This window comes from Saccopteryx bilineata, chromosome 4, assembly GCF_036850765.1.
Source record: "Saccopteryx bilineata isolate mSacBil1 chromosome 4, mSacBil1_pri_phased_curated, whole genome shotgun sequence".
NCBI classification, from domain to species: domain Eukaryota; kingdom Metazoa; phylum Chordata; class Mammalia; order Chiroptera; family Emballonuridae; genus Saccopteryx; species Saccopteryx bilineata.
In genome coordinates this window covers 9,342,515-9,586,588 of record NC_089493.1, presented here as the reverse complement: position 1 = coordinate 9,586,588, position 244,074 = coordinate 9,342,515, and the positions used below count along the sequence as shown (strand labels likewise).

The following is a 244,074-nucleotide window of genomic DNA, read 5'->3' as shown; positions in this document are numbered from 1 at the left end:
GTCCTTATAAGTGGAGGAGATTAGGACACATGCAGCCACAGAAGGGAGACCAGGTGACAAAATAGGAAAGAGACGGCAGTCTACAAGCCAAGGAGAGAGGCCTCAGGAGAAACCAACCCTGCCAACACCCTGGTTTTGGACTTCCAGCCTCCAGAACAGTGAGGAAAATAAACTTCTGTTGTTTGAGCCCCCCTGGTTTATGGTACTTTGTTATTAGCCTGGGGGACAGGTTGGGGCGCGAAGGCCTGTGCTCATCTGCTGGACTCGCTCAGTCTCTCGCTGGTCTCACTGACCCCAGGGCCTCTGTGCGTGCTGGTCGGAAGGAAGTCCCGGCCCCTCTCGTCTCCTTGCTCCTCACTATGAACCCGTTTCTGCTCCACGCACCAACCTTCACCTTTGACCTTGGCCCCACACTTAGCGCTCGGATCTCTGGACCACTTGTTTCTCCAGCACTCACCCTGTGCTCTCGCCCTTGGACAGGAGTCCTCTAGCACATGAGGACCTTCCCGCTCCTGGACGTCCTGTGTGACACCTGGCATCTCCCTTGAGGCTGTGAGTCGTCCCAGGACCAGCCCCTCCAAGGGTTAAAGCTTTTTCCCTCTATATTTGGTGAGCACTTACTGGGCAGTGGACACTGAGTGCCCGCTCTGTGCCTCGCAACATTCCAGGGGACACTTAGGTGGGTAACTCGGGGTCTCTCTCCTCTGCAAACACGGGCCAGCCCAGCCCAAACCACCACGCCTTCGGAAAGTCTAGAGCGGCGCCGTCACACGTGGGGGCCGAGCACCGCTGCGTGAATGTCCCCGTCTGTTTCCCTGGGTGTTATGTGCAGGCGCCTCTCAGAGGGCCCCATGGGGTTGGGCCCCAGCTTGTCACAGCGACCTCGATAGGGCTCATTGAATGGTCCCCTCCTTGCCCCTTACTCCTGCTTTCTGGGACCACCTCCAAAATAAACTCCCTTTGCTCGCTCCAGTCCGCGTCGCAGGCTCGGCGTTCAGAGAATCCCGTCCAAACCCCACCTCTGTGCCCCGTGCTGGGGGTGACGGGTGTGTGGCCAGATCTGCGTGCGTCTGCTGGCCCAGCTCTGGTGGGGGAGGTGGGAGTACCGTGACGCCAGCAGGGGTCCCAGGGCCAACCCTGAGCCGTGTTCTTTAATATGGGCTATTTCAGTAATGAACCTGATTTTTTTTAAATCTCCACCTGTCTGGATCCCAGCTCTGCTTCTCAGTTGTTTCTGAACACAAAGAAAAGAAGAAGAGGTGTGATTAATGAGTGCGTTCCCAAGCCCCAATCTTCATGCATCTGCACACAGGACTGTTTCCTTTATTACTTTCAATCAACTGTATTGATAGAGCCTTCACCTGCAATAAAGGGCCCCGTGTGATGAATTTCCATCCGGGTGACCTGAGACTATTTCCATCATCTCAGAAAGTTGTCCCCTGCAGCATGTCAGTCAAACGCCCACACCAGCCCCAGCCGGGCCACTTCCAATCGGTTCCAACCTCTACAGAATTGTTCTGCTTATCTTGTGATTTCACCTGCGGGAAAGCATGGAGAATGTTCTCCTCAGTGACTGACTATTCTTCACAAATGTTGTTTCCTTTTTATGACCGAGTCGTATTCTATTCCTCAGTTATATATTTTCATTAGTCTTGGGCAAATATCTAGGGGTCGGACTGCGGAGACATATGGTAGGTTCATGTTTAACTTTTATAAGCAGCTGTGAAACCGTCCTCCACGAGGGTTGCTCCGCCGTGCATCCCCGCGGTCTCCGAGTCTCGGGTCGTCCCCGGCACCTGGTACGCTCAGCGTCCACGTCAGCTGCCCCTGTGGACAGGTCGTGCATTTCTTCCCTATGGCATACCCATACCTTCCTCTGTGAAGTGTCTATTCAAGTCTTTTGTCCATTCTTTTTTTAAAGCTGCATTGATTGTTTCCTTGTTACTGAATTGTGGACGTTCCCTAGGTGTCCTGGATACAGGTCTCTTGCCAGATAGACATTTCCTCCCAGTCACGGACGGCCTTTTCCATTTCTTCCTGGAGGCTTTGTTGTTGTTTACAACGAAGGGGGGAGGGGTGCACAGAGCTCCTTTTCCTGTCGTTTTCAGGTAATCTTTAAAAACGCGGTGTCTGGCTGTCTGTGTTTTCTGACTCTGTTTCTAGCGCCAGCTCTGGTCTAATATTAGTAGTTCTCAGTTTTGATTCCCCTTCTAGCAGTTTCCTTAGTGTGCGGTCCAGCCCCCTGCTCTTCCTAATACGCAGCTAGCTGGAAGTGTGTAGACCCCCCGACTCTCAATTCTTCCTAGAAACTTTAGAGCACGGGGGTGGGGGGGGGGACTACAACAGTGATGTAATCTGAATTCTGGTGTAAGTTGAAACACACCCCAGCTTAAGGCACTTACCTATCCTAACACAGTTGTAAAATCATAGTATAGAACGTAAAAACACAGCTAAGCCACAGAGAAAGGAAAAGGACATAATTACACGCACTGTGCGCTGTACATACTGTGTATTCTTCCGCTGCACCCAGCTAGACTCGTTCGCCCACATAGTCCCTAAGTGAGATGCTAGTGGCATAAACCGAAACACTCACGTTTCAGTTTTTGTAAGTTTTTGTGGGAGTGAGCGCCATAAACTCGAAACATCCGATGTTGGGACTGTCATAACCCAAGGACCCCCTGTATTTCTGCAGGTGAGATGCCTGCCTGTGACTGGCAGACAACCAATTGAAGGCGGCACCTTTCCCGCATGTGTAACGTTTCTCAAACGAGAAGTGAGAAGACCACGAACCCAGAAAAGGGAGGCAGGTTCAGCCCGGACGTGGGGCTCTCCAGGCTTGCACTTGATTGAAATGGAGGTGTCTGAATGCATTTCCTTAGGTGACTGTTTGTTCTGGAGCCCAGACATGCTGCATTCGTTTAGGGCTTTCTGTTGACGGAGGGATGACAGTGCAGTGTGACCCTCAAATGGTTGATGAACTGATTATGAGCACGGCTTAACTTACCTATCCGGCGAATACTGGGTGAGCATGTGCTCTGGGCCGAGGGCTGGGACACAGGGACAGACAAGACGGACAGTGTCTGCTCAGGGGAATTTCAGCCCTCCTGTTCATAAAATCAAAACTTCATACACATCCCTAAAATATTTCTAAGCCTCTCAAGTCAAAATATTTGTTGTCGGAAACAAGGACTCCACGTGTCTAACCTTGTTGAAAGTAGCCCCCAAACCAAAAGGTATCTGCGTGTCTCTCCTTTAAAACGCACATACACAGAAACAAGCAAAACAAAACATGGCATGCGTGTCTCGGTTTCTGGTTTTAGTTTTCTCTTTTGGGGCCCAAATCAGATTCGGGTTTCTAAGGCAGTTTATCTGAGGTAGAAGCGGAGTCGGGATTTTATTTTGCCTGGAACGCTCCCGTTTGAAGCCCTTGTCTTGAGCGGGCATTATCTCCGCTTGGGAGCAGATGTTCCTGTGATCTCCAGACTGGCCTGGCCCATCATTGCCGCCTGACTATCACGAAATGCGATAAGTCAGGCCACAGGGTCACTTTATTGTTCGAGGGAATGTTAAAACTTCACAAGGAAAACATTTATTATCCGAGGACTCTCGTTGGCAGGACTGGCAGCCCTCGGGGAAGAGGAGAGGGTCATCGGAGTTCAGTGATCTCGGTTTCCCTACAATCAGGGAAGCAGAGGACTCCGACTTAGGATTAGTTTATCAAATGGTGCCCTCTGGGTGGTTTGTGTCCTGAGTCCATTAAGGTCCGTCTGTGCCAGGCACCAGGCTGCATTCTCCCGAGATGAGACAGTCCCGTCTTTTAAAAAAGCAGGCTGAGGGGAAAGAGGAAACTACCCTTTACTGACGGCGGGGCTTCACGTCCTCAGGGCAACCCCAGGGACCGTCACAGGTAAGGGACTGGAGGAGGCTCCCAGGGGTCGCCCAAGGCGAAGGCAGGACTGGGGCCAGGTCTGTCTGAGTCAGTGGCTCCTGCCTAGAAAGGCCTGGGCAGGGGGAGCAGGAGCCTCATCTTTGGTCTCAGCCGTCCATGAAAACACTGGTGGGGGGTGGGGGGGGGCGGGGAGTGAAGATCTCACAGGTGATCGTTTGTTTCTGGCTGAAAAACAAGTAGCTTTGTCCGACAACCTGCATGCGATTAAAATGCACAGAAGGTTGGGGGAGGTGCAGAGTACGGACTGCTTTGTAGCAAAAGGCAGAAAGCGACCTGCTTTTAAAGTGCCCAAGAGTGGGACTCAGTTTCCTGCCTGAAAACCCACCTCTTTTCCCCTGCCTCTGCCCCCACATCTGGGCTTTTCAGGGCTCTGTTTCCCCATGTGGCCCCCCCCCCACAGCCTCCCTGGCTTCACCTCTGACCCTCCGCCCCGCCCCCTTCCTCCCGTGGGCAGGTCTCCCTGCACTTGGAGTCTGAGCTTGTCCCCACGCCTCTCTGATCAGAAGCAAGACCAGAAGTCAGGAAAGGGTTTGGGGGAACAGTGGTAGTTCTGTCTGGCTAGCCCAGAGCCCAGATGTCCCCATGAGTACTGAAGGAAAGAGGGTTGTTTTAATTGGGGACCCAAATGCAGTGTCCTCCAGGTCCTGCCCCCCACCCCATCCCTACTCTCGTGGAAATCCACTTCCAAAGCTGCTTCCCACCAAGGACAGGGGAGCCCTCACGGACGGGCTCAGGCGAGGGGAGTCACTGCTCTTCTCTCGAATCCACAGCCCACCCACTCGGGCCCAGAGCCGAGAGCAGCGAGGACGCCTGTGCCCTCTGCGTCTCCAGAGGCCCAGCTGAGCTCTGTTCCAATCCACCCAGTGGAGAGGTTTCCCGTGTGTTTATCCGGTTGCCATGGGTTTGCTTTCCGCGTCAGGCGCTCTGTCAGACTTGCAATTGGATAACATTTTTATTTTCAGGCATGGGTCACCGACTCCTTTCATCCCACTGCCAGGCTCGCCCCCGCTCCAGAGCTCCGGGGACCGGGCCTGTGGATGCCCTGGAGACGAGGGCTTCGGCAGGAAGCGGGGTGGGTGGCATTCTGAGCGGGACGCTGTGTCCTGGAACGGGAAGCCCGTTCCAGTGGGGGCCCGTCTGTGTCTTGGCAGAGCCCGGGGACTATAGTTGATCTTGGCCGAGACTTGGGCACAGCCATGCCCCCGTGGCAAGGTTGGCACAGTGGGAAAGCGGGTGGGTGAGATGGACTCGCTGCAGGTGGTGGGAGGGGGTCTGTCCACATGGTCAGCAGCATGTGGTGAGCGTAACAGGGAGCAAGCAGGTGGCCACTCAGGCAAGAAGCCAGGATCCACAGAGAACTGCAGGATGCCCAAAGGTAGGCAGCAGGTGTTAAGTAGAAGCAGGAAGGAGCTCCCATGGGTCTAATCAAAGGTGGGGGGATTCAGAAATGAGACCCTCGTATGAATGATGAGGTACAAGTCAAACAAGAGCAAAGCTGGACCCCAGGCTTAGAGCTGAGTTCCCCCCACCCCTGGCCTCCGGCACTGTTCACATCCGGAGCTGAAGTGTGCTTTGTTGGGGGCTGCCCTGTGCCTTGTTGGGTGTTCAGCACCTTCTCTGCCTCTGCCCACTAGATGTCAATAATGCCCCCTCCCCAGACATGACAACTGAACGTGTCTCCAGACATTGCCAGCTGTCCCCAGGGCAAGAGGACAAAACTATCCCTGGTTGAGGCTTAGAGGGATCTGGAGGCTGAATAGGTATGGGATCTGGGTGACAGACTCAGGTGCTGCCGAGCAAACAAAAATTCAATTATTGGAACAAATGGCTCGCCCCACACTGGGTAGGGCCTTCAGTGGCAAATAGCAGAAGTCCGTCTGGCTGATGTTCCCAGAAGGAAGGTATAGGAAGGATACAATAGAGGAAGTGGGGTAGAAGCATTCCTCAAAAATATCAAGAGGCTAGAAGATTTGGCTTAGAAATGGGCAGGAACAAGGCAGCCTCACTTTCCAAATCTGTATAATGGGAACAATAATAGCACCTGCTCCCTGGAGGAACTGTAGGGATTCACTGAGTTAATATGCACACCTGACACAGGGGAAGCACGGTGTCAGAACTAGCTATTGTAACTATGACCGCCCTGGTTTTATTTCTGTGACTTCCCTGTTTGTGACCTGGCTGCTGTCCTTATTTCCATCTCATCCTCTGTCACCCTGTCCCCTGCCCCCACACTCCAGCCATCCTAAGGCAACTTCAGGGCTCTCAGACCCTGGGGCTGCTTCGCATGTCCACCCAGCTGAAGACACTGCCACAGAATTTGTGTCAGGGTTCTGCTGATGTTGTCTTCCATGGGTTCAGATGAAGAAGGAGCCTGGCACCGACAGGCCCCCCAGAATATTTCTCAGAGGGGGTGATGAAATGTTAAAAGTTAGAGAGCTTCCTGAGAAGTGAGTCACTGCCTCCGATGATTCAATGGGTAAGAGAGCCGCTCAAAGAGAAGGGGAACAGCCCGGGTCAGAGACGGCATCATGGCGGGCAGGTGTAGTTCTCCTCCGCCATGCAGAGATGGGTGTAATGCAAAATGGCTGCCTCTTTTCTGCTTCGAATGTGGAAGAGGAAAAACTCCAGGCAAAGAAAGGGTTAAGTGATGGAGAGACCGGGTCAAAGTGTTCCCTGAAACTTGCTGTTTGGGAGTGACAAAGAGCCAATGTGTGAGGGAATTGCGTCATGACCCTGTCTCACCTCAGACGGTGGGGCCTGTGCTCGAAGGGACTTTCACAGCGAAGAGGTGACATTTCACTGTCTGGGTTACTGGTGGTGTCGGATGGCTGTGGACAGGTACCTGGCACTTCTGTCTCATCAACTGGAAATACCACGGGCAAGAACAAAATAAAAGGCTGCTCTTCGGGACAAACGCGGGAGGGAAGACAGCCTCGGAGTGACAGCCACCTCACTCCGGGAGGCGTGGGACCTGCACCTTGCTCTTGTGTTTATTATAAGCTGGCTTCATATTGAATCTGGACTTGAAATTGTTATGCAAAGTGTAGCCACTGTGTGTGATTAAATATTTATACTCTCGTTTAACAACAATTTCCATTTTAGTAAAAAGACTGACTTCAGTCTCCTGACATGTCTCACCCCTGCCTGGAGCAGGCCTACCCTCAGGTAGGCCCAGCACAACACTAATCACTGGTCACCAGGGGGTGGCCCCCAGAATGTCACATGGAGGGTGGGGCCAGCCCTTGACCACACAGTTCTCTTTATGCTCACATGAGGCCGGGTATTAGGTTTCTGTTGCTGTCATAACAAGCTACCACATGTTTGGTGGCTTAAAATAACACGAATTTGTTATCTTACAGTTTTGAAGGTCAGAAGTCCAAAAATGGGGCTAACATCAAGGTAACAGTAGAGCTCTGGTCCTTCTGGAGGCTCTAGGGGAAAAGCCATTCCTGGTCTTTTCTAGTTTCTAGAGGCCACGTGAATCCCTTGGCTTGTGTTCCCCTTCTAGCAATGAGGATAAAGGTACAGATGGATGGATGATGGATAGATGATGAGTGGATGATGGATGGATAGATGGATAGATGGATGATGGATGATGGATGATGGATGGATGGATGGATGGATGGATGAGTGGATGATGGATGATGGATGGATGGATGGATGGATGGATGAGTGGATGGATGATGGATGGTGGATGGATGGATGGATGGATGAGTGGATGGATGATGGATGGTAAATGGATGGATGGATGGATGGATGGATGAGTGGATGAGTGGATGGATGGATGGATGAGTGGATGAGTGGATGGATGGGTGGATGGATGGATGGATGATGGATGGATGGATGGATGGATGGATAGGTGGGTAGATAGGTGGATGGATGGATAGGTGGATGAATGGATAGGTGGATGAATGGATAGGTGGATGGATGGATAGGTGGCTGGCTGGCTGGCTGGCTGGAAATCCACAAAGCCTTTTGTCCTCTCTAGGTTCTTATCTCATGGCTGAAACTATTACAAAACATCTCTCTTTCCTACCCCCATTCCTTAGAGCTGCCATCTTTTCTTCCTCCATCAGCATCAGGACACTTCAGCTTGGTGGCAACGAGCCTATTTCCTTTACAAGCTTCCCGCAGAACCAGTCTTCTCCAGTTCTGTGAGAAAATAAGTATGTTGTTTAATTGCCAGCGATGCCAGTTATTAACCTTAAACAAAGAGATTAGTTCTGCTTTTGTCTGTGGTACAATGGAGATCATGAAATATTTAACAGCATTGTAATACGGAACAGATGGGAAAGATGCCGCCTTTCGGGGCCTCTCCATCTCTCCCATCTTCCACCCACAGCCCGAACCAGGCCACCATTTAGGACAGTTTATGGGCTGGAAGGCAGCCAAGGGGCTGCCTGCCCAGGGGCCCCGGGGACCCGCCAAGCGCTGATAACCCTGCTGGGTTAGTCACTGAAAAGGAATTGAGTTATAATCCTGGTGAACACTGGACGTGCCACCGTGGGTCTAGGTGTGACGTTGGGTGGGTTAAAGCCCTCACCAGCTTCATGCCGTGACCATGTTTGGAGAGTGTTTTTCCATTAGTGCTGATTATGCAATGGAATTTCCACCTACAAAGCCCAGAAGCTTGAAGAAATCATTAAGGAGTAAATTTTGATTTGGTTATGTGCTGTGCACCCTTGGGCAAGTCTGTAACCTCTCTGAGCCAGCTGGAAGAGTCACTGTGAAGCCTGAGTGAATAATGGTTGCTGGGTACATAGTAAGTGCTCAAACTGGTCTCAGGCCAAGCGGTAAGTGACCGGGTTTAGATTAATGGGTCCACTGAGAAAGAGATCGCATACACGCGGTCTGTGGGTCTGTATCCCACGCGGAAGTTTAGAAATTTTGGACTGAAAGGCATTCTGGGGATTAATTAGATCAAAGGACGGAAAGGGAAGTGCTATGGGCCACATCCAGCCCCCCCCCACCACACACAAACAAACACAAACACCCACACATATGCACACACGGTTCGCACAGGTATTTTTTTAAGTATTCAAATTAGTTGTTAATTGAAAAAAAAAAATTTCTTTGACACTAACATTTGAACTCTTGCATGATTTCTAAACCATCAGCTTCAGTAACCCCAAGGACACGTGATAGCAACAGCTAGACAAGGTGCCACACCTTCCTTCACTATATTATCATATTTTGTTTGGTGTGGTCTCTCATTTGGGACATAACCCACAGAGCACTGTGTTTGTTCCATTGGTTCTGGAAGCACGTGAATTCAATACGGGCCCACATGGAGAGCAATCCCCTTTCTTTTATAGATAAAGAAACTAAAGCTAGAGAAAGGGATCCAAACCTACTGCTCCCCACTGCCCCCACGGTGGGCATCGCCAAGAGATCTCTGGACTCTGTGCATAACTGCAGCCTCAGAGTCCTTCTAAAAACACAGCGCATCAGGCCGTTGTCCAGGTAACCTCTCAGGGGCCTCCGGCTGAGAGAGTTTGTGTTCAAGATTCTCCAGCTCTGCTCTGTCAACCTTGAGGCCTTGCTCTCTCTTCTGCACCTAATGGCCTTGGGGATTAGATACAACAATACCGTTGAGGTCTATGGTAAGGACCAAATGGAAGGCCGTGGGTGGAAGCACCCAGCAAATTGTGAATACTGCATTATCATTTTATTAAGCCTCATATGCATTGCCCATAAAATAAAGGGCTCCCTCCCTGATTTCGCCCAACTCCTGGGTAAATTCGGGTTTTGATACACGTTAAAATGTAGCTGCTGGGAGGTGTTCTGGCAACCCTGACTACACACTTTTTGTTTGGCCGCTGGGCCTTTGGTCAGGAACGAACATGCCTGTCAGCAAGAACATGATTATAAGAAAGTGTTTCTTTAATTAAATGCAATCTCTCTCTTTATAGCCCCTGCATCACTGACCCCTCCTTGACACCCAAAGGCAAGGCTTGCTGCTGCCCAGATGTGGCTGGGATGGCTCCGGGCCCCGCCCACCTCCTCCGGACCTGCCCCACCAAAATGTTCCTTAACCCACAACACTGGTGTTCTTTTCAAGCCCAGGGTTTTGTTTGTTTGTTTGTTTTTTACAGAGACAGAGAGAGAGTCAGAGAAAGGGATAGATAGGGACAGACAGACAGGAATGGAGAGAGATGGGAAGCATCAATCATCAGTTTTTCGTTGCCACACATTAGTTGTTCATTGATGCTTTCTCATATGTGCCTTGACAGTGGGCCTTCAGCAGACCAAGTAATCCCTTGCTCAAGCCAGCAACCTTGGGTCCAAGCTGGTGAGCCTTGCTCAAACCAGATGAGCCCACGCTCAAGCTGGCGACCTTGGGGTCTCGAACCTGGGTCCTCCACATCCCAGTCTGATGCTCTATCCACTGCGCCACCACCTGGTCAGGCTCAAGCCCTGTTTTAAAAAAAGGAGAGAACGCTCCATCCCCTCTTTCTTGCCCAGAGTAACCTTCAAATGATCCCACTGTCCAGAACAGAGACATGGCCCGGGATTTCATTTTCTGGTTTTTGAAGAGCTGAGTTAATCCATATGAGAGTCAAGGAGTGACCCCCAGGGTGGTGCCCCAGAACTCTGATGGACTTCCAGTCTAACGACCCATGCAGCACAGTCCCAAAGGCTGGCCACAGAGGGCCACGTGTGTGTGTGTCTGTGTGAGTCTGTGTGTCTGTGTGTGGTTTGCATGTGTGGCAATTGTGTATGGCATGTGTCTTTATCTGTATGTGTCTGTGTGGTGTCTGTATGTATCTGTATGTGTGCATCTATATGTGTGCATGCATGCAGGTACACACAGAGTCCATGTGTGAGAGTGCATGTGTCTGTGAAGTGTGTCTGCATGTGGTATGTGTTTGATGTGTATGTACATGTACACAGGTGTGTGTGGTGCATATGTGCAAGCGTGTTCATGATTCTGCAGTATGTGGTGTATGACTGTGTGTGTGTGTACATGCATCTGCATGGCTCATCAGCCATGGCCCTGGTGCGAAGGATTCCTCACGGTCTCGATCCTGAGGCTCCCTGGCGCCGCCCCCGCGCGGTCCCCCTGGGGCTCCCTGGCGCCGCCCCCGCGCGGTCCCCCTGGGGCTCCCTGGTACCGCCCCCCGCGCGGTCCCCCTGGGGCTCCCTGGCACCGCCCCCGCGCGGTCCCCCTGGGGCTCCCGGGCGCCGCCCCCCGCGCGGTCCCCCTGGGGCTCCCGGGCGCCGCCCCCCGCGCGGTCCCCCTGGGGCTCCCGGGCACCGCCCCCCCGCGCGGTCCCCCTGGGGCTCCCGGGCACCGCCCCCCCGCGCGGTCCTCCTGGGGCTCCCGGGCGCCGCCCCCTGCGCGGTCTTCCTGGGGCTCCCGGGCGCTGCCCCCTGCGCTGCCCCCTGCGCGGTCCTCCTGGGGCTCCCGGGCGCCGCCCCCTGCGCGGTCCTCCTGAGGCTCCCGGGCGCCGCCCCCTGCGTGGTCCTCCTGGGGCTCCCGGGCGCCGCCCCCTGCGCGGTCCTCCTGGGGCTCCCGGGCGCCGCCCCCTGCGCGGTCCTCCTGGGGCTCCCGGGCGCCGCCCCCTGCGCGGTCCTCCTGGGGCTCCCGGGCGCCGCCCCCTGCGCGGTCCTCCTGGGGCTCCCGGGCGCCGCCCCCTGCGCGGTCCTCCTGGGGCTCCCGGGCGCCGCCCCCTGCGCGGTCCTCCTGAGGCTCCCGGGCGCCGCCCCCTGCGTGGTCCTCTCCGCGGGTTCCTCGTGCTGGTCAGGATGATGGTTTGAAGAGATCTCTGTGCTGCTGCTGGTGGAGATCTCCAAAGTGATTCACGTTTGAACTCCCCAGTTCATGGAGAGGGTATCCAAGGAGCAGAGAGGAAACTTAAGTTACCAAAGTCACAAAGCAAGTGGGTGGCCATCACGGGGGCTGGAACAAATTTCTCCTGATGCCCGATCCACGTGCTTTGTCCCTGGTCCCCTTCAAGGGGGTCAGGGCCAGCCTGCCAGGGAGCTGGTCTTACAGAAGGACCTGGCCGGTATGTGGGATCTGGGACGTGGCTGGGCTCGGGGTGGCGAGGTGGGAAAGTGTGTAAGCACACCCGTGCGTAGGGCTGACAAACATTTCTCTAAAGGGCCAAATAGGAAATATACTGCTCACAAAAATTAGGTAATATTTCAAACTGAATATGAAGCGATAAAAGAAAGAAGCATTTGATTTTTTTTATTAAACAAGAAAATCAGAAAAATAAATGACAAGTCAAAGAAAGTTGTTCAATTATGCAAATGAGATGCAAAACCAACCTTTATTTCATTGGTGAGAATGCACTGTAAAAAGGCTGGAAGTCCTGGAGCAGCTGCACGTTCCCTGGTCCCCTAGTTTTTGTAAGCAGTGTAGTTTAGGTCTTGCTAAGAGGCAAATTTGAAAATACTATGTTGGTACTTAAATAACTTTATGATTTAGTTTGCAGACGTCGGGAAAGCAAGCAAAGATTGTGAGTGGACCGGAGGAATAACGACAGAGCACAGACATGGCCACACTGCCCAGCGTGACGTGACTGGACGTGCTCTGTCTGCACGGGAGGCGCTGCATCAGGAGGGGGAACTCCTTGCTCCCGCTGTTTTTTTATCTGGAAGCTCAGACATGGAAACGGGCGTACACGGATGGTAAGTCTCCAAACGTGTGAACCGTGGAGGGTGGTGTGGGTTTGCTCTTCACTACCCATTAAACTCCTGGCACGATGCCTTCCTGTCACGTAGAAACATTGACGCTAAAATGACATCTGGACGTCTTGGCTGCCAAGTTCTGAATAAGAGCTCGCTCTCGCCCACTCAGAGAGTCCTGTGTGACCCTCAGTAGGGCAGGGAGGCACCGCGCTGTAGGGCGCCTGTCCTGTGCTGTGGGCAGACGTGGGCACTGACGACGGATTCCCGGTCAACAGCGCCTTGCAGGGCCGGCCGCCTCTCTCCTCCTGGTGGAAAAGGCAGAGTGTCCAGGGCTGGAGTTCTGCCTGGAGGCTCAGGCTAGGTTCTTCTCTTTCAGCCCTTCCAACAGGGCTGAGCCACCTCAAAGCAAATCCTTTTCTCTGTCAACTGGGAGAGTACATTCTGTTGTCTGCAACTGAACCCTGACCGATTCTAGAATTTTCCCTCCGCAAGTATTCATTCCCAAGACACTGGTAAGGCTGTGGGGGACTCACAACCCCCGAGGCCCAGCAGCAGTTGCAGGGCAGAACTCTGGGGTCAAATGAAGCGTCCTGGGAACTCCGCGTGCAGATGGCCAACACAAGACGCTTCTGAACTTGCATGACCGAGGAGGCGGCTGGGACGGGAGGTCAACAACCAGCTCTCAATTGTTAAACATATACTATGTGTCAGGCATGGTGCAGGTCCTGTGGCCACACTGTCCCATTGAGCCTCGCCAGCACAGTCCTCCGAGGTGAGAGTCATTCAGGAGGATTGGAGACCTCTCCCACGGTCAGACACCTCGGAGATGCAGGATTCTGGGAGCCAAACACAGATGAGGCCGACCAGAGCCTGCTCCTAGAATGGCCTCATCTCCATTGTGTTTTTTTTATTTTTCCGAAGTGAGAAGCAGGGGGTTTGGGGGGGGGGCAGAGGCAGACTCCTGCATGTGCCAGACTGGGATCCACAGGATCCACAGAATCCACCTGGCACGCCCACCAGGGGGCGACGCTCTGCCCACCAGGGGGTGACGCTTTGCCCACCAGGGGGCGATGCTCTGCCCCTCTGGGGCATCGCTCTGTTGCAACCAGAGCCACTCTAGCGCCTGAGGCAGAGGCCACAGAGACATCCTCAGCGCCCAGGCCAACTTTGCTCCAATGAAGCCTCGGCTGTGGGAGGAGAAGAGAGAGACAGAGAGGAAGGAGAGGGGGAGGGGCGGAGAAGCAGATGGGCGCTTCTCCTGTGTGCCCTGGCCGGGAATCGAACCCGGGACTTCCACACGCCAGGCCAATGCTTTACCGCTGAGCCAACCAGCCAGGGCCTCATCCTCATTTCTAAGGGAGCAAGTTAAGGGCAAAGAGAACCATTACATTTTTTTTTCCAAGGCCATAAAACAACTTATTTTAAAAAATTAAAATTTCACTTGGAGCATGTTAGAAAAGTGCAGAAACAGCACCATTGCTTCCATCGACTGTCACGCCGGCGGCCGAGGCCGGGCAGGTGCACAGTGGGTTCGGGCGGGCGGCAGAGGAGCTGTGGGGCCGGAAAGCGTCAGGCTGTTCTCATTTATTGGAGGCTCGCAGAGATGGGTGAGCAAATTAGCAGAGGAAAACCGCTTTTCACAGTGGAGGGCAAGGGGTCAGGAACTCCGCCCCTCGCGGGGCAGCTGAGGGAAGTCAGGGCACCGCACCTTGAGGTGGCAGGAGAGCGATCTGGGAAGATCGTCCCCAAAGGCAGCACCCATGGCTTCTTATAGAATTCACACATATGTGGCTTTCTGCCACGTGCTCACGCACTAGTCATGCAACATGCTTGCAGCCGAACAAGTGAGCAAGCGCAACCCGGCTGTTTTCCGTACATGCCCTGGACCCAGGCTCCTCTCATGCGCACATCTACATAACCACGTCCAAAGCAAGACAGGAACACGGTACGGTATTATTAACGCAACTGCAGGCTGTGTTTGCGTCTCATCTGGCCTTTTGCCGACGTCCCTTCGCTGTTCCAGGATGCGGGCTGGGCACCACATTGTGCTCGGCCTTTTCCTTTTCATCTCACTTTTCCTTTTGTCATCCCATCACCTCCTTCCAAGGCAAAAGGGGCCTCAATTATTTGCACATGCCCCGAGACGGGAAACACGCACTCACCGCGTGAGAGAGGACAATTTGAAACAATTTCCGTTGATGTCCATCGGTCGAGGAGCCCTCCTGCTGGAAACTGGCAGCAGCAGGCCACAGCGAAGGACCACGGGGAGCTGGGAGCAGGGAGCAGGGAGCAGGGAGCAGGGACCGGGTGTGTGCAGCATGCAGTGCAACGTGAAGTCCCAGCAAAGGAGGCCCGAGGCAGCCGGGGTGGCCCCACTGGAAGCGTAATTGAGGAGCAGAGGGAGAAAGGTCCCTGCAGGGGACAGTGGGAGCCAGCGCTGGCCAGGCGGTGACCGAAGGGGCCGACAAGGCTAAGTAACCACGCTGAATGAAGTTCGCACCGAGAGCTCTCCAGGTGGAATGAGGAAGCTCCCCAGTTAGGCACGTCCCAGCTGGGCTCGGAAGCCACAGATGAGAACTAGAGGTAAGATCATTACTTCCATAACACGCCTGGCTAAATAAAAAAAAAAAAAATCACCTCAGCATAAAAGCGAGTTAATCATCTAGCCAGGAGTCGGTGAGAGGGCTCCGTGAAGGTTTAAAAACCGTGTGTGTGTGTGTGTGTGTGTGTGTGTGTATGTGTGTGTGTGTGTGTGGTTAATGTCACTTTCACAATGGGTTGGGTTCCCAAAAAGGCGTGAAATAAAAACAAGGGGGGCTGACTCCAGTTTTCCCACTGAAGCCGGGCTTTCACACCCAGTTCCTGACCCGAGGGTTGGGGCCGCCGCTGTGGAAATAGCACCCACACCACGTTTGGCTATTCTAACGGATGTACAGGGCACGTTCATGTTAGACAGATTGAGGCTTTTAAAAATATCAGTGAAACAGGGCAACTCCTCGACCAATTCCGTACACGCGGAAAGGGCAGAGAATCCCAGGAGGCCAAGTTCTGTCCTCCTTCACAGCATGTGCTTTATTCTTTGCACAACGCACTCAAGGCGAGGGACCTCTGTGTCTCAGGCCACGAGAGCACAGGGCTTACTTCAGAGGCGTTTGGCCTTTCTTGAGGACTTTAGACTGTGGGTCCCTCGGATGCCGGAGGGACACACTTCTTCCAGTTGCAAATTCCTTGTAGCAAACGAAGGTTTGTCTCGCTGTCCCTCCGCCCTGTGCATGCAGCAGCTGTGTGCGCTGGGGCGTCCAGGATGTCATCACCTCGCTGGCCGTACAGCGAGGTGCACCAGCGAACACCAAGCCTCCCACACCCTTCCTGACGGAACAGACTTCCCACCCTTTGCTCTTCACCTGCACAGCCGCTCCACTAGGTCAAAAACTCAGAGCGACTTGGCCCTGGCCGTTTGGTTCAGTGGATAGAGGAGCATCAGCCAGTGTGTAGACACCCCAGGTTCACTCCCTGGTCAGGCACACACACAAGAGAAGTGACCATCTGCTTCTCTCCTCCTCCCTCTTCCCCTTCTCCCTCTCTTTCCCTCTCACAGCCAGTGGCTCAGTTGTTCTGAGTGTCGGCCCCGGCACTGAGGATAGCTCGGTTGATTTGAGAATCAGCCCCAGATGGGAGTTGCCGGGTGGATTCTGGTCAGGGAGCATGCGGGAGTCTGTCTCACTATCTCCCCTCCTCTCACTTAAAAAAACAACAACAAAGCGATCTGAATGGTGTTGAACTCCAGGGCATGTGCTGAGGAACTGAGTCCTGAATAGAAAAGGTGCAGAGTCTTTCTCACTGAAATGAGGGTAAAGTCTAAAACCTCATCTCTGCCTTTTACCTGCTACTTAAAGAGGCAGAATTACAGACCTGCTGCTTCTCCCCTGAGGGGTTCTTCTCTCTTCTCCCAAAAGGTGAGAAGGATTTCTTAAACTAACAGATCAGGAAATGAATTACATGCATTATTTTAAAAAGAGCAGTTTTCTTTCAATTCGGAGAGGGGCGATAAATTATGCAAGCAGCAAAGCCTTTCAGTTTTACATCCTGCTCCCAGAAACAGCTCCGTACAACCCTGTCCACATCATGCCTCTGTCAGCAGATTCTGGACACAGATTGTATAATACTTTCCTTGTTGAGCTAGGGTCACTGTTAGGAGCCTGCTTTCATGAGTGGTGGGTCCCGGCTCATTTTCCCATTTCTCAGACCTCTCCTTGCACATGGGTACAGCGTCGCCCACGTCCCCTGAATCTAGTCGTGTCCCCTCTGTCATGGGTACAGCATTGTCCACGTCCCCTGAATCTAGTCCTGTCCCCTCTGTCATGGGTACAGCATTGTCCACGTCCCCTGAATCTAGTCGTGTCCCTCTGTCATGGGTACAGCATCGCCCACGTCCCCTGAATCTAGTCCTGTCCCCTCTGTCATGGGTACAGCATCGCCCACGTCCCCTGAATCTAGTCCTGTCCCCTCTGTCATGGGTACAGCATCGCCCACGTCCCCTGAATCTAGTCCTGTCCCCTCTGTCATGGGTACAGCGTCGCCCACGTCCCCTGAATCTAGTCCTGTCCCCTCTGTCATGGGTACAGCATCGCCCACGTCCCCTGAATCTAGTCCTGTCCCCTCTGTCATGGGTACAGCATCGCCCACGGCCCCTGAACCTAGTCGTGTCCCCTCTGTCATGGGTACAGCATCGCCCACGTCCCCTGAACCTAGTCCTGTCCCCTCTGTCATGGGTACAGCGTCGCCCACGTCCCCTGAACCTAGTCCTGTCCCCTCTGTCATGGGTACAGCGTCGCCCACGGCCCCTGAATCTAGTCCTGTCCCCTCTGTCATGGGTACAGCATCGCCCACGTCCCCTGAATCTAGTCGTGTCCCCTCTGTCATGGGTACAGCATCGCCCACGTCCCCTGAACCTAGTCCTGTCCCCTCTGTCATGGGTACAGCATCGCCCACGTCCCCTGAATCTAGTCGTGTCCCCTCTGTCATGGGTACAGCATCGCCCATGTCCCCTGAATCTAGTCCTGTCCCCTCTGTCATGGGTACAGCATCGCCCACGTCCCCTGAATCTAGTCGTGTCCCCTCTGTCATGGGTACAGCATCGCCCACGTCCCCTGAATCTAGTCGTGTCCCCTCTGTCATGGGTACAGCATCGCCCACGTCCCCTGAATCTAGTCCTGTCCCCTCTGTCTGCAGCATCAGTGTACTGTGGGCCGGGAAGCCAGATATCGGAACCTAGGAATTGTTAGTCAAACCAACCATCCCAGCGGGGCTTTGATCCAGGGGGTGGAAGTGCAGGCCCGAAGGGCCACTGTTATCTGCCTGGGGCCTGGATCTGCTCGGGCCATCTCTTTCTACTCAGAGCACATTTGGAATTTTCAAAATCCACTTGGCCTGCCCTCCACCCTCACGACTGCGACCCAGGAGGTCTCGGGGAGGCTGACAATGTTGTGGAAGACGCGTCCCGTGTGGCACTGATGTTTATGCTGGGCCTTTGACTTTGGCTTTTGATGCCAAAACGCGCTTACCCAGCGTAACACACACACACGCACACGCATGCACACGCACACGCATGCACACTGTACCATGCCTGTTGACTTGAGTTCAGCCTTCGCGTAAACCGGGCGCTGTCTCTGCCTCGGAAGCCGGAATTTAAAGACCCGCCGGCCTCCGTCACATGTCATCCTTGTCCTCGTAACCTCTTTGGACAAACTCCTTTCTTTACTTCAGAAAAAGAATTTCCAAGTCACACAATCTTTCATAGCCCAAAATAGAGATTTTTATTTCCAAATGTAAAGCAGATACATTTAAAAAAAAACAAAACAAAAACAGAACATGAAGCTTCAACAGAAACATCAAGGCATGTTGCGAACACCGTCCCTTTCCATTCAGACCACAGGGCGGGGCAGGAACGTGCGACGTCACATCGGGACGCAGCCCTGAGCAGCTGCAAGGGCAGCACACCCCTCCCGGGCACGGGGGGCTCTGGGCGCTGGGCTTGATGTGAACCAAGATGGCACGCACGTGCCCCGGACAGCTGTGTGGCTGCGACCCTGCTTGTCCTCCCAGAAAGCTTAATTTACTGCAAATGCATGTTTTCCAGTCACAGAGAGGAGAATGGGAGTGGATATGGTCCTTGTGCATACTGTTTACATAACAGAACATTTGAAACACTGAAGGTAATTTGCTTTTGACGCCAAAACGCACTTACCCAGCGTCTACACACACACACACACGCACACACACGTGCACACGCATGCACACACATGCACACGCATGCACACGCGCACACATGCACACACGCGCGCACACATGCACACACACGCGTGCACACATGCACACACACGCACACACATGCACACACGCACACACACATGCACACACACGCGCACGCATGCACATCGTACCACGCCACGGCCTGGCTCATTAACCAGAGCAGTGCAGCCATGTGAGCTAGAGCTAGGCTTGGGGCTTGAAATGAAAAGTACTCATTCCTCCAAAGCTGATCCTGGACACCTGATACTTTTCCTGCTTCTGGTACCTTAGGTGCTCGACACATTTGATGGACATTACTGGTGTCTAGAACACAAAGATGCACAGACAGAGCAAGAGAGACAGGGGCAGGTGTGGGAGCCGAGTTCTCGCTCACGAGCAGGTTATATGCAATACAAGAAAAAGAGAAAGCGTCAGTTCCAGACCAGCCCGAGGGGGTGTCCAGAGGCAGAGATCCCAGGGGTCCATCCCATCTGAGGCATAACACGCCGGGGTCAGGGGAAACACCCTGGGCCCAGCGTGGTCATCTGAGGCTCCCAGAGACCATGGGGCGGGTGGTATCTCTTGTCTGGAAGCCACAGTGCTGCCCATCTGTGCTTCTAGGTGGAACTGTGCATACAGCATGCGCACACGCACATGCACACACACACACACACACACACACACACAACTTCCTCTGTCCACTTCTTCCTTGCCGATAAAACTTCCTTGCCGATAAAACTTCCATGCCACTGCCTCTGGAGAGAAAATGCCTCTTTTGTTCCTCCAGTGGAAGAAATCAGAGCTGCTTTACAGGCAGTGACATCATGAAGCCTGCTGTGGCCTCCATCTGCCCCGCAAGAGGTGGCCTGTCTCTGCTCTCCAGGGGAAGGTAAGCACCAGCCTCCACCCCCGGGCCCATCACCCAGGTGGTGCCCTTCTTCTTACTTTGACAGACAGAAGGCACTTCTCTTGTAATTGGAACTGAGGCAGAAATGGTGGCTGCCGTAAGCCCTTGGCATCTGGGCCTCTGCTGGAGTCCCCGTGGGCTCTGCCAACCAGATGACGAGAGGGAGCCTCCCGCGGGGGTGCCCTCCAGCTTTTGCTTTCAAGCCCTCAGTGGTCTGTGAGACAGAGCAGGGCAGCCTGGGAAAGCTGAGGGCCTCTTTCCCCAGGATTTGCACCCAGAAGTTCCTCATGTTCTAGAAGAAGTTAAACCAAATAGGAATTCCCTGGGCTGAATCCCAGTGCCAAGCAGGTAGGCCCGGAGGTGTCCGGAGTGGGGAAGGAACGTCTGCAATACCTCGGCCAGGGGAAGGGATGCGCAGGACTCGGGGACGGACCCCGGGCGAGGCAGGTGGCGGGCGGTGGCAGAAGGCTGTTCTCACACTTCAACCGTGAATGCCAAGTTCTGCTGATCGAGCGTGAGACCAGGACACAGAGTGTCAGGATGACTGAGGCAGACACCCAAGGGCCACCCCAATCCAGTCTACCCCTCTTTCTTACTAACAGAACCCTATGTTGTTGGGGTGCCGTGTTCCCAGACTCCATGCTGATGTGGGGACCCATGGGACACAGTCCTGGGCGACAAGATAACATAGAAGTCTGGGGGGGGGGGACCTCCAGGAAAGCTCCTACAGAATCAGCTGGTTCACCCCCTGCTTCCTACCTGGAACCCAGATGAAAAATCGGAGGCAGAGCAAGCATCTTGGGCCATGAGGGTGAGCATGAGGAAAAGGGGAAAGAGCTGTAGAAACCGGGGCCCTGGCACCCCTGAGCTGGGGAGAAGATGCAAGGGCTCAGCTCCAGGCTTCTCAAAGCGCCTCATTTATTTAAGTCCCAGTTGGAATGGGGTGGGGGAGCTGGATCTAGGAATTTCCTTTCCAGACAGGAGCGCCCCACCATCTTCCCAAAACATCGAGCATTTCAAGGAGCACAGGAGGCTCCAGGACTGATTTCCCCCTTTGCCCACAGTTTGGGGGATGGTTGCGGGGACCTCACCCCACTATTAGCAAAGCTCCCTCCCCATCCTGTCCAGCACTGAGCTGCGTAACCGGCACCGGACAGGTGCAGAGATGCACCCCACTTCTGGACCTGACTCCCTGGATTCCCTGGGTGAACAGGAGCTGTTGGGACCTCAGTTTTCTCACCTGTAAAATGGGCCCATGTTGGAACAGAACAGTCTATAGGAGCCCTCCCCACTCTGACAGCCTGAAACAGCTGGTCATTTAGTTTTTCCTCCTCCATTTCGCTTCCCCTACAAGTAAGTCATAGCAGGTAATTCACCCTAACGCCAGCCTTTGGGGTTGGCTCGTCTCACCCCAAAGGTACTAGACTAAGGAAAGTCATTTTTTGATTAAGAACATCCTAATTTAAAAACAACGACTTTTTTTAAACAAGGAGGAGGCCAGAATTGAGAGTTTTCTGATGGGCATGGTACTGGGTACAGGGTATCAAACAGGGTTTTCTCAGGTGCCCAAGGTGCATGGCGGCAGCGGCCTGGCGTGGGTTTGGCAAAGACTGTGAGGTCCATTCAGGCTGGCAAGGGGGAGGGGAAGAGCTCGGTGATCAGCTAGTGATGTCTGCCACGGACTCAGCAGGGGACGTGGATGTTCACTCAATTCCTGCTGGGCCCCTGCTCACGGCCTCACCACCTCTCTTAGGTTGCTGACCCGACTGGTGACAACCAGGCTGGGGTGAGGGGAGCGAGGGGAGCCCCCACTGTCTTAGCTGAGTTCTTGTGAGAGTGGAAATTAGGGCATGACTGACTGGGCTAGGGACACAGAGGCCAGCTCGAGGTCACTGGGCTGCCGCCGGGGAGATGACATGCTGCAGAGGAAGCCACAGGTGGCCGTCTCAGGGTTCACAGAGCAGGCAGAGACCTCAGGCACAGCCTCCCTGGGGTCCCTCACCTCCCCGGCTCTGGGGAGCAGAGCAGGCAAGGGGTGGAGACAGGCAAGAGCTCATGTTAACTCATGGCCAGATGGATTGCTGGAACAGACACTGCGGGTTCTCAGGTTGATATTTCCAGCCACCGATTTTTACCACGAACCGTGACTGTGGGTTACTAAGTGTGCCAGTAATAAAAATAACAATAAGCGTGCAGCGTTTGAGGGCTTGTGCCCGGTGTGTGGCCAGCAGCAGTACACCAGGGGCCTTGGCCAGCCAGCAAGCACCCTGCCTGGTGCAGGCATCCCCACCCCCCCGGCTCCCTGCTGGGAGCTCCAGCCAGCAGCCCCAGGCAGAGGGGCCCTGAGAGATGGAAGGGGGCCCAGGACCCAGGACCCGTTTCCCAGGAGGGAAGCAGGGTGTCGGCAAACACACTCACTGCTGGGGGTGGCCTGCAGTTCCCTAGGCAGGCGCTGGTTACCGTGACAGCAGCCACGTCCTAGGAGGAGGAGGGAGGGGTGCTCACCTTCCACTGAGCGTGAGCAGTGGCTGGTGTACGGCGCTACTACGGGCAATGACTCTCCCCAGAGCAGAGGGCCGGTCCAGCAGGGAGGCTGACCGAGGGAAGCCTCGCTGTCCCGTCCCCACCGAGCAGAGGAACGGAGGTGCTGGTCTGTGACACACATCCCTGGGGTCTGCAGAGGCTCCACCCTGGAGAACCCAGGACGACCTGGCGCACGCCTCCTCCCAGCAGGGGCTCCGGGGACAGACAAACCTGGGCTCAAAGCCCACTTCTGCAGGGCCATGCGTCTTCGTATCCTTCAGCAGCAGCTGTCTCATCTCAGAAACGGAGTGCAGTAACAGCAAACCCCAAGGGTAAGGGAATTCAGTCAAACATGGCTCGTGGAGTGTGCGAGGGCCAGGCAGCCACGGCACCAAGGGGAAGGCACTGTTTCTGATGTCATCGCTCCCTCTGGCCCCTGCGTCTGATTCCCCGGGGTCTCCTAGCCTCAGCTGCTGCCCACACCTCCCATCTTTTCTTGATAAACACCCTCCAGATTCCACATGTGTCTTTCTGCGCTCACAGAGCTGGCTAAGAGGACCGGGAAGGGGGGTGGGAGACGGCCAAGCGACCGGCAACTTCGACCAGCTCACTCGTGCTTTTCTCCCACCTCGCCTCCTCCTTCCCCTCCTTTTCCTCCTCCTCCTTTTCCTCCTCCTCTTCTTCCTTTTCTTCCTTCTCTATCTTCTACCCCTCTTTCCTTCTCCCTCTCCTTCTCTCTCCTCTCTCCCCTCCCTCTTTATCTCTCTTCTTCTCTCTCTCTCTCTCTCTCTCTCTCTCTCTCACACACACACACACACACACACACACACACACACACACACACACACATCGGCCGAGCCGTGATGTTCAGCTTTCTTCCCATTCCGCACACCCTGGGGACAGAAGAAACAAACACCCGGGCCCCAGCGTGCACCTCTCTCGAAGGGCACGTTACAGCTCTCCGCGGCTCCTGTTGGGGAAGCTAGAAAGTTATAAAGATCATAGTTGTCTGCCCGCACTTGACACAAAGGAGATTACACTTGAAAAGCACCGGGAACTGGGTTGACAAAGCGTATCACAATGGCATTTATATGAAAGTCATGAAAATATCGGTTCTCTCTTTTTTAAAAAAAGTTATGAAAACAAGCGGTCTCCATGGCATCATTATCAAAGTTTAAAAAAATATACAAACATTCCCACCCACCAGCCCACACACTGCGGTGTGTCTCTCCCCCAATTCATGTTAAGTGGCTTTAGCTTTTGAAGTTGCGGACATGGTGGCGTGGGCGGGGAGATCCCGCCATGTGCTACAGTGAGCAGGGCTCCCTCTAGCGGCAGTGGTTGACATTGCCTCCTCGATGTGTGCCCATGGGGACTTGACTTCCCCTCTCTGGGCCTCATCCTTCTCACCTATAAAGTGGAGGAGTAGGCATGGAGACATTTGAATGTCCCTGCCACAGCTCGGTCCTTCGGGGACGGGACCCACACAACCCAAGCATCTGGGCTTGAGTGCCCGGGCCTGAGGTCTTGGGGCACGCCGTCCCTGACTTTCCAGTAGAGCGGTCATCTGGGGGTATGGCCTTGAGGCTCAGCTTCTAAGTGTCTGGAAAAAATCGTGCTTTCTGAGTCAGCGCCAAGCGCTTTCCTTAGCAACACCATTTCCCTGCGCCATGAACGTCTAGTTCCCATCGGTTCCGGGAGGCCCGAGTCCCAGCGCAGCGGTGAGAGCTATGCTGACTGCGCCTGCGCCAGAAAGGGAGGGGTTGGTGGGGGGGGGGAGCGTAGTGCTGGGGTCAGGGGCTTCTGGGGTCCTCAGGTCCTCTCTGCTTAAAGGGCCTTCCTGGGTCTGTAACACTTGATGGTTCCAAAGGCCTCTTGGTCTGTTTGTGACTGAACAGACAAAACTGGTGTGTAAAGAGTGGGCGCTAAGCATTTTTTAAAAAGGAAAACCTAGTGTTGATTTAGGGAGAACATGATGGAGTTATAAAGCACTTGGGCACAACTCCAGAATCCCCTAGGGAGGAAGGGGGCATGTTCTGGCCTCAGGGCCCAGCACAGAGTCAGCCTGGTCCCTTCCCACGTGGCGCATGGAGCCCAACTGCCTCGCCCTGGACGGAGAGGGCCTGGTCTGGAGCACCTGGAACCTGGCTCCCTCGGGGGTGGGGGTGGGGACACATGGGGGACATTCTTGGTCCAGAGGACTGGCCGGGAGTGGGAGGGAGAGCCCTTCAGATGGACTGAGCTCCAAGGCTGATCTCTCGTCTCTGTCTTGGACCCCTGATCCCTCTGCCCTACAGTGCCCGGGGCTCCCCTCTGTCCCTTCAATTTAAATCAGAGACAATGACAAACAGCCTGAGAGTGATGGGATAGCACACCTTCTCCAGTACCGTCAGGTGGTGGCTACACAGAGCGTGCTCCCCTCGCTCCGTGGAGAACTCGACTTTCTCCCTGAACAGAACACATGGGGCACGCTCTAACCACTGGGGCACGCTCTAGCCACGGGGGCACGCTCTAGCCACTTGGGCACGCTCTAGCCACCGGGGCACGCTCTAGCCACTGGGGCACGCTCTAACCACTGGGGCACGCTCTAGCCACTGGGACACGCTCTAGCCACCGGGGCACGCTCTAGCCACTGGGGCACGCTCTAACCACTGGGGCACGCTCTAACCACTGGGGCACGCTCTAGCCACTGGGGCATGCTCTAACCACTGGGGCATGCTCTAACCACTGGGGCATGCTCTAACCACTGGGGCACGCTCTAGCCACTGGGATATGCTCTAGCCACTGGGGCACGCTCTAGCCACCGGGGCACGCTCTAACCACGGGGGCACGCTCTAAACACTGGGGCACGCTCTAACCACTGGGGCACGCTCTAACCACCGGGGCACGCTCTAACCACTGGGGCACGCTCTAACCACTGGGGCACGCTCTAACCACTGGGATATGCTCTAGCCACTGGGGCACGCTCTAACCACTGGGGCACGCTCTAACCACCGGGGCACGCTCTAACCACCGGGGCACGCTCTAGCCACTGGGGCACGCTCTAGCCACCGGGGCACGCTCTAGCCACTGGGGCACGCTCTAACCACTGGGGCACGCTCTAACCACTGGGATATGCTCTAGCCACTGGGGCACGCTCTAGCCACCGGGGCACGCTCTAGCCACTGGGGCACGCTCTAGCCACTGGGGCACGCTCTAACCACCGGGGCATGCTCTAACCACGGGGGCACGCTCTAAACACTGGGGCACGCTCTAACCACTTCCTGAAGGCGCACTGCGTGGCCACCGACACTCGTCGCCGGTCCGGGCCATCAGGGCGCCCCCATTCTGCTGTGCCTTCTAGTTCTTCCTGGGTCTGCTCTTTGTAGTTCTTTCCTTCCCTTGATGTCACCAAATCACTTGTCACTGGGCCTGCCACTGACCACCCCCATTCTGCCTCTGACCCCTAGCGCCTAATTGGCTGTCTCTAAGACCAGACAAGCACGTTCGTTCTCATCGCGCAAACACAGGAGTCCCTGGGCACTGGGGGGGGGGGGGCTCGGGTGCCCATCTGTGTGACAGCCACGAGGGCTTTCCAGTCACAGCGGGTTGGGGGGTAGCTGCTGGATAAGAGGTCACCATCCAAGTGACACATTACAGTCACCAGGGCTGACTGCAGACCGAGGCAAAAATGTCACAACTTCTCCCCAGCCACAAATATACTGCTCACAAAAGTTAGGGGAGATTTCAAAATGAATATGAAGCTATAAAACATCCCCTAATTTTTGTGAGCAGTGTACCTGTCACCTGTGGAACCGCACACACCGCGCGTCTATATACAGAGCATATGAAAATTCTATACATGATTCCCCGGTCACACAGAGTACACATTTAGTATAAATAGACGAAGACCACACGGTATAAAAAGTAGTTCTGTGCAGGGAGCATGGATACAGTATTTACACTGGGCAGCCCTGCCGTGGGGCCTGCCCGTTTCCAGTGTCCCCAGAGTCCTCAGGAGGAGCCCGGGGCTGATGGAAGGCTGGAGAGGAAAGTCACCTGCGTGCCCGCAGTGGGCTAGGTGGGCGGGGGGCCGTCGTAGCGGAGCATGAGCCCGAAGGAGCGGGCGAAATTGTTGGCCAGCGTGCAGCTGCGGTCTTCCTTGCCCACGGGCAGCAGCAGGAGCAGCAGCAGCAGGAGCAGCAGCAGCAGCTGCAGGGGCAGAGCCACGCAGCACACCTTCCGGAACAGGGCGCCGGGTCGGCCCCACCACTGGGTCTGCAGAACCAGAGCGGGAGGTGTGAGGGGGCTGGGGGCTCCAAGCCAGAGAGGGAGGGGCGAGGGGGTTGCTAGGGGCAGCAGTGGCACTGGGCTGACTATCTGCACAGGTCTCAGTCTTCCCATCTGGGAAATGGACCTCCTGTCATTTTTGCCAGAAACAAATATCTTTCTAGTTTTCTCAAACCAGTCAAGGCACGAAAGGAAGAACAAATATAGAAAGTGGCAAGTTCTGCCAGTTATTATGTAAATCTGTGCCTGATTATGTGTCCTAGGTGTAAATTTTGAGGTCAGTCAACTTCTCTCTAAACTTCAAATTTCTCATCTACAAAACGGGGTAATAATGCTACCTACCCAATAGGGTTGTTGTGAGAAATAAATGAGACAGGGCCTGCAACACAGTAGTACTCAAAACTGCTGTCATTATTATTATTATTATTATTATGCGTCATGAATATCATCATGGTGTAATCACAGTCACCACCGCCATCACCATTATCTTCATCCCCACCGCGCTCATCATGGTCTTCACCATCCCTTTACCCTCCTCCTCCTCCATCACCATCTTCATCAACACCATCAATACCACAGGAAGGTCGGTCTCTCCAGCCCAAATGACTCGTGACACTTTCTAAATTCTAGAGGGCCTGGCTGGGTAGTGTGGTCATGGAAGTGCAGGGCCAAGGGCTGGCTGCTCAGGGAATCGGGGGCCCCACAGTCACAGTGCTGGGGTCAGGGCCCCTCTCTTGGAAACCTGGCTCACTGGGTTACAATGCAGATTCTATTACACACTATAGACGTGACCTTAGGCAAGTTAATAACTTCTCTGAGCATCTGTTTCCTTCTATGCAAAACTGGGCTAAAACAACTACTCCCTATTGGCTGGGTTGTGGTGAGGACTCAATTTAAAAAGTAAACAATCTCTTAGTAGTAGAACTATCTTTATAGAATATATTTTCTAGCTCCCTGCAGAGCCAAAGATTCCATTGCCGAGGCATCAAAGATTACAATCAAGTGATGAGGGCAATGATGATGATGATGGTGCTGGTAAGGATGATGGTGGTGGGGATGCTGTTGATGGTGGTGACGATAATAATGGTGGTGGAGATAATGATGGTGATGATGGTAGTGGGAATAATGAGGATGGTGATGATGATGGTGGTGGTACTAATAATGATAAAGACAATGGTAGAGATAATGATTGTAGTGAGGATGATGATGGTGTTGGTGGTGGGGATGATGATGGTGGTGGTGGGGATGATGATGGTGGTGGGGATGATGATGGTAGGTATGGGGATGATGATGGTGGTAGGGATAATGATGGTGGTGGGGATGATGGTGGTGGGTATGGGGATGATGGTGGTAGTGGGGATGATGATGGTGGTGGTGGTAGGAATGATGATGGTAGTGGTGGTGGGGATTATGATGGTGGTGATGATGGTGATGGTGGTGGTAGGGATGATGATGGTGGTGGTGGTAGTGATGATGATGGTGGTGGTAGGGATGATGATGGTGGTGGTAGTGATGATGATGGTGGTGGTAGGAATGATGATGGTGGTGGTAGTAGAGATGAATATGGTGGTGGTGGTGGTGGTAGGGATGATGGTGGTGGTGGTAGGGATGGTGGTGGTGGTAGGGATGATGATGGTGGTGGTGGTAGGGATGATGATGATGGTGGTGGTAGGGATGATGATGGTGGTGGTGGTAGGGATGATGATGGTGGTAGTAGAGATGATGATGGTGGTGGTGGTGGTAGGGATGATGATGATGGTGGTGGTAGGGATGATGATGGTGGTGGTGGGATGATGGTGATGGTAGGGATGATGATGGTGGTGGTGGTAGGGATGATGATGGTGGTGGTGGTAGGGATGATGATGATGGTGGTGGTGGTGGGGATGATGATGGTGGTGGTGGTGGTGGTGGTAGTGATGATGATGGTGGTGGGGATGATGGTGGTGGTGGTGGGAATGATGATGGTGGTGGTAGGGATGATGATGGTGGTGGTGGTAGAGATGATGATGGTGGTGGTGGTAGGGATGATGATGATGGTGGTGGTGGTGGTGGGGATGATGATGATGGTGATGAGAAAACATAGCTAAATGCAGGTGTTCCTGGGAGGTTCTCTCCTGGGGACTTCTATCTCTCTACCTCTCACACCTGAGTCATCTCACCCACTCTCCTGCCCCAACTCTGTCTGTCCTCCAGGCTGATAACACTTGGCTCCATGACTCCAGCCTCAAAAGTCCTCCAGAAGAGAGAAGCACTGCTGGCTGCACTATGTCTGCAGTGACTTCAGGAGCAGGGGTTGGGGCTGGAAAGTCACTGAACATCAGTGCACTGAGAAGGTTCTTCCACAGCCACTGGGCTGGGCAGACCTGGCAGGTGTGTGGGCTCCTGCCCACCCGCTCGGCTCACATGGGGCTGGCTGCCTCAGTCTGTGGGGCTCTAACCTGACGCCTTGACGTTTCCTGTTGTCTTTGCTTGATTCCAAATCTCCAACCCATCTGGGAGCAGCAGAGAGGGTGAAGCGACATGCTGTAGGCCTTCCTTAACGTGGGCTTCCACCACAACTACAGACCTGTAATTAATGGTCACCCAAACGCAGGCTCTGTTTACAGTGTTCCGTTTCTGTTTGCTCCTCCAAGCTCAGAGCTCACACTTAGCTTACTGAAGTGAGGAGCTGTGTGTGTGTCTTGGCCATGATCCTCTGGGGAAAACATTTTGGAAGGTCTCAAGTGTGTTTGCATTAAGAAGTGTTGACAAGGGTGGTCTTTTTCAAAGGACTCCCGCTGCCTGCCCCACGGCTGTTTACTTAGGGTTCACATCCTCACTCTGAGGGACCTGAATTCTAAAATGTTCTTTAAACTAAAAGACACATTTTTATATGATCCTCAGATGCTTAGAAAACACACACACACACACACACACATTCACACACACACACAGGCATAAGCTATGGTCCAAGAAGCCAACAAAGGAACCAGCACTCTCGGCTCTTCCCAGAGCCGGGAGTGTCCCCGTCCTTCAGTCCCCACGGAAAGGCCCGGTCGGTCCTGCCCAGCTAGAACGGCACCAGGAGCAAAGGGGTTTCCTGGAAGTGACAAGCTCCCCGCCCGTTCCGGTACGGAAGCAGAGGGTTTGGAGCACATGGTGGTGGGGACAAAGCAGGAGACGCTGTGTGGGGTCATCACATGCTCCAGACTCCTTCAAGCTTTCACAGGAAGCTGAGACTCCAGAGTTTTGAAGAGTTCAGAAAGATGAGTTTATCATGGTAAACAGGAACTAATCTGCCATTGATGAAAGATGGTGCGGGGTGGGGGAGAAGGTTTGGAATTCTGGGTTCTAACCCTGGCTCTGTGTGACCTAGGACAGGCCACTTAACCTCTCTGAGACCCAGCTCCTTCGTCTGTTGGGGAAGTGGGAGAATGATACCTGCCTATCAAAGGGATTAGGATAAAAAGGCAGCACATGCTATGTTCAACAGGCACAGTTGGTGCTCAGTCCATGCTCTTTACCCTCCTCCTCTGATGGCCACTGGGGCAGATGGGCAGGTCCTACTACTCCCACAAGCTCCCGCCTCCACCAGATGCCAAGGATCAGACACCACCAACCTCTCCAGCCCCATCAGAGAGAAAAGCACCACTCTCCTTTAATGCCATCTCTTGGTCCCAAAAGGCCCTCACAACCTCCTGCCACAGGGCCTTTGCACAGGCTATCTCTTCCATCTGGAATATTTATTTCCTTCCTTCCTCCAATATACCTGGTTAACTCCTCCTGATCATTCTAATCTCAGCTGGGAGGGGGAGGATTGCTTCCTCAATGAGGCATTCCAGGCCCCTAGACCAAAGCAAGCTCCATCACGCCTTCCCATGGCGCCCAGACCTTTCCTTTGCAATCCCCTGATTCAAGTCTGTGCTCCCTCTCAACACCTTGAAGGCAGGGCTCACATTAGTTTGGTTCACTGCTGGGTCCCCCGCCCTGCTCAATAAATATTTGCTGAATGACTAAAATAATGAATAAAAGGCTCCTTCTCTTCCTGTGCCTCTGGCCACTTCCCCCTCTCCCCCAGTACCTGCGGTGTGACCATGCAGCCTGGCCACTGGCTATGAGCTGCTCTCGCTGCTCAGCGCTTCCCCCAGAACATCTGGGCTCCACTTGTTAACAAGCGCACCCAACATGCCCCGCCGGGCCCTGTGCTCAGCACTCTTCCTCACTCACGGCTTCCTGAGCTCCTGCACATCCCTGCGAGGGGGGCCTCCCCGTGCCTCCCCCCACACAGGGGCAGAAACTGAGCACAGATGCTGTCTAAGTCAGCAATGGCCAGCTGCCGCTGGGCTCTGCAGAGGTATGGGTAGGCCCCAGGGGTGGTGTAGCACATGGTTGGAGGTATGTCCCTGGCTCTCTCCTTTTAGAGGTCAGAGACAGCATGGCATTGGACCAAGGAAAAGCCCAATTTGATCCATCCCCAAAGTTGGACAGTAAGTCACAGGGGGATAAGTCAAACTACACTCCCTCTGCCCCACCCTGAGAGGGCCACTGCCACGTATGGAGAAGAGACCAAGAGACCACTCCCCTCCCACCAGAATCGAGAAGCTGGTTGTGAGTGTCAGAGTCCAGGCATGTGAGAGTTTCAGCATGGTCCCTAGCACAAAGTAGGGACTGTTGAAAAAAACCATAGTGTGAGAGAAATGAATCATCCACCATGGACAATTCACTGATGCTCTGAGCTTTGGTGTTATAGTATTGCATCCGATCCAAGATGCTGGTTAAGGTGTGGCGTTATTTTACATCTCAGTAAGAGAGAAGAGAACCCAACAGCCAGGATGGAGCATCCTGATCAGAGGCAGCCAGGGGCGGCCCCTTAGTAGTGGGGAGGCGAGCACTGATCCCGCCGCATGGAGAGAGGAAGCACAGAAATGCGAGGTCCTATCTCAGCACCGGGTGAAGGGCAGGAAGCAGAACCTTTCCCCGAGAACTGGAACCACAGGCTGCAGCTCCCAGGGGTTGGCCGTCTAAATTTCACACAGCCAGTGTGGTCCAAAGGAAATCAAAACAAAACAATGCACAAGCAGAGATTTTAATGTAAAGAAACCTCAGGTGAGTGGGGTCCTGGGGGTGGAGGGAAGCCAGTCCACATCCCCACCGGAAGAACTGGATTGTAATAAAACACCCCAGTTCCAGAGACGGGAAAATGTGGAAAAATTATGAGCCTTAAAACCTATGAAATATGGTCAAGTAAATAAAATGCCACCCTCGGGCTGCTCAGCATTTGAATCTACATCCCAGACGCCACAGTACCCAATGCATGGGACACGTTTGCTCTCCACGTCTGCCTGTGGACTGGCACACAGACCCCGCCCTGGCCACCCAGGCAGATGGGAACACGGGCGGACTCTTCTTCGGCGGCTAACGGTCTGCACTCGGGTCAGAAAGCCTCACTCCCCGGGCCCGGACAGGAATCTAGATGACTCACAGTCCAGTTGCAACTTGAAAAGCAATTACGTTTCATGTGTCTGAATGCTGCAGACAAACCTATCTCGTGGCACTGAGTTGGCAAGTGCGTGGGCAGCTGCAAATTTAATAAGTCTCAATTACTCTGTTCCCACAAACAAGCAGGCTGAAGTCCTTCACGTGGCGGGAGCCTTCGAAGACTTGGTGCGCGGAGAGAAAAGATAAAAAGTATGCAAAAGCAACGGCTCATAAATAATGAGCTGCGGGCAGGTTTCCCCTCCTCCACCTCTGCCTTTGGAATAAAAATAATATAGGAAATGCTTTTAAGTTGGCAAGATTACCATCTCTGAAAAGAGTGCTTACTTACTACCTGTCAGGCCGGCGTGTGCGTGCGCACACGGGCAGATGCGTGCGCACCCTACACACCACGCATGCGCACACCTCGACCAACAAAATGAACACCGGGACCAAGCCAAAGGGAGGCGCCCCAACTGAAGTGGCGCCGATCCCTTTGTTCTCAGCCGCAGAAGCGGGCCAGTGTCTGCAGCGGTCTCCAGGGTCGACATTTACACGGCAATTAACAACCTACTGTGTGCCAGCCACTACAAGAAATCTGCCCACCATGAGCTGGGTGGACGCTCCTTTTGTGCATCGGAACACTGTGGCTCAGCAACTCCCCAGCGATCCTGCTCACTAACGGTGGACCCTGGATTCCCATACAGAGCACGTAGCAGTGCTTCTCACAGGCCAGCAGCACGAGCATCGCCTGGAAGTTGTTAGAAATGCAGATTCTTGGGTCACCCCACGCCTCCCGTGTCCATAACTCTGGGGGAGGGCCACAAAAACCTGGGCTTAAACGAGCTGTCATTTAGTGAGCCCACAATGGCTTCTGTATATGAGCCTCCGGGTTCTTACTCCATAGTGGGCTGAGGCCTGTTAGCTCAAAAGCCAGCCAGCACCAGGCTCAAACATTCACACATCCAACTGTTCTAAACATAACCCAGATAAGTGGAGTTTGGGGCGATGTAGAGCCTGTGGCCTTGGCGTACCCCATAAACTGTGCCCAACATCTGCCAGCCACAGATAAGAGAAACCTGCAGCTATAAAGACCCCCCCCCCCCTCAGCTGCTACTGCCTTTTGAAGTTTCATGACCCAGAGCTGCACCACTGTGCTCAACAAGACCATCTGGATATGGAAGCCCTCTCCCCATCTCCCTCCCCACCCAGTCAGGATGCACAGATGGCCAGGGCTGAGCTTTGCTCTTGTGTGCACTGATGTATCTGAATGCCTAAAACAGTGCTTGGGACAAAGTCAGCACCCAGGAAATAATTGTGGGATGGATGAGTGGATGGGTGAATGAGGAGACAGCAGATACACATAGACTGTGCATATTCCACATTAACCTGATCACAGACTGCAGGGGATCTGAGCTGTGCTGGAAGGCTGATGTCAGCCAGCCATACTTAGAAATATTTAGTGAGCACTTACTATGTGTTGGGAACCAAGGGACCCAGAACTTGGTCCCTTGGACTCCAGCCTGAGAGCTGTATCGATAAGGACTCCCAATCAGTGACAGGCTTGAGGTATGAGAGCTAGAGGCAACCTGGACACCTGGCCCTAGGTCCCCCATGTCCCCCCAGGAGCCACCAGACTGGACTGTGTGGGCCACAAGGTTCTTCCCAGTGATGTTCCCTGTTTCACAAGGAATCTCTTTGTTATTCTAAATTCGTGTTGGATGGTGGTGGTGGGGAGACCAGGGCCTTGGGCTCTTTAAAGAACTTCTGTAGATGGTAGTTCACATGATCTTCAAAACTAGTTCATGAAGTAAGGGCAGCATTAATAGTCCCATTTTACAGATGGGGAAAGTGAGCCCCAACAGACAAAGCGACTTGTTCCAGGCCACAAAGCTAGAACATGAGGCATGGGGCCCAGAGCACAACCTTGGTCTCGCCCCTGCCCTGCCCAGCCCAGGGGACACCCTCTCTTCCAAGAACGCGAGACAAGAACACCAGCTGGACACCAAGGAGACATCGTGGTGTACCAAGCAGCTGGAAAGGGAGACCACGAGGAGCCAGGGCACATGGGAGCAGAGTGGGCTGGAGGCTCTTCTCTTACCAAAGCGCTGGGCGAGAAAACAAATGTGTTCCCTTGGAAAAGGGGGCCCTGGGGACATGAATTTACACTGGGCTTTTTCAGAAGCAGGTAGACCCACCAGGCCCCAGGGGTGCTTTCACCAAGGCATATGTGAAAGGTTCAGACCTGGGCTTTGCAGTCAGAGGCCAGAGGCCACACAGGAGCCTTTGTGCTACAAGTCATTCCAATGGGCCACATTCAGTTTCCTCATGCTGAAAATGGAGGTGACAATGCCCATGGGCATCACCGGGACAGTTAAAGGAAACACCCTAGCCATGATTGAGTACCATTCCCAAGACACAGCAGTTGGTCAGTATATAGCACGTAGAGTAACAATACTCAGTATTACTCATTGTTATTATTACTCATTATTATGATGACTGCCATTACTGTTGTTGCTTTGGCCTGCAAGCCCCTCGGGAGTGGCTCTGAGCATGCCTTGGGGCGCTGGTTGTAACACCTGCCTGGTAGGTGTTACAACACAAAAGGCACCCGCCCCTTCCTCTTCTGTCCCCCTCAGGTAGCCACACCGTCCAGTGTGCAATGGCCGAGGCTTCCTGGGACAGTCCTGATTTACAGCTGTCATCACAGCATGATTATTAAGAGCATCCTTGTTCACTCTTCACCTTGCCCTGGTTTTGGATGAAAATTCTGGTGTCACCCTCTCTTATGGCCCTGTCACACTCAAGTTCACTCTGCACGCCCCCGGGGGCTTCCTGAGAGAGAGGGCCTGGGGCCCAGCACCATGCAGCCCAGAGCTGATACTGCATCAATGGTCCTCAGACCTCATGGAACCTTCCAGAAAGCCCAGGAGTCCCACCCCAGCGTCGCAGGCCCAGCGACCCTCCAGACACCCTGCCCTCCAGCCGTGCGGAGCAGATGGCAGACTCCATACCTTCTGGAATCCAGTCGGCAGCCCTGGAGAACTCCGTGTCTGTTATTTTAGGGAAGGAAAGGAAAAGGGAAACAAAAGTTAAGTGAGTGAAACTTAAGTCCCAGCAGAGCCTGTAATGGAATATTCATTTTGTCAGGGGAGCGTTTCTTTAAAACTTCTGGTCATCTGGACAGGCTGAACCAGCAGGTGATTCGATTTAATGAGCTTTTTAACGCACTTCAGACCCAGGTGGGACTCTGTCTGGGAAGGCTTGGGCCAAGGCCCGTGGGGCACGGCCGCCTGGCTGGGACTGGGCTGACATCTAGTGGCCAGCTCGGCCATTGCGGGGCCAGCAAAGAAGGACTCCGGAGCTCGGAGTCTGCCATCCAAGGGCTGCAGGGCCCTCAGAGACCATCTCAACAACCCCCTTCCTGCTCGGGCTAACCTCCCAGCCTCAGTTTCCCCACAGCTTCTCAGGGAATAACAACAGTACCTCCTCTATAGGTACGAGAACAGAGTACTTAATAAAGGCTCTTATTTAGCTATCCCTGTCCTGTGTGAGGAGACACGGGGCCCACGGGGGACGATGCTTGCCTGGAGCCACAAAGCAGGCTCACGCAGGAGCGGGGCAGCCCCCAGGGGTCCGTCTCCCACGCCTCCAGCAGCAGAGCGTGTGTCAGTGCTGGCTCTCTGCTTACTAGCCCTAGGGCCTGGGGCCAGTGTGACTTCTCAAGAGTCTCAGTCCCCCTCCCGGGGCGAGTGTTATAATTACTGGCAGAGGGCTGCTGAGGACTGAACGGGTGATGCCCACAAAGGCTGCAGCCAGGAGGCAGCAGAGCCCCCTCAGGCGTCATCTGTGCTGGTCCCCGCTGCTGCTGTCGGAGCCCCAGCCTCACAGGGCGCTAGGGTGGATAAAGGGCACTTGCCTTCCAGGGCCCAGGCCCCAGGGGTCTGCCTCTCCTCTCGGAGGGGCCCCCTCGGTCTGGTCTGCGGAGGCACAGGGCAGAGCGGGCACGGGCCCAGCCAGCATTCCCAGGCGAGCGTGGGCTCAGTTGCTGTCCCACCCCCGGGGCCTGGGAGCCACGTGTCCTTGGCGCCTACCAGCAGCTGGCTGGAGTCCTTGAGCTTGGACTTGTAGAGCATCCACCGGTAACGCAGGTCCTCCAGCTCCTCCGAGGTCCCCCTCGCTGGCCCAAGACGAAGGAGGTTCTCGAACAGCTGCTGACCTTCTGGCACCCGGGCCTCCAGGTCCTGTGGAGGGGACGGCCATGTCATGTGCACCTTCCGCACGGCCCCAGCACCCTGCCTGGCTGGTGAGGAGGAGCCGATCGAATGTCACTTGGGAGGAGCCGACAGAAGCTGTTCAGTGCAAATCCCATCCGTGCCAATTCAGGCCAAGGCCAGGCCGCTGCTCTCTGCAGTGCAAGAGAACGGACCCCGGCAGACGGGTCGGCTGCACTTATAACCTCCATGGTCATATCCAACTCTGACACCCTAGAACCAAGTCCTGCAGAGGGCTTGACGTAGAGTTATCATTATCACAGCTACCATCATCGACCCTCTTCCTGTGGGCATGTCTCAGCCTGGTAGAGCGATGCTGGCACTGGGATTTTTCTATCACAATATAGCCCAGTGTCCCCCAAGGGTGGCGCCTTCTATCCTCAGGGTTCCTGAGAGGTGCTGAGATGAGGGCTTTGCGCCAGGCTCTAGATCCAAGATCCTGGTGCTGCCCCATCAGACCAGCTGTGTGATGAGGGTAAGCTGCTTTGTCTCAGAGCCCCCTGAAACGTGAGCTTAGCTAAGGCGAGGAGGTTTCGCCGGGGGCACTGCCAGTCGTCCCTGACGTGGCTGGAACTGGGAGGTGGTGGCAGGAAGTGAGAGGACCGGTCAGGTGGGAGGTGGGCAGGAAGGACTTCCTGGTCATGGTCAGCTAGGTGATTGGACCAAACCTCTCACTGAGGACAGAGTATTAACAACATTTAAAAGGCATTATAGGTGCAGAACTATGTAGTAAAAATAACCAAAAACCAGAAACATGAAGCTTGATGACAAAAATAAAATAAAATGAAATAAAAAGCATTAAAAAATTAACAAGAGCGTGAGGGACATCAGGCTCAAACCAGGGCAAGGATGAAACCCAGAGAAGTCAGCCCAGTGCTCAGGCCTGCTTGGCCAGCAGGACAAGGGCCAGTCTGGAAGAAATCACAGGGAAACAGCACATGCTTTTGGCAGCCTCTCGGGGCCATGGAGGCAAAGGTCAAAGTCTGCACCCTGCAGAGGGGCAGACTCTGAAAACTATTTCCCCTTTAGCTGAGACTCCTAAGTCTCCATAATTAAGGTCAAAAGTGGTAAGTGCCCAGATTAGACAGTGGTAGTGAGAGGGGAACAGAAACAAAAAATACCCAGGAGGCGGAATCCAGGAAGGCTTGGTGGCTAATTCCACACAGGAATGAGAGAAAGACTGTGGAGGGGGGATAGACTGCCCAACTGAGCTCCGCCAATTCGCCAACCTTCAGAATCGTGTGTTAAATGAATAGTTGCTGTGCAGAGCCACAAACCATTGGGATGGTTTGTTACACAGCAGCAGCTAAGTGATGTAACAGTCATGATTAGCGGTGCTCTTTCCAAGCTAGGAAATACAGAAGTAGGCTGAATAAAGGAATACATGAATGAATGGTTCTGCTCAAGTATTTGAACCAGACAAGTTTAAAAAGGATTCTTTATACACAAGCAAGAACCGCTCACGGGCTAGGCATGTGCTCCCCCCACCCCCGCCTTTTTTTTTTTTTTTTTTTTTTTGGAAGAACTCCCTGGTGGTAAATACCTCGATAGGGCTTATACTATAAGCCCTACAGAAAGGGGCCTGTCCTTGGGAACAAACCTGCAGCTTCGTTTCTCGGGTCCGCGCGTCCTTGGCCGTGGCCGTCCGCGTGGCAATGATTCTAACCAGCTGAGTGTTCTCCACCTGCAGCCACTGCGCGAAGTTCCTCAGGAGCTGCGGGAAACCCTCGTGGCCGCCTTCCGCTTCCCGGAGCGGATCTGCCTGCAGGAACCACAGTGTGAGTGAAGCGTCCTCTGGGAAGACAGCCACGGGCCGCGTGTCCCGGGCATTCCGGCTCACGCAGAGGGTGGGGATGAGGATATCCCAGAGGGGGTGAGAGGGGCCTGGGGCCAGGAGGGCTGTCTCTGTTCAATGTGGCCCCAGTGTTTAGGGGTCGCCTCCCTGCTCTCCCAGGGGCAGCCCCTCACCCCTGACCAGGGTGGCTGTGAACGTGGTTATCCTCCTCGCACTGTGTCCCCTCCAGCCCTGCAGCCAGAGGGACCTGACTGGCACGCCCACTCAGCGAAGCCCCCTCTCTTACAGAGCTCGGTGTGGCCCGAGAGCCCACAGAGGTTCCGGCTCTGCCTGGCTCTGCGGCTCGTCCCGGTCGGTCCCTAAGCCCGAGCCCACGAACACGCGTGGGCCCCAGCACTGTGCTCTCTCCTGGGCCTTTGCCCAGTCTGTCCCTCTGCAGGGAACGCACTCCCTCCACTCCTCTGCACTTCCCCACTCGGCCATGAGGGTTTCCCTCCCACCTCCTTTCTCCCGGGAGGGCTTCCCCAGAACTGGGCACGGTCCCTCTGCAGCAGGCTCCCAGTGGCATGTGGCCCCTCTGCCTCAGCGCACCACGCCTTCTGTAAACCCTTATTTAATTGCCTGCAGTTCCCACTTCCTTGTCTCTCAAAATGCACCCGAGGCCCATCGGTGGGGCTTGTAGAAATGCAGATTTCTGGGCTTCCTCCCAGTCCTACTGTATCAGGATCTGCATTTCAATCTGAGTGGGGGGGGGCGAGTGCAGGGCGGGGCAGGGGGTCATGTCACAATGTGAACACACTGGGTTCTGGCATCTCTGCTGGAGGGAAGTGTATTCTGTTTCATTCACAGCTGTGTCCCAGCTCTGAGCACAGTTCTCAGAACATAGTAACACTTCATAAGTGCCTTTCGGATGGAAAATGGGAGAATGAATGGAGTGACTCCTGTCTTTGAAGAACAAGGGGTGAATTTCTTTGCAGCCTGCTTCCTTCTTTTAAAGGCAGTCGGGGGACAGGGTGGATGATACAATGTAGTTAGCTCGGTTCTTTTCTTTTCACCAAACACAACTTAGGGCACACACACAAAAAAGACCCATCTTATATGGTCTGTTTGCAACCTGGAGCCAGCAGGAAGCTTTTACCCTGCCCCTCTCCTCCCTGCAGGGGGCCGTATGTCCGTGGGGTGGGGACCTGTCCATCCAAGGAATGCCCTGGGCCTTCCTCAGGGACATGGGGTCTCTGAGTCCCTCTGTCCAGTGACACAGGAAGGCTCGTGACACAGCAGAACCAGCTCACAGGAGCCAGGGCACAGCCAAGCCCTGAGCTGAGCATGTGGCCTCAGGCGGGGGTGGGAGTGGAAGGTTGTTGGTGACTCTCCTCTCCCCCCCAATCACTCACCTCAGGATCTGGCCCCTCCTGGAAGCCCCTCCAGACAGACTCCCCTCCAGACAGACTCACCTGACGGTGACGCCTGGAAAGGGGACCCGTGGGGGTGATGAGAAACCCAGACTTAGGGATGTTGTTGGTGAAAATCATTTTCTTCTCTGAGTCCACTTCCGGCCTCTGCAGCTGCCGGTTTCTGACGAGGCTGAGAAGACAAATTCAGCCCCGTCAGTGTGGGGACGACAGGATGGGAACTCTCGGGAAGGGGAGAAGTATTAGAATGACGGGGTCTTTGCGGTGGGAGGCTACTTCCAGTCTCCCCAAGTCCCTGCCTGTCCTTCAGGTCGGAACATCCCCAAGGCCCACGCATTTCTGGTTTCCTACTTGAGACCCACACCCCGGTCATGAAGGTGCAGGTACCCACTGATGTTGGTGTGGCCCAAGTCTGAGCGGACTAACTCTCAAGCTGGACATCACCCTGCTCCTTCCGCCCCTGGATGCCAATTAGACCAGACAGGAGACGCCGCAGACACCCGACCCATGCCTGCCACAGGGCAGAACTCGAGGACTGCTCCACAGCCCCAGCGAGCCCTCCCCGGGGCGGGAGGGGTGCTGCCCGGACCGGCTCAGTGCCGGGAGCCCTCTCACCTCAGCAGGCTTTCCTCCAGCAGCCCGAGGGCCCGCCACGCCGCCGCCAGCCCCGCCAGCTCCTCCTGGACCACCGCAGCTCCTTCCAGGGAGGACCGCTCCACCACCAGCTGGCCGTGCGCTTCGATCAGGGGCAGCTGGGCCTCCTTCTCCGGGAACTCAGCCAGCAGCCCCTGGAGGACGCACACACACATGCACGCAGTGAGGTCCCTGGGGAGGGTCTCCGCTTCCCACCGTGTGGGGACTTTGGACCTTGAGCCTGCTTTTGGGGGGATGTAGCATCTCTGCAGGGAAAGCCATCTCACCTCGATTTCAGCCTGTCGAGACTGGGCATCCCACGGGCCTGTGTCCTCCAGGTACGACTTCAGCTTCCGTGTGACCACAGCTATCCACTGTCGCAACTCCTGCAGCTCGTGGCTGAAGGCGCAGTGTTCGTGCAGGCTCTGCTGGGATGCGTCCACGAGGTCCTGCGGCACAGCCCCGGGGGGCCCGGTGCCCTGAGTGCGGGCTGAGGCCGAGACTCTGGGCCACCCTGCCCTGCGGGGTCCCCAGACCTGCGAGGGCCCTGGGGTACAGTGGCCCCCAGGGTTCCCAACCAAGAGTCCCCAAGAGTCTTGAGCAACAACAAGAGACATCGGTGCACCCTCCACACAGCACAAGGATTTCACCCGGGAAAGACCGACTCTGCGGTGAAATGCCTGAAGCCTGTCTCACTTTCACAGGAAGCGCAAAGTCTGGCGCAATCGAACCTCTCATCCACCATCAGCGTGGGTGTAAACTGGCACAACCACTTGTGAAAATAAATAGTAGGTCGATGTCTCCTAAAACTGAACGTGGGCAGCCCTGTGACCCAACCCTTTGACCTCTGGGTGTATGCCCAACGATGCAAACACATCTCCACCAAGAGGCAGGAGAGTGGCATTGCTTGTAATAGCCCCAAACTGGAACCCACCCAAGTGCCCATCAACAGCGGAACGGACAAACACATGGAGCTACAGTCATCCAATGGAATGTCTCACAACTGAGAATTAACAACCTACACGACAATCTAAGGCAACATTGTGGATAGATTTACAGCCATCGTGAGAGCTAGAAGCCACAACAATGGAAAACATTCTGTCTGATTCAACCTGAGTGACACAGACAATCAGGTAAACCCAGCTGACCCTACCAAGCCCGAGGCCCGGGTTACCTTCAGCCACCGGGAGGGGTGGGCAGCGGCTGTAGGGACCCGGGGGATTCTGTGAGAGGCGGGGGGTGCTGGTATTATTCTGTGTTATGATCTGGGTGCTGCTAACACGGATGTGTTCAGCTTCTAAAAGGTTGTCAAGCTGCATATGTGGATGTTCACTTTTCTATAGGTGATTATTCTCTGGTATACAAGTTCTTTACAAATCATCTTGCTTTTCTTCCGCTGCCCTGGGCAACCATTGCCCGGCTCTTGCCTGGCTCTTCTCTGTCTCTGTGAAAGGTGGGCTCTGTCTCCAACCGAGCAGACATTCTCCAGCCTGGGCACCCAGCCTAGGAGCCCCCCGTCAGCCCACTGCAGGCCAGTCAGACTCCCGGGCCTGTCACTCCCCTCTTATGCTCTGACCCTGCCCTAAATCCTCGTGACTCTCTACGGGGCCACCACGGGCCCTGCCTTCCTGCATTCCGCAGACACTAGCTGACACCCCCAATGCCAGGCCCATCAGGAGCTGGGACTCACAGAGGTTACAATGATCTGTCTTCAACCAACCATGGATGAGGGCCTGAAAAATGACCCAAAAGTCCACTTCCCTGCACTCTCCCTAATACTGTCCCCTCTTGTCCCCTGTGTACCAATGTCAGCCCAGTGCCTTCAGCGATAGTGCCCCTTGCTTAGTGCGGAACATGCCCCCCTCGGGGGCAGGAAAATCACCTGGGCAGTGGAGGAGAGGCTCATTAGAACTTATTAGACTTAGAAAACACTGAGTACCAACATAATGAAAGAGGGCAACATACCTCTTTAGAGAGATACTTAACAATAAAGAAGTATGACAGAATTGGAAATCACCATTTGCAGCCCCTAATGATGCTCAGTGAATGCTTCTAATTATTCTAATTATTTTAATGATCAATCTGGGTCATTGTTGGCTGTAGGCATTAGAGCTGAAGTTTGCTATGTCTACGGGCTCCAGGGTCCCTGAAGGGCAGGGACGGTGACTCCTATTTCTCTATGGCCCCGGCCTCAGCCTGGGGACCACCAGCTGCTAATTTGTTACACTGAAGGAAGGGACGTCATCTAGACCTTAGACCTCACTCAGACCAGTGGGTCGCTGTGGATAGAGCTGTGTTTCCTGGAAACTTCTGCAGGTTTGAATTGCTACGCTAATGGTGGAGTGGGGGTGATGTCAGCAGACAAGACACGGGTGGGAGTGAGGGGGACGCCCACCCCGCGCTGGGGAGAACAGTCCACATTCCACAGGGTTTTCTCATGCCCCACAGACATCCACATAGTGCTTGTCGAGGCCTGAGCTTAGAGCCGCACTGCAGTTGACATGCAAACACAAAGGGCTGTGGGCAGGTTCCATAAACACCCTGCCTTTTCAGGAACGCAGCTGTTGTGTGAACTGACGGGGACTGCATCCGGGTTGCTCACGCGTCAGGGCATGTCATCACTGGGGCACCTGAGGCTGTCCCGTCGCGAGGGAGCACGGTGGGTGACCACCTCCTGCCTTTCCTGGGGTCACCTTGGAGCACTTATATATTTGGAAAGACATTATTTCCTTATAACTACTTTCCTCTTGTTTATCTTTTCTACTCCAGAAAGGGCAGTACATTAGATTTTTGTAACGGTGCGGGTACTTATAGTGTCGATGAATTTCAGGACTGCAAAGAGGGTGTTAGGAATATTTGTGATTAAATGGGGCAGGCAGGGCCCGGCAGGGTGGGGAGCCCCCCCCCCCGCCATAGATTGGGTTTTCTGGAAGTGCAGCAGCCGGGGGCTGGCTCTGCGCTCCTGGGCCCGTGTTAAAATGTAGACCCAGACTCGCTCTGAATCAGTGTCCGGTGGAGGCTGGAGCCTGCTCTTGTGCTTGTTCTCAATCGGGAGTAGTTCAATCGTAGGTGAACTCCAGACAGAGCCAGGTGGCCACTAGAGGGCACTGCAGACAAGGCCTGCGTCCTGTAGGCCTCACCTTTCAGCCTCACCTTACAACAGCAGCCAGGAAGGGGCCTGCGGCCTGCTGGGCTTTTGTTGGGGTCTGAGCAGTCTGTACTGTTCTTTGGCCCCCGGCCCAGCTGGAATAACGTATATTTACTTGTCGGCTGCTGACTCGTTGCTCACCTACTCACTAGTAACCCCAGGGAGAGCAGGGGACTCGGCTCTCTTGTTCCTGCTGCCCGTCCGCCGGGCCCAGAGCACTGCCTGGCGTACAGGAGGTGCTCAATAACTGTCTGCTGAGTAAATGAGGAGGGAAAAAGAAAAGGAAGAGAGAGAGAGAGAGAGAGAGAGTTGGCAGGAATGAAAGAAGAAAAGAAGGGAAGGGTGTAGGAGGCAGACGCCAGGGCCTCGGGTCTGGGCCCCTTACCTCCAGCGACCTCTGCAGGGCCTGGCAGTCGGCGGAGAGCTGGTCCATTCTGTGCTGGTTGCCAGGGTTCCCCTGGATCAACGGCCTGGCGGCCTCCACCTGCACCCCCAGGTCCAGCCCCTCTTCCTGCAGCCCCTGGAAGCAGAGGAAGCAGTCAGCGGGGCTGTCCTTTCTGCCTCTCACCCTGGGTGCTGATCTCGCCCTGGGGTGGCGGCAGCTGAGGGGGAGACCGGGAGGGCCCTGGGGCAGAGGCAGCTGAGTGGGAGACCAGGAGGGCCCTGGGGTGGTGGGGCTCCCCGACTCCAGGGCTGCCTCCCATGGCTGTCTCATGGGCCCCCTCTCAGGGACGGTGAGAGTTTTTTAAATGAGGTGAAAATATTCTGAGATGCCATGAGAATAAACTGGGGGAAATAAAACTTATATCTGGACTCCTACTTGATGGCCACCTCTTGCTCTGAAGAATCACATCCCAGCTTTAGTTTTAAAGCTCCCAATGCACCATTTTTAATGTCTTCCGAAGGACACTCTCAACTTCGGTATCAACTGTGCTTGAGTTTTAAAAGCTAATCGTTAAACACCGGCAAGCTCCTCGTCCAGCCGGCAATCACCGACACGCAGCCGGCGTGCAGCCCACGCGTGTTGCACAACACTGATTCTCAACACCTGAACAGGCTTATCTAACCGAAGGCCTCTGGACTCATTAGGCACACTTAGCAAAGCAACTTTAAAACCAAGGTCGGTGTGAGACTTTGGAACCACAGAGTAAGCAAAAAGACAGTTTATCACTTTTTAAGCTCGAGAGTGGGCAGTCCGGAGGCACTAGAAACCCTGCCGAGGCCAGGATCCATCGAGTAACTCAGCAGAGGTGCAACTGAGACGAAAGCTCAGCTCTCTGGCGAGCGTCCAAGTGCCCGGCCGGGCTGCTGCTCTGCTGGTCACTGCTGAGGGGGACGCGGCTTCTAGGTGCAGCAGAGCCCCCGAGCAGACGTGGCTCGGGCCCCATGGACCCCGTACCTGCAACCTTGAAAGCTGGGCCTGTTTCCCAGGAATGTCCCGCTGAAGCCCGTTCTCGGCTTGGACTCTGGTTTGGAGGTCTGTAAGCTTCCTCTGCAGGGGCTCGAAGGCTGCCCCGAAGTCTTTGTGCTGAGCAAGCAAGCTCTGGGAAGACACAGAATGGGTGGCACCAAAATTAAGACCTCTCCTCACAACCCAGCTGCTTTCTCCAGCCTCCTCCTGGCCCACTCAGGCTCGGTCAGGCATCACCGCCTCCAGGAAGACTTCCCAGAGCCTTTGAGGGAGCTGAACGCCCCTCCTCCGAGTCACCACAGTGTTCTCACATGCAGCTGTTCTGTCCACTAGACCAGGGGCCGGCAGATGACCTCTGTACCACACACTTCAAACCCCCCCAGAGGCCAGTTTCTGCTAATAAAGTTTTATTGGAACATAGTCCACTCACTGGCAGCTGTCCTCCTGCTCCAATAGTGGAGCTGAGGAGCTACAGCAGAGAGCATCTCCCTGCCAGCCCTACAGCAGTTGCTGCTTGGATCAGTGAGGTCAAGGACATGAAGCTCTCAGCAAGCACCTGGCCCCTCATCAGTGCCTCCTCACCGTTATCACCATCATCATCATCATCACCATCACCATCATCACCATCATCATCATCACCATCATCACCACCATCACTACCACCACCATCACCACCACCACCATCACCATCACCATCACCATTATCACCACCATCACCACCATCACCACCACCATCACCACCACCATCACCATCATCATCACCATCACCATCATCACCACCACCATCACCATCATCATCACCATCACCATCATCACCACCATCACCATCATCACCACCACGATCATCACCACCATCACCACCATCACTATCACCACCATCACCATCACCACCATCACCATCATCACCATCACCATCACCATCACCATCATCATCACCATCACCATCATCATCACCATCACCATCACCATCACCATCATCACCACCATCACCATCATCACCATCACCACCACCATCACCATCATCATCACCATCACCATCACCATCATCACCACCATCACCATCATCACCACCACGATCATCACCACCATCACCACCATCACTATCACCACCATCACCACCATCACCATCACCACCATCACCATCATCATCACCATCACCATCATCATCACCATCACCATCATCACCGCCACCATCACCATCATTATCACCATCACCATCATCACCACCACCATCATCATCATCACCATCACCATCATCACCATCACTATCATCATCATCACCATCATCACCATCACCACCATCACCACCACCATCACCATCAGATGCTCAGCAAACATTTGTAACATGAAGAATGAACGGTCCATGCCATGCTACACCTTCAATTTAGCGTAGTCATTTAGGAACAGGTCCCCAGGCCACACAGTGGCACACGGCAGAGTCCAGCTCGGCATGCAGGGCGGCCCTGCCCTCCGTCTGGGCCCCGGTCCCCGGCGGACAGTGGCAGGCTCACCTGCAGTTTGCTTTTCCTCTGCAGCAGGCTGTTGTGCAGCAGGTCTCTGTCCCTCACGGAACCTGCCGCCTGCTCCAGGAGGGCCGCGGCTCTCTCCTGGCCGAAGACGCTGGCCAGCAGGTCTCGCTTCAGCTGCAGCGTGGTCAGCTGCTGCTTCAGGCGAGAGCTCTCCGCCAGGGCCGCCTGTGGAGACAGGGCCTCTGAGCCACAGGACAGGGCAGGACGGGGCTTGGAAGCTGCCCCCAGCAGCACACCTGTCCTGTGGCGACTGCCCAGTGGCCGCGTGAGACGCCTGCTCTGGCAGTCCGGCTCACCCTCTGGAAGGGCAGACCCCTGCTCCTTCCCCAGGAAATCCCGGTCTGCTTTCAGCCCCAGCGGGAAGTCAGACAGGCCTGGGTCAAAGCCCTAATGCCTGGGTGACCCTGAGCAAGTATCCTCCCCTCTCTGAGACTTGGTTTCCTCAGCAGTCAAATAATAATAACAAAATGGTTCTGCTTGCCTCACAAAGCTGTTTGCAGGAGCCCATGTGACAACAGGGACAAGAACATTAGATGGAAGGCTAGAGCCCACCATTCTGGGCCAAGCTCTGTCCCTCTTGAGTGGCCTGACCTTGAACAGGTTCCCTAACTGCTCTCTGGTCCAAATCCCTCAGCAAGATGAGGAGAAGAATGGTAAGAATGGAAACAAAAATATGTGTACCTAGATATTCAACATACATTAATTATAACAATGAAAATCAGAGACAACCTAACAATCTGTGAACACATTCAATAACTTATGAATATGATGCAACCATTAAAAATGAGGCCTTTTTCAGAATAACCTTCAATAATGCTGATAAAAAAGCTCAAATGTGTAGTGTGGGAATATCAGCGGATATAACTATATAATACGATCTCCAATACACAGAAATTACAATGAATTAATTAAAGGTTCTGTCTGCTGGTGGCCATATCTCACGGAAACGGCTGGATGGATTTTTCATCAAATACAAAGGGTATATTTAGGATTGTGTGGCCTAAAATTGAGGTTTGTGGCTCACATGACATTCACTTTGGGGATCCCTGAGAACCTCAGAAAGATAGACCATCGCCCTTCAGAGCATGAGGGGAGGGGAGCCCACAGGCTCGGGAAGGGAAGGCCACGCTCTGCAGCTTAAGAAATGTGGAGAGAGAAAACACCTGTTCCAACCAAAGCCTCAAGCGGAAAACCACGAGGGTAGACACTCCAAATGTAGGCACTGGTCCGTGGCTGAGCAGTGTGCTCAGAGCGAGGAGGGCAAACCCTGGCCCACACCAGGCTGGACACAGACAGTGATGGAGGAAGCGCCTGGCACGTGGCCAGCGGTCCTGCGGCTTGTGGAACGCGAGTGTGGGCTCTCTGTTTTCATCTCAAACCTTTACCATCTCCAAGGAGGCATGGCTTTTAGAGTCAGAATGAAAATGAACAGACAGTGGGCCTGATGCTCCCGGTACTCTCTTGTGTCTGTTTCCACTCTGTGTGTCTCAGACGCGTTAGACCTGAAAGCGTTTTGGGGACGTCAGAGGTCTGGATGGCTTCAGACGGTGTTTGCAGCAAATCAGAGTCCTTGGGTTGACAGGCATTCACGGCAGACACTGTGCTGTTCACCCCACAGCCATTCCTCCTTCCTCACCAGACAACTGAGATTTTGTTTGGGTGGCAAAATGCTGGGTTCCAGGTTCTAGGTGTATGACTCTAATTGGTACAAGCCAGTCATGGTAATCCCATCATCCTCAGTCAGTGATTGGTCCAGGGACGGTCACGGGACCTCGTTTGGTCAATGAGAGGTAAGGGGGGAGTCTGCTGGGGATTCTGAGAAGCAGGATTTGCCGCCCTGATGAAAATGGCAGGTGGAGAGCCCTCTAGCTCCCATGCTGTTCCCACCTGCACAAGATGTAGCTGTTCACATGAGGGTGCATGTTTACAGTGGTGGCAGCCATCGTGGGGCCCTGAAGGGGGACATGGCTTAGAGCTAGAGAAGCCTGGGTCCTGACCACACTGTCCAGCTATCAAGCCAGCCCTGGGACTGCCTGGAGATCAGGCTTTCTGTCCCTTATCCCGTGTGTCCTAACATGATAAAGGTGGCAGCCAGACACGCTCTCCCAGAGGACTGCCTGCAGTGGGTGCTGCAGGAAAAGAGCGTCGAGGGGTCAGGGCAGAGTCCTGGGGTCACCCCATCTGCCAGGCTTTGCCTTCTGATGACCTTGGTCTCTGATAACAACTGTTGCTATTTCCTGGGCACAGAGGACCCCCCCGTCCGACATGGTGCGATGAGATCTGCCCTGATAGCCACAGGACCCAGGGACACACCTCTCCCTGTGACAGTGATGAAAATGCCAGGCTTGGCTAGTGGCCACCCCCCACGGCCTGGGTCAGCCCTTTTACAGAACCATGGTTACCTCGATCTGGGGCAGAAAGGTGTGAATGGAGGGCAGGTCCGGAAGGCTGGCGGTGACATCCAGGAGCTGCTGGGCCAGGGCCCGCCACAGCTGCAGATCCCGCAGGGGCCGCTGGAAACACTGCCACAGCTCCGCTCCCGTGGCGTTGCGCAGCCGGGTGCTCTTCCCTTTCATGCTGCCGGGCACGGAGGGGAGAACCCAGCGAGGAGAGAGCGGGGTCAGCCCAGGAGTGCGGCCGCTGCCCAGACCCCAGGGAGCCTGGCGTGCACTGCTCCCAGGGGGGTTTCTCTGCCGTCGCACAGGCTGATGGGAGTGTCTGTGGATCCTCAGGGGTCTGTGCCCCCTGGATAAAGGGCACCGGAGAAAAGCCAGCCCTCAAACTGACCCGTAGCCCAGCTTCACGGCCAGGGCACATGCTGCTCTAAAGGGGAGTGAGGGAGTTTCCCACGACTGGTACCACTCGCCCCTAGGGGCCTTGCAGAAGCACACCAAATCCTGCCTTGAGTTAGAGACCGTCATCCTGGGCCCAAATGATTTCTGCAGATAATTTTTCAAATGCAATGTCCAGCACCTGCTACCTCTACGAGAGCATCTGGAAGGCCGCCCTGGCCCATGGCCTGCTGCGTGCACAGAGTATGCTAGCAGCCCCCACCCCTCAGCACCATGCTAGTGGCACCCCCCCTGCCCCAGGGAATCCAGGCCGCTGGGGAGCTCCCCAAGGTCATCCTGTAGGAACCCCAGGATCAGGCGGAGGGATGAGGCACTGCAGATGTGTGGATGGTTCATCTGTGTTCTAACACCTCTGAGGCTCACATAGTGAAACAGCTACAGATTCCAAGTTAGCCCTGTGTTTAGTTCCCCAGAGGGTGGCTGTTTGATCTCCCGGTGTGCGCTGAGCTAGGGGAGCGGAGACCCGCGGTGCCTGGGTCCACCGGCCGAGGGGAGGCGCGCTGGCATGGAGACGGCCTCAGACACTCCGTCAGCGCCATCAGCAGGCAGGAAGAATGTCGGTCTGCCGAAGGGCCCCCCACCCCACTTTGGCCATTACACAGTGGACCTAGCTCCAGTGCTAGGTTGCCCAGAGGCTTGATGGAAATGGGTGAATGAGCCACCTAGCCTGGGAAACAGCAAACTTCAGGCCTCTTTTTGAGAACAAACTGTAAAATACTGTCAAAATGGATAGTGACTAAACTGAGTAAGGTCCTGTGACAGCCAGTCATTGAGAGGGGCAAGAATTACTTAAGCCACCAGGGTGCCAGAGAAAGCGAGCCCACCTCCTGGAGACCGCATGGCATTCGGTGGGGAAAGAAGGCCCCTGAGTCCCGCCCCTGAGCCCCGCCCCGAGCCCCGCCCCCTCAGTAACGCCCCTCCCATCGCCAGTACCTCTGGAACTCCTGGACAGCAGCAAGGACGCTGTCGGGGAGCTGCTGCAGGTCGTGGGGGGAGACGATGAGCTCCTTCAGCTGCGCCTGCAGCCGGTCCACCCGGGGCTCCTCTGTGGCCAGCGCTGCCCTTGTCGCCTGCAACACAAATGACCCCCTTGGTGGAAAAGTGAAGTTTCAGGACAGAGCAGGGTGTGTGTTCAGGGGACGAGCACGGCTGAGAGGAGTGGGCCAGCCAGGGAGAAAACCGTCACCAGGGGCGGGGACGAAGGCCCTGCTCCCCCACCTCCCATCGGTGACTCTCACGCTGGTTTTTTTCTCTTGATATCACCTGCCTCACAGTGTTGTCACGAACCCTAGCACCTAACAACACAAATAACTAGTATCTAGGAACACTGCCACTATGCCGAGTACGCTGGGTGTCTCATTCATTCAAGCCTCTCAAGGATTCCGGCCGGTGAGTCTCTGTGTCCCCATTTCCATATGCAAGGGAGCTCCCTCTAAATGTTTTCTGACAGTTGCCGGGGCCAGTAAAAAGTTGATCCGACATTGAAGCCAGGCCATCCGACTGGTCATCTGTCTCTCGGCACCAAAGGGAACAGAGACCTAACGGTGTTATTGGCAGGCTGTGAGGATAGTTCCAGGGAGCACTCCCGAAACGCGCCACGCGACTGCGTCCTGACTTCAGAATGGCCCTGACCCACGGTCCTCGGAGAGTCGTGGAGCCTCTCAGGGCCTCGTCTCCCAGTCTGTAAAAGGGGGTCATGGCAGTGCCCTCTCACTGGGCTGTGCAGCACTCCAAACAGCACGTGCTGGGGAAGTCATGACCTCACTGTGACCTTGTGAAGATGAGCCCCTCCCCCACGGCTGCTCTCTGTACAGGATGCTCTTCCAACATAGGCCCTGACACACCTGTCCCCTCGAGTTTCCCAAAAGGTGGAAAGCAGTTCACACTTCTTTCTTGGTGCAAAGGAGGGTCCGTGCACCCAACCGTCCCCTGCCTTGCGGCCACACACCGGGCCCGGCGCCCAGGCACCCAGACGGCTGGGTTGAACAGGTCAGATGTGGGGGCTCCTTGCCACAGAACATGTCATAAGAAGTGCAAATACTGAGTATATGAGCACTGGTTGATGGACAAAAGTCTCTAGTAATAAATTCTGAAATTCCCTTTTATTGATTTCCTGTTAGTCATGTCTCGATCAGAGGTGAGGTGACACCTGCATCAGGTGTGGCAGGGAGCCTCAGAAGGGGTGTGGTCAGCTTCCTGAACCACCGCCAGCATGGACACCTGACTGTGGTGTCAGGGGGGTGTGGCAGGGCTCCCCTGGCCCTCCCTCCCAGGCTCGTACCCTTTGACCTCTCCCTTTCTGGCTGGTGCTTTTTTAAGCACTTTTTGTTTCCACATGTTTATAAATAATTGTGTGTGTTAATTGTGTGTGTGTGTTTGTGTGTATGTGCGTACCCGCATGTGGGTCCTAATATTAATATCCTCATTTGACAGTTAAGGTAAAAGTAATTTTCTCAAAGTCATCCAGTTGGCCAGGTGAGGAGCCAGAACTGGAGCCCAGCTGTCTGATCCCAAAGTCCCCAACCCTTAACCACTGCACCACACTGCCACCTCGTGCCAAGGCAGGCAGTGCTGAAGGGGGAATGAATCCCTGTGCACGACACTGATCACCCCAGTGGAATCTGGTCTATAAGACCGGGCAGAGTGGGCCCTAAAGAGGGCGTGTGCCTTGCTCCTACCTACACAAAAATATTTTTGCAAATGGGCAAACATTAGAAGGCAGAGAGAAAAATAAATAGACCAATGCAGAGTGGAGGTGGGTCTGGGTGGCTTTTCTTTCAGACAGTTTCCCTAATGGAACTGACGCTGAGTGAACCCACTGAGTTAATAAATGATGATAGGAGTGGGGAGACTGTTAATCTTTATTTTTAAAAATATCTCTCTATCCACAAATCAAACCTCCTGTGAGTGTGCATTAAGGAGAAGTGGAAGGGGAAGGTGCTCTAACTGAGCATCACATCAGGGTTGGAACCCACCCCCAGGATGGGCATGTCAGCCCGGCCTCCCTAGATCTCCCCCTGTGTGCCCCCCCAGGATGGGCATGTCAGCCCGGCCTCCCTAGATCTCCCCCTGTGTGCCCCCCCCGGGATGGGCACGTCAGCCCGGCCTCCCTAGATCTCCCCCTGTGTGCCCCCAAGATGGGCATGTCAGCCCGGCCTCCCTAGATCTCCCCCTGTGTGCCCCTCTAGGATGGGCATGTCAGCCCGGCCTCCCTAGATCTCCCCCTGTGTGCCCCCCCGGGATGGGCACGTCAGCCCGGCCTCCCTAGATCTCCCCCTGTGTGCCCCTCCAGGATGAGCATGTCAGCCCGGCCTCCCTAGATCTCCCCCTGTGTGCCCCCCCAGGATGGGCATGTCAGCCCGGCCTCCCTAGGTCTCCCCCCTGTGTGCCCCCCCAGGATGGGCACGTCAGCCCGGCCTCCCTAGGTCTCCCCCTGTGTGCCCCCCCAGGATGGGCACGTCAGCCCGGCCTCCCTATATCTCCCCCTGTGTATGTTGGTCATCATCTCAACACTAAGAGCTTTCCCTCTGACCCAATTCTCTGCTCTGTGCTTGGAAAGTCTACCCCCCCCCCCCCCCCCCGTCCCACCACCAGGCAAGGACGTGGCAAACCTGGAGACTATCCACCTCTGGCCTTATTTACCCACCGACTTGTCATGTGATTCTAGAGATGTTGGGGGGAAACACATCCAGGCCTTAGTTTCCTCATCCAGAAATAGGTGCAAACACCCCAAGACCCAGGAAAACCAGAGTGGCTGTGCTTAAGGCTTACACGATTCTCCCACCTCACAGAGAAGCTCCAAGTGGCAACATCTCAGGGCACACGCGCCACCCGGGCTGCCGTGGCTTGGCCAAACACTGCTTACCGAGTAGAGCCTCCAGCGGGCCACCAGCTCGTCCTCAGTCCCCGCCTTGGCCGCGGGCTCCAGGCCCCCCTCGGCCAGCCTCCGCAGGCCCTTCCGGAACTCTGCCAGCTCGGCCTCCAGCTGCTCCCTCTGCTGCTCAAAGGCGCCCTTGGACTTGAGCAGGCCCCGCAGCCGCCCCTCCTCCTCCTCCCAGAGCACGCGAAGTTTATCCAGAACATTCCGCATCTTCTCCAGCTCTGTGGTGATCCTCTCTGCGCCCAAAGGAGAGGTATTTTGGATGACCCCCACCGACTTCTCCTCCAGCCTCTTCAAAGACTCCTCACCCCTGGGAAATTCTTTGGCGATATCCTGAAGGGGAGGGTGAGTGGGGAACAAAACAGAAGGGGGGGAAGAAAAGCTGTAAATGTCATGCTACACACTGATTCTTAGCCTCCTGGGTAGAGGCAGAGGTGCTTTCCAAGGGGTGGACTGTCTGCCTTAAAACCCTGACTCACAGCAGGAGGGTGTGACTCCGCCCGCCCACACCCTCATTCCCCAATACTCAATGTGTCACTACATCCAGGAGAAAGTCTCTGTTGGGTGCTCCTCCGTCATTAACACTCTCTGCCATCTGTTAATCTGCCTCTCTAACAAAAACAGCCCCAACCTCGCCTGGGGGCAAAGTCTTCAGCTGCAGCCCTAATGGAGCCAAATAGAACCATGTGACTCCATTGGTTTCATTGTTGCTAATTATGAATAAGTACTGGTGATCCATTATGACAATGATATCAAGTTTCTTTTTTAAATAAACGGACATGGGCTTTCAATTATTATTTTTTTTTAATTTACACCTTCACGTCTATTTTATTTAAAAATGCCTTAAAACATTTTTTAAAACTTTTTTATTGAAGTGTAATTTCCATGGAGTTAAATTTACAGACCTGAGGTGTTCATGTTCAAAGGGTTTTGAGAAATATGTGTACTCCTGTAGTCCACATTGTTATCAAAAAACTAAAAACAGCAACACACACACACACAGAGCATTTCTAATATCCTAGAAGATTCTAGAAGTTATTTAAAACCACAGAATATGTTATCTTTTGAAAATGGCTTCTGTCACTCAGCAGAATGATAGATTCTCCCATGCTATTGTGTATATCAGTACTTCATTCCTTTTCATTGTATTTCTTCATATATATAACATTACATTTATCTACTAGATACACCATCGATGGATTGTTTATCCAATACTCTGTTGAAAACCTGAGTTGTTTTCAGGATAGCACTGTGGTGAACAAGGTTGTGCTGAATATTCTTATATAAGTCCTATAGAACTGTGGGATTTTTTTTTAAGTGAGTTCATTTCAATACAAATATTAAATAACTGGCACAGGGGCTGTACAGCAGCAGCAAAAATTATGAAGTGGTTCTTGAATTCCTGATGATAACCTACCCACTTTACAGAGGGTGTCACAAATTCATTCAAGGTCACGGCAAGTCAGGAAGGCGGGAGAGGACCCAGCTTCCTCCCACTGCAGGCCTGGTGCCTATATGGGCCTTCTCACCCTCAGCCCTGTTGACGTTTGAGGCTGGCTAGATCTCTATGTCAGTGGTTCTCAACCTGTGGGTCACGACTCCGGCGGGGGTCGAACGACCAAAACACAGGGGTCGCCTAAAGCCATCAGAAATACATATTTTATTTAAAAATGTATTGTATAATAAATATGTATTTTCCCATGGCTTTAGGCGACCCCTATGTTTTGGCCGTTCCAACCCTCGCCGGGGTTGCGACCCACAGGTTGAGAACCACTGCTCTATGTTGTGAGCACTGTGCTGTGTGTTGTAAGATGCTTAGCAGCATCTCTGGTCCCTGCCCACTAGATGCCAGTAGCACCCACACCCCCCAGTTGTAACAACCAAAAATGTCCCCAGGCATCGCTATATGTGCCCCATGTGAGACCCACCGGGGAGGCCATGCTGCTGTGGCCCTGGTCCCCAAATGCCTTGCTGGCTCAGAGATTTCCCCAAGGCAACCAAGTCCCCATTTATCATGCGATTTCAAGCCTCTCCTCCTGTGGGATCTGTGCGCATGGGTGTCTGTTTCTTCCTTGGCCCCAGCTCCACCCTATTAAACAAATTTGGTCATGGGACCCGCTCCATGTGCGGCTCCCGTGGCGCCCTTCCCCCCCTGGGCAGAGACACGCGGGTTACCTGCAGCGCAGACAGACGCTGCTTGGTGGACAGCTTGCAGCTCCGCCCCATGCAGCCGTTCACCTTCTCCACCACCGCCTGCAGCCACAGCTGGAGCTCATCCATGTTCGCCTGGAAGTGCTCGTGCTCCCGTGTCACCTGCTCCAGCAGGCCGACTCTGTCCTGTGGGAGAGGAGGATAGTCACAAACCGTGAGGGGCCCCAGCCTGTCTGCCCTGGCCTTGGAGGCCTGCATCTGTGTGTGTGCGTGTTGTGAGTGCATGCATGCATGTGTGCGCATGCACGTGCATATGTGTGTTGTGTGCATGTGTGTGCACATGCAGTGCACACACGTATGTGTTGTGTGCATGTATGTGTGTGCGTGTATGTGCACACATGTGTGCGTGTGCATGCATGTGTGTGTGTGTATGTGTGTGTGTATGTGTAGGGGTGTAGAATGCAACCAACCCTTCAATCCTTTTGCTGGAAATAAGAAGACCCCAGACATTCTTCTCCACCTTATTAGCAAGAAGACAAGCAACCCTTTACTTTGGAGACCAGCACATGTCAGTGCTGGGCCTGCCAACTATGCAGCTGGCTCTCTCTCCTACCATGTCCTGGGCATGGCACTTAAGACAGGGGCCTGGTAACAACAATGACTGCTATTGTCTGAGCACTCGCCACAGTGCCATGCTGTTCCAATAACGTCATGGACATCATCACATCATTGAACCCCTCCAGCCACCTGATCCCATGGCGATATTGTTAACCCAGTTTGACAGACAAGGAAACTGAGGCCCAGAGAGGTGAGCTGACTTGTCCAAGGTCATCACCTGCCTTGGAAAGCACTAAGATTCAAACCCAGGTGGTGAGGCTGGGTAGACAGGGTTCCTGCCCCATTTCAGTGGTGCCCACAGGGCATGCAAATACTCAGCAAGCTGCCCCGTTTCCTCACGAGGGAGGTGATGTCATCTGCATGGGTTTGGGTACATAGCGGACAAGTTCATCTAGGAAAGTAACACTGTTCCCAACATAAGACCTACTGTGTGCCAAGGGGCTCTGTTTTTCAAAGCACACCTCTGCTGATAGCACCATCTCTTAAAACCCCTCCACGGCTCCCCACTGCCCCCACTCAGGTCAAGGGCAGATGCCATGATTGGGCACTGTGGCCCAGGGGTCTACCCTGGGCTTCGGAGTCCACCGCCTGTGGCTTGAGCCCTGTCCTGCCTTGGGCATGTCATTAACCACCTCTGTGCCCATGTGCCCCCGTCTGTATGGTGTGGCTAATAACAGAGCCTGCCCCATTGGGGTACAGTGGGACTAAGTGAGTCACAGCTCACATAACCCCAGAACAGCACCCGGCAGCCTGGTGGCCCTCAATAACTGTGCTGTGGTTTCCTGACGCCTGCTGTCCTCTGCGCTCTGGCAGTGCTGACCAGCACCCTCCTTTCCTGAAGAACTGCCCGCTGCCCCGGGCTGCAGAGACAGCCTTCCCTCTGGTTGTGGCTGCTGCCGGGGAACAAGGGCTCCCCACAGACTGGCGGCCCCTTCTCGTTTGCTGCTCAGGTCAGGCTCTGTGAATGCTTCCTGAAGGGCAGGAAGAGTGCACATTGAGAGTCTACAGGGGAGGGGGGTCAAGGAGCGTCAAGGAGCAGGAAAGAGGGGATTTCCATTCAGTAAGCACTGACTGTGGGCCTGGAACTTGACAAACATCTTATTTCGTCTTCACCACAGTCACAAAACCCTCCCGTTATGCAAATGTCCAAATTTGACGTGAGGAGGTCGCATAACTCTTGCAGAGCCTTAGAGACGGGACTTAAATGTCATGAGTCGGACGCCAAGTCTCGACCAGGGGTCGGCCAGCCCAGCTGAGGTCGGTTCGGCTTGGCCTGCCCTGTGCTTCCTGCTACAGCTTCTCCACCTCCGATGCACGGCTCCACCTCCCAGGCACCAGCCCAGTGGCAGCAGCTCAGACAGGCACCCGCAGGCAAACACACAGAGGTTGGCTGTATTCTAATAAAGCCAAAATGGGGACACTCACATTTCAATTTCACATGTTGCGGAATGTTCTGGTTTTCATTTTCCCCACAATCAGTCAAAAATATAAACATCATTTTCAGCTCACAGGCCATGCGAAATCAAAAGGGGGCTGGAGCTGGCCTGAGGGCCACTGTTTGCTGACCTCTGCTCTCAGCCACGGAGCCAGGCCACGCCCAGGAGGGCCCTGAGTGTGTGCAAGACAAAGTCACAAGTTCTCGGCTGGGAAGGGTGGACAGACGCAGAGTCAAACACTTCCTTGCTATTTGCACAAGCCTGCCCTTCTGTTTGAGAAGCTCCTGGCCCAATCTAGAAATACCAATTAATTCATTGAAACCTTTGCTACAACCATGGCACATAGGAGAAAATATCCCCATTTTAGAGATGGGGAAACCAAGGTACAGGAGCAAGTCCTGGAGTGAAGACCAGAGAACCCTCTCACTAATGGAAGCGAGGCTCAGGGCTTCAACGGCGGCCCAGGAGATAAAGACACTGCGGTTTAAACCCCAGCAGTGGGCCAAGGGACAGTGACCAGTTCCTTCCCGTCGCCCTGGCCGGCTCCCTCTTCCTTCAGCATAATCTGTGTTCGCCCAGAGCCTCCTTCATCTACAGGAAAGGCTCATTTATGAATCCAAGTGGGTCAGGACTAATGAGCAGAGAATAAATGCGGGCCCCGGTTGATCCTGATGGTTATAAATGTCATCGTAGGGAAGCGGCCTCTCCAACGAGCATGCTGCCGGCTGCTCCGTGCGTGAGCGATGAGGTGCTGGCACCCGGGGAAACCCAGAGTAAACAGAAGCCTCGGTGACAGGGAGCAGGCCTCGGCCAGGCCCGCGGCCGAGCGGGGCAGCCGTCCAGACGAGCGCTGTGCCAGGCGCAGCAATCTCAGAGTACCGCTCAGCCGCTGCCAGGCCAGGCAGGGCGGAATGACAGGGTGACAAATGGGAGGGTGCTCAACCTTCTCTCCTTAGACCGAGCAATTAAACCATCTGTGGCCGGCAGAGTTGTCAGGACTGTCAAAACCCAAGCAAGGCACAGAGGCGGCGCGGATCTGTGCTCTGCACGGGCAGCCCCTGCGCGGAGGGCTTTGGTCCACAGCCCGCCGGGGGGCGGGGCAGACACGCCTCCTTTGAGGGCGGGAAGTAGGGGGGAGGAGGACGCTACTGTTCCCTGGGCCCTTCAGAAAACGGATTAAGAACACTCAGACAAAATAAACAAGCCAGACCTACTGACCAGCAGCCTGCTCGGTCTGCCCTTGACTTTCAAATGCATTGGGTTGACAGAGTGCTATTGCTCACCCCACGGCTGGGCCAGGTGGCCTAATCACGCATCTCCCTCCAGGGGTTGGCCACAAAGGCCACTAATCCAGAGGTGGCCCCCGCAGTGCTTCTGTGGTCCTGGCCCCATGGACACCGGAGACTTTGCTAATTAATATATACTGGAAGTCAAAGATGGATATTCAGAGGTGAAAACAACAGCCTGTTAGCTATCCTGAGAATTGCTGAAATACCTACAGTGTTGCCACAAACTGAACTGTGCCCTCCCCAAGTTCCTGTGTTGAAGCCCTGAGGCGGTGGAGCCTTAGCAGGGGCACTTGGGTTAAGTGAGCTCCTAAAGGGAGGATCCCTATGATGGGATTAGTGCCCTGAAAAGAAGAGACACCAGAGTGTTTGCTGTCCCTTGAACTCTCTGCGCTGTGAGGACCCGTGAGAAAGCAGCTGTCCGCAAGCCAGGGAGAGGCCGCTCACCAGACACTGAACCGGCCGGTGCCAACCAGCCAGCAGCACCTTGACCTCAGACCGCCAGCCTCAGACTGTGGGAAATAAGTTCCTGATGCCAAAGCCACTGGTCTGGGCACTCTGTATGGAAGCCCAGGCAGACTAAGACAACCTCTTGGCGACCATCCCCACTGAGGAGAGGCTGGCCCTCTGGGGACTTCTACATGGCCTGGGTCCCCTCACTGGGGAGGATTTCGGCCACCTGCCTTTTATACCAGGTGAGGCCTTTGTCACATGTACAGAGCAGGGGACCAGAGGGGCTACTGGATAGTGGTGGTAAGCACCCTGCTCAGGATGCAGCCAGAGCGTGTTCCTCTGTTCAGAGTGGAGGAGGGCAGAGCAGGGAGGCTGGCGTGTGCCCAGGACGTGGACCCATTTCACTCATGGGGACCTCGGGGGCTGGGCAATGGAAAAGCCCGCCCCTCTCAGTAGCTCCTCAGTCTTCTGAGGGTCACGGCACCTTCTGGAATCTGATGGAAGCTACGGCTCCTCTCCCAGCCAGAAGCCCACTCCCGCGACAGTTTGAATTGAACGTCCGAGGGCCCTGGTCCCTGGCCACTGGCCACCTCTGATGGAGACTGTAAAACACGTGTGCTTGGAGCCCTGGCTGGTTGGCTCAGTGGTAGAGCGTCGGCCTGGAGTGCAGGAGTCCCGGGTTTGATTCCTGGCCAGGGCACACAGGAGAGGCGCCCATCTGCTTCTCCACCCCTCCCCCTCTCCTTCCTCTCTGTCTCTCTCTTCCCCTCCCGCAGCCAAGGCTCCACTGGAGCAAAGTTTGCACGGGCGCTGAGGATGGCTCTGTGGCCTCTGCCTCAGGCGCTAGAATGGCTCTGGTTGCAGCAGAGCGACGCTCCAGATGGCCAGCCTTCAGACTGTGGGACATAAATTCCTGATGCCAAAGCCACTGGTCTGGGTACTCTGTTATGGGAGCCCAGGCAGACTAAGACAACCTCTTGGAGTCTATCCCCACTCTGAGGAGAGGCTGGCCCTCTGGGGACTTCTACATGGCCTGGGTCCCCTCCACCTGGTGCCATGCCATCCACCTGGTGGGCATGCCGGGTGGATCCCAGTCGGGCGCATGCGGGAGTCTGTCTGACTGCCTCCTGTTTCCAGCTTCGGAAAAATACAAAAAAAACAACAAAACAAACAAAAAAAACCACACGTGTGCTTGGAAGGATTACGGATATAACCTGTGTCTGGACGGGGTACCAAACGTAAGGGCAAAAAGAGCCAATGAAAAGAATGGTGGACCTAAGAAAGAACAAAACAGGGTTTCTTTAAAAATAAAAAATTGAACTTAATCACTCAATGGACAGTGTAAACATCGAGGCAAGAATGAGGTGAGGGCCTAGGGACAAAGGGGGGGCAAGGGAGAGCAGGCGAGGAGGAGCTAAAGGGCAGGAGGAGGGGGGGAGAGGAAGGAGAGGGGGAGGGGAGGGGCTAAAGGGCAGGAGGGGGGGAGAGGAAGGAGAGGGGGAGGGGAGGGGCGCCAGCCGAGGGGAGCCTTAGCCTGTCCGTCAGCAGGTCAGCCACACCTGTGCGCAGAGAGCACTAAGTGACACTGCGTGTACAGATCGTAGACAACGGGTCGAGGGCGGATGGGTGGGGGAGGGGTGGGTGGGTGGGTAGATGGAAGATGGGTGGGTAGGGGGTGAGGCAGTGAATGGGTAGATGAACAGATGGGTGACAGGTAGACAGTGAGTGAGTAGATAGGCAGTTGAAGGGGTGGACAGTAGTGGGTAGTCAATACTAGAGAGATGGATGGGTGGGTGGGTGAAGAGGTGGGTGGGTTGATAAGTAGGTGAAGGAGAAGCTAGATGGCTGGGTGGTCTAGATCAGTGGTTCTCAAACTTTTTGAACTCGGGATGCATTTAAAATACTACAAATAATTGTAGGCACACTATATACAAATTTATGAGAAATATGTTACAACAACTAAGTCAAATATTAAAGAAAAAAAATAAAGTCCAAGAGTGCTTTTATGGCAATTAAACAAAATAAATATGACAAAATTAAATTTATTCTGACATTAAAAAACATTTTTATGTTACATTTTTTGAGTTATGCTTTTCAGAATTTGTAAAAAAGAGGGATTTAAAAATAAAAAAAAAACAAAAATATTATCTTTTTATATATATAGATACATTCTTAGTAAGATTTTGTAAGTTCGTCAGGTCCCAGCACGAATGTGTTAAGTTTTTTCATTCTTGTGTTTATAAGAAACATAAATAATATAATGATGTGTTAATAATAAATATAATAATGATGTGTTAACAAAAAGAGTGGTATTTCCGAAATGAAAATAGAATAACTATATTTATTTTTATATCTGGGCACATGCCGTGAACCAGCACAGCTAGTATACATAATTCCAAGTCCAGAGTTGGAACGGTGCGGAATTAAGAAAATACGGGGTCGAGAGGGCCCTGTGATTGCTGCTGGCAAGAACAAAGTGCACCCAAAAACCGCATCTTGCTTTATTTATAGGACAAAGTGCGCCATTAGCAAATCAACGGTCTCTGATCACATTTCCAAGGCAACCCAAGAATTTTACCAAGTACAGAAAACCCCCACCATACATATCATCTTAACTTTACACCAAACAAAGGATAGAAGAAACTTGCCTCCAGTCTTTCCGGGGAACATGGGGGGGTAGTGTAAACAATCCAGCACCACAGCTTAACAGCCTTTTGCAACCTAATCAGGCAAGTGAGGTGGGGGGTTGGGCAGACTGTCAGCTTACAGCCAATTCCCCACACCTCTGTCCTCCCAAAACCTAAACTCCAAAACCCCTGTTGGTTTTTTGGTCTCCATCAGGCACATATTTCTCTGGAATGCCATAGGGCACACCTGGAAATCTTCTAGGGCGCACCAGGGTGCCCTGGTGCACACTTTGAGAACCACTGTAATAGATGAACAGATTAGCTAGGTTGGTGGGAGGTAGATGGGTGAATACACAAACGTATAGAAGGGTGGGTACTTGGGGAGATGGCTGGGTGGCTAAGGGGATGAGGTGGTGAATGGGTGGACAGTGAATGGGAGATTTGGTAGTACAGTGGGGACATGAATGGGTGAGTGGACAGCAGGGTGGACAGGTGACTGAATGCTGGTGGGTGGGTGCTGGGTGGTGAGTCGATGGATGGAGAGACGGTTAGTTAGCAGATGGGTGCCTGGATGGGTGTAAAAATCAAGGCGTAAAGTGGACAAACGGATGGACAGGAGACAGCCTGCCACCCACCGCTCACCCACCTGGGCTTTGGCCTTCACAGCGTCGTAGTCAGCCTTCATCCTCTTCTGGGCGTCGTCGTCCACGCTGGGGTCGCCAATCCTGTTGAAGAGCGAGGCCGCCTCCTCCAGCAGGCGGTCCAGCAGCACGGCCTGGTTGCCCACGTTGTGCAGCAGGACCCGGGCGTGGCCCAGCTGCCACTGCTTCTCCTTCAGGCCTAGCTGCAGCTCCACGGGCGGCTCCAGCACCACCATCATCTTCTGGAACCAGCGGTAGAACTCATCCCGGGCCAAGAGGTATTCGCTCCAGTGCAGCCACACCCACTCGATGCGGCTGTGGGCACAGAGGCCACGGGGCCGTGAATGGGCCGCCCACCTGGCCCCTGCTACTGTGGGGCTATGGGAGAGGAACAGGCTGATCCTGCTCTGGCCCTCAGAGCCACCCGGGCAGCTCAGTGACAGTAAGGATCCTGGGGCCTGCCTTAGTCCTGCTGGACAAGATCCTGTGTCCATTAAAGCAGCTCCACGGTGGGCTGAGGAGCATGTGGCTCAGACTGCAGATTGCTCTGAGCACCACCAGCCTTGCTGATGTAGCATATGGAGCCCTAGCTACCAGCACCCCAAAGTCCTGCCCTAAACCCCCATTGTTAATGTACAGGGGTCCCCAGTCATATCTCTCTAGAGGCGAGACTTGGCACAGTCACCCGGACTCTTACCACGTGCGTGCCCACAAACAGACGCCAAAAATGCCACTGGGAGTGTGTCTGATAATTTGCAGGGTACAACAGTATCGGTGGACTTGTCACTGCATAGTGGGGACAGAAGGCGGGGGCCTATGTATGGGGGTTCCAGGGCTCCCTAAACTCACTGCATAACGCTGCCTCCTCCCTTACCTCGGTCTCCCCATCTGTAACACGGGCACGGCCCTATTTGTCCGGGCACATCCAGCCATTTGCAATTCCAAATAAAAAGTGGTGAAAAGTGAAAGCACTGAGCACAGCAACCCCCACCCCCACCCCTGCACCCCGTGCCTACTCAACGTTCTGGCTTTGCCAGGACCGAGAGGAGGTGGCCGCTCCTGTTTACTGAGGGCCTACTGTGTGCCCTGCTCTTAACATATGCTATCTCCCCCTTCTATCCTAACAGCCTTCAGGGAACACTTGATTATACCTATTGTCTAGGTGAGAAGCCTGAGGCTCAGAGAGGTCAAGTAATTTCCCCAAGGCCACACAGCAAGTAGCCGTCAGAGCCAGAGGGATCCCTCTGTCTGCCCCTCATCCCGCCCCCGCCTGGCTCCCCACTACAGGGCAGAGAATCTGGGCTAACGTGCTAGCAAGGCAACAGGCCTGCTTACTCCGGGGACACCTGCCGATTCCGCTGCCGGATGTGCACATGAAAGTTGACCAAGAATTAATTGTTGGCAAAACAAGATGGCTCAAACTGTCTATCAACATTGGGCTGATTATAATTAGAAGGAAGCAGGCGGGGCTGGCTGAAATCCCAAGAGAACATCCTGTTCTCCGAAATCCTAGCACCGGAGAAGTGACCCCTGGCGGAGGCCCCACGCCAGCCTGGCAGGGGACAAGCAGGGTCAGGGGCAACTGCAGACGAAAGCCCTGGCCAGACCTCAGCGGCCCTACCTGTGACAGTGGGTCATGTAGGTGACGGTCTCCTCCCACTGGGCCTTGATGTCCCTCAGCCGGGCCAGGATCTGGGGCTTCTGGTCCTGGTGGCAGCACGCCAGGAGCGCTTCCGCTGCGCGCAGCACCAGCTCCACCTTCATGCTCCCCTCTGGCTCCAGTTGGCATATTTTCTGTTACGGGCACACAAGCCAGGTTCCGGGGGTAAGAAAGTGCCGATGTGCAGAGCCACAGCCGTGCCTGATGTAAAGAGCCAGAACTCGGAGTCCAGGGTTGCCCAGGTTCAAGCAGTGGCCCCTGCCCCCTCCTCCAGTGGCCGTGGCAGCCGGCTAACGGGTGGGAGCCAGGTGCCTCGAATAAGCACAGAGGGACCAACACCGTCGCCCAGTGATTAGAGTTCCCTCCCTTCCCCATGTGGCCCATTTTTAGCTCCGTGAACTCAGACAGGTTTCATTACCTCCCTGGATGTTGTTTTATCATCTGTGAAATAGGGATGCTCATAGCACTTTGCTCTCAAATTCCTTTTTGCAGAATTAAGTGAGAAAACGCACATAAGGTACGTGTCATGGTGTGGGGCCGTGGGACTCTGCCTCTCAGTTCTCTGCGGGGAGCGGGATTGACCTAGGGCTGTTACGGGAAAGGGGACCTGCCCTTCGGGCCAGCCTGGGGCCAGCCGGTAGCATGTGGGTTCTTGACTTCCTGCCGGAAAGCTGTCATAACGGGAGTCCAGGCGATTTGGAGGGGACGTTTATTAAAGCTGGGGACAGGGAAACAAGGGCCTCAGAGAGAAGCAACAGCAGAGCCTAGGGGGCTGCTTTGGCTCTCTAAATGTTATAGGAAAGTGAGTCCAGGTGGAGCTGCTCTCTGGCTCTCTAAATGTTATAGGACAGTGAGTCCAGGTAGAGCTGCTCTCGGCTCCCTGAGAACTCAGAGAAAAGGGGGTCTTGGAGCCAGGTTCAAGGGGTTAGCTCGGGACGAGCTGCTGCTGCCCACTGCTCCCCTGGTCTCACGTCTTGTGGGGACCCTTAGCTCTTAGAATATGCGTGCCCACGGGGGAAGATGGGGAGTGGGGAGGGGAGGGCCAGGCTTGCTCCCAGGAGGGGGAGCACCGGACTGGGTCCTTTGTCTGGAGGTTTCTACAAGCTGGGAGCACGAGCGAGCGTGGGGGGGACTTCAGGAGAACAGTCATTAGCTCTTCCAGGTGCGCCTTTTCAGGAGGGGGTTATGAGTCACTGCAGCTGGTCCTGGCATCGCGCACCTGGCTCAGCTGCTTTTCTGGGCCCGGAGCTAAAATACAACTGAAGCTTAGATGTTGTCTCTGGATGGGCGGTGACCTTCTGTATCTGGCTGGAAATTGCCGAACCGTTTTCATCAACTATACGTCTCGTTTTCCCCATTCCACTTGCCAAGGGGTTTTCCTGGCTTCTAACTACCCTGCCTAAATATTTCTAATGCCAAGCTCTGGGGTACACTGTACTGCGTGCCCACTGCCCAACTGGCAAGGTGGGCACCACAGTAATTCCAGTTTCACAAACGAGGGTGCCAGGGACTGACAGAAACCCCGAGCTCTGCAGAACGATCCCCTGCGGAAGTCAGAGAGCCTCCCTCTCCCAGGCGGCCCGATTGAAGCTTGGGCAGACTCCCGCTCCGCAAACCAAGGCAGCCAACAGTTTCCGAAAAGTCTGATTTCTCTCTGCCACACCCACAAGGAGCCAGCCAGGCACAGAACATCCCTGTAGGGGCAATGACCCTTCCCCAAAGCCCAGTGTCCAGATCTGGTCACCTCCTCCAGGCTTCTGGACTTTGCCCTCCTGATTGCAGGCCAGGGAGGCAAAGTCTCCCTGGAGGGGGTCTCAAACTCAACTCAGCATGTGGGCCGCAGAGCAAGATCACAGCCATTCAGCGGGCTGCACTAGGTCTACAAAAGGCAACTGTTATGCAACACTTTTCTCACTGCAGTTGAAAACAAAAAAAAATCAGTACAACAAGCACAATCGTACATGCAGTTTACTCAGTGTCACAAAACGACCAGAAACTGTAGTTCGCATCACAACTACTGTTAACTAAGCTAATATCTAGCTAGGATGCTAGAGAAATGAAAAATACAAGTAGGCCCCTAGGCTTACTTAATTTTATCCAAAATATTTTGAACTTCGTGGATTAGTCTGTGGACCGCACAAAATTGTTTGGCGGGCCGCAAGTTTGAGACCCCTGGGCTAGACAGAGAGACATGGAAGACCCAGGACCCTCTGCCCTTCGCAGGGGACTGAGTATTGCTTTCCTGCCAATGAGAGGAAGGCTGGCTAGTCCCACAGGCGGGCAGAGCACCTGGCCCGGAGCAGGAACACCTGGCCCCAGATACCAGCCAGTGGGAGATCTGCGTGGGCACGGGCCCCGAGCGTGGGAGGCAGTGGCTGGGCTGGCAGAGCCAGCTTCGGAGAAGCAGATCCCACCCTTCCCCACTGCCCCAGTGACTGTGCCCTCTGGCCGCTGCCAGGCTCTTGTATAGCCCACCGCAGGAAGGCTGTCATCCAGGACTGCTCGGCAGGGAACGCTGGCCAGCCGGGAGGGCATCTGAGCCGCAGCTGCAATATGACTGCTTCTGCGGAGAAGCCAATGAAGGCGTCCGTCGGGGGGCGGTGGGAGGAGGGCAGACCCCTAGGGGGAGAAGCTGGAGGAATGGGGTGGTCAGGGCTTCCCTTGAGGCAGCGAGACCAGGAGGGCATTGTGCTGGGCACTGTGCTGGGGCCTAAGTGGGGTACCGTTCTGGGCACTGGAGTCCAGGACAAACAGACATGGCCAGGTGCTTGCAGGCTGCGGTGGGGTTTGCAGACAGGTGCGCAGGCGACTCTGAAAGAGCCACGAGACCACAGAGGATTATTGGAGCCCCAAGGAGGGATGTGGGGAAATCCAGGAAGGCTTCCTAAGCAGGCGGCATTGGCACCGAGCCTCAGCGATGTGCGGACAGTTGAGAAGGATTTGAGCAAAGGTGACAGCGCATCTGGCTTTAGAAGCCAGGCCCCGGAAGTGCCAGCATGGCCCTGACCACAGAGGGGCCCGGAAGCCGGTTAGGAGGCCGCCCAGCTGTGACCAGGCCCCAAGTGCATCCCGGCCAGGAGGCTGGGAACCGGAGGACGAAGAGACGAGACGCTGGGACTTAGGAGAGCAGCCCCTGAGGCTTGGGACGTGGGCAGGGACAGTTGGCATGCCTGTATCCTCGCATCAAAGCCACAAGAAACAACCCCTTCGTTGGGCCGGCTCTGCCAGCGTGCCCTGCGCTGTGCCAAGCACGCCAGTAAATTCTAGCCCTCAACCCTGCCAGACGGCAACTCTCACTTTCCCCTGGAGGAGCCTGTAGCTCTGGAGTCCGAAACGCTCCTCCAAGGTGCCGCGGCCAGAGCAGGGATTCGAACCCGGGCCTGTGGCCCCAGACCCAAGCTCTCAACCTCTGGGAGTCCCGCCTTCCAGGAGCAGCCCCCTCTCCAGTCCCCCTTCACAGATGGCTTCCACCCCATGAGGGTCCTTGCATCTTGGCATACGGGGGGGGGGGGGTTCCTCCCCCATTTCACCGATGGGAAATGAGGTCGTGGGAGGGCATGGGACTTGGTCCTGCCCACACAGCACCACAGCTGGATGGGAACTCCCATCCCAGTCACCCTAGCAAACAGGCGCTCGGGAGGTGCGTCACTCAGCTGGTGGACAGACCACAAGGGGGACCCCAGACCAGGACCGAGGAGGAGGTACCAGCTGCTCCCTCCCTGTCACCAGATGCCAGGAGGGAAATGTTTTCTTATGGTGACATTAGCTTTGAAATGTCAAAGCAAATAAAAAATCAGTGTGCTTGCTTGAGCCCCATAGGAGAGCTGAGGGGTGGAGCACCCAGGACACGACCCCCCTTTCCAAGGCTCCTGGTCAAGTTCTTGGGGGGCCCCTGATGGAAGGCTCTCTCCAGCTTCCAGGGCCCACTCACCCTAAGGACCACCCTTGCCTGCGCTTACACCACACCCACCAGCCAGGGGTGCCAGTTCCGAAGGGACTCGCCCCCCAACATAGCGAGAACACACGCAGGGCGGTGGCGTCTCCGTGCCGAGAGTGCCAGGAGCTGGGGCAGGGCAGGGGGCAGCAGAGACTCGTGGACAAGGGAGCATTTCATTTCACACGCACGCCCAGACCCAATCCACAAGGCGTGCCACCCAGAAACTACGGCACAGACAAAGGCTTGGCGACAGAAAATCGAGGAAGTGCGCTGCCAGTGGGAGGGGTACGTACTTGGAAGGTGAGATTTGGGGGTGGGGTGGGGAGTGAGGTTGGATCACATGGCTGTGCAGATAGTGAATGACTTTTGGTGCCAGGTAAAGTTTGGTATTTCTTTGGAGGGCAATAGGGAGCCACGGAAAGATTTAGAGGAGAAGAATAACATCATGAGACCCACGCTATGGGTGTTCCTCAGACACGCCCGGATGATGTGCAGGGCTGCCACCTGTTATGCTTTGAACCCCAGAGCAGGGAGTGTCTCCCCCACCGCCACTGCCCAGGTCCCCTCATGGAAATAGCCAGTGACACTTTGAACTCAGCCCTGGGTTCAAGCCTTAACCAGATCAATGCCTTGGATTCTGGCCCGTCCCTGTGTCTCAGAATGCACCTCGCTGTTGAGAGAGGGGACGATAACACCACACTCCCAGGCTTCAGTGAGAGGAAACAGGAAAGCCGCTAGTGCATCTCGAGCACAAAATGGGTGTGGGATGAACATCTGCTCCCCTCTCCCAGTGACCCGGGCAGAATAGTCATTTGATAAATGCTCACTGGTGACAATAACAATGCCAAGTCTGACAAGGGAAGGGGCTTCGGGCTGCCTACTCCTCTCCACCTCCGGGCTGGCCCTGCTCCTTCAATCCCTGACTCTCCTCATTCCCAATCCCCTCCCCTTACAGAACAGGGGCCCTGCTCCTTCAGTCCCTGACTCTCCTCATTCCCAATCCCCTCCCCTCCCCTTACAGAACAGGGGCCCTGCTCCTTCAACCCCTGACTCTCCTCATTCCCAATCCCCTCCCCTCCCCTTACAGAACAGGGGCCCTGCTCCTTCAGTCCCTGGCTCTCCTCATTCCCAATCCCCTCCCCTTACAGAACAGGGGCCCTGCTCCTTCAACCCCTGACTCTCCTCATTCCCAATCCCCTCCCCTCCCCTTACAGAACAGGGGCCCTGCCCCTTCAGTCCCTGACTCTCCTCATTCCCCTCTCCTCCCCTCCCCTTACAGAACAGGGGTCCTGCCCCTTCAGTCCCTGACTCTCCTCATTCCCAATCCCCTTCCCTCCCCTTACAGAACAGGGGCCCTGCTCCTTCAACCCCTGACTCTCCTCATTCCCAATCCCCTCCCCTTACAGAACAGGGGCCCTGCTCCTTCAACCCCTGACTCTCCTCATTCCCAATCCCCTCCCCTTACAGAACAGGGGCCCTGCTCCTTCAACCCCTGACTCTCCTCATTCCCAATCCCCTCCCCTTACAGAACAGGGGCCCTGCCCCTTCAACCCCTGACTCTCCTCATTCCCAATCCCCTCCCCTTACAGAACAGGGGCCCTGCCCCTTCAACCCCTGACTCTCCTCATTCCCAATCCCCTCCCCTTACAGAACAGGGGCCCTGCCCCTTCAACCCCTGACTCTCCTCATTCCCAACCCCCTCCCCTCCCCTTACAGAACAGGGGTCCGAGCTCCTTGGCTGGGTGTTCCAGGTGGTCGCCCTCTGACCCCTGCCCGCTTCTCTGGCCCTGTCCCCTGCTTCTGCCTGACAATCAGCGCTGCCCTAACACCAACCCTGGCAGGGCTCCTGGCATGTGCTCCCAGCTGTCCCCACCCCCAGGACACTTCTTATGCTGTCCCCTCGGCCTGGAGCACCCTCCCTCCCATCTTCCCCTGCATTGCCTGACCTGACCAGCTTCTCCTTTACGCCTAAGCAGCAAAGTCACTTTCTCCCAGAGGTCTCTCGTGACCCCCACCTAGGCCAGGGGACGTGGCCTCCTCTGGACTCCCTGACTGTCCTGGGACCTGTGCTCACTTCACCATCCAGATGGGAAGACTGTGACCGGGTCACTCAAGAGTGATCGCCCTCCTTTCTGCCGTGACAACTGGGCAGGGCTCTAACCGGTTCACCAAGCATTGTTTCTGGACAGATCCCCAACCGACGGCGGGCAGCATCTTTTCTAGCCTGGTCCGGGGATCCGCTTGTGCAGGAGAAGGTAAGACTCCCCTTAAAACCATTGTTAGGCAATAAATTATAATTGTGTAATATCCCGCTAGGTATAACTTGAGAGATGTGCAGATCAGCTGCTTTGCTCACAGATGGGAAACTGAGGCCCAGAGACAGACAGGGTCTTGGCCAAGGTCACACAGCATCAGCATCAGCATGGGGACCATGACCCAGCTCTCTGACTGTCAGTCCAGTGCTCTTTCCCACCACCACGCGGGGCCCGGCACTGAGCACCAGCACTTCCGGTCACCGTAGCTCCACATGCACTGAACTCAGCTTTGTGCCAGGTGTGGGGAGGGCTGAACCCTGGCCCTGGAGGAGCCAAAGGAGTCACTCCTCACTGGGCATAGCCCTCTCCCCATTCCCCTGAAGGCCAACCTGGGCCGATCCAGACCTAGCCACAGGGAAGGCAGTTAGGAAGCCAGGCCTGGGCCAGCTGGACTGGGGACCCACCTGACTGCATGGTGCCCCTGCCAGGACAGGGGGGCCAGAGGGCGGGCTCTAGACCCTTGCTATGAAAGTGTAGCCCGAGGGCCGGAAGCAATGGCGTCAGCTGCAGCGTGTCAGAAATGCCACATCTTGCCCCCCCCCCCCATGACCTCCAGGCTCGGAATCTGCACTCAAACCAAAATCCCCAGGGGATTCAAACAGATCGGAGTCTGGGAAACACTGGTCTTGCCCACCCCTGCCATTTAACAGCCCGGAAGCCTGAGGCCTAAGAGGGAAGGACAGGGCCAAGGCCACAGGGCATTGAGGCCGGGGCCTCTGCCTACCTCAGTCTCCCGCAGCCTGGCCTCCAGGGCGGCACGGGGCCCCTGGGTGTTGTCGTTGACCTGCAGCCGCTCCTGCACGGCCTTCATCCACTCCTGGGCATCATCCGCGCTCCTGTCGAAGCCCTCCTGGGGCTGCTGAGTCATGGCACCTGCGGGGGCTGAAGACAGGACCACGTGAGATCAGGCAGGTGAGCGAGAATGCAGGCGCCCCAGGCCGGCTGACGGAGGGGGCGGCCAGCGAGGGTGTGGGAGACTGACACTGTGCACAGGTCCGCCCCCACCCTGGGCCTGGACTGGGGCAACACAGTCGGGGGTGACTGTGTCAAAGAGCCAAAGGCCTGGAATCGAGCAGGAAAGAAAAAGAGGTGTGGGCTCTCCTGTGACTGAGCCCGGACTGCGGCCCAGGGTGCCAGGTTGGCAAAGTTTCTCTTTGATCTCTCAGCTTCCCTGCTCTGTGCTCACCCTACCCTGGGACACAGGGGCACCTCCCTCTGTGTCTTTGGGTTGAAGCCCTTCCCAACGAGGATCCTGAAACACAGACAGCCTGAGACATCAGCGACGGATAATCAATCTTGATCGAAACAAATTAAAAGCCTTAACCTAAGAAACACAATCTTTGGCCAGGGCCCAGCCAACACCAGCCCCTGAAACTTACGTGAAATGAACGTCTCAGACTGGGAAGGGGCATGTTTAACTAGGTGTCTTGTCCCTGCTTATCCACCATTGGGGGTCCACAGCAGACACCAATTCCACTGAGCCACACACTATCTACCCTGGCAGCTGCCGACGGTCTGCTGACCAAGCACCGGAGATGAGACCCGCTCGCTACGCCTGCCTTTGGTCTCCCGGCGAAACCAGCCTCTCTGCGGAACGCCCGCTCCTCCCTCGCCCTGACCTTCCAGCTGTGCACGGCAAGGTTTCGGAGTTTCTCGTGCAACTTTCTCAAACGCCCCTTGAAGCCCAGGCAGGACTCTTTCTGTGTGCCGTCCTTGCTGTCTGTTTACAGGAACGCTAAACACTAAACTACTCTGGATTGAAGTTATTTATATCTGCATCTTATGGGAAGGATTAGCTTATCTTCCAACCTCCCATAATGCCTTGCACAGAGTAAACCCTCTGCAAATGTCACTGAAATTGCCCAGAGTTGGTATAAAGTTTTAATGCACCAAAAAACGACCACAGCGTTAGTTAAAATGGCGGAACAAAACAAAAGTAGAAATAATCCAAATGCCCGGTAACAGCTGGTGACGTAAATAAATAAAGCCTGCTACACAGACACTTCCGAATGTTCTGCATCCCACAAAGGTATGTTTTAAAGGAATCTGTGGTGGAGAGTTCTTAAGAGTATCATGATCATACCAAAAAAGGAGACAAAATTTAGTAGTTACAACTCTACAACCAACAAAAAGCAATCACAAAACAACAACCACCAGAAAACTGTGCTCATAGAAAAAGGTTGGGCAGACTTGCCATTAAAGCGCTCATGTGACCAAACTGGAGTGAGGGTGTGTGGGCAGAATGAGCGACGCCGCATCCCACGTGGCCTCAGGCCTGTCTTTCCCTGGCACGGTGTCCCAGGAGGCCGCTTGGTTTCGGACAACTGTCTGTGGTTGGTGTCCCTGTTTTTCTGGTTAGGTGCTTTGTGAATTTCCCAGGAAGGACAATCGTTACGGTAAAAACAAACAGTTCTTAACACTGGCTGGATTGTGTGCCCGTTCTTCTCAGTCATCAGTTGGTTGTTCAACGAGCGCTGACTGGGAGTCTGGGCACCCTCCCTGAGCCCGTGCGGGGCAGGCTCTGCCATCAGACCCCCGTGGGAGGGTGCCCCCAGCCAGCGAGGGGGAGCGGAGGACCTGGGGTGGGAGGCTCGGCTCCGCTCCCCGGGCGCCCCCCCCTCAGAGCCCAGGCTCCAACCTGTGCTTTTCCTTTCAGAGCTGTTTTGATTTTTCTTTTTTTTCTTCTTCTAACAATTTAATATGTTGCCCAGAGCCACTCCCAGGCTTTGAATGCTGCATTTGAAAAAGCCCATTAGAATGTGCAGGCCTTTAAATTGGTTCATTGTGGCTTTAATCTCTTGTTTAGTGTGTGACTTGATTGGCTTCCAAAAGCTCAGCTTTTATTTTTATAAAAGTGAGAAATGGGAGAGGCGGGAACGGGGCTCCCAGCTTCAGAGAGCACAGCCACGGGGAGGCTCTAATTACCACGAGGCAGGGAATGTCCGGGGCCTGTGAGGTGTGGTGGCTTGGGGACCCCCTGAGGTACAGCAAATGGAACACACGGGTCCAACGGGTGCCATGGGCTCAGGTGGGCCTCGGACCCACGGATCAGTCCCGGCTGACGGACATGCCAACTGTGGGCTTGGTGGGGCTGCAGGCAGAGTTCAAGAGACAGGCTTCTTGGCCTGTTCTGCCAAAACCATTTCTCACCCGCTCGACCAAACACACAGGAAGGAGGGAAGCGCGTGCTCCTGGCTTGGCCTGATCCCACAACCGCGGCAGCCAGGGCGGCCCCGCCCCGGCCCACCCCGGCGTGAGACGCAGCCAGGAGAGGAAGCGCTCGTGGAACATGAGTGGCGGCTGCAGGTGGATGAGCTGCAAGCCGGACGGGGGTTTTAAGTGGAGTGGGACGGGCTCCTCACTTTTTCTGTATATTCCTTCTCGGAATAAGAGCCTGAAATGCCGAGAATAAAATGCAAAGGATGACAAAGGAAACTGACTGCATGGATATGTAGCTATCGAAATACTGAACATCGAATCCCTGAGGGCCCTCCACACATGCACACACTTTTTATTAACACATTACACTGCAAGATCTAACAATGGGTCTACCGACTTTGAAACAGTGACGGGTATCCGTGGAGTTTCAGGAGATCTGCGACTGCACAGCAATTCAACCATGCAGCTGACCCAACGCCGGCATGGGTCACGCCAGAGCGCACTGAGCTTGGTTCTGTCCCGGGCGTAATTCAAGGGATTGCTAACCGATAAAGGCGAGAAGCAGTAAGGATATAGTTAGTTTCCTACCCGAGTTCACGGGCCCCTGCGTCCTCGCCGTGGCTCCCTGTCAGAACCTGGGTAAGAACCACGCTCTAAAGCCTTCTGACAGCCAACAGAAAGGAGAGCCTGCTCCATTACATGCGGTGAGAAGGTGAAATGAAAAACCAAAGGAGTAACTCATGAAAATACCCATCCGCAACTGATTTAAGGCGCAGGAAGGCGTTCCTCCCGAGGTCCCGTCACCAGGGAACTCTGGAAGAGCCCGGGCGTGGCTCGAGGGGACAGATCACGCCATGGCCTGGTGAGCCGGGTGGTGCTGGACTCTCCCACAAAGAGAGGACAGCCAGCGCCTTCTCTGATGAAAGAGGCCCGGTCCTCAGTGAACCTGAGGGTCAGCCTCTGGCCCTCTCCCCATGCCTCCTCCAGGTGGCAGCCAGATGGGGCTTCTAGAACACAAATCCAGCTGGCCACTGCCCTGCTGCAATGACCGGTGGTGGCGCAGTCTGCTGACCGGCTGCTACCCCCAGCGCAACCCGGTTTCCAGCTCGTCACCACCACGCCCACGACAGGTCTCAGCCAGCAGCCTCCTCACTGACACGGCCAGGACCTTGCAGGATCTGTCCCTCTGCTACTGGCAGCAGCTCCCTCCCCAGGCCACTGCACTCCAGTGAGGCTCCCCCGAGCACCTGGGGCCAGCACCCACCCTCCTCTGTGCCCTGAGGTGCCTTCCTCCATTTGCACCCTGAGCTAGTGAGCAGAGTGATCAGCCCTTTGGGAATCTCGACTAAGGAAAGGAGCGAGCAAAGCAAACAACGTGCAGTCCTGGGTTGAGCAGGGTGGGGAGCCTTCCAGGATCAGACAGGGAAAGGAGGAGGGAGCCTGGACTCGCAGCAAGCGCCTTGGCCTCTCTGGGCCTCAGCGTTCCCAGCTGTACCCTGTGAGCAGTGAGCCGAGGGTCTCCCAGGGACCGCCCAGCTTGTGGGTTGAGCTCTGAGCACCAAGCCAAGCCTGTCCCTGTGCTGGGCCGGGCGAGCGGGTTCTGCCTTCCAACTGTCAGCCTGATCTGTCCCTGGCCCCCCTCTCCTCAGGAAGCCCCCTGTCAGCCAGCACCTGCCCCCTTCTAAGGCAGGCCAAGGTCCCCTCCAAGGAAGCAGCCCCTGGGGACCATTCACATTAGCAGGGGGCTGCACTGTTTTGGTTAAGAGTCAGACTGTAAATATTTTTAGACTCTGCAGGCCACATATGGTCTCTGTTGCGTATTCTTCTTTGATTTTATAACCCTTTAAAAACGCAAAAATCGTTCTATATTCACCCAAACAGATTGCTGGCTGAATGTGGCCTACGGGCTGTCGTCCACGGCCCGTCCACGGCCCTCGCTATAGATGGTCTAAGGCCACAACCAGGCCTGCAGGGAGCCACCCCGGCTGAGCAAGGGCAGGCGTTGAAGCCAGAGGACTTGTATTGTTCCTGCTGGTCTGGGTCCCAACCATTTTAGCAAAAAGAAAAAAATATGTTCCAAGGCTTAATAAAAAAAAAAAAAAAAAAAAAGCTATTTCCATTTCCAAGTTCTAGAAGAAGCCCTGGGTGTGGCTGCAGGCGTGTCTCTGGGCTGCCCCCGCGGAGTCAGCCAGGGCCGGGCAGGAAGACGCAGCCCGCTCTGGTGGAGGCTGGAGCTGGCATCGGGCTGATGGAGGAGACGGTTAGAAAGGAAACAGCCTTGGTTTTCAGCAGCCGTGAAGTTTTAACAAATGACAGCCAGAAGAGCAATGATTTTATTTTTCCCCGATGACAGAGAAGTTGGGTCAGGGCAGACGATGGCACGGTCAATACAGAGCACGCCCTCTGGTGAAACCTGGGTCGAAAGCCATCAGCCTCTGGCACTGACACACTCAGAGAAGGCGGGCAAGACCCCCGGGCGCGCGGCTGGGGACACGGCTTCCCCAGGAACGGGATGGTGCGGGTGACCTTTGGGGGAGGCTGAGAAGTTTCCAGAATCTGAGCTCCCAGCCTGAGTCATAGCCTCAAAGGGGGAGAGTTTAGTTTGAGTCACAGGGAAGGCTCAGGGTGGATAAAGCGGCGGGAATGTCACTTAAAAAGTGCAGTGTGCGGAAAGGTGCGGGAAAACGTGACCTGGACCTAAACCGAAAAGGCGCCAGGGAAGAGGAGGCGCTGGCATTTCCAGGACGATGACGGGCAGCCCGCACGGGGCTGGCACTGGTCTACACGTCGCCCACTCAGTCCTCTGCGTCCAGGGGCTGAGAGGCGGGCCGCGGTCAGGAAGGAGGCGGCAGAGGGGGCCGGGGGCGTTTCCTGCCGGGCTGTGCAGGGTGCGTGGGGGTGGGGGACCCCACAGCGCCTCCTCCTCTCCACTAGCGCCGTCCTTTCAGAATGCTGCGGGGCCTCGTGGGGCACCTGGTCAGGCGCAGGTGTGCGGAGGGCTGGGCTGCCATCCCCTTCCCAATCGCAGACAAGAACACTGACCGTGGAGTCGCCGGCCAGGGGACACAGAGCCATCGTGGTGGCACTAAGATTTGAACCTGGTTCTCTTGGGTTCCCAAGCCCATGTTTGTCTCACTGACCACAGTGACTCCCAAACCAGGTCCCACTCTGCTGCCCATCGGGGCACCAAGAAGAGCTGGGAGGACAAGGTCAGGGTCCAACCAGGCTGAGGGAGTCCTCTCTGAGTCCAGCTGTAAAGCTGACAGGAGAAAAAAAGGAACCCAGAGGTCAGCCATGTCCCCCTCTAGGCTGGAGGGATGGTGAGCGGAGGTGGTGTTACCAGACTCAGGCTGCAAGCCACTGAGCAGCAGGAGCTGGGGCCCCACAGAAGACACAGCCCCGGCCGGCCGGGGTGAGGGGGAGGCTGCTGGCTGTCCGACTGTGGGAGACACCCCTGGGCCAGCACAAGGAGCCTGGGCTCCACAGCCCCAGGGGCTGACCCTCCGGGGACCAGAGCAGGGAGAGGGACAGGAGCAGTGGACGTGAGGGCCCCTGGGCCAGGACCACACAGGCGGTCCATCTGGAAACTACAAAGGAAGCAGCTCCTTTTGCCCTGATTCTGGGCCCCCTGAGCAACTGGCTGAGCTGCAATTTGGTCTCTGGGGAACCAGCTTTGCAGGAAAAACAACAGGGATCTGGCACCAACAAAACACTCCTGACATTGACCGCCACAGGCTGGAGCTGCCATAGTTGCCAGCTGAGGCTCAGGACACTGCACCCTGGGGGTCGGCCGCTTCCCCCCACTCCTTCTCCTTCCTGGGCCTGTGACGCTGAGGCTGCAGGCTGGAGGTCCCCACTGGCGCAGCAGTGTCACCAGTAAGGGGCAGACACCCCACAAGGGCAGGCTGAGACAGCCCCTCCCTCAGTCCCTCTAACCCAGTCCAGGGAATGTGCAAATACCACAATGCCACTTTGCCATTTGGTGATCCAGACACTCCAAGAATCCTGCTTAGGACCCAAACAAATCCCACTAGGGAACACTCCTAACACAGGACACAGAAACCGCGCCCCCCCCCCCCGGCAAAGAGAGGGGGGCACGCCAGGTTCAGAGAGTGGCTGTTACGTGGTCGGTGTCACCGGTTCTTCTTTATAAAGATGGAGACCGAGACTCAGTGAAGCCAGTAGCCTCCTGCCAAAAGGGGCGGGTCCCGGATTAACCAAACTAACCCTAACGGCCAGCGTGTACCCGCATTCTGTGTGAGCCCGAACCCATGATAAAGGTTTAACTCATTCATCCTGTAAAGACCCAGCGAGGTGCTTATTATTATCTCTACTTCACCGCTGAGAAAGCTGAGGATCAACCATATAGGAAGCCTTCCCAGAGTCAGAGGGATGTTGAATAGCAGGGGCAGGACTTGAACTCAGGGCAGCCCGCGTCCAGAGGCTCTGCTCTTAAATACCATGGCACTACCTGGCGTCCACACTCCTGCCTGCATGCCCCAGGACCCCCTGGGAGCTGCCCACGCCATGTGGGGAGCCTGGGACAGCCCACCCTCTGTGGTTGTCTCCCATCCACGAGCATCTAAGTTCCAGAAAGCCACCTTCTGGGCATAACTCAGGGCCTCAGCTTACGAATCCAGAGTTGGAGACAATAACTGGGTTCCCAGCTGCCAGGCAGCCTCAGTCACACGGTACCTTGGCCAGGAGGCCCTGTGCCAACCCTGCTGCTCAGTGGCATTTTGTCCTGGGGCCCAGAAGTCTTCAGGAGTCAGAGCCACACAAATCCCAGCTCCCGTGGCAGGCCCCGGGGGCAGCGGCAGCCTGGTGTGCCTGCTCCGCCGACCTGGCCAGGGGCCCCCACCGCACACCGGCCCCACGGCCAGGCCCGGGTGTCCTCCCCATCCCGTGACTCACTCGGCTTTCCCGTGACTCAGCCCTGCCATGCCACACAGTTTCCATGCTTCCCGTCCCCACGCTCCCGTACACGCAGATGGAATTTCAGGAGCCGAGCGCGCAGCTGGCTTTAATCCCAACAGTCACTCCAAGTGCATTCTGGGGCCGGTCGTTTCTGTTTACTTGTAGCAGACCATGTTCTGGAGAGGCCATCGCTCAGAGCACAGGATGGTCCTGGGTGGTTCTCCGTCACGTGGTGTCTATGGAAGGAGCCTCTGAGAGCAAAGTGTATAAAAAGGCAAGTCAAGAACTTGTGGCAGCAGCATCCAGATGCATCAACAGACCAGGAGCTGACACCGTCTTTTCTAATCTTACAACAACCCTCCAAGGTAGCGGAATCCAGACTTGGGGACAATGACCAGGCTGTATCCCACCTTAGAAGTGACCACAGGCTGCACCTGGCACACAGACCGCTGGGCGCCACAACCCGCCCACTGTCCACGGGCTTGCAACCAGCAGAAACCCTGCTTTGGAACAGGGTTGTAAACACTGCCACGTGACAGTCCACCACAAGGGGGTGGGCCAGTGGCTGCTCTCACGACAAGGGCTGGCGGGGGTTTTCAATCCGCTCTTCGCCGCTGATAAACGATACTGGGCGGGGAGGGCCGGCTTCTCCCTGGCCCAGCAACTTCCCCGCGTCCCTTGACCATACAACACCATTTCCAATTACGCTGAAATCAGCTAAACCCACCCTCTCCATCAAAGGGCGGAGTCTGAGGGACAAGATTTCTGCCCGGGAAATGCTGTGCCTGGCAATGCATGGTCAAGTCCAGAAGTCTGGGAGGGGGGAAAAGACACAGGACAGCCAAGAGAAGGGGGTGACATGGAGACTGCTCAGCAAGGGGAGTGGAGGCCAGGCTGCCCAGAAAGGAGAGGCACCAAAGGGAGGGGCCCTCAGCTCTAGGGCTCCCTGCTGTGCTTTGGGGGGGGGGGGATGGCCACAGGTCACAGCCGGCAGCTGGCAGTGGGGGGGGCACAGGTCACAGCCGGCAGCTGGCAGTGGGGGGGGGGCACAGGTCACAGCCGGCAGCTGGCAGTGGGGGGGGGGGGCACAGGTCACAGCCAGCAGCTGGCAGTGTGTGTGTGTGTGGGGGGGGCTGGCCACAGGTCACAGCCGGCAGCTGGCAGTGTGGGTGGGGGCGGTCAGGGTCTGGGAGGCAGGGACTGGCCATCAGCTGCAGGTCAGAGAGCACTAGGCAGACATCAGGGAACCGGTCTGGGCCTGGTGGACACTGAGTACCTCTGACCACAGGTGTGAGGTTGGGCCTGGCGGGACACTGAATGCCTCTGACCACAGGTGTGAGGTTGGGAAGTCCAGTCACAGCACCTGCCGGCCTCTGACTCAGAAAAGCGAGCATTAGGTTGGTGTTGGGTTTCTGTACTGTGGGTGGTGGCCCAGCTCTGAGCTCAGCAAGGACACCGGCACCTGCACTCGGGCACCTGCACCGAGCGCTCCCCCTGGCCTGTGACTCAGCAAGGACACCGGCACCTGCACTCGGGCACCTGCACCGAGCGCTCCCCTTGGCCTGTGACTCAGCAAGCTCAGGTCCCACTCCAGCCCCCGAGTCTGCTCCTGAGATGATCGGGTTGAGCCTCCAGCATGTCAGACCCTTGTCCCTGCACCTGCCCTCACCTTCCTTCCCTAGTGACCCACAGCAGTGTCCGTGACAGCGTGGCAGTGACAGAAGTCCCCACATGTCCCTCTCCAGACCTGTTACTAGCCCTAGAAATCAGAGCCACCTGCCAAGCCTCAGTGCCTCACACCTTCTCTCAGGTAGAAATCCTCAACACGGGACAGCCAGTCATCCCTGAACCTGCCAGACCTGCCTGGCCGCCTGGCATCTTCCTTGGAACCAGCACCCCCCGCTCTGGACGTCTGGGCCGCAGCCCAAGGGAGCAGGTCTGACCACACACACCTCACCACACTCCTGTGGCCCTTGAATCCAACATGTGAACGGCCCTTGTTAAAAGAAGACTATGGCTGCCCTGGCCGGTTGGCTCAGCAGTAGAGCGTTGGCCTGGCATGTGGAAGTCCCAGGTTTGATTCCCGGCCAGGGCACACAGAAGAAGTATCCATCTGCTTCTCCACCCTTCCCCCTCTCCTTTCTCTCTGTCTCTCTCTTCCCCTCCTGCAGCCAAGGCTCCATTGGAGCAAAGTTGGCCTGGCTGCTGAGGACGGCTCCATGGCCTCCTCCTCAGGTGTTAGAATGGCCCCAGATGGGCAGATCATCGCCCCCTGGTGGGCATGCCGGGTGGATCCCGGCCTGGCGCATGTGGGAGTCTGTCTGTCTCTCCACTTCTAACTCCGGAAAACTTTAAAAATAATAGTAATAATAATAATAAAAGAAGACTATGGCTGAAACAATATATTCTCAGTCTCACTCTTCTCAAGGAAGACCCTGGAAATGAGAGCTTTCAGCTACATGACTTGTCTTCTTACTCAAAAGCATTGCACCATCATATAGGGCTTTTTAATATTTAGTTTGTTTTTACTGGATGACAATTTCAAAACTTCTCTGGAGAAATCTTCCTCAGACCCCAGCTGGAGAAACCCCGTCCTGGAGGCTGAAGCCAGTGTTCTCCGAAGTGGCCACGCCGCCTTCACACTCCCACCAGCAGGGTGGGGGTTCTGGTTCCGGCACGTTCCCCGGTGGTGTCTTTTTAATCTCAGCCCTTCGAATCAGAGGGCAGTGATATCTCACTGTGGTTTTCACTTGTAAACTCGGGACCCTCAAGGATGGAGTGTGCCCACCTAATCCCACGGCCCTAGCTCGCCAGGGTGCTCCTGGTCCCCGTGCACCAGCTGCACCACGCGGACGATGTTTCCAGATGCTTGGAATCTGGGTGCTGCCCCCGCAGCTTAGTTCTGCCTGGTAAGTCCTCCCCCACACCACCCCTCCACACCTCCTTCCAGAAGACGCCTCCCTGTCCCCCTTTCAAGATGCAGCCACTCAGAGGGGGACCGTTTCCCGCTCCCCACCACCAATAGAAACAGTGCCTCCCTTCCTTGGGTCCCCATGGGGCTGTGCAGCTGCCGTTTCTCCCATGTTTACCGAGCGCCTTACGTGGATTCCCCCACGTTCTCGTCACGACAGCCACAGGAGGCAGGTACAATGACTGGTCCCCCCTCACGGTGAGAAACCTGGTGCCCCGGGGGGAGGGGCACGGCGGTCCGTAAGCACGGACCCAGGACGGGACGCAGCACTTTGACTGCACTGTCTGGACTTCACTCTGCCTGTTGTTGGCACAAACCCGCGGGTTCTCTGAAGGAGGGCACAGACTCATCGTAGTGGCTGATGGACTAGCGGTGGGTGCTTTTTACTTCTAACCGCTATTATTGGGGTATAATTTTGAGAAACAATATACACATTTAAACTGTACAAGTTGACAGGTTTTGGCATAATATACACCCCTGAAAGCATCACCTCAATCAAAACAGAGAACACGTCCACCACCCCAAAAGTTCCCTGAACCCGTTTCTAATCCCTCCCGCCTGCCCGCACCCTGCCCCGGGTGCTGCTGACGTGCTCCCTGCCTCTCGGGATTAGTCTGCATTTTCTGGAGGTTGGACACACATGGGTGATACGGTACACACTGTTTTTTCTGGCTTCTTTCGCTTAGCATAATTACTCTGAGACTCAGACATGCTGTTGCTTGTATCAATGGTGCGCTGCCTTCTGTTGCAGAACCATATTCCGCAGTGTACACAGACTGCATGCTGTTTATTCACTCACCCACCGATGGGCTGTTTGGGGTTATCCCGGGTACAGCTGCTCTGAACACTCGTGTGTGGACATAGCTTTTCCTTTCCCCTGCAGAAATGCCTAGGAGCGGCGGGGCTGAATCACCCATAGGAGGATGTTTACATTTTTAAGAAACTGCCAGACTGTTTTCCAAAGTGGCCATTCCCCCCCGCCTTCACACTCCCACCAGCAGTGTGGGGGTTCTGGTTCCAGCACGTTCCCCTGTGGTGTCTTTTTAATCTCAGCCCTTCGAATCAGAGGGCAGTGATATCTCACTGTGGTTTTCACTTGCTGTCCCGGGTGGAGAACTGTCTGATTGACTTTGGTGCAGGTAAGTCAGGACACCCTTAACTGAGCTCCCAGGCTCTGCGCTATAATCACTTCCCAGGCTCCTCCTACTTTAACGCTATTGGTGTGCTCAGCTCCAACGGGAGGCTAAGCTGGGAGATACTGAGTGACAGGGAGACCGCACAGGCCACAGGAACTTGCTCCAATCGCAAGGACACTGCCAGAGGACTCCTTAAACAGGCGGTTCTCTGAAAACAAAACCAGGCACCGTGGACTGACAGCCAAGAGCTTGTAAAAACAGGTACATGAATGGAGTCCCTCATGTGTGCAGGGGGTGGGTGGGGCTTTCTAAGCTCCCAACAAGCGCTTCCTGTTAGCAGGGGCAACTCGGAGCTCTATCAGATGCATAGGACTGTAATGATCATCTTCTGTTCTGCCAACTTAAAGGCAATTGTTACAACATGCAAGAGCCCTGGGCTATAATAACCTACAGTGGGGCATACAGCATGCTGGAGTCAATGCTACATTGTTCCAAGCTACACTTCCAACTTTACAGTGCTTTGGAAACAGATGTCCTATAAGGTAGGGGCTATTATTAACCCCATATTACAGATAAGGAAGCAAAGCACAGAGATGTTAAATAACTTTCCCCAAAACATGCAGAACTGGGACGGAAACTCGGCTAGTCTGGCTCACGAGGCTTCCCTGTGACCACAGCAGCATGGCTGCAGACAGGCGGTCAGCACCCACCTGGTCAGCATGTCAGGGCTGGTTGGGGAGCTAGAGTGGGGAAGGTCACTGCTGTGGCTTGGATGGCGGAAGCAAGAGCTGTGGACGGTTCCCTACAGTGGTGATACCCCTCAGCTCAACCTGGCAGTCTTCAGATTGGCCCGAGTGTTAACACAGCTGTGCAGATAAGTGTTAACACTCGGGCCAGTGTCCACAGGTGGCCTCATCTGCACAGCTGTGTTTTGGATCCACCCACTGCAGCTGCAGCCAGCCCACACGCCCCCCCACTCAGCTCCCTGACTGTTGTTGATGTGTCTGTCCTCTCATTAGATGGTCACCCCAAGGGCAGAGGCTGTGTGTCATCTGCTCCCTATACCCTGGTCGGGAGCACAGCTAGTGTGGAGGACAACAGTGCTGCTCACTAACCAAGCACAATGCCAACATTCTTGGAGAGGCAGGGCTGGCTCTCGCCTCACCAGGCCAGGGTAGGGAGTTGCTGGAAGTGCCCCAGCTTTGAGACTGCCTCCCTATCTCAGGCTGACCCTCATGGGGTGATGGAACACCTCAAGGAGCCCAATGAAACGTCCTGTAGAAACCTCCTTGAGTCGAGTCTCAGCATGTCACAGTTAGAGCACTTCTTAGAAACCCTTTTTATCTAGCTCTGCCATTTTATCAATGGAGAGATTGAGGCTCAGAGAAGAAAAAAGACCCACACAAGCTCCGGTAGCAGCTCAGGGCCAGACCTGTGGCCAGGACTCATCTTAGTATAAAGATATCCCGTGCCTCTAATGGGGAACATTATATTTCTTCAAAGTGACCCACATATTTTTTAAAATCAGTGTCTTATTTGTAGACAGTTAATTTTTAACAAGGGTGCCAATATAAAACTTAAAGTTGTCATTTAGTCTTAAAGACTAAAAGAATCGTCTTTTCAAAAAATGGTGTTGAGACCACAGGATGGCCACATGTAAAAGAATAAAGATAGACCCCTACCTCGCACCAAGTACAAAAAATGAACTCTAAATTGATCCAAACCAACCTGTAAGAGCCGAGACTATAAAAACCTTAGAAGAAAGCATAGGCGCAGATTCCGCTGGCCTTAGGCTAGGTGATGGTTTCTGAGCTGGGACACCAAAAGGATAAGAACTGAAGAAAAAAACAGAGAAAAAAGACTTCATCACATGTAAAACTTTTGTGTTTCTAAGGACACCAGAAAGTGAAACGAGAGCTCATAGAATGGGAGACAATTTTTGCAAGTCATATAACTAATGAAGAACTTGCATCCAGAAAAAGACAAATAACCTAATTATAAAATGAGAAAAAAAAATCTGAAGAGACATTTCTTCAGTGGACATACATACAAAGAGCCAATAAGCACATGACAAGATGCTCAGTGTCGCTAGCCTTCAGGGAAATGCAAATCAAAACTAAAATAAGATACTCCTTTACACCCATTGGGATGGTTCTGAGAAATAGGCAGATAACAACAAACTGTTGGTGAGGAGGAGAATTGCAACTCTTCAACTCCACTGGTGAGAATATAAAATGGTGCAGCCACTTTGGAAAACAGCCTGGTAGTTCCTCAAATGATTAAACACATAGTTACCATAGGACCCAGCAATTCTACTCCTAGGTATCTACCAGAGAAATGGAAGTGTATGCTCACACAAAGAACTTGTACACAAATATTCATGCTAGTCAAAAAAAGGGGGAAAAAGACCAAAACACACACACACACACACACACACACACACACATAGTGGAAAAAAATCCCAAATGTCCATCAACTGATAAATGGACAAATACAATGTGTTATAACCATACCATAGAATGTTATCCAGCAATAAAAAGGAGCGAAATATTGATGAATGCTACAACATGGATGAACCTTGCCAACATTATATTAAAAGGAAAAAGTCAACCACAAAAGACCACATTTTATGATTCCATTTACAGGAAATTATTCCACATAACAGGAAATTGGTAGAGACAGAAAGTAGGTCAGTGGTTGCCTAGGGCAGGGGTTGTGCAGGGTTTCTTTCTGTTTTTAATTTATTTATTGATTTTATAGAGAGAGGAAGGGGGGGAGAGAGCATGTGAGAGAGAAAAGGAAACATCAGCTTGGTGCACCTATTCATGCATTCATTGGTTGACTCTCGTATGTGCCCTGACCAGGGAGTGAACCTACAACCTTGGCATATTGAGATGACACTCCAACCAACTGAGCTTCCCAGTCAGGGCTGTGCAGAGTTTTTGTTAAGGGTAATAAAAATGTTCTAAAAATGAAAGTGGTGATGGTTATATAACTGTGAATAAACTAGGCATAGGATTGCACACTTTAAATGGGGGAATTGTATGTTACGTGAGCTATAGCCCAATAAGGCTGTTTTTCTTAAAAAAAAAAAAAATTAGAATCCTAAAACCGAAGCCCATGCAAAGTGACCTACTTTAACCAACTATCTTTGCTTGAATTTCCTTAAAAATATACCCACCAAAAGGCTTCCAAGACACTCGCACACCCCAGTGATGTGCACGAGCAGGTGCGCTACCCAGCCCAGGCGGCCTGTTCCGTACCTTACCCATGGTGAGCTGGCACGCCGGGGGCTACGGGGCAACTTGAGATCTTTCTCAGAACAGAGAGCAGGCCTTCCGCTCACTGAGCCTGGACTAAGTGCCAATCAATTCACTCCTCCCCTTCCAGGCACTCGCTGCCTCGCCTGATCTTCAAGGCGACTTGGAAGGTCGCGGTCCCTGTCCTCATTGCAGAGATAAGGAAACCGAGGCTCGGAGGGGTGAAACGACTTGACTTGGAGGTTTCAGAGCTGGTCACTGTGACTGCTCCAGAGGCAGAGCTGGGACTGAACTTGGGACCGTTGGACTCCAGCTACAGCTGACCCAGCTGCTTTTAGCCAGGCTGGTTCGGAGAGCCCGACACTGTCCCGGGGCCCGGGCGGGCCTTACAGGCAGTATATGAACGGCATGAAAGGTTCAGATCAAGCAATGGATTAAACAGAAAGCGAACTCTACTTCTCAAAAGAGAGACAGAAGGAAGCCGGATAGGACAGACAGACCAAGTGCTGGCTTGGGAGCGGGAGGCGTGGCCTCCAAAGACAACCTTGACCACGGGAAGCCCACTGACCTTGGGCGGCTTCGGAGGAAATTAAGCTCAGGGAGGCCCTCAGAGGCATCAGGTGGCCTTGGGCGACAGGCTCCCAGCCCAGGGAAACTGCCTTTGGTATTCGGAATCCCTGTGAGATGCTCTTTAATTCAACTCAGCAGCATTTTCCGAGTTAATGATAAAAACATGTTTTATACTTGACAGAGAGGTGTTAGTATTCACTTGCATTTTACAGAGGAGGAACCCGAGACGAGAGAAGTTTCATGGTTGAGAGACAGTCAAATCTAAGACCCTCTGACTTCAACATAGATGCGCGGGTGCTGAGCCAGGCGCCTGCGGGTGACAAAGCTCCTGGCCTGCGTGACTCTAAATGAGGTTCCTGTGATGGATGTGCAAACGCAGAGACATGCCCAAGCTCTGAGAGCCCAGAGAATGGAGCTCATAGCGGAGGGGACACCCTGGCCGAGAGGTGGAGGATGAGCAGGGTCTGGATAACATGAGAAGTGGGAAAAGGCATGACAAGTGGATGGACCAGCATGAGCAAAAGCTGGGAGGTGAGAAAGTGCAAGGCCCAGTTCGGGGAACTGTCGAAGGGAGCCGGAGGAAGCAGCGTTGGAGTGGTGGGCGGGGAGGCCTGCACTGCAGGGGGTTCAGAGGGGTGCATGGCTTCAGTCTGTGGGCAGCAGGGAGCCAGTGAGGGTCTAGGAGCAAGGGAGTGGCATGTTCTAGTTGGTGACACACACACAAGCAGCCCGAGGCAGCATCTGATCAACCTGGGAACACACTGGACCAAGCTGGCTCCTTGCAACATGACACCTTAGGTCACATGCTTGGAAATGCCTTGTAAAGTGCCATCCATCCATAAGGCATTCTTCTTATTGAAAACCTACCCCAAAAAAATAATAATAATAATAAAGGAAAGAAAGGAAGAAATTAGAAGAAAGAAAGAAAGAAAGAAAGAAAGAAAGAAAGAAAGAAAGAAGAAAAAGAAAGAAAGAAAGAAAGAAAGAGAAAGAAAGAAAGAAAGAAAGAGAAAGAAAGAGGCCAGGAGGTCAAATCAGAGAATCTTTTCTCAACAACTGACTGAACCTGCAAACATCTGATGAGCTGTGCAGAGCGGCCCCCCTGAAAACACACACACACACACACACACACACACACACACACACACACACACGGCAGTCTCTGTCCTGGAAGCTTGTCCGCATGGCCCCGCCCTCTCCCAGCAAACACCCAGCCTGCAGCATGGCCAATGCTGTTTGTTTGATGGGTAATAAATGTCCCATCTGCTCCTACCCTGTCCCCACCAGGCTCATCAGACCCTGCATGGGTGTCAAGGTCACTCTGGGTCTCTGACCTTCAAATGCCAAAGGAGACTCCTGTGGGTTGGGGAAAAATGTCACCAAAAGCTCTTTCATGTGAGGCCACCTGCCCTGGACCAGGCACTGGGCAAATGCTGTGTATTCCTGACCCGCCAACTACCAAGATGGAGGGGGCTGCACCACCGTACAGGTGGGGAAACTGAGGCTCAGAGGGGCCCACTCTCCTGCCACTGAGGTGTACAGCCGGGCACAAGCGCGGTCCCGTCGGGCCCCAGCCCTGTGCCACACCACAGGGTGGCCAGCAGAATGAGGAAGTCAGTCAGGAAGGCAAAAGAAGAGGCTTCCTCTTTGAGTCAGACAGGATTTCCCATCACACACCCGACTGACAGCAGAGGCAGGTGGGGTGGGGGGTAAACCCCAGCGGCTCAGACTCGCAGGGAGCCCGGCCCAGGCTGTTCCCTCCACGGTGAGCATGCCTGATACGGGGACAAGCCCACAAGGCGGGCATGGCTTGGGGTCACTGCTGATGGGCCTGGCGATGCCTCCAGCCAGGTCTCCAGGGTAAATCAGGCCGGACAGCCACACCCATCCCAGCTGCGGGGGGCCCTGGGCCTGGGGTTTCCGGAACTGACGGCTGAGAAAAACCCAGCTCGCTCTGACTCTCTGCCGCTGGGTGCCCTCTCATCCCACCCACGTGGAAGGCGCGTCCCTCCAAGACCTCAAGTGACAGGCAGAGAGTCGGACTGGGCTCATCTCATCTTTCCGCCCGGAACCACACCAGGCCCGATTTCCTTCCCTTCCAAAGCTTGGGAGACGCTTCATTCCTTTCCGACACATCTTGTCTCAGCAGCTACTCTACGCTGGACCCTGAGGTTGGTGCCGGAGATCATAGCAATGAATAAATCGGGTCAAATCGGGTGCTCCTGGGTGACTTGACCCCTCAGCCTCCCTCTCCTCTTTTGGAAGATGGGCCCGGCGTTCAGAGCAGTCCCCCCCCCATCTCTACACCGTGGCGTTGCTCAACCTGAGGCCTGCCGGCATCCACAGGTCACAGAGGTTCCATGGGCAGCACTCACTCAATTCACTTCTCAGAACGTCTCTGCGGACCAACGACTTAAACCCGCCTTCCCTGACGTGTGCACGGCCCTGGACTGGCAGGGGGGCTCCACGAGCCCCTGGGACCCTGTGTGTGCTCAGCCCCCCAGGGAGGCCACGGGTCTCATCAGCTTCCCAGAGGCCCCCTGACTCCGAGAAGACTGAAAACAAGCTTGCCACGGGCGACCCATGGTGCTGTTACTCGTCAGTATTTCTCATTGTAGCCCTGGCTGGGTAGCTCCGTTGGTTGGAGCATCATCCGAAGCACAGAGGTGGACGGTCTGATCCGCGGTCGGGGCACATGCAGGAGCGGATCGATGTTCCTGTCTCCCTCTTTCCCTCCCTCTCTCTCTGAAGTCAATAAAATAAACATTAAAAGAAAATTTCTCTGCATGTGTCTGCATGTGTCTTTATGTACCAATGTTTTTGAGTTTTGGGGGTACATACCCAGTAGACTGCAGCGGTTCTCAACCTGTGGGTCGTGACCCCAGCGGGGTCGCCTAAAGCCATCGGAAAATACATAATGCATATCAGGTATTTATATTCTGAATCATAACTGTAGCAAAATTACAGTTATGCAGTAGCCACCAAAATTATTTTTTGGTTTGGGGTCACCGCAACATGAGGAACTAACTGTATTGCGGGGTCACGGCATTAGAAAGGTTGAGAACCACTGCAGTAGAGGGATTGCTGGGTCATATGGTAGTTCTATTTTTAATTTTTTGAGGTACATGTTCATTGCAGCATTGTTCACAGTGGCCAAGACATGGAAACAACCAAAAAGCCCTTCAATAGATGACTGGATAAAGAAGATGTGGTACATATATACTATGGAATACTACTCAGCCATAAGAAATGATGATATCAGATCATTTACAACAACATGGATGGACCTTGATAACACTATATTGAGTGAAATAAGTAAACCAGAAAAAACTAAGAACTATATGACTCCATACATAGGTGGGACATAAAAATGAGACTCAGAGACATGGACAAGAGTGTGGTGGTTACCGCGGGGAGGGGGGAAGGAAAGAGGGGGTGGGGGGAGGGGAGGGGCACAAAGAAAACCAGATAGAAGGTGACGGAAGACAATTTGACTTTGGGTGATGGGTATGCAACGTAATCAAATGTCAAAATAACCTGGAGATGTTTTATCTGAACATATGTACCCTGATTTATCAATGTCACCCCATTAAAATTAATAAAAAAAAAGAAAATTAAAAAAATTTCTCATTGTAAATGACCCAGAAAATTCCATGGTTGAGTGTCCTTCCTTCCTTAGTCCTCTCCATTTTGCTGGACAGTTAGGGTGAATTTTTATTGTTGCTGTTTTCTCAGTCCAACCAGCACGTTGGCAAACGCACCTGTTATTTCTAACAGCCGAGCAGCCTTGGGCCCCTCCGCCCACCAAGTCGCGCCCCCGGTCTGCTCGTGCAGCGTCACGCCCAGGCGGGATTTCCCGGCCAGGGCCAGCATTTTCTCGGGCCCTGCGTGTTCTCATCAGTGTCAGCCGCCAGCCTGCTTCCCTGTGCCGTTATCCACAAAGAAACAAAGTTTGTGGTCCTGCGGCCCTCGCTGCCTAGCTTGGACCAAGGAGGCCCGTAGACTTAACCAGATCTGGGTGACGGTGACGTGGGGTGGCTGGGTGGGGCCAGGCACTGCGGGGCTCCCTCCTGGTGAGTCACTGCCCTGAACTCCCACCCTACCCCAGAGTCTTTACAAAGTGCTGCCTCTTCTGGGACGCATCCTAAAGAGGGGCTGACGCCAGGATCCAGCCTGCCAGGCAGAGGCAGAGCCAAGTGGATGTAACGCCTCTGACTTCTCCTTCTCATCTGTAAAACGGGGTCGTGATAACATGCACTTCTTACCGCTGACCTGCGCATTGAGTTACAGTGGTAAAGTGCTTAGAGTAGGCGTTCTTTAAGTGTTTCAAATAAATAATCACCTTGCCAAGGTGACTGTTCAGAGTAGAGGCGGATTTAATGGTGGGCACACCAGGCACGCGCTCTGGGCCCCGACTTCTGAACCCCAACTTTACACTTTTTTCTAATGACACCCAGTTTGGTTTCATATGTGCAATTTTAACATTAATAGCACATAATATTTTTTATTTATTTAAAAATATAGTTAACAGGTATTTTTATTTTCCCTGTCTCTCTCTCCTTTTTTTAAGGGGCCCAATATTTTCTTCTGCACCTGGGGCCTCAACCAACCTTAATCCGCCTCTGGTTCTGAGTAAAAAAAAATAAAGATGTGATATAACAGTCCAGCAAAAAGGAAAATCTTGTGATATCCACTCCGTGGAATATTCTGGGCATTCCCAGTGAGAAATGTGGCAACACCATGGACTAACATGGTGGCTAATGAGAGGAAAAGTAAAAAAGTATGTTGCAAAATTCTGTGAGCACTCAGCCGGAAGTCGGCAAGCTTTTCCTGGAAAGGATCGGAGTATTTTAGGTTTTGCAAGCCATCTGGTCTTTGTCACAGCTACTCGGATTTGCACTTGGGGTGCGAAAACAGAGACAATATGTAAATGATGAGCTTGGCTATGTGCCAGAAACTTTTTTACAAACACATGGGGATCTGGCCCGTGGGTTGTAGTTTGCCAACCCCCAACCCATTGTGCAAATTACACACAAACTGTCAAAAAAGACGACAATCTAAAGGAGTTTGGAAAAAGAGTTCTCTTAAAGCAATAGAATCGTAGGTACAATTTTAAATTTTCAATTTCCTTCAGGTGGTAGTAACAGTTTTTTTTTTTAAAAAATAAAGAACTTTAATATTACATACATTCTAATAACAAATTAAGAGATTTCGCCGTTCTGTTAGACTTTCAAAATAAATTAAAATGAGCCCTGGCTGGATAGCTCAGTTGGTTAGAACATTGTCCTGATATGCAAAGGTTGCTGGTTCGATCCCTGGCCAGGGCACAGACAGAAACAGGTCTATGTTTCTGTCTCTCTCTCTCTCTCAAATTAATAAATTTAAAAAAAATTTAAATGAATATAATTATGCTAACAAAGCCTAGTGTTCATATTATACTATACAGAAAAAGTAGAGACTTTGAAGTATGGCCAGTCTGAGACTGAATCTGGCTTCTTCGTCTATTAGCTGTGCAATCTTGTGAAAGTATATTAACCTCTCTGTTCCTCAGTTCCCTGTTTATAAAGTGAGGATGGCAGTGGTCCTCACAAGCACACAGTGGTACCCTCTAGCACTGGGCCTGGGGCACAGTAGGCCCCAATGCAAAGAAGCTGCCTCTCAGACCCACATGGACCCACATGGGCCAGATCCTGCAGACGCTGGGCCGATGTTGTCACCAGAAACAAGGCAGACTAAAAAATCCAGCACGCTGTACTTTCCAGCTAAGAAAAATGCCCTCACACAGTTTTCCGGTTTGGTTTATAAAATGACACAGAACAATTTGAACCTTGCTTTTCAGTTAATAAAAGGCACTCCAGCTGTATTGGAGGAAGAACAGCCCGAGAAAGGCCGGGTCCATTCCACGTGGGCGTTCTTGGGTGGAGTGAGTTCTCGTGGCTGGACTAACCCCTGGGGAGACCCACAGCCCTGCAAGAGCCAAATCCAGCCCGGCTCTGGAGGCCCAGGCGCCAGGCTTTGTCAACTCCTTCCCCGGGATCCCGCCAGTCTTGCAGGAGGCAGAGGGACCAAAAGCCTCTCTTTTTGGCAGAAAGGAGCATTCAAGGGGTCAGGGTCAAGATACTTTCTGACTTAAACCCTCCAGTGTTCCATAGTCCCCACCCAAGAAAGTCCACGATGCTTAGATGCTTAGTGAGACAGCTGAAGTCGAAGGCCTTCATCCATCTCTGCAGCCTCACCTCCTTCTCCTCTCCCTGCAGCATGAGCTCCCTGGGGCTTTTCCCCCTGATGCTCTTCTTCACCTGGCTACATTCACCATCAGTTCTGGCATCACTGCCTCCAGGAAGCCCTCCAGGATTTTTCAGGGGTAGCCCCTGGGAAATAACAATGCTAAGTACAAGCATTGTGTTAGGTGTTTACACATTAACTGAGGTCTGTGGCCACTGTTTAGTGCGAATGCTTGTCTTCTTTTTATAGATAAAGAAATCAAGGTTCAAAGTGGTTAAGTAAACTGCCCAAGGTTACACTGCAAATAACCCTGCTTGTCTTCCCCAGCAGTCCCTTAGCAGAGCCCGAGAGGTTAAGATCATCCCCATTTTGCTGGTGCAAGGTGATGTCCACTGATCTATCTAAAAGAGTCCGTCCTCTGCGTCACTAACTCCTGCTTTAAATGTACCTGAAAGCCTTAGAGTACCTCTGAGACACCCCCTCCCTCCAGGAACTTTCACCTCTCTGAAGTCTAAGGTCACTTGTTAACAGGCTGTGCAGATTATAGTTAGTACACGCCCATTCCTGCCAGGGCTTGGAGACGCCAGGTCTATGATGTGTCTGTGTAAAGACAAGGGCACCCAGCCTGAGGCTGATCTTTGCTTTTAACTTCTTAAAACTTGATTGATTGATTGATGACTGATTTTAGAGAGAGAGAGAGAAAGAGGGAAAGAAACATCAATTTGTTGTTCCACTTACTTATGCACTCATTGGTTAATTCTTGTATGAGCCCTAACTGGGAATCGAACCCACAACCTTGGGTGTCCAGACGATGCTCTAACCAAAGGAGCTGTTTGGCCAGGCTCTCTGGGGTCAAAACATGAGGGTGTTACCAGCAAGGGGTGAGTGTAGACTCAGAGGCGCCACCCTAAACTCCCAGCCTCCGCACCAGAGGCAGCCTGCAGCAGGCGGCAGGGAGAAGCCGTCCGCTGGAGCTCTGGGGAGGGGCGTGTTTCCCAAGCGCAGGCTACATCCTCCCTCCTGGAGGGGAGCGTGTCTGGGGCTGAGCTCCCCGTCAGCCCCCGAGGACAATACTCCACTGTGTGTGCAGCACTTGGCAGCTGACCGAGCACTGTCACCCTCATTATCCCGCGTGACCTTGTCCCTTGCGGCGCCCCCGCCAGGGCCAGTACGGAGCTTAATCTCTGTCCCACGGGAGGACCCTGGGTTCCTGGGTCTCCCCAACAGTCCCTTAGTAGAGCCCATGTCCCTTACTGCTGCTGCCCCAGAGAGGCCACCCACGCAGCTGGGGGAGAGAAACAAGAGAGGCCAGCACATGAGCATGAGCCTGGTCTTTGTACTCCCAGCCAGGGGGGTGTGGGGGCAACACGTGCTCAGCCTCCCACGCCAGGCACAAAACACGCTGGACTTTCTAAGGTGTGTTTCCCCTCCTCACACACTATGCTGGCTTTGAGGGCTTTCCTTGAAGGGACTGACAGCTCACAGGCTGTGCGTGAACAGCAAAGCCCCCCCCCCAGTTGAGCTGACCGCACTCCAGGAGGGCTGCCCCACCCCGGGGAAGGGGCATTGGGGCGTTCTTTCACCCTCCATAGGAAGGATGCCTGAGCCAGCTCCCTCCGTGCAGGGAAAGCCTCCACCCTCAGCCTATGAGCAACCAAGCCCCTGCCTTCTCCTTGGCATTCTCCTCAGAGCACAGGAGACCTTGTTGAATGTACATGACTCTAGAACCTTCTAGAATGTAAGTTCCCTCAGAGCAAAGACTTGGCCCGTCGCGTTCGCTGCTCCCATCTCACTGCCTAGCACACAATAGGTCCACCGCAAGGAGGTGGTCAGTGAGTGAATGAGTGGATCTCTCTCTACGTGTTCAATCATTCATTCCTTCAACAACATCCAGAGCGACTCCTGGTGCCAAGGGGGGCAGAGAAAGCACTAGGCTGGCGACCTCCCCTGATGAGCTCACAGTGGGTGGATGCATAAACAAAGCCCAATTAGGGAGATGAGCAAGGTTCAGCTCAGAGGGACAAGGCAGAGGTGGGAAGAGTCACATCAGAGGCGGCCAAGGGAGGGAAGGGCATGCAAGAGAAGGAACAGCATGTGCAAAGTGGCAAAGCAAGAATTAGCACCTGAGTAAGTGTTCCAGCATGGAGCTGAAGGTAGAAAATGTCATCCATTCCTCCAACAGCATTTATTAAAGGCTCTGCGCTCGGGGACAGGCAGGGGCTGGCCCGAGGACAGGCACGGTTTCTGCCTCAGGGTGCTCACAGACTGGGGGACAGCAGAGCAGTGACTCTCTGTGCACAGGGGCTCTGGGAGGAAGGAGGAGGGGCAGCCAGATCTGAGGGAGCACGAGGCTCTGGGGACAGATGACCCCTGCTGCACTGTCCAGCCATGACTCAGACTGCCCAACACCACGGTCACAGTGGTGTGACTGACTGATCTAAGCTGACCAACTCGCCCTGCTATACCCAAGACTTTCCTGGCTTTAGCCCTGACAGTCCCCTGCCCCAGGAAACCCCTCAGTCTAGGCAAATAAGGACAGTTGGTCACACCCACTTCCACCTGCATGTACTCTCCTCAATTACCCCCCCCCACTCCTGGCACCCGCAACCCCAACCTCTCAGCCACTCATAGGTGGGAGCTGGGTGTCCAGCGGCCTGTGCCAAGAGCAGCTTTTCCTTGGGTAACCGAGAAGGAGATACTGCAGGTTACAAGGGACAGCAGGCCGGTAAGTGCAATCCCTGGGTGTCTTCCCTGCTCTGGTCTGGTCTTCACGCAGTGCGAGGGGTGCTCAGACCACTGTCCCTGCTGGCCGACTGATCGCAGCGGCTGTAGACTCTGATCCCTCCATCGTGTCCCTTGTCTGAGCTGTATCTCCCAAGGCCGCCACCATCCAAGGTCACCTTCCTCCCCGGCCTTGCTCCGTGCATTCAGAGGGAGGCCCATTGTAGGCACCAAATGAGCATGAGCTGGGCTCAGGCAACAGGCAACTAGCTAGGCCATTTTACTCCTGTTTCACAGAAGGGGAAACTAATGCATAAGACTGGTCAGGCCCCGGCTGGGTGGCTTAATGGATGGAGCATTGTCCCTGTGCACTGAGGTCGCAGGTTCAATCCCCAGTCAGGGCACATACCAGAAGCAATCAATGAGTGCATAATTAAGTGGAACAATGAGTTGATGCTTCTCTTTCTCTCTCTCTCTCATATCAATGGAAAAGAAATTTTTTAAAAAAACTGAACGCATCTCTGGTAATTTTTTCCCCCAAGACCCTGATGATTCTATTCTTTAAATGCAGCTACCCTGAATCCTGTTTTCTCAGACCTTCTAGAGCCTTTCCCAGTAGCACTGCAGAGACTGACACCACAGACGTGCTCTCCAAAGGGGCCTCTGGAAAAGTCCTCCCCAGGTGGCTGTTTCTAGGCTGGGACTTCTAGCCAGAGCTCCATGCAGTGCACCAAATTTCCCACTGGGCTATTCACAGAAACCCCTCAGCTCAGCACCTCCCCGAGATGCCTGAGGTCTGTGAGGTCCCCCAAATAGTGTTGGTCTCCCCAAGAATTTGAGGCATGGCACGGAGGAGTTACAAGAGCTGTGCTCCAGCGATAAAGAAGCTAATGATTGAATTAATGCCCCTGCCTTCCTATAAGCACCTAGAAATAAACTAGGTGTCATCTCCTTCAGGTCCCCGGCAGGGGCGTCATAGGGAAAGTCACACAGTCTTCTAGCTCCACCCTTTATTATGTTCTCATGACCTTGGACAAGTTCTATAACTTGTGGGGACTTTTGGCCTATGAAGTGCCAAATAAGATCGGTACGGGGGCGCTGGAGAAAGGGACAAAGCACGGCCATCGTCCTCACTCTTGAACTCTTTATAGAGGAGAGGGGAAACAGCTAACCTTCATGGAGAGTGTGCCAAGAGTACACTAAGTCTTGCATGGATTATTCTGTTAATAGGGCAGGTGCCATGATTATTGCCTCCATGGATAAAAGAACTGAGGCTCAGAGAGGTTAAGCCACCTGCCCATGGTTCCCCAGCCAGCACAGGACAAGTGTCCTCCCTCCTGTGTCCTCCCCTCTTTGCCTCTAGACTGTTAATAGTTGCTGAGTGAATGGACTCATTCATTGACGCCAGCTTCTCTTTTAACCAGCACGCACAGGCGGAGACCTGTTTCAGAACCCCGTTTTGAATAACCGAACATGGTAAGAACAATGACTTGCTCAAATCTGCCAAGCCCACCCCTCCACCACGGAGAGGGCTTCTAGAACAGGGGACCTGCAAACCATTTATGCATGAAATTCAAATTCCAGTGTCCGCAGGAAAGCTCTGTTGGAATGCAGTCACGGCCGTTCATTTACACGGTGCCCACGACTGTTTGCCAGACACCGTGGAAGGACTGGGTAACGCAGCGCAGCCTGTGTGGCTCACAAAGCCAGAATATTCACTACCTGTCCCTTTACTGAAGAAACATTGCTGACCTTTGTTCTAGAAGTGCCAGGGACCAAAGGCAACTAATCAGCTCGAGGAAAATATCAGCACAGCACATTCCTCCAGGTCTGGGGAGCCAGGAAATCCTACCCGATTCCTTTCAGCAAACAGCACCCGGTCCCTGGTACACAGAATGGGCTGGGCAGGCAGTTTTCCCAGTGCTGAGGGCTGTGGCTGCATCGTGCTTGCCCTCCGCACTTTTCCTTACGGACGGACTTCTATGTGGCGTTTGCCAAGTAGCCGATGTCTTCCCCGACCAGCGAGGACTTCCTCGCAGACACCTGCCCGTGGCCTCCGAGACAGTGTCTGGATCCTGGATCTAGCTCCCCGCCTCCCCAGGGGGCCCTGCTGCGAATCCCAAGTGACGAGGCATCGCTGGTGAGAAGGCAGCAGGAACCTCCCACGGTCACGCAGAAAGCAGGCACGCGGGTCCCCTCTCCAGGGACTACAGGACGGTGCCACCGGACAGCCAGCCAGGGCCAGGCAGCGTCTGTTCGCCTGAAATTCTGCCTCTGTTTCCCTTCTGGAGAGTTTAAGGTCCGGGGACAGGGGACGGGACGGGGGCCCTTCACGGTCTGAGACGTCCGGCTCAGGGCCAGCCCTGCTGGGCGCTGCCCACGACGGCAGGCTCCTCACTTCTCGGTGGGGCCTGGTTTACCCGTGTGCCCATGGGGGTGCTGAGGTCTGGTAGGTGCTGAGGTCCTGTAACTTTGCATCCCCTGAATTTATGCAGCAACATCTCTGAAACAATATCCCTGAACGCTGGACAGGGAGCCCCCAGGCTGCCGCTGTGACCTGATGGGGTGGGGGGAGACAGGCAAGTGTGTGGCAACAGAGAGAACCAGCTGGACTGCCCATGTGTGGGGGCGGGTAGGGGGTGTCACTGAGGAAAGCAGGGTGGGGAAACCTCTGTCACGCACAGTCACCTGGAACCTGCCAGCCTCGGCTTGGCCCTGGGTCCCGACACTGGTACAAACGGTCCTGGTTCTCTGTCCATCTTGTTAGGCAGCCCAGGGCGAGCGCCCGTTAACCCCCCAGGACGCCGGGCCTGGAGGGGCACTGAGAGGTCATCCAGTTCATGTTTTCACACACTTTGGCCATTTGGGATTCGCATCCCCGATTTTGGCCACATGTGCGGACACTTGCACTGTTATTTTTTCTTATTCGTTTTTTGTTTTTTTTTCTAATTCGACCATTTAAACTTAAGGTTATTTTCAAAGGAAACTTCTTATCTTGACCTTACATAGAAAACCAGGGTCAGGTTCAATTGCCGTGTATAGAACGTCACAAAGAATAAAGACAACAATGTACGCTTAACTCTCCCAGGGGCTGTTGCTCGCTTGAACCTGGGCTCTCAGATAAAGACCGGGAGTGTTGCGGGGCTGTGGGAACCAGACCAGGACCACACGGAGATGGTCTCCCGACAAATCGCGGTAGTTCACAGCCGGCCCTGCGCATTCATCCCCGGGGGAGACTAAAACACGGGATGAGTGCAGCATCCCCCCACTGGCCTAAGCTGAATCCCCCGTGATTGTGAGGACATCACATAATCAGAAGGATTAAAAGTCAAAAGCACGGTGGAGAAGGAAGTTTCTGTCTCTCCAACCCTTGACCTTGTGCCACCCCGTTCATCCTGTCAATCACTAGGGGCCCCATCCAAACTCAGAGATCTGACCCCGTGAGCCTGCACTGCACAGGAGGACCCTGCGGAGAAGGGCGGGGAGTAAGTCGTGAGGGCCTGGCGTGGTGGCACGGTGTGGTGACAGGGTTGTCGATAAAAGAGGAAAGTTGCATCGGTCATTAGGGATGGCTGGGCGCTGGGAGGGAAATGAGTGAGCCAGGTGTGTGGTCTGCACCCGGTACACCCATCAGAAGAGTTCTGCAGTGGGGAAGGGCCGGGCTGGGTTGATTCCGGCCCATCGCCCGCCTGGACCTTCCAGAGCACGGGCGTCTCTCTGCCAGGAACACAGGAGCCAAGGCCACCTCGCCCACAGCTGGGTCGGATCCGAGTACTGAGAGCGCTAGGGGCAGAGGCAGGCGGAAGGGTGACCCACATTGTCACCACGTCCCCCTCCGCAGCCGGCGAGCACCTTGGGAAAGTGGGGAGTAACCGGAGCAGCTGGGAATGGAGGAGCCAGAATTTCTGGGACCAAGCACCCAGTTGCAGGTGGGAACTAATACATCTGACATCCCATCTGCTGCTCACACTGACTCCGCAGGGGGAGGTGTGACCAGCCCCACCAAACGAGTGCGGTGGCCAGGCCCACGGAGGTCCTGGGGCTTGCCGAGATGGCAGCCCAGGTGGCAGAACCAGGGTCCCAGCCCACGTCTGTCTGACCCCAGCATCCGCATCAGGAGCAGAGAGGAACCCGACCACACTTAACAGACTCACTGTCCTTCACACAGGAAGACAGGTGACCCCACGCTCGGTGGGCTAACCGAGCAGGGACCCTTCAGCTCCAGGCGGGCGAGCACTTTGCACGTTGTCACGGATTGGCGGGGCGTGTGGCACAGTCCCCTGCCTCACAGGGACGGGGGTTGAGGCCCAGGAAAACTGTGCTCTCTGTCAAAACTAAAGAGTCCTTCCTGCCCCCCCCCCCGTCCCTCCCCTAAACTTCCCTCTTCCTGAGTCACTGTTCCCCAGGAGAGGTCAGTCTGTTTAAAGCACCCACCTCACCCACCAGAGTCCTCCCACCCACCGGGCAGGGACGCGCCTCTGTGTCCTCCTTCCTGCCCATCAGAGTCAATGTCAGTCGGTGAAGGAATGCGGCTGCCCGAGGCTGGCAGCTTCTCGGCGGAAGAGCCCAGGGGCCGGCCGCAAGCATGCGCCTCTCTGGCTCCCAGTCCAGAGCTGGCTGCAGCTAGGGGCTGTGTGACTCACGCCCCTGCTTCCTGTCGGGCACAAACGTAGGAACTTCAGGGCCACCCCCAGACCCCACCAGAGGAACACTCGGACAGGCAAAGCCTGAGCCCGGCCACCCGGCACGCCACCAGGCGCTGGAGTGGTTTTACCCAGAAGGAAGTGAGGACAAAAGACAGTACAAGATGGCATATTTTAAAAAATCGGTTTTCTAAAATTATTTCTGAGCAAAGTTGTGCTTGAAATCAGCCGAGAGGTAAATAGGCAAGGTAAGCAGGCCGGGTTCGATCGCCACCCGGTATCCTGAACAAAGGAATTTAACCTGGCAACCCCACCTGGCTCACACCCAACCTCCAACCGCTGGCTTGTGGTCATCAAGTTCTTGACAGCTAGTGAGCAAGCCATCGACTCAGCTCCTTGGAAACAAGTGACAAAAGGGTGTGGACAGGGTGGGGTGCTCCTGAGTGAGCCCGTGACGCCAGCCACACAGAAAGGATTTCCTCTGAGGAATGGCCACTGGGGCTTGCAAAGAAAGAACTAGATGCCTGGGGAGGGGGCCGAGGTCTACGTCTGACTCACCACGTCCTGCCCAGCGCACGCCCCGCAGGGGAGGCCAGTGTCGGCGGTGTCACCTGCTTGAGCTCCGGGGTCAGATAATCCGCGTCGGCTCCCCACTCCATGGCTGAGCAGCAGAGGGCAGGTTATTTAAGCGCTCGGTCAAACGCGAGCATCAGAGCATACCCCCTGAGCAGTGGTGAGGATACAAGCAGAGAAGGCAGAGAGTGCTCGGAGAGGTGCTGGCGTCCGATCAAGGCACAACAGGCGCCAGCTGGTACGGTCAACGGGGCCGGGAATCGCAGGTGGCACCCTATGCGTTTATCCATTCACGCATTTGTCCATCCATTCATTCTCTCTCCCCGTACATATGTACTGAGCAGCTACTCCGGCTAGGCTAAGGGGACGGGAAGAAAATCCCTGCCCTTGTGGAGTTTATGTTCTAGTAGGAGGAGACAGACAAGCAACTCGATTGCAAATCAATAAGGTAATTTCAGGTAGTTTTGAATGCTAGAGAGACAATGAGACAGGGGACCTGTGGCAGGGATGGGACGGGGGGTTGGGGGGCTGCTGCAGGGGCAGGACGGTCCCCGGGACACTGTGACTGTGAGCTGAGATCTAGGTGAAGCACAGGGGAGAGCAGGGAGGAAGACTCGAGGGGGAAAGGAAGCACAGGAGCTCAGGAAAGAGAAGAAACGTCAGACATGAGTCCCTATGAGGCCAGGAGATGTGTCCCAAGTTCCAGGGCCAGCCCCCGGAGAGCCCAGGGAAATGGAGTTCTCCCAGAGGCCACAAAGGGAGGTGTCACCCCTTCTCTGCCCAGCCTTCGAAGCCCATCTCCCTCCTCTGTGTCCTGGGAGCAATTAGGATCTGCTCTGCCCACTTCCCTCAGGGGTTGTGAGCACCAGCAACCCGTAAACTTTGTAAAAATCTATTTGAAAGTACAAAGGCTTTTAATTAAACAATGACAATGATGATGATAATAACCACCTCTCTCTGGCTGGGACGAGAGAATGCATAAGCCTGTATCTCCTCCCTCAAGATCACAGTCTAGTGGGGACTCAGACACAAAAACCCAACATTAAATATCACGTGTGGAGTGCAGCGGGAACATGAAGATGCAAATCACCAACCTTTTGGGGGGAGATTAGGAAGGCTTCTAGGAGGAGATGTAGTACAGCGAGGTGTTGGTGGGAGGAGCAGGGAGGATAATGGCAGAGGTCTGGAGCACAGGTCTGGGGGTGGCAGAGATCAGGAAGAGTTTGGGACCTGGGAGTGGGGGGACCTGGAGGTAGCCCAGGTGGTGAAAAGCATGAAAGACCAGGTGGGCTGACAGGGGGCTTGGGATTTAATCCTCAACGCAAGAGGGAGCAACTGGGGGCAGATAGGCAGGGAGTCACCTGCTTCAGTGACTTGGCTCCTCCTGGGGACAGGGGGACTGGCAGATCACACCTATTTGGAGGCTGTGGCTCTGGGACTGGAGAACATTCAGACTTCAAGGCACCTTGAGAGATCTAATTTCAACCTCCCATTTTAAAGGGCAGGAAACAGAGACTGGCCCAGGTGAAGGTCAAAGGTGGCTGTGAAACTCGGAGCCCCTCCCATCACCGCAGAAGGGCCAAGCTCTTTGAAACAACAAGGAAAGAGGCTCCCCCAGTGAGTCAGCGCGCTGTATTATTTTATTTCAGCAATGTCACTCAGGAGGGGCACGGCCCTGTTCAGAGCTCAGATGAAACACTTGGCTCCATCAGAGTTTCACCAGCGACAGCAGCCTACCCTATCCCACCTCCGCTTTGGTGCCAACCCGGTGGGTCCGACCCCGACCATCTGCCTCCCCATTTTCACCATTTAACCATCCCGAGCCTGTTGTGCTGTGAATGCTGATGACACACAGGCTTTTGGGGAGGGGACTGTAAGGGAAAAAATACTGGCCCAGGGACCAGAAGACACAGTCTGAAATCCCAGACAGGCCAAAGGCTCCTGAGAGACTGAGGCCAGTCACGGCGGCTTGCGGAGACTCAGTGTCCCCACGGGTGAAGTTATAGGCTCGGCCGAGGGCTCCTGCTGCTTCCAGCATTCTCACCCCCACGGCAGCTGCCACATCTAAATGCTCCTCGAACACCGCACACACCGCCCTCAGGCACGCAGTGAGGGTACTTTCCCAGTCTCTGAGAGTTCTTGCGGGAAGTTCTCTCCCATCAGCTTCTCACATAAGCCCGGCCCTGCGGTAGCCATATCCCCGGCCTCATCAGACAGACAGGGGATGGTGCACAGTGCTGTGACTGGCCCCAGGACACAGAGCAGGGCTGGGACCTGGCCCCAGGGCTCCGCTGCCCAGGTGAGCATGCATGCCCGGTACAACGGCTGCCTCCGTGCCCACCTTGCATCAGCAAAACCACCACCTGCGGCATCGGTCCTGGGACACCCGCCCTCTGAGCCCCTGACAGGCACCCCCGCAGAGGGAGAGCCTGAAGAACACCTCTGATTTGGGCTAACAGGAGGTGGCCGGCAATAGAAGTGAGTCCTGAATGTACCAGAGCCCCAAAGGAGACAGACTCCCCCAGTTCTCAGTCCACCGCTGCGCTGGTCACAGAGCAAGCCCGGTCAGGAGGGAAGCATGGCCCCGGGATCCCTGAGGGCCTTCTAGGATGTGACAGCTGAGAGCACTGTTACCCTCAGCATCAGCATGTCCCCGTGGCCCGCCACGCTGGGCCGACCCTCCAGAGTTGCAGCTTCTGGGGAGGGAAGGATGTGTTCCCAACACAGCTCACTTAGACAACAGTCCCCCTCTGGGTGAGCATCCCCCTCCATCCCATCCCTTACCTGTTGTGTGATTTGGGGCAAGGCATATAACCTCTCTGAACCTGTTTCCCCACCTGAAAAACGAGTATGACCATTTTGATAACCTATAAATGTATTGAGCCAGCCCAGCAAAGAGGAGGCGTGCCGGCCACCATCCTAAGGGGCTCCGAGCGCAGCCACCGTCCTGAGGGGCTCCGTGTGGGACAGGAGAGTCTAGGCACTGTCTATATAGCTCCGTTCACGATGCTTCTGTTCATGTGCCTTCTAGACCTGTGCAGCCATCACAGGTTGTAGCTCTGAGTTTTTAAAATTAAAATGATCACATCGGTTTAATCTCAGGCATCTCACCTATTTCCCTGCCTGTCCCAAGGAGGAGGCCGCGGTCCCCGTCACAGCAGTGGCACGGCTGTGCTGGGCGGTGCCCTGAGGAGAATCATGCAGGTGTGGCACCCAGAAGGAGCCATCTTCCCCACTTCTGTGGCTAATGTTGTCCTTGGTCAAGGCACTTCCCTCTCCATAAAACCATCAGATTGGTCCAGGAGCCCTGCGGTTCCTCCCAACGCAAAAATGCCAGACTCGTCTGATTCACAGGCATAAATCATTAGGCTGGGAATTGAAGTAATCCCCCTGAGAACCTGAGCTCTCGAGTGTTAATATCCTCCTGTTGTATGACTGCGAGAGAAGAGGGAGATTACTCCTGCTGAATGAAAAGTCGTGTGTCTGTTATACAACAGGATTTGTTTATTTGATTTTCTAGAATCCTGCCAGATTAATGTTTGAATCTGTGGGTAGAGTCTTATTTTCTAAGAGACCTTTGTGAAAATGTTTCACATTATCTTTTAATTTAATTTGTACATAAGATTTGATATATATAATATAAAGAAATATATACAATGTTTACATATATTGTATATAATATGTATATATAAAATACAGTATTTTATACATTGTATATAGTATATAATGTATATATTTATAAATGATGAAGCATGAAGATATTTTAAACTAAGGTCCAGGAGCCCACCACTTGCAGAAGCAGAGCATAATGGAGCGCACTAACGTGGCCCAGGCTCCTCCCACCCCGATCCTGTACCCTCTTGTCCATTGAAGATAACCACCCTGATTCTACAATATCATTCCTTTACCCTTTTTAAATCCTGCTTAAATTTGTGAAACAGTGTCTATGTATAGAGGTATGCATAAAACATAGGTGTACTTGTAAATAATTACAAGGTGAATTCCTTAGTGATGGCCCCCATGACCCTCTCAATCCCAATCCTTCCCCACCCCCAACCAAGGGGATATCTGACTTTTATTTAAGGCAACCCCTTCTGGCTTTTTGCCATCACTTTATTTCCCATGTATGCATCACTAAACAACACAGTATCAAGGTTTCCTTCGCTGGTCTCTGCCGCATCTTCCCAAGCATTCTGGAGATGCTGGGACTCCCCTTGCTAATCTGCAGCCTGGAAATCCAGGCAAGAAAGACACAGGCTGCACCACATTGTTACGATCCACTAGGAGGATTAGTAATAATAAAAGGCATGATGACGGCCGTCTACATATGGGATGTCACTGCCATGCTGGGCATTCTGCTGAGCACTGTCCCCAATTGTCTTATTGATCCTCTCAACAACACACAGGGAGGTGTTGGGCCTCTTATCTCTATTGTAGAGGTGACAAAATTGAGGCTTCAGCTGCCAGGACTCTGCTGCATTTGTTTTCTAGCTGTTTACCCCCAGGAACATCATCCCTAAGTCCTGAAGTAAAGATACTCAGGGGTGCTGGTGGGGGGGGCAGTCAGCAGACCCTTCATTAACTTCCACCTGTTCTGCCCGGTACTTCCCTAACGTCCACCTGCTCTGCCCAGGTACCTCCCTGACTTCCACCTGCTCTGCCCGGGTACCTCCGTAACGTCCACCTGCTCTGCCTAGGTACCTCCCTAACTTCCACCTGCTCTGCCAGGTACCTTCCTAACTTCCACCTGCTCTGCCCGGGTACCTCCGTAACGTCCACCTGCTCTGCCCAGGTACCTCCGTAACGTCCACCTGCTCTGCCCGGATACCTCCCTAACTTCCACCTGCTCTGCCCGGGTACCTCCCTAACGTCCACCTGCTCTGCCCGGGTACCTCCGTAACGTCCAGCTGCTCTGCCCGGGTACCTCCCTAACATCCACCTGCTCTGCCCGGGTACCTCCCTAACTTCCACCTGCTCTGCCCGGGTACCTCCGTAACGTCCACCTGCTCTGCCCGGGTACCTCCGTAACGTCCACCTGCTCTGCCCGGGTACCTCCCTAACTTCCACCTGCTCTGCCAGGTACCTTCCTAACTTCCACCTGCTCTGCTGGGTACCTCCCTGACTTCCACCTGCTCTGCCCGGGTACCTCCGTAACGTCCACTTGCTCTGCCCAGGTACCTCCCTAACTTCTACCTGCTCTGCCCGGGTACCTCCCTAACGTCCACCTGCTCTGCCCAGGTACCTCCCTGACTTCCACCTGCTCTGCCCGGGTACCTCCGTAACTTCCACCTGCTCTGCCCAGGTACCTCCCTAACTTCCACCTGCTCTGCCCGGGTACCTCCCTAACTTCCACCTGCTCCGCCGGGTACCTCCCTGACTTCCACCTGCTCTGCCCGGGTACCTCCCTGACTTCCACCTGCTCTGCCCGGGTACCTCCCTAACATCCACCTGCTCTGCCTGGGTACTTCCCTAACTTCCACCTGTCTGCCGGGTACCTCCCTAACGTCCACCTGCTCTGCCCGGGTACCTCCCTAACTTCCACCTGCTTTGCCTGAGTACCTCTCTAACATCCACCTGCTCTGCCCGGATACTTCCCTAACTTCCACCTGCTCTGCCTGGGTACTTCCCTAACTTCCATCTGCTCAGGCCAGGTACCTCCCTAACGTACACCTGCTCTGCCCAGGTACCTCCCTAACTTCCACCTGCTCTGCCCGGGTACCTTCCTAACGTCCACCTGCTCTGCCCGGGTACCTCCGTAACGTCCACCTGCTCTGCCCGGGTACCTCCCTAACGTCCACCTGCTCTGCCCGGGTACCTCCGTAACGTCCACCTGCTCTGCCCGGGTACCTCCGTAACGTCCACCTGCTCTGCCCGGGTACCTCCCTAACTTCCACCTGCTCTGCCCGGGTACCTCCGTAACGTCCACCTGCTCTGCCCGGGTACCTCCGTAACGTCCACCTGCTCTGCCCGGGTACCTCCGTAACGTCCACCTGCTCTGCCCGGGTACCTTCCTAACTTCCACCTGCTCTGCCCGGGTACCTCCCTGACTTCCACCTGCTCTGCCCGGGTACCTCCCTGACGTCCACCTGCTCTGCCCGGGTACCTCCCTAACTTCCACCTGCTCTGCCCGGGTACCTCCCTAACGTCCACCTGCTCTGCCCGGGTACCTCCCTGACTTCCACCTGCTCTGCCCGGGTACCTCCCTGACTTCCACCTGCTCTGCCCGGGTACCTCCCTAACTTCCACCTGCTCTGCCCGGGTACCTCCCTAACTTCCACCTGCTCTGCCCGGGTACTTCCCTAACTTCCACCTGCTCCGCCGGGTACCTCCCTGACTTCCACCTGCTCTGCCCGGGTACCTCCCTGACTTCCACCTGCTCTGCCCGGGTACCTCCCTAACATCCACCTGCTCTGCCCGGGTACTTCCCTAACTTCCACCTGTCTGCGGGGTACCTCCCTAACGTCCACCTGCTCTGCCCGGGTACCTCCCTAACTTCCACCTGCTTTGCCTGAGTACCTCTCTAACATCCACCTGCTCTGCCCGGATACTTCCCTAACTTCCACCTGCTCTGCCTGGGTACTTCCCTAACTTCCATCTGCTCAGGCCAGGTACCTCCCTAACGTACACCTGCTCTGCCTAGGAACCTCTGTAACGTCCACGTGCTCTGCCTGGGTACCTCCCTAACATCCACCTGCTCTGCCCGGGTACTTCCCTAACTTCCATCTGCTCAGGCCAGGTACCTCCCTAACTTCCACCTGCTCTGCCCAGGAACCTCTGTAACGTCCACGTGCTCTGCCTGGGTACCTCCCTAACATCCACCTGCTCTGCCCGGTACTTCCCTAACTTCCAACTGCTTTACCCAGGTTGCTCTCTTGGTGACTCCTGAGCTACTTTCAGATGTTACAGGGGGAAACATGTTTGGAATCCACATTTTCCAGCAAATGTCAATGTGTTACTGATGACCAGGAGCCTACCTAGTCAGTACTGCTCTCCCGATGATTAATGCATGACACTATCCTTGCATTACTCCAGCTCTCCTGCTCTGAACTGCTCTCCTCGTCTGTAAACGGGCCCACGATGGAGGCCCTTCTGCTGTCAGAACCACAGCAGGTGAGAGACGGGAAATGCTGCTGAAGGGCCCACAGACACATGGGGCCCCTTGCAGGCCCCCAGATCTCTCAGCTCGGGGCAGGGCCAGCTCTCAGCGCTGGAAGGGCTCTGGGGGAGGTACCTGAAGGCCACCCACCACTTGAGAGACATGGGAACGTCACAGCAGAGAGGAAAAGGGCAGAGCTCTGCAAGGAGGGAACACAGGTGTCCCAAAACCGTCACCCCAAACTGTGACAACTGCTTGCATGTGCAGTGTCTGACACCATACAAAAGCTGTTGGCGGGATGACTCATTTAATGTGCCCGGCACCCTACGATACAGGTGCCATGGTTATCCCCCTTGTGTGGGGAAGGAAACCGAAGCTCTGAAAGGCGAAGTGTCGTCCCCAGAGTCACGCAGCTAGGAAAGGGCTATGGCAGGACTGGACCCAGGTATTCTGCCTTGGCCACCCCCATCCAACAGCTGGTGACTAGGGAGGCCCGCTGCCCTCTGGGCTGCCAGGGGCTCCAAGATGCTTTGGCGCTGTGCTGACCTGCCCAGCCTTCCCTCCCCAGAGGGGAGGTCACCCTACAGGCAAGCCAGGATCTCCCAACAGCCCTCGCCCGGGTCCCTGCATCATGAGGTAGGTGGAGGGACTGCCCAGCTGCCCAGGCACGGGTGAGTCCTCAGCTCCAGCAGAATATGCAAAGCACCTAGGCTAGAGAGTTGTTCCCATGGAGACGGAAGGTGCTCTAACTCACCCTGAAGGGGGCCTGCAGGGGCTGAGGCAGACACCTGGACTCAGATCCTCACCACTCTGCTTGGTGCCACCAGTCAGGAGACTTCTCCTTAGGACCCCAACAAGGCACAAGTTCCTGAAATAAGCCTTCCCGCCCACTCCCTGCTCCAGCTGCCCTCAGAGGGGCCTCTCTGGCCGACAATAGCGCTCCGCTCGGGGCCTGCAGGCTTGGCAGCTGTGGCTCTTGGCCTGCCCAGTGCGGTCCTGGCTGAGGAATGCACAGACCCACACGTGTCAGAGAGCCCCACTGGGGCACGGTTACAGGAAGCGGAGCAAAAACAGTCTGTTGGCACCGACGCGCCCCTCCCGCCTTTCAGTTCCTGAGCCAGTGCAGGAGGCAGGGCCTCTCCTTCAGGAGACTCAGGTTCTGCTCTTGGCTGTGTGGCTCTGGGCAAATCGCTCCCCCTCTCTGGGCCTGCTTCCTCTCCGCCCAGTGGTTGAAGGAGGCTGTCCCGCCAAGCTGAGAAGGGCAGGGATTTCGTGGCATGCTCCCTTTCCTGGGAGGGCAGTCACTTCTCCCCACTGTCTCCTCCTGCCCTCGTTCAGGTGGAATGGGCATGTCCCCGGGCATGTCAGGATGCCCTGCTGGCAGCCCTAAGTCGCACCTGAGGAAGTTAACCTTTCAGAGGTGAAAGGGACCGGGAACCTGGGAGAGGGTCCCCAGGCGGCCTTGGGCCAGAGCTTCTGGGCCAAAGTGAGAAAATAGTAATGGTCATTATCCCTCCACCCCAGCTGAAGTCCCCTGCCTTAGAGTTTTGAAGCAGAGGTCAGCTGGGCTGCTGGTGGTGCCCACTGCTCCCGGACCGACCAGGGGGTCTCACCCACCAGGACCACTGTTTGCAGAGATGCTGTGAAGACCCTAAGAGGTGTCAGCATCCATTGGGGGGATCCCTCAGGCCACACGGGAGATCTCTGGCCTCACTACCACTTCCTTTGGAACTGTCGGATGAGGCTCAGAAAGGGTGAGCGGCTTGCCCAACGCTGCACAGCCAGGAGACGTCAGAATGAAACAGCCCCCCGGACGGACTCCCCCTCCCTACCTGGCTCTGGGCTCTGCCAGGCACCGCGGAGCCAGCTCGCGGTCGCCCGGAGTGGGTGTTTCTGCCAGCGCTCACTGCCCAGGCCCGGACACGCGGGCCCGCGGTGACAGGTCCGCTTGCCCCACGCGGAGGCTAGAGCGAAGACTGGGGGCGGCGCTGGGCCCGCCACGGACGCGCTGCCAAGGCTTCAGGGCTTTCTCGGGGTGCCAAACTCCCGGGGCTGGGGAGCGGAAGGACTCGGGATCTCGCAGGCGGCGGGGAACCGCTGGGTTTAAACTAAAAATATCTGCCCGCCCGCAGCTGTCACGCCAGGGCCTCCGCCCCCGCGCCGGGCGCTAGTCTCCGGGTCCCCGCGACTTTCTGAGACCCCGATCCCCGGCGGACGCGTCAGGGCTGGGCCAGGCGCTGAGGCCCCGACCCCCCGGACCCCCCGGCCGGGCCTCCGGGCCGCGCACCACTCACCCGGCTCGGAGCGTGCAGGAGCGGGCGCCGCGGGCAGTCCAGGCAGAGCCGCCCTCCTCTTCCCGGCGTCCGGGCGGCTCTGGAGCGGGCGGGGCCGGGGCGGGGCCCGGACACTGGCACCCGCCCCGCCCAGCCGGAGCGCCGGCCGCCGGAGCCGCCCCCTCGCCCGCCCTGCTCCGTGCGCTCTGCGGGGGCCCGGGGGCTCCCTATCTTAGACCCCCCGGCGGAGGGAGCGCGCGGGGCTGCTCCCCATACTCAGCCCCCAGGTTGCCCTGTCCCGCCCGGGAGCCGCCCCTTGCCCCGCACCGCCTGCGTCCTCCCGGGTCTGACCCTCGGGGATGGCGCGGAGCTGTCTCTCTCCCCGAAAAGTTGAATCAGGGGAGTGAGTTCCTCAGCGCGTCCAGACTTGGGGAGAAGGCTGGGGGACTGGCAGGACTACCCCCTCAAAGCCGAGGTGGGGCGAAGGCAGGGGTACCCCTCCCGGAAGCGCAAAATCCAAATAGAGGGCGCGCACCGTCCGGCCCCTCTCACCACGCTGTCCCCGGAGCCACCACGCACGGGATCTCCGGGCCCCAGGCTCGAGTGGGACTCCTCAGGCTGCTGAGAAACGAAGGCAACTAGGAACGGGCCACAAGGAGTGTGGATCCCACGCCTAGTCCAAATCTCCCACAAGCGCAAGGCCCAGGACTATGCCTCCCTCGCTCTCCCTGCGTCCACTCCCCCAGCGGACACATCCTCCCTGCAGTCCGCTAGCTCCATCCAGGGACTCCGACTCCCACTCCTTCACCTTATCTGCCTCTGGGCTTCGGCGCTCCCAGCGCGTGCAAGCCCTTGTCTCTGTCCTTGCCCCAGCCCTGATCTTTGTCCCAGTAATAACACGTTTCCACGAACGGCTCTGCCTCCTTTGGATGGGAATGACAGCAGCTGCCAACCCGATACAGGTTGTAGGACTCTGTGCCAGGTGGGCTTGTCTTCACAGATCAGGTGTGGCCACGCCCGTTTTGCAGATGGGGAAAAGGAGGCTGGGCTTGAGGCCTGAAGTCACTGGCCCAGATCTATTGCTGCCCTCAAGGTGCTTTCCTGTTTCGATTTTTAGCGAGGCTGGCAGGCCCTCCATCAAGGTGTGTTGAATACATCAGAGTAGAAATCAATGTCTTAAAAGTAAGATTCAATTGCGAAACAGAACCACATAGTGATGGTGTGTGTGTGCGGGCGCGGGCGCGTCTTTTACACAGTGGGGGGAAGTAGAAGGATGCCCAAGCCTAGAGTTAACACTGGGTAGACCTAGCTTGAGTTAAAATGCCAATCTCAGCCAGACCTTCAAACTTAGAACTTATTTATTAAGTTAAAATTACTCGCAGGGTTATAGGCGTTATACACAGAGGGCCTCTCCCATCCTTGCCCCTGACTGGCTCTAGGTTTGGTGCAGTTGGGAGTGAGGAGCTCCAGCTCTGGTGTCAAACGGCTGAAGTTTGCAACTGTGAGCACATGACTCATCCTTGGTTTCCTCTTTCGCGAAATGGGTCTAATCGTAGGAACCTACCTCCCATGGTTTTGTGGCTGGTGTTGTGAGCTGTTCTGGGTAGAGCGTGATCACTACAGTTTCTGGTCTACAGCTAGCAATCCAGTCTTTCCTCAGACATGTCCTGAGCACCTACTGTGTGCTAGTTCTTGGGAACACGGAGAAGAACATGGCACAGACTGCCACCCTTAGGCAGGTCACATAGTGCAATGATTCTGTGTCCATGGGGCTGGAACCCGAACAGGGCAGTGTTGGTACACAGAGATGACTGTCCCTCTCACTGTTCATGTGGCCCAGAGCACCGGGGTCAGAGCTGAGAGACCCAAATTCCAGGCCCAGCTCTGCTACGTAACTACAGCGCAAGCCATGCGACCTCTTAGAACCTTGGTCTTCTCATCTGTTAAATGGGGGTAGCCATACTATTTCATAGGTAAGACTACATGTGGTAAATATATACAGTATATGTATATATACCACAAAATAGCATGCAGATATTAGTAGCTTTCTTGCTATTGTTATCTTTAGTTTTACAAGGCTTGATGCTTTTCAGAACACTCTCCCATCGTTTTCCTCAAGCCTGACATAAAAACAGGACCTTATTTTTTCATCAATTACATGGCAGCCTCGTGCCATTTTAAAACAGTCGGCGGGAGGGATAGAAAGCCCAGCGAGTGTGGTGCAGGAGAACGGGGTTGGCACCTAAGAAGACCGCAAAAACTTCAACTCGACTTCCGCATCCCCCGCTGCTACAGAAGGGAGTGGAAATGAAAACTTATCTGAAAGAAAGTTCTGGCAGAGTGTGGGGGAGAGCCCCTTTGTCATCTCTGGAATGGAGCACAGGAAACCCCGCCCCAAGGCCTCCCTTTCAAAAGTGGCCCGGAGGGGGAACCACAAAAAGGCCCTAAAATTATGCCATTCGGAAATTCTGACTCATTTGGCAGTGGGAGCTGTTTGTGCAACGTGCAGATCGTCTCCCCCAAAGCGGAGTTTTTACTGCACTTTCCCCACGCCGTTTCCCCCGCCGGCATCTCCGCCACCGCTCGCGGAAGCAGGGCCCAATTTAATAAAGCTGGGGAAATCATCCGGGTCTGTTTCCCATTTGCAGTTGGTTAGCTAGCTCCAACAGCGGTTCGGCAGAAACATTTTGTAAACCTGATTTCAGCTGCCTGTGTGTTCAGTCTCCACAGGAAGATGAGGACAAAAGCGGGGTTGGCTCTACTGGAATCCAACCTGTTGTTGCATGAATGGGTAAACTGAGGCAAGAGAGCGGGAAGGAGGGACCCTGCCCAGAGTCCCAGGGTGGTAATTCGTATTCTGGAAAATTATGTTCCCATTTCTCTGTCCTAGCCTGGCATTCCCCTTAGTGATGAAATAAGTAAGAGCCGTTGGCTAACCGGAAATGAGAATCTCACCCTGGGCGCCGTTTCTGGGGGCCCCCACCAGGGGCGTCCTCATCTGAGCGGGAGAGCTGGTTCTGCTCTCAGCTTCTTTCTTTCTTTTGTTTTGTTTTGTTTGCCAATTATCCAAGTACTAAGGTGTACTTCCCCACTGCGGTCCTATGACCTGCTTGCAGGGGGAGCCGGTCCCCCGGGCTGGTGCCTGGGCTTCTCCGGATGGGTGGCCTCTGCCACCAGCGGCTGCCACCCAGTAACAGCGCAGGGGCAGCCGGGCTGGGCGCAGTGAGTCAGCTCAGGCACCAGGCTTGAGAACCAGAGTAATTGGGGCTGTTCTTCTACCCACACTAGTTATGCTGCTTTTGTAAAATAAAAGTATAAAGTGTGTCGGAAGCACAGGTCGAGGCCTGGGGATGGCTGGGCTCTCCTCTTGTTCGTGCTGGTCTCAGCTGTGTAACTGTGGGTCACCGCCAAGTCCCTGACTCTGTGAGATGACAATGGAAAAAGGTCACCTCTAAGTTACTTCTCCCAGTTAAAAAAACAAAACAAAACAAAAAACGATATGAATCTTAATGCAATTTTCCATCTTTTTCATCTCGTGGCACATGTAAACTAATTACTAAATTGCTGCGTCACACCAAAAATATATTTTTTGCTGATCTGACAAAAGAAATAAGTATAATTTTGATTCATTCACACTGGATGGCTCCTGTTATGTTGGCTGTTGTCATCTTTATTTATTTATTATTCATTTTTTTATTTGAGAGAGAGGAAAGAGAGAACAGGAGGAGGAGCAGGAAGCATCAACTCCCATATGTGCCTTGACCAGACAAGCCCAGGGTTTCTAACCAGCGACCTCAGCATTCCAGATCAACAATTTATCCACTGAGCCACCACAGGCCAGGTTGTTGTCATCTTTTTATTGGACAATTTAAGGAAAGACAGGTCAGTACCCCTGACTAAATAGTCAGGTGTTGCATGTTTTAAAATTTTTAGGGCACACTGGTTAAAATCGCTGTATTAGACAATAACATCATTTAGTATGACTAAAACACCGCTATATTATACTCCAAGGAATAAGTACAATAAACTAAAAAATGGCAAAGTGCAACTGACAGACTTTATTCCTAGAAAGTAAAATACTTCTAAAAGAGGTTTGCCATATTCCTTCTGTGAGTGGGCAATCTACTCTCTCTGCTTCTGTTGGGAATGCCTTAAGTGGTTGTCTTTTTAACTGAACATTTGATTTTGAGATAATTGTAGATTATACAGTTATAATAAATGATACAGAGCAATCCCCTGTACCTTTCACCTAGTCTTCTCCAATGGCAGCATCTTTCCAAACTGTGTGTACAATGTCACAATGAGGATATTGACACGGGCAACATCAGGATACAGAGCATTCCCATCACCATCGGTCCTCATGCTGCTCCTCCCTCCTGCTCTCAGCCCTTCCATAACCTCTGGCAACGATTAGTTTGTTCTCATGTCTATATTTTTGTCAGTTCAAGAATAAATGGAATCCTAAAGTACGTAAGGTTTGGGAATTGGCTGTGTCTGCCCGGCGTCATTCACTAGAGAGCCCACCAGACTGTTTGCATATCCAGAGTTCGTGCCTCTTTACTGCCAGTCGGGTCCACAGGATGGATGGACCACAGTTCAGCCATGCACTTGTGGAAGAACACCTGGGTTCTTTCCAGCCTGGGGCTATTATGAATAAAGCTACTAGAAACATTTGATACTGGATTTTAGTGTCGACACGAGTTTTGCCACTGTACGTGTTAACTGTCAGAGTCCCCATACACAATACCACACCACCAGATTTATACCTGCTGACTCAGAATGACGAACATGCCCCAAGGTTGCTTAAGTGTCCAGTGATTGCCTGGGACTGGGCCAGGAGTTTTGGCAGTCCAACAAAAGCAAACTACATGGTTCCTGCCATTAGGAACTTTCAATCTACTGGGGAAGCAACACTAACCCGGACAGACTGAAATAATAAGACAATAATGCAAGTCATCAAATGCAAGACTGCATGGTAAGAAGGGACTCTCCTAGGAACCCAGGAATGGGAGGTAGGAGTGAAGGCGAGTGTTTGGGAAAAAGGGTTCTGGGTAAGGTGAGATGTGAGCTACGTTTTGGATGATAATAATATTTAACATCTATTAAAGGGTTAGTAGTGCCAAGTACTTACTATCCTAAGCCTTATATGAACTCATTTAATCCTCATCACCACCTACAGGTTAGTTATAATTATCATCTCATTTTACAAATGAGGGAACAGAGAGGGTAATTACTTGCCTATTGTCACACAGCTATCACGTGGCTGACCTAGGGCGCAAACCCAGGCACTCCGGCCTCAGCCCACACTCTTAATCACCATGCACCCAGTCTGTGTGGTAACAATGGCGGAATTGTGGAGGGCCGTTTTCTGGTCCTGATGAAATTCCAGCCCGTTTCTTAGGTTACATTTTTACACAGAGTTACACGGAACCCAACATGTTAACCTCTGGCTTCGTTAATGTGATGAGTTCTTTATGGTCAAGGTTATGATGAAAAATAAATGTACTTTGCAAAGAACAGCACCAGCTTTAGTAATAGGTGAGACAGCTGTTGTGTGAGAGAGAGCAGCAGCTCTGTGTAAGCAGCGGCGGGGCTGAGCCCTCCGGTTATGCTGAGGACCTGGGTCTGCTGCAGGAACAGCCTCAGAGTTGCAGCTTTATCTGAGCCCTAATGCACAAGGGCTGGCTGAGCCACGTCAGATAACGAGGGTGGTTTTGTGTCCTCTGAAGTGCTGTGTACGGTACCAGGGAGGTCGCGCCCACGCTCAGCTATCTCCTTGGTTACTAAACACGTGAGCTGCACGATTACTCTTGCATCACAGCCTTGACTGCTGCTCGCCCTTCCAGCGTCATCATTTTGGTTTAAACAAGTAGCCCTTTAGGAGCCTGGCTTGTTTTTGTTTAGAAGCCTAAATGCAGCCTCGATGATGCCAGTGTTGCCAGCCCTGCTGTGGGCTGGCACAGCCGCGCCGTGGGTGGGAGTCTGCTCGGGGCCTCTCTCTACCCGCGGGCGTGTTCCTCGGCTGGCCGGGCTGGGTGCGTGGCGTCCCTCCTCATGTCTTCATGTCTCCATGTCTAGAAGATGGGGCCACTTCGTGCCCTGTCCTCTCTGGAGGAGCAGTCGTGAGGCTCAGGGAATAAGGACCATGTGGTCCAGACAAACTTGCAGTTGTGAGCAAATGTGTGCTGTTGTTGGAAAAGAAACCCTCCAGGCCCTGGCCGGTTGGCTCAGCAGTAGAGTGTCGGCCTGGCGTGCGGGGGACCCGGGTTCGATTCCCGGCCAGGGCACATAGGAGAAGCGCCCATTTGCTTCTCCACCCCCGCCCCCTCCTTCCTCTCTGTCTCTCTCTTCCCCTCCCGCAGCCAAGGCTCCATTGGAGCAAAGATGGCCCGGGCACTGGGATGGCTTCTTGGCCTCTGCCCCAGGCACTAGAGTGGCTCTGGTCACAACAGAGCGACGCCCCGGAGGGGCAAAGCATCGCCCCCTGGTGGGCAGAGCGTCGCCCCTGGTGGGCGAGCCCGGTGGATCCCGGTCGGGTGCATGCGGGAGTCTGTCTGTCTCTCCCCGTTTCCAGCTTCAGAAAAATACAGAAAAAAAAAAAAGAAACCCTCCAATCTCTTACAGTGCTTTCAAACAAAACTTTGCCACAGAAACCACCGCAGGACGTGGCTGCGGGTGAGACCCCCCCCCCCCCCCCCCCCAGGAAGGAGAGGAGCCTTGCGTTGTTCTGCTCCCTGGAGACATGTTTTTGAAAGCTGCCGGAGTGTTCTCGCCTTGCTCTGGGCAAACTTGGTCATCCTGCACACGGGATAATATTAGCAGAGCTGTGTGATAGGCAGTGTGCCCAGGAAGCCGGGGGAGGCTCTGAGCCCTGCCTGGCACACTGGCAGAAGCCTGGCCTTGGCACCTATGTTAGGGCAACGGAACCCACGCCGGGCATCTCTGCCACCCCCACCATCGCCATGCAAGCAGGTGGGCTCTGCTCTTTGGAGAAACCCACACCTGGCACACAGCCGAGCCCTTTATTGCAGTGGCAGGGGATACATCAGATAGGTCCCTGCGTCTGTGCGCAATGTGTGGCTCTGCTGGCTCCGCGTGCTTCTGCAGCAGAGAATGCTGCTTCACTGATGGAGTCTCCTTCCACAAAACCTGAGACTCATGCTGCCGACAACGGGCCCCAGACACAGGCAGAGCAAACGCTTTCCAAGGGCCGGCTACAGGTCCTTGTAGAGCCACTGGACCTGGCCTGAGATTTTAAATAATGCTCATTCTGAATGTCTTGATATTGTAGAGTTGGTGTGCAAAAAGAAAAAAAAACAACGAAAACCAAAAAACTGCAGGTGCCGTAAGGGCACCTCGCGTCCAATTAAAAAGCCAGGTTCAGCAGACAGAAGCAGCCCCACAAACAGGCAGGAGAGAAGGCAGCATGCCCAGCCCCGTGTCCTTGGGTGTTTAAAAGGTCCTTGCTGGCGCGGGGCCCTGGGATTAGTTCCCGTGCCAGCAATCCAGGCGGTTGCATCAATCCAAACTGAAATGTTTATTTGTTTGCATCACTGGTGAATCTGGGCAAAAGGACTGGGCCCTGCCTGCTGGGTTTACACGCTAAGACGGCCTAAAACAAAGGTACCCGCGCACACACAGACACATATGCACGCAAACACACACCAGCCGAAAGGCACTGGACAAATTCTGGGGGCCACTCCTTCCTACCCCAGAGACCGTGAGAGGTTCAGGGAGGTCTGACTGCTCCAGCCCACAGCCATGCTGACCTGCATGGCCGAATCCAGGAGACACTCACGTCCTTGCCCGGCCCCTCTGTGGCTTCTGACAGCCGAGATCAGGGCCTCTCCTGGGACCCCTTCCCCTGTGCCCCGTCCTGCCCCTTTCCGTCTGCAGGCCTGTCCTTCCCCGACTACATACGTTCCCCAGGGTCCTTCCCTATCTTCTTTTTCCTGCTCCTCCTGCCCAAACCTCTTTCATCATTAGCTCCAGACCTGTAGATGCAATTCAATGACCTGAACACTCCTTCCCTATGTTTCAGATACAACCTGATGACTCAGGTGCCTCAGATTCCTTAAAACTCAATATCCAAAAGTAAATCCTGACTCACCCCTTCCGTCCCCCTCCCTGTCGGCCCTGCCTCAGCAGGTAGGAGCCACCAGGGTCTGAGCCAGGAACCTGGGGACAAGCCCGAGTCCCTCTCTCTTCTTCTTGGCCCTCTCCTCACATCCAGCCGTTGCCAAATGCTGCCATTCCTACCTTTTGTTGGGAACGCCTGAACCCCTGCACCGTGCCAGCCAGAGGCTGGCGGTGGTTGGGTCCTGGTCTCCTGACCGGCCTCCCTGCGGTCTTGCCATCTCCAGTTCATCCTCACCTGTCCTACGATCTCCTCTCCCAGGAACTCTGCGGCTTGTGCCCTTTCTGTGACCGCCCTCTCATCCCAAAGACAAAATCCTAAGCACTGTCCGCAGGTCTGCCTCGTGGGCCTCTGCCTTGGCTGTTTCCTCTTGCTTGAAAGTACTTCCCTTTTAAATAGCAACTTCATACCCTTGTCAACATCTAGCTAAAGCCGCCGCCTGCTGCGCCCGAGCCCCACACCCACCCTTCTCCAGTACCAGTGCCGTTTGTTTGTGCACCTGTCCTTGTCATGCCTGGAGGGACCTTGGGAGGGGGTGTCTTATGCACTCAACACAGAGCTGGGGGAGGGACGGGGTGTTCCTTTCCCTCCTACAGCACAGGCCTATGAGTTCCACTCAATGTGGGGTTTCTGGGACACTGTCCTGCACTGTCACCATGTTATGTGCTCTCCATTCAGGAATCATGCATTGAGCACATACTAAGTGCCAGGAATAGCGCTAAGGACCAGGGGCAAAGAAGAATTCAGTCAGACTCGAAGCTGCCGGTCTAGTGGTGGTGGGGTAGGGTGGTAACAAAACAAAACAAAAAGGAAAAAGAAACTATGACATGTACAAGCCCCTGAAGGGTTTTGGTCACCAACAGCCTTGAAATGGGGCTGGGTATATTCTCTGCCTCTCTAATTGTGCGTGCGGTTTGGACAGTACGTCAGCTTTCAGAGGACTGCTCTATGGGTGGGTGGCTGTCTCCAGGGCTGAGGTTGGCCGATCTCTCTCAAGCCCAGCACTGGGTTCACACAGCTTCAAAAACCCAACTTTATGCCAAAGTCATTCAGTTCCTCACCACCTAATTATTTCTAAGGTGTTTACCTTGGACTAATTCGAAGTCTATAACAGAAGCAGAATAAAACTGTTTATCTGGCCTAATGAGGGAAGAATGTATTCCTCTGGTTTACTTATTTATTTTTAAACATAACCTCTTTAAGCCACAAGTGTGTATAATTTTTGTTGGCAATCAATATATATATATATTTCCTTGACATCTTACTCAGAGCACATGGGCTGTCATTTCCTTTTCTTGGTGACTCCATTTTATTCTACAAGGCTCTAATGCTCATGGAATATGTCTTTTGAGGGCCCTTGGCCCCTGCTTGTAGCAAATGCTCCCAGAATGCTGCTTTTCAAAAAAAAAAAAAGCCCAGAGTGTCTTCTTAATTTTTAAAATCTCCTATTAACTTATTAGTCATTGCTTTTTCCTGCTTTTAATGTTAAACTTTTAAAATTTACTTTTTCTAATCTGTTGTGGCTGTAACATTAGGAAACTACGCTATGAATAGGCCTCGGATGAGAACTGAGGGTCTTGTGAGAATGTGGCACACTGATTAGTTCCCAGACACTGTCTGTCATGACAGGGACAGCAGTTATTGGCTCTCGCTGCCCCTGCTTCCTAAGTGAAATCGACTAGTGCCCCCTACCTGCCTTGCAGGGTAAGGCAGAGGCTCATGATGAAATACTCCGTTTCTCAAGACACAATGGTTTTGAAATACGATGTTAATTTTTAACACAAGCAAAAAATCCTTCCCAGAGGATATTACTGGCTCTGTCCCCAGCCAGCCAGCAGTACGTGTGAATATTGGAGCTGCAGCTGCGTGGTCTGAGGAAGAGGAACCAATGGGAGCATTCCACCAGCTGGATCGACATACACACGTCGCCGCACTAAAATGTGCCACAGGACAACGCTCGTGTCGGTCTCGGAGGGGAGGCCAGCCGACATGGCACCTTCTCTTCAAGGCCTTTAATACAGAATTCTCTTGGTCACCCAATTTAGCAAGTGAGGTCTATGCAAAGTGACCCCCTTACATTTTTTTAAAAACAGTATCATTAGTTTGTAAGTGTTTTATTTTGAAACTCTGGCTCACTAAGATTGGATAACAGTTAACTAAATCTCAGTAGGCTACACTTTCAAAGAGTTTCAAATGGGAATTTTTTCTCTAATATTTTTTTCCTGTAAAAGAAAAGGAATAACTTAAACCCCCTTCCCTTCGTGAAACTAGCATGAATAGCTCTTCCTTTGCTAGACGAGTCAGACTGCGCGGAGCAGAGGGTTCCGTGACAGCCAGATTGAAGTTTGAAGGCGTTAAATTACTAAGGCTCCAAGGTGGAAACAACCAAGTGGAATGCTGACTCACCATAGAGAGTATTTACGGCCTTGGCAATACATCTTAGCAAGCTTTCAAAGAAAAAAATAAAATTGCTTAACAGTCTGTCTGGCTGCAACTCGGGGATTATCAGAGGGAGCCATAAACTTCTGCTGACAGATAAATCTTCCCAACAGGTCCGACCCACCATAGAGCTGGTTCCTTGCTTTCATATCCTGTGGTCGGGGCACTTACTCAGAAGTTGGTGGAATGTAGTAAGTTTGAGTTATGGACGCTACCCGCTGGTAGAAAAACATGAAAGTCTTTTATCCAATAGTTTGGGAAAAGCCTCACTTTTAATCATGTTGGAACGTGTTTTATGATGACCACTAAATTCTTCCTCTTACCTTATAGGAGATGTGACTTGGGCGAGTTCCCTCGGACCCGCAGAGGTCTGAGTCTGGGCCTCGACACACAAAGGGAGCATGGGGACAGAAGAAAATAGGACTTTCAGACACGAAAAGCTGTGGTTGACATTTCTTCCCTTGGGTTTTTAGATTAAAAAAATTGTCATTTCAGTTCCACAAAGAATAAAAATCACATCTACATCCAAGATATTCACATGCAGAGACAGTGAAGCTATTCCTGGGATATTTCATTTTCTGTGGGATTGGCAGGTGATGTTATGACCAGCAGTAAAAGTCCATGAAGTGCTTGTGACGGCAACAGAACGCCCAGAGGAAGCCAAGGCGCTCAAGTGTGTCAATAAGATGTCATGCACAGTACTGGAGAGATCCTAATTTGGGGACCACAAGGTCCGAGAACCATTATCCCGGGCTTAGTGGTAAGGTCCAAATGAATGCACGGGCACCACATGGTGCGCTGCTCGTGCGAGACAGTTATTTTGTCCGTAAGTGTTTAGGAGCAGAGAGAGAGCACCAGTCGGTTCCTTAAAACTCCGCAGCCGTTATGTAATGAGGTCTTGAAACAACAACCATTTGCAGATAGCGCACATTTCTCACAAATCCAGGGAGGGTAGGAGGGTGGAAAATTCCATGGAGAATCAAAAATAACACCTACGTATTTCGGGACGTTCAGGACTGGAACCCAGGGCTCATGTCGCACGTCTACAGTTCAAATCCCAGAGCAGAATCAGGTTCTGCTGTGGCCTCCACGCTTTTCATAAATGCTCCTTTGGGGACTGTTTTCACCTGCATCTCCCACGGTCAGTTCCAGACCGAGCTAACCCAATTTACAAAACCCCACACCTCTCCCCTTTCCCCAGAGGGGAGCAGGGCCTGAGTTAGAGCGGGCCCTAACCAGGCCTTCCTGTTTCTAGGCTGAGCTCACTGAGGTGGGAACAGCAATTAGCAGAACTGAGGCCACTCCTACCGCCCTAGGAGTATTTATAAAAACAGCTGTCTTTGTCAGATAAAGGCAGTAAAAATCCAAGCCATTTCTATCCTTGCATTAGGGATTAGCAAAGATTCCCTCCGAGGGCAGGAGGGCATGGCCTCCTCTCACATGGTTACATTATCTTTAGGGCTGTGGGGGCATCGTTAATTCCAGGGTTGCAGGGATGCTCTAAAATTACTGGATAATAACAGCTAAGCGCACCTGAGAAAGGTTTCAGGTTCCCGTTGGAACCCGGGGTCACAAAAGCTATTTTAGCTCAGGAATGTTTGCTGGCTCAACCCCTTGAGCAACCCAAGCAGCCTCTTTCCTCTTACAATGACAAAGAATGCTCTGACCAGCTCGGACCCAGCCATTTCCATCTCTCATGTCCTCTGCCCAGAAACACCCCTTTGTCAGAATGCAGCACTGGCCTGACCAGGCGGTGGGGCAGTAGATAAAGCGTCGGACTGGGATGCAGAGGACCCAGGTTCAAGACCCTGAGGTCACTAGCTTGAGCGCGGGGCTCATCTGGTTTGAGCAAAATCCCACCAGCTTGAACCCAAGGTCGCTGGCTCCAGCAAGGGGTTACCCGGTCTGCTGAAGGCCCAGTGTCAAGGCACATATGGGAAAGCAATCAATGAACAACTAAGGTGTTGCAACGCGCAGTGAAAAACTAATGATTGATGCTTCTCATCTCTCCCAGTTCCTATCAGTCTGTCCCTGTCTATTCCTCTCTGACTCACTCTGTGTCTCTGTAAAAAAATAAATAATTAAAAAAAAAAAAAAGAGTGCAGCACTGACTTCAACCGCGAGGGCAAGGCACAGATACTGGCACGCTGAGAGTTCACTGAAGCATCACAGTGGCTCAAGGATCCCGACTCTTCAGTTCGGGTTGATTATGGGAAGACAATCTCAACTTTGTAAGGTTTCTGACTATGGTTCAAGGTGAATTTGCTTTTGGAGGAGTGGATGGAAAGGAGAAATTTTACCAAATATAGTGAAACCTTATCTATAAATAAGTGCAGGGAAGGAAAACACTTTTAGGATGCCTGAGTCAACATGTTTACATGCCTGGGTTATTTATTTTGGGAGCTAATTATATCTTGTGACCAAAATGCCAGAATTCTGTTACATTTCTGTGTACTTCCCACCCCCACATCCCCATTAATGTCCACGGGGGAAAGATCAGAAATTGATAAAGAAGTATTTTGCACACTATTTCTTCTGCCTCTTTAAATCACCAGTTTGGTGTCAATACCCCAAGAGTGGTTTTAACTCAAAGACAGATATGAACTTGTTCAACATATACATTTTACATTGTCGCTTCCTTTATTAAAATTTACATTTAGGTGTACCGTTTCAGTTTGGTTTAGATATGTGCTTTGTTTTCTTGCCCTCGGTCATGCCACCAAAGCCACCAACTGGACTCCCTGGAGAGCACGGATGCTTCCCCTTATCAGAAAGGTTGAAATCACCTGTTTCGAATTTTTTGAACCATCTTTTGCATGTCCTATCAGAAACTGTACCTTCACCAAACACTTTCAATAAATTTCTACATGCTTCTGTAGCATTTCTTCCTTGTTGAAATTCGTATAAAATACAGTGGCGTAAATGAACTTCATCAATAGCCATGGGTGCACTATCGCTTCACACATAAGACTAACACGAATCAATTTTGTTTTAGTTAATTTGCTACATCAGTATGTATACATTAAGTGATAAAAATAGAGAGGCACACATGCGCCAAATAAATGTGCTTACGTGTGGAAACTTGTTGTGACAGAAACGGACAGAACTTTCCGGTAGACCTGATAAGATAAGCATGAATAAAAGTTAAGTGATTTGGGAAATTGTATCCGTATCTTCTCTGCTGTTAAGAGCACCACAAGCTGGATTTCTGAAACAACAGTTCTGCTTCAGCAACACAGCCTTTCCTGTATGTTTCCGTTCTGGATGCTTGTTCCTCTGACTTACCTAGAAACAAGGAATCTGGGGGAGAGAAAACATTCTTTAAGAAGCTGATCAATTTTGGGCTCCACACTAGAAAACTACCAAACATCGATATCACTGGTGGGATGAAGTCTGTCACCGAGGAACACTTCTGAGTAACGTCTTGAGTCTATTCTCAGTTTACCCGGTTCAAGTTTCATACTGAGGATTATCCGGAAGGCACTTGCCGACAGCACTGGTATTAATTTTGTGATTTTAAGGTTGGGCATCTCCAAAGCATACACAGGTCATCCCCAGAAACAATTTTAAAAATATTTAAGGTTAAAAAAATTTTTTTTGTAGCAGTGCTTAAGTGTCTAACAGAAACCACTCCATCTGTTAAACAATATCTCGACTGCAAAGCTTCTCTAACTGTTGGTGGATAGATCATGACACGGGACAGTCATCATCACCGTGGCAACAGTACCTGGGAACTATCAGAGGAAAATTGCACATGGAACGGCTGGCTCTTGAGCAGTCCTGCCTCAGCTTCCTCTGGAGTATGCTTTCTCTGCAAGTCTGGTGTGCTCTAGGGTACCGCCAACCCAGCGCAGCTCCAAGACTACAGATCGTGCAGCGGTGTCACGGACCCCACTCTCCCGGATTCATGCCGCCAACATGAGCACCTGCCACGTTCCAAGCACAGTGAATTAAATCGAGTGCCTGGGAGAAAAATCAGTAAAGATCTAATAAATATATGTTGGGGTGTAAAAAGTACAATAGAGACTAGAGAAAGCAACGAGCCATCATTTCTGTACTCTGTACCCCCAACGTTGTACCTGTTCCTCACTCTCACGCTGGCGACAAGCTTTGGGCACCAGGTCTCTCTGGAGATTCCCGCTGGCTCCGTGCCACTCAGCACCTGCAGACAAAACGTTTGTCCAACGAAGACCCATTTTCCGGTCTTAGTTCCCCATTCAATAAACTTTGCTCGGGGCCAAGCCCAAGGGCTTAAGTGGGGTGGAAAGTCAGCGAACTTCAAACACAGGTGAAATCACACAGACGACAGCGCTTTGCAAACTATTAAAGTAAAAGTTGTTTTAGAGAAATAATCGCGCGCCAGAGGCGAGAGCCACGGGGTCGGTTCTCCTCCCACGTGGGCAGCGGGCCGAAAGGAGGGCCAGCCCACAGGGCTCAGGCGCCAGTGAGGTAGTTCTGGGCAGGCCTGTACGCCAATGCCCGGCCCGGCTTCCGCCACGAACGGCTGAATGCGACCGGGGCAAGCATCGGAGCCGCTCCCCCAAGCTGGGAAAGTCGCACCCAGGCCTTCCCCCGCCCCGTTACCTCCCCTAAGGCAGGAACCCAGCACCCGCCAACCGCGTGGCCATAAAACTTAACCACCGCCTATACCGGAACCGGGACCTTCCGCCGGAAGTGACCCCTTCCCGGCGTTCCGTGGAACGGCGAGACTCCGCCCAGTGCCTTTTCCAGCGGACTATCTCAGCAGTCCCGTCTACCCTGCCGAGGGAAGTCGTGTTTCCCCCGCGTTTCGCTTCTCCGCCGTGGAGCGTAACCCTGATGGACATCCATTCTGTCCAATCAATTGACGAAGCGACTGACGAGGGCCAATGGTAAAGCTGCCGAACGCGGCTCAGGCGTAAGAACCACCTTCAACATGTAGAGGCGGGGCTTGTAACGATTGGTAGGCTGGAGTCATTGCGGGCCAGCCTTTTCCAATCACGGAGAGCAGTTTGGAGCCGGCCCAATGAGAGCCCCAAGGGGGCGGACCGGACGGCTGCGGGGCGGGGAAAGGCTCCCGGTGGCGAGCGGAGGTCCCCGGCCGTAGAGGGTTCCGGCGAGCGTACGGCATGAGTAGGTCCCTTGGCCGGGTGGCGGCGGCTCTGCTCCGCTGGGGGCGCGGCGCGGGCGGCGGAGGCCTGCGGGTCCCGGGCGTGAGGGCGGCAGGCTCGGGCGGCGTCGGCGGCTCGGCGGAGCAGCTGGACGCGCTGGTGAAGAAGGACAAGGTGGTGGTCTTCCTCAAGGGCACGCCGGAGCAGCCCCAGTGCGGCTTCAGCAACGCGGTGGTGCAGATCCTGCGGCTGCATGGCGTCGGCGACTACGCGGCCTACAACGTGCTGGACGACCCCCAGCTCCGGCAAGGTCAGGGCCCTCCGGGTGCGAGGCGGGGGGGCTGCAGGCCCAGCCGCCCGCGGGGCCGGGAGCCTGTCTGGGGTTCGAGCGGGGTCAGGGCACCACAGTATTAGGGGGCCTGGGGTGCAGACGTGATTGACTTGGACAGGGTCTGAGGGTCTGGGGCTCTGGCACTGTTGTCAACTTGGGCGGTGGGGGAAGGCTTAGCGTCTCGCCGATCCTCACTCTGGGCTGAAGTAGGGGTTTCGGGGCGAGTTCTCTGGGGCCGTGTCCGAGGAGAGGGCTCAGCAGCCTGACTCCCCGCTCTGCAGGGTGGGGAAGTGGGGTGAAGAGGGATACGATAACTCAGGAGGGAGGCACTTTGGGGGGGGATACTTTGAAGGCGTTGGCCTGCTTTGTGGATGGATAAGGAGCTGGTGCTGTGGACGGTGGGGCGGAGGTGGCCGTTGTCTGAGGTCGGCCTCTCGAGCTTCATGGGTCGGTGTCAGGGATCCTCTATTGCTACATCGAAGTGGTTGACAACAGCTTTTGGACTGGGCTGAGTTGAGATCTGCTGGTGTGGAAGAAAAAGGCATGGGATCAGGGCAGGGGAGAGTTTGTGGGGGTCTATGGCTTGTGGAGGCTTGTTAGGAGAGGGACAGGGAATGACTCCCGGTCTCTATCTAGCTAACTCAAGCTGGAGCTCAAGGAGCCAGGGGCCAGGCAGGACCTGTGGCGTTGAACTGGCCCAGGGCTGGGAACCTTTGTGCATGTGTCCGTGGGTATGCTCCTTGGCTAAGGTTGGTCGTGGTTGATGGAGAAATGGGGAGTTTGTGCCTGTGCCTCCTGGAGGGTGGCTTCGGTACCCTGCATTCCAGTGCGTTCCAGTTAAAGGTTAGTAAGGACCGAGTTCCGGCATCTCCCTGAACCCAGCGCTGTTGTTTAGTGATAGTGTTCTAAAGGGAGTCTTAAAACACTAGGTTCTGATGTTTTATATGTAGAATTTTACATGTTGTTATTCTGTGTTTATGACTATCACCCTGAATTTGAAATGATTAATCATAGTCATCCTTACATTAATGAGGCTGGTTTCATGGAAAGACTTTGGGTTGGAATCCTTCTGTGGCCAACTTTTGGATTCTAACCATTTATTAGAATCCAGAGAGGACCTCTGGGAGCAGAGGTCCAGCCCCAGCCCCTTGGCTCCTGCCTAACAGTTGCTGTTGTTAAAAACACAATTGATACCATGCATGTCTATATGTACATAGTATTTTATTTTAGCCTCTTGAGAGTAGGGAACCTGTCTTCTGCCACTGCTGGGGTGCTATGTATATTGCCTGTGCAGAACAAGCTTTCACTGAGTGTTTTAATAAGTAAATGGTTCTTTTATTTATCCTATCGTAAACTTTCTTCCATGCTCTTTAAACATAAACACTCTTGAATGTCTGCTTCTTCACGATTGTCCTTCTTGCTTTGGGAGCAGTGTCTTTTGGACGAATAATCACTATCTTATTGTTGAGTGTTTATTACTAAGCATTTGAGAATATGTTCAGTCTTTCCAGTATTGGATTTAAGGCAATAGTAAGAGACCTATGACATTGGCAAACTTTAAAAGTCAGATAACAGGTTGTATGGGTATGTGGTGGATATGTCCTGTGCTGAAGATAGTATACAATAGTTTCCATCGCTTTGGAGGAATAACTGGCGGTACCTAGCTGAGTGAATGGTGAACATAGCCAAAGACACCCCCCCCCCCGCCTTACTCCTGAGTGTGTAACCTGCAGCAGGAGCTGCCAGTCTTCCTCAGCAAGGGGCCCGAGAGTCAGCACTTGAGTCTTTGGGGACCGTGCAGTCTCTATTCAGCTCGGCTGTTGTAGCCGTGAAAGTAGTCAAAGATACATACATAAATAAATAAGCTTGGCTAAGTTCCAATAAAAATTTATTGACAATAACAGGATGTGGACCAGATTTGTTCTGAAGGCCGTAGCGTGTCACCCCTTGATCTGGAGAGACAGACCCCCCCTGCACGTGAGTTAAGGTCTCACATGTAAGGATATTCTTTGTAGCAGTGCTTGTAAGCATGACAAATTGGCAAGAAGGGACCCCATGGTCTGTTAATAGCAGCTGGATAAACTAACTTAGTCACATGATTAACAACTGAATTGTGACTAAAATGACCTAGAAGTAAATATATTTATGGATATAAATTTCAAAAAATATAATGTTTTAGTCAAAAAGTAAGTTGCATAAAGTTAATTAGGCATAATGTTATTTGTGTATATAAATGTTAGAGATGAGACAGTGTCCCATATACTGTGGATATGTGTGTGCAAGTGTAGCTTAGCTCAAGGGCAAAAGTGACAGGCCAGCTATAGGCCAGAGGCTACGTCTGGTGGTCAAGATCTGGCCTTTGGACACCAAGAATCCCGGGTGTAAATCTTGCCTCCAGCATGTGCTAGCGTTGTGACTCTGGGTAAGTCATTTAATCTCTCTGAGCTTTAGTTTCTTTATCTGTAAAACAGGGATAATTACACTTAACCTTGTAAGGTTTTTGTAAAGAGCAAATGAGATTTTATGTGAAACACTTAAAAGTATGAAACCCTGTAACCCTTAGGCTTACATAAATGGGCACTTTCATATGGTGTGGCATACTTAATTGGTATTTCCCTGCATTCCTTTTCTAAGCTTTCTCTGTTGCATATGTTTCTCAGAGAAGCCTTTCTGGGAAGGGTGGAACAGAGGACATCAACACGGAGAGAAGAGCATATCCACATTGTCCCTGGCCCAGTGGGAACTTAACTTATTTCTCCAATTCTGTCTCAGTTCATCTTCATAATAAGTCTGCAAGACATAGAGTTATCCCATTTTATAGATAAGGAAACTGAGGCTGAGAGAGAAGATTTAGCAGAGGCTACAGGTATGAGCTAGCAAGCCACAGTCTGTGATGTCTTGCAGACACTGCCCCTGGGCTTTGCCCTCCCTCCACAGGGGTCTGCTGTTCCCCACGCTTTCAGCTCAGGTTGTCTCCTGTAGTCCTGGTCGTGCTCTAAGGTGGGGGGAGGAAGAGGTTCGAGGCTCTGGGAGGAGGTAACGCGACTTGCCCAAGGTCACAGAACCTAGCAAGTGACTGAGTTGGAATTAACCTGCATTCAATTCTGAAGCTCCTATAGTAAAAATCTACCAGGAAAAAGGAGGGCTGTCTTTATGGTGCTCTTAAAATTTATTGTCCAAACCAGGAACAAAGAATGGTGTGCTAAAATGTGATGGATTTTGATAAGTACCTTTCTGAAAGTTCTGGAAGGAAACTTTCCAGGACATTTTCTCCGCTCTGGCTTCATACTCGCAATATCAATTTTTTGGCGGAGCAGCAGGAGTGTGTAAAACAGCACAGTTCCTAGTACTACACTGTTAGATAAACTTGCAGTCAACAGTTTCTGTTCCAAATCAAATCACTGTCTGTTTATAAAATTTGGTTGTCATTACAGTCCATTCTTGGATATAATTTTCAGATTTTCAAGAGTTTCTCTGATTCTAAGTAATTCCAAGTAATGTCTGTAAGAACTATCACTGTCTCTTAGTTTTTAAAAATAGAAACGTGAGAGAAATTAGCTACATTTAAACAATTAATTATGAAACTGTGGGACTCATTTTAATTTTCAACACAAACAGTGGTCTTATGAGCAGAAGTTTCTCACTGGACTGTAGCAGCACTTTTCAACCCATGTGATGCAAGAATTCTAACGCATGCAGCACCTGAGATTGTCAACTGAGAAAATGACAACAGGCAACACAACAATAGCCATCTGATGTGAATGAATCAAAATTAAAACTACTTTTTTTTTTGGCAAGAACATTATTTTTTGTATGTGTGCTGCAGAATTTCAGTAATTAGTTTATGTGTGCCATGAGATGAAAAACATTGAAAATTGCTGCTCTATAGGAATCAGTCAGATATTTCCTTAAGTATTTAAACCCAGAATTGGACTTTTTAAAAAAGAAAAATAGCATGTTTTTAAAGAAAGATGCCAAAGCTTTGCCTTGACATCAGGTGCCTGTAACATTTGTTAATTTAAAAATTAAAGAAGCAGCCTGACCAGGCAGTAGTGCAGTGAATAGAGCGCTGGACTCGGACACAGAGGACCCAGGTTCAAAACCCCGAGGTCACTGCTCTAGCACGGGCTCACCAACTTGAGTGTGGGTTCGCTGGCTTGAGCATGGGATCATAGACATAACAGCAAGGTGGCTGGCTTGAGCTCAAGGTGGCAGGCTTGAGCAAGGGGTCACTGGCTCAGCTGGAGCGCCCCCCTCCCCATCAAGGCACATATGAGAAAGCAATCAGTGAACAACTAAGGAGCCGCAATGAAGAATTGATGCTTCACATTTCTCTCCCTTCCTGTCTGTCTATCCCTCTGTTTCTGTCACTAAACAAACAAATAAATCAATAATAAAAATTAAAGAAGTAGGTAAGTTGAATATTGATAAACTATCAGCTCCTAGGCACCTGGACTGCTGTCACGGAGTTTGGAAGGAGTTAGTCCCCTGCACGAGGCTCTGTGTTGGATGCTCAGTGTAGTTGGAAAGCCACTTGTTCAGGGCGGTTTGGTGGCAAGGATTGATCCTGGTGGCACATCCTTCCCTTCCCTTAGTCAGGACACATGCTCTGCAACATCGAGTTCAATGAATGCGATGAGCCCAGTGCTTTGGTCGAGTGTGGTGCTATACAAATGATCGATGAAGCAAGCCAGTCTGCTGTCCAGTAAAAACTTTCTTTAAAAGAACTGTACCTATTTTAGGATTAAATGTGTGTGTTTGGGGTGGCCCACAGACAGCCAATTTATTTTCATTTTTGGTGTGTTTCAAAAATTGTAGGCACTCAAAAGAATCAGTAGGTTATCATGGAAAGCTTAATACATTATTAATTGGAAAACACGCAGATATAATATGCACATAAATGGTTCACATACTTAAATGTAAAAGATTTAAGAAAATTTAGAAAAACTGAGGTTCATATTTACTTTAAACATTCTTTAATCCCTACACCTACCTTCAGTGATCATAAAAATGATTTATAACTAGCATTGTTGTAAAATAAGTTCTGATAGACTGTATTTGAGGATAGAGTTAAAAAACATAGAACACACAATTTATAATATGCTGAGTCATATAATATGCTGAGTCACCATGTAGCACCAAACATCCGAATGTTGAAAAAGTTGAATTCATCAGGCTATTCTAGTATGTCTAGATACTAGGGACTGTGAAGACATCCTGATGCGTAATGAAATTTGCCTTTTATTGGTCAGCAACCCCCTTACCTCTAGCTGATTTTTCTTGACACCCAGAATGACTTTGAAATTGCTAAGAGTAGAAGTACTCATCACAAGAAAAAAAGAAATATTTGTACTCTGTATGGTGATAGAGTTGGATTTATTGTAGTGACCAGTTTGCAATAGATGCAAATATCATATTGTACACTTGAAACTAATGTAACACCATATGTCAGTCATACCTCAGTAAAAAAGAGCTCCGACAAAATAGCATGCTTTCTGGGGCTGTAACGTTGCAGTATTTCTTCATGTGTGAAGTCTGCAGGAGAAAGATAAAGCCCTCAGCTCACGCTGGGGGCCTTTTCTAGTGCTGTCATTTAGAGCAACGTGTCTAGTTTTTTGAAGGTGATGACTTTTAAATGAGAAAAACACATTGTATCTTGAACAGTTATTTGTGATATAACTTAAATTGGTAATTTTATTTGGAAAATAAATGTTTAACAATAAATGGTAGGGTATTAAGAACCAGTTCTTGTATTTTTTGTTTGTTGACATAAAAACCACCACTTGTGTTTTAGGATGGAAATGACATTTCCAAAAACTATAGAAAAAACTAACCCTTTGAGTAGTATGAACGTTCATGTACGTCCTCGTGCCTCCTGACCATCAGAGTACGATTGATTTATTTTAAAAATGTATAAGGCACAACATTTAAAAAAGGCCTTCCTGCTGAAAGGTTTATTTAGGTTTTCCACTTCCTGTGACTCAGTCTAGGAAGACTGTACCGTCCTAGCAATTTATCCATTGCTTCTAGACAGTTGATTTTGGTGGCATATAATCTTTCATAATATTCTAATATGACCCATTGTATATCCATGGTACCTGTGGTAATCTCTCTTTCATTTCGAATTCTGTTTATATGAGTCATTTCTCTTTTTTCCTTAGTAAGTCTAGCCAGGGTTTTGTCAATTTTATTGATCTTTTCAAAGAACCAACTCTTTGTTGTATTAACGCTTTGAGTAGTGAGTTTTTTCCATGATCACTGACCCCCGGGAGTTTTTTTTTTTTCAAAATATGAAATTAGTCCCAGTTACAGTTTTATTAACTTAAAATTATGTTTGTTTGATAACTAATTTATGGAAACAAGAATAACATACATTTGCCGCTTTTTTTTGCTTTTTTTTTTTTGCTTTTTTTCTGAAGTTGGAAACGGGGAGGCAGTCAGACAGACTCCCGCATGCGCCCGACCAGGATCCACCCAGCATGCCCACCAGGGGGCGATGCTCTGCCCATCCGGGGCATCGCTCTGCTGCAATCAGAGCCATTCTAGCGCCTGAGGCAGAGGCCACAGAGCCATCCTCAGTGCCCGGGCAAACTTTTGCTCCAATGGAGCCTTGGCTGCGGGAGGGGAAGAGAGAGGCAGAGAGGAAGGAGAGGAGGAGGGGTGGAGAAGCAGATGGGCGCTTCTCCTGTGTGCCCTGGCCGGGAATCGAACCCGGGACTCCTGCACGCCAGGCCGACGCTCTGCCACTGAGCTAACTGGCCAGGGCAAAATAGAAACAACTATCAAAAACCTCCCCCAAAATAAAGGTCCAGGACCAGATGGCTACACTAGTAAATTCTGCCAAACTTTGAAAGATTTGGTGCCTGTTCTTCTCAAAGTCTTCCAAAAAATAGAAGAAGCAGTACTCCCTAATACATTTTATGAGGCCAACATAACCCTTGTGCCAAAACTTGGCAAGAATAATACAAAGAAAGAAAACTACAGACCAATATCTCTAATGAACACAGATGCAAAAATTCTAAACAAAATACTAGCAAATCAAATACAACAATACATTAAAAAAATAACACATCACAGTCAAGTGGGATTCATGTCAGGAGGACAAGGATGGTTCAATATACACAAATCAATCAACATAATACACCACATCAACAAAACAAAGGACAAAAATTCTATGATCCTATCAATAGATGCAGAAAAGGTATTCAATAAGATACAGTATCCATTTATGTTTAAAATACTTAGTTAAATGGGTATAGAAGGAAAGTACCTCAACATAACAAAGGCCGTATTTGACAAACCATGACACTAGTGAAAAACTGAAAGCTTTTTCTCTAAAATCAGGAACAAGACAAGGATGCCCACTCTCTCCACTCTTATTCAACTCAGTACTGGAAGTTTTAGCCAGAGCAATAGACAAGAGAAAGAAATAAAAAGCATCCATATTGGGAAAGAAGAAATAAAAGTATCACTTTTTGCAGATGATATGATCTTGTATACAGAAAACTGCAAAGACTCCACCGAAAACTATTAGAAACAAACAAATACAGTAAAGTTGCGTGATACAAAATCAATATTCAAAAGCACTGCTTTCCTATATGCCTACAATGAAACTTCAGAAAATGAATTGGGAAAAAATTCTTTTACAATTGCAACAGCAACAAAATAATAAAATACCTCAGTAAAGGATGTGAAGGACTTATCAGGAGTCCCCAGACTTTTTACACAGGGGGCCAGTTCACTGTCCCTTGGACCGTTGGAGGGCCGCCACATACAGTGCTCCTCTCACTGACCACCAGTGAAAGAGGTGCCCCTTCTGGAAGTGCGGCGGGCAGATAAATGGCCTCAGGGGGCTGCATGTGGCCCGCGGGTAGTTTGGGGACGCCTGACTTACATACTGAAAACTACAAAGCATTAAAAGAAATGGAAAAAAAAACCCACAATGAAGTGGAAAAATATCTTGTGTTGATGGATTAGAACAGTGGTTCTCAACCTTTCTAATGCCGTGACCCCGCAATACAGTTCCTCATGTTGTGGTGACCCCAAACCAAAAAATAATTTTGGTGGCTACTTCATAACTGTAATTTTGCTACAGTTATGATTCGGAATGTAAATACCTGATATGCATTATGTATTTTCCCATGGCTTTAGGCGACCCCAAAAGGGTCGCAACCCACAGGTTGAGAACCGCTGGATTAGAAGAATCAACATAGTTAAAATGGGCATATTACCCAAAGCAATATACAAATTTAATGCAATCCCCATTAAAATCTCAATGTCATTTTTTAAAGAAATAGAACAAAAAAATCACCAGATTTGTGTGGAATCAAAAAAGACCCTGAATAGCCACAACAATCCTGAGAAAAAAGAATGAGGCCAAAAGTATCATACTACCTGACTTCACATTAAACTATAGAGCAGGGGTCCCCAAACTTTTTACACAGGGGGCCAGTTTACTGTCCCTCAGACCGTTGGAGGGCCGGACTATAAAAAAAAAAACTATGAACAAATCCCCATGCACACTGCACATATCTTATTTTAAAGTAAAAAAACAAAACGGGAACAAATACAATATTTAAAATAACAAGTAAATTTATCAATAAATCAACAAACTGACCAGTATTTCAATGGGAACTATGGTCCTGCTTTTGGCTAATAAGATGGTCAATGTCCAGATCCATATTTGTCACTGCTAGCCCTAACAAGTGATAGGACGCGCTTCTGGAGCCGTGATGCATACGTCCCACGTCACCAGAAGTAGTACTGTACATGAGCGACACTGTACTTTACTCCTCTCACTGACTACCAATGAAAGAGGTGCCCCTTCCGGAAGTGTGGCGGGCCGGATAAATGGTCTCAGGGGGCCGCATGTGGCCCGCGGGCCGTAGTTTGGGGACCCCTGCTATAGAGCCATGATAATCGAAACAGCATGGCATTGGAAGCAAAACAGACAGACCAGTGGAACAGTATCAAGAGCCCAGAAATAGAACCACATTATATGGACAGATAACCGTTGACAAAGAAGCCAAAAACACACACTGGAGAAAAGAAAGCCTTTTCAATAAATGGTGCTGGGAAAATTGGAATGCAATATGCAAAGAATGAAATTTGACTGAAGTTTGTCCCCATGCACAAAAATGAATTCAAAATGGATCAAAGACCTAAATATATATAAGATCTGACACAGTAAATTACGTAGAATAAAATATAGGTACTAAGCTCATGGACCTTGGCTATAGAGAACATTTTATGGATTTGACCCCAAAGGTAAGGGATGTAAAGGCAAAAATAAATGAATGGAACTATATCAAACTGAAAAGCTTCTGCACAGCAAAAGAATCTGACAACCAAACAAAAAGGCAGCCAACCAGATGGAGAGATGATATTCACAAACAACAGCTCTGGTAAGAGGTTAATATCCAATGTATGTAAAGAATTCACAGAGCTCAGCAGCAAGCAAGCAAACAATCCAATTAAAAAATGGGGAGAGAGCCTGACCAGGTGGTATCGCAGTGGATAGAGCATCGGACTGGGATGCAGAAGGCCCAGGTTCAAAACCCCGAAATCACCTGCTTGAGCATGGAATCATAGACATGACCCAAAGGTTGCTAGCTTGAGCTCAAGGTCGCTGGCTTGAGCAAGGGGATACCTGCTCTGCTGGAACTCCTGAGTCAAGGCACATATGAGAAAGCAATCCATGAACAACTAAGGTGCTGCAATGAAGAATTGATGCTTCTCTCTCCCTTCCTGTCTGTCTGTCCGTCCCTATCTGGTCCTCTCTCTGTCTCTGTCACAAAAATAAAAATTGGGGAATGGGGAGAGGATTTGAACAGACACTTCTTCCAAGAAGACATACAAATAAATGGCCGACAGATAGATGAAAAGATGCTCATCTTCACTAGTTATTAGAGAAATGCAAATCAGAACTACAATGAGATGCCACCTTACCTGTTAGATTAGCTATTATCAACAAGACAGGTAATAACAATTGTGGATAGGTGTAGAGAAAAAGGAACCCTCATTCAGTGCTGGTGGGAATGTAAACTGGTACAGCCATTATAGAAGACAGTGTGGTGGTACCTCGAAAAATTAAAATAGAACTACTATATTAAAATAGAATTACCATATGACCCAGCAATTTCTTCACTGGGTACTTACCCCAAAAATATCGGCATGTGAAGACACATGCACCCCTGTTTATTGTAACATTAGTCACAGTGGCCAAGACATGGAAACAACCAAATGTCCCTTGATAGAGGATCAGATAAAGAAGATGTGGCACATGTATACATGCACTACTCCTCAGCCGTAAGAAATGATGACATAGTGCCATCTACGACAGCATGGATGGACCTTATGAACATTACACTGAGTGAAATAAGTAAATCAGGAAAAGCTAAGAACTGTATGATTCCACACATAGGTGGGCATAAAACAGACTCATGGATGTAGATAAAACTGGAGTGGTTACGGGGCAGGGGAGTAAAGGGAGACATGTACAGGTGACAGAAAATGATCTGACTTTGGGTGATGGGCACACAATGCCATCAGTAGTTCAAATGCCATGCGATGTTCATCTGAAACCTCTGTACTCTTATTGATCAATATCACCCCATTAAATTTAATTCCTAAATTAACAAAACTGAAATTGGAAAATGTGTATACCTACAGGTGAAAGAACTGGAAATAAAATCTTAGAAAAGAAGCAGAAAGCACATTTCCTTTTTCCTGTTTTGTTTGTAACCATCCTCCCATCGTGCTCATGGCTCAGCAGAACAGGGTACTGCATGGCTGCCCTGTCTCCTGGTTCCGTGCATGCTGGCTGTCTGCTGTGAGCTCGTGAGAGCAGGGCATGGGTCTCACTGCCCAGGGGGTCCTGTGCCTGCACCCTTACTTGGGCCTTAATGAGCTTGGGGCCTTCCCTTCAGGAACTTGGTCACTGTGAGCTCTGGGCTGAGCCACGTCACCTGCCCATGGAGTGCCCGTCCGAAGGGCTGAATACGAGGGCCACAGTCTGTAGCCACAGGAAAGGGCTTTTTCTCTGGGTGGAGAATTATTGAAGGTAAAGCTTAAGAATCTGGTGACATTCGCTAACTCAGACAGGCATTAAGTGGGGACGGCCTCCTTGGGCAATGTCACCATGGTGGATCCATGCAAAGTAATCCATTTGGGAATGAAGTTGTGGCATTTCTTGTGGGTTTTGTTTTACTGAAAATGTGACTGGCAGATGCGTGGAGGACATGGCCCTGGGTAGCTTGTGTGACTTGCATTAAGCTATCAAGGTCCCTGCTGTTAACAGTGTTGGGCGGGCGAGGTGTTTTAGGAGAGAGCCTTCCTCACCTGATTCTCCTCAGAACCTTGCGGGTGAGGCTGGGAACAGGATGAGAGACCAAGGGATAGCTTGTCTGGGGTCTCACAGTCTGTTATTGGAAGAGCTGGGGTGTGCCCAGCAGTCCATTTGGCTCTGAAGCCTGTGCTCTTTGTAGCGAAAACCTTACTCCCCAAGCACGGGGCAGGGGGGAGCGAGGAGGGAACCCCAGGTCTTCTGCAGGGGGTGGTGAGGAACATTCTGCTGGGAAGTTCAGCCCTGACCATTTAAATAACGCTTGAATGTTCCTTCCCGTAGGCATTAAAGACTATTCCAACTGGCCCACCATCCCGCAAGTGTACCTCAACGGTGAGTTTGTGGGGGGCTGTGACATCCTCCTGCAGATGCACCAGAATGGGGACCTGGTGGAAGAACTGAAAAAGCTGGGCATCCGCTCCGCCCTCCTAGACGAAACGAAAGACCAGGACTCCAAGTGAGGTTGGCGGGCCCTCCCGAGCAGAGCCCGCGCCGCCGGAGGAGGAGCAGGAGCAGGAGCCGCGGGCCGGACATGCACTGCCAGAGAAGCCTTACGGAGCGTGGTTACCGTTCCCACGCTGCTTGCACCGTTCCTGCCATTGTGAGCAGTTGGGGGGGGGTTAGTGTGCCTGGTGTTTGAGCTGAGGGTATCCTATTGTGAATGTAATTGTAACCACTGCACTGTAATGATTCACGTCATACTATATTGTTGGAAACAGAATCTGTTCTTATATAGTCATTTGCTCTTCGCCTGATTCAGGAGTAAAACTAGGAGCTTTTGAATCATCATTATTATCCATGAGTTCTCAGCCAATGTGTCAGTTTGCAAAGATAATCTATCCACCCAAAGTTTTGTAACTTCTTCTATTAAGAAAAATGATGGACAAGGAAGAGAACATGATAACTGGGGTGTTGTTTTTAAAAATAAACTGCCAGGGATAACACTGTGTGAGTTGTTTGTTCTGAATAGCAGCGAGTCTGTTTTAGTCCGTTCCTGCTACTGTGACTGAGTACCACAGACCGGGGGACTTACAGACGACAGACACCTACTCCTCACGGTCCTGGGGGCTGGGAGGCCGAGGCCGAGGCTCGGGCAGACTCAGTGTCTGAGTACCACAGACCGGGGGACTTACAGACGACAGACACCTACTCCTCACGGTCCTGGGGGCTGGAAGGCCGAGGCCGAGGCTCGGGCAGACTCAGTGTCTGAGTACCACAGACCGGGGGACTTACAGACGACAGACACCTACTCCTCACGGTACTGGGGGCTGGAAGGCCGAGGCTCGGGCAGACTCAGTGTCTGAGTACCACAGACCGGGGGACTTACAGACGACAGACACCTACTCCTCACGGTACTGGGGGCTGGAAGGCCGAGGCTCGGGCAGACTCAGTGTCTGAGTACCACAGACCGGGGGACTTACAGACGACAGACACCTACTCCTCACGGTCCTGCGGGCTGGAAGGCCGAGGCCGAGGCTCGGGCAGACTCAGTGTCTGAGTACCACAGACCGGGGGACTTACAGACGACAGACACCTACTCCTCACGGTCCTGGGGGCTGGAAGGCCGAGGCTCGGGCAGACTCAGTGTCTGAGTACCACAGACCGGGGGACTTACAGACGACAGACACCTACTCCTCACGGTACTGCGGGCTGGAAGGCCGAGGCCGAGGCTCGGGCAGACTCAGTGTCTGAGTACCACAGACCGGGGGACTTACAGACGACAGACACCTACTCCTCACGGTACTGCGGGCTGGAAGGCCGAGGCCGAGGCTCGGGCAGACTCAGTGTGAGTACCACAGACCGGGGGACTTACAGACGACAGACACCTACTCCTCACGGTACTGGGGGCTGGAAGGCCGAGGCCGAGGCTCGGGCAGACTCAGTGTGAGTACCACAGACCGGGGGACTTACAGACGACAGACACCTACTCCTCACGGTACTGCGGGCTGGAAGGCCGAGGCCGAGGCTCGGGCAGACTCAGTGTGAGTACCACAGACCGGGGGACTTACAGACGACAGACACCTACTCCTCACGGTACTGCGGGCTGGAAGGCCGAGGCCGAGGCTCGGGCAGACTCAGTGTCTGAGTACCACAGACCGGGGGACTTACAGATGACAGACACCTACTCCTCACGGTACTGGGGGCTGGAAGGCCGAGGCCGAGGCTCGGGCAGACTCGGTGTCTGGCGAGAGCCTGCTTCTGGTTCATAGATGACTGTCTTCTCACGGTGTCCTCACTAGGAAGCTCTCTGAGGTCCCTTTTATTAGGGCACTAATCCTGTTCACGAGGGCCCCACCCTCATGACCTGATCACCTCCGGAAGGCCCCCCTTCCTAACGCCATAACTTTGGGCCTTAGGTGTCAACATGGGAATTTTGAGCAGACATACACAATTTATAGTGGTCTATAAGGATTGTTAGTTCCTGTGATCTTTTGATTTTAGAAATTAAGAGTGGTTGTCACACTTCTATTTAATTTGCCACAGAGATGGCTGTCAGGCTGTGCTCTGACTCCGAGGGGAGGTGGCCGTTGTAAATGCCGAGTGGTACTGCAGGTCTATTAGGGGGTGTGGGCGGGCTGGCCGGCCAGGCGTGCTGGGGGGGGGGGGAGGCAGCCCCGCCCACTTCTGAGACAAAGCTTGGCAGTCCTCCAGAGATGGGACCCAGTGAGCATTTTATTTCTTAAAACAGAGGGCCTTTATTAAAAAAGGAATAATCGGCCTGACCAGGTGGTGGCACAGTGGGTAGAGCGTTGGACTGGGACACGGAGGACTCAGGTTCAAAACCCCGAGGTTACCAGCTTGAGCACAGGCTCATCTGGTTTGAGTAGGAGCTCCCCAGCTTGGACCCAAGGCCTCTGGCTTGAACGTGGGATCATAGACATGACCCCATGGTTGCTTTCTTGAGCCTAAAGGTCGTTGGCTTGAGCAAGGAGTCACTCGCTCTGCTGGAGGGCCCCCCCCCATCAAGGCACATATGAGAAAGTAATCAGTGAATAATGAAGGAACCACAGTGAAGAATTGATGCTTCTCATATCTCTCCTTCCTGTCTGTCCCTGTCCCTCTCTATGTCTATGTCAAAAGAGAAAGGAATAATTGGACTCATAGCGAGGCTCTCCGGTATCTTTCTGAGGCTCCCAGTGTGTGTCCATCCCCGTGGGGCTGGAGTGGGAGGTGTGCTCTGCAGTGGAGCTGGGGGAGAGAGCCTTCCGGCACGGGGACCTTTGGGTCCCCAGGGCCACTCTCGAGGCCTGTACTGTGCGTCTACCGGGGTGCCTCTGGGAGAAGCTCTGAAAACAGCCTGCCCTAGAGGTAGGGAGTGACCTGCAGGTGGCTCCCTAGCTCACGGCTTCTGCCGCCTCTCCCCCTCCTCACTGGGGACTGTCCTGTCAGCGGAGGACTGCCCTCTGACAACCCCAGAGCTCACCGCTTACTCTCCCAGGGACGTGTTCACCCCACGAGTCCATGGTGCCCTGTGTCCCCTCAGTACCTTTGCGTCCGTGGTTGGCCAGGCACTCACCTGGGCATACAGGAGGTTGGAGCCTGCCCACCCGAGCCGCTTTTTTACAGGGGAGAGGGAGTGCGCCGGAAGGAAGGCCTCGGGCTCAACGTCTCACCTGTGCCTCTGCCACACGCTGCCCCAGCCAAGGGGACGACCTTGTCCTCTGCAAAGGGTAACATTAACAAATTGTCGGTGCTGCCCCTGCACGAGCGCCCGGCCGTGGGGCACACGCTGGGGGGGGGGGGCACACACAGGCTGCAGACTCCTCCCTCGCCCGTCTGCCTGGTGCTGGAGGGGCACGTGCCCGTCACGGTGCCTCCTTTGGCTTTTCCTGAGGTCTACCTGTGTGCCCTTAGAGTTCATCTGCAAGGTGACACGATGAGACACTTACCAGCAGGGGCCCCGTCGGCGTTAAGGACGAGGGCTGAACGGCCCAGTGACTAATCTGACTCAGAAGCTGATGCGTCACTGATCGTATCAGCCACCAGAGAGCTTACAAGTCTAAGCAATCACCGAGCTCTACCAGAAGTGGACGTGTTCTTTCCGGAAGTTAATTAATACTGTTTTCCTCCGTAGGCTTAACAAGTCTTGACCAAGTGGAAAATTGAAGATGCTATCGAATGCTAGTCTGAGTCATTTTAATGATCTGCATAATTAGAATGCAGGGATAACGGGAGCAGTGACACCAGGAGCCTGGTACAAACAGCACTCTCACACCTCGACTTAAAAGTGCAGGGCCTGCTGCTGCTCTCCGGGACCGGACATCGTGCTTGACTGGGTCTCTGCCGCCACTCCCAAGTGCCCCGTTATAGGTCCCTTTGGAAAAAGGTGCAGCTATTCTGGGAGATCAAACAAGCGTTTGATTTCAGGATGTTTTGTTTTCTAAGGGGTCATTCCATGTTATCACGGTTCATATAAGCCCTGAGTGTTCGGAGGTATGGTAGGGCAGGGCTAACTTGCAGGAAGTTTCTCGGGGTCGGGCTCATCGCCGTAACTTGTGTAGAGGCGAGCACGTGGAGCCGTCCTACAATGATCAAAGCCACAGCAGCCAGCTGGAGGGAGAACTCTCGTAGGTTAATTCAATAGCTCCTTTGGCTATTTAGAGGTAAGTTGTACTTGAGGGTCCGTTGTTAGTTGTGATAGGAACGGCGTTGGGGCTGGCAAGGTTTTGGTGAAGTCAATTTAAACCAGAGGTGAGCAGTCTTCCAAGTTCGTTCCTGAGAGTCACTGACAGGAAAAAATAGATTTCGGTGGAAGGTCACAGAAAAAGTAGCTGATACGATAGATGAAAAAAAAAAAAAAAGTTCATATTCGACTTAAGAATTGTTCGGTAAATGTCAAAAATGACTTTTAAGGGATTCCTAAGAACTCTGTGGTCGCTAACTCGGGGGTCTGCGAAGGGCTGGGTCAAGCCCAGGTGCGAGGACACGCACAGTGACCGAGGGGCTTACCGGAAGTTGGGCCCCTGTCCTGTTTCCTGAGGAGTAGGAGTCGTATGGCCCCGTGGGCACTGTGGGGACAGGTGTGGGCCCAGTGCGGTTGATCTGGGAGCAGATCCAGCCCGAGTCAGCAGATACCACGGCACGGGCGCCTGCCTTCAACAGTCTGTTCGCGTCAGCCAGAGTGGCCTTCCGCCGATGCCGCTCTGGCCGGTGCATCCCCCACTCACGACCCGCCCAGGGTCGCCACCCAGAAAACCCTCCCTGTCCCCTTGCTCAGGTGAGGTGGCCTTTCTCTTGACTTTACTCAGAGACTCCCGTGGCTAGCCTATGGAGCACTCACAAGTTTATGTACAAAATGAGTGAAGGATTCCCTTTGTTCCTCTCAGCTTGGTCACAAGAAATGTTAGGTTATCATGGTTTCCCAGGCTACCAGCCAGGGCAGTGGCCGAGAGCTTGAACTTGGATCAGACTTCCTGGAACCCTGCCCCGACTCTTCCCGGGGTGTGTGACCCCAGACAATAACCTTTTCTTAAATGGACAGAAAAGGCAGATGTCACCTACATCAGGCTTACATTATGAGGCTCAGGTGTGAGAATCCCCTTCAAGATCCTGGCCCAGGATGAGCTCTCAGGATAAGTTAACTGAACAGTTAGTTACCTTGGACTTCATCTGGACTTTGTATGCTCACTTGTTACCATCATTTTAAGGCTTACTGGAGCAGAGAGCCCCTCGTATTGACAGGCCATTGTTAATGTTTGGTTGTCCCTGGGGCATGGAGACTCATCTTTGAGAGTAAATGACAAGATTTAACACTTGTGGTGGTCTTCACTGCTCTTGGGGTGGGATGGCCTCAGACAGAAATCTCTGTAAATTACTCTCCTGAGATCACAGTTTGACTTATCTGCCCCTGAGTCCTATTTTTTAAAATATTACTGCAGCCTGACCAGGCGGTTGCGCAGTGGGTAGAGCGTCGGACTAGGATGCAAGGACCCAGGTTTGAAACCCTGAGGTTGCTGGCTTGAGCATGGGGTTGCTGGCTTGAGTGTGGGATCATAGACATGACCCCCATGGTCGCTGGCTTGAGCCCAAAGGTCACTGGCTTGAAGTCCAGGGTTTACTGGCTTGAGCCCAAGATTGCAGGCTTGAGCAAGGGGTCACTAACTCTGCTGTAGCCAGCTCTCCTGCCCACCCCCCACCCCCCATCAAGGCATGCATGAGAAAGCAGTCAGTGAACAACTAAAGAGCTGCAATGAAGAATTGATACTTCTCTCTCTTCCTGTCTGTCTGTCCCTATCTGTCCCTCCCTCTGTCTCTGTCACCAAATACACACACACACACACACAATATATATTACTGCAATTTCACCCAGCGGGAAGTCTTGACTGATCCGAGAAGTTAGGCTTTTACTGTGTAGAGTTATACTGGAAAGAATACAGTTTAACCTTGATTTCATTCTCACTTATCAGTAGCAGGGATTGTGATATTGGGTTTCACTATACCTCATTAACAGTTTTCACAGGGACGCATTTTGCCAGAAAAAAAAAAGAGGTAGAAGTGTCCCCCAGTTGCCAGGAGGTTGGGTGATGAAATGCGGAAAGAATTTCCAAATCGTTGCACGTCTGTCACCAGTCCCAAGCCGGCCATGAGCCCAGGCTGGGCGCGAGGCTGTGTGGTGTGGTGTGTGGGCCCTGCTCCGGACCCAGGCTGCTCTGTGGCCGGGCCTTCCCCCGGGGGTCAGGCAGGGGCAGGGATGGAAACAGGTGTCTGGGCAATTGGAATCTGAAGGGGCGTCCAGCAGTTCCTCAGCACTTGCCTGCAAGCTGCATCCTGGGAACCTAGCACAAATCCTGTCATTCTAGCTTTTTTTAATTAACTTTATCCACAATTCCTCAATAAAGTCTCCACATGCAGAGGGGCCTGACTTCAGCATATCTGTCTGCAGGGCTCCGCAGGCTGGCCTTGGGGCCGGAGCACCGATGAGGTGTGGGCCACACTAACCAGTCTCTCTGCCTCACACAGACCAGAACGGTGGGCCTGTAACCAGTCACCTTACTCTCGAAGTAAAAAGCTGGGCAGGTGGTTGTGTGACGTAAAGGCTTGGGGTGCTCAACGCTACAGAATTCAGAGGCTCAGCCTTGGACCGTGTCCTGGGAGAGACCCCTGAGCCCTTGGACCGTCTCTGCCGGGCAGGGTCCTGTGTGCCTGAGACCCTGGTCACACTCTATCGGGCTGGGGACGGAGTAGCTAAGTAACGAGCACCCCACAACTGCCTCCAATGAAAGCCCTGGACAGCAAGGCTCAGGGAGCTCCCGAGCACACGTCGTCACATGGCTGCAGGGAGAAGGAGGTGCTGTCTGTGTGGCTCCACCGGGCGCGAGACTGGCAGTCCCGCCAGGGCCCTGTGGACTCCTGAGGAAAACCCGTGAGTTCCTCTGAGGTGGCCTGGGGGACCCGACACGGGAAGGATCTCCAGGTGGCCGGGCTTTCGGCCCCCACACTCTCCTCTGAGAGCGACTGCTTCTTAACTTCTTACGAGCCCGCCGGTACCAGGCCAGCCATGACCCTCCCGCTGCCCTCTAGCGTGTTGGGGTCAGGACTAGAACACTTAAGCCGTTCTTTTCCAAGGACCCAGAAATGACCACAGGGAAACAGAGACGCGGAAACTGGCCGAGAGGACACAGCCTGTGCCCCTGGGCTTGCCCACTGCGAGCCAGCCTCCCTCAGACCCCTGTCTCCCCCACCCTGGAAGCCACACGCCTCGTGTCACCTGCCTGGAGCTACTCTCTGAGCGGAGATTCCCTGTCCACTTTCCAGCCTCCTCCCGCCCTGATGTTCCCGGGACAGACCTTTGACGCCTGTGCCACCGGGTCACCTCCTCTGTGGCTCACACACACACAGGGCACTGCGGGGGAAGGGATTGTGTGTAGAGTGACACCGGGCAAGCTACTCCTCTTCCAGATTGTCATCTGTTTGCTTAATCAGCTGTTTACATTAGAAGACTTCGCTCTTGTTTACATTTTCTGAGGTTAGCAGAGGCGCTCAGTAGGAACCTCGCTTAAGGCCGGCACCCCACGGGGGCCACTGGACCTGAGAACCAGGCCTTGCAGGAAGCTTAGCAGGGGTACAGCCCCACCCGCAGGACATCAGTTGTGTTTCCAAATACGAGGCAGGACACTTGCTCTCCTGTCTTCCAGCAAGAGGCCTTTTTAAACGAGTTATGTTCATGTATTGGGTTGGGGAATAAGTTCGTAGCGTTTTTACCGAAGACTTTTATTTAAACAAAAAACAATAATTGGCCCTGGCCGGTTGGCTCAGCGGTAGAGCGTCGGCCTGGCCTGGCATGCGGGGGACCCGGGTTCAATTCCCGGCCAGGGCACATTGGAGCAAAGATGGCCCAGGCGCTGGGGATGGCTCCTTGGCCTCTGCCCCAGGCGCTAGAGTGGCTCTGGTCGCAGCAGAGTGACGCCCCGGAGGGGCAGAGCATTGCCCCCTGGTGGGCAGAGCATCACCCCTGGTGGGTGTGCCGGGTGGATCCCAGTCGGGCGCATGCGGGAGTCTGTCTGACTGTCTCTCCCCGTTTCCAGCTTCAGAAAAATACAAAAAACAACAACCAATAATTATATCAATAAGTTAATCAATTATATATTCACCGTTGCTGTTTACAACCTCTTCCCACCTCTCGACCAATTTGTTGATGCCATTCCGCCAAAAATCGCCTGGTCTGGTGTCAAGTTGTTGAGCCAGTTTTTAAGGACCTCTTTGTTATCGAAGGTAACGCCCTTCACATGGTTTGACAGGGAGCGGAAAAGATGGTAATCGGTCGGTGCAAGGTCCGGAGAATACGGAGGATGCTGAAGGACCTCCCATTCCAGCTCTTGGAGTGCGGCTTTGACGACTTGTGCAACATGGGGCCTGGCGTTGTCGTGAAGGAGTATGGTTTGACCATGTCGATCAGGTCTTTTCAGTCGAATAGCCTAATTCACGCGGTGTAGCTGGGCAATGTAGAGCTCCTTGTTGACCGTGGCATTCTTTTCGAGCATTTCCCAGTTCTTCATCGAATTTAGAAGGCCTCCCACTGCGGCACGTGTCATCGACGTCAAAGTCGCCATTTTTGAACTTTGCAAACCATTTCCGTGCTGTAGACTCGCCTATGACACCTTCTCCATACACGTCGCAAATGTCCCGGGCTGCTTCGGCAGCTTTTTGACCTCGATGAAAAGCAAAGAAGAGCAGGTGTCAAAAATGTTGATTTTTGCCTCCTGGGTATTCCATTTCTAAGCCTCAAAACTAATAAAAAATTAAATAACTTAAAAATAGAATTAACATGGTTTTGTAGAGCAGAAAGAGTTTTATCGAATGAATACTTACCCTTTGCCAAACAGCAAACAAATCGTTGTAAAATAAAAGAAAATATAAAAACGCTACGAACTTATTCCCCAACCCAATATATTAAAAAAGTTTTGTTAATTTTTAAAACGTCCTCTACATATGGAAACACTCAAATATATTAACTATGCAGTACCACTATCTTCAGTATATTTTATTGTTAATTTAAAATAACACCACCGAGAGCACTGGGACAGAGAGAAGTTGAGCGAGTGGCCCAGGGCCACATAGCTAAAAAATATAAAAAGTGAAAGTATTGAAATATAAGCCCAGGCAAGCGGCTCAAAGGTGGACAGTGACCCTAACTGCTACCCTATTAATTTAGTTACACATATGTATTATGAAACATCTATTTAGGTGTACCTAAAACAAGCTTATGTATGTATATAAGCATGTGTGTATAGGTCTGTATGTAGGTCTGTATGTACTGTGTGTGTGTGTGTGTGTGTGTGTGTGTTTGTGAGAGAGAGAGAGATGGTATGCGTACCCTTTGCCAAGAGCAATTTCCAAAAGGGGAGATACTGTATCTGTCTTAATAGATACTCAATACATATTTACTGCATAGTTAATAGTCACTTTGCTTTTGTTTTAAATGTAAGTGGATAAAACCCTTACCTATTCTTAAACTGAACTCCAAACAGGAAAACGTCAAGTTAGGTTTTTCTGTCTTTGCAATGCTGTTTTCCAGCCGCTTTTGTTTTGCTGTCACAGAGAGCGTCACACCGCAGATAACCAGGAGATGGCGCTGTGTCCCCGGGCCTGAGCTCCCTCCACTTGAGAGTGGCCTCCGCCCCTCTCCCTTCCTCTTCTACAATGTAGACTCAGCCACACTGAGACGTTCCGATCTTCCCTGATGTAGCCTCTCTGTGAAAAAGCAGATTAGGCAGATTTAGCTATGTCTCCAGGTAGAGCCCTGCTTCCCCCACATTCTACACTTCCTCCCACTGAAGTAGGTCTCACATCCTTCCCTGGACGTCAGGGGTTGTCACCAGGCGGCACACTCCTATCGGAAGCTCCTGGAGTTATTTAAGTCCATTCCTTCCCCCTAGAAACGCCTCCTTTAACAGCTAGAATTGGCTGGCTCTGCCTGAGAGCCGTCCAGGGTAGAGGATAGAGAGGAGGGAATGGGAAGCAGAAGACCAGGTTCAGAGGCCTGGCTCTCACTTACATTGGACAAGCCAGCTCTCTGAGCCTCAGTGTCCTCATCTGTGAAATGGGGATAACCATATTGTCTTCTGTCAAAGAAGAAGTCAGACAGAGGTAATAATTAGATGTCACTGTGCTTCTCTGCAAGGGAGACCGGCAATAACAAAGGCAGCACTAGGATTTCCATCTGAGACAGGAGAGCAGGGAAAGGAAGGGTCCCTGGGTGTCTGAGAGAGTCAGCCTCGTTCTTTCTTAGGTGGGATGCTGGCTGGCTGGCGGGGTGTTCTGCCCTTGGTCTTCAGGTGGGTCATGGGACTTCAAAAAACTTGCGGGGTTATCTCTGCCATATTCAGGACAGGCTGTCCCTGCATCTGTCTACCTGGGTGCCCCTCCATCTCTCATGTTCCAGATTGGTACCATTTCCCTTAGCAGGAGCGCCCATGTCCTTCCTCCCTGGGTGGCCAGGAGGCCTGAAGGACAGGCCTGGAGATATGCTGGGAAATGGGGTGAGTCACATGTGTATTATGTGCTGCTCCAACTGATCTTTTTTAGCCAGCAAGAGAGAGAGAGAGACAGACAGACAGACAGGGACAGACAGACAGGAAGGGAGAGATGAGAAGCATTAACTTGTTGCACCTTAGTTGTTCATTGATTGCTTTCTCATATGTGCCTTGATTGGGGGGGGGGGCTCCAGCAGAGCAAGTGACCCTTCGCTCAAACTAGTGACCTTGGGCTCAAGCCAGCGACCTTGTGGTCATGTCTATGATCCCACGCTCCAGCCGGTGGCCCCGTGCTCAAGCTGGCAACCTTGAAGTTTCAAACCTGGGTCCTCAGTGTCCCAGGTCGACTCTGTATCTACTGTGCCACCTCTTGGTTGGTCAATTAATCTTGTCTAAACCCACCTTCAACCAGTTCAAACCAGACACCCTTTTCTTCTTTCTCCCAATCCAGTGTCACTTGGGCTACTCTGCCGTGTATTCAGGTTACCTGAGTGGCTCTCTTTCCCCCTAGTGGCAGTGGTGGTGATGGTGACCAGTGAGGGCTTGGAGAGGTGCAGAGGAGGGAGGGCTGGAGGTGCTGGGAGAAGGGAGAAGCAGGAGCTGAGTGTGAAAGCCGCTCCTGCCCCATGGCCTGGGACCTGGCATTTGCTGAGCCAGTCTTGGGGGTCCAGATTTCCCTGTTGTCAAGGGCTTCCTTCACCCGATGATGGAGACCACCAATAGAATACCAATGTACAAGCAGCTGGGGCGGTTTCCATTGGTGTGGGGGTGGGGGGGAGTTGGGGAGAGAAAGTGGGAGAGAGAAAGCCCGGCTTCTCGTTTGACTTGACAGAGAGACCCTCTAAGCGTGGGGACTGTGAGAGCCAAGTGCCCTCGGGACGTGCGCGTCAACCCCCGTCAGGCGAGAGGCGCTTAGAGGCCTGCGCAGCCCGGCGCCCAGGTTTCTAGTGGCCGCTGGTGTGTGGAATAGATTTTCAGTAGCACAGATGTTGAGGTCTTTGATCCATCCTGCCATTTCGGTCCAATAACTGACCCAACACGTTGAGATGCTCCAAACCCCCATAATAAACAGCAGAGAGAAGAGGAGGCTTAGAATTGGGCCTCGGGTTTGGGATAATGAAGCTTCTTGCTGAATATATGCAGGTCCACTTGTGTGTTGAACAGCCTGTCTATGTGTTTGTGTGTGTGTGTGTGTGTGTGTGTGTGTGTAATCATTTTCAGTTGGGGGTTATTTATTAAATAGCATTTCACAATTAGTAGACATATTCTAAATCTTCTAATCAATCACTTCTGATAGGTCTGTTACACCAGCAGGAAGCCAGATTTTTTTTAACGATCTGAGATGATCACTTATCACCCATAGCATTTCCCAGGGGACTGGGGCTTGTGAGACAGCTTCGGAGGCTCCCAGGGGAATGCAGAGAACCTAGGATCGGCTTGGAAAACTACGTCCATGTGAATGCCTCTCAATCCAGTTCTAGGCGTAGGTACAGGTATGTGCCTAGGTACAAACGCATCCAAGTCTGCCAGCCTTGCAGGCCCTCTGTCCTCTCCGAGCTCCGCTCTCTCCCCTCCAAAATGGCATCAGTGACAACCCCCACCCAACACAGCTCCTGTGAGGGTGAAGGGAGACGCCGTTATCTCAGATTCCTGCCTGAGTGTCTCTCACCTCTCATGTTTCCCTTTTTCAAGCTTTGCTTGGATCGTCTTGCCAGCGTTCCTTCCCCAATGAACTTCAGCATCATTCTGTCAACAGACGCTCTCTTGAACTTTTGCTCACCTGCACAGATCGAAGGCATTGAAAAACAGCTGTAATTTCAGCCCGTCCCCAGCCCTGCAGAACACAGGCTCCGCATGGCAGAAGATGTTTCTTCTTCCATCTTCTGAGAGCCAGGGCCATGACCTCATCTCCGCAGAGGCCAGAGCATCTCCTGGGGCCTGGGGGCGGGGGTGGGGGGTTGCACACCTCTCTGCCAGCCAGCTGGGGCTCAGCACGGGGCTTTCTGCGTCTCCTTTGGAAGCACAGGGGTGGTAACCTTTTCTGTGAAGGGTAAATATTTTTGGCTTTTGCCACATGGTCTCTTTTGCAGCTCCTCAGCCCTGCTGTTGTGAGAAGGCGCTCACAGACAGTGTGGGAACAAATGGGCATGGCCGTGTGCCAATTACATTTTGTTTGTAAAATCACATGGCAGGCTGGATGTGGCCAAGGCTGGTCAAGTGGGTGGTTGGGAGGGCGGACTCCCGATCCTGACTCCCTTGTTCTGACATCCCTTCTATTGTGCTGCCTGCACTGTGGTGTTGCCAGCGTCGACCCTGAGGGTGAGGGCCGCCCCAGGGACAGCCAGGCGGTGAGCTCCGCGGACCCCACGGAGCGGAGCCTCCGTCAGTGTCTAGTTGACTGCTGGCCTGCTATATGAGAGAAACACAATTGCCATTGTTCACCTGGGATCTGTGTCACTCCCGGTGGGACCTAAATCAATGAACGTGCTCTTTGTGCCCCAGTATCCTGTTTGTAAATGTTAAGAACAATAGCTCCTCCCTCGTTTGGAGGAATTAATGTGGAAAGCACTTAGAAGAGTGCCCGGTGAGCAGCAGGTGCTCAGTATGTGTAAGCTACTTGTTGCAGTAATATAAGGTTATAGTAATTAAATATATAGAGATATAGGAAAACATGGAAGATATATAAAAATAATTAGGATATAATATTAAAAGCAATTAAGGCAATTAAATAAAATTATGCAGTCTGGATAGGAATTAATCTAGTGTGCACAGATATGATAAAGAGACTCAGCCTTTCCTGCAGGACTCAGCTAGTGTGTGTGTGAAGTTACATACAGATAAGAAGTGGCTTGGTGTCATAACTCTGTGGGTTGACAGAGACAGGAGGCTCCCCGAGGAACATCTTAAAAGTGGCTTGATGTAACATTTCAGTAGACTAACATAAAAGGGCTCCCTGTGAAGAACTCCCAAAAAGGTGGTTTGAGGTGATAATCCTGTAGATTGACACCTGTTAGAAGGTGGGTTGACATGATAATCCTGTAGATTGACACCTGTTAGAAGGTATTGGCCAGGAAAGGTACTACAGCTGAGGGGCCCCTGCTGCGGTAGTTGCCCAGACTCCAACTGTCTCCACCCGGCTCTGACCAAAGACAGCCGAGAGGAGCATGCCCACAGGGCCCCCTTAAGTTGTACCCAGGCACACCAAAAGGATTTGTCAGTAATTAACTGCCTGTGTGATTCTTGCAACTAACTTGTGTGTTGGTTATGTCTTTCCTCCGATGGCAATTGGTCTCAGCACTGATAAGTGGGATACTCATAGCCACCTCAAGAGTAGACTGGAAGAGGCTGCCAGCCCTGCTGATAAGCAGGAGTGTCCCACTGCACAGGGAAAGTTGAATCGGGGACGCCTGATCGACGTAGAGCTCGGGCTCTACTGGGACACTGCTATACAACCACTCCGTAATGACTTTGGGTTAGAGAACTGGGGTTCAGGGAGAAATAGTATGACAGTTCAGGTTACATTCATCAGCTTTAAAAAGAAGTAACATACAATTAATTAGTGGCTTACCCAAGACAGAAGTTTATTTTTTCTTGTGTAAAAAAGCCCAAGGCTTGTGTGGTTGGCCCCCAATGCTTTCTGATCCCTAGTCTTTTGGGTATAATCCATTCCTCATGGTCCAAGGTAGCTGCCAGAGCTCCCATCATCACATTCACTTTCCAGCAGAATGGAGGAAGGTACACAGAAGGGTGCACCTGCTGGTCTTGAAAGACCTGATGGAAGTCACACTCAACACTGTCTACCTCTCATTCGCCACCTGTACTTACATGGGCACACTTAGAATCAAGGACGCTGGGAAGAGAGAGACTTTTAGACAAGGAGCCGAGTTGGGATTGGATTCCAGGGCCCACCAATTCCAAAGCCCACGTTCTAATCCACTGTCTCCCATTGCTTCTCGTCTCCATTTGCTCTGTGAGTTTGTTTTGGAGAGAGCACAGGCTGAGTCAGATCCCAGCTTTGCCAGTTAACAGCTACATGATCAAGGACAACTCACTTGAATTCTTTGGGCCTCACCAAAGGGCAGAGGTCATCCCACTTCCCTCTGCCCTGGCTTCATTGCTCAGTGGGTTGGGGCATCGTCCTGAAGCAGAGGCTTGTCAGTTCGATCCCTGGTCAGGGCACATACAGGAACAGATCGATGTTCCTGTCTCTCTCTCTCTCTCTCTCTTTTTGTGAGAGAGACACAGAGAGAGAGACAGAGAGGGACAGAGGCAGGCAGGCAGGGAGAGAGATGAGAAGCATCAATTCTTTGTTGTAGCTTCATTGCTTTCTCATATGTGCTTTGACAGGGTGGGGTGAGGGGGCTAAAGCAGAGTGAGTGACCCCTTGCTCAAGCCCGAAACCTTGGGCTCAAGCCAGCAACCATGGGGTCATGTCTATGATCCCACTCTCAAGCCAGCAACTCTGCACTCAAGCTGGTGAGCCTGCGCTCAAGCCGGCAACCTCGGAGTTTTGAACCTGGGTCCTCTGCGCTCCAGTCTGATGCTCTATCCACTGCGCCACCGCCTGCTCAGGCTCTCTCTCTCTCGTTCTTTCCCTTCCTCTTTCTAAAAATCAATAAACATTAGAAATAAAAACACATACTTCCCCCTGGGCTGCAGGACATGGTAAATGTCAGGAGTCTAGACTTGGGGGACTCCCTTTCGGCTGCTCCTTTCTGAGCACCTACTGTGTGCCCAATCTGCAGAGACAGAGAGACAAATAATGGAAAACAAATGTAAAATACTAAGGGATATGCAAATAGGAGTATTTGGACATAATTTCATTTGATTTTTCTCTACTCTCCCCACATGGCTTTTCCAGAGAGCTGACCTTGTGCTGACTTCTCGGTGGACCAGGGCCAAGCCCCAAGGCTAGTCACAAAGGGTAGCAGGGCGAGGAGGCAGGAGGGCAGGGGTGAGGTGGGGCGAGAAGGCTCTGGGCAGCCCCAGCTGGCTCCCTGCGCACACTGGGGTGGGGGGAGGCCGGCAGTGACAGGCTGGGGCCAGCACCCTGAGCGGGAGCCTAGCATGGTGCATCCCAGGAGCTGCCAGAGGTATTAAACAAATCCTTAATCAGCTGGCACGGAGAACTGCTGACACCCTCCAGCGGGCGCAAGGACAGGCAGCCTCCCTCCCTGCTCAGCGCAGGATCAGAACCGTGGAGACAGAAACGCAGGGGCCCAGGCCCCCTGACAGACTCTGGTTTGGATGTCACGGGGTCAGATGCTACCATTTGTCTTTGACGTTTCACAATAAATGTAGGCATGGTTTGTCCTCCAAAGGACACTTGCACCGAACAGTTCAGAACAGGGTTGGGAAACCTTCTCAAAGGGCCGGAGAGTCAACATTTTAGGTTTTGTGGGCCCGTTGGCCTCTGTCGCCATAGACAACGCTGAACACGAATGAATGGCCGTGTGGCTGTGTTCCTATAAAACTCCGGTTTTGGACGCTGGAATTTAAATTTTAGAAAATTTCCATGTGTCATGAAATGCTGTTCTTTAAAATTTCTTTTCAACATAGAAGAACGTGAACACGTTCTCAGCGTGTGGACTGGGAAGAGGCAGGCGGTGAGCCACTGCGGGTCCTCGGGCGTCGTGCGCACTGTTCAGACCCGTGCTCATGGGCTGCACAGGATCACGAAGCCCTCAGAGGCCGTGACTGCCGGCGCACATCCCAGGCCGCACTCCTCGAACTGGTCCGCCGCCTTCTCAGTGTCCTTCCTCCGGGATGCACCACTTGGGTCGGTGGGGTGCCCGGGGTGGGGGGTACGCTCCCACCTCCCTGGCTCTCCTACTCAGACCCCACCAGGTGCTTCTCTTCCTCCTCCCCCCATGGCACTCCGCTGCCAGCCGCCCCCCGGAGGTCACCCATTGCCCCCAGGATGGAGGGTGCAGCGCCCACCTTCCCACGGGCTAACTCCGCGCCCCCTCCCGATTGCCGCTGCAAACAGCTTTCCCAAAGCCGCTGTCCCTCATCTGCACTGGGTGGGCCCCACTGCATGACCCCAGACCCCGCACCTCCTTTCCGCAACTGATGGCCTGGAATTATTTACCACCTGACTCTCTGCAAGAATGGACACTGCTGAGAGCCAGGGACGCGCCTGCCTTGCTCGTGGCTACACTGGGGCACACAGGATGGCTGGCTGTTGACTGCAGGAAAGGCGGCTTCCGGGCGTCCCCGAGTCCTTGCATTCTGTCTCTGCCCTCTCCCTGGCTGGACCTCGGCACCGCTCCGGACCCTGCACCGCTCCGGAACCTCAGCACCGCTCCAGAACCTCAGCACCGCTCCGAACCTCAGCACCGCTCCAGAATCTCGGCACCACTCTTGGAACCTCGGCACCGCTCTGGAACCTCAGCACCACTCCAGAACCTCGGCACCATTCCGGAACCTCGGCACCGCTCCGGACCCTGCACCGCTCCGGAACCTCGGCACTGCTCCGGAACCTCGGCACCGCTCCGGAACCTCGGCACCGCTCCGGACCCTGCACCGCTCCGGAACCTCAGCACCGCTCCGGAATCTCAGCACCGCTCCGGAACCTCGGCACCGCTCCGGAACCTCCGCACCTCTCCGGAACCTCGGCACCGCTCTCGGACGTCATCACCGCTCCGGAACCTCCGCACCGCTCCGGAACCTCGGCATCGCTCCGGAACCTCGGCACCGCTCCGGAACCTCGGCACCGCTCTCGGAACCTCCGCACCGCTCCGGAACCTCGACACCGCTCCGGACCTCGGCACCGCTCCGGACCTCGGCACCGCTCTGGACCTCGGCACCGCTCTGGACCTCGGCACCGCTCTCGGAACCTCGGCACCGCTCCGGAACCTCGGCACCGCTCTGGACCTCGGCACCGCTCCGGACCTCGGCACCGCTCTCGGAACCTCCGCACCGCTCCGGAACCTCAGCACCGCTCCAGGACCTCGTCACGGCTCCAGGAACCGTCTCCAGCGCCGCTTCCCGAGGCCCAGCCCCACCAGTACAGACCTGTTAGGACCGAGGTGGGCCAGGCACCTGCTATGCTCACCAGCCACCCCGACGGTCCCCTCTCTCGGCACACGGTCAAAACCCAATGTTCCCAGGACACCTCTTCTTGGAATTCAGTCATTTTCCCGTGAGGAGTCCAAGGCACATGCAGAGGGACCGTGGCGCCAGCTGCAGCTTCCAGGCGACCCCAGCGGTTTGAGAGATCCCCAGTGAGCCAGCCAGTGCCCAGAAGCACGAGAGACAGTAAACTGTTATTTTACACCATTAAATTCTTGGTTGCCCACACGATAATAAAAAAGCAGAAAAGAACGTAGACCCGAGAAGTGAGGTACATGGCTGGTGAGAGCCGGGAGAGTTTCAAGGACCGTTGGTGAAGGCATGAAGGACGGTGAAGAAACCACTCATGGAGACTAGAGGGACAGAGATGTGACTTAGAGGGACAAGTATACGGTGACAGAGGGGGATTTGACTTTGGGCGATGGGTACACCACACAATCATCAGTTCAGATGCTCTAGAGATGTTTACCTGAAACCTATGTACCCTTATTGGTCATTGTCACCTTGTTCAATTTAATTTTCTAAAAAAAAAAAAAAAAAAGAGATGTGATTTATACCCTGGCAGGTCAATTAGTGAGAGGGTTGCCTGTGTTAACGTGTTAACGTGGGACGTAAAAACTGTCCTGAGGAAGCTAAGGATTGGCAAAGGAGGTTCCTGGCGGAAAGCCGGAAATGCCACCTGGCTTCATTTAGGTGCAGATAGTAAGACAAGGATAGAGAGAGGCGAGCTGAAAGAAAAAAGCACGGTGCCGTTCTCAAACAGCATTCAGAGGAACTGTGGAGCCCTCAGGACAAGCTTCCCGAATGACAAGATGTTTCCAAAGTAAGTCATGGCTTCATGACGAAGATCAAATTCAGGGAGCGGTGAGCAGGTGGTGGATCGAGGTAAAATGAAGTCCAGGGTGCAACTCCATGACCTTTTCTCTTGATATTAGGGAGATTTTGAGGGTGTGCTTTGTAGATCCTCTCCGCTAGACAACAGGACTTCTGAGGCTCTTAGGGGGTGCCTTTTGTACCGTCTCTGCTAGTCAAGAGGGTCTGGCGGAACATAAGAGTCAGTGTCCCACAGCAGCCTCACAGGCAGCCCCAAGTAAGGAAGGACGCATCTCAGAAAGAAGTATGTGGTTCATAATTTGATAATAGGAAACCCCTACACATTTTAAAGGAAACACATCAGCTTGGATTAGAGGAGCAATGACCATTGAACATGACAAGAAACTGGCCCTGAATAGAGTCCAAGCAGGAGCAGGCAGGCTGAGACAGCGATGTGACTATACACATAGGTCATTTCTTAGGAAAAGGAAGGTGACCCAGAGAGCAACGTCGTAGAGAAGCACTCCCAGGGACCAGGACGGGGCTGTGAACCAGAAACTAGCGGTGTGCTCAGCTGAATTTCAGAATTGCTACAGTCCAAGGACTCCTGTGGACTTCCCAACTTCCCCTCCTCATGGTCTCCCCGCACCCGTTTATCACGAGCCAGACTGCATTTACCCTTCGCCTGTCTCACCGGTGTGCCGGGAGTGGGAATGAGGGGACATCACTGTCTCCTCCATTTTCAGGTCTGCGGATTGTGAGGAGCTGTAGTTGAGGGGCTCACCCTGAGGAACCTGTCTGAGCCTTCTTGGGCTGCTCCAGCTCAATTCCACAGATGGCGTGGATGACAAAGAACAGAAGTTTATTTTTTGCAGCTGTAGGGCTGGGCAGTCCAAGCTCATGGCACCCGCAGAGCCACACCCTGGTGAGGGCCCTCTTCCTGGCTCGGGGGGTGGGGGGCGAGGAAGGTCTCTGGAGCCTCTTTTATAACAGCACGAATCCCATTCGCCGGGGCTCCCCATTTACGGCTGAGGCACTTCCCAAAGCCCCACCTCCCAATACTGTCATCTTTGGGGGTGGGGTGAGGGGAAGTTAAGATTTCAACCTGTGAATGTGGCCGGGACACAAACATTCAGACCTCAGTAAGCTTCATTCACACCTGGACCTGACTGATACATGGAGGTTCTATATCTTGAGCCTGAACCAGACGCCATAACGGGGTGAACGTTTGGGGATCTCGGCAGGAGATAAGTACATTCTGCATGTGAAGGGGCTGTGAGATGTTGTGGCGATCAATTGGCAGGATGATGGGACTTTGCCTCCTAAGGTGGCTGCCATTGATCCTTTCACTTCCTGGGGACACTTGCTGCTTTTCCCGATGAGAAGCTGAGTCCATTCTTCTAACCCCTTGAAAACAACCTGTGCTTTGACCAACGGATGCAGTAGAGAGGATGTCCAAAGGTAGGTCATAAGAAAGCTTACAGCTGCCGCCGGAGCCTCCTGGAAGGCTTGCTCGTGACAGATGCCCTTTGGGATGCAGCCCTCCTGCGGGGAGGCAGCGCCAAGCCCATGGAAGGCTGTTCAGAGCTCCAGCTGCCAGCCAGCCTCTCCTTGCTCTGCATTTTCCCCTCCCTGTTGGCTCCCGCAGGTGAGCTCTGCTCGCCTGTCCATCTGCCCCAGATAACTTCCTGCTAATGAGCCCTCCCTGCGTCTGCCCCTCTTCCTCCTGGTGACTGGGATGGGACGCTCAGCTCGTGGAGTACCACCCCCATCGTAGCATGCTTGGATTTTCATTGTATTTGGCAGCTTCGGTCAGAAATATGAAGCAAGGGGAGTTAGGACCTTTGACCAGAGAACCTCAGAGTTTAAAGCCCTTGGCAGTGCACTGCCTCTTCCAAAGCCCGAATTTCATAATCAGAGGAGATGCCTGAGCTCCTGAGAGTTCAAGGCCTGGCCCCACTGTGGGCCTTCCTTTCCCTCTTTCTCTCCTTGTGATTAAAGACCATGGATTCGCAAACCATCTGTCTGAAGTTCATTCTCAGGCTCTGGCCATCTCCCCTGACTCCAGGGCCATAATTATCGTGATAATGTCACAGGGATAACTTTTTTGGTAAATTTAAACCAGTGCATTTTTACTTCCCTCCTTCCATCCCAGTTCCTTGCAGTTGCTCCCTCTAGGGCAGCCGGAGGCTTTTTGCTCCAAGGCGGGAGAGACTTTGTAAGACCTGGTTTTGAAAGCTCTTCAGAAACTGCCAGGGCTTCCTTCTCCCTCTTGAGCACATTAAGGGCAGAGCCTAGGGGCTAAGAGGTCCCCAGGGAGCCCTCTGGAGGTGCCAGGCGCCCGCTGAGAATGGAGTTACGGAGCAAGAGGATTTGGAGATGTAAAAGCAAAGGAAGCAGCTGCTTTTGGGGGGCCTGGAGGATTTGGGGGGCCTGGAGGGTTTTGGGGAGCCTGGAGGATTTTGGGGGACCTGGAGGGTTGCAGAAGAGAAAAAGATAGAGGAGTGAAAGGTGGGAAAGCAAAGGACCCGAAGCCGCTTTCTGACTGGAAGACAGAGGAGGTGTTAGGTCAGTGGGGGCGTCAGAGGGGCAGGGACGGGTGTCCATCTCCAGGAAGGTGCCAAGAGGGTCAGCCAAGGGGCACCTGAGTTTGAGCTTTCTCCTGAGTGGCATAGAGGATGAACGAACCACCAGAGGGCCGGTTCTAGGCAAGGCAAAGTGACACTTCGCACTGAGGGGTCACTAAAGGACACTAAGGGATCTAGCCATGGGCAATGTGGGAGCAATGCTGGACCTGGGACATCTCCCCGCAAACCAGACCCTGGGTTACTTTGGCCATCAGAAGCTCTGACCTAACAGGTAACCCTGGAGACCTATGAGTGCAGGGGGCACCCCCACAGGCGCAGGCAGGGCAGGGGCTCTACCCTTCCAGCACAGGCTGCTCTAACGCAGCACCACAGACTGGTGGCTTAGAAACATCAGGAATGTAGTTGTTTAGTTCTGGAGGCTGGTAAGGGCCCGTTCCTGGGCACTTCATAGTCACCGCCCGTCTCTCTGTCCTCACGTGGTGGGATGAGCCAGAGCTCTCTCTGGGGTTCCTTTTATAAGGGCGCTAATCCCATTCATGGGTTGTCCACCCTCATGACCTAATCACCTAACCCCCTCACTAACCTCCAAAACCCATCACACTGGGAGGGAGAAGTTTTGACATGAATTTTGGGGTACACAAAGGTGCAAGGAGAGAAAACTATGCCAGGCACCCTGATAGCTTCTTTGTGAGGATGACCTGATTCGGTCCTCACAACAGTGGTATAAGGTTAGGTGTTATCACCCCTATTTCAAGGGGAGAATGCTGAGGCTCAGGTGGAACGTGGCAGAGGCAGAATTTGAACCGGAGTCAATCTGGCTCCCGGAGCTGAGGAAGGAGAGGCGTTTACCAGCCCCACACTGTGCCTTGCCCCTGGCACCTGGCACCTGGCACTGTACCAGCCCCACACTGTGCCTTGCCCCTGGCACCTGGCACCATACTAGCCCCACACTGTGCCTTGCCCCTGGCACCCGTCACCGTACCAGCCCCACACTGCCTTGCCCCTGGCACCTGTCACCGTACCAGCCCCACACTGCCTTGCCCCTGGCACCTGGCACCTGGCACCGTACCAGCCCCACACTGCCTTGCCCCTGGCACCCGTCACCGTACCAGCCCCACACTGCCTTGCCCCTGGCACCCGTCACCTGTCACCGTGCAGGCCTTGGTGAGTGAGTGCTAATATAAGCCTCACACGGACACACACACACACACACACACACACACACACACACACAGCTCGGGAGACCTCCGGGGCTGGCCGTGGTTGCTAGGGGCAGCAGACCGGTTGCTAGGGGCAGCAGACCGGCCAATGTGCAGTCACAGTTATCATTTCACAGTCGTTAGTTAGGAGGTAGAATTGCAGAACATTCCGAGGGTTGGCTGGAACCACAGAGATCACTTCACATTTGTAGGGACCTTCCTACGTCTCCTTGCACCTTTGGTGTAAGGCCCCTGCCCCCATTCCAGCAGCGTTGTAAGGGCCAGGGCCTTCCCAACGCCCTGCCCACCATTCCCCTTCCCCTGGCTGCACCTTGCTGCCTGGTCCTCACCGGATTTTTAGAAACCTGCCTCTTGCCCTTAACTGCTATTTTTAACCGGTCTCCTTCTGAGGCTCCTTCCTAGCACATCCCACACCCCTTCTCCCAGGATAGCCAGGCAGGCAGGTCCTGAGAAGCAGCCAGGGTGTGTCTCTTTTCTATAAACTATTCAACCAATCAACCAAAAAGGACCCCCACACGACAGAAACAGATAGAGCCAACATCCTGGGCCTCGCTAGACCGTAACTTCCCACCCATCTGCTGCAGACAAGCCTGGTCTCCAGCGCCCCCAGCACCCTGCCTGAGGGGTTCCTACCTCCTGGTGCCAGAGACAGGTCCCCAACTTCTGCTGGGCCTCCCTGCCTGCTGCTGTCAGGGGCTCTCAGGATCGCCCTCTGCTGGGCGGGTCCTGCACGACCCCCCATGAGGCCTCAAGCATGGAAGGGGCTTTTCCAGGTTGGGAGCAGGGCTGGTCCTTCCTTTCACACACACACACACACACACACCCACCCACACATACACACACACACACACACACACACACACACACACACACCCGCTCACGGAAGCCTCCTGGGGTCTCAAATGGAACTCCAAGCAGGACCGTCTTGCGGACACGGAATTGTCAGAGATAGTACGCAGGGGATTACAGTCGCCCCTAGAAGGCCTGTTCTTAGAGATCAGAGGTGCGGGTCTGACCTCACAGCCTGTTAAAGGGCTCATCGCCCACCAGGCAAGGTCAGCCCCTCTCCCAACACTGCGCCTCTGGGCATCCGTAGCAGCCCGTGTCTGTCCCAGACTCGCTCTCCTCCCAGTCCGGAAACCCTTCATTCCCTCCCCGGGAATGCCACCTTTCAGAGAATGTCCCGTCCCCACCTCCTGGATGAGACCTTCCTCCGCAGCTCCAGGAGCCCCTTGCATTTACCGAGTCTGGATAGTTCACTCCACCCCAGTTTCATTCATCTAAGGACAGTGCTGCTAATGCACCCGGGCTAGAAACGAGACAGCACCCTCCTCCGGGCTGGGAGCAGCTGCGTCTGGGTTAGTTCTGCTCAGGTGCATCTGAAAACCGTGGGTGCAGCTCGTCTGAGACTGGAACCATGAGGCCCCGTGCGAGGCTTCCCTCCCATGGCTGGGACAGTCAGCCCACGGCAAGGCCCAGCCTCCAGCCCAGAGGCAAGCACCGTTTTGAGGTTTTAGAGGACTAATATAACCAGCTGTAAATGTTCTTTGAAACACCAGTTAGCTCTGGATGTTTCGAGATCTTGCAGAAATGTTAATAACAAGAGGTCTGGTTCTATCCTGGGAGGATAGCTTGTGACGCAGGAATCACAGTGTCTTCCTCTCTTATCTGTCACAGAAGCCCGGGGGTGATGCCACAGACAGCCCCATTTTGTGGATCGCACAGAGAGTGGGGTCCGGGCCTTCTGATTCCAAGTCACATGCTGCCTCCTCTCCTCGTCAACACCTGTCACTTCCTACCCTGGGAGTTTTACAATCCCTCCTGGTACGGGAAGGGGCAGGAAAGCTAAGATGAAAACGTGCACACAGCCACTCCCCTAACTTCCCAGGGCACTTCCCACGCTGTGTGCGGGGCTCCAGGCAGTGCGCTCAGGACATTCAAGTAAGCCACACCTGTCCTGCCCTCGCTGAGCTGGGAGGGGAAGTTGGACAGTGAGGCAGCAAAGACAATAAAGTGAGCGGGGGTTGGAGGGTGTCTGTGATTGTGATGTGCTATAGGGGGCGGCAGGGTGGCAGATATTAATGAAGGCATGGGGCCAGGTGCCTTAAGAAGGTGCAGACGGACGGTAGGTCCAGTCTCAGCTCGAGTTCACCAGCTGGGTTTCCACCGGCGTGTTTTTTGTTTTGTTTTTTGACAGACCACAGCTTCCTGAGGGATGTCTCAGACTGGAACCAGGACACAACAGCGGGGGGCAGCCTGCAGCTCACAGAGGCCACGCCCCCTCACCCAAATAATGGTGTCAGAGTGACCGAGCTCAATTGAGAGCGTCCAGACCTGCCTCCCCAACCCCAGCCCGCTCCAGGCTTTGTCCGGGCGGGGTGCAGCGTCCTGCTTCTCTGACGCCCGCCACTGATGTCCTTGGGGGAGCAGTCCTGGAACCTTCTGCCTGAAGCCCGCTGCAGGGACGCTGGCTGCAGGCATTTAAAATCTGTGGGCGCAAAACGGCTGGCTGGTCTCCCAGGGCAATCTAAATGTTGGTCGATCGAAACCCTCAGCCACTCTAGTCGGCTAACAAGAGGAGTGAATCGCTTCTGAAAAACCAATTATAGGTCTCTGATAGCATCCTGAATGCTGAACCCCACGTGGGATAAACCCACACGTGCCTAAGGGAGGGTGACACCTGATCCGTTTCCCCTGATTCACCAATCGTGGACGAGTGCCCCCTGCAGGCGGAGCCGTGCAGGACAGGTTGCGAATGGGAGGAAATGGAGCTGGTTAGCCCACCGCTTTCAAGCCCTAAATGGCTTTTTCCCCCCAACACTTCCCTCGACCAGGCGCACTTGAATCTCCTCACCCCTCTCCCAACGACCTCTTAGCCAACCCCACAGCTTTCCAATCACTGCCTGTTATTATTAAGTCCAGCTTGGTCCGTTTTAAAATCTCACCCGCGTATCTACTAGTTTATTGCTTACTTTGAGCGGGGCCAGGCTTGATCCGCTCCGTATGCAGAGGACAGATGGGGTGTGTCCTGGGGCTCCAGGATGAGTACTAATCTTGGAATTGGAAGCTCCACTCTAGAATTCAGCAGCTGGGTTACTTTGTAGAAGTAACTCAGCCCCTCTGATGGCCTTTTATAAGAGAAAGAAAGTATTATTTGCTCTGTCCACACCCTGGAGTTGTCAGGTTTTTACAAGTCTGTACACTTCACATGTCAGTTATTGTCCCCCCGCCCCTCCTTTTGACGTGGGCGCTGCTGCCTTCTCATCGGAGCCCTGTCTCCTTGGCTGACAAACACCCCCTCCTGTGTGCTTTTCCTACTCACCCCACAGGCTGGGCAGCACAGTGGTTACGATCATGGATGCTGGGATCAGGCTGCTTTGAATCACACCCCAGCTGTGCCATTTACAGCTATACAGTCTTGAGTAAATCTCTTAACCTCTCTGTGCCTCAGTATTCTCATCTGTGAAGTGGGGACAACAGTGCTGCCTCTCTCATGGGCTCTTGTGAGAAGAAAAGGGGTTACTATGTATTAAGTGTCTGGAGCAGTGCCCAGGATTAGCAAACCTGGGACAGAGTAACAGTTGAAGATTATTTTACTATTACCGAAACTTGGAATTCTAGCAACAAGGATTTAGTGAGTACCTAATAACTGCCAGGCACTGTGTAAGGCACTAGGGATCTTATATGAATGTAATGTTCCTGACAGAGCTAACAGCAGCCAGGGGAGGGTATGTGACACAAACGTGATAATCACTACACTATGGAAACAGAATCAGGGAGGGTATGGATAAGAAGACTGAGCAATTATGATACAGTGTTGCAAGTGTTATCCGGGCAGGTGGAACCTAGAAAGGGCCTCTCACCCAGATTGAGGGATCACAAAAGGCTTCCTGGAGGAGGCGACACACTACACTGACGCTGTAAAGGATGAATAAGAGTTGGCCAGGAGACTGGAGGCTAAGCGGGAGAGTGTGGGGAAAGGCCTCCTGGGGCCAGAAGGAGCCCATGTGTAAGGGTGGTGGGTGAGGGAAGGGAGGGGGGAGAGGCGGAGTGGAGTCAGGTGCACAGGTGATGGGGGCTAGATGAGGTAGGAGGGACCCCTGTGGTCCAGACCACGGAGATGGTGGTGGTGCCAGCACTGGTGGGCAGACTTGACGGGGCTGTGGGGGAGAAGAGTCAGCTGTGGTAGGTGAGTGGGCGTGGCACTGGGGAGTGGCGGGGGGGGGGTGGAAGGATAGGCAGGAGGCAGCAGTGTGGGTGAGATGAGGGACAAGGAAGAGAGGGTGGCTTCTGGCTCAGGCCTGGGGCACCTGGTGTCCTGGAGGATGTGGGGAAAGGTGGTGAGCTGGGTTTGGGACATGCTTGAGGTGCCTATGGAGCATTTAATAGCACTGTCTGGCAAGCAGGGACCATGCATGGGGGGGGGTCCAGGAGACATGGATTTGGCTGACATCAGCATACTGAGGGTGACATTGGATGAAATCGTGGGGACAGTGTGTGGAAGGCGGGAAGAAGCAGCCAGGCCAGAGCTTAGAAGACCACGGACATCTGAGGAAGTGGGCAGAAGGCAACATGGGCCCCTCTCCTGGCATTTGATGCTTGACAGGGTAATGCATAAGAAGAAGGAGTGAGTCGCTCACAGGTAAATGGGTGAGGGGCAGGAGAGCCGGGAAGCGGCCCTTTGGGCTCCCCCAGCGTCCCACAAGTGATGTAGGCGAAGCCAGGTCTGGGAGTTACGGAGGACGCTGGTAAGAGGCCCTAGAGACTGGGCTGCAGCGTCCTCCTCCTCGTTCACACTCTGCTCACCTTCAGTCGGCGGCTGCCCGGGCGCCAAGGTTGTCAGCTTCGATTAGGTCGCAGCTGAGTCCCCTTCTGCGTCCTCCGTCTTTCAGAGTGACACAGCCCGAGCCAGGAGGGAGTCACCAGCAGCCCGCGAGCCACTGGGTGAATTGAGTTTTGCAAACTGGCTGTTAAAACAGCCATTATTAAAAATTAAATTACATACACTCCCAATTAAGTAAAATATTTTAAAAGCAAAGTCACATCTATGCTTGACACTCATCGCTTTCCAATTAGTTCATATCATTTCTCTACATATTACTCGCTCTTGGGGGGGACGCACACCGATGGTAACTACCGCGCGGCAGAAACACTAGGTAGCGGTGTGCTAGTGCACATCTGTAACCACCGCCGGCCAGCGCCAGCACTCTGGCAGCCTGCACTTAGCCGTGCTGGGTCCTCACTCACTCACCCTTCGCACACCTGCCCTGCCCTCACACCTGCCCTGCCCTCACATCTGCCCGGCCCTCACACCTGCCCTGCCTCACACCTGCCCTGCCCTCACATCTGCCCGGCCCTCACACCTGCCCTGCGCTCACACCTGCCCGGCCCTCACACCTGCCCTGCCCTCACACCTGCCCTGCGCTCACACCTGCCCGGCCCTCACACCTGCCCTGCGCTCACACCTGCCCGGCCCTCACACCTGCCCTGCGCTCACACCTGCCCGGCCCTCACACCTGCCCTGCCCTCACACCTGCCCGGCCCTCACACCTGCCCTGCCCTCACACCTGCCCGGCCCTCACACCTGCCCGGCCCTCACACCTGCCCTCACACCTGCCCTGCCCTCACACCTGCCCGGCCCTCACACCTGCCCTGCCCTCACACCTGCCCGGCCCGCACACCTGCCCGGCCCTCACACCTGCCCTCACACCTGCCCTGCCCTCACACCTGCCCTGCCCTCACACCTGCCCGGCCCTCACACCTGCCCGGCCCTCACACCTGCCCGGCCCGCACACCTGCCCGGCCCTCAGCCACCCACTCACCCCTCTAAGGCTGCTCACCCCTGAAGATCAGGCCTCCCCTCCCCACTCCACTTCCCAGAACCACGGTAAACCAGGGTATGGTGGGAGCAAGAAATGGAGCTTATTTTCCTAGACAATACTCTGCTTTATATATAAAAAAGTTACAAAGGAAATATGTATTACGGATAACTGCCAATCACTGCTGATCCATGAAACAACAAAAGAGTTCAAGACAGATGAGCATTCAGGCAGCATGCCATTGCTGTTTGTGTCTTTAAACATTAGTGATGTCGTCAGCTCTGGCTCTCTCACTGAAGTTAAATAAACAAATGTGGTTCATAACCTTTCTTGTGCCATGACCTTCCGGGGAAACCTGGTGAAACTTACGGCCTCCTCTCAGAGTCAAGGTTTCATGCGCATAATATAGAATGCGTTAAATTATAAAATTATATTGAAATAAAGTCATCAAAGTATAAAAACATAAATGACATAGTTACTAGTACATATCTGTTTATCACTACATTAAATAACCAGATCTAGCAAGGGAATTGAGTTACTATTGTAATTTTAGACTAGTGCTCATTGGAGATGAGATTTTTGAGATATTTACAACTCTTATTACGTGACTTCTGTGATTGCTACTCATGATAAATTTAGTTATTGGCAATGCTACCGTACTTTGTTGCCTATATTGTTTTAACATTTTTTTTAAATTGAGATATAATGACATATTCCATAGTTTCAGGCATGAAACATAATGATTTTCTGAAAGTATATATTATGAAATGATCACCACATAAGCCTAGTAAACATCCATCACCGCACATAGTTAACACATAGTTTTTTCTTGCGATGAGAACTGTTAGGCTCTACTCTGTTAGCGACTTTTAAGTATGCAACACAGTGTTACTAACTATAGTCACCATGCCATACATGACATTCCCCAGGACTTATTTATTTTATAACTGGAAGTTGGTACCTTTGGACACCCGTCACACTTTTATTCTTTATCGGAAAAAAAAAAAAAGACTACTAAAGTGTCAACAAGGGATTAGAGAAGACAATGTAGTTTTTCCACCCCAGTTTCTAGGCTACCTTGAATTCTGATCGTGGACCACCAGTTAAAACCCTTGTATCTGAATCTCTGTAGAACCTCAGACGTTCTCCCAAGTGTCTGTGAGATTGTGAGCATTCTGGTCTCAAAGGCTCATATGGAGCCCTTTGGGTAAGCAGAGCATTCGGGAGAGCAGTTTGTTTCTGAGAGCCTTGCTTGTGGCGGGTGCGCTCCCAACGAACCGCCCACAGAACAATCTATTTCTCAAGGCCCCTCTGTGCAGACGCAGCTGGTACTCACTGCATTCCCTGCTCGCTCACAGTTAGATGGCTTGGGACCAGGTCTGGCTACCAGGCTGGGATGGGAGTTGATGCATGCCCCTTCAGACAGCCTGCTCTCGCTTCCGCGGCCCTGGGGACCCTGAAATGACATGTTATAAAGCAGTCACAAACGGGAGGGGCCTCCATCGACCTGGGACCCTGAGTGATCAGACGGGGAGCAGAGCCCCCTCTGACCCGGCTGCGGGAGTGACACGGTCACCACTGCTGTGGTGAGGCGAGGCGCGGAGGTTCCGGGGTTCCCTACTGCTGCTGATGGCACGGGTGGGAGAAACATCCGCCAAGCCACCAAGGCCAGAAGAGCTTCCCCGCCGACTCAGAGAATCACCAGCTAAAAGCAGTGTGTGAGCCATGAAGTGGGGGGATGATTTGTGCCCCAGCACAAGTTAACCAATAACCTCTCTGATGCTTTCCCACGCGTGGATCCCCGAGGAGCTCGAGAGTGTGCCACACATCCTGCCAAATCACGCTTCAGAACGGCTGCGTGCGTCGCCGCTGGGAACGGAGAGACTTGCCGTTTCACCGCATCCGCATCCGCACCTGCACCGGGCGCTAGCATTTTAAAGGTCTTTGCCAATTTGATACCGAAAGAGGGCATATTGGAAACTCAACTGGCACGTCCTTGACCATTTCTGAGGTTTATATATTAAAAAAATATATGTATTGGCAATTGGTGAGGTGTCTCTTCTTATCCTTTTAAAAACCAGCTGTAGGAATACTTCCTGTGTCTCGCGCGCCCCCTCGAGGGGGTGGCCCGGAATGACTGCCCCACGCCTGTCAGCCCGCGGCAATTATCAGCCGATTATCTCCCTAATGCGCGCCGCAGAGCCTCCCTGGTTAACCCCTGGCTGGAGGGCTGCCTAACGACGTTTTTATAGCCCAATGTCGCTCTGCTCCATTAAGTCCCAGCAACGGCCACAGCGGGGACTCCCCGCCAATCAGTCAGGAGTGGGCCCTGTGCGCGTGCGGGCGGCCGTGGACAGAGGCCGGTTGAGCCGGGCGGGTCAGAGGGAGATGGTGGTGTCCTCCCAGCAGGTGCGGCTGCAGGAGCCGAAGCTCAGAGAAGGAACCGGCCTATCGGACGGACGGAGGCTGAGCTGCTGGCCCGGGCAGCCAGAGGCTGGTGTGAGCACTGGGGCTGCGGCAAGTCCAAACCCGGGTCACGCTGAGTGTGACATGCACGTGGAGGGCTCAGGGAGCTTAGCACACACGAAAAGGGATATGCGACGTTATTAATGATTTTTTTAAAAACGGATTATTGTTGAAATAACACTTTAAATATGTTAGATTAAGTAAAATATTGTATTTGAATTAATTTTCTTTTTTTTTTCTTTTCTTTTCCTAATGTGGGTACTAGGAGGATTTAAATTATGTGTGTGGCTAGCACGACATTTTGATTAGATGGTTCTGGTCTAAGGTCTCGTAGGGAACCACTGGCAGTGGGAGGGAAGTGTGTGTGTGTGTGTGTGTGTGTGTGTGTGTGGTGCAGGGGCAGGGGCCGGGCCGGGTGGCTGTGCAGTCACAGTCTGTGTGTGTGTGTGTGTGTGTGTGTGTGTGTGTGTGTGGTGCAGGGGCAGGCGCCGGGCCGGGTGGCTGTGCAGTCACAGTCTGTGTGTGTGTGTGTGTGTGTGTGTGTGTGTATGTGTGTGTGTGTGTGTGTGTGTGTGTGTGTGTGTGTGTGTGTGAGGGGTGCAGGGGCAGGCGCCGGGCCGGGTGGCTGTGCAGTCACAGTCTGCCACCCAGATCAAAGCCCGGGACGGCTTACCCTCGCCACCTCGCGCTCCTGGGTGTCAGGCACACTGCACACACAATCTCATTGCATCCACAGGAAGAGGCGGTGACCTGGGACCACCATCCTGCCCTGCACGGGGCCAGCGGGGCTGAGTCACTAGGCAAGGCCACACACTAGGAGCTGGGGGGAACAGAACGGGACGCAGTGGAGCTCCAGTCACAGTCCCCTCTACTGCGGAACCGGGCCCTGCGCCCGAGAGCTTCTGGGTCACGCCAGCCCTAGAGCAGCGTCCGCCAGCTATGGCCCAAAGACCAAATCCCGCCGGCCAACCGTTTCCCAGAGTTAAGAATGGTTCTTACAGTAAAAAATAAAAAAAATTGTGGCAAAATACACTTAGTGTAATATTTACCATCTTAACCATTTTAAAGCATATATGGTTCACTACAGTTAAGTATTTTCATATCGTTGTAGAGTCTCCAGAACTCTTTGTGAAACTAAAACTCTGTACAAATTAAACAACAACTCCCCATTTTCCACCCCCACCCCCCGCCACAGCCCCTGGGCGGCTCTGGTGAGAGGTTGTGCCCAGAGGGCAACCATCATTCTCCTTTCTGTCTCCATGGGCTTGACTGACTGCTGTGGATACCTCATAGAACTGGAATTACGCAGTATTTGTCTTGTTTTCTGGCTGGCTTATTGCACTTAGCATAATGGCGATAAGGTTCATCCATACCATGGCATGTGCTGGACTTGCCTTCATTTGAGAGGCTGAACAGTATCCCAGGGTATGTATAGACCACATTTAGCCCCTCCACTCATCTGCTGATGGACTCTCAGGTTGCCTCTACCCCTTGGCTGTTGTGATCAGTGATGCTATGAATGTGAGCGTGACACTACCTTGTCGACATCCTGTTTTCTGTTCCTTCGGGTATATCCTCAGAAGCGCAACTGCTGATTCTATGATAATCCTTTTTCTAATTTTCTGATGAGTCACCACACTGCTATCAATAGAGGCTGCACCATTTTACATTCCCACCGGCAGTGCACAGGGGTTCCGATTTCTCCGCATCCTCGTCAGCAGTTGCTATTTCCTGTTTTGTTTTGTGTTTTGTTTTGCCTGACCTGCGATGGCACAGTGGATAAAGCCTAGACCTGGAACGCTGAGGTCACTGGTTCAAAACCCTGGGCTTGCCTGGTCAAGGCACATATGGGAGTTGATGCTTCCTGCTGCTCCTCTCTCTCTCTCTCTCCTCTCTAAAATGAATGAATGAATGAATAAATAAATAAAATAGGAGCCATCCTAAGGAGCAGGAGGCTCTATCTCCTTGTGGTTTGATCTGCATTTCCCTCATGGTGACTGCTGTTGGGCCTCTTTCCCTGGGCTCAGTGGCCGATTGTGTGTATCTTATTTGGAGAAAGGCCTATTCAAATCCTTTACCCACTTTTACATTTGCTGTTGTTGTTGAGATTTATACCTTTCTTAAATGGTTCAAAAAGCAAAAGTAGAAGAATGTTTTGTAAAGTGTGGAAATTAGGTGCAATTCAAATTTCAATGCCAGGGAGTAAAATTTTATTGTAACACAGGCACATTCATTTGCTTACATTTTGTCTATGGCCCCTGTCTCTACAGTGGTGGAGTGGAGTGTTTGAGACAGAGGTTGTATGCAAATCCTAAGTATTTTACTATTCCATTTTTACAGAAAAAGTCGGTTACCCTTGGGCTAGGAGGCAAGGGGTTAAGAAAAAGCCTTCAAGGCCCAAAGGAAGGATGTGCTTGCCTCCTATGGACAGACGGGGGCAGCAGAGAGCTGATGTGTTGAAGGGGGTTCCGCTCTGGTCCAGCTTGGGGGAACTCCCGAGTGGCTTCTGCTCAGGGTCTGCGGCCCACCCGCTGTGTGGATGAAAAGGAGGCCCACATACCAAACCTGACCAGCACAGAGGAGGCCTGCACCGTGGGCTTTACAGACTCAAAGGCCGCAGGTGACCTCACAGGTGAGTCTGAACGTACAAATTCCTAATTCAAGGAAGGTTGTCATGTCCCAGGCCTGTAGATTCCTTGACCAAGGTCGATCTTTACCTTAAGTGAGCCTGTCGATGGTCTTTGTGCACCTAAGGTAACACAGCTTTGAAATGTTAGCATGATCTCCCCCAGAGCCCTCTGGGCACAACCTCTCACCAGAGCGGGAGGCGGCAGAACCCCCGGTTCCCCTGCTCCCCGGCACGCCACCTCCACGTGCTGTACCCCCGGTTCTCCTGCTCCCCTGCACGCCACCTCCATTTGCTGTACCCCCGGTTCTCCTGCTCCCCGGCACGCCACCTCCACGTGCTGTACCCCCGGTTCCCCTGCTCCCCGGCACGCCACCTCCACGTGCTGTACCCCCGGTTCCCCTGCTCCCCGGCACGCCACCTCCACGTGCTGTACCCCCGGTTCCCCTGCTCCCCCGCACGCCACCTCCACGTGCTGTACCCCCGGTTCCCCTGCTCCCCCGCACGCCACCTCCACGTGCTGTACCCCCGGTTCCCCTGCTCCCCGGCACGCCACCTCCACGTGCTGTGCCCCCGGTTCCCCTGCTCCCCGGCACGCCACCTCCACGTGCTGTGCCCCCGGTTCCCCTGCTCCCCTGCACGCCACCTCCACGTGCTGTACCCCCGGTTCCCCTGCTCCCCACCTCCACGTGCTGTACCCCCGGTTCCCCTGCTCCCCGGCACGCCACCTCCACGTGCTGTACCCCCGGTTCCCCTGCTCCCCCGCACGCCACCTCCACGTGCTGTAGATGCTAACTACTGACCACCTGGCACCCTCCAATGTAAAACGCCCATGTGTCTGTCTTGCTTCTTATCCAATCCCAGAGATCTCCCTGCTTCGCCTCCTCCCGCCCCCTTAATCCAACGCTAATGGGTTTCAGGTAATCTCCCGGCATCTCCTCCTTTGACTGTCATGTATAAACTGAGCAGGACTGCTGTTCTCTGGAGCATTTTCTCCGTCCATTGGCATTTTGCTTCCTGGCATATGTCGTCAGTTTGGCTCAAATGAACTCATAAAAATTCTCTGCAGGTTTGGATGTTTCTCACATCGACAGTGTGGGAGGGTGGCTGGAAACCACCAGAACGTGTGTGAGGCTGAGCTGGGAAGGAGAGGGGTCCTCCTGGGTGTCTCCGCTTCCCTCCCGCCGTCCTGCCTCTACTCTGTGTGACCGTCAGCCTGTCCTTCCTGACATGCCGACCTGGCCCCGCCCTTCCTCTTCATCCGCCTTCATGGCCCCGCCCTTCCTGTTCATCCGCCTTCATGGCCCTCTCTGCTCTCCTTGGAGATCGAGTCCAAGTTTCTTCAGCCTGGTTCCTGACATCCTGTCTCTCTCTTTGCCTTTCTTGCTCTTCAGTGCTTGGCTCCGTCAGTCAGAGAGGGATCCAAACCTCAGGCTCCCACAATATAAATACCCTGCGCCCTGGTCCCTGTGGACTTTCCTCTGGGCCTTGGCTCACACCTTCTGAGGCTGTGTTCTCACTGTCACCCATTTTACTCTGATAACTGCCTCTACCCCTCAGGCTCTACCTCCTCCAGGAAGCCTTCCAAGACCACCTACTTCCACCCCAGACACAGCTGGGTACCACTCTCCCGGCTCCTTTAATTCTCCGTGTTCACCCTTCTCCTGATACTTCAAATACTGTCACAGGAGAGGTCAGTGCCGACACCAGCTCAGCAGTGGGTGTGCATGAGAGGAGGGCACTGCAGGACTTGAGAAAAAACACACAAGACACAACACAGAGAAAAGATGGGTATAGGGGACTCCCAGCCTCTAGGACTGAGAGCCCAGATCTCTGCAGCCTCAGTGTATTTATTGGTCTCTTTGCTCATCAAGCAAATTAGCAGAGCCTGGGTTCAGGTGCAGAGAATGGTAATTAATACCTTTCAGGTATGTAGGGAAAAGGCCATAGGGGTCAGCTGTTTCCTTTAAACAATCTTATCAGTGCCCCGGGACTTGGCGTTCCAAGGTCTGCACCAAAGACTTGTCTCAGGACAACAGTCTAATTCCCAGCCACTTTCCTACAGGGCAGGGATCCAGTTATCTTTGGGACCCAAAAGCTACAAGAGGTCGTGTCACATAGCAGGCACTCAGTAAATGCTTGACATGAATGCATGAATGAATGAATGAGCATGAAATCTCCTCCAGAAAAGAGTGAGATCCCTTTAGGTCCAAAAGCTGTTTTAGTAATGTGCTTCATTTTCCAGGCGGAGCTGGACCTGGGCAAACAAGGGATGCTGGACAATGTTGTCTGCATCCGTATCTGGCCATTGCAGATTTTTTAGCTGAACCAGTGGAGCAGTAAGGTGGACAGCCCGAGGCCCACCCTGCCCCTCTCTGCCTCACAGTCTTGAGTATGGGCCTTTGGTACCTGAGATGAGCTGATTCCCACAGGGACCACAGTGGATAATTCATACGGCTTCCTGGAGCTGAGCAAGGTGGCACTGCTTTGTGACAGAGTGGGGTGCACTCACTCCGCAGCCCAGGAGGAAGCGAGGGCTTGGAGGCAGGGTATGCTAGAGGGTCCTGCTGTCCTCTTGTCCCCCTCCTCGGACTGGAGTCCACCAGCTTGGGGTGGATCGGAGGCAGGAAGAGGGGCATCAGATGACCTGAGGGTGAGGCCGAGCCCCGCTGGGCAATCGGCTGTGTGACACTGGGGAATCACACACCCACTTTGAGCCTTGGCTGCCACCTCCTGGGGTCACATGAAGATTGATCTGTAGGGTCTTTCTACAGTGTCAGTGGCTCTGCAGATACGCCCGTGGCTCCTGGGCAGGCCACACAGGACACTGACACCCCCTCTGCCACATCCTCCAAGCCCCTTTGTCAGGTGTGCAGAGCCCGCTGGAGGAAGAGATACCCTCACAGCTCAGCTCAGAGGCCTCAGACTCAATGTGGAATTAGCTGGAAGAATTACTCTGCACAAACAGACTTCTCTTGTCAGAGGCTATTGTCAATGTCATTTACAGAAAGAAGTCAATTAAAACATTCCCTACTGACTGGGGCCTCCTGCCCCTGCACTCCGCGGCCCAGCAGGACGTCACTCTTGACGAAGAGGTGTGTGGCTTTCAGGACTGAGGCTTGGAGAAGTCTCCTTTCCTCTGTTAATTAGATTTAATCTGTTTGGTGGGAATCTTTTAAAATTTCCGGCTCTTGCTGTTGAGCCATTTTTCCTTCAGAAATGAATACAATGTAGTTGTTTATTAATTGATTGGCTCAGTTATTCAACAAATGAATGTCATCTGCCTGTCTCTTTCAAACTGGTGCGGACATCTCTCCTCCGTGAGGCTTCCCTAAGCACCTGTTGAATGTTGCAACTTGCCCCCCAGTACTTCTGATCCCCCTTTCCCTCTCTTTATTTATTTAACCACAAATCTTATCACCTTCTAAGAGACAAAATAATGTGCTTATTTGTTACATTTACTGCTGGTTTTCTGTTCTCCCTGTTAGAAGGCAAACCCCACGTCCCCGGGGATATCTGACTACTTTCCTCACACTCTAACCCTAAACGCCAGGACAGTGCCTGGTCAACTGCTAGTGACCAGTGAGTAAGTTTTAGTGAATGAGTGATAAGCTGCGGACTCCTAGGAAAAGCCCTGAGCATTCCGTGTAAGACAGAGAAGATGGTGACCCAGGCCATTGGCAGGAAGAGGAAAGGAAGTCACGTTGACTAAGTGCTTTCTATGGGCTGAGCCCTTATATAAGGATCTTTGCCATTTACTCTCATAATGACAAGTTAAGTGGTGGTCCTATCTTCTCTACACAAAGAAATGGCTAGCTAGAGAGGTTAAGGTATTTGCTTTAAGGTCACCCAGCTCTTGAGAGGTGGACCTAGACTGCAAACCCACGGCTGTCTCTCTCCAAAGCTACAGCACATGCAGGGGAACACCAAAATGCACTGGGGCTTCAGGGAAGACTTCTTGGAGGAGGTGGCATCCACATCCCCTCAAAGACCGGACACAGTATGGACAGGCAGAAATAAGGTGCAGGGACTGTTATTTGCAATGGAGAAAAGGGTGAGCTGCCAGCCCAGAGAGGAGGTTGTCCAGGGAGGAGCAGCAACGGGGGCCCAGGCCACAGAGGAAGGACAGTCGTGGTCAAGGAGATTGGAAAGGCAGGTGGGGCCAGGGCCCAGCTGAGACGCAGGTTCAAAGCGACCACTTTAATTTGGAATTCACCAAGCTTTCTTATATGCAATTAAAAGATGTGTCATGCTCTCAAAAATCCTTGAAATAGTCAGAAATCAGCATTTCTCTGCTTCGCTGCCCCTCAAATGAGGCAGATCCAAGAGATATTGAAAAAAAGAAAAAAAAAGAATTACCTTTCGAGTCTTATGGGCCAAAGAGGTTATAAAAAGCCAGCGCATTCAGCTTAAAGTGCGGCTGTTGTCAAAACATTTACAAAAAGACCCTCTATTGGAAAAAGTGCCTCTGGGAGCTAAACATTTTGCATTTCTTACGGATGCCTTAAATACTCTGAGGCAGGTGACATGATGGCCGTTTGAAAGATGAGGCTCGAAGAGGTTAAGTTCCTTTTCCAAAGTCACAGGGCTGGTGGGCTCAGAGGTCAACTTCCCTGATGCCTCTTCTGCCCCCGAGGAAGTGCATGCCATCGTCATGGAAACTGCTTTCCTGTGGCTGCCAACAGGGTGTCTACTGCAGACAGTAATTCATTTTCGATCTCTGTGCCTCTGTGCTCTTAGGGAACCATGGAAATGGTCCTCCGGAGCTCAGCCTGATCTAGTTAGCTGGGAAATCTCCCACGGAGACGAGCAGATGGAGGAAGCTGGGACCCTGTGCTCTGTCAGCACTCGCATGTGACGGTGACAGTCTGGGAGAGCGAATGCTGAGGGAGGCACTACGTGGCGGTGACAGTCTGGGAGAGCGAATGCTGAGCGAAGCACTACGTAGCAGACCGAGGACAGGCACCCAGCTTGCCGTGCCGAAGCCAGACGACATCCTTCTCGAGGCTCATTCATCCGCCTCGGAGCAGGGCGCTGGCTAGGTTCTAGGAATCTGATGACGAGTAGCGGGCAGCCTCCAGGAGTTCTCTAAAGGTCACTGCGGTCCAGTCCCAGCCAGGCAGGGGAGCGGCCTCGGAAGGTACTCTACAGGCAGAATTAAAAATTTAAGAAAATCTGCAGCTTCAGAAGTGCCCCCCTCCAGTAGCCTGGATTCTGATCCATGACTCCACACAGCCTGTCAAGGTAGTAGGAAGGCTTGACTCCCACCCCCAGCTTCCACTCTGAGAACAGCATTATCCTACCTAACGGACTGAATGGCCTGCACGGGCTCCGCCCGGCCCGGTAGACCTGAAGGTGAGCACAAGCAGCTTGGGGCCATCGAACCCTAACAGGCTCCCCTGCACAGACCTTTCCACGGCGACACTGCATGTTGTTCTGGGTGGAGAAGCTGAAAACATAACACTTCCCCTTCCCAGTATGAGCTCCGTAGATGGAGAGCAAAATATCACCTCTAAACACTAGCACGCAGGAGCTGGTGTTATTATCCTTTGCAGAATCTCAGTCGCTTACAACAACAACAAACTGGGTTTTCTTCCTCACGGGTCTGTGTCTCCTATGGCAGCTCTGCTTCAGGCGGCAGCGGGGCTTCCTCTCTGTCTCACACACGGCTGTGTTCGTCCCATGGCGGGTGGCAGAAGCGCACGAGGGCCAAGCTGACACATGGGATGCCTGGAGCTGGCACGTTTGCCCACACGTCATTGGCCAAAGCAAACCACACAGCCAAGGTCAGCATCAGAGGGGCAGGTCCATCCACAGTGAGCAGTGCCAAGTGCAGGAAGGAAGTCACACTGTCCACGTGTGGATGTGTGGATGTGGCCTGGGTGCGTGGAAACAAGACACTGAACCCTGTTGTAGAAGGTCCCACCCGCTGCTCACGGGCACAGCTGGACCACTGCCAGCATTCGCACATCGGGGCCGGCCCCTGTAAACGTAACACCTATAGAGGGACGGCCCCCTCATCCACACTTCCTGTGGGAGCCTGGGTCCCTGAGGAGGAAAAGGAGGGAGGAAAGAGGAGCTGAGTAGGTGACAGCCATCTCCCCTTCCCTTAATCATAATCCACAAAGTGAGTGAAGGGTGGCGGTAGGCCAGGAGTGCTACCCTAATGGTTGTCCCTCAAAAGGGAAACACAGAGAGCAGAAAGCAGGTTCCCTCCTGGTACATACACGTGCATGTGCTGTATGCTGTCGCTTGGTCTTCCATAGCCCACCGGTGTAGGTATACGCTCTCCTTGCAAGGATGGTGCCTCACAGACCGCCATTTGTTTAGGAGGAAGGAGGGTTGTGTTCATTTATTTAGTCGACACCCATCTGTTGGGTCTTGATCATATGCCAACACCATCAGGCGTGGTTAAGACCTTTGAAGGCCTCAGACATTGTCCCTTAGGACCTCAGGACTCCCCTTCTCTCTTCAGGTCAAATATGTTAAAATACACTCAACTAACATTAAATTTTGTTTTGTTTTGTTTTAGAAATTTAGAAAGCCTTGCTTCCGCTTCTGAAATTATCTGGACCTGAGTGGTCCAGTATGATTATGGCTTCTCGGCAATCACTGTGTGTCAGAGAGATTCTTCCAAAGAGGGAAAATCCAACCCAGTCAGTTTTTCCAGTTGTAACGACATTCTTAGGAAGGCCTAATGACGTTTATCTGTCACTGAATGACGGGTAAAATTGATTTAACGCTATGGTTAATAGACAAAACATTCATTAACTTTGTTTTGCACTGTTTTCTCCCAAATTGGAGCTGTCATTTCTTTTTCGGGTCTCCAACATGTTGTTTTTTTTTTAGCTCTGGAAACCGAGCTGTCCCTAAACCACGTGCTCAGTTATCCCTCAGGGATGAGACATCACTGAATACGATGCAGGAGGCTGCAGGGAAGGGGTCAGACGAGGAAAAGGTCTCCTCTTCAAGACGCGCTCAGTTGAGAAGGAGAAACAGAGAAGTAACAATGTGAATTACAATGCGTGTGAGAAACAGAACCACCGGAATGAACCCGGGGTTCAGTGGGCACACAAAAGAGGGAGGAGATAGCCGTGCCCACGGCTTGTGAGGGCGAAGGCAGTCTGGCTGTGTGACCTGCACAGGTGTGCGCTCCAGCAATGGTGAGAGAAGGTGAGCAGGTTCAGGGAAGGCAGAGGGCAGATGAGGGAAGAATCCCAGGTTTAGAAAAGGAGGGGAGAGTACATGAAGGTGCATTAAGAGCGTGGTTGGGAAACTTGGAGTAATTGATCACGGTTGGAGCACAGAATGGGAGGGAGAGGTGGCAAGCCTGTGGCTGTCCAGGGGCACCATTTTTGTCATGGGCACCTGGCCCAGTGGTTTCCTGAGTCTGCAGACTTGGCACCATGACACGGAGGTATACCTTCTGAGGTCCGGCATTTTTCTTCTGCTAAATGGCTCCTGTATCATTTATGCTGGTTTCTTTGTGAAACTTTTTATTAATAGGTTTATTTATTTTTAACAACCCCTCATTTATAAGACACAAAAGGCAGACAGAGGGCTTATTTGAACTCCTTCCCTTAACTCTAGGTAAAACCACTGGGGCTTGGGTGTTTTCCCAGGTAGCCCCAGTGTTTCGATTTTTCCCGTCTTTCCTCTATTGCCGATAATTTCTTTACATTTCCATTCCATTGTCTCTTCCCTCTTCAACTGGAAGTGGGATCTAGAACTCTGTGTTATTTTCTTAGGACTATGAACTGGGGGGTTTAAAGCACCAAGAAAAATGCTGGCCAGGAGATAACTTCTGTTTCCGACAGGTGAAGAAAAGCCTGCGGAGTCAATTAAAGTTAATTTAATTACCAAGGAGTAATTAGCCTGTTCGTCCAGGTCTCATTCTTTCCTCTCCCTGTGAGAAGCCCCACGAAAAGTGAGCTTAGGTAAGAAAGACACAGAAACAAGGTGAGATCCTCTAACAAGTTGGTTAAGTGCACTGTCCCCCTTCCAGCTTCCCCAGGAGTGGGACCCTGGGCGGGGCGGGTGCCCACGTGCACCAGGCTTCTGGGGTCCTCATGCTTGGTTTTTATTTTTATTATTTCTAATGTCTTGCTGTCGCCTGACCTGTGGTGGCACAGTGAATAAAGCGTCGACCTGGAAATGCTGAGGTCGCCGGTTCGAAACCCTGGGCTTGCCTGGTCAAGGCACATATGGGAGTTGATGCTTCCAGCTCCTCCCCACCTTCTCTCTCTGTCTCCCTCTCCTCTCTCTCTCCCTCTCTGTCTCTCTCTCTCCCTTTCTCTCTCCTCTCTAAAATGAATTAAAAATAAAATTAAAAAAAAAAGAAATCTATTATTTCTAATGTCTTTACAGTGTAGACAATGGCCACTTGTTTCCCTAAAGTCCCCTCACTGCAGACAGCGAGCCCGCAGTTATATAAAGACAGAAGGTAGGCTTCAGGCATTGCTGGGTTCTGCGACTTGGAGAACTATCTCGGTACCAACGGTGACCTTGCTCTCCCTCTACCTGAAGTGATGGGTTAATTCACTGCCTCCCCACCTCCCCCTGCGAGAGGGTAGATCAATCTAAATAACTTCACCAGTGGAGTGTCAGCAACATCTCACTCTCCAGGTGGTTCCAAAAAAGTCACCTTCCTTACCGGTGCTATTTTTATTCTTGTCCAATATTCCATCCCCTCCGTGGCCTGTGGGGTGAGTATCCTTCCCAGCACTGTGCGGGCAGCGTTCTGGGGAGGCGGCATATTCACATGGCTCATCCCATCCTGCCTGCCTGTCCTACCCTGGACTTTCCTCCCCAAAGCCCAACCCCTACCTCGTCTTAAAGACACAGTTCAACTATGCATCCGGCAGAAAGCGAATGCCTTCTTCTGAGCTCCCCCACGGTGTCTCCTGTGTCCCGGCCGGTCCCTGAAAGAGAAGGACTTAGATGAACCGATGTTTTGGGCTCCTGGAGTCATTCCCAGGACCTGCTCCAGCACCCGCCCCAGCCAGGCTCAGACAGGTAGAGGTCCAGGAAGAATCCCATCTCTGCAGAGACCCTGTGACCTTCCATTCCTTCCTCACCCACCCAAACCCCTTCCTCCTGCCATTCCCACGTTCCCACGGCAGCATAGGCCCACCACCCACTTAGCCGCCTGGCCCTGAAGCCTGGTCTCACCGCTGACCCCGCCTCCCCTCATCCCACACCCTGGAATTCCACTGACTCGCATCAGTCAGGAGAGCAGCGGAAGGGGACCTGCGCTAATGAGAAGGACAACGAGCAAAATGCAACCTGGGATCCCGGATTGGATCCTAGGACCAAATGAAGACATTAGTGTCTAAAGTGGTGAAATTCAAATACAGCTTGGTTGCCCGCAATGCGCTGATGTTGGTTCTTGGTTCTGTGTTAATGTCAACAGTAGGGTGCCTGGGTAAGCAGTAGGCGGGACTGTGCTCTCTTTGCAACTTTCCTCCAAATCTAAAATGATTCCCAAATAAAAACTTTGTTTAAAAGCTGACGAGTGGATGAGTAGATAAAGACAATGCATCTAAGTTCTTCTCTTCCCGGGACCCGGCCGGGGCAGGGGAGAGACGCCCGCGAAGTCTCACCTGTGGGACTGTTCTTCCAGGGTCTGCTCGGGAGTTCGGAGAGCAGCCCCACCTCTGCCTTCCCCAGCCCCGCTTCCAAATGAAGCATCACCTCCCTCCAGTACGTTCCCATGGAAATGCATTCACGGCATCCCCCTCAGTATTTTCCCTTAAAAGCTGCCAAAGTCTGCCCGGAGGAACAGTTTGAAAATTCTTCAGTCACTTCCCTGCTCGTCCCTCTCTCGTTAAGGAAAACCTTTTCCTTGGAGGCTGTGAGCACTGACCTGGGAACAGAGATGCCGTGGTCTGGTCCTGGCCTTGCTGAACTCCCAGGGTGGCTGGCGGAGGCCCACCCCCTCACCCCCTCTCTGAGCCTCAGTGTCCCCATGGGTAAAAGCGAGGACCGCCTCCGAGCAGCGATTTCCAACCTCTTCCCCCACCAAGACGCTCTTTGTTTTCCGCCCTCAGGGACCGCGGTTTTGAAAGATGTTGTCTGTCAGAGCTTATTTCATAACATCAGGCTTTTCATGTTTTATTAAAGACATCCATAACTTCCCACCAGAGCTTCCGGTCACAGTCAAGCAAATTGGGTTGATGTTATTTCATGCAAATGCTGGTGCAGCCTCCTCCTGGCTGGGAGTGCAATGTTCCCTTTGGAATGTGAAGATATTGAAAATCATTCTCGCTCTCCCTTAGTGCGCCTGGGGACGCAGGTTCAGTGCCTCCAGTGCTGGGGCAGGATGGGGCACCTGGCCCCTAAAGCCAGCTCTGAGATTCTGTGAGGTGGGGAGACTGCAGACTTTGGAGTCAGAGACTTGAGGGTTTTTTTTGCCTTTGTTTTAATTTTAAGCTTACTGTTTACTTTGGTGTGGTCCTGGGCAGTATGACAAAAGTCCACAAGTTCCTTGACACTTCTCCCTTCAGAAGGTGGAGCCCAGTTCCCGTCCCCTGGAGTGTGGGCTGGACTGGGTGATTCTACAAACAGAATGGGGTGGAGATGCTGGCGTGCTGGACCTCACACCAGATCCCAAAGGCCTTGCGACTTCCTTCTCGCTCCCTCTCTCAGATCGCCCGCCCTGGGGTAAAACAACTGTCGTGTGGCCAGAACACTCAAGCAGCCTATGGAGGAAGCTCTCACGGCCAGAAGCTGAGGTTTCCTGCCAACAACCACGAGAGTGAGCCATCTGGGAAGCTGTGTTCATTTCCTGACCATCTTGGAAGCTGCGTTGGCAACATAAAACGTCACATATTGACCTTGCAGTCCTGTGAGTTGTTAGTCCAACACTGGGTCTCACTGGGCTAAAATCAAGATGTCGGCTGGGTTGGGTTTCTTCCCAGAGTCTCCGTGGAAGTGTGACAGGTGCTGAGGAGCGTCAGCACAAGGTCTCACTTCTGCCTCAGGGAAGGGGAGGCTCTGGGTCTGGGACCTGGCCAGCAGGCTCCGGAAGGGAGGTTTCATGCAGGAGGTGGGCTGGGGGAGGGAGGGAAGCCAGCGGGCAGAGACCAGAGCAGCTGTGGGGTGCTGTCCCGAATCAAGGCAAGGGCGGGGCCGTGGCACCCCATCCCTGGCTCTCTGCTTCAGGCCAAATATGTTAAAGTACACTTAATTAACATTAAAAAAAATTTTTTTGTTGTTTTAGAAATTTAGAAAGCCTTGCTTCCGCTTCTGAAATTATTTGGACCTGAGTGGCCCAGTATGATTATGGTTTCTCGGCAATCACTGTGTGTCAAAGAGATTCTTCCAAAGAGGGAAATCCAACCCAGACAGTTTTTCCAGTTGTAACGACATTCTTAGGAAGGTCTAATGACGTTTATCTGTCACTGAATAATGGGTAAAATTGATTTAACGCTATGGTTAATAGACAAAACATTCATTAACGTTGTTTTGCACTGTTTTCTCCCAAATTGGAGCTGTCATTTCTTTTTCGGGTCTCCAACATGTGTTTTTTTTTCAGCTCTGGAAACCGAGCTGTCCCTACAGCGTGTGCTCAGTTATCCCTCAGGGATGAGACATCACCGAGTACGATGCAGGAGGCTGCAGGGAAGGGGTCAGACGAGGAAAAGGTCTCCTCTTCAAGACGCGCTCAGTTGAGAAGGAGAAACAGAGAAGTAACAACGTGAATTACAATGTGTGTGAGAAACAGAACGACCGGAATGAACCCGGGGTTCAGTGGGCACACAAAAGAGGGAGGGGACAGCCGTGTCCACGGCTTGTGAGGGCGAAGGGAGTCTGGCTGTGTGACCTGCACAGGTGTGCGCTCCAGCGATGGTGAGAGAAGGTGAGCAGGTTCAGGGAGGGCAGAGGGCAGATGAGGGAGGGAATCCCAGGTTTAGAAAAGGAGGGGAGAGTACATGAAGGTGCACTAAGAGTGCGGTTGGGAAACTTGGAGTAATTGATCACGGTTGGAGCACAGAATGGGAAGGAGAGGTGGCGAGCCTGTGGCCGGGGTTCTCTGACTTCGGTTGCTCTGACCGGCAGCCCCGGTTCCCCAGCAGCTGTTGATGTTCAAGGGGAAGGTGCTTGGGTCGGGGGTGCTGGTGATGCCTTCAGCTCTGGATGGTCCGGATGGTCCAGGAGTGTGTGTGGGGGGTGGGGGCTGCTCAGGACAGCGGTGACTTTGCTAAACAGAGGGACAGGAGCTGGATGACAGCAGCAGAAGGCTTCGGGGGAAATGGCACAGAACGGGAGGGTGTGGCTCCAACTTCCTCATTAATCATCAAACTGGGTCCTTGGTGTGCGTGTGTGTGTACATGTCCATGTGCGTGTGTGTGTGCATATGCATGTGTGTGCATGCGTGTGTGTATGTGTGTGTGTGCATGTCCATGTGTGTGTGCGCGCGCGTGTGCATGTCCATGTGCGTGTGTGTGTGCGTGTGTGTGCATGTGCGTGTGTGTGCATGTCCATGTGTGTGTGTGCATATGCATGTGTGTGCATGCGTGTGTGTGCATGTCCATGTGTGTGCGTGCGTGTGTGTATGCGTGTGTGTGCATGTCCATGTGCGTGTGTGTGTGCATATGCATGTGTGTGCATGCGTGTGTGTATGTGTGTGTGTGTGCATGTGCGTGTGTGTGCATGTGCGTGTGTGTGCATGTCCATGTGCGTGTGTGTGTGCGTGTGTGTGTGTGTGTGCGTGCGTGCGCCTGTGCGTGTGTGTGTAGGTTCCTCCTGGTTCGCCCTTATTTCCAGGGACCCATGGAGTTACCGGTTTGCAGAGCAGGTAAAGAGCTCTGTGACTGTTTAGATCCTGACTCTATGTGACACCGGGAGGTGGGCCACCACACTCTGACCCTCAGTTTCCTCCTCTGCAACATGGGGATACTATTCCTACTTCACGGAATTAACATGAAGTTCAAATAAAATAACCATAAAACCACTGTGCCTTGAAAGAGCTGTGTTCTCAGCAGACGGTTCATTCTATTGCTGATGACCACCCTGCCCGTTGTCACTGGTGCCACCTCAGGGGGCTTATTGTTCCCTTCATGTTACTGCGTAGATTCCCGGGCCCCTGTCACTGATGATTCTGAGTCCCCTAGCAGGGCAGGGCCAGGCCTCCCCTCTCTGTTCAGCCTCAGCCCTGGGACTTTCCAGAACTGTCCAGGAAGCAGCTCCCCCAGCTCAGCTCTCGGGCTTAGGCCAGCCAGCAGCGAGAGAGGTGTCATTATCACAAAGATGAGAGGAGCGCCCCTTCATTGAAAATGGAGGGAGAGGAGAGAGGTCTCCTCACTGCCTGCCCAGCCCCCTCCCTGCAGAATTCCACCCTCAGTACCTGCTCCAGGTGCCGCCACATCCAACACCCCATGCTCGTGCATTTATTCACTTCTTTTCCATTCTGGAGACATTCTGTGAGCACCTAGCGCATGCCAGGCCCTGGGCTGGCCGTACGCATCATGCTGGTGATCGTGGATATCACTTACTGGGCACTGCGCCGCCCTCAGCCCCACTCAGAAATGTGTCTGATCTCATAGAGGCCGGGGCTTCAAGCCTACGGCCACCAATAGAAGAGGGCACTATTTTATCCACATTTACAGATCTTGCCTGAGAAAATTCACAATCACTCCACAGTGTCATCTATATAATATCCTGTTCATTCCCAAGTTTCCCCAAATGAGGGACCAAGATTTGACTCAGAGCCCTGCTCCGTTTTATCCAAGGTGATCATGCAGCACAACTTCTCCGGCACTGTCCCTGGACCTTACCGGTCACTAAATCAACACGCTCATGTCATTCTTCATCCCGTATCCTCCACGGTCCAGTGGGGGAGACAGGAACAGAAGGTGGGTGAGTGGACAAGCAGGGGGCGGCTCCAGTGATGGGGTTCACCTCCGGGAGTTAGGAGCACAGAGAGGAGGAGCCCCACGCAGTCGAGGGTAGGCGAGGAAGGTCCCCAGCGGAAGGGAGAGCTGGCCAGGATCCTAAAGACGAGAAGCAATGGTACAGGAGAAAGCGGGCAGTGCGGGCGTTCCAGGCAGGAGGGGACAGTCAGAGCAAGGGCAGGAAGGTGGGGCACATCGTGGTGACATGACTCAAGCAGTCTGGCGTTGCTGGAATGTGAAGAGCAAAGCAGGAACTGGTGAGAACTGGGGCCGCAGGGCTAGGTAGGAGCCAGTGTATCAAGGCCTTAAGTATAGGGTTAAGGAGGTTGAGTTTTATCCTCGTGATGACGTGAGCTACTGGAAGGGTTCTGATGGCGACAGTGCGTAGGCACAATCGTCTACTCCATTCATGGAAATATTTACTGAGTGCTTCTATGTGCCAGACACGATTCTAGATGCTGGGGAAAGAGCAATGAACAAAACAAGCCTAGAATTTTTGCTGTCACAGAACTTAATGTTGAGTGGAGGGAGGCAGACAGCAAACCAATGTAAAGGACTTCGGGGGGATATTAAGTGTTACAGAGAAAAAGGGTGTCCATTTTACAGAAGGATAATCAGGTAGAGCTTCAGAGAGGAGGCCAGCAAGTGAAGGAGGCAAGGGTGAGAGCAATGCCTCTAGGAAAAGACAGTCTCCAGTTGGTTGAGGAGCAATGAGTGCAAAGGCCCGGGGGTAGAAACATGCTTGCTTTGTGTGAGGGTTTGCCTGGAGGCCACAGAGGACAATGCAGAGGGAACAGAGGGAAATGTAGGGAAATTGGGTGAGGAAGGGAAAAGGGAGGAGCAGATCACACAGGGCTCTGTAGGTCATTGCAATGACTTGGGCTTTTAGCTTGAATGAAGACGGGAAAGAAGCCATTAGAAGTTCTGAGCAAGGAAATGATGGTGTGTGACTTCAGTTTTAAAAGGGTCACTCTGGCTTCTGCGCCAAGACCGAACGGAAGAGGGGCAAAGTCAAGTGCTGGGAAACCAGTTAGGAGGCGAGAGCACGTCCAGCTGGCGAGGACAGCCGCGTGGACTCGGGGAGCTTAGAGGGGACCTGGAGGAGGGGGTGGGTGCTGGGCTGCTCTGAAGGCGGAGCCGCTGACGGTGATAGACGGGACAGAAAGGGAGGAGTCAAGGCTGACTCCACGCTTTCTGCCGGGAGCCTCTGGGGTTGGGAAGATATCAAGGGGGCAAATTTGGTGGGGAGCAGTCGGAAGCGCGGCTTGGACATGTTCCCTTGGAGACACCCACGGACAACTTGGTGGAGACGTGGCTTCGGCGTGGAGATGAGAGTCTGACGTCCAGAGGACAGTCCAGGCTGGAGTCCTGGGCGTGCAGCTGATGGTAACGCTTGGAGCTTGGAGAGAGATTTCTGAAGGAGCCAGTGTCGGTAGAGAAAATGTCCGAGCCCGAGCCCCAGGGCACTCTGGTGTGAGCGAGCTGGGAGATGAGAGAGCAGCCAGCCCAGGGGGCTGAGAACGGCAGTGGTCAGTAGGACAACCGGGAGACTGACTGCGGGACCCTGACGCAGCAAATGGCTTCCAGGGTGGGGTGACCGACAGGCTCGAATGCTGCTGACAGTCAAGCGGGAAGAAGCCTGAAAACTATCTGCACCATGGGGGTCACGGAGATGCGGCAAGGACAGCTGGCAAGGACAGCTGGGCGGGGAGGGGCTCGGAGGCGCACGAGCAGACAAGGTTTCCTGCCTCGGCACCCAAAGCTTGGTGGCCCAGAGCAACGGCCACCATCTTTTTAAATCCGTCCTGGTTTCTGTGAGTCAGGGGCTCGGCTGGGTAGTTCTGGCTTGGGGACTGTCATACCCCGGCTAGGACCATAGTGGCTGGCACTGGGCAGGTCCCTCTCTTCCTCTTCTTTCCTTTTCCCTCCTCTCCCCTCCGCTTTCCTCCTCTCCCTCCTTCCCCCCTTTCCTGCTTCTCACTCTCTCCCTCTCTCCATGAAGTTTCAGGGCTTCTCCGTGAGGTCCCTCCATGGGCACTAACTTGGGCTTCCTCCCAGCATGGCGGCCTCAGGGCAGCCAGACTGCTTAAGAGGGAGCCGGCGGTGAGCAGGGCAGAGGCTGTAGACCTCTGATGACTCAGCCTTGGAGTAACAGTGTCCTTCACTGTTGGCCTGCTCACAACACTCACAGAAGCCTGCCCAGTTTCAAGTGAGGGACATAGTCCCCACTGCTCCGTGGGAGGGTGTCAAAGAATAGACAAATATATATATTTAAGACCAACCACTCCAAGAAGTCTATCAAGAAGTTTTACAGTAAAAAGGGTAAAAAATAAATGGGGCCACTGCTGGAGAGATGTGCGGAGTTGAGAGCGTTTGCTTCCTTTCAAGACGGAAGTCACTCCACGCTCCTCATCGCTGTCTACGACGTGTCCCGGGGATGTGTACGTGATCGACGGTGTCTGATGGGGATTGTGTATGGTGTTGTATGATAAGCACTTTCTAGACTTGCACTTACAGAAGCTTTGCTTTTGCAGTGCGATATATTCTGAGTTGAAACAGAAGTTTGCTCGTGGGTTCTAACGGCTCATTCCCCTCCATCTCCCCAACGGAAGAGTTCAGTCTCGTGTTCATTAAACCCAGTATAAAGACCAAAGTCTAGATATTCTGCACCAGGGATTAGCCCTTACCAAAGCTCCATCCGGTCCAGGCGCTCCTCAAAGCCTGGACTTGGGAGACCGCGGCTGCCAGCCCGCGCAACACGGGACCTGACGGGGCTGGTGCGTGCCTCTCAGCCTCTCAGCGGGAAGGCAGAGGAAAAGGCATGGAGCGGCAGAAGGACTGGAACTCTGTTAAGCCGTGTTTTATATCTTTGGGGTGGGTAGCTTTCCTTAAGCTAAAGGATCAATTTCTCTAAAATCCCGTGGGTTTGTGTTGGTTCTCCCCACTGGCCAATGAGATCTTTCTCCCCACTGGCCAATGAGACCTTTCTTCTAGGCTGTGGCTTCCACTGTGCACGCCAAGAGTGGACTCGCAGCCACACCTTACCCCATCCTTTGGGTATGAGTTGGTTTTGTCCTGGGGGGCTGGAGAAACCTATTCTTTTCTTAACAGGTCCAAGGGCTCAATAGCACAACGGACTCTGAGGGCACCATGGGCTGAGCACCTTGTGAATGTTTTAGCCTTCCGGCAAATTAAGCTAGATGGGCCTTAAAGCTTCTCAGGGAAGCAGACTTTCCAAGTTTTATAAAATATAATGTCCAACTCCCTTGGCTCTCTTCCCCCCTCAGTCTCTAGCCATCTGCCTCTGTTAACATGATTACCATAGAGATGCTGGAGGGACCGAGTCCCAGACCGGTGGTCAGGAACCCAAGTGTCCTCACCAAAAACGGGACCACAGGGGATGTGGGGGCTGGAAGGGCGTTTAGAGGATGTTTAGACCCACATTTTTCTCTTAGAGGTGGGGAAACTGAGGCCTGAGCAAGCCATGACTTGCCCAGGTCCACAAAGGGAGTGAGATGAGAAGCAGACGAGGACTAGCTCCAGGCCCTGCCCCTCCGGGCCAGGGCCCCTTGCATGGGCTCCTCACCCACCCTGCCTCCCTGGGTTCCTTCAAGCCCCCCCCCCGCCCCCACAGGGCCTGGGAAGCAAACCAGGTGCATTGCAAACATAAGCCTTATTATTAGAAAGCCTGTCCCCACGCCCCATCGCCCGCCTATGTGGCCCTACGTGGGGCAGGTGGCAAGGCCTTGTGCTCACGCCATGTGCAAAGTGGGACCCTGGGAGCAGCAGAGAGCAGGCACTGCAACATTTTCATCTCATAATGGTGCCAGGATGGTAGGAGCCCCGTGCGTGCGGGCATTGTGGGTTTTGAATTTAAATAGAAAGGAGAGAGAAGCCAAAAGAAGTATTCTAGGGCATTTGAAAGGCAAGCCCAGTGCCAAGTAAGCTTCCAGAGTATACCAATTATAAAAGAAGGGAAGGGAGGAGCGGAAATGAGGCGGTCGGTGCTGAGCCCGGAATAGACATTATAGACATTAATCATCCCGGGGTGAGGTGGTCATGGGCTGGGGGGGGGGGTGCTGGGTGCGAGGAGGGCTCCGCACAACCGACCTTGGGCGTCACCATCCGCATTTATACCCCGCTCCGCCCCGTGAGCTGGTCCAACTGAGTCCGTAAACTGAGGCTCAGAGATAGTAAAGCCTCACTCCTAACATGTGGTCTGTGGCCCAAAGAGGGGCGGGCATCGTTCCCGGGCGGCCGGAGGATGCCTGGGGAAGTGGGGCTTGTTGCAGAAGCATCACCAGGGAGGAGATGCAAAATCCCAGACCTTGCCCAGACCTGCTGAAGTAGGGCTACTTTCTAGCATTCCCAAGGACTGGTCCAAGGTCACCCAGCCAGGAGAGGGCAGCATTATGACAGGGACCACAGTCTGTCCAAGTCCAAAGCAAGAATTCTTTCCACACACGTGGTTTAGCTCTGAAGAAAAGCCCCCAGAGGGAACTTGAAACAAAGCACACCTGCTTGTCACCTTCCTGCTTACACTCCTTTGTAGCTCCCTGTGGACCTTCAGCCCAAGCACTCTGGCAGGGCACTCAAGGTCAGCACAGGTGGGTAGTGACTGACCCAAGGTCACACAGCTGGACTCTCCTACCAGAGGCGAGAGGTTCACTGGGAACAAAGACGTGAGTGAGGGGCTGCCCATCTCTGCCCACGCGGTCTTGACTCCCTAACAGCAGTCTTGCACATGGCACTCGGGTTCCCCACCTGACAGATGAGCCCCATCTCCATGCGCCTGCCTGGAGCCCCCCATCAGCAAAGGGGGCTGCAGCTCACGGCACCTTCAGCCTCAGATGGCTCTGTTCCTTGGGATTTTGAAGTGTTTTTATAAAGCACATTCTCTGGGGAAATCTTTCCTTTTTCCTTGAGGTTGGGAGGCGGTTTGGAGAAGAAATGCTGATTAAAGAAAGATACTGTAGAAAGTTAAAAAACAAAAGCAAAAACAAAAACAAAAGAAAGATACTGTACGATATGTGGAAAACCTCACCCCCTGTCATCGCTGTCCTGGGCCAACTCGGGAGTCTCCAGCTGGCCTACTGCTTCTGCTCTCCTGTCCCTCCAGCACCTCCTCCCTGCGCTAGCCAGAGGGACCCAGTAACGATGCTCAGCTCATCCTGATGTCCCTTGACACCCTTTTTGCATAGCTTGAACTCCACATGCTTTAGAAAACCAACGTGACTGCCACCACTCACCTCTGCACTAACACCCACACTCACCACCCTGGGGCCGTGCCGCTCGCCCTCGCACCTGTTTCTGCTTCAGGGACTTCGCAGTTGCTTAAAGCTCCACAAGATTTTACAGTCTCAGCTTCCTCATCCCCTCTTCAGAGAAGAATGTCCTCACCACCCCTGTTTCCAGAAGCCCTCTACCCACCTTGCTACTCTCTATCCCGTCATTCTAGAGTCTTCTTAGTACTTCCCAACATCCTGAATTCTCTCATCTGTTAGTTCATTGTCTGAGTCTCACCAGGATGACAGTCAACTCCCGGAGGGAGCTGGGTCTGCTGTCTGCTCCCCATTGTGCTTGTAGCCCCTGCAGTAGTGCCTGGGACACAGTAGACTTCAAAGTGTATATTTGAATGAATGAATAAATGAATGCGTGCATGAAAGATGAGCCGGTCATGGGTGTGGTGTGGGGACAGGCAGCAGGAGCTGCCGGGCGTCTGCAGGATCGCTGGGACATTCGTGAGGCTGTGGAATTAGAGGTCAGATGAGGTTGAAACGATCTGCTCAGGGACAGGGGTTAGTGAATGGGTTGTAGCAATACCTCATTTTCTCCGTTGTAGTCCTCATTCACCCATGATGGTCCGCTGGAGAGTCTAATTAGCTTGTGCGAACCAGCGCTGCCCCCCTAGGAAAAACAGCAGTCTCCTTCCTCATCTGGAAAGGAGGGCCCCACTGCACACCTTGACTTGAAAGCCACTCCTCCATTGCCGGTGACTGGAACAGCCAGGCAGGTTCCCGGGCCACACTCCCGCACGCGCTTCCTGAATTCGCACATCAGCCCTGTCAAGGCAGGTGTGATGACTTTTTTTTTTTTCAGGTGAGGGACCATCTCAAAAGGTTGAAGTCATGTCTTCAAAGTCTGGCCCCTTAGGTCAGACGTCAGGCTTCCTCCCATGTCCTGACCGGTCACTCCCTCAGATCTTCGGAAAACACCACCCTGCTTCTCTGATGCTCTGTGCAGAGGGAGGGCGTGGGCAGAGACAGTGCCCGCCCGGCTGCTTCTTGTTTCTGCCCCAGCTTCCAGGACATTGCTGGGGGGTTACCCACTCAGGATACAGACTGCGGGGGCTATGACCTCCCATCCCTTTCTCCCAACCGCTTGCTGGACTTGCTGAGTGTGCATGGCTGAAGAAACAGGTGCGGGAGGAGAGACAGGGGCTAGAGGGGAACATCCCGGATACGCTCCGAAGGCAGTCCGCATGCACGAAGGAAGGGGCGACTTTTCTGGCCGGAAAAGGCAGGTCCGAGGCTCCGAAAAGGACGGGTAACGCCCTTCCTGCCTTAGCCCCCCGCCATGAAGCAATGGCTCGGCGGGTCATTCTTAATTCAGCCCCCTTTTGACTTAAAATTTGTGGAGAATCCCAACATTATTTTGGGAGGGTATTGTGTTTTCAATGTCTCCTGTGTCTCTGGAGGTCTTTTAGGAGGAAGTTAGGTGAGAATCCATTGCAGCTATCAAGCAATGCCATTTTCAATCAGGACATTCTGGTTCTTTAAAAATAATTTTAGCCTGACCAGGCGGTGGCGCAGTGGATAGAGTGTTGGACTGGGACGCAGAGGACCCAGGTTCGAACCCCGAGGTCACCGGCTTGAGCACAGGCTCATCTGGTTTGAGCAAGGCTCACCAGCTTGAGCTCGGGGTCGCTGGTTTGAGCAAGGGGTCACTCGGTCTGCTGTAGCCCATGGTCAAGGCACATGTGGGAGGGCAGTCAATGAACAACTAAGGTGCTGCAGCAAAGAGTTGATGCTTCTCATCTCTCTCCCTTCCTGTCTGTCTGTCCCTCTCTCTGTCTCTCTCTGTCTCTGTCACACACACACAAAAATTAAAATATTAAATGTCCTCAAATGAAAATGGAAAACCATTCTAAATTAGAAAGTAGAAAATTAATAGTTCTACTACCCAATGTTTATGCTTAAGTTATGATCATGTGGCTTTAAATCCTACTTTTCAAAGCTTAATATATCATATGACTTTTTGCATATTACTAAAATCTTTTTGTAAGGGAAACATAATATTTCATTGAATGGCTTTCACCATAATTTCCTTAAACACTCCATAACGTTTTTCATGTAGGCTTTTTCTTTCTAATTTTTTACTGTTAAAAATAATGTTGTTAGATGGTCTCTGTGCATAAATCTTTGCACTTCTGAAAATGGATTCCCGGAAGGGAAGTCACGGCATTCAAAAACACAAACACCTCCAGGCTCATGACACATGGTTCAAGTTGCTTTCCAAAGGACGCGTCCTGGTGTTCTCCGGTGTTTGACCAGCAGGAGCACGAACATCTCCTGGGTGATTTTTAGATACAGGAGCTGCCTGGAAGAGGCGTCGTCACAACAGGCTGGTCACGGGAGACCCAGAGAGTCCTACTACCCGCCAGCATCTAGAAGCAGTCCAGATGGAGACAAAGATGGTGAAACTTACCTTTTTGTGACAATAGGTCAACAGCTCCTGGGACCTAGGTTTTCATCTCTAAAGTGCAAAGGGGAAGCATCCCGTGCCTGTCCCCTCTGTGGAGCCTGGTGGCAGCATCACACTGGTCTTTTTGGAAAAGCCACAGTGAAAAGTTCTCAATTGCAGGATGCAGACAATCTATTTCAATCGGAATGTGCCATCTCCTCACCCTCCAGAATAGAGTCCTCCTTCAACGTCAGTCTGGGGAACACTGGGTTCTACAAAGCTCTGTGTACGAACCAAGTAATGGCCGGTGGCATTAACACTGTCCTGACCTGACTCTGGGCAATGCTTCTGAGCTGCAGGTCCTGGGTCATGGCTGTTATGGGGGCTCCAGAGATGCACGCCCAGATAGATCGGAGAAGGGACGTCAACGGGCATCTTAATTGGGGACCACAAAGGGGGGCGTCAGAAGAGAGGGATTAAGCAGGTACAATTAGGACAGGTGGGCCAAAGATGAAGTCTGGAGACATCATTCAGCCATTTCATGGACTCGTTCAGTAGGCACACACCGGATGCCTGACATTTCAGTCTTGGCTAGTTTCTGACGGTGCTTAAACACACGGCGTTGCCTCTATCCCTAAGACCAGGGGTCCCCAAACTACGGCCCCCTTAGGCCATTTATCCAGCCCCTGCCGCACTTCTGGAAGGATACCTCTTTCATTGGTGGTCAGTGAGAGGAGCATAGTTCCCATTGAAATACTGGTCAGTTTGTTGATTTTAATTTACTTGTTCTTTATTTTAAATATTGTATTTGTTCCCGTTTTGTTTTTTTACTTTAAAATAAGATATGTGCAGTGTGCATAGGAATTTGTTCATAGTTTTTTTTATAGTCTGGCCCTCCAATGGTCTGAGGGACAGTGAACTGGCCCCCTGTGTAAAAAGTTTGGGGACCCCTGCCTAAGACCCTTACAGTCTAGTGGCGAAGAGAGGCTGTAATCCGCTCCCTCTTTCCTCCAGCTTTCCCTCGATCCCCCTTGGGCCAGCTGTTTCTCTTTAAGAGCAGGCACTGTGCATGGTTTGTTATTGTTCAGACTTTTCTGTCTGCATGGGGTCACCCGGCGAACTTCGTTGGACCGTGTTGGATGGTGAGCCGAACTCCTTGCTGGGGATCCCCAGATGTCAGTGGGGATGACTCTTCCCATCTCTGTCCTGGGTGGGACTTACGGACCTGCCTGTGGGGGAAGGGGCAGAGGCTCCCACCATCCAGAGTGTGGACTTTCCCCGAACAGCCCTCCCTCCATTTTCACCTGGGAGCCCACCCCTCCCCTCCTGCACCTGGTGTCCTCAGGTGTGGACAGGTGCAATTTCTCCACACCATAACAAGATCTCCTGAGAGGCTGGAGCAGAGGAGCATGGTCAGCTGGAGTAGGGGGGGAGGGTTTGGGGGTTCTTACTAGTAACTTTATACCCATTCGCACCCCAGCCCCTGCTTTCAGCACCAGTCTTCTTTCCAACCCGTAATCTCTGTTTGGTGCTCACCCCTATTCCTTCCCCCTCCCCCCGACACCCCTCCCCCTATTTCTACATCTCCCTCCATGCTGCGGAGACTGCTCCCCGATGTGCTGGACCCCGGTCTGTCCCTGCCCGAGCTCCAGCTCTTAGGGTCCCTGTGGGTTTCCCCCTCGCTCCCATTTCCGTGGGATCTTTGCGGGCAGCCAGCCTACCAGGCTTCCCAGAGCCTGCCCTGCAGGTGGGTCAGGAGGGGCAGAGCAGAATGCCACGCCAGCTGCTCAGACGTGGGAGGTCCAGACGAGCAGGGGGGAGGGGGGTGCTCAGGCGCATGGCTCGAATGGGTGAGGAAAGGGCGGTGGGCAGAGGTGGATTCTGTTTATTTTGACGGTTGGCCGGAAGAGGGAGGGGAGGAGTGGGTCGAGAGGACTTGGCTCAGGTGCGGACACAGAGCTGGAGGAAGCCGATGTGGAGGATGCGCCCTGGTCGGGCAGGACAGAGCGGGGGGCACAGGTAGGCTGGGGCCTGGAGGAAGGCACGCTGGACTGGGCTCCTAGGAACTTTGGAGCAAACGTGAAGGCCCTGGGAGTTGTGTTGGGGTCGCTTATCCAGCCTGGGAGAAATTACCAGCAGGCAACCTCTTCCGATCCAGCCAGGCTGCAGGGCTGGAAGCTGCTGTGGTCGCATCTTCTGTTTTCTCTGAGAACTCCCGTGGGTGCTCATACATGCACACGCATATTCTCGTATGCACAGCCAGGCAGGCACACGCCTACACACATGCATGCACATGCACACTGAAGGAGGAGAAACCAGAAGAATGCAGAGGAGAGGGGGCCTGCCATGTCTCGGGTCTTACGCTCCACCCTGTGACCTCAGTGTTCAGGACGGAGGGAGCAAGGGCAGACAGAAAAGTTTGAACAATAACAAACCACAGCTGTGGACCTTCCTTGTTACCAGTTCCTTGAAATGAACTTGCAGTTCCAGAGAGAAGAACAAGTAATAAGTCAAGGGCAGACCCTCCGGCCTCCTCCCTCATACCCCTCCCCTCCCGGAGACACGAGTCACGTAGGCCTGCAGGCAAAGAAGTCACAGACATCAGGCATTTGTTACCCGAGAGCTAAAGCTGTAAAGGTGCAGAAGATGTAAGGAATCTAACTTCAGGGATCACGTGTTTTGTTGCTTCTTTTGGGGTCACGCTGCTCCGCCAGCTAAATAAATCCTGCTTCCTTCATCACGTAGTCAGGGTGCCTTTGTCCCCTTTGCTTCCTGCAACGGCCCATTCTGCAACCCAGGACGTTCCCTTTCCAAGCTGTCGACTGGGACTTCCTGGCCTTTTCTGACCTGTCAACTGGGACTTCCTGGCCTTTTCCGAGCCGCCCACTGGGACTTCCTGGCCCTTTCCGAGCCGACCACTGGGACTTCCTGGCCTCTTCCGAGCTGTCGACTGGGACTTCCTGGCCTTTTCCGAGCTGTCGACTGGGACTTCCTGGCCCTTACTGAGCCGCCCACCGGGACTTCCTGGCCTTTTCCGAGCTGTCGACTGGGACTTCCTGGCCCTTACTGAGCCGCCCACCGGGACTTCCTGGCCTTTTCCGAGCTGTTGACTGGGACTTCCTGGCCCTTTCCGAGCTGTCGACTGGGACTTCCTGGCCCTTTCCGAGCCACCCACCGGGACTTCCTGGCCCTTACTGAGCCGCCCACTGGGACTTCCTGGCCCTTTCCGAGCTGTCGACTGGGACTTCCTGGCCCTTTCCGAGCCACCCACCGGGACTTCCTGGCCCTTTCCGAGCCGCCCACCGGGACTTCCTGGCCTTTTCTGAGCCGCCCACCGGGACTTCCTGGCCTTTTCTGAGCTGTCGACTGGGACTTCCTGGCCCTTTCCGAGCCGCCCACCGGGACTTCCTGGCCCTTTCCGAGCCGCCCACCGGGACTTCCTGGCCCTTTCCGAGCCGCCCACCGGGACTTCCTGGCCTTTTCCGAGCCGTCGACTGGGACTTCCTGGCCTTTTCCGAGCCGTCGACTGGGACTTCCTGGCCCTTACTGAGCCGCCCACCGGGACTTCCTGGCCCTTTCTGAGCCACCCACCGGGACTTCCTGGCCCTTTCCGAGCCACCCACCGGGACTTCCTGGCCCTTTCCGAGCCACCCACCGGGACTTCCTGGCCCTTTCCGAGCTGTCGACTGGGACTTCCTGGCCTTTACTGAGCCGCCCACTGGGACTTCCTGGCCCTTTCCGAGCCGCCCACTGGGACTTCCTGGCCCTTTCCGAGCCGTCGACCGGGACTTCCTGGCCCTTTCCGAGCCGCCCACCGGGACTTCCTGGCCCTTTCCGAGCCGCCCACCGGGACTTCCTGGCCCTTTCCGAGCTGTCGACTGGGACTTCCTGGCCCTTTCCGAGCCGCCCACTGGGACTTCCTGGCCTTTTCCGAGCTGTTGACTGGGACTTCCTGGCCCTTTCCGAGCTGTCGACTGGGACTTCCTGGCCCTTACTGAGCCGCCCACTGGGACTTCCTGGCCCTTTCCGAGCTGTCGACTGGGACTTCCTGGCCCTTTCCGAGCCACCCACCGGGACTTCCTGGCCCTTACTGAGCCGCCCACTGGGACTTCCTGGCCCTTTCCGAGCTGTCGACTGGGACTTCCTGGCCCTTACTGAGCCGCCCACCGGGACTTCCTGGCCCTTTCCGAGCCGCCCACCGGGACTTCCTGGCCTTTTCTGAGCTGTCGACTGGGACTTCCTGGCCCTTTCCGAGCTGTCGACTGGGACTTCCTGGCCCTTTCCGAGCCACCCACCGGGACTTCCTGGCCCTTTCCGAGCCGCCCACCGGGACTTCCTGGCCTTTTCCGAGCTGTCGACTGGGACTTCCTGGCCTTTTCCGAGCTGTCGACTGGGACTTCCTGGCCCTTACTGAGCCGCCCACTGGGACTTCCTGGCCCTTTCCGAGCCGCCCACCGGGACTTCCTGGCCCTTTCCGAGCCACCCACCGGGACTTCCTGGCCCTTTCCGAGCCACCCACCGGGACTTCCTGGCCCTTTCCGAGCCACCCACCGGGACTTCCTGGCCCTTTCCGAGCCACCCACCGGGACTTCCTGGCCCTTACTGAGCCGCCCACTGGGACTTCCTGGCCCTTTCCGAGCCGCCCACTGGGACTTCCTGGCCCTTTCCGAGCCGCCCACCGGGACTTCCTGGCCCTTTCCGAGCTGTCGACTGGGACTTCCTGGCCCTTACCGAGCCGCCCACTGGGACTTCCTGGCCCTTTCCGAGCCGCCCACTGGGACTTCCTGGCCCTTTCCGAGCCGCCCACCGGGACTTCCTGGCCCTTTCCGAGCCGTCGACCGGGACTTCCTGGCCCTTTCCGAGCCGCCCACCGGGACTTCCTGGCCCTTTCCGAGCCGCCCACCGGGACTTCCTGGCCCTTTCCGAGCTGTTGACTGGGACTTCCTGGCCCTTTCCGAGCCACCCACCGGGACTTCCTGGCCTTTTCCGAGCTGTTGACTGGGACTTCCCCGCCCTGGTGAAATGAGCATCCCCTTTGGAGAGATGTAACCTCACGGGGCACTGCTTGATAAAAATAGACCGCGTCTCTTTCTGCACCTGCACCTGGCAGGCCGGATCACAGCCTCAGTCTTTCCCAGCTTTTCCTGTTATTAATTTTTGGTGCTGAAAGACAGTTCTGTGGCTCCAGTGCCCTGGCCTGCTGCCTCCAGGTCACCTGTCCTCTCCTTTCCTGCCAGGTGAGGCTCTGCCCCTGCTCCAACCTTCCTGGTCCGGGCACCAGTTTTAGCCTGTTGTCTGGGGCTCCTGTGGGCACAGGAGGTGGCATGGGGTGGCATGTAGCGGCACCCAGTGTTTGCAGGCGCTGCCCTCTCATCCTCCAGTCCTGGGCTTCCTCCCACCTAAACTGCACGGAGGAGCCACTTGCCTCTTCAAAGGAAGGGGTCATTTTCCAGCCCGGGGCTCTGGGGGGTAGGGTCTCAGCCACGATATGGAGTGGGGGTGGGTAGGCCACGCCCCTGGGTCCCAGCAGACTGGGCGGGCAGGCCGCACGCACGGTGTTAGAGAGGCGCGTAAGGGCCTTGCTAAGGCGAGCCTGCTGCTTGCTTGCGAGGTGTGTGTCTCCAAACAATTCCCAGAGGAGCGAGAAGGGGGAAGGGAGCCGGTGTGTCCTCCTTCTCTTCGCAAGAGGAGGACCCAGCAGTCGCGCGGGCAAGCGGGTTGGAAAGCCAGGTAAGGCTGACTGTCTGCAGTCTGCCTCCTAGATGTCCCCGTGCTCTTCGCCCTCTGTCCCCCACTGCCCTGTCCAACCCGGGGTCCCTGGCAGCCCCAGCCCTGGATTTACTCAGGAGATCCGCGATGTTTTTAACACACGCACAAAGTCCTCTGTCACGGCGTGCAAGGTCATATTTAACTGTTTCACGTAAAGGACCACCTCTGGCCAAACTCATCGTCCCTGGAATTTCCTGAAAGTGAACGGACCAGATCAGAGCAGCTCCTTGGTTGGGTCTGTGCTCCACCCCAGATCTGGGAAAAGCCAGAACCCTGACCACCTGTGTGAGCTTCCTGAGGTCACTGTGACAAACGACACAAACCGGAGCCTTCAAACAACACAGGTTTGTGTTCTTATGGTTCTGAACGCCAGAAGCATGAAAACAACAAACCAGGGCGGGGCCACGCTTCCCCCGGAGGCCCCCGGGGGCAGGGGTCGACTTCTCTGCCTTCTGGGCTTCCAGAGCCGCATCCCCTGGTTTCGCCCCCCCCCCCCCCCCCTTGGAGACCAGCAGCCAGCAGCCTCAGCTCGCCTCTGCTTCTGTCTTGACATCATCTTTCCTCTTCCAGACTCAGGTGTCCCTCTTATAAAAACACCTGTCATGACATTTAGGGACCAATCCAGGATAATGTCCCATCTCAACGTCCCAAACTAAATCACATCACCAAAGTTCATTTTGCCACATAAGGTAAGTGAGGCTCACAGGTCCCAGGGACTAGATTATTGATAATTTTGGGGGATCACTCAGACACCCCCCACCAGCCCAGGGGTCCCATTTTGAACCAGGTGACTGGCGAGCGTGACCTCGGCTCTCAGCCCCTTCCATTCCGTCCCCTGTGTGCTCGCTGCTGTGGCCTTGCCCGCGCTGAGCGCCCCTGCGGACGACAGGCTATCGAGGGCAAGGCCGATGGTCTGGCCTTGTGTCTCTGCACCTACACATCCTAAATCAGGGTTGGTGCCTTGTGAGTGGACACCATGATGTTTGTCAAATAGAAAAGAGATGTATGATTGATAAAGTGACCAGTGCAGGACATTCATAAGAGTGGCTATGGTTTCAGAATTTTAAGTCAAACACCCTGCTGGACACTAGCCAGTGGCTGAGGAGCTTGCACAAATGTCACTGGTTCTTATGAGGACAGTCAAGCTGCCCCACACCGAGACGGAGCCAGCAAGCAGCCACAGCAGGGCAGGTGGCTACAGTGCTTCCAGCCTGGCACTGACCCTCGGAGTGGAAGAGAAGCACACTGCTGCCGAAGCCTCACAGATCGGCTGCTCAGTGTCTCTAACCTGGACAGGAATTCCGGAACATGTATTTTCAGCTTGGCTGAGTTGACACAGCACAGATTCACGGAAAAGTCAGAGCTGTCCCGGTTTGGGGCTGGGGGCAGGGGCAGCTTGCCTCGCTCAGATGTCCTCCCACGGCCGCCACAGAAGGTCCCAGGGGTCATCGCAGCTGCACCTGAAAGCCATCTGCTTGTCGCTTCGCTGGGTCTTTGCGGTGATAGGGACAAATCCACACTTGTTCAAAGTCACTTTATTCTCCATTAGCAAAACGAGCACTTGTATGAGAAAAATGTCTTTGCCATGTTTCTGTGGGTTCCTTCGTTGCAGGTGGCATTGATTAGAGTTGAGCGCAGGAGGTAATGGTGAGTTGATTGTCATCAAGTGTGTTGGGTGGAATCAACCATTGAAGACAAACACGTTTTTTGCTAAAAGTGAACAAACATGTTTACTACCACAAACTCGCTTTTCTATTTTTTTTTTTTTTGACAGTGACAGAGAGTCAGAGAGAGGGACAGATAGGGACAGACAGACAGGAAGGGAGAGAGATGAGAAGCATCAATTCCTCGCTGCAGCTCCTTAGTTGTTCAGTGACTCAGGCGGATTAAGGTTGGTTGAGGTCCCAGGCACAGAAGAAAATATTGGGCCCCTTAAAAAAGAGAGAAAGACAGGGAAAATAAAAATACATGTTAACCATATTTTTAAATAAATAAAAAATATTATGTACTATTAATGTGAAAATCACACATATGAAACCAAACTTGGTGTCATTTGAAAAAAGTATAGTCTGGGTTTTGCGGGGCCTTCAGAAGTCGGAGCCCAGGGTGCGTGCCCTGTGCACCCATCATTAAATCTGCCTCTGCAGAGACTGCTTTCTCATATGTGCCTTGACTGCAGGGCTACAGCAGAGCAAGTGACCTTCTTGTTCAAGCCAGCAACCTAGGGCTCAAGCCAGCGACCCTGTGCTCAAGCTGGTGAGCTCAGGCTCAAGCCAACAACCTCAGGGTTTTGAGCCTGGGTCCTCCAAATCCCAGTCCGACGCTAAATCCACTGCGCCACCGCCTGGTCAGGCTACCACCACAAACTTTCTAACCAATGTGGTTTCTCCAACATGGATTCTAGTCTCAGGTTCTAAGTCAGTAGTCCTTGGGGCTATTACAGCAAACCCTTCAATGTCACGGGAAAGCTCTTTGTCCCTCTTGACTCTATGATGACAAGATACAGAATAAGAGTGTGTTGGCCCTGGCCGGTTGGCTTAGTAGTAGAGCGTCGGCCTGGTATGTAGGATTCCTGGGTTCGATTCCCGGCCAGGGCACACAGGAGAAGCGCCCATCTGCTTCTCCACCCCTCCCCCTCTCCTTCCTCTCTGTCTCTCTCTTCCCCTCCCGCAGCCAAGGCTCCATTGGAGCAAAGTTGGCCGGGGTACTGAGGATGGCTCCATGGCCTCTGCCTCAGGTGCTGAATGGCTCTGATTGCGGCGCAGAACATCGCCCCCTGGTGGGCATGCCGGGTGGATCCCGGTTGGGTGCATGCGGGAGTCTGTCTGACTGCCTCCCCGTTTCCAACTAAAGGAAAAAAAAAGAAAAGGAGTGTGTTGACTTACACCTCAGGCTCAAAGCTGGGCTAGCGTTCCTCTTCCAGGGAGCAGATGTAAGGGCCAGCGCAGGGAGGTCATCTCAGCCTCCTGTGCCAACCATCTCCCTTCCTTTCCAAGTTTTCAATGATGCTTCCAACCGAGGTCTGTATCTTTTCCAGCCAGAATGACTTATAGCAATGCGGCATCTCTTCTGTTTCCATTCTAGTTCCTTTATTTCTGTGAGCTTGTGAGCTCCACCTGCCCATCCTCTAGCAAACGCCCACCTGACTTCCATCGTAGCCACATAACAGGGCAGACAGCAACTCAAGCACGGAGTGCAGAGGAATATTGACCATCCTGGAGCCTCTGCTCTGTGCTCCTATCTCCTGTGCATTATCTCTAATTATTAAAACGACGGAGTATCACAGTTCTCCTTTTATAAACGACAGACTGAAGATCGGATTGGTGAAGGAGATGTTCAACGTGAACTTATCATTGAGGCACCAGAGCTAGAATTAAAACTCGCATCACCCCTCTCCCAGAACATCCCCAGCCTTATCAGTCTTTTGACATGTTTGTAGTGCAGGGGGGAGGCTAAACTTGGGAAAGATCCTTACCAGACACAAGAGGAGCAGAGAGGGGAGAAGCTTAGCAAAGCAGGGAGGACCTTAGCAAAGTGGGGCGGGACTTAGTGGAGTGGGAGGGGCTTAGTGGAGTGGGCGGGGCTTAATGGGTGGAGAGGGGCTTAGTGAGAAGCCCCTCTGGAAAGGAGAACAATGAGGTCTAGAGAGGGCATTGCCATATCCAAGGTCACACAGCCAGGTGACATCAGTGCAGCTCTGGCTCCTGCTTCAGTGCTCTTTCTGCTGTTCACTTTCCTACTCTCTGTCCACTCACCACTGGCCACACCTCTGAACTGAGAAATGGGAAGGCCTGAGTGTATGTGGCACCAAGGAAGGGGAGGGCAGCGGTGGTAGGTTTTGTGCTTTGCGGTCTATTTCCCTCCACGTGCTCTTTGGACTTCTAATGAATCTTATGTGGACAGCAATTTGGAGATGTACCAGTTCTTTATTAGGTGATGCTATTCTGGGAGGTAACACAGGGTATTTTAAAAGACACAACAGGTCAAGAGCTTTTCATAAAAAAAGAAATTATTTGAAAAAAGAATCGAGTCAGAACGTCTGTCCCACATTTGGGCTCGGCACCAAACAAGCTTGTTACCAAATTTGGAAGTGCTCCAACTGGGCAAAGACGTCTGGCGTGGGGACGGGATGGGGGCCTCTCGGTGCCGGGCCTGACCTTGCAGAATCCAGGGAGTTGCAGGGACCGCTGGCCAGGCTGCACTAGGCAGTGCCTTCAGTGGCGGGGAGCAGAGAACCCGGCCAACGTGTCTGACGGAGGCCTTGTTTTTATCACTGAATAGAAGCTTCTGGCATTGGTCCACTAGGTCAGGGCCAGTGAGCTGACATCTATGTGACACGTGTTTTCTTCCCTTTGTTTCTGGAAAATGGCTGTCACAGCTCTGGGTGTCAAATATCTGTGCCATGTACAAGCACGAAAGAGGGTAGCAGGTGGGGGAAAGGGGTCTCCACCGATTCTTGCTGCTCCCTCCTCCCAGCCTCAGCTGTATGCTCAGGATGGCTTCTCTCGTGGTAGCAAAACGACCCCCAGCATCAGGTCTCGCACCCGCCCTGCTCCTCAACTTTGGTTCAGTTGATACATCTTTCCAACATGGATTAAAAGCTCCTCCTAACCTGGACTATCCTCTGATTCCCAAACATGCCACTCTGCTACTTTCTGGCTGTACCGGGTAGCTATTGCTGCATAACAAGCTTCCCCAAAATGTAGTGGCTGAAAACAACAACCACATTTTGTTGCTCACAAGCCTTCAGAACAGTCGTATGGCTCTTCCATGCAGGACCAGGCAGGGCTGATCTTGGATGGGTTTGCTCATGTGTCTAGGGTCCTGGCAGGTTCACCAGGGGCTAGCTGGTCTGGAATCGTTTGGATGGGATGAACGGGTGCTTCCTCCATATGCTTCTCACATCCCTCTAACAGGTGAGCTGGAGCAAGAGCCCTCCACAGCCGGGGCCACTCTTTGCACCTTCATATGTTGCCATTTTATCTTCATGGAAGCCCATGGATGAACCTTCTCATCCCTCGTTTACACATACCTGAGTGAGACTCGGGGAGTGAGAACACTTGCCCAAAGCCCATGCAGACACGGGCTGCAGCGTCAGGGCCCACTCCTGCACGTGGTCTGGCTGCAGAGTATAGTCCATGTAGCTCACGCCTCAGTGTCTCCAGGGTCTGGCCCTTTGCAGAGTTTGCAGAGTGAATAATAAATCACATTGTCGTGTACAACCCATACATCACATCACCTCTGTGCTGTGTTCTGTGGGGGAGGGGGGGCGAGTCACAGGCCACACCCACTCTCAAGGGAAGGGGACTCTGCATGGGTGTGACTATGAGGGGCAGAGATCATTGGGCACTTATTTATTTATTTTTAATTTTTATTCATTTTAATTTATTTTGTTAACATAGATTCAAGTGTCTCACTCAATATAACACCCTCCCCCTCCCTGTGTTCCCCATTACACCCTCTTTACCTCCCTTCCCCTATTTCCCTCCCCCTATTCCTCTGGGACAGGTCGGGAATGTATGGCTCACGAGCCAGATGTGGCTCTTTTGATGGCTGCATCTGGCTCGCAGATAAATCTTTAATAAAGAAAATAATAACATTAAAAATATAAAACATTCTCATGTATTATAATCCATTCATTTCCTACTGCTCATGTTCATGGTTGCGGGTGGCTGGAGCCAATCACAGCTGTCCTCTGGGACAACACCAAATTTTTATTGGATAATGCGCATCTTACACGAGTCGTTGTGTGGCTCTCATGGAATTACATTTTAAAATATGTGGTGTTCATGGCTCTCTCTCAGCCAAAATGGTTCCGACCCCTGCTCTGGGATTTGCTGTCCTGTTATCTGTATCTATTTATTTATAGAAGCTGCCTCTCCCACTGTGCAATCCGGATTTCAGCCACAGGACTACCTGCCTTTGCATTTGCTTTTCCCCTGCCTGGAACTCTATCCCTTCTACTTTGCTCAGCTAAGGTCGCTGCTTAGATGTTATTTCCTCTGGGCTCGGTGTTGCTTTCTTCTACCATAATGCATGCCATCCTGCGTTAGAATTTTTGTACACACTTGTCTGTGCCCCCACACCCTGCCTGACCAGTGCCTGATGTAGGATCTACACAGGACCTGGCACAGTGTGGGTGCTGGGTAAGTAAACGAATAAATGAAGCAATGAGCTCCAATGTATAACCCAGGATCCAGACTCCCTGTTCTGTCCCCTGCCCAGGGCTATCTGCTGGATAACCTGTCACCCAGAGCTCCTCGCCATCTCGGTAACCATGCTGGTGCCCTGTCTGACTTGCCCTGACTTTGCAATAACTTTCCCCCTGCAGTTCCCAGGTGCACTTTCCTGGAACCTTTCTCTGTTCTTTGCCTCTCTCCTCCTCCCGACTTATAACTCTATGCCCTGCCAAAAATTGAAAGCTCATTATTAAACCAGGAGCTCCCTATATTCTCCCAGAGAATCCAGATGGAAAATATTAGCTTCTGTCTCAACTGAGAACTGACATAGGAAAGGCTCCCTGAGCTGGTACCTGTCAAGGAGAAGAATAAAAGGTTTTCATCTGCATGAGTAATTGTTTCCTGCCTTACCAGAGAGACAACGGATTTACATCCCTGACACATTCACACCGGGCAGGGGCAGCCGCTGGTGAACAATCTAATCACACACTGCCTCCCCCCTCCTTCTCAGAGTTGGTTAGAGGAGAAGGTGGGGGCAAGGGAGGAGGGGAGAGGCGAGACTCTGGAAAGCACAGACTGGAAGGCGTGGGGATCAGGAAGGTGGGGCAGGGATGGAGGCTGGTCCCAGTGGCTTGGGAGGAGACCAGGAAGGCTGGCAGCATGCGTGCTGGTCAGCTGTCCTTCCTCTGCTTCCCTCACACCCCACCTTTGTCTACCAGCTGGTCCTGCCAGCTTGACCTCCAAAACATGTCCTCCTCAGCCCTCCATCTCCACCGCTCTAGTCCGGACCCGGCACCTCTCCCCGGGACTTCTACAACGGCCTCCCAAGTGGTCTCTGGTTTCTGCTCTCCTACCCTACAGTTCATTCTGCACATGCAGCCGGCCTGCGCTGCTCAGTCCCCACGCGACTCCCGTTTCTCCTCGGCTTCTCCCAGCCCCTGGAAGGAAACCCTGACCCAGGGGTCCTGTAGACTGCCGCCCACCCCGCTTCCTAAGCTCCTCTGAGCTCACTCCTCTGCTCTTCTTACCTGCCCTCCTCAAATGTGCCCAGCTAAGCCTGCTCTTGGGGACTTCACACTGTCTCCAGGGAACACGTTTCCCGGGTCAGACAACTGGCTCTTCTCCACGCGTGTCTGCTCAGTTGCCGCTGTGCAGAGAGGTCTTCCTTGACCACGCGGTCGGACGTGGTCTTCTCCCACTGCTTTCTAGTCCACCACCCTTCCCCCAAACCCTGACCACCACCCAGACGTTCATCAGGTGTTTTCTGTCTACCGTCCACTGGCCCCACTAGAATGGACGTTGATGGAGGAGAGAGAAACATGACAAGTTTCCTTCACTGGGCCCATAGGACCCAGGGCTGTGCCCAGCACCAAGCAGGGGCCCGGTGAATCTTTATGGCTGAATTAATGGAAGGCGGAGGGACAGAGATGGGCACAGAGGGAAATGTGGCATCTGAGCAGGTGCATGACTACCGCTGTCTGAGAACAGCCCATGTCCGGGGACCCTGTAACAATCACAGCCACCGCTGCTACAGTTCTGTTTGGGGTTCTGACATTGTGTGATTTATCCACAGAGGCTGGTGACAAAGCACTGCAACAGGGAGATCCCGTAGAGAAAGCTACTCCTTCACAGCTTGGGAGACAGAGAAGTTAGTCGTGGTGCCGCAGAACCCCGGATGCAGAGCCAGAGGGGACAAGAGGGAAGGAGGCTGCTGGGCACACAAGTGTGCGATAAGTGTGTTAGGCTTGCTTGCCTTGTACTTTGCCTGACTGGTGCATGAGCACAGGGCAGCACCACGTGTGTACAGTCTGTGGAAGGCTGCAGGTGCTTGCCCTCAGGGCAGCAGATTGCAAAGTGCAGATTGCCTGCCCTCCTGCTTGGGAGGGGCCATTGTTTGCTATCGGTTGTCAGGAAGGATCCCCCCCCCCCCAGCCTGTTAGGCTTGAGTCCAGGGACAGAGAGAGAGAGAGAGAGAGAGAGAGAGATGCAGTTTTCCCTGCCTGCTTGCAGGTCCACTGGTGCAAGACTCTAATAAACGGAACGGCCCACCATTTTCTGGCTCCACAGTTCCTTTATTGTCTGCCTGAATCCATGGGAACCGTTCGTTTACTGTCTGCCTGAATCCATGGGAACCTGCATGGCCAAAGTCACTGGCCTCACAGGGGCCGAACACAACCCAGCACAAAACCAAATCCCGGACGTTCAGATGTTAAGCCACTTACTTGTTCAAACTCTCAGTAATCCACACTTGACATGTTTTATAACTCTGTGCCATAAGGCAAAATGTGTCCATAAAACCTGAAGTGTACACAGAATATAGGTATTGATCTATATTTTTAAAGAGATGAAAACAGACGGGGTACACGGCCGAGAAATTGCTCGCACCGCTGGACCGAGGGCCAGGAAGTGTGGAGAGAGGGAGCACCCAGAAGAGCCATCCGAGAGTAGTATTGTGCAATCTGAACGGAGACCTTTGATTTTGTTGATCTGAGTCTCAATGGTCCAGCTAACCAGTGTTGTCAGCCAGAAGGTCCCGAAAATATGTCAGAGCAGAGACAACATTTTTGCACTGGGCAGACAACGATCTACACAGGATTGCTTCCTCGTTTCTTTTAAACTATAGTTAATTCACCTCCTGGAGAAAAAAAGTTTCCATTTGATTTATTCCCTTTCTCATCATCAAGAAGAACTTCAGCCAAGGCATTATTGGAGGAAACCGAGGCTCAGGGAAGTTGTAGCGTGGTCAGCATCCCAAAGCTAGTTAGCCAGTGTCAGAATGCGAATGCAAGCTTAGGTGTCCTCTCCAGTTCATCCCCAGGACGTCTTCTACTCAAGTTGGAGCCCAGCAGGCCAGAGTTTGAACAGAGGATGCCCTTTGTTATGCTGGAGCAGCTTGGAGCGGCCCCCCAGCCCTGCAGGGATACAGCAGTGATTAGGGTTGATGAGGTAATTGATAGTGTGGTTCAGTTTCTGAGGCTCAGTGCGTACCGCTTGTGAATATCAGCCCTGTTTCCATTGATCCAGGAATAGAGTTTGCGAGTGCCCACCGTGTCCGTGGAGTATAGCGGAGAAGACTTTGAACCCCAGACACACTGGGGTTCAGATTCCAGCCCCTCCACTAACCAGCTCTGTGATCTTGGTCAAGTGACTGTAGCTTTGTCAGCTTTGGCTTCTCATCTCGGAGATGAGGAGGAGGATACACGCAGCTCAGTTCCCACGGGGAGCTCATGACACCTTTGCCTCCCTCCCCTCATCCCAGCCTTTGGTTTGATGCTTGCTCTTTGCAAAGACCCATTTTTATTTTTCATCCTAAGAAGGCTACCACCGGGCTTCAGGGAATGACCCACTTACAGCCAATTGCTTCCTTCTGGGTCGTTCTGGTGGATTAAATGAAGAACTATTTAAAACCGCAGCCGGAGGAGCCAGAGGCAGAGGCGGCAGAGGGGTGATGCAGGTGGTGCCCCTTGCGGGCATGCGCCAGGAAGCTCAGTAACTCAGGATGAGCTCCAAGCATGCCAGGGCTGTGCCACCGCCAATGAGCTCTCACGACCCACCTCGGCAGTTGTGCCAACCTAACTAGGCCAGTCACAGAGCAGACATCCAAATAAGACATGATGATTACGGCGGAGACCCAGGGGCCATCGGTGCTGCAGGCTACTTTGTCTTCCCTGACCCTTCAGACCTCTCTTATTTCATTGTAAACTCCCAATACCCAGAGTCCTCACTTGTGCTGTGAGCATGTTTATATTAAAGTGCATTTCCAACGAGGCCTTGGCAGGAAGAGGAATGAGTCCCTCTGGGTGCATGTTGGACTTGGCTGGAGCTGTTGTGAACCAGGAAACAATCTGACTACAGGACTTTTCAGTCTAACAAGTACTCACTGGGCACTTCCTAGGTTTTCCGCCCTGGGTTGACACTAGAACGCAAAGATGAATAAGGAACCGTATCTGATGCCCCAGTTAATAACTTACGATTGCCTGAGGGCTGACCACGTGCCAGGGGGCTTCACAAATGTTATTATTATTCACAACAACCTAATAAGGTGGCTATCACCTCGAGTTAATAGGGGAGGCGCAGGAAAGCGCAGAAAGGTCAAGTTATGAGCTCAAGGTCAGGCAACTAGCAAGGGCTAGCACAAGCTTTCGATTCAGGGGCTTTCACGGCGAACCCCCTACTTTTCAAGGACTCTGAGTTACCTTTGCGTTAAGAAGCTGGGGTCGAGTACAGATGAAGATATAAAATTTAAATACTGTCCGGGTAATATAAACCCACAGGCTCTAAGTCACGGCCGAGTGGGACCAGCGCTGTAACAGAAATCTGAACGAGAGGTTGGGAGGCCGGAGTCTCTGCCACAGGTGTGCCCATGGAATCTCCCGGTTTCCTGACTCGTTGGTAAACGGAAAATACTACTGTGGCTGGAGGGTGGGGCACCCCTTCTCCCCTCTCTCTCCACGTGTATGGGGAGGAGGGAGGAATGGCTGGCTAAATGAACTTAACCCTTGGTTCTCCTCCAACAAAGCTCTAGCACGAGAGATGAGTGCCGCCGTCGTCCGCAGCCTGCACGCCTTGCTGTTGGAGCAGGCAAGAAATCAACAGTGGAGACCAAAAGCTGCAGGAGCAGGGTGGGCCCCGTGCTAACGGAGGAGGTGTTCCCTCGCTTTGGCTTTAGACTGTCCTGTCGCAGGGGGGAAAATGTCTGTCTTTGAGAGGCATGCCAAGTTTATAGATCTGCTGTTAATAAGAGACCTGGCAGCCCAAGGTTCTTGCTGACGAGGAAACTCAAACTGAAGAGGCCAAGCTCACTCTGGGCCAACAGACTGGGGCCCATCGGGCCAACTGCATCCATCCTCCTTTCCCGGGCTGTGAGACCAGGCAGCACCCACCCGGCCAACGCCTGTGCCCAGTGTCATCCAGGAGCCAGACCAGGCGGAGGTTCTGCAGAGGGAGTGAGGGGGCCACGGGAAGGGAGGCTCACCGTGGGCAGGACTGGAATTTATCCAGGTGGGAGACCTAAGAAATGGATGCTTGTGAGGTGAGGGGATTGTCCAGCAGTTGGGGGGGGGGTAGGATAAAGAGTGGGAGGGACAGTCCATTGGGGAAGCTCTCCTTGGGATGGCCCAAGGTCCTTGTTGTTCTGTCTTGCTAAACTCAAGGGCAAGTCAAAACTCTCTCAAACTGTAACATTCATCTCATTCTGCCCCACCCTCCAGTCCAACCTTCAGTCAAGAAACCTGCATTTGCCTGGCCGGCCTGCTGCTCAGGTTTTGTGAAAACTGAGGAGGGTGACCTGGCTCCACCTGCCCTCCTGGTGGAGAAGGGGGCGTGGCCACCTGTCAGTGTCTGATATTATTACAGGTGCTTTTTTTTTGGGGGGGGGAGCAATACTATAGTTTTAAAAAGTGTATCTCATTTTAAAAGTTTGCATTTTCTTGACTATGTGTGAGGCTGAGTATTTTCTCATATGGTAATTGGTCACTTATATTCCCCTTTCTGTGAGTTTCTCTGAGCCTTTCCCTATCTTTCCTTCCAGTGGGTCTTTCTTCTTAACTTACCAACTTGTAGAGCTCGTTGTGTATTCTGGAAACAAACACTTTGTTAGTATCTTATCCCACTATGATTATGATTATTATTATTTTACTTAATGTGTAGTAAGGTACCAAAAAGCTGAAAAATTAATATTGATATTCTAAGAGGAAAGGTCAGGCTTTCCTGTCCCGTCCTTCCTTTGGGGAGGGGAGGGAGTAGAATGTAGAAGTTTCTGGCTTGCAAGAACAATAGGTCATTTAGTTTTAAATCTAAAATAAGGGTTAACCTAGAAACTTCTTCTCTTTCAACAGGAGAGAGCATTTACATACCACCTTGCATTGACTGTAGTTCCTCCCCCTCCCTGGAATCTTGAGAGTAAAATACCTCTAGGCTAGTGAGGGAAGAGGAACCCTGAAAGATTTGTAAACATCTTTGATTGTGTTACCTTAAAAGTCTTAATGTTTCTGTGTATCCCCTAAACAAATGTTGTCACCTCATGCCATGATGTCATGCTCTCCCCTGCCCGCGTGTAATCAAGGGTATATAAGCAGCCCCTGAACTATTTTGGGGGCACATGATCTGGGCTTCCAGACTGCCCCATGTCAGCTATATGCGGCTGGCATATTTAATAAATGTCCTTTAATAAAACTCTTCAAAATTCGTCTGGACTTGGTGTCTCTACATAAACCCGTGGAATTAAGGTACAGGTTCTCTACAACAAATGTATTTCCATAAGAAGTTATACTTTGGGGAATTGCAAATTAACCAGTCTTTTCATTGCCTTTTGCTTTGTGCATTATCCTTAAGAACTCACCCCTTCTTGAAGGGATATTTTCTGAGGTTACCTCTTAATAATTTCATATATTTATTTTCTAAGGTCAGGTGCTCTAAGCCATTTGTAATTTTATCCTGTGAAAGGTGGGGAGGGGAATTGCCTCTTGCTCCCACTGATCAGAAATCCCTGAGTACATCCAACTCCTTCCCCTCTTCCCTCCGGTTGCCATGGAAAGAGAGCCCCTCCTCCCTCCAGGACAGGGATTCATCCAGCTCCTGCTTTTGTGCCTTCCTTCTTTCCTTCTTCAAGAACTCTCTTCCCTTTATACCCTGCCTGTCTCCATCCCTTTCTGTCCTCCTGCATCCTTTCCATCATCACAGAGTTTAATTCCTTCTGCCTTTAAGAAGCCCCCCATCCCTGGGGGTAAAACAAGCGCTAGGAGATCTAGATAAAAATACATGTTTTATTTTCCAAAATATCAGGGGGCTATGGAAGCAATAAGGACCGAGGAGCTAAAATCCTGGAGAAGGGAGGACTGCTTGGAGGTGAGCCTCCGCAGATGCCTCTCCTTTTGGGTCATTTGATGACTCTGGGAACAGACCGGAGATGCAATCTGAGTGGGGTCCCGTCACAGGGCTGCTGGGGAGTGACCAAATTAGAGGCTTGAGGGGCAGAGCGTGCAGCCGGGTTCCACCTGGAGATAGGTCAAACTGTGAAGCTACAGATGTCTGCAAAGCAGAGTGGAATTATCTGGATATCCTGAGAAGACAAAGACCCACCAGATGTTGGAGTTCCGGAGAACACCGATGGGAATGGTGAACTGAACCCAGCCATTGCACCTGCAGCTGCTTTTCCCTGAGAACAGCTGCTGATTCCGATGCAGCTGGACGAATGGAGCCACTTGAGGATCTCACACGCTAGCTAGCCCAGTGCTCTCGCCCTAAGGGCTTTTTACAAGTGGAAGCAGCTCAGGGCAGGGTGCTAAAGGGCAGAGCCAGCGCCCCCCGGAAGGGCAGGTCAGAATCTCCTGCAGCTCTCTGTGCTGAGACGTCAGCCTACCCAGCTCTTGAGTGAGAGCCACATTACACAGAGAAGGCAGACGGGAGGTAGACAGAATGATTCTCATCAGAGCGGCAACTGAACCTTGACTCAGTTTCATCTCTATTGGAATTAAATTGTTCAATACTTCACTCTATTTTCCCAACAGATGAAAGGGTTAACTCCACCTCAGGGGAAAGAAGACAAACATTACCTTAAAACTTCCCCATGCTTCTTTTATTACTTTTGTTATTTTAATATTTGTATACTTTTCAAAATTACTCCAAGAATAAGGCTATATAACTGAAAACCAAGAGGAAAAGGTGATACGAACAAACCCATGGGTAACCCAGAGGTATCGGTGTGATTTGGTAAAAGAGTCTCCAGGTTTAAAAATGCCATTGAGCCCATTGTAAACAATTCAACAATATAACAACACACTTCCTAGCCATCTTCAAATAGGTTATCTGGACAGTTTTTGGTGAAGAAAACTAAAAGTCTTTTCCATACCTACATCAAATAAAGCATGCAAAAAAAATCTGGACAAAATATTTTGGTAAGTTTTTTCAAAGTATAAACAACTGTTCAGTGGGAAAAGAATGGATTCTTTAAATAACTTAGCCGTGGGTAGGGTAGGGTAACCTGGAGGGTGGGCATTGCTTTGCTTATTTAAAATAATTACAGTATCCCTCCCCTTATCAGTGAGAGATTTGTTTCAAGACTCCCAGGGGATGCCTGAGACTGTGGATAGTGCCAAACAAACCCTCTATCAACTATGATTTCCCGTACAGGCATTTTCTGCCTCCAGTCCCATGCGTCTGAGATGGGGTTTGCTTGATTGGTCTACCCACAGCTGGCTCTCCCCGTACTCCCGATCACTGCCCTCAGTTTGTCCATCACAGTGTGTCCTTCTGTGTGGAAATGTGCACCACGGGAGCTCTGGCAGCTCTTGCGCCCAGCTCAGGAGCAAAACACTAATGTGTACATTGTCATCGCTTTTAGTCCAACCCCTTTCCCTGACTGAGGAGGTCACTGAAACGCAGAAGGGGCTGGAGTCACTCATTTCTGCAGCAAGTTAGCAGGGAGTTGGGGTAAAGACCCAAGCCTTGTGACTCTGGACAGCAGCGCACACCTTTAGACTCAGTGCCAACCGGTGCACAAATTACCTCAAGCTTCTCAGAACTGAGGTCTCTAGGTCCATTTAAAAATACTAACAGTTGGGATTAGTGAGATCCAGGATATGGTATCGACTAATCTCTGTCTTTAAGGAAAGGATTATCCAGAAACAGATGGAAATGCATAATGCACCAGTTTTGTCCTTTTCTTTATGTGCAGAAAGAGCTGTGTTTTAAGCAGCTAGGAAGCTTTCTTTCAAGTTTCCCTTTCCCTTCTGTGGTCTTAACACCTGGGTGAACTCATTCTCAAGTGGCCTGGAGCCAACAGGGATGGGCGTGCTTGTCACCCTGCTCAACAGTCTCCCAGGAAAGCCGAAGTGTTGAAAAAAGGCAGCCGTAACTTGGAGCAAAAATCGACCTAATTATTTGTGATTATATGTCATGTTTTCTTTAAGGCGACCCCTCAAAAAAATCAGTTGTGTGCGTTATTTTAATAGAGCAAGTTGTACTGTTCTTGCAATAATCCTCATCTCTTTACCTGAAGACCAATAGTCATTTTCTCCCTCCTGTTTAAATTATATTAGAAAAAAAAAAATTAAAAACAGGCACTGGCATTTGATTTGTCCCTCAATGTTTTTTTTTTATGGTTGTTACTTTTTTTGTTTTACAAAGTAACATTTTTAAAGTTTCTGAAATTTCCCCTTTAAGAATGCTGGAGGAATATAGAGAGATACTCAATTCACTGTGTGCCAGATACTTGATGTTGATGAGCTGATTTAATACTCGAAGGACACTATGAGACAGGTTGTAATGTACCCGTCTTATTGCAGATGAGGAAGCGATGCTCAGAGAAGTGGTGGATCCGAGCAGGAAGAGCCCCGGGACCCGTCCACAGGTGTCTGCTTTCCAAGTCTGCGCAGTAACAGCGTGGGGACCCAGGCTCCAGCCAGGCTGCCTGCTTCAATCCAGGCCTGCGCTGGCTAGCCGTGCTACCTTTGAGCCACTACACCATCTCTCCAGACTGTTTTCTGATGGGTGAAGGAGGCATCGTTATACCTCCTGGAGGGGGAGGTCTCAGAAGGGCACTGCGAAGCTTGTTCTCAGTGCCGGGCAGCTCAGTCCCTTCCCCTGGCTTTTGCCCACTCCTGGCACGCCCTGCCTCCTGCCCGCTTTCTAGTAAGTGTTCCTCCGTGGGTGCCCTTTATACAGACTCCCCCTTTTTCCTCCCCTCTCAACTCAGACATTCTGAGTACACCGGGAAGAAAGGAGGCAGGCAGGGAAAGGCCAGGCAGCTCAGCCTCCTAGGGGAGAGACATCGTTTCTTTCTGGAATAGTCTTTTGTTTAGTAAAACAACATGACATTGAGTCCAGGAAAGCTAGCCCCAAGTCAAGCAGACCTAGTTATACTGTATTGCATAATAAAGTGGAAATGTTAGCTATTCCAGAATTAGCTTTTCTGAGGGGGCGGGGTCAGTGAGGGAGGGAGGAGCCCAGAAAAATGAGGTGATGGGCTTCATGGGGACGGAATGGGAGGGATGAAGCTGTAACTTTTTCAAAATGAGTTTCTAATATCCCCACTGAGTCTGAATGTTAACCCATGAATGTCCCCAAACCCTCAAACATAACTCCAAACATACCCCAGAGGCTGTCCCCTGCAGCCCCGGGGAGTAGAAACCAGAGTGGCCCCGAGTGAGGTGGTGATGTGTATAGAACTGAAGATCGTCCATCTACTCAGTCAGCAGATGCTGGAACGTTGAGGTAAGGAGTGGTGTGGAGAGCAGTGAGACCCCCTGGATATCCCTGGAGAGCAAGTGCAGGGTGATATGGAGGGATGGGGTGGTCACGCTAAATTAAATCCTGTCTAAAAGGATGGCATACCCCAGCTGACATGTAGATCACAGAGGGTATAGGGAATTTCATGATGAACCAGATGAGAATATCAAAAGATGACCAGGGTCTATTATTCTGCTACAAGATTTGCTAAATCTGTATCTCTTCCAAGGTGAAGGTTTCCTGTGGTCATGGCCCCTCAAGGGTTAGAGGATCAGTGGAAATGAGACACTCATTAGAATCCAACCAAAAGGATGGTGTCAATAAGGCTTCTCGGTGTCCCTGGTTGATGGGCTGAGGACACCAGTGTTGACGGGAGGCACCATCATATCAGAGCAGCACCAGGCAAGTTCCCTAGATTCCAGCCTTTCCGGCCCTCCAAGCCCAGTGTCCCAGGCAATCAGCATCTTAAGCAATAAACCTGCCATGTAAGTACCGTATCTTCTGGACCGGGTCCCAAAATTGACTTTATAAAGTGTGATTACCAAGAAATGCAAAGGGCTCTCTTATAATTATTAAAATGTTCAGTTTAGTTGTTTCAAGAGCTGTTAATTTTTCACCTCAAATCCATGAATGGTCATGACAGTAAAGTATTTATGGGGGCATTTTCTTGGAAAGATTTCTCAAATTTGTAAATTGTGTTGGCCATTAGGAGAGTCACTCACTAATACTAGAATTTATTGACAATGAACTTATTGAACTAGTGTTAACGCATTTGGTATAAAAAGACAGGAAAAAATCTTTTAGAGTTAATATATCTCTAAATAAAGTTGTTTTGTAAGCTAAATAAAATGATGCCAACAAAGTAATTTTAAAATGCAATAAGGATCAGGTCAAGATAGTGTCAGTAGCATTGTCTTCCAATCTCCTGACATCCTTTTAAAATGCAACCAGAATAAAAAACTAGGAGAGAAAAAGAATATAGAAAGTAGGAACATTAAAAAAAAGGGGGGGGAAGAAAAAAAAAAGGGGAAAATATCCAAATGATTAAAAAGAAAGTGATGGAGATGGACAACAGGCAAAGATAATCCAACATATGCGCCATACAAACCCGCCCCCCAATAGAGTAAAGTGAGGTAGTGCAGAAGAACATAAATAAGCAGCTATTAAAAAAAAAAACTTTCCTGAAAACAAACATACAAACAAATGACTTGAACCTGTGTATATAAAAAGGACACAATGTGCCCAGGACCCATGATCAAAGCAGTCCACTCCAAGGCATCAGCTATTAAAACTGGCAGACTTTACAGAATAGCAACCTTTTGGTGCACGTAAGATGAACAAGTAACTTATATGGCATTAGACCTTTACAGAATACTTTTAAGTTAAAACACAATGGAGTAAACAGAGTAGCAGGTACCCAAGAAAGAGAGCCAGAGTATTTTTCACTCAGACAAAGTAACCTTTTCACTACCAGACCTAACTCGCCACCATGTTACCCTGTCCTCTTTCTTTGTAGCACTTTGCACATTCCAAGCTTCTTGCTCTTTTCCCAGGATGAATGTTGCCTGAGAGCAGGGCCTTCCTTGTGTTCACCGCTGTATCTGCAACACTGAGTACAATTCATGGTGGCGGTCAAAAAAAGAAAAGAATTGTGCAATGGACTGCCTCTGCCTGCTCAGGCTGCTGTAACAGACCACCAGAGACTGGGTGACTTAAAAACATGTTTATTTATCACAGTTCCGTAGGCTGGGAAGTTGGGGACAAGGTGCTGGCAGGTTCCATGTCGGTGAAGGCCCACCTCCTGGTGTGCGGATGACCATCTTCTCACCGTGTCCTCACGCAGCCTTCCCTTGGTGTTTGTGTGGAGAGATCCTCTTCTCTCCTCCTCTTCTTATAAGAGCGCGAATGCCACCATGAGAAGACCACCGCATGCCCTTCTCTGACCCTAATCACCCCCTAAGGCCCCAGCTCCAAATATACACACTGGGCATTAACATGTGAATTTGGGGTGGGACACTAACCAAACTTTTCCTCCTCCTGGGTGTAAAGTGAGGCACGTGCCTGAGTTCTGACGTCCCCCCTGCTCCAACATCCTGATGTTCTGCCCCGAGTGGTGTCTGTCTAGGAAGAGCTCCCACTGACCACACTCACGCTGCCGAGCGCTGTGCAAGGCAATGGGGTCACGATGACGGGAGACACAGACGCTGCCATGGGCGGTGCCCAGTGTCTGTCCAGTGCTGGCTAGGAAGACTGGGACAGACTGTAAGATAGGAGAAGTAGTATTTTTCTTATACGACTTTCCATTAGATACTTGACAGCCTACGCGCCTCGTTCCCCTCTCTGTGCTGAAGCGATGGGCTGAAGCCAGCCCGGAGTGGGGAGGAGCAGTGTTGCCCACAGCACGGATTCCGTGTACCGGCTGGCACCCCTTTGTCATACTCGAGGGCCTGTTTACCTGCTCAGAAGGTAGAGGGGGCACCAGGCAGAGGGTGGGCCAGGCTGTGCTAGAGGTTATGGGAGGTAGGAAGGCACCTCAGTTGGGGCTTGGGTGGCCGAGGAGAAGAGAAACGGGTGGAAGTTTCAGGGAGGAGAGACTCCCCCGGGGACTAGAACTACCCATGTAAGGACAGCTGGTAAATGTCAGGGCAGGGGCCAGGCAGGTGGCTGGGCAGGAAGGTGAGGGGGGCCACTCAGAGGGGGTCCTGAGTATCAGGAGTTCCTGACCAAGACCCTGAAGTCACTTATTCCAATGGTTCTCCAATCATGCCTCCGAGAACACGGGGTTTTGAATATTTGGATTATATGGGGGGAAAATCCCAGCCTAACACCCAAAGTATAAGAAGTCTGCTAAAATCAGTATTCTCTCCTTTCAACTCTTCTTACTTGGTGACTGCCTGTTCTTGTTTCTTTCCAACAGAACCGAGGTCAAGGACAGAAGCTGGTTCAGCACAAAGCTGGGTGAGTTGTCTCATATTTAATCAATCAGTATTACAAAGTGTTCATGCTGCATAGAACCTACCATCCAGGTGTGTGGGTACCTATAAAAGAGGGAACCTCCAACCTCTGTCCTACAGGAGGGCTGCCCGAGGGCTCATCCTAGCGTTCGCTTGCCTGGCCTCCTGCAAGGTCAGGGGCTGTGGACCCTGAACCAGCAGGCTTCTGAGTCCTGAGCAGAGACCAGGGCTCCCCGCAGGTCTTCTCATGAACCTGCTTGGCAGGTGGGGCATTTGCCGGTGTGGCCGTGTGCAGACACGAGCCGTGTTAAGAGCTGATCCGGGGGGTTCAGAGGCCTAGCCTGGGCTCAGGCGATAGGGTCCCATTGCCTGACAGCCACAGGTGGACGGAGCTGAGGGAAGGGAAGGCAAAGCAGCCCTGCATCTAGCACAGGACCTGAGCTGCTGGGAGGACAGAACAGAGGCCGAAACCACCAGGCAGCTGAGAAAACGAGAGACACAGGTAGAGCCGGGGCACTCTGAGAAAGCTATACCGCCTAGGGTGCCCTCTAGTGCCAGTCTGCCAGGGGAGGCGGAGGGGACTGCAAGCAGGTTCCAGCTGGCCCGCGGGGCGGGGCTCATCCCCTGCCCGTCCCTTCCTTCCTGACCCGTGCGGCAGAGCAGAACAACAGGGCTGGTGAGAAAAGGTGAACGGAAGCACAAACATCCCCACTGCTGGTCAGCGGGACTGGGGCCCAGGGAGCCGGGAGCCGCAGGACCTGGAGACGCGACAAGGACAAAAGAAGGCGGAGTCAAAGGCAAAGGGACAGAGGAGGGGGCCAAGGGCAGGAGGGGAGTAGGTGGGGCCAAGGGCAGGTGGGGAGTAGGGGGGAGGTGCTGCTGGGGCAGGTCTGGCCAGGGGAGCTGGGTGGCCAGGGCGGGCTCCCAGAGGTGGGCCTGGGGTCTGAGCCAGGGCAGATTATGAACCAAGCAGGCGGCTTGGTGTCAGGAGGACCTGGACTTGACCCCTGCCTCTGGGGTCTGGACAAGCCATTGCCCCTCCTCCAAACTCAGCTATGTAACCTGTCAAGTAACACCAGCTCAGCTGTGACAATCAAGTGACAGCGCCGGCCACCAGTGAGGCACTCTAGAGGTGTGTCCCCCCATTATTAAGGGGCTGCCTGAAAGTTACTGCTCCCAAGCTGGTAAATCTAGGAGAGAGCGAGGGTCCCCAGCCTGGGGACCTCGGAGGGCAGCAGAGTTGGGGGCGGAGGGAGGCCTTCCTGGAGGAAGGGTGCTCTCCTTGCTGACCTGGCCACTTGGATTCGGAGGTGCGGGCCCCAAAGGTGCTCACCAAAATACATCACTTTTACTCCGGGTCTGGCAGCTGTTCAAGGAGCATGTCCTCAATGCCACTGAACTGCACAGAGAAGGGAATGAGAGGCTGGATCCCGGGGGAGGCTCCCTCTCTTCCTGGCTCATGGGAGGGGACTCCCGGGGCCCTCTCCTACCAACCTTCAGCCTGTGATGCCCACCAGTGAGGCCCTCCCACGGCCGAAGGGACTTCGGTTAGAGACCCCAGAGGGTAGCCCAGCCAGTCAGCTCTAGCTTCGCCCTAATCCAGTCCTTTAAATATCTACAGTTGTTAAATTCCTGCCTTTTTTTTCTTTCTTTTTTTAGTTTTTGGTGAAGACATGGAGGGAACTGCAGAGGCCAGACCTGGGGGATGGGAGCAGAGCCAGCCAGGAGGCCCTGAGGGGTCCCCAGGACAGGCGCACACTTGCCTCGAGGTGATACACGATGCGCCAGAAGCTGGAGTCCGAGCCGCGGTACCGTCGGCCCGGGTAGAGCTGCCACATCAGAGGCAGCAGGCTTGGGGACAGCTGGCTGGGGCGCAGAGCCTCCCCCAGGGGGATGTCTTCCTGACGCATGAGGACTTGGCGGCTGCTTTCTGTCTGGAGAGAAGGCCAGGGCGCAGTTCAGGGTCCCCCAGGCACACAGGGCTAGAGTCCTTCCTGCCAGGCGGGCGCTTGGGATGCGGGAGCCGCTACTCTGGAAGCTCCGCCCCTAAGCCACGCCCCCTAAACCACGCCTGTTCCTCACGTGGACTCCGGCTCTGGAAGCCCCGCCCCTAAGCCACGCCTGTTCCTCACGTGGACTCCGGCTGGGCCAGGACAACCGGTACTCTCAGGCGTCTAGACACCCAGACAGGGCCACAAAGGCGCACTTCTTCCTGACCTGACAAACTTCTAGTCGCTAGGGTATGCCATGGGGCCTAGTGCTCCCTTCACTTTGTGGTTTGCTGCTTATTTCAGCTGAGATTGGACTTCTTTTGATTTTTCTTTATTTTGTCATACATCTCCTTTTTTTTTTTTTTTTTTTTTGACAGAGAGAAAATGTCAGATAAAGGGACAGGTAGGGACAGACAGACAGACAGGGAGAGAGCTGAGAAGCATCAATTCTTCATTGTGGCACCTTAAAGGTTGTTGTTCACTGATTGCTTTCTCATATGTGACTTGAGAGGAGGGGGCTACAGCAGAGTGAGTGACCCCTTGCTCAAGCCAGCGACCATAGGGTCAGATCTGTGATCCCACGCTCAAGCCGGCTACACTTCGCTCAAGCTGGTGAGTCCGTGCTCAGGCCGGATGAGCCCGCACTCAAGCCATAGACCTCGGGGTTTCAAACATGGTCGTCTGTGTCCCAGTCTGATGCTCTACCCACTGTACTCTATCTCCTTTTAAACAAGATATCCCCGACCCCAGAATCAGAAAACAGACCACTTTTCGCCATCCCTACCATGGCCCCTCTATCTTCCTCTCTCACCTGGACTACGGCTGTAGTGACTTCTTGTCACCTTGTTGGGACTTGTGTCCTACAATATTAATTCTTGTCACAGCAGCCAGGGCATCTGTCCAAAAATCACACTGCTCTCCTCGGGTTCGATACCCTGCAAAGCCTTCCCATTGAAGGCAGAACTAACCGAAATCTTTGCCCTGGCCCACAGGCCCCGCCCTCGCCCCGCCCCCTCCTCTCCTACTGTCTGTCCATCACCTTCCACCCCGTTCCAGCCACACAGGCCTCCTCACGACTGGGACTTGCCACACTTCCGTGAGCTCTGGTACCTGTTGTCCTCTGCCCGAGACACTGTTCCCTGATCTCTGCAGGACTTACAGCTTTGAGGCAGAAATCTGCTCAGCTGTATGCCTTTCGTAAAGACAAAGTTCGAGAAAGTCCAGTTCTATGCTATATATAAGATGTGTGCCTAAAACAGGGTTCTGAAAGGTTTTACATACAATGATAAGCAGAGTACGACAGGTAAAAGCAAATTAAGACTCTGGAGGGGACTCGCCGGAGGGCCCCACACCCACTGGCTGTTGCCTCCCACCTCTCTTTATAGTTCTCTGTACAACTTACCACCAGCCTCATTATCTGACATCCTTCCTCCAGGGGGATGTCAGCTTCAGGAGGAGTGGGATTTTATCACATTCTCTGAAAACCTCCCCCCCCCCCCCCCCAGTCTAGAACCGTGCTTGGCATATAAACTAGGCACTCATGTTTGTGGAATGACTTTTTTTTTTTTTCCAAAATGGAAATAACTTTTTAAACTTTTCTGTCTATGAAATAAATGAGAACTCGCTGTTAAAAAATAATTCAGATCATCCTGCAAGGTGAAAATGTGGAAATCGCCATTCTTGCTGTGTTAGTGTGTGGTCTTCATAGCCTTCAACCATTTTGGGTTTGCTTATCTATCTTTCGCTTGTTGATGTAAGTAAACCTTTACATATTGAGAATACAGTACTGGCGCTTTCAGTTACATGGAGCAAATCCTCTGCCACAGTTTGCTAAAGGCTTATGTTTTGTGCAGAGATAATAATGGCTACATGAAAAACTCAGTCTTGGTGGTTTTGGTGCCATGTTGAAGATATTCCCCAGCTAGAGAGTTTTAAAAATTCACTTATCTTTTCTTCAAATCCTTGAATTATAAAAAAGTAAAATATAACCTGAGTTTTAAAAGCATGTGTGTATGTATATACTAATCACAAAAATTAGAGGATATTTTATACTTCATATTCATTTTGAAATATCCCCTATAATTTTTGTGAGCAGTATATGTTTTGAAATTTTAAATGCCAAGAAAGATGCAAATTTAGACGATGGTTAAGAGGCTGGAATGCCAACCCTTCTTTGGGCAAATTGACATTTTACACCTCAGTTTCATCATCTGTAAAATGAGGACACAATCACTGTCAGTAACTTTTTGCTATTTGCTAGCATATTACATAAACATCCCAATGTTATATATTTTAATTTTGTTTTTACTTTAGTTTACGTATGGAAAGAGTTTCAGCATTTTTTACCTGAGTTTCTTTGAGGAAACCCATGCTCTGATAGAAAGTAGTGTAAAAAAAATAAATGTCTTTTAAAAACAAAGTTAACATTAACTGAAGTCCCATCTTAATTCAGCACACATGAAACAAAATCAACATTCATTCAATACTGGCTTTCATACTACTAGATTACTTGCATACGTTTGTGAAGTTTGTTTTCTTCCAAAACACAGAGGGGGAATGAAATGAAATAGGCCAAACTCTAGGGCACTGGTTCCCAAACTTGGTTGACCCTAATCTGTCCCTGGTCCTTTTGAAATTCAGAGTTCTGAGGCTCACCTGAGGAGACTGATAATCGCTCAGTGTCTGAAGCACTTACTTCAGAGCAGCGATTTTCAACCTTTTTTTTTCATGTCACTGCACATGCAAACTAATTACTAAAATTCTCCGGCACACCCAAAATATATATATTTTTTTACCCATCTGACCAAAAAAAAAAAAAAAGAAAAAGAAAAAGGGTATAATTTTGATTCATTTTCACTGGATGGCTGTTGTCATTTTTTAATTTGATAACCTAAGGGAAAAGAGTTCAGTGCCCCCGACTAGTCCGGTATTGAACGTTTTAAAAACTCTTGCGGCACACGGGTGGAAAGTCGCTGTTTTAGAGAGATATTCTTCCCGTCCTATGAATTAGAACCTTGAAACCAGAAAAATTCCTATTTTACTCAATATCATATTCACACACTTGGGAGGCACGGGGTCCCCACCCTTTGGCCGACATGCGTTTTCCTCATGCCCCTTCCCGCCCTGGAGAACCCCTACCCATCCTCAGAGCCCAGTTCAAACTGGTTTCACCTGTGAGCCTAACGGCCTCCGCGCAGGTCGGACCTGCTGAGCCTCCGCCACCACGTTCGCTCTGCGCCACCCAAGGGCTCCTAGTGGGCCGTGCGCGGCCTGGGCTGTCTCTGGCACCCAGGGCCTGGCCAGGGTTGGGGAGGGACACCCATGCTGCCCTGCCCTGCGGGTCCCCAAAGCGGTCGTACCTCGATGCTTATGGGCAGCCACGTACGCTGGTTCTCGTCCACGTACACAGCCTTCCGCCAGATCCACAGGCGGTCCGGGTGCAAGGTCATGTGTGCCCTGAACGGGACCTCGCCCATGACGCGTCGGGCAGTCTAACGAGCAAGAATGCAGCCTCGCAAAGCCTCTCGCTTGTCGATGGGACTCCAGGCCCGACGCTTTATAGCTGGAAGGGGTTCGGGCGCCTCCAAGCGGCGGGGTGAGAGGAGGCTGCGTCTCAAGGGGGGCGGGACACGTAGCAGAAGCAGAATAAGGTGGAGCATGAGTTAGGGCGGGCGGGGTGCAGGAACGGGGGTGGGGGGCTGGCCAAGCGGAGTCTGGAGCTGTGCGCCTCGGCCTGACTTGTGCACTGGGGCCCCGGCAGCATTAATCAGCACCAAGTGAGCCCCACAGGCCCAGGACTTCGTCGGGGTCCCCCACTCCCTACTGATGGCGAGGTACCCAGGCCTGTAGGCCTTGGCCTTTTCTTCTGTCCTGAGCTGTGGAGCCCTCCTCTTGAACCTCATGGTTTGAGTCAGCCACTGTGTGGTTGCTGAAGCCATACCCAAGACCAGGACTCCAAGCCTCTGCTTGGAACTCACCGTCAACACCAGGCAACTCAGAGCCAGGGCTCCCTCCCCATCTGGGACCAGAAGAGACCTGTGCGAACCTGAACCAGGCCTGGCGTCCCCCAGGTTCAGGACATCACCTTCAGCCTGGAGGTCTGGGTGTCAGAATTAATGCCCTGGCCAAATGCAAACTCTAAAATTTCCTACCCCCTTTGTGGTAGTCTTAGAGCTGTTGTGAAACTGGTGGTTGAGAACATGGGTTTTCCCTTCTTAGTGAGAACATTGTTCAACATCAATCCTCTTCCCTCCTCTGGATTTGAAGAGTCAGTCCCTGGGTTATGTGACCGACTGGCTCTGAATTACAGTAAATAAGGGAAATCACATGACTTCACTTTGCAGGAACACGAGCCCATTAAGGCAATTAAGAAAATAAAGAACAATGAGAAACACGTAAGACAGCTCCAGCCTCACTGTTTAGACATCCGCACTGGCCGCAGTGTGGGACCTCAACTTCTAGCGCTGTCCTGTCACTCTGACTAGGAACCAGCAAAATAATTTATGGTCTTTTCGAATGTCATGAAATTGATCTGAGCTTAACCCTGGTCCCTGGACGGCAAAGGTGTGTCTTCTTCTCTGCCTATCCAGATACACCTAATTCCCAAAAAGGTGCTTCGGTGGCCACCAGTAATAGAGATGTAATTGGATTTACCAGGAACATAAAATAGGAGACGAGTTTGGAGTTTGAGGGCAGGGATAGCAGCCCAGCAAAGCCCTTTTCCCCAGCGCAGCCCCTAGCGGCGTAAGTATTTAATGAAATTCAGCCTCTGGCTTTCAGGCTGATTTCCTTGTGGATTGTTCTTAATTCCAGACCCAAATTAGCCCCAGGGAGCAAGATCACAGGGTAATTAATGTGCTCTGAGGGGGAAGTCTCAGCTCGGTCCTGAGCTCTGAGGTCAAAAGTGGTAACGAGGCCAGCTTCACCAGTACTGACTGGGATGGCCTCTTGTGACACGGGAAGGGGGCACCCAGGAGCCATGTGGCTACTGCTGCGGCCACATCTATGGCTCTGGGACCCAGAATGCCACCAGGGTGGGCAGTGTCATCAGAGCATGCTCTGCTTTTCTGAAGAGGCCGCAAAGGAACAAATGATGGGACAAGAATCAGGCCCATTAGGCTAGCTCCACTTCTAAATGTTCTGGGAACACGATCCCCGCCTTTGAAGAAACAGTGCCCCGCGCGGTTTCACGCAGGCAAGGGAATGCATTGTTATCAGGGAGGGTTTAGGAAATCATTTGAGAAGGCGTTCCAGAAGCTGCCAAGTGCAGAGGGATAACCAGGGAGCCCATTGGGCAGGTCCTGGGGGCCTGAGCCTTCTTGATGGAGGGTCCACAAGGGCTGCTGTGTGGTCTCAGAGAGGGAGCCTCCTCAGCCTGGGCTGTGCCCCTTCTTAGGGCCCTGAGACCTCTCAGCCTGGCTCTGAGGTTGTATATTCCTTCCAGTGTCTTGTTTATTAGTCTGCCGGCCACCTGAGGGCAATCAAGTGGCTGTTTCACGTAGAAAGCAACACAAAGCAATTATGTCGAGTCATTTTAAAAATAGAATCTTGGCTTGACCTGTGGTGGCGCAGTGGATAAAGCGTCGACCTGGAAATGCTGAGGTCGCCGGTTCGAAACCCTGGGCTTGCCTGGTCAAGGCACATATGGGAGTTGATGCTTCCAGCTCCTCCCCCCTTCTCTCTCTCTGTCTCTCCTCTCTCTCTCTCTCTCTCTCTCTCTCTCTCTCTCTCTCTGTCCCTCTCCTCTCTAAAATGAATAAATAAAAAAATTAAAAACAGAATCTTTAACTGATGCTTTCATGCCCTGACTTGGACCCAGTTTTGACTTTGACCGGTGAAATCTGCCAGCCTGTGCCATCTCATTGCCACACATTTAGTTCTAGGTAACAAATGGCCCAAGCTCCATGCTCTCTAAGGCTTGTGTCTAACTTAGCAGTCCCTGACTCTCCCATGAAGTTGCCCAGTGGGAGGAGGGGCCTGTTAACAGCAGAGATGCATTCACTCATGACCTGACTAGTCTTGAGCAGAGTTGTTCTGGATATCAAGAGCCCCATTCCTCAGGAGAGAGGAAGCCAACCTCCTTGTTTGGGTTCCAAAAAAGAGGCTTAAGAGCAAGTCCTGGCCTTGCCACCCGATGTTTGGCCCTGCAATGTTGGCATCACCTACAGCTCATGAGAATTCAAGACCTCCCAGACCTGCTGAGTCAGGATCTGCATTGTAACAAGATCCCCAGGTGGTCTGTGGGCATGGTAACTGGCGATCTACATGGGGGGTGAGGGTGAGGGGCAGGACGCTGGATGCTGGCCTCATTGCAACAGTCCCCTCTAGACTTCTCTAATGATGTGACAGAGCTGAGCCTGTGTTTCCGTAGCCTTTAGTTCTAGGTTATCTTATTTTCTGTTAAAATCATTTATAATATACAAAGTGTTTTCTTCTTACAAGAAAACCCTGGTAACCACTGCCATCCTCACCATCATCCATTATCACAGCAAGCTGTAAAGGGCCTGCAAAGGCGCACAGGCCTCTGGGCTCGACAGTGGTCCCAAACCATTAAGCTAGTCACTAGCTGCTAGTGGAGTCCAACCCTGGCTGCTAATTAGAATCACCCAGGAAACATTTACAATACACCTGTGCCTGGATCCCACTCCGGACCAATGAGACAGGAAGCTCCTAGATGGCGGCTTGGGCATAACTTTTTTTTTAAAAGGGGCTCCTCAGGTGAGTGAATGTGCAGCCAGGTTGAGAACCATTTCTCTAAGATTTGAATCACTGCTTTAGAGGTGGGGACAAGAGTTATAAAACGAAATAACTGGAAAAGTGTTAAAGCTATTCTTTCTACCTTTAATTCTCATTGTAAACCTCGCCCCAAGCCCATAGCCAACTCCTTTTCCCGTGCCCTACTTTGATTTTGCGGCTTTCAATCTTTTGAGTCAGGGAAGCGTAACACCAAGATTATTAGGACTGTAAGGATCTGAGATCTCTCCGACGTGTCAGACATAGAAACTATGGGATGTTGATGTTAAGGCATTCATGCTAGTTTCCTAGAGTGGTTTTCTTTCTTTTTTTTAATTACTCTGAGGTCTGGGCCAAATTTTAGTTAATTAAGGCTGATGATCAAGTGAGCTCAGGATAAAAGGGATGTTATAGCCTTTCTCCAAAGGGATGAAGTTTTCTCTCTCGATTAATGGAGAACCGGGGACAAGGATGTTCTGCATAAAACTCAGAGTCAGATCCTGGCTTTACCCGCCGCGTGGCTACCGTCTCTCTCTTTAAACTTAACAGAGTCTCTGTGTTTATGCTCCAGGTCAGACTCTAGCTGTATCTTAATTTTTCCAGATATTTAGCCAGTCTCCCAAATGCGACTGGATAATTTATCTTTCCACACAGGATTTCCGACGCCACCACTATTGAATACCAAGTTCCCGTGTAGAAATGGATCTGTGTCTGGGCTCTGTTCTGACCCACTTGTTTGCCATTATGGTAAAAACCACATTTAAAAAAAATTATGAATTTACCACACTTGAAAAAATTATGAATTTGAAATACTTGGTGAGATTTGTTCTTTTTGTTTCTTTTCGAAAGTGTACTTTTGTGTCTGTGTTTTTTAATACTTTTGGGATTTTTATTAGCATTTCATTCAACTTCTATTGTTGAAGTAAGCCTCTTTTTATTCTTTAATAAAATTTTATAACTTTTCCCATAAAAAGTGTTGCATATATATTTTAGCTTACTTCTAGACATTTTATGGTTGTGTTGCTTTTGTGAGTGGCATTTTTGTGTGTGTGTGTGTGTGTGTATTTTTTTCTGAAGCTGGAAACGGGGAGAGACAGTCAGACAGACTCCCTCATGCGCCCGACCGGGATCCACCCGGCACGCCCACCAGGGGCGACGCTCTGCCCCTCCGGCGTCGCTCTGCCGTGACCAGAGCCACCCTAGCGCCTGAGGCAGAGGCCAAGGAGCCATCCCCAGCACCCGGGCCATCTTTGCTCCAATGGAGCCTTGGCTGCGGGAGGGGAAGAGAGAGACAGAGAGGAAGGAGGGGGGGCGTGGAGAAGCAAATGGGCGCTTCTCCTATGTGCCCTGGCCAGGAATCGAACCCGGGTCCCCCGCATGCCAGGCCGATGCTCTACTGCTGAGCCAACCGTCCAGGGCCTAGTGGCATTTTTTTAAATGCTACTTTCTGGAGTAAAGGAATGCTGTTGAATTTTGGTGTGGACTTTATAACCCACATCCTTGCTAACTCATATGAGTTTTAATGGTTGAGTTATTTGCAAATGAAATAGGTTTTTTTTCCTCCTCTTCCTTTCCAGTCCTTCCCCTTCCCCTTCTATTTGTCTCTCTCTTTCTCTCGGCCTCTAACTCTGTCTTTTTGTCTCATGGACTTTTGATGTTTGTTAAGATACATTGACTAGCAGGAGTGAGTGACTGCAGGAAGTCCTGTCTTGTTCCCTTTTTTTTTTTTTTTTTTTGTATTTTTTCAAAGTTGGAAACAGGGAGGCAGTCAGACAGACTCCCACATGCGCCTGAACGGGATCCACCCGGCATGCTCACCAGTGGGCGACACTCTGCCCATCTTGGGGTGTTGCTCTGCTACAATCAGAGCTATTCTAGTGACTGAGGCAGAGGCCACAGAGCCATCCTCAGCGCCCAGGCCAACTTTGCTCCAATGGAGCCTTGGCTGCTGGAGGGAAAGAGAGAGACAGAGAGGAAGGAGAGGGAGAGGGGTGGAGAAGCAGATGGGCGCTTCTCCTGTGTGCCCTGGCTGGGAATTGAACCCAGGACTCCTGCACACCAGGCCGACGCTCTACCACTGAGCCAACTGGCCAGGGCCTGTCCTTTATTTTTTGGTGACAGAGACAGAGAGAAGGACAGATAGGGACAGACAGGCAAGATGGGAGAGAGATGAGAAGTATCAATTCTTCATTGTGGCTCCTTAATCTCCTTAGTTATTCATTGATTGCTTTCTCATATGTGCCTTGACCGGGGGCTCCAGCAGAGCGAGTGACCCCTTGCTCAAGCCAGCAACCTTGGGATTCAAGCCAGTGACCTTTGGGCTCAAGCCAGCAGTCCTGGGGTCGTGTCTATGATCCCACGCTCAAGTCAGAGACCCTGTGCTCAAGCTGGTGAGCCCATGCACAAACTGGCGACCTCGGGGTTTCGAACCTGGGCCCTTCACATCTCAAGTCGATGCTCTATCCACTGTGCCACCACCTGGTCAGGCTTGTTCCTGTCTTCAATGAGAACTCTTCTAAAGTTTAACCAGTAAGCATGATGCTGTTAGCTGGAAGGTTTGGTGGATGTGCTTTGTCAGTTAGAGAATGTCCTACTGTTCCTAGTTCTTGAGATTTTCCTTCCTGGGAGCATGTGTTGAATTTTACCGGGTGCCTCTTCTGCATTGATGGGGACGGTCTATGTTTGCAGTGAAGCAGGCATCGCAGGCTGCCTCCCAGGAACCATCTGGGAAGGAGATGGTTCTTCACTGCGGAGTCCTCGCTTTGCAGGGCTCTCCCTCCAATTTCTTCAAGTAACTGGGAACAGGGTGGCCCTACCCCTGCCCACGGGGAGATCCGAATTTCTCTAAGGCAGTTCTTGGTTTGGGGTAGCCGTATGCCTCAGGTCTAGCTCATGAGACTTAAGTTGGTTTTTGTTTAGATCATGAAAATTCTCAGCTGTTATTTCTTCAAAGATTGTCTTTTTTCATTCTCTTTTGAAATTCTTATGAAATAGGTGTTGATATTTCTTCACCCGTCCTCCATGTCTTAGCTTATTTTTTAATCTTTCCTTCTCTTTTTAGCAGACACGTCCTAAGAGACGTCCTTAGACTAACTTTTCAGTTCAGTAATTGACTTTTCACTAGTAGCTGTTATGCAACTTAGCTTATCAATTGAGTTTTTTATTTCAGGAATTATATTTTTATTCCCATAATTTTTGTGGGAGATAGGCAAAGTGAAGAACACAATTTTTTTTTTTAAGAAAAGCTTTTATTTATTGATCTTAGAGAGAAGAGAGAGATCAAAGTGGTAGGGGAGGAGGGGGAAGCATCAACCAGTTGTTGCTTCTTGTCTGTGCCTTAACCAGCAAGCCCAGGGTTTTGAACGAGCAACCTCATTGTTCCAGGTTGAATGCTTTATCCACTGCGCCACCACAGGTCAGGTGAAGACCACAATTTAAAAACTATTGAAAGGAAGACATAAAAATATTTCTTTGCTCCTGGTGAAAGAATACACTCACACACACACTCACACACACTCACACACACACACACACACACACACACACACACACACACATTTAAAAAGGCACAAGACCCATAAACAAAAATGAAAAAGAATGCTAAATTGGGAAACTTATTCAGCAAAACACGATCAACAGTTTAAAAGATGAACTGTTTCCTCTATTTCTTCTCAAACTCTACACATTTTACAACAATATTTCAAACTGACTCAGGGTTTACTGAAGAGGAATGGTCAGAAATAAAGAACTCCATCAAAGGGGTCAAAGCAGTGCAGCACGCCCACAGGGGAGTGCCACCGAATGCAATGACAGGAGCAAAGTGGGAGCCCTGCCCTGTGATGGCCACACCTGGTGGGAGGAGGAGGTGGGGGTGGCCACTGATGAAAGAATTAACTAGAATGTGGGGGGAGGGGCATTTGGTCCAGGCGACCTGAAGAGCTCATTGCCACCTTTACACCTACCACCCGCAAGAAAAATGACATCTGTCCTCTGAATGATGGTACTTGGGACAGGAGGCGAGACAGTGCCCTGGAGGAGTGACAATGGAAGGAGGAACAGAGAGTCCATAAATAAGCAGAAGGACCTCACCCATGGACACCTAGCTAAACTCCTTATCCCTGGGTGAGAGGAGAAGTCAGCCTGGTAGGTGTTCTTCCCGTCTCCTGGATAGATTTGCAAAGGCAGGACAGCTGGAAGTCTTCCCTGGGATACAGTTTCCCAGAGGAACTCCCAGGGCAGAGCCGCTGGAGAGGGAAAGAACACACGGACCTCAAGAGAGAGGCAACAGACAGAACCGACACCTGAGGGAGCCGCTGCAGAGCTGCCGGGACAGGTGTCTCAATCAATCGGATTGATATGCCTAGAGGAAGTGCGGTGGCTTTGTGGCAATGACACAGGGAGGCTAAGTGGTTTTAAAAGTAATCATACCCTGGAGAAGCAGCATTGTCGGGTATGAGCACAGGCTCTGCAATTGTGTTACCTAGATTCACATCCCATCATCTGTGTACCAGGTCTGTGACCTTGGGCAAGTCACTTACCATCTCTGTGTTTCCAGTTTGCAGGCTGTAAGTCCAGCATAGCCATATTCCATTTACTTCATAGGGCTTTTATGAGGATTAAATAGTTCACATTGGTAAGGTATTTAGAATAGCACTTGACATATACTATATAAGTATTCAGCTAATGCTTGCTCTTATTGTCTTGGAAACGAAAAATAAAGTGGTTGAAGTAAAAGACTCACTAGATATGTTGAATAGCAGAGTGGGCAGCGTTGAAGCCTGGCACGCTGGCCCACGCTGCCCGAATGATCGGAGGCAGTTGGAAAGGTGGACAGTGTGAAGTTAAGAGATCTGGAGGGTAACTTTATAAATTCCAAAATCTGTTTAGTAAGAATTCCAGAAGCAGAGAATAAAAGGGAGGCAATATTTGAATAAATACTTGAGAAATTCCCATAACTAAAAACAATCGATTTTTTCAGAATAGAATAAATAAGGGGAAAGACACCTAAACACACTATAATAAAATATCAAGATAAGTTTTTTGTTTTTTTTAAATTTTTTTAAATTCATTTTAGAGAGGAGACAGAAAGGGAGAGAGAGAGACAGAGAGGAGAGAGAAACAGAGAGAGAAGGTAGGGAGGAGCTGGAAGCATCAACTCCCATATGTGCCTTGACCAGGCAAGCCCAGGGTTTCAAACCGGCGACCTCAGCATTTCCAGGTCGACGCTTTATCCACTGTGCCACCACAGGTCAGGCTAGGATAAGTTTTTTTTATTTTTGCTTTCTTTTCTTTAATAAGAGAAAAGCTACCAGGCTATGAAACTCAATGGATATAGAGTTCTCACTGACAACACTGGCTAAAACACAAAAGTGTTTGCATATAACAGTGTGTTTAATTAGAATTACATATTCAGCTAAATTATTTTCAAATGTGAGGATGAGTTATAAGCAACCCTCATTCACTAGACCTCGTCTGGCACATAAAGGCAGCTCTTTAAGAGGAAGGGAAAAAGTGGTAGGAATAAATGAGAAATAAGCAATGAAAAGGGTAAAAATCTTTAAACTATTATATTGTTTGAAAACAGCTAAAATTTTTCTAAAATATAGAAATAAAGTTTCAGATAATGTCAACATGTAATGGAGATGTGGATCAAAAGAATGAAGAAATGTAAGTAAATTTCAAGTTTTTTTTTAAGGTGAAAATAAATAAACTAATTAACTTTAGATTGTTTTATGAAAAAATACCTTTACATGTGTAGGTAAGTTTAGATCAAGGGTAATCAACCTTTTTAAACCTACTGTCCACTTTTAGTATCTCTGTTAGTAGTAAAATTTTCTAACCACCCACCAGTTCCACAGTAATGGTGATTTATAAAGCAGGGAAGTAACTTTACTTTATAAAATTTATAAAGCAGAGTTACAGCAAGTTAAGGCATATAATAATAATTACCCAGTACTTTATGTCAGATTTCCGCTAAGTCTGGCAGAATAAATCTTTATAAAACAACTTACTATAGTTAAATCTATCTTTTTATTTATACTTTGGTTGCTCCGCTACCACCCACCATAAAAGCTGGAATGTCCACTAGTGGGCGGTAGGGACCAGGTTGACTACCACTGGTTTAGATGAACCAAGAGAAGTTCAAAAGCAGAGTGCACAGCTATGCATTTTTGGATAGTCTGAATGGAAAAATGAAAAAAATAAAATAAAATGAAAAGGGGAATGAGGAACAAACCCTGTAATACTCACAAGGCAGTCAAGCTTCGTTTAACACCCAAGTTCTGCTCTAATTAACCTATCTCTGAATAACAGGATGAAATAGTCTGAACGATCCTTCAGCTGAAAACAATGGAAATTCCAGATAAAATAAATCTCTAAAATCTTTTAAAATGAATTACTGAGCTGACAATAAAGTAATAAATCAGAAGCCAAAGCAAGTGAAAGCAGAAATACAAAAAAAGCAGTGGACCACCCACGTGGTTTCCACCCTGGGGGCAGAATCTGAAGTCTGGCCATCTTGAGCTCCAGCTTACTTGAGAACATTTCTTAGCACTACACTTCACAGATATTGTTTTGACCTTCTTATATAGATTTTTTTTTCCTTCCTGGTTTCACTTCTTGATGGAGTGATTCCTCTAAGAGCACTTTTAAAGGAGACCTTTCTATGGTAACCTTTCTAAGGATGTGCTGTCCAAGATGTAGCCATTATGTATACTGTGGTAATTGAGCACTTGAAATATGGCTAGTCTATTCCAAGATGTGCTGTGATATAAAATGTACAGTGAATTTTAACGATAATACACACACACACACACTCACACACACACACACACACAGAATGCCGTGTTCCTCTCGACTCCAGATACACCAACCTCCCTCATTGCATTTTGAAAATTTTTGCCTTTAATCTTTGTCAACAATAAAGTCATGAATTTCTTAGGATTCTGTGTGTGTGTGTGTGTGTGTGTGTGTGTGTGTGTGTGTGATGTGCACACTAATGGGCTCTGAGCAGGGCCTGAGCAGCTCCCCCATGAGCAGAAGAAGCATGAGCTGTCATACACAGACACAAAATTATCCAAAAACTGTATGGGAGCTTTTCACTGACTCAAATTCTGAGGAATCTTCTAGATAATTGAGCCTGCTGCTGGAGTGAGCTCCGGGCAGGGGTAAAGTCAAGGTACCTCTTTGTAAAGGAGAAAGTTATTTTTATACTTAATGAAGAACCTGAGGTCAAGATAATTATAGCAGAACTTGGGGATTAACCGTGGTTTGACTGCCTGCTGAATGTGACTGGTTTTTTTCCTCATCTACCCTTTTTGTTTTTCTCATTTTTTCATTCTGTCTTCTTTCACCTTGTGCTTCCACTCGATCAGCCATTCCACCCATTACAAACACAAAGCAAAAACTTTAAAAAATCCTTTGATCCAGCAAAACACCATTTGATCAAAGTGAAGAGTACTTCCTTTCAAGCCATAGAGAAACATGGCATTGGATCAGCTTGCTCTTTAATTCAGAGGAGGCAGCCCGGGCTTGTGTAGCTTCGTTCTGGGCCCGGAATGAATGGTGAGAGGAGTTAAGTGTGAGGCTAAGGTGACGTCATGGTTCATTTTCTGTGTCAACTTGACTGGGACAGGGGATGCCCAGAGAGCTGGTTAAATATTATTCCTGGGTACAGACAGCCCTCCCCACTGTGGGTGGGCCTCCTCCAATCAGTTGAGGGCCTGAATAGAACAAAAAGACAGAGGAAGGGGAAGTCACTCTTCCTGCCTCTGAGCTGGGCCATGGATCTCCTGTCCCCGGTGCTCCTGGTTTTCCCGGTCTTCAGACCTGAACTGGAGTCCACACCCTCAGCCCTCTGGCTCTCAGGACTTTGAACTACACTACCATCTTCCTGGGTCTCCGGCTTGCAGAACTTAGATCTTTGGACTTCTCAGTTCTGTAATTATGTTAGTCAATTCCTTATAATAAATTTCTTTATATGTATTTATATCTATTAATCAATCAATCCATAGATCAATAGCTATCTTCTATTGGTTCTGATTCTCTGGAAAACTCTTCCTCACACAGGTGCAATATTGGGGTGGAGGCAGGATGCAGGAGTTCAACACTCGGGTGCACCTGGACAGGAGGCAAGCTGAGCTCTGGAAACATAGACCAGCAAGGATGTTAGAAAGCGGAGATCTGCCCAGGTGTCTCTAGGGGGCGGGGCCACCCGTGGTGCACTGAATAAATGAATAAGTACTGGCCCTGTGCAAATTACTCAGCAATGAATTGGAGCTGGGAAGATTAGCTGAGATTATACTTTTTTATAAACATGAATTTTAATTGTTATTGAAGAGCATAACTGCAGAAAAGGCTTCCTGGAAAGCTCATTGACTTTTGGCCGAGTGGAGCAAAATAGCAACACTATCTGCATTGCTGGGAAATGGGTGAGAGCCTGCGACCTCCAGTTCAAAGGCGAGGCATCAGGGGCCTGGCATTGTATGCAAAATTTTGTTTACGATAATACACACATACACACGCACTAAGTCTATCTAAATAATAGACTTCAGTTTGTTTTGTTTTCGCAGAAGTGGGTTCAGGACTTAAGAACTACCAATCATGTGAATTGTTGTCTTGATAGCTAAGTTTTCCCTCTTCTTTATCACCACTTAAAAAATGCCACTTTTTTTTTCTGGGGGGAAAAAATGTCTCTCTCCAGACTATTATATCTGTCCTGAGTTCATAAAGAGAGCAGATGAAATGTAAACAAGTCTTGTCTTACTGGCTCTACCAGGTAACGTGACTGACTACATCATGATTCGAAAACATGATTGACTACATCATAATTTGGAAACATTCACCCTGGCGTGTCACCCCCTAACAGTTAAGGGCTGCACCCCCCCCCCTGTGTCTTTTTTAGTTCTATTTAGTGCCCAGGTACCACTTACTTTCCCTCCTCTCTCTGTTAGCCATGACTTCCTGATGGCCTCTCTGTATCTTCACTCCCCTAAGCCACTGTCCCATTTTTACGCGACATTATCTGAGTGAGGGGCTAAGGATAGCAAAGGCTGTGTGACTGTCGTCTTGTCCTAAAGCTTAGTGGCCTCTCTCAGATTCCTTTTCTTTTCCTGGTTTCTGCTTGTGCCCAAAGTCTGACCATGGGATTTGTCTGGACGTTGCTCTATTTTGTTAAAGCTAGGCAAAGCAGTAGTGACCATAACCTTTGGAGATTGGGATATATATCTGGACTAGCAAGTCAAAGAGTTGCTGTTTTTCTCTCATTCTAATTTACAACCCTCTAGCACCGGCTTGCTCTCCTCCCAGACTGCCGAGCACTGTGGGAGAAGGTCAGAGCCATCTCTTGGTTTTATACATTCATCATGTCTGATCCCAGCACGGCCTGCTCGGCGGGCTGGCTGATTTATGACATCACTCATGTTGAAGATTTCAGACTTATTTTATTCTGAATTCCCCTCTGGAGTGTAAGTTTCCAAAGAGCAGAGACTTCATCTCATTTCCCTGTGACCTGAGCGCCTAGGAGAGCCCAGCACGTAGGAGGCCTTCGAGAAATCCTTGAGTGAGAGGAGGGCTGTCCAGAAAAGTCCTTCTGTTGGGAAGTGGCTACAGCTCATTCTCTTAACTGCTGGGCCGCTGGGAGCAGAGGAAAGACAGCACAGGGAGTCACCAAACGCAACTTTAAATTCTCCTTTAGTAGCATTGGTAAATGGGATGTTGTGAAATTAAGAACTTCTCTTCATCAAAGGGAGTAAAAACCCACAGTGTTACAGTCATATAATATTATAGTAATTACATATATAAATATAGAAAAAATATAGAAGATATATAGAAATAAGTTAGGATATAATATTAAAAGCCATTAAGTCAAGTAAATGAGGCTACGCCCTCTGGGTGGGAGCTAACCCAGTGTGTAGAGATATGAAAGGCAAGACTATGTATGCCTTCTGTGCAGGGCCCAGTCGTGTGTGTATGTGTGTGTGTGTGTGTGTGTGTGTGTGTGTGTGTGAAATTACATATAGATAAGAAAGAGCTCCCTGGGAGGAACTCCTTAAAAGTGGCTTGATGTGAAAACTCTATAGATTAACATAAAAAATAGAGCTCCCCCCTGCAAGGAACTCCCCAAATGTGGCTTGATGTGATGATCCCGTAGATTAACACCTGTTAGAAGGCCAATGCCAGAAAGGGTTCTAAAGCAGGAGGGCCCCAGCTGCAGTCAGTCACCCAGACTCCAGCGCTGACCATAGACTGTCTCCATGCCGCTCTGACCAAGGACAGCCAAGAGGAGCACACTGATGGGGCCCCATGAAGCTGTACCCGGGCACGCCATAGGATCTGTGATTCTTGCAATTAACTTGTGTGTCGGTTGTGTCTTTCCTCTGGTGGCAGTTGGTCTCCGTATCGATAAGTAGAATCCTCACAGCCGCCTCAGGAGTAGTCTCAAAGAGGCTGCCAGCCCTGCCGATAAGCAGGAGTGTCCCACTGCACAGGGAAGTTGAATCGGGAACACCCGATTGATGTAGAGCTTGGGCTCTACTGGGGCACACAGGGTGTTATATTTGCGACACACAGAACTGACAAGGTGCATGTGTCCAGGATTTGTAAAGAATTCTAACAGATTAATAGAAACACAGGCAAAAGACTTGAACAGAGACTTCACAAAAGAGGATATTAAATGACCCTTAAACATATGATGAGGAGCTGAACCTCCTTATTTATCAGGGAAACAAAAAGAAGACCACAGCGACATCCTGCCCACAGCAACGGTGATCTGCAGTATGAAGGAGCAGCAGATAAAACCCCCATGCTATACTTTCTTTAAAGGAGCGATTTGGCAGTTTGGCAACTTGATCCATCCATGTTGCTCCCATGGATGACCAGAGAACAAGGAAGTAAGCCATGAGTTTGAAAGGTTTGTGCATTCATATAAAAAAACCCACACCAAGTATTTTCTGTGTCCCTAGCTCTTGTTGAGGAAAGAGAAATTCCCTCAAGTACAAGCCCTGATATCTGTCACCCGCTCTGATATGACAGAAGGAATAAGGATTTTGAAATCAGATAGTTCAGCATTTACTTGGGCTCTGTCCCATGCAGAAAGCTGTGCAACCTTTAGCAAATTGCTTTGTTTCACAGAGATTTGGTTGCCTTATCTTTAAATGAGGGCTCTTTGTTCCTATCTCTAGGGCTGGTGGGAGAGTCGGCTGTGTCATACTGTGAGCCCAGTGCCAAGACCCTGTCAGAAGTTGCAGCCCATTGGGGAGGTACGGTGCACACTTTGGAAAGCTAATCAACCATCTCACCGGATTTAAAAGCAATACACACACACACACACACAAAATCAGTATTCTTTCTATATGCAAGCAATGCATAGAAAATGAAGTTTAAAAGATACTACAAAATAGCATAAAATCATATACAGGAATAGAACAAAAGATGAGCAGTTTCTCATACTGAAATCTGCAAAACCTACAGAGAGAAGTGAGATAAAACCTAAATAAATGGGTTGAAACACTCCATAGCGTAAAGACGTCATTCAAAGGCATCCTAGTCGGGATCCTAGCAAGCTGGGTTTTTTTCTTTTCCAGAAACTGACAAGTAGATTTTAAAATTCCTATGGATGGACAGGCCATCTTGAAGAAAAAGAATAAAACCAGAGGGTGAGCAGAGAGAAAGCTATTATAGTTGAGGCAGTCTGGTGGGTTCCGAGGCAGGACGGTTAGACAATGGGACACAGCACAGGGAGCCCGGAAACCATTCACCCGGAGACACCGCCAAGGTCCTCTCAGCCAGCGGGCGGGCGAAGCGGGCAGAACCACAACGGGTCTCGCTCTGTCCCCCGCACAACATACACAGGTACGTCCAGGTGGATTTACATGAGAAAGGTAAAACACAACATATACAGATATTTCCAGGTGAATTTAAATGAGAAAGGTAAAACAATAAAGGTTTTAAAGAGAAATGTGAGAGAGCATCTTTGCGACCCTGACGTTCAACGTGCTCGATGCTCCCCGTACTTGCTCTCTGCTGAACGTGTGTTATGCTTCAGTTCAAAGCTCTTTGTTTTATAAGAAGATGAACACTCATGCCCACTGAGTGGTAAACAATGAAGGAAGAGAAGCTAAGGGACTGCGGACAGTTAGGGATCAAAGGCTTGGCCCACGCGTGGGTGCCGGGGAGCTGGGAGGGAGGCGTGGCCGCCGGGGGAGCTGGGAGGTAGGCGTGGCCAGGGCAGCCTGTTCTGTCCACTCAGAGACCCTTTCCTAAGCAGCCCAAGCACAGGTTTTTTATTTATTTATTTAATTTTTTTATTTTTTTTTATTTTTCTGAAGTTGGAAATGGGGAGGCAGTCAGACTCCCGCATGTGCCCGACCAGGATTCATTTGGCACGCCCACCAGGGGGCGATGCTCTGCCCATCTGGGGCGTTGTTCTGTTGCAATCAGAGCCATTCTAGCGCCTGAGGCAGAGGCCACAGAGCCATCCTCAGTGCCCAGGCCATCTTTGCTCCAATGGAGCCCTGGCTGCTGGAGGGGAAGAGAGAGACAGAGAGGAAAGAGAGGGGGAGGGGTGGAGAAGCAGATGGGCGCTTCTCCTGTGTGCCCTGACCGGAAATCGAACCCGGGACTCCTGCACGCCAGGCCGACGCTCTACCACTGAGCCAACCGGCCAGGGCCTCAAGCACAGTTCTTGAAGAAAAGATGAAAAGGGAACTTCGGCATGGTGTAGTGGGTATGAAGAGAAGCTGACATGACTATGATCCTTTGCTTCTCGGAGTCTGAATTTCTTCATTTCTAAAATAGATTAAGAAAAAAAAAAGCCCCTTCAGAAGATTTGGGGGGCTAGATATAATGGTCAGCATCAATGTGTTAGTTTAGAAAAAAGATGGGCCCTATAAGGTCTTTATAGGTCCCTCAATAAACAATACATTACGTTGGGGTTTAACCATAGACAAGCCTCTTCCGGACCTCTTCCCCTCCAGGCGCCTGTGGGTGACAATGACAAATAGATAAACAGCTAACTTCAGCCTTCCAGTCCCCCAAGTTGAAGCTGCTGTTAATCAGCACAGAGGCTGAGGGCAGTGGTGCCAGATGATTCTCAGAGAGGGCTGGAGTTTGTCTAGGCTCGTTATGCAGTTTATTAATTTAATTCCTTTTGGCTGCTCTGTGCCTTGCCTGGAGATGAAGCAGCACTTTGATGTGAGAACTAGAAGCCAGCTCACAGTGGGTTCTCGAGTCCCCCGATGCCAAATGTGCTTGGTTCATCAGACTCTGCGAGGTTACTCCCTCCCACGAAAGTCCTGGTGGTGCAATGTCATGAGTTGCAGAACTCCCAGGAAGCAAGAGTTGGAAGGTGAATTCAAAATGTCTGCTGTCAAATCTTGTGCTTCTTGGGGTTCTGCCACCTCTTGCCTGGGCCTCTTGTAGCAATCTCCTAAATTATCTTCCTGCCTTCAGACGTCCCCTATCACCCCTGCAACCAGAGTGAGGGCAAAGATCAAGTTACAGGGCTGACTATATGAGATCCTTTGAGATCTAGCTTGTTGAGTGCTGGAGGAAGCGGGGCCGTAGAGATGATTCTCTGTGTCGGGGGAAAGGATGATGGTGGCAAAGCAGAGGCAGCTGGATGGTGAGAAATGACTGTTGAAAAAGCTATAAAGGAGGTAGAGCTTATGGGAAGTGAAGAAGAATCAACAGGAAATAAAATAGAATCAACAGGAAGTAAGGTAGAATCAAGAGAAAGTAGGCTGGAATCCAAAGGGAGTCAAATTGAACCAACAGAAAATAAAGTAGGAGCAACAGGAAGTATGGTAGAATCAACAGGAAGTGAAGTGGAATCAACAGAAAGAAAATCATCTAGCTGGTTGGGTGTGTGTATGGAGGTGGGTGGGAGGAGTCAGAAGGAAGGCTCTGTCCCCAGCGTCCTTTCTGAAGCCAGTGCGGATGGCGTTACTATTCACTGTGATGGGGAACACAGGAAGAGGAGCAGGTTGTCTTAGCCAGGCCCTCCGGAAATAGAATCTGAAAGAAGGGCTCATAGTGGGGTTGCTTATTCAAGAATATAATGGTGGAGAGCAGGACTCAGGGCCCAGGGAGGTGAAACAGGAAGTAGAGACCCCAAGGTGAGGAAGCATTATTACGTTGGCCACACCCGGGCATGACAGGTTGCTCGGTCACATAGACCTTCTGAGTCACTTTGTAAAAAGCTTCCCAAGACTGTCCCCCTGGGTTAAGACAATGGCAGCAGGTTGTTGTGGGGAACGACGGGAATCAGCTTCTATCCCCATTGGCAAACAGCTGCAAATCGAGTGTTAACTCCCGCCATTTCTGGTTACACCGTATGACTGCTCAGGAGTATGACACCCTGGGCACAGGGCGCCCTGGGGCAGGGCACAAGAGTAACGGGGCCCAGAGCTGAGTCAAGCATCTGCACACGGCTGGTCAAAGCTCAGCAGAACTGGTCATCTCTGTGGGGGCCAGAAATGAGGGGAAGCCCGGGGACAGCCTTGTATTCTGTCATGAGGAGCGTGCAGGAGGTGAAGGTACTAAAACAGGAAAGACACGTCGTACCGGAGGAGCTCACAGGCACGGCAAAGACACAGTTTAGTTCCAGGACGAGGTGCCGAGCGTGCTGCTGTCGCTCATCACCGCCCGCGCCTGTTTGCTTCGCTCTGTGCCGGGCGCTGCTCTGCAGTAAGCGCTGTCCCATGAGTCTGCTCACTGAATCCTCGCAGCAGTCCTGCAGAGAGGCCCTGTTATCACCCCCACTTCTCAGGAAGGGCAATGGTGAGGCCTTGTCCGTCATGACACGTAACAGAGCGAGTGGCAGAACAAGAGACAAGCATCCTTTCCCCTTTAGACTTTTCAGAGGAAGCGGACGCTGAGTCTGAGGATGACGGGGCAGAGCAGCCGTGAGTTGGTTGGAATAATGTCCCTTTGTATTTTTGCACGGGAGCTCGTATCCATGGCTTCATCAATTCTGAAAGTACAGGGTAGAACGAACCATTATCATCTTCATTCTACTGTAGCGGAAACAGAGGTGAAGAGTCCCTCCCCCCCCCCCTGCCCCTGGTCACCCAGAGGGTCAGCAGCAGGGCCATTGCAGGACACAGAGCAGAGGCCGGCTCGTGCAGCTCCTTTGCCCCCGTGCCCTGTGGGTGGCTGGCCTACTCCAGGGGTCAGGGGATGACTGCAGGCCCTGGGCTCACTGGTATTCCAGAGCTGTCCCCAAGTGAGTCAGGACCACCAAACAGACTCAGTTTTACCTGTGGTAATTTCCTGCTTCCACGACGATTTATTTTGGGCTACAGAAAAACAAAACAAAACATGGGTTCCTCCACGTTGGAAGAAAATGCTACTTGCCACGATGCCTGCTGATTCCAGACATGGAGGGAAATGTTTGTTCTCCTTAAGGCCACATCTTCTGGGTCTTTCTCCCAGGAAGCCAGTCACAGGGCTGTGAGCCACCAAGGGGATAGCAGCCGCCACACTCCAGATAGTAGGGGACATTTGTGTGCCTCTTGGTTTAAGTAAAAAGAGGAGAATTTCCCTGATGCACACTGAGCCCGGACACGCACTGTCCCGAGTGCAGTGGTCCAGTCCTGGGTAAGATCATGACATAGACAAGCACAAGGTAATTACCGAGAGAGTCTGTGAGGGCAAGGCCGCTGACCCAGCCTCCGAGGACCTGGGTTGTGAGTTCTGACTCTTCCATGTGCTGCAAAACCCCGGAGACCTCACCTCCTGGTCCTGCGTCCAAGTTCTCTGGCCCGAGTAATGGTTCTGGGTGTGGACTATCAAGCATGCTCAATGTGAGTTTGAATCCTAGACCAGCTGTGTGGCCTCGAACCCATCACCTAAGCTCTCAGCGCTCAGTCTCCTCAGCTGTAGGTAGCACGTGATGACAGGGACAGCTGGGGACGACACATCTGACTCCTCTTCCAGTGGTTTGGAGGTGATTCTTTTTTCTGGAAGCAATTGTCATGAGCTCTGCTGAGCTCCTTGGACCAGTGGTCTTCTAGTGTGACAGTCAGGGCCTGAGACCGGAGCCAAGGTCCCCAGACCCCCAGCCCTGCCTCTGGAGGAGCCAAAATGAATTCCTTTGCTTGCCCTGGATCATGGGGGCAGGGGCCGTGGAGAAACCCAGGCGCTCTCACCTGGGCTCAGGGGAGTCCCTGAGAGTGATGTTTGCACTCACCCCTATTGCTCCCTAACTGATGAACTTCAGTCATGGACCTCTTTCAGGCTTCGGGGTCCCCAACTGTCATTTGAGATGATTCCTAAAGTTCTCATTTTAAAGGTCCCTCACCCCGACCACTGTCTTCCATGCAGACCTTCTGTGGCTCTTAGTTGCCTAGGGCTGTCCCTGGTCTTCTTTCAAAAGCGCATAGCGCAACTGGCCGATTCTCTGATGCAGTTTCCATTGCTACACTGAGGACTCAGGGTGTTACCTTTTGCTGTGCTCAACGAAACAGCATCACCGTCTTTTAAAGGATTTTTTTTTTTTAGAGGAGACTAAAAAAGGAGAAGTACCCTGGTAGGGTGTTGAATTGCCTTCCTAATTAAATCTAGGGGAGAATCCTTACTGAAGAAAATGTCAACAAAATGTATCTCTGAAATTAACTACGATCACTGAATCAACAATGAACGAGCAGTATCTTTCCCCTCTGTGCCTCTGACTCAGACACTTCTTTTTTTAATTCAGTTATTCATTCTCTAAACAAACACTCGCTATGCTTTTAGGCACCGTGCTGGGGGATGCTGGGGAGTTGGAGGTAAATCATAACCATGATGGTTGACATCGGGCACCATACCCGGGACAAACATCATTTTGCATTAGCCTGTTTAATCTTCTCTACGAGGGAGGTGCTCTCATAATCCCCATTTTACAGAAGAAGCTGCGGGCTGAGTGTGATTAAGTGAATTGTTTAATGTCATGAATAGTAAGTGGCAGAGCCTCGAGTTGAACTAGGTTTCTATTCTAGAGGCTTTAAGCCACTGCTGTGGTCTGCTAGGGGAGCCCTTGCCTTCTCTTTGAAAGGGACCAGTTGGCAGTCCTCATTCTTACATTGTGTGTCTGAAACTCTTCTTTTTAGGTTGGCAGTGAACAAGGGCATTTTCTGGGCAGTACAGCTTCAAGACAAGCCTCCCTCCTCCCCTTCTAGTCCGATTGTCGCCTGTAAGCCCCTGCTCTCAGAGAAGTCTGAGGCAACCACTGCAAGGCACAGGGTGATGAGTCCGTTAGTGCAGCGTTGGTCCAGGCATTGCAGTAAAGGTCTCTGTAAGCGTAATGGGGTCACAGAGGGGTATCAGTTCCTCTTGAAGGGATGGCAGGGCACATGTCTGGTATTAAGACAGGTGACGCTGCTGTAGCAAATAATGCCCCAAATTTCAGTAGTTTAGCACAACACAAACTGACATCTCACTCCAAAGTGGGCATTCTCTCTTGGGAAAGTCATTCAGTGACCAGTGTCCCTTCCATATTGTGGCTGTGCCACCCCCTAGGACAGGGGTCCCCAAACTGCTGCCCACGGGCCGCATGTGGCCCCCTGAGGCCACTTATCCAGCCCCCACCGCACTTCCGGAAGAGGCACCTCTTTCATTGGTGGTCAGCATCTGCATCCTGTGCTCCTGGAGTACTGTATGTGGTGGCACCGCAAAACGCAGTGTCGCTCACGTACAGTACTACTTCCGCTGATGTGGGATGCACGTGTCACAGCTCTGAAAGCATGTCATATCACTTGTTACGGCTAGCAGTGACAAATATGGAACCAGAAATTGACCATCTCATTAGCCAAAAGCAGGCCCATAGTTCCCATTGAGATACTGGTTAGTTTGTGCTGGGGTCCAGCCCCGGGGGGGGGGGGAATCCAGGGTCCCACAGGAAGAGACGGCGTCAGCACTAATCGAGTGAGAGAGCTGAATTCTTTTTTTTCTCTTTATTCTCTAGTTAGCATTTACTGCCAGGCATCTCCGCCAATGGCTGGTCTGACTTTACTTTTTATGCACACACACTAAGTTACAATCACATGGTATTTTGAATACATCATTGTTTTAGTTTCACTATGGTTACATATTTCTAGATAACAGTTAATTCA

The 244,074-nt window shown here is 52.4% G+C and overlaps 3 protein-coding genes, 1 long non-coding RNA gene and 1 other non-coding gene across 15 annotated transcripts; 1 reads left to right on the top strand and 4 right to left on the bottom strand.

Moving 5' to 3' along the window:
• Nucleotides 1–18,395: 18,395 nt before the first annotated feature.
• SYNE3 (spectrin repeat containing nuclear envelope family member 3) lies at nucleotides 18,396–110,460 on the bottom strand. 7 transcript variants are annotated; one of them, XM_066277596.1, is made up of 18 exons: nucleotides 110,444–110,460; nucleotides 70,816–70,973; nucleotides 63,801–63,973; nucleotides 62,185–62,494; nucleotides 55,143–55,304; nucleotides 52,953–53,300; nucleotides 50,021–50,157; nucleotides 48,638–48,812; nucleotides 46,218–46,400; nucleotides 44,695–44,838; nucleotides 43,681–43,815; nucleotides 40,435–40,596; nucleotides 40,130–40,302; nucleotides 39,497–39,686; nucleotides 37,908–38,069; nucleotides 36,128–36,277; nucleotides 35,048–35,086; nucleotides 18,396–26,567 (listed from the first exon to the last, which is right to left on the bottom strand). In XM_066277596.1, exons 2-18 carry the CDS (start codon nucleotides 70,957–70,959, stop codon nucleotides 26,367–26,369), a joined length of 2,988 nt encoding a protein of 995 aa, XP_066133693.1. In that variant the 5' UTR covers nucleotides 70,960–70,973; nucleotides 110,444–110,460; the 3' UTR covers nucleotides 18,396–26,366. The 7 variants fall into 7 exon arrangements, with proteins under 7 accessions (XP_066133693.1, XP_066133692.1, XP_066133690.1 ...); XM_066277595.1 differs by lacking the exon at nucleotides 110,444–110,460 and adding an exon at nucleotides 110,171–110,188; XM_066277593.1 differs by lacking the exon at nucleotides 110,444–110,460 and adding an exon at nucleotides 109,657–109,730.
• Nucleotides 110,461–122,828: 12,368 nt separating this feature from the next.
• Nucleotides 122,829–125,126, bottom strand: LOC136334579 (uncharacterized). Of its 5 annotated transcripts, none has more exons than XR_010731186.1 (4): nucleotides 124,850–125,126; nucleotides 124,291–124,531; nucleotides 123,939–124,174; nucleotides 122,829–123,511 (listed from the first exon to the last, which is right to left on the bottom strand). It is a non-coding gene; the product is annotated as an uncharacterized lncRNA (long non-coding RNA). The 5 variants fall into 5 exon arrangements; XR_010731187.1 differs by having other exon boundaries at nucleotides 124,862–125,126; XR_010731185.1 differs by having other exon boundaries at nucleotides 124,796–124,870.
• LOC136337089 (small Cajal body-specific RNA 13) lies at nucleotides 123,807–124,082 on the bottom strand. Its single transcript, XR_010731800.1, has one exon. It is a non-coding gene; the product is annotated as a small Cajal body-specific RNA 13 (non-coding RNA).
• A 123-nt stretch (nucleotides 125,127–125,249) lies between the features above and the next one.
• GLRX5 (glutaredoxin 5) lies at nucleotides 125,250–137,920 on the top strand. Its single transcript, XM_066274953.1, has 2 exons — nucleotides 125,250–125,611; nucleotides 137,259–137,920. The coding sequence occupies exons 1-2, from the start codon at nucleotides 125,320–125,322 to the stop codon at nucleotides 137,435–137,437; spliced, it is 471 nt and encodes a 156-aa protein (XP_066131050.1). The 5' UTR covers nucleotides 125,250–125,319; the 3' UTR covers nucleotides 137,438–137,920.
• An 80,690-nt stretch (nucleotides 137,921–218,610) lies between these two features.
• LOC136335382 (T-cell leukemia/lymphoma protein 1A-like) lies at nucleotides 218,611–222,729 on the bottom strand. The gene is made up of 4 exons (XM_066276662.1): nucleotides 222,613–222,729; nucleotides 220,279–220,292; nucleotides 219,026–219,188; nucleotides 218,611–218,661 (listed from the first exon to the last, which is right to left on the bottom strand). The coding sequence occupies exons 1-4, from the start codon at nucleotides 222,727–222,729 to the stop codon at nucleotides 218,611–218,613; spliced, it is 345 nt and encodes a 114-aa protein (XP_066132759.1).
• Between the last annotated feature and the right edge of the window lie 21,345 nt (nucleotides 222,730–244,074).

What these genes read in the sequence shown, in the direction of transcription:
- SYNE3 (XM_066277596.1), bottom strand. Translation starts at nt 70,959, where the DNA reads ATGACTCAGCAGCCCCAGGAGGGCTTCGACAGGAGCGCGGATGATGCC. An exon ending in AGCGTCTGTCTGCGCTGCAG is followed by an intron (nt 53,301 to 55,142) that starts GTAACCCGCGTG and finishes CCTCCCCTTCAG; the next exon opens with GATATCGCCAAAGAATTTCC. An exon ending in CTGGAGGAAAGCCTGCTGAG is followed by an intron (nt 39,687 to 40,129) that starts GTGAGAGGGCTC and finishes TTGTCTTCTCAG; the next exon opens with CCTCGTCAGAAACCGGCAGC.
- GLRX5 (XM_066274953.1), top strand. Translation starts at nt 125,320, where the DNA reads ATGAGTAGGTCCCTTGGCCGGGTGGCGGCGGCTCTGCTCCGCTGGGGG. An exon ending in CGACCCCCAGCTCCGGCAAG is followed by an intron (nt 125,612 to 137,258) that starts GTCAGGGCCCTC and finishes TCCTTCCCGTAG; the next exon opens with GCATTAAAGACTATTCCAAC.
- LOC136335382 (XM_066276662.1), bottom strand. Translation starts at nt 222,729, where the DNA reads ATGGGCGAGGTCCCGTTCAGGGCACACATGACCTTGCACCCGGACCGC. An exon ending in GCATCGTGTATCACCTCGAG is followed by an intron (nt 218,662 to 219,025) that starts GCAAGTGTGCGC and finishes TTCTCTGTGCAG; the next exon opens with TTCAGTGGCATTGAGGACAT.